Here is a 288,358-nt window from a genome sequence, read left to right as displayed (position 1 = left end):
AGAGTGGGGTCTGGTAGAGGGTTAATGCCGTGATCTGCGTTCAGGGATAAAAGGATCCCCAAAGCCTTGACTCATCTCATGATTGTGATTGCTTCTAGAACATGGGGCCCACCATTGGTGCCGGGAGTAAAGACTCAAAGTGGCTTTGGGGATACATGTCGCCTTCACAGTGACTGCAGGACGATGGCCGAACTACTGTCTCCGTTTTACAGATGAGACAAGTGAAGCTCAGCACGTGTAGGGGCGGGACCCAAACCCTCCGCCACAGGCTGGACAGCGTGAGCTGCTGGGGCTGTCTTTCCAATGGCCTGCATCTCTGCAGCTGAGCTGGGCGGTAGGGTCTGGGGAGAGAGACAGAGAAGGGAGAGGGAGAAAGAGAGAAAGAGAGAGAGAGAGAGAGAGAATGGGTGCACCAGGGCCTCCAGCCACTGCAAATGAACTCCAGATGCATGTGCCCCTTTGTGCATCTGGCTTTGCCTGGGCACTGGGGGAATTGAACCTGGGCAGTGAGGCTTTGCAAGCAAGCCCCTTTAACTGCTGAGCCACCTCTCCAGTCCTCCCACTATGCGGATTCTTAACCCACCCTCAAAACCATGGGCACAAGAGAAGTGTGCCCGCTTACTGTCTGTTCTTTCCCTCATTTTCTTTTGTTTCTTTCTTTCTTTTCACACATGTGTGTGCGCACACGTGCAGGGATGTGCATGACTGTGTGTGCGTATGAGTGTGGAGGCCAGGGGACACCCTCAGGTGTCATTCTCAGAAATGCCATCCATCTCCTTTTTTTTAATTTATTTTTTACTTTTTAATTTTTTTTTATTTTATGTGGCCTGTCCACCTCCTGTGAGACAGGGTCTCCCCCTGGCCTGGAGCTTACTGGCTAGGCTGGACCGGCTGCCCAGTGAGCCCCAGGGATCCTCCTGTCTCTGCCTCCCCGGCGCTGGGATCACAGGTGCAAGCAGCTGGGCCTGGGTTTTACATGGGCTCTGGGACACGCCCAGGTCTCATGCCTGCATAAGAAGCCCTTGACTGGCTGAGCCATCCCTCCAGCCCGTCTTTACCCCTTTTCTTTCCAGCTTTCTGTAGGCAACTGGGTGTGTTCCTACCTAAGCTTTGGTGCTCCTGGGTGGCCGGTGCTTTTGTCTTCCTTAAGGTTTCTCTTTGCTCCTGTCTCCATCCCTCTCTCTCTTCCACCTTTGGATCTCAGCGCACCCTAGGCACCTGTGTGTCTCTTCACCTAAGTCCTGAGACTGCATTGGACTGACTTGGCCATGCCAAGGGATGGGCCTGACAGCCCAGGAAGGGCCACTGCAGCGCCACCTGGTGGTCTGCAGGCTCAGGCAGTGACAAACTCTCCAAGGCCCAGAGGAGCAGGTGCCTCTTAGAACCCAGGCTATTCCCTTGTGATAATTTTTTACACCTTTAAAACCACATTTTGGCTGGGTGTGGTGGTGCATGCCTTTAATCTCAGCACTCCGGAGGCAGAGGTAAGAGGATTGCCGTGAGTTCGAGATCACCCTGAGATTACATAGTAAATTCCAGGTCAGCCTGAGCTAAAGTGAAACCCTACCTCGGGAAAAACAAACAAACAATCAAAAAACCATTTTGTAGCCAGGCGTGGTGGCACACGCCTTTAATCCCAGCACTTGGGAGGCAGAGGTAGGAGGAACACTGTGAGTTTGAGGCCACCCTGAGACTACATAGTGGATTCCAGGTCAGCCTGGGCTAGAGCGAGACCCTCCTTCAGAACCGACTCCCCCCCAAAAAAACAACCACCAAACAAAATCCCACATTTTATAATTTTTGAGAAGTTTTAGTATTGCAGAAAAGCAGAGGCTAAAGTCCTGTTGTGTGGCATCTCCTGGGGACACGAATAAATGTCTCTTTACCCCAGCTAGATTCCAAGGACAGACCTAAGTCTAGCTGATGAACCAATGGGTTTACTGGATTAATTGCAGGAGTGTGGGTGAAGGGTTGTTTACTGTGGCTCAGAGGCAGGTGTGTTCCCCAAGGCTCACCCCAGCGTGGGTGGTGACTCCTGCGTCGGGGTCCCAGGGCTTCCTGCATAACTTGCAAGCAGCTCCGCCAAGGACCTGTGCCCCTTGAGGAGGGGCCCTGTGTGTCTCAGTGCTCATGAGCTTCCTGAGCCTTGCAGGGTTCCCTAAGTCTTAATCCCTCCCTCCCCGGGGAAACAGTTGCACAATAACCCAGGTCCTAAACCTCCACCTCACCCACACATGCATAACTTCTCTCATTATCAGTATCCTTCAGTACAGAGGAACATTTGTCAGAACTGAAAAAACCTACACTGATATATTATTACCTAGTCCACTGTTCACTCCATTTTAGACATTCTATGAGCCCTTATTTTTGAAATTTTAAAAATATTTTTATTTTTATTTATTTATTTGAGAAAGGGAAAGAGGCAGAGCAAGAGAGAGAGAGAGGGAGAGAATAGGCGCACCAGGGCTTCCAGCTACTACAAGCCAACTCCAGATGCATGTGCCACCTTGTGTGTGTGGCTATGTGGGTCCTGAGGAATCAAACCCAGGTCCTTTAGCTTTGCAGGCAAGCACCTTAACTGCTAGGCCATTTATCCAGCCCAGCTTTTAAAATTAATTAATTAATTAATTATTTTATTAACAACTTCCATGATTATAAAAAATAGCCCATGGTAATACCCTCCCTTCCCCCACTTTTCCCTTTGAAACTCCATTCTCCATCATAACCTCTCCCCTTCTCAATCAGTCTCCCTTTTATTTTGATGTCATGATCTTTTCCTCCTATTATGATGATCTTGTGTAGGTAGTGTCAGGTGCTGTGAGGTCATGGATATCCAGGCCATTTTGTGTCTGGGGGAAGCACGTTGTAAGGAGTCCTACCCTTCCTTTGGCTTAATTTATTTTTTGAGAGAGAGAAAGAGAGAGAGAGAGAGAGAATTGGTGGGCCTAAGCCACTACAATTGAACTCTAGATGCTTATGCCACCTCGTGAGCATGTGCGACCTTGCGCTTGCCTCACCTTTGTGCAACTGGCTTATATGGGATCCGGAGAGTCGAATACGGGTCCTTAGGCTTCACAGGTAAGCTCCTTAACTGCTAAGCCATCTCTCCAGCCGTCTGTGAGTTTTGACAATTGTCAACCTAATTGACATTTCTCCACCATGGTCACATACAGAGTAGTGTCAGTGCCCTAAAAATTCTCAGCACTCCATCCATTCACTCCTACCTCTCCCCAGCCACACCACCAGCGACCTTGCTGTCCTCAGTAACATCACCTTCTGCCGTCAGACATTGTGCAACCTTCCCAAATTAGCTTCTTTCCGTTAGTAACATTCACTGGCGTTCCTCCCACATCTTTTCATGGTTTCACAGCCCACTCCTTTTTAGCTCTGAATTGGGTTCTGTTTGGGTGTTTCTGTAGTCTATCCACTCACCAACAGAAGAACATCTTGGCTGCTCCCACATTTTGACAACCATGACTAAAAAATGAATTAAACACGCAGGAATAGGATCTTGGGCCGACCAGCGGGCTGAGCTCACTTGAGTGAACAGCAGGGATCCTGAGTGTGATCGTGGGGTAAGAAAGTGCTTCATCTTGTCAAAGTAAGTGGCGGGGCTGTGTGGTGAAGTGGCTGCGTCACCCCGTATTCCTCCAGCGGCAAGCAGCCTTGTTCCACACCCATACTGGCAGCCCGTGTTACCGCTGCCCTGGATCTTAGCTGTCCTAGCAGTGGACAGTGGTCCTCATGCCTTTTTAAAATTTTTTTGAGGCAGAGTCTCACTCTAGCTCAGGCTAACCTGGAATTCACTTTGTAGTTCGAGATTAGCCTCAAACACACAGTGTTTCTACTATCTCTGCCTCCCAAGTGCTAGGATGAAAGGCGTGCATCACCATGCCCAACTTTGTGCTGATTTTTATTTATTGTATTATTTTATTTCCTTTTTCTTTTTCCAGGTAGGGTCTCACTCTAGCCCAAGCTGACCTTGAGTTCACTATGTAGTCTCAGGCTGGCCTAGAACTCATAGTGATCCTCGCACCTCGGCCTCCAGAGTGCTGGGATTAAAGGTGTGCTCCACCATGCCTGGGTATTGTATTATTTTATCTTTTGTGTGTGTGTAGTATGTGGCGTGCATGTGTGCATGCAGTATACACATATATGTAATATATGCGTGCGTGTGTGTAGGAGGAAGACATCACTGTCCTCTGCCACTTTTCCACATTGTTTCCTTGAAACAGGATCTCGTGCGCACTGAACTTGGGGCTCACTCCCCGCTCCCCTAGATTGGCTGGCCAGTGGCCCCGGTGTTCGTCCTGTGTCTGCCCCATAGTGTGGGTTTACAGCCGTGCATGGCCACAGCCAGCCTGCTATGGGAGTGCTGGGGATTGAACTCAGGTCCTCATGCCTGCATAGCAAGGGCTCTCTTCTTCACGGAGCCAACTCCCCAGCCCCTGTGCTAATTTTTAAAACTATAATTTTAGGCCTTAAAAATGAGGAATTTTCTTCATTCACTGTTCACACTATCGGAGAGAAAGGTCATGAGTAGAGCTTTTTTTAAAAAAAAATTTTTATTTATTTATTTGAGAGTGACAGACACAGAGAGAAGGACAGGTAGAGAGAGAGAGAGAGAGAGAGAATGGGCGCGCCAGGGCTTCCAGCCTCTGCAAATGAACTCCAGATGCGTGCGCCCCCTTGTGCATCTGGCTAACGTGGGTCCTGGGGAATCGAGCCTCGAACCGGGTCCTTTGGCTTCACAGGCAAGTGCTTAACCGCTACGCCATCTCTCCAACCCGAGCAGAGCTTTTTTGTTGTTGCTTGTTTTCTTTTGCTTTGTTCCCAGATGGGGTCTCACTGCAGCCCAGGCTGATGTGGAACTCAGTCTGTCGTTCACCTTCCTCCTTACCTCTGCCTCCCGAGTGCTGGGATTAAAGATGTGCGCCACCATGCTTGGCATGAGCAGCGCTTCTCAAAGGAGGAAGACACTCACTTTGGAGTGGTCCTGAAACCTGGCAGCCAATGCAAGGAAGTAGAGTTACTGCTGAAAATGTGAATAAGATCTACTGCTTTGTCTATCCTTGGGAGTTGGCAGCAGTTCAAGGCTGTAACTTTTCTGTGTATCTTTGATCTACAGGCAAAACCTATCACACGAGCTCGTTTAAGGGGAACCCGAGCAAACGGGTGCAGTCTGGGTCACGCCAGTGCCCTGTGCCCCTGGGAAGCTGGACACTCTGGCTCACTCTGTCATGCTGATGACCACGAGAGTGCATGCTCTCCCCTTGAATCTACCCATCGAAGACCCCTTTGTTCTTCACACCCCAGTTAGCTTTCTCTGGGCAGCACAGAGCTTATGTTACTTCCTTCTCTGCGCCTCCTTTGCTGTCTGGCAAAAGCTACTCAGCTTGAAATCTTCTGTAAAGCTTTCTGGGGGTGTCCAGACTTGACATTGAGACATGACATTGTCATCTATAAAACCGTTCACGCATGAGAACCGTGCAACCAAGTTACCAACACACACACACACACAAAAGTCTTAGCATGTCTTAAGTAAGTTTATGGTTTTGTGTTGGGTGTCATTCATAGCCATCTTGGAAGAAATGGAGGAGGGAAGGCAAGAAGGAAGGAGAGAAAGAGAGAGCCAGCAAAACCCAAACCACATTAACCATCTTTCTCCCCACTCATAGTGTCTGGAAGTTTCCATATTCTATCCTCCACCCGTGGCTGAGTTCATGTCACTAGTGTCATAGTTATGAACTCGGAGTGCTGAGGAACAGGTCTAGGAGGCTCCAGCACTCCCCTGGAGCAGGGAGATCTGGTCGGATGATGTCACAGTCTTCACGAGGACCGTGCAAGCACCAGCCGAGGAAGACAGGAGTGTGTCTTCTCGCCGGCCGTCAGTGCCTGGTTCTGTGCTTGTTAGGTAGCAAGGCTCAACGGAGATTGCCTTCCCAGCACCTGTAACACGAGCCACTGGGTGATTACTCGCTTCTCTCTCTGGACTACTTTAATGGCTGATTCTTTGGAGATGGAGAACTGTGACTGCTTTGTGACAGTCACTAGGCCGAGAGGGTACCATAAGGAAAGTCTTAGCACTCAGTCAGATGCAGTATAAGTACATGCAAGTAAGTATGACTGTCTGTATTCTGAAGCTGGGACACAGATCAAAAGACTTGTTTCAATACCTTTCCCCTCTTCCACGTGTTCACATTTTGGGGTCTAGGAGTAACATTAGTGATCTAAACGCAGCTACAACAGACGCTGTGGTCCAGGATGTCTGTAAACCTCTCTGTAAACACATGCCATGGTCACTTGATGCAAAAACCAAGTGCCTAGGGCTGGAGAGATGGCTTAGTAGTTAAGGCGCTTGCCTGTGAAGCCTAAGAACCCATGTTCGACTCTCCAGGTCCCACATAAGCCAGACACACAACAAGATGTAATCATGCAAGGTCGTACACGTACACATGGTGGCACATATGTCAGGAGTTCAATTACAGTGGCAGGAGGCCCTGGCATGCCAACTCTCTCTCGCGCTCACTCTTGTTCTCTCACATTAAAAAAAAAATCAAGTCCTAAAACCCTCCTAAGGCAGGGTTGACTTTGGCAGAGCTGATGATACTATGCCTAGAGAGTGGTGTGGTTTTGTGTGACGCTCGTGGGACTGGCGTGCACACATGCCGTGCCACTGTTTGTAGGCCTGAGGAGGAAGGGAAGCAGACACAAGTCTCACGGAAGACCACTGCCCCGTAGCTCACTTCATCCTGCCCCACCCTTTGCTTTCCCGAGCCTTGGGTGCCTGGGGCCTCACGTTCTGGGCCGGGACCAAGGTTTTGTGATTGTTGGCAATGAGGTAGACTTCAAAGCAAGAAGACACTCGTTATGGCACGGGACTTTAGCAAAGCTCCCCCGAGGAAGACATGTTGGGGTCACACAGCTGCTCTTATGCTTCCAGGGCAGTTACATGGGACGGAACTTATTCAGTGTTGGTCACTTAGGACAAGGCTGCTTTGGGTGAATAGCTCCCACAGGGTGATACTGAGCATTCTAATAAGTTATGTAGAACCAAGAAACTGAATCTGGTTCTTGCAACTGATCAGCTTGCAACATGAACTTGACAGGCATTGAAGCAGCCTTTGCCTCAGTTTCTGCTTTTACCCTTCACTTCTAGGAACACATTGCTCTTTTCTTGTTCCAGCCTTCCTGACTTAGGAGAGCAGTTTGCTTCTCTGGACATAATAGTTTTCACCTGCATGCTATGATGAACTAAGCTAATATGCTACCTCTATTGGCGACAGTACCCTTAAAATATCCCAGCCGAAAATAAATAAAAATAAAACATTTTAATGGAGAGATGGCTTAGCACTTAAGGCACCTGCCTGCAAAGCCAAAGGACCCACGTTCGACTCCCCAGGACCCATATAAACCGTATGCACAAGGGGGCGCATGCATCTGGAGTTCCTTTGCAGTGGCTGGAGGCCCTGGAGCACCCATTCTCTCTTTCCCTCTCTCTCGTAAATTAATTAATTAATTAATTAAAAATCCCAGACAACTGGCTGGAGAGATGGCTTAGCAGTTAAGCACTTGCCTGTTAAGTCTAAGGACCCCGGTGTGAGGCTTGATTCCCCAGGACACACATTAGCCAGATGCACAAGGGGGCGCATGCATCTGGAGTTTGTTTGCAGTGGCTGGAGGCCCTGGCATGCCCATTCTGTCTCTCTCTCTCATTCTCTCTCTCTGCCTCTTTCTCTCTCTCTGTTGCTCTCAAATAAATAAATAAAAATAAACCAAAAAAAAAATTAAAAAAATCCCAGCTGAGGACTTTCCATGTGCAATAAGAAAACATCCACACTCAGGTTCTTTTTTCTAATCCTGTATAAACACAGACATAAGGAGATATTTAGAAACAACTCAATGCGCCTTCTACTTCTTTTACATGGGCTAAGAATACATTACCCTTCCGTGTCTACTTTTCATAGCTCGAACACACTAGCGTCTCAGCTCTTGAAACTGTGAGTGGAAGGAGGACTGCATAGCTGAAATTTTAGTTCAGAAGTCTCTGCAGCTTGAACCAGGTTTTTAAAACTGTGTCCTGTTATATAATTCAGGGAAAGGCATGGAAAAGTACCAGCCGGTGTGGAGCTGAGGCTGTCTCGCCTCTGACTCATCCAAGCAAACGTTCTTGAATTAAGATGCATCTCAGAAAAGCCAAACAAAACCCATTCATTCTTCAAGACTTCACACATTCATGGTGGGGGAGTTGAAATGGAACCAGGGGGAAAGCTCTTGCCAGGAAATGAATGTGACAGTTTTCAAAGTTTGTCCTTGTGCCCCCTGAGGCCAGCTTCCAGGATCTTTCCAGTCCCTTTCAGACTCACAGTTCCAGCCCACAGTCCCTAAGCCATCCCACCGCTGCTGGGAAGACGGCCTCTGACACCCTCTGGCTTCTGCTCACGGCCCCAACACCTGCCCTGGGCTGCAATGCGCTGTCACTAATGAAACAACTAGATGGCTCCTTGCTTATTTCTCAAGTAGGATACCTTATAAAGGTTACCATAATATTATAACTCAAAGGAGTGGTTGGCTGTGTGTGGAGTGACAAAATATCCTATGAGCCCGGCCTGGGGGGAACTGCTTTGGAGCAGTGGAACCTTTCAACTTGAGATTCCCCCCCCCCCCTTTTTTTTTTACTTATTTATTTGAGAGCGACAGACACAGAGAGAAAGACAGATAGAGGGAGAGGGAGAGAATGGGCACGCCAGGGCTTCCAGCCTCTGCAAACGAACTCCAGACGCGTGCGCCCCCTTGTGCATCTGGCTAACGTGGGACCTGGGGAACTGAGCCTCGAACCGGGGTCCTTAGGCTTCAGAGGCAAGCGCTTAACCGCTAAGCCATCTCTCCAGCCCGATTCCCCCCCTTTTTAAGGTGGTGTTTCATTCTAGCCCAGGCTGACCTGGAATGCACCATGTAGTCTCAGGGTGACCTCGAACTCACAGTGATTCTCCTATTGAAGTCCCTTTTGACTGATGAGAGACCTTATGATTTAAAGAGCTACAGAAGATGGTGCAAAGCCATTCTGTAGCTATCTGCTAGAAAAATCTAAGCACTTCCAAGTTTAGTGTCTCTTCTCTCCAAGTTTGGGGAGTCTTTCATGGCAAATACTATATTCAGTATTCACTAAAATCAGCATAGTTGGAAAGAAGAAGGGTTCAGTGGAGGGACTTGAGAGGGGAAAGGAGGATGGTGAGGGGATTATGACCATGGTATATCATCTGTACTTATGGATGTTATCAAGAAATAGTTAAAATACTTTAGCTGGGCGTGGTGGCACACACGTTTAATTCCAGCACTCGGGAGGCAGAGGTAGGAGGATCACTGTCAATTAAAGGCCCTCCTGAGACTACATAATGAATTCCAGGTCAGCCTGGGCCAGAATGAGCCCCTACCTTGAAAAACAAAACAAAAATAAATAAATAAATAAATAAAAACACATTAAAATCAGCCTAACTTTCCACGGATGGAAACAACATTGCAGCAGCAAACCACCCACTCTCCAATTTCTGGAGGAGACCTCAGCACGACGCGATGGGCTTTCACCGCTCACATCTGGCCTCGCGGCCTCCAGCAGCAGCTGCGCATCTTGGAGGCCACACGCGGCCCTCCACGCGGCGCAGCAGCCCGGCAGCGTCTTACTTCCCTCTTGTCTGTTAGGCTCACGCTCTTGCCTTCCGGTTGTCACGTTGGCTTACGGCTTAAAGCAACAGAATTGCTAGTGTGTTGAAATGAGCATTTAGCATGTATGCTTTCACACAAAATCAGACTTTTTTGCATGTACATGCATGGGTGGTATGCACGTGTGTGTATGTGTGCTCATAAGTGTATATGCATCCGTGCGTGTGCATCTGCGGGTCAGAGGTTGATGCTGGCTGTCTTCCTTGACCACTTTCTACCTTACGTTCCAGAGACAGCATGTCTCCTTAAACCCCGAGCTCACTGACAGGCTAGACCAGCTAGCCAGCATGTTCTGCAAACTCCCCAGCACTGAGAGTACAGGTGCCTGACGCCATGCCTGGCTTGCACATGGGTGCCCGCGATCTGAAATCAGGTCCTTGGGCTTGCGTGCAAAACACTTACCCACTGAGCCATCGACTCAGCCCTTAGAAAAGGTTTTGGTTATTCCCTAGTAGTAGTACATATTTATTAGGTAGTGAGGCAGTTTGAATGGGAATGTGTGCCCCCACAGACTCAGGCGTTTTATTAAATCTGGCTGGAGGAGGTGTCAGTGGGGCGGGAGAACAGTCTGAGCTCTGACACGGGGTGTCCTGGGCTGGCGTTTGCTTGCCGCAGTTTTCTCTCTGCTGGAATCTAGGAAAAGGAGCCAGCTTCTTCCACCATCGATGGAGCTGCCCCTGGATCTGCACACTTGAAATAAATCCCCTTCCTCTCCTAAACTATGTCTTGTGTGGATGTTCATCTGAGCAAGTGGAGCTGTCTGCAACAGGTAGCAAATGCTGACCATGTATACAGTGGGGAGCAATCAGCTCAGGCTAGTCGGCAAACCAACACTTGACACCCATTATTTATTCATCATGTGTGCATTCAAAGTCACTTATTCTATTTTGAAAGAGACAACACATTATTGCCCAATACATGCCCCCTGCTGTGTCATAGAACACCAGGTCTGTCTGCTTATCTGTCACGTTCTACCTATTTGTGGACCTTCCCCTGCCCCTCTTCTCTGGCAAACACTCTTCCACTCAGCTCACACAAGATCAGCTTTCATGCTGTCCACTTATGAGTGACCTCATGTAGTGTTTGTCTTTCTTTGTCTGACTTGCTTTAGTCAGTGTGGAAAACTGCAAGTCCATCCACGTTATGACATGTGACAAGGTTTCATGCCATAAGGACAACGATAAACACAACTTGCACAATATGGGGAATGAAATTAGTATGTCCAAAGGACACCTGCTCTCCCAGGTGCGTTGTTTTACTACTCACAAGAGCCAGGATATGGAATCCACCTAGATGACCCCCAGTGAATGAATGGATAAGGACCTTCAGTATTTCAACAGGTGACAGCCTAGAAGAGCCGTTATTACACAGCCATCCAGAGGGAGGCTGACCACGGGGCTGTGGGGAGATATCCAGGTGGTTGGATTTCCAACTCTTTCTATTTTTTCTTAAAATTTTTTTTGTTTATTTTTATTTATTTATTTGAGAGCAACAGAGAGAGAAAGAGGCAGAGAGAGAGAGAGAGAGAGAATGGGCATGCCAGGGCTTCCAGCCACTGCCAACGAACTCCAGATGCGTGCGCTCCCTTGTGCATCTGGCTAACGTGGGTCCTGGGGAACCGAGCCTCAAACCAGGGTCCTTAGGCTTCACAGGCAAGCACTTAACCGCTAATCCATCTCTCCAGCCCTTTTCTATTCTTTTTTAAAAAAATATTTTGTTTATTTTAGATTTCCAGTTATTAATTGTGACTTGTTGGGATCACAAGAACTGGGCATGAAATTATGATTCTGATAGTCAAGCCACCTGTGATCTTGTAAGTATGTTCTACTTCTGTCCATGATACCAGATATGCTATCATGTCATGTGTGTGTGCACATGTGTGTGCACACGTCTATGCATTGTGGAGAATCCGACATTTTCTTTTGCGTGTCTGTCTGAGTGTGTGTGTACTTGTGTGTATCCACATACATGTATGCATGGAGACCAGAGGTCAACACTGGGTGTTTTCTTCAATCTCTTTCCCACCTTATTTTTTGAGATGGGATTTTTTATTGAATTTGGAGCTCATGGATTTGGCTAGAATAGGTACCAACAGGGCCCAGGGATCTCCTTGTCTTCGCTTCCATTCCTAGGGCTGGGTTTACAAACATATGCTGCCAAGCATGGCATTTCATGAGCAGGCTGGGGTTCCTGACTCCGGCCTTCCTGTTGGCACAGCAATCTCCCCAACTCAGAATTTGACGTTTGCTGATGAGATGTCAGGTTTTAACACAATTCTCGTGCACTCCAATTTAGTCTTAAGCACTCGATTTTCTGTTTTGAACTTGAAGAACTATGAATTTTGAAAGGCGGTGTTATAACCTTTGCTAGTATAGGGCTTTCCTCCGCTTGGCTGGGGTGAGACAAGATCGCAGGCTGCAGGCGCTGAGGGGCCTGGCCGGGGCCTCTGAGCACTCTTACAGGTGGCTGGCACTCCGGGTGTGACATACATTGTTAGTGCCCAAGCAGAGGCCAGAAGCCAATTATGCCACAATTATCCTGGTTTCTGGTTTGAATTTTCCCGCCATAAACACACAGCCTCCCTTATCTCCAGATCCTCATGCAGCCTTATATCGTGAAATGTGGTGTGGTTTACGGAGCCTCGGCTGCGTGCATTCAAGCATTCCAAGCCCCAAAGCATTAGGAAGTTGCTTTAAACATCCCTGTGCAGGGCTAGGGAGACGGCTCTGTGCATACAGCACGTTCCTTATACACATGAATCCCTATAAAAACTAGATGCTGTGTTAGACACCTATAATCCCAGTGTACTTGTGGAGAGGCACTGGTACCTGGTAAAGGCAGTGGTGAACAGTGAGAGACTGGTAGGAACCCCTATTTTGCACATAGTTAGGGTTATCGGCCCCAAGACAGTATCGCTAATGACAAAATCAGTGAACTGAGTCCAGGGCTGAATTCCAAAAAGCCCTGGCTCAGCATGACTTACCAAGATGTCAGCTGACCACTCTTCCCTGTGCTCTTTCTCCTTTTTCTTTCTTTTTTCTTGGAGGGAAGGAAGGAAGGAGGGAGAGAGAGAGAGAGAGAGAGAGAGAATTGGTGTGACAGGGCCTCAGCCACTGAAGTCAAATTCCAGACGCTTGAGCCACCTAGTGGGCATGTGTGACCAAGCACTTGCCTCACCTTTGTGCATCTGGCTAACATGGGATCTGGAGAGTGGAACATGGGTCCTTAGGGTTCACAAGTAAGTGCTTTAATTGCTAAGCCATTCCTCCAGACCCTTGTTCTTTTTTTATAAAAGCCCCCATATACATTCAAAGCAACCAATCCAGTCCACCCTGACTTGATGCCCAACTTTCATCCCCAAGGGTGGAACCCTCATGAACATTTCAAGTAGCCAATCTAATCCATTCTGACTTGATGCCTCATTTATATCTTTAGGAATGTTAGGGCCACTGATACAACTCACCTTGTGGGTTACTTGTTCGGGACCTCTCTCAGCTTGGGAACTTCCTTTGCCTTTCTTTCTAAAATAAAATATTGCTTAACTGGCTCTGCTGCCATGTATCATGGCATCTGTTTCTAGCTGGAAACTGAGGACCACTCTAAGGGCCAACACAAAAACAGCTGAGCAGTCTAGCCACTTGAAGCCTCTTACTGAGGTTCACCTCCAACAAAAGTCTCGCTGTGCCCGGCTATGGCCCACCAGCCAGAGTCAGAGGGAAGCTGCAGCCCATACTGGCGCCCTTCCTTCTCCCCAGCCCCGCCCAGTCCTAGCTCCACGGTCTCTTCCTGTAGTCTGCCCCGTCATCCAACATCGATCTCAACTTTCTGCCAGGGCCTTCTGACTTCATATAGCCTGTTGTGGTTCATCAAGTGGGTCAGGTTTTGTTTTTCCTCTGGGGGAAGAAAATTAGGGTTCATCTTGTAATCCCAATGAGTACTCCCTCTTTTCAGAATGTACAAAGAAGCTAGCGGGCCTAGAATGGACTGCGCGTTTCCTCAGGCACGACTCCAGACATGCCCATGGTTATGTAATGCCTTTCTTCTTAGAGTTGGGTTCATTCTTTCCTCTCCTTGGGTGCCAGAACTTTCCTGCCCTCGTCACTGTCACCCTGAGTCGGAGAGACATCAACTAAAATGTGGGGAAAGTGGGGGGAACAGGGTGGCCAGGCTGGCCATGCTCCATGCGGACTCTAGCAGGTCAGCCACAGATCCCTGACCGAAGTAGCTGGCATGAGACGTGCCACTACACATGCTGGTGCCCAGCCCTGGCATGACCCAAAGGCTTTGCTAATTGGGTAAAAGTGCCACTTGAGGCTATTGAGATTTTAAACCAGGATTAACCTTTTTTTTAAACAGCTTGATTCCTAAGAGACTTGACTGACTCCAATTTTGGACAGGAGAGATTGTACCTCTCTGTTTAACTCTGCTCTCTCCCTGTCTGCTAACCCAGGAGGCTTGATAACCGTCCCAAAGCTCCACTGGCCAGTTCGCCCCTCCCCAAGGGCATGCCTTCCTGCTGACCAGTCCTTCTTCCTCCTGCTCGGGGACACAGAACTGCTTTAAAGGTCTAATTCTGGGCCATCTAATATGGGAAACAATGGGCATCTTTACTCACCTCCACCAGCTCCATTTCTGAGAGTGCTGCATTTTCACGTTATTTACGTATAGCATATGATTTTTAAAATATTTTTATTTATTTATTTGACAGAGAAAGAAGGAGGGAGGGAGACAGAGAGAGAGAATGAATGGGTGCCACAAGGCCTCCAGCCTCTGCAAACGAACTTCAGACACGTGTGTCCCCTTGTGCAGCTGGCTAGTGTGGGTCCTGGGGAATCAAACCTGGTCCTTTAGCTTTGCAAATGCTTTAACCGCTAAGCCATCCATACAGCCCTAGAATCTGTTTTTTTTTTTTTAATATATATTTTTATTTACCAGAGAGGGAAAGACAGACACAGAGAGAGAGAGTTGTGAGTATGCGTATGCCAGAGCTTCCTGCCACTGCAAATGGACTCCAGATGCATGAGCCTCTTTGTGTATCTGGCTTTACGTGGGTACTGGGACATTGAACCTGGGCAGTGAGGCTTTGCAGGCAAGTGCCTTTAACTGCTGAGCCATCTCTCCAGCCCTTAGAATTTGTTTTCATGACTTAGGGAATTTTCTTTAGAAACATGTTTCCAAGAAATGCTATTGATTTCACGGTGGAAAGATGGTTCAAAAGTTCAACAGATGATAAAGTCTATATATGTCCATTGGAAAAACATTGGAGTCATGTCTGGTTGTCATTTCCTTGGAAAACCACTAAAAATACTTCAAATAACATTTACAGAATTTCTGACAGGGATTCTGGGGAAAGACGCTCTCTCCCGGGTAGGCAGATGGGAAGCACCTTCCACAGCCACTCCCTTTCGACATCTACCCCGGGAAACATAGACACCTATCAAATTTACTCTCCAACTGAAAGACAGGTGGGGGCTGGAGAGATGGCTAAGTGGTTAAGGCTGCCTGCAAAGCCTAAGGACCCGTGTTCAATCCCCAGTACCCACACAAAGCCAGATGCACAAAGTGGTGCATGTCTCTGGAGTACGTTGATAGTGGCTAGAGGCCCTGGTGTACCCATTCTCTCTTTCTCATAAATAAATAAAATATTTTTTTAAAAGGTAAGTGTATTTATTTAAATGAATCTCTTGGTGACTTAAAAAAGGCAGAATTTTTGTTGTTGTTTGTTTTCTACATAGGGACTCACTTGAGCCCAAGCTGACCTGGAACTCAGTCTGTAGTCCCAGGTGACTCAGATAAACTCATAGTGATCCTCCTCCCTATGCCTACCAAATGCTGGGGCTAAAGGTGTGAGCTACCATCTCTGGCATGACAGGAAAATTTCAATGCTAAATTGACAAACAAATATCTAAAATGATTTTTGACAAAATAATAAATGACTACCAAGTGAGAAATATTAAAAAGATGTAAGAACAAAGATATATATTTGGTAAAGAAAGATTTTTTAGATGGCATGATTTTTGTCTTAACATACAATGGTTGCTGGATTTTTTCCAAAATAGACAAAGAAAGACGAAGACAAAACCAGAGTGCTCAAACATGTCACAGGCGGTCACATTGAGCTGTGTAAGGTTTGTAAAAGATAAAACTATAAATAGATGATTACACAAAGGTAAGTAAGATATTAAAAAAGAGTTTAGCTAGGCACAGTGGCATGTGTCTTTAATCCCAGCACTTGGGAGTCTAAGGTAGGAGGATCGCTGTACATTTGAGGCCAACCTGACAGTACCTAGTGAATTCCAGGTAAGCCTGGGCTAGAGTGAGACCCTATCTCAAAAAAAAAAAAGTTTTTAAAAAAACAGCATGTTCTAAAAAAACCCCAGCAATTTATAAGTGCTAAATTGACAAAAGTCACTACAACTAAAAGAGAAGAAAACTCTTTAAAATGAGAAGACAACAGGTCATGGATGTTAATTCAGGAAGAAAAGATAGAACCAGGGCACCACCAGATTCTCAGTGAACAAGGCAGGGGATAAATGGTGTTAAGGCCATGGCCGTCTGGATGTGACTTTTTTTTTTTTTGGTTTTTCGAGGTAAGGTCTCACTCTGGTCCAAGCTGACCTGGAATTAACTCTGTAGTCTCAGGGTGTCCTTGAACTCACGGCGATTCTCCTCTCTGCCTCCCAAGTGCTGGGATTAAAGGCATGTGCCACCACGCCCGGCTAAGGATGTGTCTTCTTTCTAGAATAAAGGAATAAAGGAAGATAAAGACAAGTCCAGATTAGACCCAAGCAACTCAAACAAATCCCATCACTCTCCCACAAGGTCAACAACACTGTCCAGCCAGTGTCGCCTCCTCTTTATGTGGGTTCTCATTCAAGAAGAAAAGAGGGCTAGAGAGATGGCTTAGCCATCAAGACGCTTGCCTGCAAAGCCTAATGACCCATGCTTGACTCTCCAGATCCCATGTAAGCCAGATGCACAAGGTGATGCATGTACAAGGCTGTGTGTGTGCACCAGGGAGTGCATGCTTCTGGAGTTCGACTTCAGTGACTGAAGGCCCTACCACACCAATTCTCTCTCTCCATGTCTCTCTCACTCGCTCTCTCTCTTCTCTCTCTGTATCTCATAAAGAAGAGATTTACATGTTAGATATTCCAGCTAGTCTATTTTTCCTTTCCTCTGGGCAAGTAATATTGAGATGAGCTTGCTCCTCCCCAGATCCCACTACTGCCTCTTGGGGCACTTCAGTTTTGTGTGTAAATATTGTGTTAGTCATTCTAGTATCAACAGATTAGTTATGAGGGCCAGGAGAAGGAATGGGGCATCCCAGAAAAGAAAGTGGATGCCAGGCGCTGGTGAAGGCTTGATATTCTGGTCAATCCCACTTTCTTAGGTCTCTGAGCATTGCTGGGAATCGCCCTGGTGACTTTGGTCACCTTGGAGGATGCTCTGAGGAGTACAGATGTCAGGGAATTGTACAAGGACAACTCTTGTCACCTCTCCTCTCTTTCACTATCGGTAATAAGCCCTCAGCTACATGCCTGTCACTGATGTGCATCATGAGAAATTGGGACCCCTTTGGTCCCCGAAGCCTCAAGAAAAGGCATCCGATTGACTTGCCTTCTGCTGCTTGGTCAGCCTGTGAATCATGGGAGAAGGCTACAAACACATCCTGTCCATCTCGTCTAGTCCTTCAGGAGGACAGACATATTTTTGGTCAGTACTGCAGTTATAGAGTTAACATTGGGATGCTTATCTACCCATATGTTTTCTCTCACTTTTTCTTGCTCATTATTATATAAATTACATTAATAAATTGCATGTGCTATTTAAACTTGTTGGGAGATGGACAGGTCTACCCTATGTCAGACCCAAGTAGGTTTATCATGTGTGTCCTGTAAGACCCTTGTCTTGAGATAGGCTAGCCTGTTGGCTCTGTGACAATGGAAAGGAGAAAACAAACAAACAAAAAAGCTCAGGGGTTAAAACTACTGTGTTTTCAAAACCAGGTAAAAGATGAATTATTCTCTAGACTGTCTAACACAGAGCCCACAATAGTTCATCCATATTATACAAACGTCTGTAGTTATCAAACAAACAAACAAATCAACAAAATACGAAGAAGGGCAGAGTGGAGAGCAATGGAGGCTTGGGGCTAGCCTTCACGAGAGTCCCTAGAACAGATGTCACCCCAAAGTCTCAAGTTCTCCTATCCCACAGGAGGGCTCAAGGGTGGGTCCCACCCCAAGGCATCAAGCAATGGCCATGAAAACCAGGGAGAATCAAGGTCCATCAGCAGGACAAGAGAAGATAGCTGACTGCCTACCATGAGAGGAGCTGTTGCCAGGACATCTCCCAGGGCCCAGGTGACATCACAGAGGAAGTGAAGCTTTATATTTAATTTAATTTATTTATTTGACAGAGAAAGAGGGAAAGAGAGGGGGAGAGAGAGAGAGAACGGGTACGTCAGGGCTTCCAGCCACTGCAAACAAACTGCAGATGCGTGTGCCACCTTGGGCATCTGGCTAACGTGGGTCCTGGGGAATTGAACCTGGGTCCTTTGGCTTTGCAGGATAATGCCTTAACTGCTAGGCCATCCCTCTAGCCTGGAAGTGGAGCTTTAAACATGAGTGCTGCTCTCACTGCTAACCTGACAACCTGATCCAGGGAGATGGTGATAGACACTGAGGACACTCAAAACATATCAAAGCAGAAATCTAGAGTTTGCAGAGGGGCTCAACATTAAATAGACTTATAACACATCTACTGAGGCTCAAGGAACACTGCAGAAGAGGGGACAGAAAGATTGCAAGAACCACAGAGTGGGAAGGAATATCATTAGGCATTCTGTCGCCCACCCTCAGACTGACTGATGCATTCATAACCCTATGGCGAATAACAGTAATGCCACTGAAGAGGGTTCTTACAGGAACGGGGGTGAGGCAGATAGTCTGTAAGAGGATCACAGACGAGAAGAATAGAATCAACACACACTTTGTTCATACAGTAAAGTGCGTAATCCTCCTACCTCTGCCTCCCGAGTGCTGGCATTAAAAGTGTGTGCCACCATGCCCAGTTAGAGCAGAGTTTTAAATGAATGTAAATAGTACTAAACATTTTCTTTCTGCAACCTGTATTTATGGATTCTTTCTGTAAACTAAATAAACAAAAATGTAGTGCATTTTGGTGGTAATTTCAAAGGTCTTGATTAGGCCAATAATTGCTTAAGTATTGTCTTATCTATGTTAAATTGTTTTCTGCTCTTATTTCTAAATCTTTTCAAATCCATTAAATATTATTCTGCTGTAAAAAAATAATCTCTGTCTACACACACACACACCAGTCTCAGTCAATATTTTATCAAATAAGTCTCTATCTCAACTCTGACGTCACAAGTACCTATTGCTTAGAGTGGATCTCTAGACATGATGTCTCTTGCTCTAAGCTACAGCCTTTCCCTAGGTCAATTGGTCTTATTTGAGTGAAATGGTCCTCGAGGCTGTCCCATTCCTAAAACCTGAAATTTGAAGCAATGGCTTAGCTCTGCTTTTAGCTGTTCTTGAATAATGAATGTTCTTACCCACAGAGATATAAAACGGAGACACCAGGGCTTTCTCCTACTTTGATTGCTTTTTTTTTTTTTTAAAAGCAATTTCTAGATATTTTATAAATCTTTGTCAAATTGATTATTTTTTTCCTTTTTCTTTTTTCTCTTTTTTGAGCTAGGTTCTCTTTCTAGCCCAGGCTGCCCTGGAATTCACTATGTAATCTCAGGGTGGCCTTGAACTCACGCTGATTTTCCTACCTCTGCCTCCCAAGTGCTGGGATTAAAGGTGTGTGACACCACACCTGGCTGACTAATTTTTCTTTTTTAAATATGGAACTCTTCATGAATTTGGTGTCATCCTTGCACAGGGACCATGCTAATCTTCTCTGTATAGTGCTATTGAAGAAAGCACCAAATTGATTAATTTTAATTTGTTAATAAACTTTTTTGTTTGGTTTTCCGGAGTAGGGTCTCACTCTAGCCCAAGCTGACCTGGAATTCATTATGGAGTCTCAGGGTGGCCTCGAACTCATGGCAATCCTCCTACCTCTGCCTCCCAGTGCTGGGATTAAAGGTGTGCATCACCACACCCGGCATTTTTTGTTTGTTTGTTTTTCATTTGAGTTTTTCAAGGTAGGATCTCACTCTAGTAAATTTGTTAATAAAAATTGTCTTCATGGCAATTAACATGTTTTACCTGCATTTCTATTAGATACTTAAAGATCAGATATACTTGCTTTCTATGTTTTAAGCATGGTTTCCTTATTTCAAGTAACATATAGAGTTATTTTACTTAAAAATATTTAGAAAAGGGAGCTGGAGAAGATGGCTTAGTGGTTAAGGTATTTGCATGCAAAGCCAAAGGACCCCGGTTCAAATCTTCAGGACCCATGTAAGCCAGATGCACAAGGAGGCACATGCGTCTGGAGTTCATTTGCAGTGGCTGGAGGCTGTGGTGTGCCCAATTCTCTTTCTCACTCTCTCTCTACCTCTTTCTCTCTTGCCCTCTTTCAAAAAAAAAAATGTTTAGAAAAGGTTCATCTGGCTATATACAATATCATTAGACATATTAGGTTAGATTGTAGAAAAAATGACTTTAAGTTTTTATACTATCCTTTAAATAGAACTATTTTGCTAAGGACAAAAGGTGATCAAATGTGCCCTGTAGCCACACTTGTCTTCAAGACCACTGTAACTGTCCTGGGTGTCCAACTACCAAAACTTATGAGACAAAGCCAATGGAGATATAGGGACAAAAGGGAAGCCTGTATATATATATACACACACACATATATATGTATATATTTTTTTTTCGAGGTAGGGTCTCACTCTAGCCCAGGCTGACCTGGAATTCACTATGTAGTCTCAGGGCAAACTCATGGCAATCCTTCTACCTCTGCCTCCCGAGTGCTGGGATTAAAGGCGTGAGCCACCACGCCCGGTGGAAGCCAATATTTTTATCCCTGTCAGGTCAAGCAGGCCCTAGGGGGCAACAGGACAACTGTAAAGGATCCTACAGTTCTGGTGCATCACCTGTCCTCTTGACCTGAGAGGTCATGGAGAACCCGAGGTTAGACTCCAAGAAGTATACAGTCTGCAAGAGGACAGTCAAGGCAGGAAAGGATCCTGATCTTCAGTGCTTATGGAAGAAGCCACATGGTCAGCAGATGGAGGAAATGCTGAAGGAGCCACAGGCATGGGTTCCTCCCAGGTCCTTAACAGTCACCCCGAAAACACCACAACCGGAATATACATACACACACACACACACACACACACACACACACACACATACACACACACATATATATGTATGTATATATGTGTGTATGTATATATGTATATATATGTGTGTATGTATATATGTATATATACACACACACACACACACACATACACATACATATGTTCCAGGGTGTGTATATAAATATATATATGTATGTATACCCTGTAGGAGAGTATAATCAAAGAATAAAATAATTTATAATAGAGCTGGAGAGATGGCTTAGCAGTTAAGGTGCTTATCTGCAAAGCCAAAGGATCCAAGTTCGACTTCCCAGGACCCACGTTAGCCAGATGCACAAGGGGGCGCATGTGTCTGGAGTTCGTTTGCAGTGCCTGGAGGCCCTGATGCACCTATTCTCTCTCTCTCTCTCTACCTGCCTATTTCTGTACCTCTCAAATAAATAAATAAAAATAAAATATTAAAAATAATTTATAATAATAAACAAGGATTCAGGTTTCCCTATTTAAATATAAACAGATTATAAGGTTCTTATGCATCACCCAACTTCAAAAACAATGTATGTGTGGCCACTTTTCACTAGTGATTTTCTTCTTGACAGAGAAACAGTTGCTCAAGTGGCCTGATTTCAAACAACATTAAAACACCTACAGAAGATATACAGCCAAGAATCATGACCAGTGTTGGGCTAACATAGAGCGTACGTGTGGTTCAAATCTCGCTCATTTTCTTTTCTCCTCCTTAGAGTCCTCCTGAGAGACCTTGCACTGTGATTCTCACCACCCCAGCAGCCATCAAAGCACCTGCTCATGTCAAAGCTTAAACTTCTAATGAAGACTGTAATTCCAGGTCAGACACAAACAGGTACTGCAGGTTCTGTGAACCCATGGAGAGACTAGAAGTTCCTCTTCTAAAAAGTAGATGAGCTTGGCGTGGTGGCCTTTAATCCCAGCACACAAGAGACAGAGGATGGAGGATCACCGTGAGCTCGAGGCCAGTCTGGGACTACGGTGAGATCCAGGTCAGCCTGGGCTAGAGTGAGACCCTACTTTGAAAGAAAAGCAGATAAGTCTCCTAAGAGAGATTGATGCTGATTTTAAAATAGCCCCTGTGCTGGCTTCTTTTGGTCCTCTGCTGAGGGCTCATCATACTAGGGTTTACATGGCGTATGTCCCCTCCAAGGGGACTCAATCATTTTCTACTGCCTTGATAAAAAGCACGGCTAACCATCACACCTGTGTTTGCTTCCCTCCTTCCTCTTCACGAGCTTTCTCTTCCCCACTCCTGCTGCTCTGCCTTGCACTTGCATAAACATTACCTCTGTGTGGGGGTTTGATTCAGGTGTCCCCCCATAAATTTAGGTGCTCTGGATGCTGGGTTCCCAGCTGATGGAGATTTGGGAATTAAGCCTTCCTGGATGCAGTGTATTGTTGGGGGCGGGCTTATGGGTGTTATACCAGTGTCCCCTTGCCAGTGTTTGGCACACTCTCCTGTTGCTATGGTCCATCTTATGTTGGCCAGGGGGTGATGTCCACCCTCTGCTCATGCCATCATTTCCCCCTGCCATCATGGAGCTTCCCCTTGAGTCTGTAAACCAAAATAAACCTTTTGTCCCACAAGCTGCTCTTGGTCAGGTGATTTCTGCCAGCAATGAGAACCTGACTGCAATACCCAGGTTCAAAAGAACAAAGAGAAAGATCTACAACAACTGATGGTGAGACGCCAGGTTGGCTCACAGATTAAAACCAAGAAGGCCTTCTATATGGCATTTTACATAGATGGTCCTTGGAGAAATGTTAACTGATATCCCCAAAGTAACACTTCCACCCAGCTTGAAGCAATTAGAGTGGTCGCCATTCTTTTACCCCTAGTTGCAGTGGGGGAATGATAGGAATTAGGAGTAAGGTAGCTCCTATTTTGTAGGTAGTTAGTCCCCAAAAGAAAATCACTAATGACAAGTCTAGAGAACAGTATGAACTGAATTTCAAAAATCCCTGACTTAGCATGGCTCACCAAGATATTGTCTGGCCACCCGTCCTTGTGCCCGTGTGTTTTTATTTATTTATATTTTTTATCAAGAGCTCCCATATACATTCAAAATAACCCATCCAAGCCATGCATGATGGTGCCTTTAATCTCAGCACTCAGGATACTGAGGTAGGAGGATTGCCATGAGTTAGAGGACAGCCTGGACTACAGAGTGAGTTCCGGGTAAGTTTGGGCTAGGGTGGGACCTTCCCTTGAAAGAAAAGAACCCAACTCACCCAGATCTGATGCCTAACTTACATGCCCAAGGGTGAGACCCCCCATGGACATTCAAAGGAAGCAGTCTAATCTACCTGACCTTAGGCCCAATTACATCCTTAGGGGTATTAAGGACCCATGATCCAAGTCATCCCAAGTGGGTTGCCTGCTCAGGGCCCTTTCCAGTTTGGGAGCTTTCTGCCTCCTCTCTTCTCTTCTCTTCTCTTCTCTTCTCTTCTCTTCTCTTCTCTTCTCTTCTCTTCTCTTCCCTCCCCTCCCCTCCCCTCCCCTCCCCTCCCCTCCCCTCTTCTCCTTTTCCTTTTCCCTTTCCCTTTCTTTTCTCTTCTCTTCTTTCCTTCTCTCTTCTTTTCCTTTCTTTCTTTTCTTCTCTTTCTTCTTCCATTTTTTTCACTCTATTCTTTTTTTTGAGGTAGAGTCTCACTCTAACCAAGGCTGACCTGGAATTCACTCTGTAGTCTCAGGCTGGTCTCGAACTCATGGCGATCCTCCTACCTCTGCCTCCCGGTGCTGGGATTAAAGGTGTGCGTTACTTTATTCTTTTCTAAAATAAAATCTTGCTTAACTTGCACTTCTGCCATATGTATACTTCTCGATTCTTTATAGGTCACAAGACAAGAGACTCAGGAGCCACTGGCCTGGGGACTTCTAGTGACCTGCCTGGTACTTTCACCCCTAAGATAGGCCCAGCCAAAGCTGAGTCAGGTTCCTTCACTCTTAAAACCTGTGACAAGACTCTGCCACAGGGTGAAAAGTAAGACCTGACACCCCATGTTCTCCTCTGACATGTGTGTGCCCACACTCATGAACACGTATGCACACATTGGTCTTCCCCCGCTCTCTCTCTTTGTCTGTCTTGTGTACACATGTATCAATAAAAAAAGTTTCCTATGCTACTTGGCCTTCTGTTACTGTAGAAAATTCCTGAGACCGTGAGCTTATCAAAAGCTTCATTTGGACTCATAATTTGAGGGTCTCATTCCATGCTTGCTTCTGGGCCGGTGGTGAAGTACAATGTCACGGCAGTGTGGGATGGGGGACCAGAGTCCCACAGTTCCTTTAAGGACACGCTTCCACAGACCTAAGACTATCGCAGGTGGGTTATCAGGTGCCCTTCAGGGGCTGGCAATGTTTCTCCTTCCCTTCTCGCCCTCTCACTGGCTCTGGTCCAGTAGGTCACTCCCTGCCCTGTTGAGATGGCAGTTCCTGGGCAGGGAAAAGGTGCACTGTTGTGCAGAGGAGCCCGGGCCAGAACCCCATGTGCTGCATTCCCCAAGAGTATGAGCTCAGGAAAGCGGTCACTCTGCAGAATGACCCCAGATGGCCGAGGAAGGCGGGGGGGGGGGCGCAGCCCGGCTGTGGGGTGAGCATCGCGCTCTGGTGAGGCGTCGGGGGAGAGCAGGGAAGGCCCGGGAGGCCCCGGGCTGCTCTGGATCTCCCTTCTCATCTGCAGGGGCAGCAAGGGAAGAGCACCAAAGGCTGACAGAAACTTCCCACCCCAGATGAGTGCTCTCTCTGGTCAGCCCAGCTTGTCCTGAGGGCTTTGTGTGGGATGTTGCTATGAACCGCAACAAGCCACGGGATTCTGGAGATGTGGGAACCGAGAGAGCAGAGAGAAAGCGATTTGACATAGGGTTCATCCTCGCTAGTCAAGCCCAGAGCCAGGCCCAGGCACCTTGAGGCCCCAAGAAGCCCATCTCAACCACAGTGCTGCTTTAAGGCATGCCCACCCAGGAGGTAAGAGACACAGAGCCCTAGGCAGTGCGGTGGGCCATGAGGAGGGCATTGAGGAAGGACTCAGCTTCAGGGGTTTGATGGGAGAGAAAACTTAATTTAGTGGTCAAGCGTGGTCCCACATGCCCCAGAAGCTTCCGCCCGTAGAGCGTGATGTCTGTGTTATATACAGGGGGCTTAAGACTTCCCCCGAGGAAAGGGCTGCAGAGCTGAGCGATGAGATTCAGAAGGGGTTCAGATGGAACCATCAGCTTCAGGAGACAAGATGGGTGTCTAGGTTCTAGAAGGTTCAACAAATGCCACTGTCTGTCAGCTCTTGTGCACAGTCCCTCTCCATCACACTGTGTTTGTGAGAACGAATGCCAAGGCTAGTGTTGAACGTGGTTCCGGTAAACATTTTTGTTTGGACTGAAGTCTCTGACCTTCTGTGTTAGATATGGTGACAGCACAGTGATTATTTCTTTTCCTCAGCTAGATCACGGTGGCTGATCCTGACAGGTCAGTTTCACAATCATGATCAGAAGTTTAACATTTCATGTCACCTATGCATTTAGAAAGCCATCCATCATCCACCCAGCCACCCAGCCAGTCATAACAATCTGTCCGTTCAGACACCTGTCCAACCACTCACCCTTCCATCATCATGTGTCATCCAGTCACCCAACGCAGACCAGCTGAGCGTCTTCAGTGCACTGTGTTCTAGAATGAGGGAGGCTCTGAGGTAACAACGGTAAAACAGGCCGGGCAAGGTCCTGTGGATCCTTAGAACTGTGTCCTTACAGCTCCCAGCCACTTCTAGCTATTGATTCTAGCTCTTGATCTGAGGTCAGTCCTTACTGAGATAAACTGGAAGGATGAAAGAGACACCAGATTCCAAAGACTTTGTATGCACACAGCATGAAGTAAGATACCTCACTGGTATTGGTTGCTTGTGCTTCTCCCTGAGGTGGATGGTGATTCTCTGTCCCTTACAAAGGTGAGGCAGAAATCGCGCAGGGTGGGTGACTTGTACCCACCACTGCACCCAGTGGCAGATGCGTGCAGCACGTCCAGGCGATCTGTCTCTGGGGATCATACCTGTGTTCCACATGCCCACAGCAGGCATCCCAGTTCTTCCTCAAACTGACTGAGAGTCAGGCTAAGCACACGTGCCAGTTACTGTTCTCACTGCTGTGATAAAAACCCCTGGCAAACGCAGCCTCAGGAAGCGAGGATGTTGACTCTGGCTCCTGGCTCGAGGGCGAAGTCCAATGTAGCAGGGCAGACGTGGTGGTGCGGGCGCAAGGCAGCTGCCAAAGGGCGTCTGTCGTCAGTCGGGGAGCGGAGAGAGGGAGGAAGCTGGTGCTCGTTTTGCCTTTTCCTTTTGTTCCGTCTGGGGCCCTGGCCGTGGGGCGGTGCGGCCTGCGCTCAGGGTGGCTTTCCCTGCTCCACTGTCGCCCTCTCTGGAAACGTGTCACAGGCATGCCCAGAAGCATGCTTCCTGGGGACTCTAACTCCAGTCTCGGTGACGATGAAGGCTGACCGCCGTAATACTCAACTCCACCCTCCATCAAAAGCCAACCCACCTTTGCGCTGTGAGGCAGCAGTACCCCACACACGGCGCACGGCCCATCAGGTACCTGGGACCCAGGACGTGCTTAGCAGCCCGAGCGATGATTACTATTGTTCTAGTGAGATGTTTCTGCTTATGTTCCAAGTTAGTAAGACAGAAAAATTTAGACAGAGAGTAGCACATGGGGTGTGCAGAGAATCTTTTGAGCTTTTATATATATATATATATATACACACACACACACATATATATATGTATATATATGCATATATATATATGTATATATATATATTTTTTTTTTGTCAAAAGTATACATGTACTGGGCTGGAGAGATGGCTTAGCCTGCAAGGACTAATGACTAGAGCTCAATTCCCCAGTACCTACGTGAGGCCAGATGTATAAATTGGTACATGCATCTGGACTTCATTTGCAGCATCTGGTAACACATGCGTCTGGAATTCATTAGCAGCAGCTGGAGGCCCTGGTGCACCCATTCTCTCTGTCTCTCTTCTCTCTTTCTCTACTTGCAAATGAATTTTTTTAAAAGTGTACATGTACCAAATTTAGTTATTTTACACCTCTCTTAAAGACAATCATTCTTACTGCTTTTATCATTCATTGTCACTCTTTCTACTTTAGTGTTTGACCCCCTATTTGACTTCTTTTAGGAATGTACAGATTTCTGCTTTCTCCCACCAACTCCACAGCACATTCCCAGCTTTTCTGTCTTCACCTCCCAAGTTTTGATCAGGTGAATTTTTAATATTTATCTTTTTAAATTTTTAAGTATTTCTCTTTAATGAATTCATATCCTTGATTGTCTTTCATCTTTCATTCAGCCCCTTTAAAATATTTCATTTATTCATTTATTATGAGAAAGACGGGGAGGGAGACAGAGAAAGAGAGAGATTGGGTGCACTAGGGCCTCCAGCCTCTGCAAATGAACTCCAGATGCATGTGCCACCTTGAGCATCTTGATTACACAGGTCCTGGGGAATCGAACCTGAGTCCTTTGGCTTTGCAGACAAGTGCCTTAACCACTAAGCCATCTCTCCAGCTCATCATTCAGCTCTTTATTGGTATTCTATTTGCATTCATTTAGGTATCTATTCTCAATAACTTTTTAAAACATTTTATTGACAACATCTATAAATATATACAATGTACCCTGACCATAATCCTCTCCCATCACCCTCCTTGGTCCCTTCTTCCCTAGTTAGTCCCTTTTCTTTCTTACTTCTTTCTTCTTTCTCCTCCTCCTCCTCCTCCTCCTCCTCCTTCTTCTTCTTTTCTGAGGTAGGGTCGCACTAGCCCAGGCTGACCTGGAATTTACTATGTAGTCTCAGAGTGGCCTTGAAATCACAGTGATCCTCCTACCTCTGCCTCCTGAGTGCTGGGATTAAAGGTGTGCACCACCACACCTGGCTTCCTTTTTTCTACTTGGATGTCATTTTTGCTGTCATATTATGAAGGTAATGTGGAGGTAGCAACAGCCACTGTGAGGCTGCAAATGCAACTCTTACTTTGTGTCTGGAAGGCAGCATTGCAAAGCACTCCTTCCTACTCTTTGGCTCTTAATTCTTTCCACCTCCTCTTTCATAGTAGTTCTTGGGTCTTAGAAGGTGTGACAGAGATGTCCCGTTCAGTGTTGAACACTAGACTGTCACTTGGCAACACTTTGATGAGTTTTGAGTCTCCCTAATAGTTACCAATATCTGAAAAGAGAAGCTTCTTTAACCAAAGATGAGAGTAGCATTAATATATGGATATAACCATAAATATTTAGAAAGCAACTGGGTATACACACTATATCCATTTAGCCTCATAACAACAATAGCTTCTTCCCTAAGGCTTGTGAGCTTCTCAGCCCTAGGCTTTTAGCGAGGTTTTCAGTTTGAATTGACTAGGAAATCAGGCACAGATCCCCTCCCATGGAGCAGGCCTCTCATTCAACCAGAGAGAAGCTGGTTTGCTCTCTCACCAGGGAGCACATCTTGCCTCACTGGCCAGTTGTGTAGCGCATAGGGTCCACTGCTGATTAAGAATGTTGGTGAGAGCTGGAGGGATGGCTTAGTGGTTAAGGGGCTTGCCTGCAAAGCCAAAGGATCCAGGTTCAATTCCCCAGGACCCATGTTAGCCAGATGCACAAGGGTTCATTTGCAGTGACTGGAAGCCCTGGCACACCCATTCTTTCTCTCTCTCCCCCTCTCTCTCTGACTCTAATAAATAAATAAATATTAAATTAAATTAAAATAAAAACAAAGTGTTGGTGATTTTTTATTCCCAGTAGGCTGCATTCTCTGACCCTATGGCACACACACACACACACACACACACACACACACACACACACACACGCACACAGTTTGTCTTTTTGTCATCTAATCTCAGAAATGATATTCACTTACATTTGCTGTACAGTGACCTCCTCTTATCTGTGGGGAAACATCCCAAGGTTTCTTGTAGCTTAAAGCTCGCCTTATATACACACGATGCTTTATGCGTACATATTACTATAGTTTGGGTGTGCGAATGTCTCTGCAGTGGCTCATGTGTGGAATCTTGGTCCCCAGCTCGATGCTTTTGGAAGGTGGTGGAATTTTTACAAGGAGGAGCCTAGTATGGGGGTGTTCTTGGATTTGTGGGCCTTCCTACCCTCCTCCTCTCCCTCCTTCTCTTCCTTTCTTATTTCCTTCTTTCTTTTCTCTCTCTTTCTTTTCTTTTCTTTTTTTTTCAGTCAGGGGAGTTTCCAAGATAGGGTCTTGCTCTAGCCCAGGCTGACCTGGAATTCACTATGTAGTCTCAGGGTGGCCTCGAACTCATGGCGATCCTGCTACCTCTGCCTCCCATGTTCTGGGATTAAAGGTGTGCGCCACCACGCCTGGCTCTTTCTTTGTTTTCTAATACAGTGCTGCTCTGTAGCCTAGGCTGAGCTTGAACTTGGTATTTTCCTTCTTCGCTTCCTGAGTACTGGCATTACAGGCACATACCACTATACCCAACCTGCAGCTTCCTAATTCTCTGTTGATTCCCTACCATAAGGTGAGATGCTTGACTTTATGATGCACCCCCACCATTACATGTGGCCTCACCACGGACCCAAAGCATTAAGTCAATTTGGTCATGGACTGGAACCTCTAAAATCATGAGCTAAAACAAACTTATGGTAGTTTGAATGGATGGCCCCCTAATATACTCAGGACTTTATTGTAGCTTGTAATTTAGACCTGCAGCTACATTGCTGGAGGAGGTGTCACTGGGAGGATGGATCCACACCTAAGGTGTGGGGTGGATTTGGAATTCGAGTCTGAAGATACGCAAAGTGCCCAAGCTCTGCCTGGGGTAGCGAAGTGCCCTGTGTGTGATGCTGGTGGTAGCTTGGGGCTTTTCTCTCTCTGCTTGGACCCGTGAATGTGGGCCAGCTTCTTCTACGGTTAGGGAACATCCCTTGGATGTGTAAGCTTCAAATAAACCCTTTCTTCTATAACTGCATCTGGTCTGGAGGCTCATCCAAGGGACTTGAGGCCATCTACTACAAAATCTTTACTTGTTATAAGTTTATTTATCTTGGGTATGTGTTACAGTAAACGAAAGTTGAGTATCACACATGATTATGATACAGGTTTTTAAAGAAGATATCCATTCTTCTTAAAAACATATTTATTTATTTAAAGAAAGAGTCAGTGAGATCAAGAAAGGGAGAGAGAGAGAATGGACACACCAGGGCCTCCTGCCACTGTAAATGAACTCCAAATGCATGTGCCATTTTGTACAAACTACCGTAGGTACTGGGAAATCAAACCTAGGTTGTCAGGCTTTGCAAGCAGGTGCCTTTAACCTCTGAGCCGTCTCTCTAGTCTTGTGATACAATTTTAATTTGTAAATTAGGCCCTGAGAAAGATTAACAATAGCATACTACAGTAAAACAGCTATAGCAATATATTGTAACAAAAGCAACTTGAGTACGGGCCCTCTCTCAATATCTTACGGCGCCGTGTTCACCTTTCCACTTGTGATGCTGAGAGGTGGGTCAATGCCTTCGTGACGCGGTGAAGCGGAGGATGCGGCGGCCGTGGTGAGGTCGTAGAATGAGGGTGCCATGCTTGGGGAATGCTGGGTCACTGAACCGTGACAATACTGAGTGGGCAGCATATCCAGCATGGTCACACTGCACAAAGGGCTGATTCATAGGCCATGTGTGACAGACTAGGATGATGCAAGATTTCGTCATATGCCTTTGCATATCGTGTGATTTAAAACTTATGGGTTGTATGTTTCCCATTTGATATTTATAGATCATGGCTGACCACAGGCAACAGAAATTGCAGAAAGCAAAACCATGGGCAGAGGGAATTCTTGTATTGTAGTCATTAGAGCTGAGTCACCAGGTCACACCAATACAGGGAATTTGTAGCATTGTCCTACTGTGGCATTATAATATTTGACTATGAACCAAATTCTGTAGCTTAAAACAACACACGTATTGATAGCATCATGGTTTCTGTGGTTGAGGCGTCTGACCGTGACCGGGCTGTGCCTTTTCAGTATCTCACACGGCAGTGACGAAGGCGTTGGCGACAGCTGCGGTCTGGGAAGGGCTGCGCTTGCAAGCTCATGTAAGTGCTGGCAGAGTTCACTTCCCTGTGGCTGCATGATTGAAGTTCATTGCCAGCTCCTGAGGGAGGTCATAGCTCTTAAGGACACCCATAATTTCATGCCATGTAGGGCAAGACTACTTGCTTCCTTAAAGACAGCAAAGGAGAGAGATTTCTGCCGTCTTATATAGTGTGATCACATACGTCACATACTCTGTTGGTTAGAACCATGTCACAGACCCTTCCCACGCTTAAGGAAAATGCTGGACGGCACGCAGATATGGATTTCAGCAGGTGAAGGTTGCTGAGGCTATTTTAGAAAGAGTCCACTCACTTAGTGCATGTGTGTGTGTGTGTGTGCATGCACGCATGTGTGCGCGTGCACATGTGGAGTCTGGAGGACAGCCTGGGATGTTATCTTCAGGAATGTTCTCTACTTCCTTTGAGACAGGTCTTTCTTAGACCCGGAGCTCACCCATCACAATAGCCTGGCTGGCGATGGAGCCCTAGGGAACCCCTGTCTCACCCTGCCTCCCTGCTGGGATTATAAACAACTGCTGCCAGGCCCCACATTTTATGTAAGTTCTGGGGATCAAGCTCAGACCCCCATGTTTATAATGCAAGCATTTTACTGATTGTCTCCTTAGTCCCTAGACCTTATATTTATTTTTCCCTTATGACATAACCTTTCTGGAGTTAAACCAAGCTTAAGAGGCTAGTGATATAACTCAGTGCTAAAGCATTTTCCAAGAACATACAAGGACCGGATTTTTATCCTCAGTACCACAAAACAAAACAAAACAAAATGACTCACCAAATGTAGTATTTATATTTTTGGCTTTCTATGTACCTAGTACACCAAATTCTTCATTTTGCAATGCTCTTTTGACTATAAACCCATCTCTTTTTTTTTGTTGTTTGTTTGTTTGTTCGTTTTCTATCTTTCAATTTTTCGTTCTAACCCAGGCTGAACTAGAATTCACTATGTAGTCTCAGGCTGGCCTTGAACTCACAGAGATCCTCCTAACTCTGCCTCCTGAGTGCTGGGATTAAAGGTGTGGTGAAGGCTGGGGGGATGGCTTAGCAGTTAAGGTGTTTGCCTGCAAAGGCAAAGGACCCAGGTTCGATTCCCCAGGACCTATGTAAGCCAGATGCAGAAGGTGTTGCAAACATCTGCAGTTTGTTTGCAGTGTCTGGAGGTCCTGATGTACCCATTCTCTCTCCCTCTCTCTGTCTCTCTCACTCTCTCTCAAATGAATAAATAAAAATAAAAAGGTGTGGCAAAACCACACCTGGCTTATAAACCTGTGTTTTGAAAAAGTAGGAAGGTCTTGCAGCCTAGCAACTGAGGAAGAGAGTAAATGGACCTGTTTCTTTTTTAAAATTAAAAAGAAATATTTATTTTTATTTGAGAGAAACAGAGAAAGAGGCAGACAGAAAGAGAGAGTAGATGTGCCAAGCCCTTCACTCAGTACACATGAACTCCAGATGCTTGCACCACCTTGTGTATCTAGCTTACATGGGTCCTGGAGACCCAAACATAGGTCCAGTACCTTAACCACTAAGCCATCTCGTCAGCCCTTAATGGTTTTGTTTGTTTTTGTTTTTTTGTTTTTCGAGGTAGGGTCTCACTCTGGCCCAGGCTGACCTGGAATTCACTATGTAGTCTCAGGGTGGCCTCGAACTCACAGCGATCCTCCTACCTCTGCCTCCCAAGTGCTGGGATTAACGGCGTGCGCCACCATGCCCAGCTATAATGTTTGTTTTTTATGGCTTCACTTTTTTCTTTGTCTAAACACTATGATTCTAGATTCTGTCTACTTTTTAAATGTGAGCGAGAGAGAAAGATTGAAAGAGGGAGAAAGAGTTGGTGTGTCAGGGCCTTAACCACTGTAGTCTAACTGCAGACACGGGCACACCTTGTGCACTTGCAGCACCTTCTGAGTCTGGCTTATGTGGGATCTGGAGAGTCAAACATGGGTCTTTAGGCTTTTCCATCTCTCTAGCCCTTTTGAAAACTATCTTTGTTTTTCTGTCCACTTTTTCTTTAAGGTTTATCTATTAAAAAAGAGCCATTTGCTATTGTTTGGGTGGGAGAGTTTTGGGAAGTGGAGGAGAGGAACAAAAGTTCTTATTTAACTCCATCAACTTTATGCAAACTTTTGCTAGCAATATTAAATAATGCATCATTTTCCCACAAAATAAAGACACTACCTTTAACATAATTTTTAATTACTTATGTACACAGTGTGTATACAGTCATGTTGGTACCATCGTTAGCCTCTTCCCTGTCCTCCCCTCTCCACAGGGACCCTCCTCATTGAGGAATGTGGGTCATACATTGTGGGGCTAGCCATTAGTTGTGGGTAAGAGGCAATGTCTCTGTGCATAATGACCCAATGTGTGGCTCTAACATTCTTTTCACCCCCTCTTCTGCAAATTTCCCTGAGCCATGTTGGTTCATTTTAGGTCTGCTTCAGTGATGAGATCTTGGGAGCCTCTGTGTCTCTGGATATCTGGTTTGGTAGGAGTTGACTGTTCTCTGTGTCTATCTCCTTCACCCTTGTGCTGGTACCAGGTTCACCAAGAAAATAGCACTCTTGCTCATTTGACCAATTACTCAGATTCATTTGAGGCCCTGGTGAGGTGTGATGGGCTAGTTCTCTCCTTAGGATCTGTGTCAATCTTAAACAGAGAAGCAAATTCTCCAATAGAGAGTGAAGTTAGTACCAGATAAATGAGATAACCATTGTTATTTTAGAGAGAACTTAATAGGTGTAGGCCCTCTTGTAGCTTGTGATTGGTGGTAGCTTGATAATGGAAAGTGCGCTCATTTTTGGATATGGTTCTGACTTGTTTCCCAGCTCCAGCTATGGGTCCCGTACCACTGAGAGGATCTGTTAGCCAAATCAAGAGAAGTTGGTTTCCCACCATGGCTGTGCACCACTATTGCACTTGCGTGAGCATCACATCAGGTTGCAAAACACCACCATTTTTGTCTCTCCCTCCCTGCAGAGCTGGGGTTACAGGCATGTGTGGCCATGCCAAACTATTCTATGTGAGCAGGAAATATGCTTAACCGCGGAGCCACCTGTTTGTGCTCATCATTAGCCCTTTGGGATGGAGTTTCTCACTCAACACAGAGCTGTTATTTTCATCACCATCATCATCACCATCATCATTATTATTGGTTTTTCGAGGTAGGGTCTCACTTTAGCCTAGGCTGACTTGGAATTCACTATGTAGTCTCAGGGTGGCCTTGAACTCACGGCGATCCTCCTACCTCTGCCTCTCGAGTGCTGGGATTAAAGGTGTGCGCCACCACGCCTGGCTCATCATTATTTTTTCTGATGAGCAAGCCCCAGTGATTCTACGGTCACTGTTCTCTTCAGCACTGGGGTTACAGACGTGCATAGCCTTGCCAAGCTGCTTACAAGGGTGCTGGGGAATTGAACGTAGGTGGTCTTGGGCCTCTTAACCCTCCTACTTGTGAAGTAAGTGCTTTTAACCACTGAGCCAAATGTCAAGCCCCGCTGGTTCTCACTAAAATGGTGGATATTATTCTTGAGCACCCATTTTCCATGCAAATGTTAACATATTGTCTAATTTTAGTTTTTAAATATTTTTTGTTCATTTTTATTTATTTATTTGAGAGCAACAGAGAGAGAGGGAGAGAAAGAGACAGAGAATGGGCGTGCCAGGGCTTCCAGCCACTGAAAATGGATTCCAGACAAGTGCACCCCCTTGTGCATCTGGCTAACGTGGGTCCTGGGGAATCGAGCCTCGAACTGGGGTCCTTAGGCTTCACTGGCAAGCGCTTAACTGCTAAGCCATCTTTCCAGCACATATTGTCTAATTTTAAACAAGCAACATGGGATGGAGAGATGGCTTAGCAGTTAAGGCATTTGCCTTTGAAGCCTAAGGACCCAGGTTCAATTCTCTAGTAAACCAGATGTCCGAGGGGATGCATGTGTCTGGAGTTCATTTTCAGTGGCTAGAGGCCCTGGTGTGCCCATTCTCTCTATATCTGCCTCTCCCTCCCTCTCTCTCTCTCAAATGAATAAGTAAATAAAAATTTAAAAAAACAAATAACATAAGCAAAACAACAAGTAAACCAAAACCTTTCCACTCCATAGAGATGCTGTCAGGAAAGACATTGAATCTGTATTAAGGAATGTAAGAATTAGTACCTATTTGTGCTATAGTTTCATCACTTAATACACTGCCATTTCCTTAGAACATAGTTTAGTTGCTTCAATCAGATTGTATAGTTGTCTTTCTATGAAGCCTCTGCATTCAAATCCATTAAATGCTTTTCTCCATATAAAATTTGGCAGACTTTTCCTGTTAAGTACGATAGCAAATATTTTCCACTCTGAGGCTATATTATCTGCTTGACTCTATACTGCAGTGCAAAGCAGCCATGACTTTATCCAAGTGAGTAAGTGCAGCTGTCTTTAATACAACTTTATTTATAAAAGTTAGCAGTAGGTTGAGTTGGTGTACCTAGGCTATAGATTTTTGACTTTATTTTTGAGAGAGAGTCACGCTCGAGCCCAGGCTGACCAGAAATTCACTATGTAGTCTCAGGGTTGCCTCGAACTCAGAGTGATCCTGCTACCTCTGCCTCCTGAGTGCTGGGATTAAAGGCGTGCACCACTGTGCCTGGCATCTTATGACTTTTGACAGGGGACACTTCATAGAAAAACAGCCTATTAATATGAAAATCAAGGAAGAATTTCAGGTCTTGGAATAATTGTTTCAGGGACATGTCACATAATTAGAGGGCTAGGGGTGGCTTGGGAAAGCGCCTGGCTCTCCTACAATCTACATCTTTGACTCGTAGCATGAGTCACATGTTGTAATGTCTACTTGGGTTATGGCACAGACCCTCTCGATTCTGGATTATTTTGGTGTAGACTGTAGATCCCGTGCTTTATCTAACCTTGCAACTTCCTTAGCACACTGTCTGATCAGGGCAGACAATACATTTTAGTTGAGTGAATAAATAAAGGTGTGAGGAGAAATGATTTCTTAGGATACACATGAAAAGAATCTTTCCACTGCCATCCACTTACAGTCATTGAGTTCTGACTAATGGACCTGTGATCGGTGCCTTTCTGTGCCTTCCTTATCTTTGGTGATAAAAGCGATTTAGCATGAGCCGGTGGATTTCACTCTGCCAGCCTCTCAGCCTTAACCGCCTTCAGGGTGGGGAGGCTGGCTTGCAGAGTGGGGGTTCACTGTCTCTCTGCAGTGGACATGCTAACTCTGATTCATGGGGGGAAAAACATGACAGATGGCTGGAGCTCTTGACCTAGATCAGTATTTTCTACCATGCCCTGGCACAGAGAAGAGAGGGGAAGCCCTCCACATAGTCAGCTTTCTGATCACCAACGTCCACAGCAGTGCGTTTCTTCCTCCTGACTGAACACGCCGTAGCTGGCTGTGCTAAGTGCTGGGGAAATCTGCTAGCTCCGATATACGTCATAAACACATGCACAAATTGCTGGGGTGGAAATACCCACTCGCAATCTGGAGCTAAACACTGGACAGATGAGTAGACAAAGAGTTACGGTTGCGCATCCAGGGAGAGCAATGCAGCCCAGATTTCTACCAAGAAGCAGGGCAATTTTGTAATCTATTTTCTGAAAATCAAATACTAATTATGTTGAAATAAGGATGATGAAACAGCATGGTTTGAGACCCTGCCCCACAGATATATCTTCTATTCCTTTTGTTTGGAACATGTGTATGTGTGTGGGGAGGTGTATTCATAAACGTAATACAAATATACGAAAAAGTAATAGAGGGCTGGAGAGATGGCTTAGTGGTGAAGGTGCTTGCTTGTGAAGCCCAAGAACTCATGCTCAAATCTCCAGGTCCCACGTAGCCAGACACACCGCAGTGCAAACATGCACTTGTTGCACATGTACCACAAAGGGCCGCCTTCATGTGGAGTTCATTTGCAGCGGGCTGAAAGACCTGGCACACCCATCCTCTCCCTCTCTGTCTCAAAAACAAAAATAGAAAGTAATAGAATGGATGAAGCTACCCACACAGGTAGAGGCTGCTGCTCCTCGTGACCAGGGCTATCGAACAGCTAGTGTCAGGCTGGGATACTGCCCTAGGAGCTGTTGGCTAGGGAAGCTTCCAAGGCCCCCAAAACAATACAGGCTGTGACCATCATTCTTGGCTGTCCCCAGAACTGAAAGCTGAGACCTTATTTCTGATGACATCACACCCACTGGTTGCAGGACACAGAGAAATCGAGATGGAGCTAAGGTGGTAGTGTTCTTCTGGTTGGCTAGCTTTCATAGTGCCGAAAGGTGGTATGCAGACAGACTGCCTTGAGAAAAATCACCCCTGTGCCACCCACCTGTGAATCTGCAGTGCTCACTGTTGTATTTTAAAGACGGACTCTCTTTCTGATCTTGAAGCTTGCCTATTCAGCGAGACTAGAGGGCTAGCAATCCCAAGACCCTCCTGTCTCCGCCTCCCAGCCCTGGGATGACAGGCACATGCTGCGGTGCCCAGCAGTTTCCGTGGGCGCTGGGGATCCCCTCAGGTGCTCATGCTTATAAGGTAAGGACTTTACCCAGTGAGTTGTGCCCCTCCCCACTCCTCTCCTAGGAGGGTCCGTGGGTTAGGCCACCGTGGTTCCTGCTGTTCTTCCTCATCGAGAACCTCCCTTAGAGCACTATGCTGGGCCTAGCTTCCAGGAAGCAGCTTTGAGCACAAGTGTTTAAGCTGTCGTGGTAAGTGTTGCAGTCAGGTTCCCATGCTGGCTGGAAACACTCGACCAAGAGCAGTTTATGGGACAAAAGGTTTATTTCGGTTTACAGGCTCGAGGGGAAGCTCCATGATGGCAGGGGAAAACAATGGCATGAGCAGAGGGTGGACATCACCCCCTGGCCAACATCAGATGGATAATAGCAACAGCAGAGTGTGCCAAACACTGGCAAGAAGGAGCTGACTATAACACCTACAAGCCTGCCCCCAACAATACACTGCCTCCAGGAGGCTTTAATTCCCAAATTGCCATCAGCTGGGGACTTAGCACTCAGAACACCTAAGTTTTGGGGGGATACCTGAATCAAACTACCACATTCTGCCCCTGGCCCCCATAAACAGATAACCATCCATGATGTAAAATGCAATGCATTCAGTCTAACTTTAAAAGTCCCAATAGTTTTTGTCAATCCTAATGATGTTCAAACATCCCCATAATCAAAGGTCTTTTACCTGAGCCGTAATACCAAAAAATCCCCCCCAAGCCCACAATGGCACAGAATAAACATTCATACTATAAAAGATGGCATTGGGCAGAGCAAAGAAATATTCAACCAATACAAGATTTAAACAGGGTAAATATCAAATTATGTAACTCCAAGTCTAATAGTGCTAGTTCATGACAAGTCTCCAAATCTGATAATTCCAACCAGCAACAAGTCTCTGGAGTTCCAATTCCACCCCTCCAGCTAGGCTACCAACAGTGCCGGAAAACTTCATCTGGTGCTGGCAACTCTTTTGCCAGCCATCTCTCATAGTCCTGGCATCTCCATTGGGTCTTTTCTACAACCCATGGTTCATACTCATGGCTCCATTGGGTCTCCAGGTAATCCAACAAGCCTGTTTCACACTGCCCATGGCCATTTTGAAAATAGAAAACTGTGTCGCAAATTCAATGAACTTCTCTTTCCTGCATTTGTAATTCTCCATAGTACCAGGTTGGCTGCCAACTTGTTAATCCAGAGGAAAATAAAGCAGACTTTGAAGAACAGGACAGTCCTTCAGCATTTAGGCCCCTTGTAAAGAGTCTACATTCTTTCTGTTGTCCCAGGGCAGGTCAGCTGGCCCAATCTCAATGGTTATAATCTCCCAAATAATTGCAGTTGAACAGGCAAAAGTTTCAGCTCCAAGATTTTATTTTTTTCTGTGCCATATTCCTCTGCTCACACCAGTCTGTTTCTACACAAAGCAACCCTGCACAAGTTCTCAGGACATGGACATAACAGAAAGCGTCTCATACCAACTGCTTCTAGTCCAGTCCAAGCAAAGCTCTTTCTCACCCTCATAAGCCAAATCTCAGTTTTCAGTTCTTCCTTCATTCAGGTCTTTCAAGTGTGACAAGAATAGTCCATCAAACTGTACTTACAGCACCACAAAGTGTCTCTTAGGACAAGTTTTCGAATCCTTCCACATTCCTCTTAAAAAATCAGCTCCAAAAAGCCAAAATCCATGCAGTCAGGTTTCTAGCAGCTGTAACCCCACTCTTGCTACCAATATCTGTAACAGTCAGATTCACATTACTGGCAGAAAACACCCAACCAGGAGTAGTTTGTGGAATAAAAGGGTTTATTTTGGCTTACAGACTCGAGGGGAAGTTCCATGATGGCAGGAGAAAACAATGACGGGAGCAGAGGGTGGACATCACCTCTTGGCCAACATCAGATGGACAACAGCAACAGGAGAGTGTGCCAAACGCTGGCAAAAGGAAGCTGGCTGTAATACCCATAAACCTTCCCAACAATACACTGCCTCCAGGAAGCTTTAATTCCCAAGTTGCTATCAGCTGGGGACTTAGCATTCAGAACACCTAAGTTTATGGGGGACACCTGACTCGAACCTCCACAGCAAGTGTGATAGAACCCTGCAGTGCATCCCCAGTCCTCTCTAAGTAAGATGCAGGTTGACCTAATTCAATTCTCAAATGCTAAAACATCCTAATTCAAGGGACCGAAATAATGAGTAGAAGGGTTGAGAGAGACATGTACTTCAGTCGTGTTACCTGCCTGCAGGGAAATAATCCCCACCCAAGCTCATGCAAGCAACCCTGACTTAACTCCATGAATCACCAAGAAAAGTCATAAAAGTAGACAAGAAATGGCTTAGAAGGAGTAGGAGTGTTTGGATAAGAGAGGATAATAAAGGCAAATATGGTCAAAATACATGGTATCTGTGTATAAAATTGTCAAAAATAAAATTATAAATAAACACGAAAAAAACTGTACATATTGAGACACTCCAGTAGCATTTGGGTACTGATAACAATATCATTTCTGCTCAGGTCAACTAAATAGTAATACTATTATAGTTAAGTGGATAATGTATTTAAAAATCACTTGTAAAGACAAGAATCAAATAAGTTACTATCCTTATTGTCTACTATGTTTTTTTTTAATTTATTTTTATTGACAACTTCGATAATTATAGACAATAACCCATGGTAATTTTCTCCTCTTTCTACTTTCCCCTTTGCAACTCCACTCTCCATCATTTCCCCCTCCCTCTCTCAATCAGCTTCTCTTTTATTTTGTTTTATTTGGGTTTTGGTTTTTTCGAGGTAGGGTCTCACTCTAGCCCAGGCTGACCAGAAACTCACTCTGTAGACTCAGGGTGGCCTTGAACTGACGGCGATCCTTCTACCTCTGCCTCCCAAGTTCTGGGATTAAAGGTGTGTGTCACCATACCCAGCTCTTCTCTTTTATTTTTATGTCATCATCTTTTCTTCCTATTATTATGGTCTTGTGTAGGTAATATCAGGCACTGTGAGGTCATGGATATCCAGGCCATTTTGTGTCTGGAAGAGCACGTTGTAAGGAGTCCTACCCTTCCTTTGGCTCTTACATTCTTTCCGCCACCTCTTTTGCAATGGACCCTGAGCCTTGGAAGGTGTGATAGAGATATTGCAGTGCTGAGCACTCCTGTCACTTCTTAGCACTATGGTGTCTTCTGAGTCATCTCAAGGTCACTGCCATCTGAAAAGAGAAGATTCTCTAATCAAAAGTGAGAGTAGCATTAATATAAGGGTATGAACATTAAGAGAAGTGCTTACTGGGCAGCTTGATAAACATAGTATATACATTTAGCCAGACAGTAGCACATGTTACACCCCGAGGGCTCATGACTACCCCTGTTTTAGGTTTTCAGTATCAGGCATGTATGCCCCCCACCCATGGAGTGGCCCTCTAGTCCAATTAGGGAGAGGTTGGCTTTCCCTATAACAGACGTGCCACTATCGTACATGTTGGCTCATTAAGCCTGGCTGGCCAAATATGAGGCTTGCAGTGTTCACTGTTGAGTATCTTCACTGGTGATTTCTCTCTCCCATTGAACTGCATGCAGAATGGCTTCTTCCAGCTTCTGTCAGCTGGTCTACATGGAGGAGGTTTTCATTTCAGCTCCAGCAGGATTTCTCAGTGACCTTACAGCCCAAGTATGTAGAGTCTTTAGCAATAGGGTCTTACCATCTATTCCTGGTGGGAAACCAAGGGCCTTGGCAATGGCCTATAATGTTTCGGGGGCATCAGGGACTTCCCTGGCCAACAACTCACTGGAAGGTATCCCATCCCTGGCACTGAAATTTTTCTTGTAATAATCTATAGCTTCTGGGTATTCCTTTGTGCAAAACAAGTAGGTTTCCATATGACCCATTCATATCCTCTTAGATTTTGATTAGCTCTCTCACCACCTCCTCCCCCACTTTTGTTTTTTGGTTTTTCGAGGTAGGGTCTCACTCGAGTCCAGGCTGACCTGGAATTCACTATGTAGTCTCAGGTGGCTTCAAACTCTCAGCAGTCCCCCTACCCTCTGCCTCCAGAGTGCTGGGATTAAAGGCATGCTGCAACCACATCTGGCTTACCTTTCTATTCCCTTTTTATATCCCCTTTCTAGCTTACTGACCTCTGCTATGGTGTTATTGAGGAAAGTACAGAACTAAAGGAAAATCCATATACCCACGTGGTCTGAGAGCCAACATGGCCGGCCTGCAAAAACTGTGGAAAAGAGAGAGAGGAAAGAAAAGAAAGTACTAACGGCTCCTGCCATGCGGCTGGCAGGAGGGGTAAAGAGCCCATGTGGGAGCCGGGGTGATGGGGTTCTCCCTCATCTTAGCCCAGCTCACCAGAACCTGGAGGTTCAGGAGTGGTCAGGCAGCCCACTATATTTTAAAACAAATCAATTTTTCATTAATAAGAGCTGACATATTTTTAGAAACAAGCTTCTTTTAAATATCTTTTATTTACTTATGTGAGAAAAAGAAAGAGAAAGAGGCAGACAGAAAGGGAAAGAGAATGTGCACACTAGGGCCTCCTTCCGCTGCAAACAGACTCCATACACTTGCTTTACGGGGGGGCTGGGGAATGACACCCAGGCTTTCAGGCTTTGCAAGCAAACACTTTTACCACTGAGCCATCTCCCAAGCCCTAGAAGCAAACATTATTGAGATGTAATTTGCATATCGTAGAGGTAACTTCTTTTCAGCGTATGGCTCACTGTTTTCCGTACATTAACACAGTGAATAGCACCATAATCTGATCTTGGAATGTATTCACCACCCCGCCCTGCAGAAGAGCCTCCAAACCATTGTCATCCCTTCCCTCCACCCCAGACCGAGCCACCCTGCTACGCTTCGACATCAACTTATTCGCTTACACTGGCATTTCGCATAAACGGAACCATACACTATGTCCTCTTGAAACTTTATTCTTTCGCTGTCCTTAATGCATATAAGTTTTGGTCATAATCCCTTCCCGTTTGTCTTGTCTTCCTTCCCTCACTCTTTCCACTGAACCCCATCTTCTCTCCAAGTGGTCCCATTCCTTTGATGTCTTTGATCCCCTCCTCCCCGCGCCCCCCCCCCACGGCGGCACATTGAGGGTCCGGAGCTGAGTGGGTCTTGTGAAGGTAACAGCTGCTGTGAGGTTATGAACGCAGTGGCCACGTCGCATACGGAAGACAGCGTTGAAAAGCACTCCTCCTTGTCCTCTGCCTCTTACATTTCTCCCGGCCCCTTCTCCTCTAATGTTGTGTGTGTGTGTGTGTGTGTGTGTGATATAGTTGTCTCAACAGTCACTTATTTTCATCTCTTTGATGAGTTTTAAGTCTCCTCAGTGGTCACCCCCAACTGTAAAAAGAAGCTTCTTTGACCAAAGATGAGAGCAGCACTCACTCATCTATGGACATGAACACAGGTAGTTAGAGGGCAATCTGATGGGCACAACATATCCATCGAGCCACGCCACACTAGGAGCTTCGCCTCTAGGTCCATGGCCTTCCCAGCCAGAGGCTCCTGACTAGGCTCTCAGCATCACGCTTGCTTCCCTCCAGCAGACTGTGCCTCAAACCTGACCAGACAGCAGTTAGGCCACCTCCGTAGGTGTCATGCAGCGATTGCACCCCTGGGCACATCTTGCCTGAGCTGTCAGCTATATAGTCCACAGGGCCCACTGCTGGTGTTGCAGTCCGGTTCGCATTGCTGGTAGAAATCACCCAACTAAGAGCAGCTTCTGGGAAAAAGATCTATTTTGGCTTACAGGGTCGAGGGGGGAGCTCCACAATGGCAGGGGAAAACGATGGCATAAGCAGAGGGTGGACATCACCCCCTGGCCAGCATAAGGTGGACCACAGCAACAGGAGGGTATGCCAAACACTGGCAAGGGGAAACTGGCTATAAAGCCCATAAGCCCGCCCCCAACAATACAATCCCTCCAGGAGGCATTAATTCCCAAATCTCCATAGTGGGAACCTAGCATTCAGAACACCTAAGTTTATGGGGGACACCTGAATCAAACCACCCCAGCTGGATAAGACTGTTGGTGACTTTTCATTCCCAGGAACATATGGCTTTTAGCACTGTGACATCTATGCAGCAGGAAGGGGTCTTCCAGATCAGTTCTGTCTTGATCTTGCCGTGTCCTGCAATTGAAGCACGTGGAATCTCCAGCAATAGGGTCTTACCCTCTATTTCTGCTTTTCAACCAAGAGCACTGGCAATGCCATTATTGTTTGGGGGTCCTCAGGGATTCTCCTGGGAGGTCTCTCATTCCTGGTGCATCAAGATTTTCTGTAACAACCTCTGTCCTGTGGGAACATGTACATGGTGAGGTTCATTTATATTGAACCATGTATTGGGGCTTCATTCCTTCCCCCCCCTTTTTGAAGTATTGTTGAGTAGCATTCTATTGTGTACACACCTCATTTGCACATCAGTTGATGAATATTGATGCTATTGACTTTTGGGCTATTACGACCGTGTAGAGGCATTTTCATTTCTCATAGGTAAATAGGCATAAGCATACGTGCTAGCTTGTAATGTGAGTGCATGTTTAACATTCGGCTGCTAAGCTAGTTTTCAGTCGCTGCACTGCTTTACGTTCATATGAGCAGGGTAGTGACTAATGGCTCCCTCGCAGTCACATGGCATTGCTGGCAGAAAGCACCCGCCAAAAGCAACTTGAGAACTTTACTTTGGCTGACAGACTCCATGGGAAGCTCCATGACGTGGCATGAGCAGAGGCAAAACATCACGTCTGCCATAGCAGGTGGGCAACAGTGGCAAGGAGAAGCTGGCCTAACACCCGTAAGTCAGCCCCCAGCAAAGTTGTAATTCCAAATTGCCATCACCTGGGGGTCAAGCATTCTGAAGACATTAGTTTATGGGGGGCACCTGAATCAGACTTCCACAAACACGAACATCTTTTCATGTGCTTCCTGGCCATTTGTACATCTTCATCAATGCCTTTGCGATTCCTCTGTCTGTAACTTGTTTGTTTGTTTTTTTCTATTTTATTGTTGCATAGTAAGAATCATTTATGTGTTCTGGACATTAGGCCCTTACTAAATAGTTGATTTGCAAATATTTTTTCTCAGTCTATCAGCTCTCTCTCTCTCTCTCTCTCTTTTGTTTTTTTCGAGGTAGGGTTTCACTCAGGCTGACCTAGAATTAACTCTGTAGTCTCAGGGTGGCCTTGAACTCTCGGTGATCCTCCTCCCTCTGCCTCCCGAGTGCTGGAATTAAAGGCATGCGCCACCACGCCTGGCTAGCTATCTCATTTTTTGATGGTGTTGTTTGAAACACAAACATTTGAAATTTTGTTGAATACCAATTTATTTCTAAGAAAAATCCTTACCTAACCTAAAGTCACAAAGATTTGCTCCTATATTTTCTAAGAATTTTATAGTGCAATTTTCTACAATAAAATCTATCATCCATTTTGAATTGACTTTTTAATCTGTGAGGTGAAATTGGGGTCCAAATTTATTTTTTCAAATGTGGATGGACATCCATTGGTTCACCGCTTCATTTGTTGAAAAGGCTGTTCTTCCCCCATTGAATTCTCTTGTCACCTTTGTTCAGAGTCAGTGACCATGAATGTAAAGGCTTGTTTATGAACTCTGTTCTGTTCCATTCATCTATACGTCCATGCTCCTGATCACTGTAGCTCTGTAGTAAGATCGGAAATTAGGAAACACGAGTCTTCCAATTTAGCTTTTCCAAAGAATATGCTCTTTTCTTTTCTCTCTTTACTTCTTTTCTTTTTTTTATCATCTCCTCTCTTTTTCTTGACACAGGGTCTCACGTAGTCCAGTCTGGCCTCAAATTCTCTGCATAGCCCAAAGTGTTCTTGAATTCCTGATCCTTCTGCCTCCACCTTTTAAGTGCTGAGATTACAGGCATATACCACTAGTCCTGACTTGCTGGTGCTCAAAAATAAAATAAAGGGAAGCAATGTGTTGTCTATCATATAATTTAACTGATCTTCAAAGGTTCAAAAAAGTCAGTCAACATCTGTTTGTGAAGATCAAAGAGCTTTTCATGCCAAGCATGGAAAATTCTACAGCATGTCTTCTCACATGCTTGTGGCGAGCATGTGAGTGAGTCAGCCTTCCTGGGGAGCCTATGTCAGAAGCTTTGATCATTCAACATTCACCCATCATGCCCTCCACGATGCAAGATGGTCAGAGGAAGAAGGTAAATCAGACTCAGTCTCCACTCTCAGGATGCTCAAACCCCAGCCAGGAACTAGTCAAAATTTTAGAATGAGGTTGTTAACTTAAACCACTTTGCTTTGTAGATGTGAGAAGTAAGTCTAGAGATGGGGCAGGGATTTGGCTGAAAGCTACAGTATTCACCCAAGGGAAGAACTGTGAACAGTGTCTTCTTTATTATGTGTTTCTGACAGTTTCATTTCTATATAACACATTTTGATCATACTCACTCCCATCATGCACTCCTAGCCCATCCACTCATCCTTCTTCCCAGTTGTCCTCTTTCTACATTCATGTCCTTCCTTCCTTCCTTCCTTCCTTCCTTCCTTCCTTCCTTCCTTCCTTCCTTCCTTCCTTCCTTCCTTCCTTCCTTCCTTCCTTCCTTCCTTCCCTCCTCCCTCCCTCCTCCCTCCCTCCCTCCCTCCCTCCCTCCCTTCCTCCCTCCCTCGTTCCTTCCTTCCTTCCTTCTCTCTCTCTCTCAATCTTTCTTTTACAGAGAGCAAGAGAGAGAATTGGCATGCCACAGCCTCAGCCACTGCAATCAAATGCCAGACGCTTGCGCCATCTAGTGGACATGTGCAACCTTACACTTGTGTGTCTACTGCTACTACCCCATCCATTATTAAGTTTGAGGGGCTCAATCTTTTTATCATAATGATTTGTCTCATTTATTTATTTATGAGAGACAGACAGAATGGGCACACCAGGGCCTCTAGCCACTGCAAACAAACTCCAGACACATGTGCCACCTTGTGCCTCTGGCTTACATGGGTACTGGGGAGTTGAACCTGGGTCCTCAGGCTTCACAGTCAAGTGCCTCAACCATTAAGCCATCTCTCCAAGAGGGGCTCAATCTTGAAGCACACCATTAACATATAAATATTTTTTATGATTTGCTTATAAGACGGTGTGAAAGTAAGTGATTTGAACCTTTCAGTATAGACAGGTTCTTTTTGTAGAGTGCATTTTGAATTCAAAGCTTTTTTGTATGTGTGCATTCTGCCTGGCTTTGGGAGGCTTTGAGCTACATCAGCCATGCAGAGCCTGGCATCCCAGGCCCTGGAGCCTGCACTGGGCTCTTTCTTTCTTCTTCTTCTTTGGCATAGTGTCTCAGGGAAGGTTGAATAAGCACCCTGAAGTTTTGCCAGAGTCATGGGACATGGAAGGGCAAGAAAGCAGGAGAGAGAGTAGAGAGTGAGACAGGGGCTGGGGGAGGAAGAGGGGAAGTTTGACATGGTGTGGTTTAGATGGCTCAAACATGATTAAATGCCAATATTAGTTCAAGCAATTTAGACTTTTGGGAAGCCAGGCCCTTCCTCTCAAGGTCATTTGTTTAATTGTGCCTGGCACTTTGTCCGGCCATGTCCCTAAAGTCAGGAACAAACAGTTTTCCAGTATGTGGGCATTCCTGCCACAGAGGCAAGCAATTCCAGGGGACCTGCTGGCGGTGTGAACACAGCTCTGCCCCAAGTCACGTTGCCACTGTGCAAAGCGTCAGGCATAGATGGACCAGACTGAGTTTAGCTCGAGGGACAACTATCTGACCTTTGTGTTCCCTTTGCTTTTGTTTTTCATTTTACTGTTGAGTTGCAAGGATCATTTATATGGCAGAAATAAATGCGAATATGTACCAAAATTAGGTGCCCATCAGAATTGAAAGAGAAGGCAGTATCGATGTTGAAAGTTAACAGCAGCAGCTGGGGGGGGGGTTGGTTAGATTTGGGGTTCTGTTAGCGACCATATGGAGGTGTTAGCAGCTTGCATGCCACTTTTCTACCTCAGTTTTCTCACTCAACACTCAAATCCCCCACATCAACCTTCTTTTCCTTATAACATCACTATGTTTAGCATACTATGCGATTTACTTATCTGTTGTCTGTCTTCATCTCCGTTCTTTCAATGACAGAAACATTGTTGTGTGATGGTCATTATCTATATATTCCAAGATTCTAGAAGTCTTGGGTCATGCAACAGGTGGTCACTAGATATCTGTTAGATATGTAAAGTAATGGTACCAACTCGAGATGGCAATGGCAGTGTCATGGACAGCCCAGCATTATATCATAGCGGAGTGGGTGCTCCATCAGAGGAGTGGTCATGTGACCCCTGTCTCAGTTGGCCCAAGGCAGTCTCGCTTCTCACCCATTCCTAGATTAACTACTAACAGTTCTTCCTTCTAGTAAACGTTACGAAGTAGAGCTCACTTTATCTGGTAAATTATCAAGATCTCCTACACGCAATACGTATTATACTCATTTATTTAAGAAACTCAGTGAAAATGATCTCTTATTTGCCAAGAACTAGAGTAGATGCTAAGAGCAATAACCTTTAGCTCTTCCTCTGCTGCAAGTTCCCATCGGTGGACTCTCATCAGAGAGAGAGAAGAACAGAATTAAGTAGACAACCGTGTGGCCCAAATGCTTAACAATATTTAATCTGTGTCAGGTTCTTTAACATATATGCATGTATGTATATGTATATGTATATATATGTATATATATATACATACATACATACATGCACACACACACATATACAAACACATGCATATATATGTATGTGTGTGTGTGCATGCTGATTGTGTGTTCAGGTGTAAGTGTGTGTATATGTGGAGGTCAGGGGTCAACATCAGGTGTCTTCCTTTATCCCTTTCCATCTTACTTGGAGACAGGGTCTCTCGCTGAGCCCAGAGCTCATAGATTCAGCTAGACAAGATAGGCAGGCAGCCACAAGGATCCTCTTCTCTCTGTCTCCTTAGAACAGGGATTACAGGAGTGTGCAACCACACCAGGCACTTAGGTGTGAGCTAGGGATCTAAGCTGAGGACAACGTGCCTGCTACACAAGCATGTTGAAGTCATCTCTGTCATCCTTTCATTGGTGAAGAGCCTTGTTCAAGAGGACAAATACCTGGCTACAGACTGTGGTCAGGGAGCTCTGCCTGCCAAGAGCCCTTGACCGCATGACCTGAGAACTCCCTTCTCTGACTTCAGCTTGAGCGTTCTGCATTGCTCTATGACAAACAAATTTCTTTCTTATTATTTCCCACAAGTATATAGCTTACACCCTGCTCATCACTGTGCATTAACTGTATCAAATAATGTACTTCATCGTGACATGTTGATGTGCGCTTTACAATGTGCTTTGATTAAGCTCAGCTCCCCATTACTCTCACGGATCCCCCTGAAGCATACGTATTTTGAATGAGGGAAAGGCTGAGAATCTCATTTCTAATCTTGCCTGGTTCCTGAAATATTTCATTCTTGTCATGTTCCTCTGCTTCCCTCTAGTGGTGACCCAAGCAAACATGACCACCGTGCATGTGTGTTGTCTACACACACATGTTTAGACGGTGTATAGCCTATGCACATGTATAGGGAAAGCATAAGTGCTGTGTTGCTGTTGACAGTTACTGAAAGAATACACAAGCTACAAAGGAGGTGAGCCTGGGTTAGCGCTTTAGTTAGTCTTCCCTTCCTCCCTCCCTCCTTCCCTCCTTCCTCTCATCAAATGTGTGTGAAACACTGTGTTCTGTTCAAGGACACAAAGATAAACACCAGAGCCTATGTTCCCCCACTTAGGATCCTCTGGCTACTCCTCTGTACCAAAGGAAGCAAAGAGGATGTAAAGTATCCAAGGAGAGCGGCAGCGCCCACTCCCTGTTGCTGGTCTTTCTTGATGTGCTATCTGCACACCCTATGCCGAACACCATAGTCCTTCTTCTCTTGTCTCTCCTCCCCCACCGCCCTGTCAAACCCCCCTCACACTCCCCGCTCACGCTCTTTCAGTTGATGTTTTGCCCCCTGTGTCTATCAACAACAGGCAAAGATGCCAGTTGTAGATGGGGCACTGCTCAGTCCTGCTGGTCTCTCTCATGCCCAAAGAGACTGATCGTCTCTGAGCCAGAACATCCCATTTACAGCAGCCTGCAGACAGGGGACACTCAGAGACAAGGTGGGCAGGAAGCGGCCTTCTCAGTGACCCTGCAATCCAACAGAAACTAACGAACTTACAACCAGCATGCTGGTCAAAAGGAGTCCAGACTACAGTGCAGGTGGTTCCTTCTGTTTGCAGACCAGGAGCAAGTGGAGGGAAGAGGCTCCCAGTGCCCCGATGGAAGGGGTCCCGCGGCCTGCTGTGATCGTCGCTGGTCCAGGGGACACGGCTTCGAGCTTCATCGCACTGTGCTGGGTCATGAGGATGATCACCGGATCATGAGTGCCCAGCTCACTCCTGGATGACTGCTGACTTGGGTAGATCTCAGATGAGATATTTGCTAACCACAGAAACAATGTTGTCTCTCACTAAGATAGCAGCTGGAGGGATCTTGGGAAATAGATGGATGTGTGATGCACTATTTCAGAGAATTCTAATCTAAATACCTCTTATTCAATTTTTTAGATTTCATGTTTTATTTTATTTTTAAAAGGTTATACTGTTATACCCTAGCTCCATTCCCATTCCCCTGAGGACCCCCACGGTGGGTTATTGGTATTTTCTCTGGGGTCAGGAGGGCTTCAGTCAGTCCTGTGGAGGAGGACTGTGCCTTAGGATATTCCCACCCACATTGTGGCTCTTATAATCTTTTCACCCCTTCTTCTGCACTGTTCAGTAAGCCACGCGGGCCTGTTATCAGTCTTATTTAGTGCTGAGTTCTCTGTAGCCGCTGGATTTCTGCTTCGATGGGTTTTTATTGGACACAGTGTCTGTCATCATCTCCCCGGGGCTGGCTGTCAGTGAGAGCAGTGCTCCTGTCGCTGCTTCCCCTGCAATGTCTCCTGGGTCCCACAGATGTGGTAGAGGGTGCATGTCTCAGGTAGGCGGCTGGCTATCTTCTCTTGTCATTCTCCCAGAGAAGCCCCGTAAGAGAGAGAATGAATGAATGAATGATGTGCCTCAGAAGCAGACACAGGTAGTTGTTTTCTCCTGACAGCATTGCTAGGCCTGCAGATAGGAGCAACATGAGGACTTGAGGGAAGGCCTTCATGACTTCATTGATCTCCATGGTAACAGATAAGACATGAGGGTGTCATCTGAGGACAGATGATACCAGCCTACTAAGACCAAAAGAGAAAGGGTCATTTGGTTAAAAGCAACATATTCTTAGAGCTGGAGAGATGCCTACAGCTAAGAGTCTTGCTGGGAAAACACGAGAGTCTTAGAGGGGCGAGACCACCCACACTCAATAGCTGAGCGTGACCACATGTGTCTGTAAACCCCATCCTGTGGGGTGTGGAGATTAGAGAATCACTGGATCTTGCTGAATGAAAAAAAAATTGTACTCAAGATTAATCTAGAAACTCAGTAGGTAGCTGTGGTGGTTTGAATGTGAGGTGTCTGCATAGCTCACGTGTTTGTGATCAAGCCTCAAGCTCAGTCTCCAGGGGCGGGGTCTGTGGGAGGAGGAGCCTGGCTGGAGCAGGCGTGTCCCTGGGGCAGTACTCAGCACTCACTCAGTACTGCCCTGCTCCCACCCAGTGAACGACAGCATGCGGTCGGCTTCCCAGCCACGAGCAAGCTTCCCCTTGACACTGTAAGCTCGAAATAAACTCTGTCTTCCCATAAGATGCTTGTGGTCTGGTACTCTGTCCCCTGAGACAGTCTTAAACTCACCCTGATTTTCCTGCCTGAGTCTTCTGAGTACTGGGGCCCGTGTTCTTTTGAGTTCCTAGGTAACAGAATTTGGCTGTAAAACAATGTTGAGTCGCCTCCTAGTGGATGAAATCGTACATTATTTCAAGTGGAATTTCTCAGGGCAATGAAAAATATCACCAGCAATAACACATATTTAATAAGAATATTTTAAAGTTAACTGTGCACGTGATGTGTGAGTAAGTCTGTGTGTGTGGGTGTGCAAGTGCCACTGCACGTGAGTGGAAGTCAGAGGACAAACTTGGTGTGGCAGTGACCTCCGCGTTGCTAGACAAAATCTGACCAGGAGCCGCTTAGGGGAGGAAGGGTTCACTTCAGGCTTACAGACTCCAGGGAAGACGCCGTCAGTGGTGGAGGAAGCTGGCTCACTTCCACAGGTCCAGGCAGAGACCCACCAACAGCCAGCCCACGGGAACAGCCCGAGCGCAGACTGCTGTGCACACACCTTAGGGGTGGACCTCAAGATTGGGAAGCAGGGTGCGGTGGCGCACGCCTTTAATCCCAGCACTCGAGAGGCAGAGGTAGGAGGATGGCCATGAGTTCAAGGCCACCCAGAGACTACGTAGTAAATTCCAGGTCAGCCTGAGCTAGAGTGAGACCCTACCTCGGAAAACCAAAGAACAACAATAACAACAAAAGTCTGTTGCCAGTAACATGCGTCTTTCCCAGGAGTCTATGGGGCCATGCGTTCCAGCCACCACCCTTGACTCTGGGGTGTTGCTGTCCACCTTGTCCCAGGAGCAAGGTGCACCACTTAGCCATGAAGACCTGACTGTGGGTGCCCAGCACCCACGTAATGCTGGGCGTGGTGGTGCACACCTGTAACTCCAGTGCTGGGGAGGCAGAGACGGGGGGATCCCTCGATCTTGCTGGCTAACTAGTCCAGCTGAATCCATGAGAGAACTTATCTCAAAACATAAGGCAGAGAGTGACTGAGGAAGAGCCCCCCCCCAATGTCAACACTAGTGTTCACACACATATGCATGCACACTTGCACACACACACACACACACACAATAAAATAGAACAAAATTACACCATGCAGTTCATTATACCACGGTGCAGGTCTTAGAACAACGCGTCCATTCTGAGGACACAGTACTAGGTCTTCGTAACTCATTAGCAGGGTGAGTGTTCAGTCCTTCTCCCCAACCAAAGAGGGCAAGGACTGGGGTTTTTGCTGCTTTTCCAGCACTTTTCACTTACGTGGTACAAACGATGGTTGTCTTAGAACAGGATTGGCTGGGAAGTCTCATGTGGGTGTAGAGAAACGTTCCAGCTTCCACTATTTAGTCACGTTAGACATACAATCAGCCTGTAAAGCCCAGTGGAATGAACAAGGAAATGGAATGATTGCTTTGATGAGAGGACAATCCTAAATCGGAAATGAACCAGGACACATTAAACATGAAAAACATGGTGTAGATTTTATTTTCTTGAAAAGATCACTGAACTAAGTTTCAAAATCACAGGCATCAGCCTCTTTACCTCACAGGTCTGAAAAGAGTTGCAACTTCTAATAGACCTCTAATGGGCTTAGTAATCCACCCATCAGCCATTTAGTCCATAAACATTCATTGCATGCTTACTTGGCAACGGGCATTCTGTTGGGGGCTGAGGGTACAAGACAGACGTGACCAAATCCCATTGTGGCTGAGCTTACAGCCAAGCAAGCCGCGCTGAATGTGGTGGGTTTACACGTCACGCGGGGAGACGTGAGTGGCTGAGAGGCACAAAGTACTTCTAAGTGGGGTGACATCAGAGCAGAAATCAGAGTGACATGTGCCACTGAACCGCAAAGCTTTCCAGCCAGCAGCTTGTGCCTGGACCTGGAAGTAAGCAGGCATATAGTGTGTGTGTGTGTGTGTGTGTGTGTGTGTGTGTGTGTGTGCGTGCATACGTGCAGAGCTACACACATACATTGTTCTCTGTACTTCTATCCAATCGTACTAGCGGTTATAGCCAGTGTGCACTGAATCAAGGGAAAACAAAAGCATAAAGGGTTTATTTATTTATTTAATTTTTTTTTTTTTTTTTTTTTTGAGGAAGGGTCTCACTCTAGCTCAGGCTGACCTGGAATTCACTCTGTTATCTCAGGGTGGCCTGAAACTCGCAGTGATCCTCCTACCTCTGAGTGCTGGGATTAAAGGTGTGCGCCACCATGCCAGGCAAGGGTTTTTTTTTAATTTTTTGTTTATTTATTTATTTAAGAGAGACAAACAGAGAAAGAGGCAGATAGAGACAGACAGAGAATGGGTGCACCAGGGCTTCCAGCCACTGCAAACGAACTCCAGATGTGTACACCCCCTTATGCATCTGGCTAACGTGAGTCCTGGCGGGGTCCTTAGGCTTCACAGGCCAGTGCTTAACTACTAAGCCATCTCTCCAGCCCAAGGGTTTTATTTTTAAGCGTATGTGTGTGTATGTGACATGGTGCATGTGTGTGCATGGGTGTGGTCACGTGTGGGAGTGCATATGCACACATGGGCTTGTGGAAAACAGGCTGACATTGGGTGTCTTCCTCCACTGTTTTCTATTTCACTTATTTATTTTTTGTCAGGACCTTTGACTGAAACCAGAACTCACCAACTCAGCTAGACCAGCTAGCTGCTCAGCCCAGGGCTCCTCCTACGGGCTCCCTCAGCGTCAGAACCACAGGCAGGCGCTACAATGCCCGGCATTTTACATGGGTGCTGGGTGCTGAGCTCAGCCCCTCGGGCTCGACTGGCAAGCTCTTACCTGCTACCCAGAATAGAGAATTCGAAGGAGTAAAAATGTTTTTATTAGCATTCAGTACGTTGTTTAAATAGAAAACCTCTCTCCAAAACCCTATAGAATAAATATGTACATTATACAAAGAAGCAGGGATGGAGAGATGGCTTAGTGGTTAAGTGCTTGCCTGTGAAGCCTAAGGACCCCGGTTCAAGGCTTGATTCTCCAGGACCCACGTTAGCCAGATGCACAAGGGGGCGCACGCGTCTGGAGTTTGTTTGCAGAGGCTGGAAGCCCTGGCGCACCCACTCTCTCCTCTCTCTCTGTGCCTCTTTCTCTGTCACTGTCAAATAAATAAATAAAAATAAACAAAAAAATTTAAAAAATAAACAAAGAAGCAGCATATGAAATTTCTACAAAAACTAATTATATCCAGGCTGGAGAGATGGCTTAGCAGTTAAGTGCTTGCCTGTGAAGCCTAAGGACCCCAGTTCGAGGCTTGATTCCCCAAGACCCACGTTAGCCAGATGCACAAGGTAGCACATGTGTCTGGAGTTCGTTTGCAGTGGCTGGAGGCCCTGGTGCACCCATTCTCTCTCTCTCTCCCTCTCTTTCTCTGTCTGTCACTCTCAAATAAATAAATAAAACTACACTAAGTATATCCAACAATGGGAAAGAAAATGACATTAAAAATTCACTGCATGCCCTGACAGGATGTCCATGCCAGTGCAATAGTGGCACACAGCCTTGGTGGGTGAGCAATAGCTTTCTGATTGGCTAAGAGATCCGCTCAGTGTAAAGGAGCCCATATCTGAAAATGGGAACCAGATCAGAATTCTAAGGAGATTATGTTCTCCACTGTCAAGCTCCCACTAGTCTTTGGCTACAAGAGGAGTTACATACATCAAATTGGCCCTAAATTAATAATGCTTATCCCATTTAAACTACACTGACGTCACTCTCCATTGGAGAATCTGTTCTTTTTCAGAAAGTAGTGAGACTGGAGGAGATAAACCACCCTTCGCTCTTCAGCCAAGCCACAGAGGAATTGGGGAGATGAGCAAGAGCGCTGCTTCCATGCTGTTCCTGACAATCAGCGCCAGGGTGAAGGAGACAGACCCTGAGGACACTCCACACCTACCAATGCAGAGACCCAGAGGCTCCTAAGAGCTCATCACTGAAGTAGACTTAAAAGTCACCCACCACGGCTCAGGAAATTTTGTGGAAGTGGGGGCAGAAAGATTGTAAGAGCTGCAGGTGGAGACGTCATGCCCAGAGGCATTCCCTCCTCACAAAACTAGCTGCTGCTCCCCAGAATAAACCCCAACCCCAAGGGGAACACCTGCAACCCCTCTGATGAGCATCCCCAGTGGAATAGGGTAGGGAAGAGGGTACCAACACATGATGTAGCCATATGAAATATGTCATTACTACTACCAATAATAAAAGAATATAAACTAAAAACATTCCTCTGCATGGCTGGGTGTGGGGAACAGGCCTGCGGCTCCAGGATCTGGGGAAAGGAGCCTTGTAAGTTCAAGGCTAGCCTGGGCTACGTAGTGAGATGCTGTCCTGCCCCTAACCCAGAGCAAACAAAGAAATGCAAGTCTAATCACTCACGTGCATTGTATGTTCTTAGACAAGTCATTGTATTTAGTATATCAGAACAGAAATACGTTCTCATCACCAGGAGCATCAAACAACTCTCTGTGTATTCTGCAAGTGCTGTGTGAATTAATGCACTGCACATCTCAGGAGCAGAGCTTTTCCCTGCTGGAGGAGGAAGTTGTGACTATGAAGGGGAAGGTCAGATGAACATATGGCATTAGGCTGGGATTAGAAGTATTGTTATACAGTCATGCTGTTTTTTTTTTTTTTTTTTTCGAGGTAGGGTTGCACTCTAGACTGACCTGGAATTCACTATGTAGTCTCAGGGTGACCTTGAACTCAAGGCAATCCTCCTACCCCTGCCTCCCAAGTGTTGGGATTAAAGGTGTGCATCACCACACCTGGCACCATGTGTTTTAGAAAGATGTGAATGTAGACATATATAGATATATATATATTAAAATATATTTGCATATGTATGCATTTCATCACATCTTTCCCTAGTTCTTTCCTCGGTAAATTTGTTTTTTAAAAGTATTTATTTTCATTTATTTATTTGAGAGAGAAAGAGGGAGAGAGAGAATGGCTGTTCCAGAGCCTCTACTTCACTGCAAACAAACTCCAGACACATGCGCCACCTTGTGCATCTGGCTTATGTGGGTCCTGGGTAATCGAACCTGGTTCCCTTGGTTTTGCAGGCAAGTGCCTTAGCTGCTAAGCCATCTCTCCAGCTCCTGCTCTGTGAATTTCGAAATGCAGTGACAATAGCAGTGAACATACCTAGTGCTCAGGCCTTGTTTCTAAATGTGACCTCCATCAAACGCTTGGGAGAGATCTGATTCCTGGACTGGGACTGGGGCCACTAATTCATATGTGTGTGGGGGGGGCTCACATGCGGCGGCCACTGGTCAATACTGGCTGTCTTCCTCAATTTCGTTTCGCCTCATTGATTTATTTATTTTGGGGCAAGGTCCCTTGCTAAACCTAGAGCTCACACATTCGGCTAGACTAGCTAGCCAGCAAGACCTCAGGATTCTCCTATCTTCGCCTTTCTGGTATTGTGATTACAAGCTGTGTTGGTAATTTTCCTGTTGCTCGTTGCTGTGTACAAATACCTGACCGGGAAGGAAGGAGATGGCTCGGGCTTCAGTTCCAGAGGGCAGAGCCCAGCACAGTGGGAACAGCCTGGGCAGCGGTGGGAAGCCACCGTCAGGTTGTGACGCAGGAAGCAGAGTGAGATCAGAGAGCAAGAACAGCAAACCAGGCCAGGCTGCATCACTCCAAGCTCAGTGACACACTTCTGGCTCCTTGTCTTCTAGAACAATCTCCCCCACCCAAACTGAGGATTCAGTATTCAGAACACATGAGCCCATGGGGAATATCTTACAGCCCAACCACCACACTCTCAGCTCAGGATCTGCAAGCAGAGAGAGACAGAGAGAAGGGAGAGAGAGACTGAGCATGCCAGGGTCTTTTTCCACTGCAAATGAGCTCCAGGTGCGTGCATCACTTTGTGCATCTGGCTTTATGTGGGTCCTGGGAATCAAACCCAGGTTGTTCGGCATTGCTGGCAAGCACCTTAACTGCTGAGCCATCTCTCCAGCCCTTAAATTTTATCTTTTATTGACAATTTTATACATGCATATATTCTATTTAGATCGCAATCCCCTCGGATTACCTCTCTTGTCATCCTCTTTCACTGGAGCCCTTCTCATTGACTAACCCTCTCTTTCTTTGACATCTTCGTTTTCTTAGCTGTTTGTACAATCCCCTGAGTTAAATTAGGGCTGTCTGCATGAGCATGGGCGATGGTTAACCAAAGCACAGTTTTTCAGTGATCACACCACTGCAGAAAATGTCTTCCCTCCCCCGGCAATCAAGAACTGTCAGCAACTCCTCAGGGAGGCGGGGGATCGTCACGCCCTCCCCCATAATCCACAACAGCATGTTGATGGGCCCAGTACTGGGCAGGATCTGTGCAGGTACTGACAGTTACTGTGAGGTCATGATTGCAATGACATGCTGTGTCTGGAAGACGTTGTTCCATAGCAGTTCTCCTTACCTGCTCGCTCTTACAGCCTTTTTAGAAAATATTTGAGAGAGAGAGAGAGGGAGGGAGGGAGGGAGGAGGGCACCAGGGCCTTTTGCCACTATAAATGAACTCCAGACACATGAACCACTTTGCCAATCTGGCTTTACGTGGGTACTGGGGAATTGAACCCTTTGCTGGCAAGCTTTGCAAACAAGCATCTTTAACAGTCAAGCCACCTCCCTGGCCTGGCCTTTTGTATTGTTTCTTCCCTCTCTTCTGCAACTTGCCCTGAGCCTTAAAGAGGGCGACATAGGTGTCTCATTTTACGCTGGGCACTCCACAGTCACTTATTCTCAGTGCTTTGATGACTTTTGTGTCTCTTCAGTAGTCATAAACTAACCAAAGACGAGAGTAGCACAAACGTGTGCATGCGGCTTGACGAGCTTCTGCTGCGCCTTGTCTTTCTTTTCCTTTCCTTCTCTTTTCTCTTCTTTTCCTTTTTTCCTTTCATGCATGCATGCATGTAGTAGGTGTGATGTGGAATGTGTGTGTATGCATGGAGCAGGTGTGATGTGGAATGTGTGTGTATGTGTGCTGGATGTGTGTGGAGTGTGTACGTGTAGATGCAGCACCCTTGCTCACGCAGAGGTCTGGGGAGAAGGTCTGATCTGCTCATCTTCCTTGAGGCAGAGTCTCTTCATTGATTCCAGAGCTTGCTGTTTGTGTGAGCCTTGGTGATGACCCATTCTCCATTCCCTCAAGGACTGGGGTCACAAGTATTAGTGGCCATGTCCCCCAACATGGGTTCTGAGATTCAGCACCTGCGGTCTCAGGCCCTGTCAGGCCATCAGGCTTGCAGAGGAAGTGTTCTTATCATCTGATCTGTCTCTCCAGCCCTCATGTTTCTTTTCGTTGGTGTATTTTCTTTGCATGTAGTGATGGGACTCAGAGGATGTTTTCACACATGTACATCACATCTCTTCATGATCAAAGCCCCAAAGAAACCAGGATCAGAAGGAACATGGTATCCTTTCTATTTTTCATCTGCTTTCCGGAATTTCATTTCATCTATTCATGAAATCACTTTCAAACCCTTGTTTGATACAGTTATATGTCCTCCTCTATTTAGATCAAACAGGACAACCTTACAGAGGGGTATATTATGGCTTGGGGTAGATATTGCAACATAAGTGCAAATACACTGGAAAGTTATCACTTTCATGGGGGGAAACAATAGCCAGAATTAAGGTAGAACAAGATGGAGTCTTGTGAGTTATATAATTACTCCAGTATCAAAACTACAAATCTTACAGAACTTTTGCCTTCGATGCATTAAGATGTGTTGAAAACAAATTCACAGAGACGTTGTTTACGATGGACTATGTTTCACTGGAGGTCTGTGACTGTGGGAGGAAGCTCTAGGAAGAGCATTTACTAATTACATTGTTTTTTTCTTCTTTCTTTTTTTTGCTGCTGTGACCAAATTCCAGGCCAAAAGCAAGTTAAGGAAGGAAGGGTTTCTTTAGGGTCAGGAGTGGGGCACAGTCCATGTGGGCGGGGAGGCGGCAGCATGACCGCCCGCGGCCGTGGAGCAGGATCGCCTCCCATCCGCGTGGACCAGGAGACAGAGAGAAAGGCTGGCGGGCGGGGGCTAGCTGGCCACAGCTCCTCAGGCCCTTCCCCCGGGGAGCTTCCTTTAGGTAGTCCTTATCTCCTAGAGGTTCTGCCGCCTCCCCAAATAACACCACCAGCCAGGGCCCGATGGTTTCAGCGCGGGAGCTTAGGGGGAACAGTTTTCACTTAGCCCGTAAGCCATCCTTTAACACTTGGCACACCCGCAGCGCCACGCCCTTGCGATGCCCTCGGCAGCGTTACCCGTCACTGGCACAGTCGTTCAGCCAAACTGCTATTGCGCAGGTCTTCTCAGACCTGGGTTTTCAAGGTAAGGTCTCATTCAGCCCAGGCTGACCTGGAATTCACTACAAAATCTTAGGCTAGCCTCAAGCTCACAGCAATCCTCCTACTTCTGCCTCCCGAGGGCTGGGATTAAAGGTGTGCGTCACCACATCTGGCTCAGACATTTCTTATTTTCTGCTTTGCTCTAATGGTATATATTTTAAAAAATATTTTTTTATTTATTTGAGAGACAGAGAGAGGAGAGAGAGAGAGAGAGAGGGAGATTGAATATGAGTGTGGGCATACCAGGGCTTCCTGCCACTGCAGATGAACTCCAGATGCATGCACCAATTTACGTGGGTACTGAAGAGTTGAACGTGGGTCATCAGGGCTTACAAGGAAGTGCTTTTAACTGCTGAGCCATTTCTCTAGCCTGCTGGCTAATTTTGGGGTCATTTCAAGTGTTACTTCTTTGGTAGGATACGTGCTTCTAAAGTGATGTCAATCACCGCCCCTCCGCTGCAGTTTCAGGGGCGGGAGCTGGCTTTATGTTTTGAACTCTCCGTTACACTAGCGGAATGAAGCTGGTAAGAATACTTTCTTATCGCTGGGGTTAAGATAAAGAGCAAAACAAGTCCATTAAGGTAAATACACATATGCATACTTACTGAAAATAGGCAGCAAACTGGCTTAGTCATGAACTCCAGGCTAGCACGTTTCTGATTTAGAGCAAGCAGGTGTCGAGCTGGGCATAGCTCAGCTCATCCTTAGACCTAGTGAACAGCCCGCCCTTGCCATCCTCCTGCCTCTGGCCTTAGGTCAGGGCTGGCTTTCTGTTTGGAATTCCTCATTAGACTTGCTGAATAAAGCCACGCCTGGATTTTATTTACTATTATTATCATGCTCATCACCATTTAGCACGTGTGGTGTGTGTGGCATATGCACACATGTGTGCGGCTGTGTGTGCCCTGTGCACATGCACGCAGAGGCCAGAGGATGTCGGGTAGCCTCCTCTCTTTGCTCATTGTCTCTCTCCCATATCCTTTAGATGGAGTCTCACTCAGCTCACAGCTACCACTTTCACCTCTTGTGGGGAGGCCTCAGCGAGGCCCCGCGGGACTGGGTTCCAGACCTGCATAGCCAGGCCCGGCTGCTGGGGAATCAAGCTTGGCTCCCCTCAGGCCTCTCAGGCCCCATACTGCCCAGCGAGCACTCTTACTAACCACTGAGCCAACCCCAGTCCCACACCTAGCTTTTTCCCTGCGTGCTTGGGTTTGAACTCAGGACCTCATGCTTGTGCAGCAAGCATGCTTGTCCACTGAGCTATTGCCCCGGGCTAGAATTTGTTTTTGTTCCACCCTATGGCTTGGTTATTATTTATTTATTTATTTATTTATTTATTTTGACAACTTCCATAATTATAGACTGTAAACTATGGTAATTCCCTCACCCCCCCTTTTCCCTTTGTAACTCCACGCTCCATCATATGCCCGCCCCCCTCAATCAATCTCTCTTGCTTTGATGTCATCATCTTTTACTCCTATTATGATGGTCTTGTGCAGGTAGTGTCAAGCCCTGAGTCATGGATATCCAGGCCATTTTGTGTCTGAAAGAGTGCATTGTTAGGAGTCCTACCTTTCCTTTGGCGTTTTTGCCACCACCTCTTCCACAATGGATCCTGAGCCTTGGAAGGTGTGACAGAGATATTTTAGTAATGAACATTCCTCTGTCACTTCTTCTCAGCACCATGGTGCCTTCTGAGTCATCCCAAGATCACTGCCATCTGAAAAGAGAAGGTTCTCTAACTAAAAGTGAGAGTAGCATTAATATAAGGGTATGAACATTAAGAGAAGTGCTTACTGGGCAGTTTGGAGAGCATAGTATATACATTTAGCCAGACAGCAGCAGATGTTCCACCCGAAGGTAACTCATGGCTACCCCTGTTGTAGGTTTGCGGTATCCGGGATGTATTCCCTCCCATGAAGCAGGCCTCCAGTCAATTAGAGAACAGTTGATTTCCCCTACAACAGATGTGCCACTATTGTACCGTTGTTTGGTCTGGCTGGCCAGATATAAGGCTTTGCAGTGTTCACTGTTGGGTATCTTCACTGGTGATTTCTCTCTCTCCCATTGAACTGCATGCAGTGTAGCTTTTTCCAGCTTTCTGTCAGCTGGTCTACATGGAGGAGGTTTTCAGCTCAGCAACACCAGGATTTCTCAGTGACCTTGCAGCCCAAGCATGTGGATGGTTCAGCAATAGGGTCTTACCATCTATTCCTGGTGGGAAACCAAGAGCCTTGGCAATGGCCTGTAATGTTTTGGGGGCATCATGTACCTCCCTGGCCAACAACTCTCACTGAAAGGTATCCCATCCCTGGCACTGAAAATTTTGTAATAACAATCTATGACTTCTGAGTGTTCTATTGTCCAAAAATGTAGGTTTTCTGTACAACTTATTCATACCTTCTTAGATATGGCTCGGCTATTTATTTTTTTACCCTAGTCTTTCTGTAGCCCAGGCTGACCTGGAATTCAGGGTGGCCTCAAACTCAAGGTGATCCTCCTACTTCTGCCTCCCGAGTGCTGGGATTAAAGGCGTGCGCTACCATGCCGGCTCAGATATTTTATAACTGGACCCTACTCCCAAGATCAATTTTCCTCTCAATTTGCCATCAGAAGCACAAACCTTTATTCTTGGAGGAAATACCACCTGTGGACACTAGAGGGCTCTATATTACCACAAAACAAAGGGCATCTAGGCCAAACCCTTAAAAACAACTTGCATGGCCACAACAGTGGTGTCTTGTCCCCTAGGGTTGGAAGGAAAGGGGTCGAGGAGGGCAACAGCAGTGGGCAGTTCACGTGAATCGTTTGTAGGTTCGGTGGGTGGCTGTCACCTGCTGGTGTTTCGAAATACTGACTGAAATCCGAGTAGGCCCTGGGGGACTTAGATTTTCCACTTGCTTTTCAGATTTTTATCTCGGGCTGAACACCCAAAGCTTTTCAAAGCCTGTAGCACTGGAAACAAAATAAAACAAAACAAGAAAACTGTGCAGTGGTTACCACACACACTCTCTCTTCCCTTTGGATTTCATTTTGCTAATCCAACACTAGAGCTGAGGTAATTGAGTTATTGCCCTGATGTTTAAATGTAACTGGAGATGATTCTAGGTGGATGTGCAGATCGGAGGTGCATCCTGGCAAGAATGCAGACATCCTAAAGAGACTCTGTGCCTTTGCAGCTATTGAAACAATGGTCTCCAAAAATCTGAAATTTCCCCAGGCGTCTCATAATTGGAGGAGGGAAAAGCTGAAGCCTGGTATCAAACAGAGAAAAACTTATCTCCTGGAAAAAAAAAAAAAAAAGATTTCAGACAATTCTGACAGCTTGTTGGGTCGCCTTTCAGGAGAGCCTGGAGCTGGGCGGGTGCTGGGCAAATCAGAGCCTTGACCAGGACAGCTCAGCTGGGCGTTAGTCCTGCGTCTATTTTCACCCGGGTGGAACCTCACATTAGGACCCCAACGATAGGATTTGGAGGTATCGCTGGTCTTCTCCATTTGTTCCTCCTCCCAATGCGGTCACACTGAATAAATCTGTCTCAGCATCTCTCTATTAATTGTCTTTTTATAACTTTTTTTTTTCGAGGTAGGGTCTCACTCAAGCCCAGGCTGACCTGGAATTCACTCTGTGCTCTCAGGTGGCCTCAAACTCATGGCAATCCTCCTACCTCTGCCTCCCGAGTGCTGGGATTGAAGGCATGTACCACCACACCCAGCCTTTTTAAAACTTTAATTGACAACTTCCATAATTATAGACAATAAACCATGAGAATTCCTTCCCCTCCCCTGCTTTCCCATCTCAAGTCCACTGTCCATCCTATCCCCCCCATTTCATCTTCCGAAGGTACTAGGCACTGCAAAGTGAGGCCGTTTTTTGACTGAACGACTGCATTGTAAGCAGTCCTACCCTTATTTGCCTTTTTAATTGGTCTATTGAGGGCGGTGGCTGAGCCTAGCTTGTTAGGGCTGCCCGAGCCCCGGGCTCTGAGCCCAGCAACTCTGCCGACAAGAGTCTCTGGCTCCATCGGTGTTTGTTTCCGTCCTCTCCCCTGGTCCTTGGTCGGGTAACAACACCCGAGCTTGCAGCATCACTTCAGCTGGACCAGGAAGCAGCCAGGTGAGGGACTAGTGGCAGCCAGGACTCAGGCTGGGGGAAAGGAGAGATAAATGCTGTCGCTTGCAGTCTTTCCTCTGACCCCGGGCCTTGGCCACCCCCGGGGCTCGGGAAACCCGCGTGCTTGGTGCGGCCCGAGCTCTCACTCACCAGAGCTGCTTCTGCACAAGAGAGCCGCCACCTTCACCATCTCCCACGTCTTAGGGAGCCTCCTTTGGCTTCTCTAAAACTAGTTTCTTGAGCTGGGGAGATGGCTTAGAGGGTAAAAGCACTGGTTGTACAAGCATGACGACCCAAGTTCGATCCCCAGCACCCATGTGAAAAGCCAGGACTGGACATGGGTGCCTCGAACCCCAACCATGAGCGGGGGGGGGGGGTTGGTGGGGGGGTGAACAGGCAGAGAAGTCGGAGGAGCAGTAGAGGAGAGCACCCAATGTTCTCGGGCCTCTGAGTGTGCATAGGAAAGAGCACCCAGTGTTCTTGGGGCATACCACATGCACACACATCACACATACCACATACAAGAAAACATGTTTTTTTATCTGAAAGTATCTCAGGCAGTAAGAGTTTATTTTTATTTATTATTATTTATTTACTTGACAGTGACATACAAAGAGGGAGAGAGAGAGAGAGAGAGAGAGAGAGAGAATGAGCACACTAGTGCCTCTGGCCACTGCAAATGAACTCCAGATGCATGCTGTACCTTGTGCATCTGGCTTATGTGGGTCCTGGGGAATCAAGCTTTGAACCAGGGTCCTTAGGCTTCACAGGCAAGTGCTTAACGACTAAGCCATCACTCCAGCCCAAGTTTTTTATTTTTATTTTATTTTTTTTCATTTTATTTATTTTTCTTTTTAAAAAAATTTTTATTTATTTATTTATTTGAGAGTGACAGACAGAGAGAAAGACAGATAGAGGCAGAGAGGGAGAATGGGCGCGCCAGGGCTTCCAGCCTCTGCAAACGAACTCCAGACGCGTGTGCCCCCTTGTGCATCTGGCTAATGTGGGACCTGGGGAACTGAGCCTCGAACCGGGGTCCTTAGGCTTCATAGGCAAGCGCTTAACCGCTAAGCCATCTCTCCAGCCCATTTTTTATTTTTATTTTTTAAAGAGAGAGAGAGAGAGAGACAGAGAGAGAGGAGAGATAGAGAATTGGTGCACCAGGGCCACAGCTACTGCAATCGGACCCCAGACGCTTATGCCACCTGGTGGGCATGTGCAACTGTATGCTTGCCTCACCTTTGTGTGTCTGGCTTATGTGGGATCTGGAGAGTTGAACGTGGGTCCTAGGCAAGTGCTTTAACCGCTAAGCTATCTCTCCAGCCCCATTTTTTTTTTTTTTAATTAGGATCTCATTCTAGCCCAGGCAGACCTGGAATTCAGTATGATGTCTCAGGATGGCCTTGAACTCACAGTGATTAGCTTACCTCTGCCTCCAAAGTACTGGGTTTAAAGTTGTGCACCACCATGCCTGGTGAGTAATCATTTTTTTAAAATGGTATTTTAATACACATTTTTTGTTTCCCTTCTTCCTCCCCTCTAATGTCTTCCCCCAACTTAGTTTCCTTTCCACTTACATACTTACATGTTTTCTTAATCCTCCCCCACTTCTTGTCACCTCTGCTTCCCTTCCCGGGGCTCCTTTCTAGAATCATAGCTCATAGCCGGATGGTAAGAGCTTTAAAGTGCCACTTTCCAAAGAAGAACAAGGTCCCCACTTTTTAAGTTGATTGCATACTATTCACACTTGAATGCCACCTGAGACGTTGGGGGGCTTCTGGGTTTATCAGAAAGGAAGGGGAGATGCATCTCTGAAAGGTGTGGGGCCTTGGGAACACAGAGATCGCTGGAACCTGCTGACTTCTGCTTCTTGCCAGAGGACGCCGATGAATCAATTGCAAAGCGCTGCCGGGAAGGTCTAGGCACTGGTGAGAATCCATTTGTCTTTGTGCCCCAGGTCAGTCCATATGGTCCCTGGCCTCCCCAGAGAGGCAGAAAGTAAAGCAGAGCACGCCCCTCCCTTCTTCCCATTCTCTTCTCCTCCGTTCCTTCCTTTCCAGCCTTTACAGGATACACCTGCAGGCCACTCCTTCCACAACGCTCCTAACCCTCACCCAACTTCTGGGCTCAGCTCAGCAGCCTTCAGGGCTCCACATCTGAGCTCCCATGGCTACTTGCAGGGTCACAGCAGGTAGAGGGAAGCGTGAGGACTCATCCACCATACGGAGTTACGGGCTGGAAAGCCTTCTGCTAAAGGGGGTATTTCCTGTGTTTATTTAGATCTACCTCCAAGAAGTCATCAATCAACCAATCAATCAATCAATCAATCAATCAATCTATCCATCCATCCATCTATCTAATTACCTATCATGTATATACCTTCCCTCTCATCATCTTTCATCCATACATGGAGGATCCTTGACTCTCGGGGTCAAGTCCCAATGAACCTATCATAAGTTGAAAATGCACTCAACACACCTACACTACTAAATATGATAGCTCAGCAACGTGGCACTGTGGACTGTCAGTGGTTCATCTTTGTTCCGGTGGGGCTGACTGGGATTTAGAGCGCACTGCTTCTGCCTGGCATCATGAAACAACATCATACCACATTTACTTGCCCAGGAACAGATCAAACCTCAAAATGCAAAGCATGACCTCTCCTGAATTTATATTGCTTTGGGGCTATCATTAAGTCAGAAGAACAGTAAGTTAGAATCTATCTATCTATCTATCTATCTATCTATCTATCTATCTATCTATCTATCTATATGTATATTATTGAGACAGGGTCTCATGTAGCACATGCTAGCCCCAACTTGATTATGTAGCTGAAGATGACCTTGAACTCTTGATCCTCCTGCCTCACGTCCTGAATACTGGGATTACCAGAGGACACCACCACTCTTGGTCCTAAGCAGCATTGGGAATAAAATACAGGGTACTGTGCATGTGAGGCAAACACCCTGACAACTGAGCTACACCCTTCACCCTCTATATTTATTTATTTTTATTTTTATTCACTAGAAGGAGAGGGGGGAGAAAGAATGGGTGCACGCAGGCCTCCAGCCACTACAAATGAACTCCAGACACATGCATTGCCTTGTGTATCTGGTTTATGTGGGTTCTGGGTCCTTTGTCTTTACAAGCAAGTGCCTTAACCACTAAGTAACCCCTGCAGCCCTATATTTATTTTTTAAAATATATTTTCTAACCTACCATCCATATGTCTATGCACATATGCGTACATGTCTGGACATCAATATATCAGACATGTATGTTCAAACTAATCAATATACATAACTTAAAAATTTTAGTTTTGAGATCCTGTTTTGGCTTCCTGTTAGGCAAGATGAGGATTTTTATTGTATCTACTTGCTCATACACAAATCCCCACTCTCCTTTCAGATTGATGAGTTTTACATTGATGTGACTATTGGCATGTGACAATTATTTACAGTGGGTCTATCTAGTGGATTATGATTACCATACATTTCTGAACACAATTTTATTTTGTTCATAAATGTACTTTATTAACATACTTAGGTTCTTGTGTAACATTCAAGCTCCTATCTCTGATAGAACTGAGACAATTTTTCTCTTGTTCCATTTGTTTTTGAGACGGGGTGTCACTATGTAGCCCAAGCTGACCTTGAACTCATTTTATTTTCTTGAAGTAGGGTCTCACTCAAGCCCAGGCTGACCTGGAATTCACTATGGAGCCTCAGGGTGGCCTCGAACTCACGGCAATCCTCCTACCTCTGCCTCCCAAGTGTTGGGATTAAAGGCGTGTGCCACCATGCCCGGCTCTCATCTTTTTTTAAATATAAATTTTAATGAAGTACAGTAATTTAGCCATCAAATAAAATAGTTATTACAATTCACATGAAAAGAATTTTGAAATTTTTGGAGTCAAAGGGAAAATAGCCCGCAATGGGCAAAAGGACCCATGCTAGTTCTTGAGGGAAGAGTTTTTTTTTTTTAATATGTTTTGTTTATGTATTTATTTATTTGCAGGGAGAGAGAGAGAGAGAGAAAATGGACACTCCAGGGGCTCTAGCCACTGTAAACGAACTCCAGATGCATGCACCCCCTTGTGCATCTGGCTTATGTGGGTACTGGGGAATCGAACCTGGGTTCTTTGGCTTTACAGGCAAATGCCTTAAATGTTATGCCATCTCTCCAATCCAGGAAAAGTGCTTTTTAAATGTTTATTTATTTATTTATTTACTTATTTATTCATGAGAAGGAGGGAGAATTGGAGAGAGAGAGAATGGGCATGCTAGGGCCCCCAACCACTGCAAACACACTCCAGATGCGTGCGCCCCCTTGTGCACTGGATTTATGTGGGTACTGGGGAATTGAACCTGGGTCCTTTGGCTTTGCTGGCAAGCACTTTAACCACTAAGCCCTCTCTCCTGCCCATGGGAGAAGAACTTTTTGAGAATTTATAAGATCAAAAATGTCTTTATTGGGCTGGAGAGATGGCTTAGCGGTTAAGCGCTTGCCTGTGAAGCCTAAGGACCCCGGTTCGAGGCTCAATTCCCCAGGTCCCACGTTAGCCAGATGCACAAGGGGGCGCACACGTCTGGAGTTCGTTTGCAGAGGCTGGAAGCCCTGGCGCGCCCATTCTCTCTCTCTCCCTCTATCTGTCTTTCTCTCTGTTTCTGTCGCTCTCAAATAAATAAATAAATAATTAAAAAAAATGTCTTTATCCAGAGCTGGTAGGATGGCCAAGTCAGTATGCTTGCCACATAGCTATGAGGACCTGAGTTCAGATCCCCTGCAGAACCTAGTTAAAGCTGAATGTGATGGTATGAGCCTGTAATCCTAGCATTGGGGCGGCAGGGACAGGAGGCTCCCTGGGTCTTGTTGGCAGCTAGTCTAGCTGATTGAGGAAGAGTGGGGTTCAGTGAGGGACCCTGTTCCAAATAAGGTAGAAATCAACTGAGGAAGGCACACAATGTTGACTTCTGGCCCTCATGCACACATGTGCATACATGTCCACTATCTCACATATGCATGCCTTTGCATACAAACACAGGTATACACGTGCGCATACCTCACACATGCATATGCAAAGAAAATGTCTTTATCCTATCCCAACACCTGAATGACAGTTTAACTAAATGATCTATACTTTTCAATGTTATAATGATGCCATTCTGATATCTGATCTACTTTAAGTGGTCTTTTTTTCCCTGTGAGATATCTTTAAAAATATTTTTTATTTGTTTATCTGAAAGAGAGAGAAAGAGGGAAGTAAGAGAGGGGACTGGAGGAATGGCTCAGTGGTTAATGTGCTTGCTTGCAAAGCCTGATGGCCTGGGGTCGATTTCCCAGTACCCATGTAAAGCCAGATAGATGTACAAAGTGGTACATGCGTCTGAAGTTCATTTACAGTGGCACCTATTCTCTCTTTCCTTGAAAATAAATAAATGAAATTCAGAGAGAGAGAGAGAGAGAACATGGCTGTGCCAGGGTAAATGAACTCCAGACGCATGTACCAGTTTGTGCATCTGGCTTCATGTGGGTGCTGGAGAATTGAACCCAGGCAGGCAAACTTTACAATAAAATGCCTTTAATCACAGAGCAATCTTCCAGCCCTTGTGAGACATTTTTTAGATCAACTTTTCTCTCTCTGTTTTGAGAATTATTACATGCTTTGGTGGATGTCTCTTTTTCATTCATTTCCCTTGGCACCAAAATAGTTGATTAACACTGAAAACTTGTATTTCAGTTTTGGGAACTTTTCTTGTGCTATGTTTTGTGACCTATTTCCTTTTGATATCTTTGCTTTCTCTTTCTATTATTCTTTCTGTTATTTGGACATTGAAACATTAACTTTCTGATATCATCTAGCTCCCCTTTTGGTTTATTGTTTGGAAAGTTTCACCAACTTTTTCCAACTTATTTAGTTTTTTGTTTCTCATATTGTTTTTTTAAAATTTCTGAAATATTTGAGTACTCTCTGAAACCAGGTCATTTTTGTGGGGAGGTTCAAGGTCGGGTTTCACTCTAGCCCAGGCTGACCTAGAATTCGCAATGAAGTCTCAAGGGTGCCTCAAACTCATGGCAATCCTCCTACCTCTGCCTCCCAAGTACTGGGATTAAAGGCATGCGCCACCACGCCAGGCCAAAACCAGGTCTTTTTAAAATAACAGTCATATGAATTTAATACTTCTTTTAGCTGTCTGGAGATAAAAATCATGTTGGCACTATTATTGCTTTCAGTCTACTGTCTCCACATATTCAGTCTACTGCTTTGGTTTCGCCTCAAATTTCCCTGTTTCTTATGGTTTGCTTCTCTTTCGTGAGTAGCTCTTCTTCAAGCGTGTGACAGTGTTTTAAGACACACTTCAAACATGGCCTTCTTCTTATATCACTAACAGTTCATCTCATTTTTATTCTTCCCTGCTATGTTCCCTAATATTTATTTATTTTTGTCTATTTGACAGAGAAAGAGAGAGAGAGAGAGAGAGAGAGAGAGAATGGCGCGTCAGGGCCTCCAGCCACTGCAAACGAACTCCAGACGCGTGCGCCCCCTTGTGCATCTGGCTAACGTGGGTCCTGGGGAATCGAACCAGGTTCCTTTGGCTTCACAGGCAAACGCCTTAACTGCTAAGCCATTCCTCCAGCCCTATTTTCCCTAATTTTAACCTTATTAAAACTACTGTAATCTCTCCTACACATAATAGCCTTCAACTATTTGGACACAGTGAACAGAGCTTTTTTAAATGGTATTTTTGAGGGAAGGTCTCACGGTAGCCCCAGGCTGACCTGTAACTCCTCTGTAGTTCCCGGATGACCTTGAGCTCATAGTACTCACATGATCCCCCTGCCTCTGCCTCCTGAAATTAAAGGCATGTGCCGCCATGCCCAGCAACCATAGCTTTTTACCCATCTTAGTAATGTCTTTTCTACAAGCTCCACATCTTCCGTTTTCTTGTGTGTTCTGACATGGCATGGTTTCTTTCTTTTTATCTTCCTGGTCGGTGAGCTTCCATTCTTTGAGGTCCTTTTGAAATTTAACACGGAATTCTTCTCATGGTCTGATAATGTCAAGTATAGTACTATTGTTATTCCTACAGTCTGTGTCCTTAACCCACTGCCAGAGCTGTTCTGTGTTAGTAGGGCCCTGGCATCCAAAGCTGGAATTAAATAGTTTCTTTTCTTTTTTAAAAATTATTTGTATTTTTATTTATTTATTTGAGAGCGACAGACGGAGAGAAAAAGGCAGAGAGAGAGAGAGGGAGACAGAATGGGCACGCCAGGGCCTCCAGCCACTGCAAACGAACTCCAGATGCGTGCGCCCCCTTGTGCATCTGGCTAACGTGGGTCCTGGGGAATGGAGCCTTGAACTGGAGTCCTTAGGCTTCACAGGCAAGCGCTTAGCCACTAAGCCATCTCTCTAACCCCAAACTTTTGATATATATAACACACATAATTATGCTGTCCTGATAGCATCTGGCACTCTCTCTGATACTTGCAAGGGGTTTGCCGGAGGAAACCTTCAATTCCTTTATTGCCAGCCAGTCAATCACCACAGACCTGCTGACCACAGCCTCACCCGGGCTTTCTCTGGCATCAGTCCCAAACCTGGGCAGATGAGCATGATGAGGGGCTCGCCCGCAATCCAAAGTCTTCACCCACTTACGATCGCAGAGCCCCGCATGAGCATCCGCGATGAAGGGCACGGGCCCTGTGCGCAAGCAATTCTCCCAATTACTGTTCCTCCAAGAGCTTGGCTCCAATATATGTTCATATGAAATCAAGTAGGGCAAAACAATACAAAAGCCAACGCCTTTACTATTTTCTTTCTACTGTCTGAATTTGCCCTGTATCGGCTAATTCAAATTTTGGCTGAAATCTCATAGGTTTCATGACTTTCTGGGACACATTAAAAATGTCCCATTAGCTGGGCATGGTGGCACATGCCTTTAATCCCAGCACTCAGGAGGCAGAGGTAGGAGGATTGCCATGAGTTTAAGGCCACCCTGAGACTACATAGTGAATTCCAGGTCAGCCTGGGCTACAGCGAGACCTTTTCTCACAAAACCAAAAGTTTAAAATGTCCCATTCCTCCCTAAAGTCTCACTGCAGCCACATAAATGCACAGGGTAGTACCAGAATATTCCACAATTCATTTAAGCAACCCTCCCCTCGGCTCGTGTAAGCGGCTTGCTTGTTGGCTGCTTGCAGCAGCTTCCTTACGTCTTCTGGCTCCACGCTCGGGCCTTGCGCCCCTAGCTGGTCACTGTGGCTGCCTTCTGCGCCTCTGTGCGTTCCTCCCAGTTGGGAGAGGAGTAAGTGTGAAGGAGGGTCCGAGGCATCTTCCCGGGTTTGAACCCCTGTGAGTGGCTTCTGGCGTTGCTGGGTCTGCTCAGTGGTTAGCGCCGCGCTCATCCCGCGGGCCATGGCGCTTCATGGGCATTCGCTAGGAAGGGAGACTGGCAGGTGGCCCCCCACCCGCCCCACCCCAAGCGTAGTCCTGCTGGGTGAGGTCTGACCCCCGAGGGCACGATGGTAGCACTCCCTCCACCGTCTGCATATGGTGCACAGAAGGTATTTATGCCTCATTGGTGTCTGTGTGCAGAAATAGCACCATGTGCCAGATTCTCCATGGATAAAGTAGTCCCCCCTTCTTTCCAAGTGTCTTCCCCAGGACTCCCGGACCAGGACCCACCTCCACCGGCAAGTGGGAGTCCAGGCGTAAGTACCATGTGGCAGGAGACTGCAGGTGTGGAGAACATGCCAGCACACTGGGGCTTCTCCCTAGATGAGGAAGCTAAGTGGGGTGTCCATTTACAACGCTCTCGTCCATAGCCGTCACCGGTCACGGTGGTGGACGCAGCTGCAATCTCCCATTCCAGCATGAAGCTGAGCCTGGTGTCAGGAGGCTGGCGTTCAAGTCTCCTTTCGGCAGCTTTCTAGTATGGCTGGACATAAGTCACTATTGTCCTGCACCACAGTTCCTTTGTCTATTAATTAGGTATATAAACAAACAATTTCAGAGGTTTCTTTGATTTTTTGTTGTTGTTTCTTTTGAGGTAGGGTCTCACTCTAGCCCAGGCTGACCTGGAATTTACTACGGAGTTTCAGGGTGGCCTTGAACTCACACAAATCCTCCTACCTCTGCCTCCCAAGTGCTGGGATTCAATTTCAGAGGTTTTTGTAAGAATTAGAAGCTAGGTGTGGTGGCTTAAGCCTTTAATCCCAGCACTCAGGAGGCTGTGGTAGGAGGATCACTGTAAGTTTGAGACCAGCCTGAGACTAATTCCAGGTCAGCTTGGACTGGAGCACGACTCTCCCTCAACACTCCCCCCAAAAACAAAAATCCTGGAGCAAGTGTGTAAGGACTACTATGTTCAGACTAAAAGATGAAGCAAATGTGAACATTGTTATTCACCCAGCAAATCACATTTATTAGAAGGCAATGATGAATAAGACATTGTGTTGGGTAGAGTGGAGAGGGTAGATAGAAAGAAGATCAGCTTGTTGTTTCTAAGAGTTAGAGGACCCTGTGGGGTGTCTCTGCAGGAAGATGCTGGGTGCCTGGGCAAGGAAAGGAGGGTGCGGGAGAGAAGGGCTGGAAGGAAAGAGAGGACCCAGGTTGCCCCATGTCTGCAGTGAGTGCTCATGGGTTTGGGAAGTATTTCTCACTGGCATTTTAGCCTCTCAAGGGTTTGATTCATATTAGAAGCAGAAAATATTCAAGCTAGAAGGGATTCTGGATATCAGTGTTTGATTCTTTTTTTTATAATAATTTTTTATTTTTTATTTATTTGAGCATGACAAACACAGAGAGAAAGACAGATAGAGGGAGAGAGAGAGAATGGGCTCGCCAGGGCTTCCAGCCTCTGCAAATGAACTCCAGACGCGTGCGCCCCCTTGTGCATCTGGCTAACGTGGGACCTGGGGAACCGAGCCTCGAACCGGGGTCCTTAGGCTTCACAGGCAAGCGCTTAACCGCTAAGCCATCTCTCCAGCCCAGTGTTTGATTCTTTTATTGTGAAGCTGCAAAAGTTGAAATGACCTATTCAAGGTCTCACAGAAAATTCAAGGACAAAGGCATCCCCTCCCCCAGGCTGACCACTCAAGGGTGTGGATTCTCTTCCTCCTCTGTGTGGGTAGATTTGGACAACATCTGGGAGCATTTTCATTAGGAAGAAGGGGAGAACACACATTGCTTTTGCATACAACCAGATTTATATAGTCTTGTAACCAAACAGAGAACACTGGAGTTACTCCAAAAGCAATACCTTCCTCGAGTAAGTGCCGTGTGGGGCGTCGACCCCGTACATGTTCTCACAGGAAAGCGCTTTGAGGCTGAGCACAGTCCTGAGCATGCTCAACTTGAGAGGCACATTATGAAGCAACCTTATTTTATTTAAAGATAATTTCTGGGTGTGGTGGTGCATGCCTTTAATCCCAGTGCTTAGAAACAGAGGCAGGAGGCTGACTGTGAGTTTGAGGACACTCAAACTACAGCGTGAGTTAAAGGTCAGCTTGGGCTAGAGGGAGACTCTGCCTCAAAAAAAAAAAAAAAAACCCAGCAAAAATGTTATATTATTTATATGAGAGAGGAGAGACACACACATGGGGGTGGGGGGAGGGATAAGAATGGCCAAACCAGGGCCTCTTCCCACTGCAAATTAACTCCAGGTGCACATACAAATCTGTGTGGCTGTATTTACTTGGATACTGGGGGATACCCAGGCTGGCAGGTTTTGCAAGCAAGCATTTCTAACCACTGAGCCGTCTCCTCAGCCCTAGAAGCCTTATTTTAAAGACATCCCTCAAGAAGAAAAGATGCCTGACACATGACTACCCATGCTTATCTTGAAGTCATGTTTGAAAAGTTAATATGGGGTAGGAATTCTTGAGGACACATTCTATTTGTATCATAAAGATGATGGAAAGAATACTTTGGGAACATGATCAGTTTCTTTGTCTAATTACCTTTCTTTTTAATATTTGTTTTATTAATGGGGGGAGACAGAGAGAGAGAATGGGCACACCGGGGCCGTCAGCCATTGCAAATGAACTCCAGACACATGCGCCCCCTTGTGCATCTGGCTTACATAGGTCCTGGAGAATTGAACCTGGGTCCTTTGGCTTTGTAGGCAAACACCTTAACTGATAAGCCATCCCTCCAGCCCTCTTTTTTTTTTTTTTTAACAACAGCTTTTATCTGCAACTGAAGGAAAGGACACTGTGAAAGTGGATTAACACCGAAATGCCCCTAAGTGTGCCTGCCGCACCTTGCTGATAACATTCTTAGCATTATTTTCAGAATATCTGAATGGATGCTTCTAGGGATAGGCATCTGCCTGCAGGATGTCGGATAAATTCTTGGCATTTGGGTTAATGGGATTCCTGCTTTTCTTCTCTGTACAACTCTGGTAATTTCCCAGCCTGCTTGTCAGGCGCCAGCCTGCTGTTATAACTGCCGCAGGGTCCCACGGATCTCGGGTCCTTTGGTCTGCTATTCTTTCTTTTCCTCAGCAGTCTTCCTCTCTGGAGCAATTCAGTTGCTCAGAAATCTGCAGGTCTCTCTTAATAGAAGACACTGTGGTGCCATAACGAGAAGGAGGTGGTTGAAGTGAGTGAAAAACCGGCTGTGCCGTAGGCTAGCATGATGGTCTTGCTGAACTTGATGCTTGAGATGCTGTGTAATTTGGCCTTCATATGCATGCACACACATATTCATGCACACCTGTACACACCTGTGTGCCCACACACGTGCACATATGTACACCTCACCCCACATGTGCAAAGAAAAGCGTTACACAGGAAGCACCTCTGGGAACTCAAGGATAAGTTGCTCCTTCATGGATGACCCAACTGATCACTTAAAAAACTTTTTTTGTTTGCTTATTTTTATGTATTTATTTGAGAGTGACAGACAGAGAGAGGAAGAGGCAGAGAGATAGAGAGAGAGCGAGAGCGAGAGAGAGAGAGAGAGAGAGAGAGAGAGAGAGAGAGAGAGGGAGGGAGAGAATGGGCGTGCCAGGGCATCCAGCCTCTGCAAACGAACTCCAGACGCGTGCGCCCCCTTGTGCATCTGGCTAACGTGGGACCTGGGGAATGGAGCCTCGAACCGGGGTCCTTAGGCTTCACAGGCAAGCACTTAACTGCTAAGGCATCTCTCCAGCCCACCATCTGATCATTTTTAAAGAAGGGCAAGCACCTGGCCATTATTTGGGACATCCAAAGGTGATCAAGGGTCTTATTACATGCCATGATATTCTTTCTACATCCTATTTATCCAAAGTCAGGATTTATCTTCACAATCCCCACATGCCCCCATAGCATGAGCATTGATTGACATGCCAGGTCGCCAGCCAGCCATGCTGGTAGACACATTGTGTGTACCCCCTGAAAATCACCCTTATACTGTGAGCTCCTCTGTCCCAGGATAGAACAGAGATGAGCTGGGTTGGCCCAGGACTACACAGCGCCACGTGCAGGGCGCAACTCAGACAGAGGTAAATAACAACAGCGAAACTAGCTCTGAAGGACGTGGTCGGAGAGTTATTGATCAGCCTTGCCCCTGGAGGATTTCATTCCTACAGTTCATTACCTCATTGACTTTCTTGGTTTTTTGAAACAAGACAGTTTCCATCCTTTCTGGTTAAACATTTACAGGAGAATAATGTGGAATCCAGCAAGAGCTCAGGTCAAGTTCCTCACGGATTCCATAGGGTGGACCTGGAGGCCCTCGGGTAGTAACTTCTTTTGCTTGTACTCTCCTTTGTAACATATGAAGGGAGACTGCACCCGTCCCTAAAGCCCAAATGAGGCATCTACGTGGCCAGAGCCACATCTATGAGACCCAGGGCCTCCAAAGTCCCCTCACAGCGGTTTCGGAATCGAGGACTGCTTTTCTTGATTCTAATTATCGCAGGAGCAAAAGTCCATGGCAGCTGTGTAAACCTGTGGAGTGTCAGTAATTTTTTCCTGAGATGCTTTTAACTCTGAAAACTCTTTACAGGGATTGACCAATATCGTTCAAGAAGTTGAAGTCAGATAAAAGCATGAAAACTTTAACATAAGTAATCTTCTGCACTCATGTCAGATTAGGGCTGAAAAGAAATGTCCCTGAGACCATTGCGGAAGCGGGGGCAGAAGGCATATAGGAGACCAAGAAAGGGGAGGATTGCTTACAACACTGTCTCCCAGATACAAGGTGCCTTGATATTCATGACCTGCAGACCAGGAGGACAAAAATGAGAATATCAAAATAGAAGAGAGATTAGTTGGGAAGAAGAGATTCAATGGAGGGGGGATTTGGGAGGGGGGAATGGGCATGGTAAGAGGGTATTATGAGACTTATGGAAGTTGTCAATAAAAAGTTAAAAAAAAAAGAAACAGTGGGGCTGGACAGATGGCTTAGCAGTTAAGATGTTTGCCTGCAAAGCCAAAGAATCCGGGTTTGATTCTCCAGGACCTACGTAAGCCAGATGCATAAGGAGGTGCACACATCTGGAGTTTGTTTGCAGTGGCTGGAGGCCCTGGTGCCCATTCTTTCTCTTTCTCCCTATTTCTTTCAAGTAAATAAAGAAAAAAAGAACTAGTCCTCATTTTTTTAAAGCCCAAGGAAATAGCTAAGCTAGTTTTTGACTGCTTGGCAAACAGGAAGGTGCTGTGTCCTGACTAATCATGGCAGAGGAGGTCAGGAGGTTTGAGGTCCCATCTGAACCCTGCCATGGATAATGAAAATGAGCATGGGCTTACAAGGGTTCTAAAGTATTTTCTTTTGGTAGTAAGTATAAGGGTGCTTTAGAAAGGCAAACACATACATAATGTTCCATTAAAAAGATCTTTTAGAAGGAGATGGAGATGGCTCCGTTGGCAAAGTACCTCATCAGCATGGGGACCCGCGATCCATCCCTGGTGTCCACATGAACGCTAGTGAGCTGCAGCATACCTGTGATGCGCTGGGGGCAGGGACAAGTGGATCCCTGGAGCTCTGGTCATCAGACTAGCCCAACTGGTGAGCTTTAATCCACTAAGAGACCCTGTCTCAAAAAGAGAGGACATTATTTCATTTATCTTACTGCTGAGTAGGGTTCCATTGTATGTCTGCGCCACGTCTTCATTGTCCATTCATCAGTTGATAGGCTTCTGGGCTGATTCCAATTCCTAGCTATTGTGACCAAAGTGGCGGAGCAAGTATCTCTGTAGTAGAGTGGAGGTTTTAGAGTACATGCCTAAAAAGTGCATGTGGCTGGAGTGCAGGATGGCCCCAAACTCATAGTGATCCTCCTGCCTCTGCCTCCCAAGTGCTAGGATTAAAGGTGTGTGCCACCACACCCAGCTTTAAGTCATAGATTTATTTTCATCTTTTTCAGGAGTCTCCATACCAATTTCCACAGTGGGTATACTAGTTTGGACTTCTATCAGCAGCGAATAAGAGTCTGTCTTTCCCAACAGCCTCAACAGCATCTGTTGTCATTTGATTTTCTGATATTGCCATTGTAACTGGAGTGAGATGGAATTACAAAGGCATTTAAATTTTCATCTCCTGATGATAAAGACATTGAGCATTCCTTTAGGTGAGCATTGGCCATCTATAGTTTTTCCTTTGAGAATTCTCTGTTCCAGGAAAGTGGGTCTGGGGGAGAGGGGATATAAGGCCTTTGTAACCTTTGTAAAAAAGTAAATGATAAAAAGAGGGGGCACCATACTTGAGGATGACACCCAGGTTGTCCTTTGGCTTCCATACACATGTGCACATGCACTTGCACACATGTACAAATATGCCTAAACACATGCACACACAACCTCCCCATAAGTTAGGTTTTAAACAAGCACAAAGCCAGGCCTGGTGAATAAGTGTGTAATTCTAGCTAGTTCAATGCTGCTCTGCTGTTAGCGCTCTCATTGCTGGGACAAGAATACCAAAAGCAGCGTATGGAAGGAAAAGGGGTGAATTTGGCATGCCCTTCCAGAGGGTAGAGTCCATCATGGGATGGAAGACAGGGACAGGAAACCAGCCTCACGTCAATATATCCACAGGGAGGAATGAGAGAGAGAGAGAGAGGGAGAGCAAGCAGCAACCAGGACTCAGCTAAAAAGCCTCAAGTCTGTCCCTCCACAGTGACACACTTCCTTCAGTGAGGGTTCATCTAAAGGTTCCATAGACTTCCTGAGCAGGGCCATCAAGTGAGATTAAGTGTCTATGGGAGGACACGTCACATTTAAAGTACCAAAGTACCACAGCTACCCTGAGCTACAGAGTAGCTCAAGACCAGCCTGGGCAACTTACTGAGAGCTTTTCGCAAAGTAAGTGAGAAGAGAGCCCAGCGGTGAGTGCTTCTCTCGGGTGTGTGAGGCCCTGGGTTCAATCCTAGCACCACAGAAACATGATACGTGAACAAGCTCGATTAAAAATCATTCAGAGGGGCTGCTGGAGAGATGACCCACTGGTTAAGGTGCTTGCCTGCCAAGCTTAAGGGCCCATGTTTGTCTTTCCAGGTCCCACATAAGCCAGACTCATAAGGTGACAAGGCATGCTTACAAGGTGGTCCACATGTCTGGAGTTTAGTGGCTGGAGGCCCTGGCACACCAAGTCTTCCTCTCCCTGCTTCCCTCCCTCTCTCTCTCATTAAAAACTTAAAACGACAACAACAACAGAATTATTCAGGGAGCTAGAGAGCTGGCTCCATGGATAAAGAGCTTTCTGTATATGTTTGAATATTGGAGTTCAGCTTCCCTAACCCGCATAATAAACCCCAGGCAGGTGTGGGGGCCTGCCTTTACTCCCAGCTCTCGGGAGCTAGAGCCAGGGTCCTGGGGGAAAGCTTCCTGGCTAAATCTGCAAGCTTCATGAGACCCTGCCTCAGAAAATAAAGTGCTGACCATCAAGAAAAATACTCAACATCAATTTCTTGTCTTCATACACATGTGCACACTAATGTACATGCACACACACATTTCTGTGCCTGCATGCGTACAAACACATTCGCGTGCACACCACACGTGTGTACAAAGGTAAAACAATTCAGAACTATGGATAATGCATGCATTTCCTTGGGCTGTGCCATCCAGCCCCAGACTTCCTTTCTTCCTTGGTGGTAGTCTACACTGTTAGCTCGGAGACCACCATCCACATCTTTTTTTTTTTTTTTTGTACTGTAGGAATTCTTTATATATCCTGGATGTTAACTCTTGATCAAGTACATGGTTTTTAAATATTTTATGTCATTACATTTTCTGATCAACTGGGTCCTTTGGGTTTTAATTTTTTTTTTGAGAGAGAGAGACAGAGAGAGAGAGAAAGAGAGAGAAAATTGACCTGCCAGAGCCTCAGCCACTGCAATCAAATTCCAGACTCGTGAGCCACTTAGTGGGCATGTGTGACCTTGTGCTTGCCTTACCTTTGTGTGTCTGGCTTATGTGGGATCTGCAGAGTGGCCATGGGTCCTTAGGCTTTGCAGGCAAGCACCTGAACTGGTAAGCCATTTCTCTAGCTCCTGAAGTTTTAAATTTTAATGCAGACCAATTTTTCAATTTTCACTTTTGTTGCTGGCCTCTTCAGTCCCTTATCCAAGGGATCATTGACCAATCCAACGTCATTAAGTTTTTCCTATGTCTTTTCTAAGAGCTTTATAGGTTTGGATCTATTTTGAGTTAATTTCTGTATATGACCTAAGGCAGGGCTCAACTCTGTTTGGACTGTGCAGATACTCTGTTTCTCAACACCATATACTGGACAAAGCTGTCCTTTTTCCACAGAATGTCTCTGCACCTTGTTCAAGAATATTTGATTATACATACGAAGGTTTATGTTGGGATCTCCAGTGTATTTCTATTCCATTGGTCTGTGTCTGTATTTATGACATGACTATATCAATTTTTTTTTCTGTTTGTACATTTGTTTTGAAATCAGGAAGTCTGACATCTTAATTTTTTAAAAAATTATTTACTGAAGATAGAAAGAGAGAGAGAGAGAGAGAGAGAGAGAGAGAGAGAGAGACTATGCATTCGAGCACACTAGGGCCTCCTTTTGCTGCAAACAAACTCTAGGTTCATGTGTCATTTTGTGCATCTCCTTTTATCTGGGTACTGGGGACTTGAACTCAGGCCAGCGCGCTTTGTAAGCAAGAGCCTTGAAGCGGCCACATGCTTCTGCCAGCACGCGCTCTGCCCTGCTTTCCTCACTACTCTGGCTCCTGACTTGGAGCCAGAAGACAGCTTTTGTCTTGCACATTGCTATTTGTCAAGAGAAAATACTAATTTACCAGGCTGGCCTCCAAGACGTGACCGTCCTGCCTCAGCTCCCTGAGTGAGGCAGTTATGGTTGTGGGCCACCCTGGCTGGCCCGAAAGTCTTATCTATCTTGAGAGATTTTGAAAAGATCCTAGATGTCTTATCATTTCATTCTTAAGGTAAGAACTTTCTTGTTGATATGTTTAAGTACAAATTCATTGATTATGAATCTTTCCTGTTCTTTATTTATTTATGTATTCTATTTATTTATTTGAGAGAGAGAGAGAGGGAAAGAGAGAGAGAAAATGAGTGCACCAGGGCCCTCTAGCCACTACAAACAAACTCCAGATACATGCGGCACCTTTTGCATCTGGCTTATGTGACTCCCGGGGAATCAAACCTGGGTCTTTAGGCTTTGCAGACAAGTGCCTTAACCATTAAGTCATCTCTCCGGCCTTTTTGAAAAAATATTTTTCCTGTATTATAGTCTATGAATTTAGGTTATATATTTTTCTTTTTTGTAAGAATATTATACACATAGAAAACCTATTCACTTTTAGCTGGTGGTATATACTTGACTAAAAAGTCTTTTAATTTGGATGTATACATCATTTTGTTCATTGTGCGATATCTCCTTTTTTAAAGTAGTTTCAGTAATCAAAACTGTGAACAGGATACTCATTTCACCATACTTGGAATAGAGCTGTCCCAGTGAGGAGTGCAGTCTCCATGAACCAGGCCACTCAGACATCCCAGTTCCTAGTCATTCATTAAATAGCCCTTGACAAACCTGTCTCAGCTTCACTGTTGGGCAAACCAAGGCAACCTTAGCAGAGGCTCAACAAGAATAAAGTGCAGTTCCTTTCTATGAACTTGTTTCTTCCTTCAGAAGGAGTTCTCTGTGAGCTACAGCGAAGCGAAGCAGTGAGCCAGCATGCCTCGGCCTAGATCCCTGCTTTTAGGTAGAACACGTGGGACCAAATTCCTGCCCATCTCCGACTCCAAGCCAGGCCTGTGCTAGACATTGGGCGCAACGACTGAGAAAGCGTGTCTCTGCTCTCAGGCAGTTTGGGGTTTGTATATGTATGTTTTTCTTTGAACACTTTTAAAATTTTTTTTTCATTTTTATTTATTTATTTGAGAGTGACAGAGAAAGAGATAGATACAGAGAGAGAGAATGGGCGCACCAGGGCTTCCAGCCACTGCAAATGAACTCCAGACGTGTGCGCCCCCTTGTGCATCTGGCTAACGTGGGTCCTGGAGAATGAAGCCTTGACCCAGGGTCCTTAGGCTTCACAGGCAAGCGCTTAACCACTAAGCCATCTCTCCAGCCCTCTTTGAACACTTTTATAACCACATTGCACAGATAGAAATTATGCTACTTACTGTTTCTTATTTCTGTGACAACATGCTTGGTAAAAAGAAACTTGGGGAAGGTAAGGCTTATTTTGGCTCATGGTTTGGGTCACTCATGGCTAGTGGCCGGGAGCCCGAGGCAGCTGGCCACGTTGCGTCTGCAGTCAGGAATCGGCGGGGCAAACGGTCCTTAGCTGGGTTTCTCCTTTTGTTCTTTTCATGCAGTCTGGAGTCCTGCTGCACGGGATGGTGCTGTCTGCCACCATTCAGGGTGAGTCATCGCTGTCCAGTTAAATCATTTCCTCCCAGACCTGCCTAGCTGTATGTCTCCTATGACTCTACATCTACTCAAGCTACTGTGAAGTTTATCCACCACAATATTATATGCTTTTTTTTTTTTTTTTTTAAGGTAGAGACTCACTCTAGCCCAGGCTGGCCTGGAACTGGAATTCACTATGTAGTCTCACACTGGCCTTGAACTCACAGCAATCCTCTTACCTTGGCCTCCTGAGTGCTGGGATTAAAGGCGTGTGCCACCTCGCCCAGCCTTATATGCTATTCTTAACGCTATTAATTTTAAATATGTTTATAAGTTTTGTTTTGATTTGCTCTTTAATGTGGGAATATGTACACGTCAGCTTTCAATTGGTCACATAGAATTTTGTTGCTAATCCTCTTGCATAATTATTTACTGTTCACCACATATCACATGGTTTCTATAAGTTAACTCATTTAGGCTGCATTAAATCCTGTGAGATAGCATACATTTTTCCTTAGAAACAGTATATATGTGGTATTTACTGATTTTACAATTATCTGTTAGCTTTTCAAATGTTATTCTGACTTCCTGTGCTTTTACATATTCTTACTTCTTTGCCTATGGTTTTGATTTCTGAAAAGGACATTTTATTTTATTTTATTTTTATTATTTATTTATTTATTTACTTTGGTTTTTCAAGGTAGGGTTTCACTCTAGCCCAGGCTGACCTGGAATTCACTATGTAGTCTCAGGGTGGCTTTGGACTCACAGTGATCTTCTTACCTCTGCCTCCTGAGTGCTGGGATTAAAGGCGAGCGTCACCATGCCCAGCTATGAGAAGGGCATTTTAATGCCTTCTGTTGTGATGATGGATTTATTTGTCTGCTTGGATTTTATCGGTTTAGTTTTCAATATTTTTAAGAAGTCTTTGTATTTGCATGCACATTGTATACTTTGTTTACTTTGGACTAACTTCCCTATAGTTTTGTCACAGTTGTCTCCTCTCAGGCCACTTCATCTTTATTCCTGTTACAATCAGGATTTTTGCCTCAGTGATAGTTAATGAGCCAATCGCCAGGGCTGCTGCTGCTTTCAAGAAGGTCAGCTGTGCCCATGAGTAAACAAGTCTTTGGCTTATTGACGTTTTAGTATCTTACAGAGCCTCAGAGCACAGGTTCTGACTCCCTTACTATTTTACCATGTGGCCTCCTTAATCAAGTCAGCGGACCACTCTTACTGTGGTGGTTTGAATGTGAATATATGCCCCCGTAGACGCAGGTGTTTGATTAAGCTGGTAACTCGGGTCTCTAGCCACCTGCCTGGAGGAGGCATCACTGGAGGAAGATCCTGGGGTCCAGCCCAGAGGTTATAGAGAGGGCTGTTTGAGCTCTGTGGGTCCTGCTTACTGCTGGTTTTTTGCTTGTTGCTTGATTTTTGGTGTTTTTTGGCTACTTGGTTGTTTCTCTCTGCCTGGATCTGTGAAAGGGAGCCAGTCTCTGCCACTATTGATGGAACTTCTCCTGGGCCTACAGGCTTGAAATAAACCCCTTCCTCCCATACACTGTGTGTGGATTGATGATCACCCCAGCAACCTGGAGCTGTTTGCTGCACTTATCTTTCTGAGTCCATCAGAACCTGTGAAGAGGATCAGAAGTCTCAGACTGGATGGAACATGCTGTAAACTGTGAAAGAATAAAGTCTGACTTGATGGGTGGAAAGAGAAAAACAAATGGCTGAGGGCTGGGGACATGCTCAGTGTGTGAGTTGCTTGGTGTGCAAACATGTGGGCCTGAGTTTGCATCACGAGCCTCCGTGTTCAAGTGGCAGGCGTGGTGGAGGCTCCATCCTGCGGAGGCTGGGCACGTGCTCCCAGGGCTCGTCGGCTGGCTGTCAAACTGAAATGGTGAGTTTCAGGTCCTCCGAGTGTCCCTGTGTTAAAAACAAGGCGGAGGCTGGCTAAGGACAAGATCTGATACGGACCTCTGGCCGCTACCTGCACGCTTACACACATGCATGCACTGCCCCAGCAATGCACCTTCTGCACACGTGAGCACATGCACACCACATACTTACACACACGTATAGCCATGTAGCAGGATACAAAATAAACACGCAGAAAGCAGTGGCCTCCTATAGGCTAGCAACAAGCACACACAGAATGAAATCCGAGAATCCCATTCACAATTGCATCAAAAAAATAATAAAGAACCTTGGAATAAACCTAACCAAGGAAGTGAAGGATCTCTACAATGAAAACTTTAAAACACTGAAGCGAGAAATTGCAGAAGACACCAGGAAATAGAAAGACATCTGTTGTAGTCAGGTTCAAATTGCTGGTAGAAATCACCCAACCAAGAACAGCTTCTGGGAAAAAGAGGCTTATTTTGGCTTACAGACTCAAGAGGAATCTCCACAATGGCAGGGGAAAACGATGGCATGAGCAGAGGGTGGACATCACCCCCTGGCCCACATAAGGTAGACAATAGCAACAGGAGAGTGTGCCAAACCCTGGCAAGGGGAAACTGACTATGACACCCATAAGCCCACCCACAAAAATACACTGCTTTCAGGAGGTATTAATTCCCATATCTCCATCAGCTGGGAACCTAGCATTCAGGACACCTAAGTTTATTGGGGAACCTGAATCAAACCACCACAACATCCCTTGTTCTTGGATTGGAAGAATCAATGTTGTGAAAATGGCAATCTTACCAAAAGCAATCTACACATTAAATGGAATTCTCATCAAAATTCCAATGGCATTCTTCAGGCAAATAGGAAAAACAATCCAAAAATTCATTTGGAAGCACAAAACCCTCAAATATCTAAAACAATTTTGAGCAACAAAAATAAGGCTGGTGGTATCACCATACCTGATTTTAACCTATACTACAGAGCCATAGTAACAAAAACAGTGTGGTACTGGCAGAGAAGCAGATATTTAGATAAGTGGAACAGAATAGAGGACCCAGATGTAAGTTCAGGTAGCTATAGCCACCTGATCTTCAACAAAAATGCCAAAAATATTCATTGGATAAAAGAGATAAAAGACAGCCTCTTCAGCAAATGGTGGTGGGAAAACTGGATAAGTATCTGTAGAAAGATGAAAATAGATCCTTCTCTCTCTCCAGGCATAAGAATTAAGTCCAAATGAATCAAAGACCTTAATATCAGATCTGAACCTCTGAAACTGCTAGAGGAAAAAGTAGGGGAAACCCTTCAACATATTGGTCTTGGCAAAGACTTTCTGAATATAACCCCAATTGCTCAGGCAATAAAACCACAGATTAACCGCTGGGACCTAATGAAATGACAAAGATTTTGTGTGGCAAAAGACACTGTGAATAGAGCAAAGAGGCAACCTACTGAATTTAATTTTAATTTTAATTTATTTATTTGAGAGTGATAGACAGAAAGAGGCAGATAGAGACAGAGAAAAGGATGGGTGTGCCAGGGCCTCCAGCCACTGCAAACGAACTCCAGACACGTGCACCTCCTTGTGCATCTGGTTTACATGGGTCCTGGGGAATGCAGCCTTGAACTGGGGTCTTTAGGCTTCACAGGCAAAGTGCTTAACTGATAGGCCATCTCTCCAGCCCTCAATATAGTTTTGATATTAATATTGAAAGGGAAGTAAAAAATCTTTATTTATGACAGAGATGAAAGGTAAAGAGAGAAAGTATGGGCACATCAGAGCCTCCTGCCACTGCAAACAGGCTCCAGACATGTGGGCCACTTTGCGGGTCTGGCCTTACATGTGTACCAGAGAATCAAACCTGAGCCATCAGACTTTACAGGCAAGTATCTTCAAACTGCTGAGCCATCTCTCCAGAGAGGGAGAAGGGCAGAGAGAGAAAAATCACCAAGACCTTTTGCCACTGCAAATAAACCCCAGGCACATATTCCGTTTTGTGTGTCAGGCTTTACCTGGGTACCTGGGATTGAACCTGGGCTGTCAGATTTTGTCACCATCTCTCTAGCCCTGCAAGGGAGGTTTTGATCAGACCAGCAATCTAGTTATATTGCTTTTCTTATCTTCATGCCATCATTGGTTATTGACAAGTAGTCATTTTGGAGAATGGGAAGAAAAATGGCAATTTCCTAATGGTGCATCTACTTAATATTTACTTTTCACACTTAATGTGTATTTGTTGATCATCTGAGATATGTTAATGGTGCAGGGGCTCAGGATACAGAAGAGACCCTGTCCATGTCCGTAAGGAGTTTACAGTGTGTTAACAAACACGGTTTGGGGACATGTGTCACAGGAGAACTATATAGAAGAATATGTGGAGTCATGAAGTAAGAATTTGGCTTGATTGGCCCAGGAAATGCTTCCTAATAAGGCAGTTTCCCATGAAGGATAGTCGGGACTTGAGTAAGGGCAGAAGTGGAAGGACAATTCCAGGCATTTTGAGCTGCTTACTTAGTAGCTGAGTGGATAACACTGAGCGTGCAGTTCAGTGGTAGAGTGTTTGCCTAGAATGGGCAAGGTCTTCAGTTCAATTGTAAGCACTGAAAACCAAGCCAAATACCCACCAAGAAGCTGCCAGAGACTTGGACTTCCCGTCCCTGAAGATTAGAGTGAGTGGGAGAATGGAAAGTGGTTCCTTGATCACGCTCTGCCTTATTGATGGAGATAGGGTCTCTCCCTTGAACCCAGACCTTGCCAATTTGCTTAGTCTGGGTAGCCAATTTACTCCAGGGGCCATCCATTTCAGTTTCTGAAGCACTGGGATTACTGGCAGGCTGCTATGCCCTCCTGGCACTTACGTGGGTAAGCACGTAAGTGCTTACCTCAAGCACGTTCCTGACCGAGTCATCGCCCCAGCCCCTGTCTGTCTACTTCTATCTATCTATCATATTATCTATCTATCTATCATCTACCTACCTACCTATAGCTATCTCATCACCTATCCTTCAGTTGTCTTCTAACGGGCTCATAATCAATTTACGATTATGACAGCTCTTCATTCAAAAGCTCCGCTGTGTCTCTTACCGCAAGATCACCGGTGTGAGATCAACAGTGGGCTTCATGGCATGAGCACTGGGCTCCATGGTGCGGAGTATTAGATCCATCTCACAGACAAGAACATGCCATTCGGAAGGGTGAGATTGCCTCTGCGATGTGCCAAAGCTACCTGAATCCTGATCTGGGGCTTAAATTCAGGGGTTTCTGGTACTCAAGGCTGGCTTTCTTTCTGCCACACTGCGGGATCTCTCTCATCTTGTGTGCTGGATCTGCCCTGGACTTCTTCCGGGAAGCGTGTTCGCAGCACGGGCCAGCAGTCTTTCAGGGCAGCATGGCAGTGCGTCTTGCGCCACAGGGAAAGTTGAGCTAGTTGTAATCCCAAAGACCAAGATCTTTGCCTGCATTAAACAAGCCTTATTTTGACACTGGGTAAGGTATAGGGAAGACTTTATTCTAAGGGTCTACAACAGTGCTCTTTAGTTCTCAGGGGAATTGATCAGGCTCAACCCCCAAGGACAGTAAGAACAAGTGGAGATTCAGAGCCATGAGGCAAGATGGAAGTAAGTGAACTGGCAATTACCAAGTGAATTTTATGGAGGAAGGGGTTCTGGACCAGCTGACAGGACGCTCACTGAAGGCAGACGCGGCAATGGTAAGAAATGAGGGGTGCCAAGCATGGCTCTTAGTGTAGGTGCAGGGATTGAACTCAGGACCTCAGGCTTGTGCAGCAAGCACCCTTACGCGCCGAACCATCTCCCCAGCCCTGATCCCCCAGTTTTAAAATGAACTCAGTGCTGGCTACATTCTGATGATCAGCACAACAGAACCATGTCCTTGAGAGGACAAGCAGGGAATTAAACTATTTAGAAGCATCTTTCTTTCTTTATTCTATTTCTACACATCCACTTCTGTCATTGTCACCACATTTAATCAAAATATACAAACAGCACAAATACTTTAAGTGTATACTTAGAATTCTAATTAAACAAGATTGACTATTGCAAATGACATGCATGTTTTTTTTTTTAAATCTTGCATGATGCGTAAACAGAGACTTACTTTTCATCAAATCACTGGAATAGCATGATAAGGGTTTGCTTTTATTCTATCTTAGAAGAAATTGTTCACTTCATTTCTTTTCTTGTTATAGTGTGAGGATGGTAATGAATAACTACCTTGATGGTGAAATGAACTGAGGATAGATAGAAAGCAGGTTCTTTTTTTTTTAATTGGCAGCAAGAAAACGATGCTATCTTTATTGGGTTATAAACTTAATTTCTTTATGGACAAGAGATACAGCACTAGTCTGCTGGTTACCTTATCAGGGACATGAACTCTTGCCGTTTACCACTTTTCTCTTGGCTGTGAGTTTCCTGGCTAAGCAGACTGAATAGATTTGTAAACCTCCAGTTACCAGTGGTGTTTATTGGGCACAATACCAGGACAACGTGCTCAGTGCCCACCCCCCCCCCACCTGGGCCCCCACCCACGAGCACAGAATGGAGCGGGGAAGTGGCCCTTGCCCAGTGGCCAGGTGGGCTCCGTGCCTGCTCCAGGCATTGGGCTACTGCAGCTCTGAGAAGGCCTTTGCCCTGCTCCCGATGGACCAGAGGCGGTGCCCACAGCGGAAGGGCCCTGATTTAGAGCAGTTTTGCATTTCAAATCCTTCACAGTGTGGAGAACCAGCTTTCAAGTAAATCTCTAGGGTTAATAATGATGTAACTTCAAGGGCGGCTGTGGACCAAGCCGGGCGACGGTCGTTAGTGAAGTGGATCGGTGTCTGCTACAGATAACAAGTCCCAGGAGGCGCTCCAAGGTCTCCGCCTTGGCCGTAGAGTATTCCTTTTCTTCCCCAAAGTCAAAAAGGGCCACATGAAGTGTTGCTTGAATCAGTTCCCAGATAAAGAGCAAAACTGCCCTGGTCTGTGGCGAGATGAGGTTTAGGAGATGAGCACCTCCATCCGTGGGTTAACGAAGGAAAAGTTTCTAAACATATTCTGGTCCATGCTGTTGATCAGAGCTCTGTCGGCGAACGACAGCCGCGGTTTCTCGTTTAGAAATTCTTTGTCGAAATTGCTACAGTCGTAGGGCGATTTCTTGGCCAAAGTGCAAGAGGGAGAAAAAAAAAAGAAAGGAAATCAGCCATTAAATTCACTTGTTAGCTCTAGTTACCTAGGCCCTAGTGTGCGTGTGATCAATTTGGCACTTAGAGAAGAGCCGTACAGACGCTCATGCAGGCTCGTGGGCGACATTCTAATACGCAGCCCGCAGACTTCAGCGCAGGTGAGTTCACATCAAGGACCTGCATTGTTACGGTCAACAGGATCTGGTCCTCGAGTACCTATCGGAGGATGGAGAATTTGTGGGAAAGTGGTGAGTGCACATTTGACCTCTGTCCTTTGGTCTGCAAGGAACAGAAGTGGGAATGGGAACAAAGGGAAGGGACAAGGGAAGGGACGTTGCGGGTCATATGTTCCTGTTCTTTTGGTTGGTTATGGCTTTTTATTTTTAGATAAGGTCTCACCATGTAGCTCAAGTTGGACCTCAATATGTAGCCCAGGCTGGCCTTGAATTTACAATCTTCTTACTTCAACTTCCCGAGTGCTGGGATTACAGGTGTTTGCAGTCGTGGCCAGCTAGTCCAGTATTTGTTTATTTAAAAATACTTTTGGGCTGGAGAGATGGCTTAGCGGTTAAGCGCTTGCCTGTGAAGCCTAAGGACCCCGGTTCGAAGCTCGGTTCCCCAGGTCCCACGTTAACCAGATGCACAAGGGGGCGCACGCGTCTGGAGTTCGTTTGCAGTGGCTGGTAGCCCTGGCGCGCCCATTCTCTCTCTCTCTCTCTCTCTCTCTCTCTCTCTCTCTCTCTCTCTCTCTGCCTTGTTCTCTGTCTGTTGCTCTCAAATAAATAAATAAAAAAAATAAACCAAAAAAAAATACTTTTGTTGATTTTTATTTTTTATTTATTTATGAGAGAGAGAGAGAAAGAGATAGATATAGATAGATAGATGATATATAGATAAAGAGAGAGAATGAATACATCAAGACCTGCCTCTAGCCACTGCAAATGAACTCCAGACACATGTGCCACCTTTTGCAACTGGCTTATGTTGGTTCTGGGGAATTGAACCTGGGTCCTTTGCCTTTGCAGGTAAGTGCCGAGCACCTTCACCGCTAAGCCAGCTCTTCAGTCCTATTTATTTATAACTGTGTGTGTGTGTGTGTGCGTGGGTGTCGCTCTCAGGTTTCATCCACCTTTTTGGAGGCAGGTTCTGGCCTGGACCAAGCCAGGAGGCTAGAGTGGCCCCAGGGATCCCATTGCCTCTACCTCTACAGCACGGTGATTTGCAAGCAGTGCCACCATGTTCATCATTCTCACATGGGCTCTGGGGGCTTGAACTCAGGTCTTCATGCTTGTCACATAGGCACTGCTGGCTGAGCTGTCTACCTGGCCCCTGTTCTTCTTATTAACACCCTTTGTATTAGTGGCTTCTCTAGTGTGTTAATATTTTTTAATATTTTTATTTTTATTTATTTATTTGATAGAGAAAGAGGGATGGAGAGAGAGAGAGAGAATGGTCATGCCAGGGCCTCTACTCAGTGCAAACGAACTCAGGACACATGAGCCCCCTTGAGCATCTGGCTAACGTGGGTCCTGAGGAATCAAACCTGGGTCCTTTTGCTTTGCAGGCAAACGTCTTAACTGCTAAGCCATTCCTCCAGCCCTAGTGTGTTAATTTGATTATTACACACGGTGGACTGTCTTCTATAGACAACACAGATTGAAATAAATTGCTTCCAGACCACTGGCTTATTGGTTTTGATGAGCAAAGAGACAGAAAGTAAAACCAAAGACACCAATGATACCGTTCAGTATAGAGGACACTTCATCAGTGGAGATGAAATTAAGCATTAATGAAAGAGCGCCGTGTGAACACTCGCAAGCAAGGCAAAGGCAGCCGTGTCCCCCAGGGCTGCCGAGCCCAGTGTTTACCAAGGGCTGCTCACACCACGTATCAGGCAGTCTTTTCTTCAGCAGAAACAGGAATTGTCCTAGGTGGTGAGTTCAGATCAAAGTTCTGTCTTTTTTTTTTTTTTTTTTTTTTTTTTTTTTTTTTTTGGTTTTTCGAGGTAGGGTCTCACTCTGGTCCAGGCTGATCTGGAAGTAACTCTGTAGTCTCAGGGTGGCCTTGAACTCACGGTGATCCTCCTACCTCTGCCTCCCGAGTGCTGGGATTAAAGGCGTGCACCACCACGCCCGGCCCTGTCTTTTTTTTAATGTGTGTGTTTTCAAGGTAGGGTCTCACTCTAGCCCAGGCTGACCTTGAATTCACTCTCTAGTTCCAGGCTGGCATTGAACTCACAGTGATCCTTCTACCTCTGCCTCCCAAGTTCTGGGATTAAAGGAGAGCACCACCACTGCCAAAGTTCTATCTTTTTTTTTTTTTAATGAGAGAGGGAGAGAGAGAGAGAGAAGGAGAACGAGCAAGAGGGCAAGAGAGAATAGGTATGCTAGGACTTCCAGCCACTACAATCATATTCCAGACATATGTGCCACCTAGTGCACATGTTCGACCTTGAGCTTGTGTCACTTTGCATGTCTGGCTTATGTGGGACCTGGAGAGTCAAACGTGGGTCCTTGGGCTTCACAGGTATGCACCTTAACCTGTAATCCCTGTCTCCAGCCTAGTTCTATCTTCTTTTATGTGGAAAATAACAAGTCAATTTTAATCTTCAGTGGGAAGTTAGACATGACTTAAACTATTCTGATAGCTAAACCAATGTGAAAATTTGTTTTTGATTACAAACAAATGAATAACTGAGCATTAGATATAATATTGTTACAACTCATCAAAGTGTTAGAAGCCAGTCTGTTTGGACAAATGTGAGAGTGATTTTAATATAGAAACAAGGTGCATTTGCAGTTTCTAGCCATTCATCATTGTGACGATAACTGTGGCTGTTTTCAGGGTGCAGCTTTTGTGGGAAACGCCTGAGCCCATGTGATTTCAGCAAAGTCCTGGTAGCCACAGGCTCTGTCTGGCCAGATAACTACCAGTATTCCCAGCAGTGAGAGGACAGATAAGACTGCCAAACCCACCAGTTTGCTTTGTTGACAAAGCATTCCTTATTGTTTTGAACAGGGCTAAAATAGACATAAAGTTTACCTTCTACCTAGTTTTAGGGTCACAGTTCTGTGGCATTGACTACATTCATGTTGTACCATCACCACCAAGTGTCTCTGCGACCTCTGTCTTAACTGTAGTTTTGTTTGTGTGGTGGCTCATTCTGTGTTAGTTGAGAACTTCTGCCTCGTCTGTCAGCTAGTGACTTCTTTTTTTTTTTTGGTTTGTTTGTTTTTCAAGATAGGATCTCACTCTAGTTCAGGCTGGCCTGGAATTCAGTATGGAGTCTCAGGGTGGCCTCGAACTCATTGTGATCCTCCTACCTCTGCCTCCCTGAGTGCTGGGATTAAAGGCGTGTGCCTGGCTTTTTTTTTTTTTTTTTTTTTTGTCGAGATAAGGTCTCACTCTAGCCAAGGGAGACCTGGAATTCACTATGTGTTCTCAAAGTAGCCTCAAACTCACAGTGATTCTCTTACTTCTGCTTCCCAAATGCTGGGATTAAAGCGTCTTCCTTCCTTCCTTCCTTCCTTCCTTCCTTCCTTCCTTCCTTCCTTCCTTCCTTCCTTCCTTCCTTCCTTCTGTCCTTCCTTTTTTGTTTTTTTCAAGGTAGGGTCTTGCTCTAACCCAGGCTGACCTGGAATTCACTATGGAGTCTCAGGGTGGCCTCGAACTCACGGCAATCCTCCTACCGCTGCCTCCTGAGTGTGGGATTAAAGGCGTGCGCCCACAAAAATACATATTCAACTTCGGAACACTCCTCAGCTCATCCTTCCTTTAGGCGCATTTTGACTGCTGGCTCCACTGTGCAAGCTAGAGCAACGGCCCCTCCCCTTCCCACCCAGGGGTATCTACTGAAGAACATTCTTCCGCGAGTGAGAGCATTGGAAGCTGGGCCTCGGCAGAAGTGAGGACCTGCTGTTACCTGGTCACAGCAGCTGGGAGGGAAGGAGAAGGCCAAGGTCGAACCGTCCTTACCACTTTAGGTCTGAAGGGAGGGGTGATCTCCTTCCTCTCCAGTTCCTCCCAGTTGATCTCCCGAAACAAAGCGTGCTGGCGGATGTCTCCTCTCACTCCCAGTCTCTTCTCGGGCTCCCTCACAAAGAGCTGGGAAGGAGCAAGCACAAGGCACTTAACTCTCCAGGGTCAGGCACTGCGCCGCGGGGGGTTGGGCTCCCCAGGGCACAAGCCACCCTTTCCCGCTCACCTTTATGCAGATGGGCGAGGGCCAGACTGTCCCCGACTCTCCTCCAGTGAGCCTTTGTGAACACTCGGGGGTCTAAGGTTGTACCCCCCTACTCTTCCCTACACATGCTGTATTGAGAGTTACACTGAGCTGGTGTGAGATCAGCTTCAATTTGTGTTATTTATGGGATTTCCAGCAAGGGATAGAACCCTGAGCCAATTTCTTCACCTTTAAAGTGAGCCTGTTTGGGCTGCAGAGATGGCTTAGTGGTTAAGGCACTCTCTCTCTCTCTCTGGTTCTGGCTCTTAAATAAATAAACAAACAAATACAAATATTTTAAACATTAGGACCAAACAGCATGCAGTAGAAAATAGAAGATTTTTTCCTTTTATGTATTTCATTTGTCTATTCGTATGTGTGTGTAGGCGCATGTATGGGCATGTGCACATGTGGGCCAGAAGATACGTTCCTCGGGAATGCCAGTCACCTTTATTTATTTATTATTTTCAGATAGCATCTCTTACTGGTCCAGGGTTCACCACGTTGGCTAGATTGGCTGATCAGTGAGTTGCAAGGACCTACCTGTCTCTGCCTCTCCAGCATCGGTATTACACAATGGTTTGTGTGTAAAACTGCCTCCCATAGTCTCAAGTGTTTGTAGTTAAGCCTCATACTTGCTCCTAGCTGGTGGAGCCCTTGGGAGGCGGGGCTGTGCCCAGGGGCACAGGGCAGCTTGCCTCGGTGGGTGCCTGTCTCTGTGGGGGTGGGCGACCGCTTTCGCTGCTCGGGTGAAACTTCCCCTTGAAACTATGGACTGGAAGCCAAGCCTCTCGCCATGTGCTGCTGCGGCCCCAGTGGTTCGTCTCAGCAACGAGGAGGAACTGTTGCATTGGTCTGGCTTTTCAGGTAGGGTCTCACTCTAGCTGAGGCTGACCTGAAATTCACTATGGAGTCTCAGGATGGCCTTGAACTCATGGCGATCCTCCTACCTCTGCCTCCCGAGTGCTGGGATTAAAGGCGTGCGCCACCACCGCCCAACTGGTCTAGCTTTTATATATGTATGTGTGTGCATGTATGTATTTATTTAGTTATGAGAGAGAGCGAAGGAGAATGGGCTTGCTAGAGTCTTCAGCCACTGCAAATGAACTCCAGGCATGTGCACTCCCTTGTGCATCTGGCTTATGTGGGTTCTGGGGAATTGAACCTGGGTCCTTTGGCTTTGCAGGCAATTGCTCTAACTGCTAAGCCATTCCTCCAGTCCTCCTGCCTCATTTTTAAGGCCTCAATTTACACGTTCTTTTCCTTGAGTATCTCCACTGACAAGTGTCCCCCTTCTTTGCCTGTGTGCGTGTTCATACATCTGTGGGTGTGTATGTGCGAGTGTGCGTGCACATGCATGTGCTGGGTGTGTGTTCGTACATCTGTGGGCGCGTATGTGCGAGTGTGTGTGAACATGCATGTGCTGTGTGTAAGCTGGAGGCAGCCTCGAATATTGGCCTTCTCACTGGACCCGCTGCTCCCTGGCTTGGGCTGGCAGGCACTAGGGTCCTTTGTGTTCCTGCCTCCCCAGCAAGGGATTAGAAAGGCTCATGTTTGCATGGGGACCCGGGAACCGAATATGGTCCTCATGCTCACATGTACTACTGAGCTATCTCTCCTGCCCTTGGTGTCTGTTTCCAAGTCTGTCTTCCTACGGACTGTGGGGTCTGGAAAGGAGGCGCCGCTTGAAGTTCTACTTCTTACAGAGGGCGGCACAGTGCCGTGTACTAAGCGGCCATCCAGTCAATGTACGTAAGTGTCTGCGCCGTCTTTCCACTTTATCTGCAGACATGGGTCTTCCGTCCTCATCTTCCCTTAGCCTCTTGTTTTCAGCATATAGAAAAGGCACCAGGTTCACAGAAAGATATATTTTTTCTGTGGACTGAACAGGTGAGTCAACAGATAGAAAAACAAGCATTTTCTAGTCTAAGAAGTAGAGGGAATAAGTCGCTTGTCCCATATCTCTTTCCTGGAAATGGTCATATTAAGATTGCCCTCCACCTCGTAAGGATTTTTGACTAAAGATAAGATAGAATCTTTAAGTGTCTTAAGAACGGGTCCAAAACTAGCTGATGTCATAATACAATGCTTCAGGGAGTGAAGTTAGAAGTCACTGCCCTGGGCCAAGTGTGTAACAGGCTCTGCTGTCCATTAGACTTTTTAGCAAACAGGTTGATATTTGGACCTAGGAAATCATAAGAGCCAGCCGAGCTTGGCTTATATCCCTGTGAAATAAAATAACATGCTTTTAAAAATAAAATGGAAAATGAGAAATCTCAGGCTCCAAAGTTCAATATTATTTCTGGCATTGTACATAACCATGAATTCTTATTTTTCTTTCTCCTTGAGGCAAACAGACATGCTCATCGTCCAGCGGGCCGGTAGTTAGTTCAGAGGTAGGCCAGGTCCAGGGGTCTGTAAATGAAGCTTTCACTGGGAAAAGCTTTCAGGACAGTGGTTTATAGTTAGAGGAAACAGCTCTCTTAAATAAAAGGCCAGGATATAGCTGGAGTTTGTTTAAAATTTATTTGACAGTCTGGTCAAAGAAGCAATCTGTAGCCACCGGCAGCTGTGACAAACTACCTGTAACGTTCCCTTCCCCTCAGTCTGTTCTCAGACACATCTTATGAAACGGGATTTCTGTTCGTGATCATTAGTTTCCAGTCATTTTCAAACAAAAGGACAGAACATCCTGGCTGAACAAATGGGGAGAAAAAGGTCCTTTTTCTTGGCACCAGTCAACTGGGCAGCGGTGGCCCAGCTGCGCCTCTCGGAGGAGCACGGCCTCGATTGACATGCGATGGTTCAGCATGCCCCACGCACGCAGCCCTGTCCTGGGAGCGCTCAAGGCGACAGTGTCTAGTAGCAGCGGTGCTGAAAAAGATGCCACAGAAAACTGCCCCGGGCTGCAGAGACGGCTTAGCAGTTAAGCACTTGCCTGTGAAGCCTAAGGACCCTGGTTCGAGGCTCAATTCCCCAGGACCCACGTTAGCCAGATGCACAAGGGGCGAACGTGTCTGGAGTTCATTTGCAGTGGCTAGAGGCCCTGGCGCGCCCATCCTCTCTCCATGCCTCTTTCTCTCTGTCTGCTGCTCTCAAATAAATTTAAAAAAAAAAAAAACTGCCTTGGTTAACTTTTCCAGAGGACCCATGGCTTCATGGAAAAGTCTCTACAGGGAAGTTCCAAGACATGTTGTTACTCTTGGCTTTTGCACAAAAGTGGGGCCCAAGGACCAAACTTTTTTTTTTTTATTTTGAGGTAGGGTCTCACTTTAGTCCAGGCTGACCTGGAATTCACTATGTAGTCTCAGGGTGGCCTCGAACTAAAGGTGATCCTCCTACCTTTGCCTCCTGAGTACTGGGATTAAAGATGTTCGCCACCACGCCCGGCCTCCAAGGACCAAAGTTTTAAAGGAACAGAGGTGTAGAGATTAAACTAGAAGCCAGACTTCCAGACAGCAAACTATACAATGGAAGCTAATTTTTACCAGCCCACTGGCCACATTAGATGCAAGAGGAAGGACATGTTGCTGTTGTTAACTTGTGTGAGAGGAAGCAAGCTCAAAAGCATCTAAGAGGGGCTGGAGAGATGGCTTAGCAGTTAATGCTTTGCCTGCAAAGCCAAAGGATCCAGGATACCACGTAAGCCAGATGCACAAGGGGCACATGCTTTTGGAGTTAGTTTGCAGCAGCTGGAGGCCCTGGCATGCCCATTCTCTTTCTCCCTATGCCTATTTCTTTCTCTTAAATAAATAAAAGAAAAATAAAATATTTTTTATAAAAAGCATTTCAGAGCCTTTAACTGTCTTCTGGGGCTGGAGAGATGGAACCATGGGTAAAGAGGTCAGAACCTCTCAGATTCAAGATCCTGATTCCCAGGGAGAGATCTGAGGTGGCTCCATTCTAGCACCTTAGACAAGCTGTCCCTTGCATTAGAGAAGCAGAAGGATAGCGCCCTGTAAATTTAATTCCAAGTCGTTCTTCAAGGCAGACTAGTGGAAAAGATGGTTTTAAAAATATTCTTCTATTGGGCTGGAGAGATGGCTTAGCGGTTAAGCGCTTGCCTTTGAAGCCTAAGGACCCCGGTTCGAGGCTCGGTTCCCCAGGTCCCACATTAGCCAGATGCACAAGGGGGCGCACGCGTCTGGAGTTCGTTTGCAGAGGCTGGAAGCCCTGGCGCACCCATTCTCTCTCTCTCCCTCTATCTGTCTTTCTCTCTGTGTCTGTCGCTCTCAAATAAATAAATAAATAAAAATTAAAAAAAATAAGGTTTAAAACTTTTGTGCTGGAGACACCGATTAAGGTGCTTGCCTGCAAAACTTAAGGACCCAGGTTCGATTCCCCAGTACTCACATAAGCCACATGCACAGGGTGGTGCATGCACAGGGTGGTGCATGCACAGGGTGCTGCATGCACAGTTAGTTTGCAGTGGCTAGAAGTCCTGGTATGCCCATTCTTTCTCTCTCTGTCTGCCTCTTTCTTTCTCTCAAATAAAATAAAATCTTTAAAAAATTTAAAAAGCTTTTGTATATGTGAATGCGTACATGTTCATGTGTGTGGTATGTGCATGTTTGTGTGACATGGATAGGTTCCTGTGGAGGTCAGGGGACCACTTCCGGGTCAGCCAGCACCTTTCCACCTTGCTAGAGGCAGGCTTTCTCTTTCTGCCCAGCCTCCCTTCTCACTATCAGGGTCGGCGTGCTGGGATGACGGAGGCCCACCATAGCTTCTGGCGTTTTACGTTTTGGGGCAAGCCCAGCCGACTGCCGCTTTTGGTTATGAGAGAAGTGAGAGAGCGAGAAGGCGAGAACTGGCACGCCAGGGGTGCCAGCCTCTCTACTCCAACTCCAGTCACGTGTGCCATCTGTGCGCACGCGCAGCTTTGTGTGCTCAGGTCACCCTGTGCGTCTGGCTTATGCGGGACCTGGAGAGTTGAAAGTGGGTCCTCAGACTTCACAGGCAAGCTCCCTACCCGCCCCACCATCTCTCCAGCCTGCTCTGGCTTTTTACACGGGGTCTGGACACTGAACGTGCATACTCAGACTTGAGCAGGGAACCTTTTATCCACAGAGCCATCTCCCCGGTCCAGAAATGTTTTTCATATTTTTGACTTTAAACTCCCTAATAGTGTCTGCTACACACACACACACACACACACACACACACACGCACGCACGCACACACACACTTAATTAATTAGTGGCGGGGTCTCATGGATTCTCAGGCTTGCTTCAAACACACTATACAGCAGCTTGTTGCTCTTAAGAAATGCTATCCATCTTTAAAATTTTTTTAATATATTTTTATTTTTATTTATTTATTTGACAGAGAAAGAGGGAGAGAGAGAGACAGAGAATGGGTGCACCAGGGCCTCTAGCCACTGCAAATGAACTCCAGACACATATACCCCCTTGTGCATCTGGGTTACATGGGTACTAGGGATTTGAACCTGGGTCCTTTGGCTTTGTAGGCAAACATCTTAACCACTAAGCCATCCATCTAGCCCCCCCTTTTTAAAGACAAGGTTTCTGACTGACATGGAGTTGCCAAGTAGGTCACACTGGTTGGCCAGTGAGCCCCAGGCAAGCATTTGTCTCTTCCTCCTTAGTGTGTGCCACCACTCCTGGCAACCTGGCATGTTTATGTGGCTTCTGGTCTGTGTGCTTGGGAAGCAAACACTTATCGACTGTCTCCCCAGAACCCTCTGCTGATTTTCAGCATGTCCTGAGCTGTCAAGGACAGAGGTCTGACTTCTGCTTCAAAGGTGAATGCTAGAGTTTTGCTGGCAATGCCTTTTGGCGGCAGGCAGTAACCTGCTGTCAGTGTGTGAGGTGAAGTATGCATTAGTATTTCCAGTGCTCAAAGGAAGGGCACACGCAGGGAGAACGGGTCTGCATGCATTTTAAGTCTGCCTAAGACCCTCTTCTGGGGAGGCGACAAGCAGTAGGAAAGTGTTCCCTGTTCGTTTGCTGCGGCTCCCGGGCCTGGGACTGGCTTCAGCAGGGCCATCTCGAGGGGGTTAGTCCGATAGCTCTCCAAGACTGGCCGCTTCCCGAGGGCCGCTAGAGCAAACCTGCTGGAATACCCCAGCTCTGCTTCATGTCTTCCATTTCCTTTGCTGCCATACCAGGATCGTGCCCAGGGTGCAACACATGGTAGGCAAGCGCCCCATCACTGAATTATATATTCAACCCTTTTAAAATTCTGAGGTAGGTTCTCATTAAATTACCCAGGGTGGCCTTGAACTCACTCTGTAGCCAAGGTCTGGGACTTGTGATCCTCCTACCTGAGTTGCTAGGATCACAGCTGTGTTACTGCCTCGGTGAGGGCCTTAGTGTGGACCACAAAGAGAGTGGAGCCATCCAGTGCCTTAAGAGCTGTTCCTCCTCCTCGCCTTTCCTTCCTGTCCTGCTTCTGCAGACCCAAGAGTTGGAGCAGCAAAGAGAAAGACACGGTTACCCACAGCATGTCGACAACGGCCTCTGCAGTGGTGAGCGCCGTCTGTCCTGAGCATGCTGAGCACGCACGAAGCGCACGTCCGAGCTCCAGCCGTGTACGCTGATGTGATGATGGACATCTGACACTGGATGCTTTTGATTTCTTAACCAAGGCAGTGCTTTGTGACTTGAGAAAGTAAAAGGTCTCCCTTTTACCTGAGATTGAGCAGAAAAGGTTCCAACCAGGGCAGAATGAGGTGGGTTGGATGTATTTTATATAGGAAGATTGGACCAAATATATCTCCATTCAAGGGGCATAGAATTCCGTCTAAGCATTTCTTTTTATAAATGGCAAGAAGGAAATTTATTTGACTTTATTACAATATTGTATTTTTATTTATTTATTTCAGAGAGAGAGATGCAGGGGAGAGAGAGATAGAGAGAGAGACAGAGACAGACACAGAGAGAATGGCTATGCCAGGCACTGCAAATGAACTCCAGATCAATGTGCCATCTTGTGCATCTGGCTTACATGGGTCATGGGGAGTTGAACCTGGGTTCTTTGATGTTGCAGGCCAGCACCTTAGCCACTAAGCCATCTCTTCAGCCTTTATTTGGCTTTTAAGAACTAATCTTTTAAAGTTATTATTATTATTTCTATTTCAGTTAGTATGATGGTTAATCATCATTATCAACTTGATAGGATTAAGAGTCACCACAAAACACTCCTCTGGGTACATACATATGATGGTACCTCTAGAGAGATTTACCCAAGCATGTCAGACTCACCCTGACCATGGGGGTACCATCCTATGGGTTGGGGTCTAGGACTTCATGAAAAGGAGAAAGCAAGGTGCACACGAACATTCATCTCTCTGTGCAGTCTAACTGTGAATCCAATGTGGCCAGCCGTTTCTCATGTCAGCTGCCATGGCTTTTCTGCCATGATGCACTCAAACTGGCAGTTAAAATCAACTCTTCCTTCTTCCTTAAGTCACTTTTGTCAGGTATTTTGTCACAGCAATTCGCAGAGTTACTAACACAATTAGCCCACACAGTGATGAGTTTCATGAGGACAGTCTCATGTACATACGTCAATGTCAGTGTACTTTGCTTACATTAGTGCCCCTCCGCCCCTTCCCTCACCCTTTCCTTTCCTCTCTTTCCATCCTACTGGTTCCTCTCCTCACCTGAAACAGTCTCCCTCTGCTTTCATCTGGATTCTTCAAATGAGAGAAAACATGAGACATCTGTCTTTCTTCCCTTGACCCTCTTTGATACCCTGAGGATGTTTATGAGACTCATTTTGACAGCCTGCGTTCATGGCATTGGTGCTTCAGTTGACATAGAGGTGCTGGGTATTCCGGAACAGTCGACAGGCCAGTTAATAAAGTGCTTGTGTCACATGCACGAGGACCTGAGTTTGATTCCCCAGAACGCATGTCAATGATGGCGTCGTGGAGTGTGCCTTTAATCCCAGGGCCGAGGAGGCAGAAGTAGGCAGACCCCTGGGGCTTGCTGGCCAGCAAATCTAGATCAATTCACCAGCTCCAGGTCAATGAGTGACCCTATCTTAAAAAGAGGTGTACAGTGCACCTGAGGGTACCGCCGAGACTGCCCTCTCACCTCCACATGCACACACACACACGTGAGCCATATGGATGAACATGCACACACACACACACACACACACACACACACACACACACACGTAGAAAACAACCCAGTTCAGTATCCAGCACATTCTAGAACCGAGTGAAGCCACCGAGCCGAGCGCTAGACCTAAAGAGCTGACCTTATGAATCCCTTCTTTGCTTCGTTCCTCTTTTTCTTTTCTTTTTACTTTTTCTTTTCCTTTCTTTTCTTTTTTTCAGTATCAGGGATCAAAGTCAGAGCCTTGCACATGCAATTTGCCATGAGCTGCACCCCGAGGCTTTGACTGCATTTCCTACCTTCACTAAAAGGTCCTTGGCCTCACGCTCCAGCCATCGTGGGTAGAAGGGGTTGTCCATGCGGATGGAGTGGAAAAGCTCCTCCTCGTCTTGCCCGTGGAAAGGTGACTGGCCAATCAGCATCTCATAGAGAAGAACGCCGAAGGACCACCAGTCAACAGAGTGGTTGTATTTCTGACCCAGCAAGATCTGCGTGACGAGAAGACAGACAAAATTAACCCTCTGATTTCTCAAGGCCACACAACAAATGGCAGATGACACTGATGATAATATGTGACTTCAATACAGACTACACCGAAATCGCACATTTTGACCTTTTAAAATGAATTTTATTTTGCTTGAGAGAGACAGATAGAAAGAATGGGCACACCAGGGCCTCCAGCCACTGCAAAGGAACTCCAGATGCATGTGCCATCTTGTGCATCTGGCTTACGTGGATACTGGGGAATCGAACCTGGGTCCTTTGGCTTGGTAGGCAAACACCTAAACTGGTAAGCCACCTCTCCTGTCCATGTTTTGACATTTTGGAGTTGTGTTTTTCCACTTTTCATCTGGCTTTTCGTGAAAAGAACTGAACCACACCCATGGCTCTCATTTTCCCATCTGTGACGGGAAGACTTGGGTGGCAGGTTTTGGGCCTGATCAGACACTTTCATATGAACATCAAAACCTAACCTATATTATATTGACTTCTGTTATCTTATGACTGCAAAAAATACAGGAAGACATTACAAATCCGAAGAAATGTCCTTAAAAATCTCCTGACTCTTCAAGAGCCATGTGCACAGTGCCCATTACGAAGAGTCAAACTGTGTCCCTATTGCGGGAGAAGGAGGCTGGAGTAACTCGCAGCTCCAATGCAGACACACGCGCACCAGGATTTCCCAAACAGCTTTTAACAGGTTCTGAGAACAACTGATCGGGTTTCTGTGCTATGTAGGAGGGTTTAGTGTGACAGTCCACTCAACAGCAACAACAAAAGCCATTCTTTTATCAGTTTATCTTCGTCACAGAGGGCTGTGTAGCTGTCGTTCCTCCGCTTCGGTGACCACTGCTGGAAGAGAGGAGGTGCTCAGGCCACTGCGCTCAGCACCCCCACAGCCACGTCAGGGGCTCCCTTACACAGCACATTCTAGGGTGCATCACTGGGTGAATGAACAAAGAAAATGTGGGGTCGGAAGACAGGGCTTAGCAGTCAAGGCCAAAGGACCCAGGTTCCGTTTCCCAGGCCCCACGTAAGCCAATGCACAAGGTGAAGGATGTGTCTGGAGATTGTTTGCAGTGACTGGAGGCCCTGGTGTATCCATTCTCTCCCCCTGCCTCTCTCTCAAATATATAAACAAAAATAAAATATTCTTTTCAAGAAGAAGTGAACTGAGAGCGCTGACGAGCCACACACCCTTCTGTCGATCCACAACAGCAAAGGCACGGGGTCAACCAAAGTGCCCCTGTGAGGTGAACACGTGAAAGGACCGTGGCATGTAGACACAGCAGAAGGCCAGGCAGCCCACATTGATGAGCTTGGAGAACATTATGCTGCGTGCAATGAGCCCAGCACAAAAGGACAAATACTGTACGATTCCATTTCTCCACTTAAATGACGCCCACTCCACTTACTCCAAGCCCTGGACAGGGGAGTGTGGCTCAGGGACACTACAAATGTTCCTAGCACAGACTTGCTAAATAAACAGTAACTGTATTAGTTACTTCCTCATTGCTGTGATCAAACACCTGGCCAGAAGCGGCCTTAAGAAGGAAAGGGTTTATTTAGGCTCACTCTTTGGGGAGTATATTCCATTATGGTGGAGAAGACATGGTAGGCTGGCTTTTCATATTTCCACCAAGAAGCAGAGTGAACAGGAAGTGAGGCCAGTCTGTGAACCCCAAGGCCCTCCTCTAGTGACCCACCTCTACCACAAAGCTCTGTCTCCCAAAGGTGCCACAACCTTCTCAAACAGTGCCACCAACTGAGGACAAGTGTTCAAACACGTGAGTGTATGGGCACACTACACATTCAAACCACAGCTGCAGCAAACCATTTCTGATGATAAAAGAAACTTTTGCCCATTCTATGTCTGGCTGATTCTCTCTGTGTGCAGCTTGGGTAAACTCCTTACAGGTTCTGAACTTCATTCTTCAGAAATGGTAATCACCGCTGCCTAATCACCACAGGTGGCTGTGGGGATCCAATGAAAAGCCGGAAGTTCAAGGGCACCTGACATGTGCAGGTTACTATAGGTGAGCTCATGCACATCTATTTGGATAAAGCTTTTGCCCACAGGAAAGCAAAGATCAAACAGAATTTTATGATCTGCCACTGATTTTCAGTATAAAAGTGCAAATGGCTAGTTTAATTAAATATTAAAAATAGTTCAGCTTAAAGTTTACAAAAGAAAAATCACCTTAAGGAATATTCTAAAAGCAGAACTGGAGGATGACAAGGAACGACGCATACATTAGCAGCACAATCAGTGCAGCCAGACATGCGTTGAGCAAGGCCCACATGCAATTCCCAAGACTCGCCACCAGGAGGTGGCAGAGCAACCAGAAACTGCTCCCAGCAGCTAGCCATGGCTGTAAACTTTATTTTTGGCAGAGCTAATGGAAAGACATTTGGATGACAGGAGACAGCTGTGGTGGAAATTAGAGTTTTCAGGCTAGGTTATGCTAGTAAGGAAAAGGAATTCAGTCTTACGTTTGGAGGAAGGAGCAAACTGCAAATTCACATGTGGAACAGAACGTTCAAGGAAGGACCACTAACACACGCCAGGTGCTTCCACTCCCCTGTCTTCGTTTCTAAGAACTTCCTAACTACCACTGCCATCCCCACCCGCAGCACGACTGCGCAGTGCTGCTCTTCTTTCGGGGCTCCTGCGGTGAGTTGAGAGCAGTGCTCTGAGGTCCAGGTTGTTAATTTCTCTGCACGAGGAGCCCGGTTTTGACCTTTCCCTGGCATGGTCTTGTTGTCAAGAGATGCCTTGGAGGAGGGGTAGAGGCTAGAGGGGTCCCTTTCCTGTCAGTCTTACTGACCTCTCCTTCTCCTCTTTCTTTTGGGTATGTGTGTGCCGTGCATGTCTGCGTATGTATGCAGGTTGGCACACATATGTGTGAGAAACATACATGTATACCCATGCATGTGGAGGTCAGAGGTTGATGCTGCACGTCTTTGTCATTCTCTGCCTTATTTCTTTTTCTTTTTCTTTTTTTTTGTTTTTGTGTTTCAAGGTAGGGTCTCACTCTAGCTCAGGCTGACCTGAAATTCACTATGTAGTCTCAGGGTGGCCTTGAACTCACAGCGATCCTCCTACCTCTGCCTCCCAGCTGCTGGGACTAAAGGCACGCGCCACCACGCCCGACCTTCTTTACCGTATTTCTTGAGGCAGTGTGGCTCACTGAACCCAGAGCTCTCCAGCTCAGCCAGGCTAGCTAGCCAGCTTGTCCCTGGGACCGGCCCATCTTCCAGTCTCCAAGCGCTGGAATCACAGGCATGTACCAGCACACCATGCATTCATGTGCGTGCTGGAGCCCCGAGCTTGGGGCCTCACACTTGCATGGCAAGCACGTTGCCAACTAAGCCCCCAAATCTCTTCTTCTTTTGCCCCCCACCTTCCCCTCTGCCTTCTTTACCACAACCCGTGAGAACCACACTTTGAAACCTTCAGATACTGATGATGGCTTCATGGCGACTGTCTCAGCGCCTCTTTGTCACTTTCTCTCTCTCTGTTTCCTTCTGTTTTTAGTTTTGTGAGGTAGGCTCTCACTCTAGCTCAGGCTGACCTGGAATTCGCTATGTAGTCTTAGGGTGGCGTATTACTCATAGTCATCCTCCTATCTCCGCTTCCCCAATGCTGGGATTAAAGGTGTGAGCCACCATGCCCGGCTCTTCTCTTTGTCTCTAAGTGGCAAAAATACCGGCTCCTTTTGCCCATCGTGCTAGGGCATTAAGGTGCTTCCAGTCTTGAACTGATGAGCCACTGGGGGAGGCCCAGTCTGGCACTCATTGACCACTCGGCCTGGTATTGGGTTCTAAGTATCCCTGCTTTCTTTAGGGAGCTGTGTGTATCTACTGAAATCCATATGGATGGACTCTACTGCCGGTGTAAATCTGCAAGTAGGATGTTTTCTTAGTGTTTGTTAAAGTGAGCTGGGGCCTCCATGTACGTGTAAGTAATAAAAAGTGACCTCAAAGATGTTTGGGTTGAAGCGCCTGCAGCAGCAGTAGCGCAAGGCGCGGTTCAGACACGCGGTTCAGAGTGAACGCAACTCGCACGCGCACATCGCGAGCCCAGCGCGAGGCGGGAGAACAAGTGGTGCCGGCTTTGCTTTGTTGCGCAGATTGTCACCGCGTGTGAGGCTCAAAGCAGCGACGACCTCAGTAACTATGCTTTGGCCAAAAAGAAACTGGCTTAAATAAAACTGAATGTATTAATAACTTTGAAACTATGGGCTTATTTCTGCTATTGTCAGTGACAAGCCTTGTCTTAAGTATGTATGAGAGCTTGTTTCCTATTGTGAGTTGTCTTTTCTCGCTGTACCAGTGTGGGACTCAGGAATTGGAATAAACAAATCAGACCTGTCAACCCCAGAATCCTAAAGGGTTAAACCAAGATTACTTACAAAATTACTTAATCTCTCCATTTTAATGAAGTATGCACATTGTGTACTAATAAATAGAATAAAATTAAGTTATTTAATCCTACTTTTATCTCACTCTTAGCTCAATCTGATTTATACATTTTGGTCCTGTTCTATAACACACAGACCATACTAATTGGCAGAAGTGTATGAGATTCATATCTAAATACACACACACACACACACACACACACACATACAAATATATATCTTGAAGGTGTTTGTTTAAGTGACAAGGAAGCATGATCGAAGACTGAAAATATACATAGAGGGCAGTGGTGGCTGGGGCTGGAGGGAAGCCAGTAGAAGGAGATCCAGGGCAAGAGATGGCTGATGTCCTAGATTAGGAATTCCCAGGAAGGACGATGGGAGGAGCTAGGCAGTCTTTAGGTGAGTATTTCAGAGCTTTACTCTGAGGACGGGAAAGAACAAATTGGGTGGGCGGAGGTCTTAATTCAGTTTAAGGTGGGGGGGTGGCTCAATGGGCAAAGTACCTGGTGTGTAAGCCCCGCCTGCTGAGGTTGGACCCCAGGGCCCACATAAAGCGGGACGTGGCGGCCAACATCTACCATAACCTGCCCACAAGCTAGGCGGGAGGCAGAGGCCACCAGCTCGCCTGCCATGAGGGGAGGGGGAGAGGGAAAGAGAGAGAAAAAGAGAGAGAGAGAGGGACAGAGAGAGAATTGGTGCTCCAGGGCCTCCAGCCACTGTACTCAAATTCCAGATGCGTGCATCTTGTACACCTGTGCCACCATGTGAGCTTGCAACACCTTGTGCGTCTGGCTTACATGGGACCTAGAGCGTCAAACATGGGTCCTTAGGCTTTGCAGGCAAGCGCCTTAACTGCTAAGCCATCTCTGTCTTCTATAAGGTGGAAGGAGAGAACTGACTTTCAGCACCGCCCTCTGATGCAGAATTATACACATGAGCCTGCACTCTTGCACATGATCACACTCACAAACACACAGATCATTTAAAAATGTCAGGGGTGAGAAGACATGGGAAGTGCCGTGTAATCGGGACTCCGAGTTTGGTTAGATTTGGAGAAGGACAGCGGAGAATGTGCGGATAGTTTACCATTTTCTGTCAAGTGGCTGGGCAGACGACCTGTGATGAATGAAGAGAAATATCAAAAGACAAAGGGAGGGCAAGCTCGACAGAAAGTGAGTTTTGAACCAGTTACGTTTAAAGGGCCAGTGACGTGTACTGGGAGATATCAGGTCACATGACTCAGGAGTGAGACTAAGTTCAAACTGGCCATGTGGATTCTGGAGTGAATGACACTTTCACAGATAAAGGCGCATGTAGAAAACGTTCTGTGAGAAGAGAGGAAGACCAAGCATGGAACCAAAGGAGCTGAGCTTCAGCCTGAGAGAAAGAGCGAGGTGGCAAAAAGAGAAGCAGGGCTGGCGAGGTGGCTCAGTGGTTAAGGCGCTTGCCTGCCAAGCTGGACCAGAGTTGAATGTCCCAGTTCCCATGGAAAGCCAGATGCACAAAGTGGCACACACATCTGGAGTTGTCTGCAGTAGCTAGTGGCCCATTCTCTCCGTAGCTGGGCATGGTGACCCACATTTTGAATCCTAGCACTTGGGAGGCAGAGGTAGACAGAGGTGGGAGGATCGTCGTGGGTTTGAGGCCACCCTGAGACTACAGAGTGAATTCCAGATCGGCCTGGGCTGGAGCAAGACCCTGCCTCAAAACAAAACAACAACCATACCAACAACAAAACCAAAACCAAGAGAAGCAAGCCACTAAAGCGAAGTTCTGGAAGGTGCAGGAGAAACAGAAGTAGAGGAGGAGGCTGGCTAAGGGGGGCTCATGGTGAAGAACGTATGAGGGTACATGGACATCACAGGTGGAGGGAGACCGGGAGGCGGCTCATGGGGGGCTGAGAGAACAACCAAGGAGACCGGCTCTGACCAGGACGGTGCTGCGGTCGGAGCCCAGGGACTAGGTGTCAGCGTCCGCTGAGGGAGCGCAGCGCTGAGTGGAGTCACCCCTCCAAGGACTCCTTCGCTGATGCCTTAGTCAGCCTTGGAAACATCCCAACCGAAACGGGTTTGTTTATTGTGGTGACAATCTGTATTTGTGCCCATCTGAAGGAAGCACCAATTCCTCAGATCAGAAAGTTATTAAATCAATGAAGTGAGCTCTCTGAGCTTGGTAATTCCTGCACGGTTAAGCCCATGATCTCCTGCGGAACAGGGGCAAAGTTAAATGTCACAGAAGCCCAGCCAAGCTGCGCAGCTCCCCGCCTTAGCTGCCACGGTTACTTGGGGACCGACAAGGCTTTGCTGCGGAAGTTGTCTACTTGGGAAATCACAGGTCTCATGGCCTTTATCAGAAAACTGCCCTCATTGCCAAAGCCACAGCCAGTCGTTTGTTCTTCCCGATGCTATTTACTTTCACTTTAATGTGCCAATCTCTTCGCTGGATCCCTCCATGCAAGGGAAGATGGCTCAAATCCACCCATGTCCTCACATGGTGAAGGATGAAGGGTGCATATGGGACCTGTTGCTGTATTACCTTTGGGACTTTTTGTGAAGCTGTAATTACTCCAGAATAAAAAGAGTTTTCCAAAAGTGATTAAGTGGGGACAGGTAAGGTAACTCTTCTAGTAAAGTGGCTGTCTTGCAAGCATGAGGTCCCGAGTTTGATCCCCAGTACCCATATCGATGCTGGGCAGTGTGGCACGTGCTTGTAGTCCTGGCACTGGACAGGTAGATCCCTGGGATTCTCTGGCCAGCCAGACTAGCCTAATGGGTGAGCTTCAGGTCATTGAGACTCTCTCAACAGGAGGTGGGTGGCGTTCCTGAGGACGAAACCTGAGGTTGTGCCCTGTCTCGACATGTATTTGCACATGCATGCATGCTCCTTCCAAATGCATACTCTCAAACACATGTTCATCCATCCATCCATACACACGAACACGCATGCACACCACACACACACATGTAAGCAAAAATAGTGACAGTGTGAGATTTCCAAGCAAGCACTCAGTTGTGTGAAGGATCCAAAGGCAAAAATAAAGTGAGATAAATAAATATACCAACGCTATGGGAATATACTAAGCTATGGGAAAGACCACATGGCACATGGGACATGTTGCTGTATTACCTATGGGACTTTTGTGAATCTATGATTACTCCAGAATAAAAAGAATCACCCATCCATACCTAAGTGGGTAACGGGGAATTCCATAAAAAAGGGAGAGGTATGTATGAGTTTAGTTAGATCAATGGATGTCTTCTGAGAAAATGCTGCTACTCTGGGTGTTCAGATTAAGATGATAAATTTTTACTGTTATTAATGTTTTAATAATTGTTGAAGTCATTGTCATTATTATCGGGACTCCCCTGACTCCGCCTGCCTTTGCTGTAGGCGTGTTGGGATGATGGGTGGGTACACAGAGCCTGGCTTCCTGTGGGTCTTGGGGATTCAAGCTCTGGTGCAGCAAGTGCTTCTCCTCACTGAGCCATTTCCTCGGCTGGCTCCCAGTTGAGGTGCTTTTGTTTATTCTTATTTATTTGAGAGAAAGAGAAAGAATGGGCACACCAGGGCCTCCAGCCACTGCAAACGAACTCCAGATGCATGCGGCCCCTTGTGTATCTGGCTAATGTGGGTCCTGGGGAACTGAGCTTTGAACTGGGGTCCTTAGGCTTCACAGGCAAGTGCTTAACCGCTAAGCCATCTCTCCAGCCCAGCCTGGGGTGTTTTAAGTCTGGGGTGGGTCACAGCCATGGGGGAGAGTCCTTCACTTTTCTAGCGCCAGGGAGAGGCTATGAGTAGAGTCCTCACAAGATCCTAAGGGTGATCTGCACACATGGCTGCATCTAGCAAATGGCCCCTGAGCCCAGTGCAAATCTTGAACCCAAACACTGGAAACCTTCTGAGGCGAAGGGGCTGGCCAGCCGGTGTGGGGCGCGTGGCCGCAGGAGCCTACCTCCGGGGCGATGTAGTCAGGAGTGCCGCAGAACGTGTTGGTCTTGCTGTCCCCCAGGATGTTCTCCTTGCACATCCCGAAGTCTGCGATCTTGATGTGCCCGTCTCTGTCCAGCAGGATATTATCTAGCTTCAGGTCCCTGAGAAACAAGAGCAAGGCGACATTTCACGTGACTCGATATAATTTACTTAAAATAAGTTACCATGGTGCCTCTGCGGGGGGCAGCTTGCTGACCCCCACACCATGCTCTGTCCAGTGTTCCCGGCGCCTGCTGCGACTTTCGTTCTCCTGATCTGTGGTCCACGCACAGGGCTTTCCCCAGAGCCCCGGCTCTCCTGCTCAGACGGCTTGGGCACGATCCTCTGGCAGACGTTTTACCTGTCATGTCACACTGGTCTTACATTCAGCACCCAATCCACATTCCTTGTTATGGGTGACGAGTCAGGCAAGTGAGTGTGTAAATGACCCATGCTGCCTCTCCAGGGTTGCGTCATACAGTTTTAAGAGGGGCCCTCAAGAAACAGTGTTTGGACATGAAGACAGTTGACAATGAAATACCTTCTTGAGCCAGTAGCTGATGATGCTCAGTACAGGGTGGTGTTTAGAACTGTGCAGCATCTTTTTTGTTGTTTTTTGAGACAGGGTCTCACTGTAGTCCAAGCTGACCTTGAATTCGCTATGCATTCTCAGTCTGAGGACTGCTGGTATTAAAGGCATGTGCCATCATGCCCAGCTACATGTGTTTATTTATATTATATTTTATTTATTTCTTAGTGATAGAGAGAGAGAAAGAGGCAGATAGAGAACAAGAATGGACATGCCAGGGCCTCCAGCCACTGCTAATAAACTATAGACACATGCGCCACCTTGTGCATCTGGCTTACGTGGGTCCTGGGGAATCATACCTGTGTCTTTAGGCTTTGCAGGCAACCAGCGTAACTGCTAAGCCATCTCTCCAGCCCTACATCTATTGTGTTTGCCTGTGTATGGGTGTGTGTGGTGTGTGTATATAGATGCACGTTCCTATGTGTGTGAGTACGCATGTGCATTTGTGCATGCCCGTGTGCAGACACGTGTGTAAGCGCCAGAGGTGGACTTTGTGTGGCATCTGCAGCCATTTTCCATCATCTTGTTTTGAGACAGAGTCTCTCACTGAACCTGAAGGACACCAAGTCAGCTAGATCAGGCAGCGAGCCATTTTGGGGGGGGTCTTCCTGACTCTGTGTCCCCAGTGCTGGGATCACAAGCAAACGCCCCTGGGCCTGGCTTTGACATGGCTACTGGGAGTCTGAACTCAGATCTTCATGTCTGCATGGCAAGCAGTTTACTGCCTGGGCCATGTACCCAGCCCCACCCTGGACAACATCTGCACAGAGCCCCTGGCATGCACAGAGGGGGCAGACAAAGCTGCCCCATCAGAAAATCATTTGATTTCTCTGTCCCATTTGCCCAGGATGCTCAGGGTAAGAGTCAGCACTGAGCTGACACCCTATCCCAGCACCTCTCATTGTGAGAAAGGAAAGGCCTCAAATCTGCCCTTTTGCCGTGATCGTCTGATTGCTCCTTTGTAAGCCACCTATACTGCCCCTAATTCCAAGTCCACTTTAGGAAGACGAAGCCTAGCTTACCTAGAATCAGAACCCCGGAACATCATGTCAGTGAATTGTTCCTTCCAACACTCCCAACAGGCTGTTCAATTCTTAGACACGTATGAGTTAATAATTTATTTTAAATAAATGACCCAAATTCTGCTTTCCTGTAATCTTACCAATTGGTCTTTCTAACATCACATCCAATACCCTGAATATTTGAGAAGTGATATTTAAATTTTCTCTTGACTTTCCTTTACTAAGCTCAAGGACTTTGCTCCTCACACAACATGGTTTTCACACCCTTCAACACTGTGCTCTCTGCTCTTCAAACAACCCAAGTCTGTCAACTTTCTTCTTGAGAGCAGATACCCCAAATGGTACTGTCCTCTGGACTAATGTCCTCTGTGGAGATGACCTATCTAGTACAGATAACAGTGGCATTTTAGTGCCAGTTGGATTCCTTTGGCCTTTTGTTAGCTTGGCCCAATATATAGCCCAGGTTGTTTTTCTGCACAATAGAAATGGTTATTTGAGTTTCAGCAAATTGAAACCTCCAATTCTGTCCATCTATCTACCTACCTATCTACCTAGTAGGAAATAAGCCCTTATCCCAGTTTCCTTATATACGGTGCCTTGAAAGTTGGCTTTTAAAAGGTATTTCTGGGGCTTCACTTGAAGTCAGTTACCTCAAAGCATCATCTATTTCAGTCAGCAGGATTTCATGAGTCCTCGTTTGCCATAGAGCATCGAGCTTTTCTTCCCTTTCTGTCATTTGTCTATGAACTCCTAAACTTGCAGGTCAATACAGCAAAGACAAGGCACATGCTAATGATACACTCACTGCTCAGGATGGTCAGGTGACGTGACCCAAGGGGAAGGATCAGCCACTGCGCTTCTCTTCCCGGATGCTCTCCTAGAGGGAGGGTGTGCCAGCCTCCCTTCCTCCCTCTCTGCCTCCATGGACTGGATTCACTGCCTCAGCCATTTTCTCTTTTTATTTTTTTGTTCATTTTTATTTTTTTATTTGAGAGTGACAGAGAGAGAAAGAGGCAGAGAGAGAGAGTGAGATTGAGAATGGGCACACCAGGGCTTCCAGCCACTGCAACCGAACTCCAGACACGTGCGCCCCCTTGTGCATCTGGCTAACGTGGGTCCTGGAGAATTGAGCCTCGAACCGGGGTCCTTAGGCTTCACAGGCAAGCACTTAACCACTAAGCCATCTCTCCAGCCCCATTTTCTCTTTTTAAATGCTGGAGTTGCTTAGATGAACTTAGACCATGAGTGGGTATGTCTGTGGAGCTGCTCTGGGCATGCCCTTAGAGAAGGAGAAGGCTAAGTTACAAAAGAGAAAAATGCAGTGTTTAGGCAAGAGCAGAGATAAAGGCTACAAAATTCAAAGAGAGGGCTGGAAAGATAGGTCAGTGGTTAAAGGTGCTTTGCAAAGCCGGCTGGCCCAGGTTCGATTCCCCAGTACTCACATAAAGCCTGATGCACAGAATGGTGCATGGGTCTGGAGAGTTTGTTTGCAGTGGCAAGAGGCCCTGATGTAGATACACACACACACACACACACACACACACACACACACACACAAACACACACTTTCTCTCTCTCATAAGTACATAAATAAAATATTTTAATACGGGCCACAGAGATGGCTGAATGGTTAAGGCACTTGCCTGCAAAGCCAAAGGATCTAGGTTCGATTCTCCAGAACCCTCATAAGCCATATGCACAATTTGATGCTTCTGCCTTTCTCTCTGTGTTAAATAAATAAATCTTTAAAAATCAGAGAGAAATAAAGATGACCAGGCAGAATCTGTCTTGTTCCTTACCAAGAATGCCCTGTGCCCTTTGTCTTGGCCTCTCAAAGAGACTCCCATTTGGCTTGTGCATGAGTTCAAATGGTTCTAAATTGTTTCTCTAAACCATGCTCTTCCATGTTTGTCTGTCTCCTGTGCTCGCCTGCAGCTTGGGAAGGGTGGCCACATGTGCCGCTGGTTGCTTGTTGCATTGTGACAGCTCGAATGACAGTATGGCATGCCCTGAGCCACCAGTGATGTCTGTGGACGAGTGAGCCGCCAGCCAGAGAGCACCGGTTGTGACGCACGCCTGAGGAGCTACCCCCCCCCCCAGCGTTTGCTCTACTTCCGGGGAGCATCTGCTGCTTAGAGAAACTGAGAGTAGATCTCAGCTGTTTTGGTAGAGTTGAGACTGACAGATGTCCCCATGCACCACCAACAGATTGGGCAAGACTGCGAAGCCCGGAGAGCATCTCAATGCAGGCCGGTTCCATTTCTCTCGTACTCTCTCTTTTTCACGCTGCCACACTTTCATGGTCAGGGCCAAAGGTGCTCTACAGAACCGTTTCTCATTAGGGATTATGAACCTTCTGCCTCATGACCCTTCACTAGAGTTAGATACATGCAGTTTCATTCCAATTTAGAACTTTTGTCACCGTCAGTCTGATTATAGGAAGAACTTCTTAAAAATGTATTTATGTGTGTGGGTATGTTTTTTTATATTATTTATGTATTTGGGAGAGACAGAAAAAGAGGCAGATGAGAGATAGTGACAGTAAGAGTGAGAGAGAGAGAGAGAGAGAGAGAGAGAGAGAGAGAGAGAGAGAGAGAGAGATTGGGCATACCCGGGCCTCTAGTCACTACAAATGAACTCCACATGCATGCGCCACCTTGTGCATCTGGCTTATGTGGATACTAGGGAATCAAATCTGGGTCTTTAGGCTTTTCAGACAAGTGCCTGAACCACTAGGCCATCTCTCTAGCCCAGATAAGTGTTTTTGTTTGTGTTTGGGTGCATGTTTGTGTGTGCGCGCACCTGCATGTGTGTGAGCATGCGTGTGGAAGCCTCAGGTTGATGTCAGATGTTCTCCTTGGTGGCTCTTCACCTTGTGTCCTGAGATAAAGCCTCTTACTGTGAGCCTGGAACCTGTCAGTTTGGCTGGCCCAGCTAGCCAGCCTGCTCTGGGCATCTCCTCTTCCTGCCTCTTGCACACTGGAACTGCAGGAAGGAGGCCATGCGTACCTGCTCTCTTATGTGGCTGCTGAGGATCCGAACTCAGGTCCCCACGCATGCACGGCAAGTGCTTTACCCACTGATCCATCTTTTCAGCCCTTATATTCAACTACTTCTGCAAAAATTTCAGGTTTTCTATCTAATCGACACGTTATACCGCATGGGTATCATTTATAGATAGGCACATAGTTTCTAGAATTTGGTTGGATGTTTTTTTTGGGCGGGGGAGTCACCTCTAGACAGCCAGATGTCCAGCTGTGGTGCCATTCATAAGGCCATGGGACATGAACACAGTTTCTGATACTTGCCCTGGGTTGTCTTGCTTGTATGTATATTTCATCCTTTGATTCTCATAATAAGTATTTTTTACCCATATTTTTCTAATAAGACAAAAAGTCTCGTACAGTTGCTGGGATTTAGCTAAGATCTCTGAGACACTCAGCGGGCTGGGATGCAAGCCTTGGTCTTTATCCTCTAACACATCTCTCTATAGCGGTATCACCTGGTCTTTGTCATCAAACAGGTCTTGTTCAAATATACAAGGATGCATTTCAAGTGATTCTAAAAATAATGTTCTCTGTGCCTCTGGCTAGGAAAAATAAGCTTCATGTCAAATTTCCAATCTATTCTCTAAAGCAGGCCACATGTGTTTGGGATTGTGAGAGAGAAGGTCATGGAAGCTTTGAGAGATTTAAGTTGAAATGGGAAAGACTCAGAAAAGCTTCTTTGCAAAGCCAGACCTCCATAGAGATTTTTAAAAAGAAGAAGAAGAAGAAGAAGAAGAAAACAGAAGACCAGCCAGGTTCCCTGGAGCTGATTTGATATGCCATAGAACACAAGGGTCTTGAAGGTTCTGCGGCTCCTCATGCAGCATGCCCCTCATCTACAGCCAGCAGGGCATCAGGACCCAAAGGAGAAGCCAACAGTGCCAGGCTGCTGTGCCTCCATGAGCCCTTGTAGGCTCAAGACAATGCCCCTCGATGCATCGGCTGCAACGGAAAAATTAGTGGAAGCTGTCCACACAGCTGTGTGGTCAGGGGAGAGAGAGAGAGAGAGAGAGAGAGAGAGAGAGAGAGAGAGAGAGAGAGAGAGAGAGAGAGAGAGGAGAAAACCAGCTTCATGGCTTGGTCAGCCCTGTACTTTCCTCTCTGAACCTCCCACTGCTGCTCATCCCGCAAGGTCCACGAGGGCTGACTGCTTGTCTCTTGTGACATCTGACAAGATGACTCACGTGTCTGTTGTGACATCTGATATGACTCATGTGGAAGCATTAGGAAGTGGCTTCAATGCTGTGTGGGGTCCGGTGTACCATCAAGAAAATACAACCAGTTCTCCTTCAGGTCTGCTGTCCTAAGATCTGAGTCTTCTGTTTCCATATTTTCATAAGTCCTTGTTTGGACATTTAATTACAATCAGGGTTTATGACATTTTGAAAGATACCACTGTGCTTCCTTTGTTGTTGTTTAGAGGTGGGGTCTCACTCTATCCCTGGCTGACCTGGAATCCACTATGTTGCCTCAGGCTGACCCTGAACTCATTGTGATCCTCCTAGCCTGTCTACCGAATGACACCTGGCTTACTATTTTATTATTTTATTTTATGAAGTATCATCTCACTCTAGCCCAGGCTGACCTGGAATTCACTATGTAGTCCAAGACCGGCCTCAAACTCATAGCAATCCTTCATGCTCCATGCCCAGCTTGCTCTTTTTCTTGTTGTTAATTGACAATTTCATACATGTGAATGATGTGGCTGCGGCTTGGGAGATGGCTCAGCAGTTAGAGCGCTTGCCACTGAAGCATGAGGCTGTCTCACGCTGGAGATCGCCAGGTTCCACTCCCCAGAACCCATGCTAAAAAAGCTGGATGTGCCCATATAAGTCCTTCCGCCCAGTCCGTAGGAAGCAGAGGCCAGAGAATCACTGGGGGTCACTGGCAGACAGCAGCCCCCAGTTGTGGAGGATACCCCCCCCCTCAAGGAAACACGTAAATGAGTGATCCAAGGAGACCTGACATTCTCCTCTGGCCTCTGTACCCATGTCTGTGGCATCTACACACACAGCACTTAACATACCCCACACAAAAGAAAGCACTGACGTATTGTGACCACGCTCGTCCCCATTCTTACCCTCCCTTATGCCGCGCCCCTACTGCTGAACCACCTCTGCTTTTGTGGGTCCACTGGCAGGTGGTGAAAAATAGTGTACCCCTACTTCTCTCCATCACACGGCTTCAGTTCTTGTCACTGCCCAACCATGGGCTCCTTATTGATTGATTTACTTTTTCTCCCTTTGGCCTTATCTTTTGAGTGTTCACAGTTGGGGCGCTGGGGTGGGATGCAGAGCCCTGTGCCTGCCGAGCACGCGCTCCTGCACCGGGCTGCCTGACCCTTCCCGGACCGCGTGGCTGTGCCGATCTGCTCCTTCTCTTCAGTCATGCCCTCCACGCACAAGTCCTTTCCCCTTAAAAATCCACCAAAACATGGGAAATTTTTATTGTCTGATCTTCCCTACTCAATTTTGACAAAGTCTTTTCTTCCCACAGCTCTTGATCTTTCAATGGGATCATACTCACTTGGACCTTTAGATTATGCACTGTTCAGGTCTTTTCCTGTAATTCTACCAAAAACCAAACAAACAAAAAACAAGACTCCAGAGAGTTGCTTTCTTAGGCATTTAGGATGTCTATTTTTCTGCTCCACAATGCTTAGTTTACATTCAATGGACACCAAGTAATTCCATGATACTATCTGTAGAGGGTATAGAAGGGTGTGCTCTATGCTTATATGTTTATATATGTATGTATACGTGTAATATATATGCATATATTTGTGTGGAGATATATATACATATTCATATATATATATATATATATATATATATATATATATATATATATATATACATACATATATATATATTTTTTTTTCCTTGAGGTAGGCTCTCTAGTCTAGGCTGACCTGTAACTAACTCACTCTGTTGCTTCAGGCTGGCCTTGAACTCACAGTGATCCTGCTACCCTGCCTCCTGAGTGCTTGATGAAAACCATGCACCACATGACTGGCTATATGCACGTATATTTGAGGCAGAACCTCACTACAGTTCAGGCTATTCTTGAACTTGCAATCATCCTGCCTCAGCCTACTGAGTGCTAAGTTTACAAGCAGGCACACTGTCATGGCCGCTATCTGTTTATTTAAACTTTTACAAACTGTGACTGTCCACGTCCCAATGCCCACAGCCTTAACATAGCTTCATGTAAGAAACAGGTCTTCGCTGATGTGATTAAAGATTTCACCATGAACTCTTCCTGGATCCTGTATGTGTGCATGCATGCATGTGTTGACCTAACCAACGTGTGTTCTTCCAGGGCCCCACAGAGGAGAGAAGTGTGGGGGCAGATCACGTGGTGACAGAGGCAGAAATTGGAGGGCGCAGCTGCAAGTGAGGAAACGCCCACAGGCACCTCGGGCTGGCGCAGGGAGGGAAGGCCCTGCTCTCAAGGCTTTGCCAAGTGCGCCCGCCCACGCCTTGATTTCAGACTTCTGGCCTCTAGAACTGTGAGAGAATATTCTATTTGTATAACCCACCAAGACTGTAGCAATTCCTCATGGCAGTCCTTGAAAACTAATGCAAACACTTTTGTGAATAAACCCAGAGAATTATAATCCTAAGTGATAAAAAGAAGGAAAGAAATTGATTCTTCTTGTTAACTTGTTAAGTCAGTTGCCAAATGAAGTGTTTATACCAGTAAAATGGCACATGTGAGTTGAATCATGTCTAAGGCTGGCCAGAGGCCAATGATGTTGACGTCGTGGTTTGAACCTTCTCTGCGCACAGTGCGTTGTCTTCAACAAGGACCATGGAATGTGGAAGCTGGTGGCTCATCCCCAATTTTAATTTGACAATACCTTTCAAGGATCTGCTAAAATCTTGGGGTTAGAGAGATGGTTCAGTGAGTAAAGTGTGGGCCTAGAAGTTTGAGGCCCCGACTTCCCATCCTTATTGGAACTTTTCTCGGGTAAAACATGCCGTGGCACACACCTGCAGTCCCCGGGCTGGGGGGCTGGGGTCCCTAGAGCTCATAGTCCAGCCGAAGTGGGGAGCTCTGGATTCATGAAGAGCCCGTGTCTCACAGAATAAGGGAGGCAGTGAGAGAGGACGGCAGCAGGCCTTGGCTCTGACCTGCACACATACACGTGCCCACACACACGTGCAAACACGCGCACACATGCAAAAGAAGGATCTCCTACAATCTCAATCATACACTGAATAAGACAAATGTGCCTCCTCAATGCACAGGGCAACCGAGGAACACATGACTTCCAGGCAAGGGCAGAGCACGGCCTGCCACGTGGGTATCTGTTGTTTATGCACATTTATTATTTATACACGGTTCATACACACTTATTCACAAGACGGCATGAGAGAAAGAAGCATGGAGCTAAGGGGCTGGGTGTACTGGGCGTGTGCATTTAGTTTTGTGAGGTCCTTTTCAACTCTGACATCTCTGATTCTCTCATCTTCCAACATTCCTATAATTACTTCTTTTATATCCCTCCACCCACTCACCTATCCATTTATTCATAAACCAATCAACTCATCCACATATCCAGTTATGAATCTGTCTACTCATCCATCCATGCATTCCTCCCATACAATCTACTAAATATCCAGGTACAAGTATATTTTACACATAGCACACATTATAGAGAGATTTTAAAAAATGTGTCTTGGTAGCCGGGCGTGGTGGCACACGCCTTTAATCCCAGCACTCGGGAGGCAGAGGTAGGAGGATTGCCATGAGTTCAAGGCCACCCTGAGATGACAGCGTTAATTCCAGGTCAGCCTGGACCAGAGTGAGACCCTACCTCGAAAAACCAAAAAAAATAAAAATAAAAATGTGTCTTGGGCTGGAGAAATGGTTAAGAGGTTAAGCACTTGCTTCTGAAGCCTAAGGACACTGGTTCAAGGCCCAATTCCCCAGGAACCACGTTATCCAGATGCACAAGGGGGTGCACATATCTGGAGTAAGTTTGCAGTGGCTGGAGACCCTGACATGCCCATTTTCTCTCTCTCTTTCTCTCTCTCTCTGCCGTTCTCAAATAAGTTAATAAAACAAAAAAAATGAAAAATATGTCTTGATCAAGCCTTCCAAGTAATGTTTTGATATTTATCAATTTACTATAGATTAAAAATGGTATAAATCAATTCCTTAATCTATTATCATGCAGATTATTAGAAAAAATTATAATGATTCTAATTAAGAAGACTGAGTTCCCAAGCCTCCCCTAGGACTTCAGCTCTGTGACTTTAAACAAGCCGGCCAGTCCTGCCTGGAGTACCTCTGGCCCTGAAAGGGTCCTTGTTGCCCCATGGAGTTCTTGGATAATTGGCGCACATTCTGGAAACGGCAAAGCCTCGATATAAACCATCGCTCTCCGCAGCCTGCGGTCTGTGCTAAGCCGAACCTTTATTGGCGCGGCAGGGCGTGCAGAAAGGACCCTGTGGCTGGTTTCTGGCCGCCCAGCTAGTTTCCTCTCCGGATCCCTTTGCTGTGTGTTTCTCTTAATGTACAGCCAACCCAGTAGGTAAGCTTTTGAAGATGCTCTGCAGGTCACCATCACCTGTTTTAAGAAGATTGAAGTTCGATTGACCTCACCCAAGGGTTTCCAGGGCAGTGTGTGACATGATATTGCACAACAGGGAAGTTGTGGGTTCATGAAAGAGAGGTGTTCTGGGCACTTCCGTCCAGGATAGAATTGCTGGTCACAGCTATGTGAACGTTGTGTATATATAAAAAAGAAAACAAACTTCCTTCCCTCACCCCCAAAAGCACATTGCACAAGCATTTCTAGGTAGCCCAGAGCAAATGAGCCAAAGCAAGGGGTACAAAGGGGACAAATGAGCCTGGGTGTGGCGGCGCATGTCTCCATTCCCAGTTTTGGGGAGGCAGAGGTAGGAGGATCTCGGTGAGTTTGAGGCCATCTGAGACTACAGGTGTGTTCCAGGTCAGCCTGGGTTACAAGTGAGCCCTTCCTGGGGAAAAACAAACAAATAAATAAAAAGGTAGGGCGAGGGGCAATTGAGAGCATTGGCAGCAACAAGGCACCAGAGAGAAAACAAAGGGGCGGAAGGAAGAGAAGGGAGGCGCAAGGAAGAACAAGATGAAGGACAAAACAAGACCAGAGCCTTCTCACTTTGGAGGCTGGAACTTCCTACTCATTACCACATCGCCAGGCAATCCCTGTGGACGGGGCTTCTGGTCGGGAGCTTTCTCCCATGGACACTTTCTACAAACTCGCTGGCTGTTTCACATCACCGAGCTGCACAGATGAAATGACCTGCCAGGAAATCAGCTAGCTTTGCGGAACACGACTCACCTGTAGACGATTCCTTTGGAATGGAGGAACTGCAGACCAAGGATGATTTCAGCAGCGTAAAATCTGAGGAGAGACCAAACACAGCAGAAGTGTGTAAAACGAACAAAATAAAATCCCCAACCTGGTCTCATAGGTTACGTCTGCACAGTGTCCAGCTAAGTGACACACGTGTCTGCTTTTGCTCAGCTCTAACAAGGATGACACCATCCGTCTTACACTTAAGAAAACAAAGGCTCAGACGTGTCCACTGTCAGCACTCACAAGGTCATTTAAGAGCTGGTGCCTTCAGTTCACGAGTGGCCTGCCTGAATCTGCACCTTATATTTCTTATATTCAAACTACAATGTTTAGTGATTTTTTTTTTTTCATTTGTTTTTTGGCTAATGAAACTCTGCTTGGAGCTCAGGCCATTTCAAACAGACCTGGCTCGTGTATGTTCATACTGACAATGTTTAACCTGGGCCAGAGATCCAGGAGCCTGAGAGGGCGAGAAAAAGGATATTAGAAGATGGAAGTTGATAAGTTTCTCCTCATCTTTAGTGGGCGCAGGATTAAAGGAAATGAGTCTATGTTGCTCTAGTAGGATTGAATCAGAAGACAGGGATTGGAAGTGAGATTTTCTGGGTCTTGAGGAAGAACAAGAGTTGGCAGCAGATGTCCACGGTGGCTTGTGCCTCACACAACTGTAGAGAAGGTGGGCACAATGGATCATTTCCTCTTTTTCCTCTTATTTGCATACACATGTAAGTGAGGCCATTGCTGGGTCTCTTTCTCAACTGCTCTCTGTTTATCTTTTTTAACTCTTTAAAAAAACTATTATTTAGTTGAGGACAGAGTGAGAGAGAGAGAGAAAGAGAGAGGGAGAATGGCATGCCAGGGACTCTAGCCATCTCTCCAGCCTTCTGTTCCTTGTTTTTGAGACAAGGTGCATCACTGACCCCGGAGCTCACAGATCTGGCTGGACAGATTAGCTAGCAAATCCTGAGGGTCTTCCTCCTCTGCCTCCCCTTTGTTGGGATTGCACTCACACTTGGTTTTTTATTATTTTATTTAGTTTTTCAAGTCAGGGTCTTGCTGTAGCCTCGATTGACTAGGAACTTACCCAGAAGTCCCACGCTGGCCTAGAACTCATGATTGTCCTCCTATCTCAGCCTCTTGAGTGCTGGGACTAAAGGTGTGTGCTACCACACCTGGCTTTTTTTTTTTTTAATGTGAGTTCTGGGGATCTAAACTCAGGTCCTCAAGCTTATGTGGCAAGCAGTTTACCAACCAAGTCATCTTTCTGGCCCCAAATGACTCATTTCTAACATTAAAAAAGGTTCCAGTGATTTCTTGGTTATAGACATCTGACAAAATAATCTCTGGGTACTTTGCTGAAGGCCCATGGAGGCGACAAGACCGGAAAGCCCCCCTTAGAGCTGATGGCACACTGCTTCAGCTGGGTTTTGCAGCAGCTGGTAGAGCAATTCTGTCTTCGAGCCCAGCTCAACCCGACCCTGTGTGTCCATGCAGAGGTGGGCGATAGATCACTGAGCATCAATGGAAACCGCTAGTGCACAGCTGGCCTTTGTAGATGCGTGCCATGGCACGGTTTCCTTGTACCTGTATGTCACAGTGGGTTTGCCAGGAGAGAATACCAACCTATGGGGGAGGGAGCAGGGACTGCGGGCGTGTGGAACCTAGACAGTCCCACAAGGCAGTCCCAGCTGGCCCCATCTCACTTGTGCCTAAAAAGTGAGAACTCCTAAGTAGAGGAAGTGGTTTTTCTGGCATCCAGCTCTTTATGCCTCAGGGGGCCATGGGCTTTGTATCTTCCCATGTAGTGTCCCATGAAAGGCTTCAGCTCAAAGCTTTAGCCCCAAAAGTCTTGACAATCATGTTCCCTTGGACAGCCCTCTGTGCAAAAGGCACATGTTCCCTAGGGTAGCCTTCTGTGTAAAAGGCATATTATTATTTTCTTCTGTGCTCAGTAAGGTAGGAGATTGATGAACTGGGGAGATTCCCATGAAACTAAATGATTGTTTTCAAAGTCATGGAGACACGCAACAAGACTGACATACATTTCAGTTTCACAAACTGGGAAAATGGATGTCTTGTTTGACACTGTTCCCAAGTGTTTGCCTAGCTCTGGGATTTACACATGCCAAGCAAGGAAGCAAGAAAAATGACACATGGCACAAAGACAATGTACTGTGGGTGCCAAGTGCATGCAAAAGGACACAAACACCCAAGTGTCCCCAGCTCTTTGTAGCCACTTACGTGGCTCTGGAAAGATCAAACTTGTGGCAACTTTGGATGTGGTACATCAGGTCTCCTCCATTAAGATACTCCATCACGAAAAAGAGATTTTCCTAGGGGGAAAAGAAGCAAAATTTTAATTTTAGTATTTTTAGGGAGAAAGAAAGAAAACAAAGACAAGTGTTAAAATGAATTAGATAAGTTCAAAGCAACCAATTCTGTCTTGAAATTTCTTATGGAAAGACTATTAAAAATAATTTAGGGGATGGAGAGATGGCTTAGTGGTTAAGCGCTTGCCTGTGAAGCCTAAGGATCCCGGTTCAAGGCTCGATTCCCCAGGACCCATGTGAGCCAGATGCATAAGGGGGCGCACGTGTATGGAGTTCATTTGCAGTGACTGGAAGCCCTGGCACTCCCATTCTCTCTCTCTCTCTCTCTCTCTCTCTCTCTCTCTCTCTCTCTCAGTCTTTCTCTCTCTCTGTCAGTCTCAAATAAATAAATAAAAATAAACAAAAAATTTTAAAAAAATTTAGCTGAGCTGCACTTTTGAGCCCCAAGGCACGTGGGTACACCCTGTGGGAGACACCCGTAAGAGGTCTGGGGGCTGTGATCCGACCAACGGGACACAGGGGAGAAAGAATTGAACTGGGCTTGCCCGCTGGACCACGGATCGGCGTGCAGCAGCTGCTGGGTGTGGATCACGCACGTACTGAGAGTGACCGCATGTAGGATGGTAGGGTCTGGGTCTCTGACCCCAGCAGCGCTCCACGGACACCTCCACGTACACCACACTCAGTAAGCAGTGGCTGCGTGTGTCGTGGGGACATTCCGACTCAGGCATCAATGACAACTACGGCGCAGCCCCTGCCTTCAGCAGCGCCCACTCAGCTTGCTTCGCTCCCCTCCCGGCCAGACGTCACGCGCGGCACACGCAGCCACGCCGTCCCGGGGCGTCGCGGCAGCAGGGGTCCCCGTGTGGCGTTACAGCGACCGCTCTCGAGGGGGCGCTAGTCGGCAGCAAGCGGGCCAACCTTAAGGTCACGAGTGAGAACGTCAGAGCTCCGAACACACGCAGCGGCCCGTGTCCCACCAGCGACGTGGGACAAGATTTCTTCAAGAAAAACCTCCACAAGCTTTCTCAGCAGCCCGAATTTTTCAGAGGTTTAAAACATCACCGAGTTACTAACCCGTAAAGTGTGAAGACATTTGGCATGTTTGTGCATGAACTGGCACCTAAAGCCCTCACCTGGCTGATTTTTTAACAGAATTAACCTTTACATCTTGAAGGGAGGCAGATCGGAGCTGCGGGGCAGGTGGAGTTAGCCTACCAAGAGCGGTCTGGTCTCAGTGCCACTCACTGCCTGGCATTTGTACCGACCGAGGCCATGTTTCCACTGAACAAGGAAATTGAAATGCCACGGCAATTAGCTCAGAAATTCAAGGAAGCGTACACGTACTTTTCCCGTGTTGACCCCAGACCCATTTTCCTAATCCCAAGACTGGCTGCAGTGCAAGCCAAAATTCTCAGTCGAAGTGATCATAATTCAACAGTGACATTACAAACATGTCTCGAGACCTACAGGCACCTGCCTCTCCTGGGCACGTCTCTGTAGCTCTTGTTTCCATTAGTATTTGTAAACAGCTTCTGCTCTTTACCTTTTCAAAAAATAGTATTTATTTGAAAGAGAGTCAGAGAGAGGGGCAGAGATGATGTACAAGCACTCAAGGGCTTCTTGCCACTGTCAGGGCTGCCTTGTGCATCTGGCTTTAAGTGGATTCGGTCCTTGTCTCTGCTCATCTATAAGTGGCAGGCAGAAATGGACTCTGGTATTCATTCCCGTGACAATTGTCCTTTCCCTTTTCTAGCTCCCTCCCCTCCCCTCCTCTCCCCTTCCCTTCCTCCCTCCCTCCCTCCCTCCCTCCCTCCCTCCCTCCCTCCCTCCCTTCCTTCCTTCCTTCCTTCCTTCCATCCCTTCTTGCTCTTTTTCTTCCTCCTCCCTTGATACAGAGACTTGCTCAGTAGCATGAGCTGGCCTTGGCTTTGCAATTCTCCTGAGGCCACCTATCCCCCAAGCATGAGCAGTTCTGTCCTAGAGAGCGCCCTATTGCCTACCACAGACTAATGATTTCCTCAGCATCAGCAGGGCCCTGCATAACTAGGCCTGAGATAAAGATCAAGCAGACCACATTTGTCCTTCTCACATAAGATCTTAGAGCAGCATTCTGAAGACAGAGTTTAGAAGTCCACTGTGATGGCACACACCTATAATTCCCACATTCTGGAGGCTGGCATAGGTGGATCATTGTGAAATCAAGGATATCCTGGGCTACCCAGTGAATTACAAGGCCAGTTTGAGCTTTATAGCAAAACCCTGCCTCAAAAATAAATAGACAAAAAAAAAAAAAAAGCAAATAATAAAAGGACGGAACCCTCTGCTCCATTCTGTGTGGCCAAACTGAAGGTGGTGTGTTGGGGCTCTCAGTGTGGTTTCTTGCCTAGGACTCCAATAACATCCCCACCTGTTCTCGTGTCTAGACTGTACTTTGCAACTCTCAGGGAGCCTTGGAGAGCTGAAGCAAGTGTGAGAGTCCAAGGTGCCCAAGTTGAAAACATCCTGGGTCCCGATCACTCTCTGCCCGAGAAGACAACAGGGCTGCAGTGATTATTATTTTAACGGATTATGAAATCCTAGTCAGACACCTGCGGCTTCACAATGTCTTTGAAAAGCACCTGCTCACTAAAGTACTTGCCTCCCAAGTGTGAGGTCCTGAGTTCAATACCAAGTACCCATGTACAACGCTGGCGCATGCCTGTCACCCCAGCACAACTGGTGCAGATGGACGAGTCTCTGGAGCTCTCTTGCTGGCCAGTTTAGCGTAACTGGTGAGCTCCAGGCCAATAAGAGACCCTGTCTCAGAAGGGGATGGGTGGGGGGCGTCCCTGAACATTACTCCTGAGGATGACACCGGCTGTCCTGCAACCTCTCTGTGGGCGCACACATGTGCCTCTGCACCCACACTGGACTAGACTGTCACCACCTAGCTGTGGGATTAGGTAAACAACCGCATCCTAGTCCTCGGTTTTATCCTCTGAGAAATGGGATGTATCTGGGAGACCCATGTTTTGTATGTTTCCCCTTTCTCTCTGCACATGCGTGGGTAAGCATGTGTGTACGGGTGCTTGGGCACCTATGCAAGTGCGTGTGGAGGCCAGAGGACACCTTGGATGTCATGGTCAGGAAGGCCAACAACTTCCTTTGTGACAGAGTCTCTCACTGGACTGCACGTCACCATTCAGCTACTCTAGCTAGCCAGCAAGCCTGTGGGGTCCTCGCGCCTCCGCCTCCTCAGTGCTGGGCACAGGGGCACAGCGCCACGCTCAGCATCTGCCTAGGGAATGTCACTCGGGGCCGCATGCTGGCAAGGCCAGCCCGCTGCTAACTGAGCTCTTTTCCATTTTCTGGGATCAAAGATGAAATTAGGAATCTACTTATGCACCACATCATACAGCCCAACCATAATAATAAATAAGAGCTGCTGTGTTTGCACAGTCCTAGGAGCAATGACTTCCCGGGAGCAATGAGTCTGTTGGAACAAAAATGACTCTTGTCTTTGGAGCCTCCTCGAAGGAGGTGAGAGTTACATCTGGGTTCCTCATGGACTTCCATGGTGCCCACAAGAAAATTATGAGCACAGGGCAGGAGTCTTCCTCGGGGTAAGCATGCCTTGCATATGCTTGCAGCGCCTGACTTAGGTCGACTGTAGTCACTTGCGTCTGCCCAGTACTCAAAGTCCCCGGGACCCTAGGCTACTGGAGGACTCACCCCCCACCGTGAGTAGAGGGTGAAGGGCGGAACCACCAGTCCGTGCTGTTCTGCACAGCCAGTGAGCGAGGCAGGAGAAGACCTTTATGAGCAGCCTCTGAACTTTGTTTCCGAAATGCCCATCCCATCCCATGAGAAGGAATCCAGAGTCGCTCAGAGGAGGATGCTGGAAAGAATGGAAGCAAAGTAGCCCACCTTCATCTCTGGCATTCTTACCCTACCGCAAGCACTCCGAGTCGTTTATTTAGGCGGCAGAGCATGGCATTCTGTCAAGAGGTTCTTTGGATGAGTGGACTCTTTGCAACAAACTTTTCTTTGCTCAACTAAGCCCCTGAATGAGGAAACACTGACTCACTGCATTCCTGTTGGCATCAAGTTAAACACACTGACTGTAAGGTTAGTGGTCCTGCAAAGCTTCCTGCTACTGCTATGCATGGTCCTGTAAGTGTGTCCTCTGAGTGTCCTCCCGTTGTCCACTGCTTGTATAAATGAAACAAGGAAACCCTGAGTTAATCCCATCCCATTGGTGAAGCAAGATTCAGCCGAGGTTGGATAATTACATCTGGGATCTTGGACGCAAGAATTCACTGAATAGTGCAGAAAGGTTTTGGTGACCAGGAGAGCATCTGATGCAACATTCAACGCGATTTTCTGATGGACCAACTTTCCAGGTTGTAAGTTTGCCTGTGGCATGCATGCGACTAGGGCCACAGAATGAGATGGTCACAGTGGTCACGGCACTGCTGTGAGTTCCTGACAACTGGTCAAAGGCAAAATCAGCACTGAGAGTCTGTTGCTACAAGGTTACTCCAACTTCTGTGGCTCTGCTGTGATTGTGACTGCTTTCTTGGTGCCTTAAAAATGTATTTACGAGGCAATACAAATGGCTCAGTTGGTAAAGTGCTTGCCTTGTAAGCATGAGGACCTGGGTTCAAGCCCCAGTGCCTGTATAAAGAAGCTGGGTGCGGCAGCAAGTGCCCGTATGTCTGTAACCCTAGTGCTGGGGAAATGGAGACGGAAGGCTCTCTGTGGCTCACTGGTCGGCCGGTCTCGCCTACTCCGATGAGTATCAGGCCAATGAGAGACTCTGTTTCAAAAGAAGGTGGATGATGTCTGAAGGAACCATATCTAGGATGTCCTCTGATCTTTACACACATACATGAACATGCATGTACACATGAGTGCACACACATTTATTTATTATATTCTTGCACAATCATTTAATATGTACTTTGAATTATCAAACATTTAAAATACATTTAAAATAGCTGGGTGTTTAGGGGCATGCTTTTAATCCAAGTACTTGGGAGGCAGAGGTAGGAGGATTACCATGAGTTTGAGGCCTCCCTGGGACTACATAGTTAATTCTAGCCTAAGCTAGAATGAGACCCTACCGTGAAAAACTGAAAAAAAAAAAAAAAGAAAAAGAAAATAAAAAAAAAAATTCAAAATAGCCTGGTAGTTGCCAATAAACCCCTCTACTTGTGTACAAAGTGCTGTTTACCCAGAGCTTCTGCAAATACTTTTCATCCCTTTACTGATTAAAATATGAGAAAACACCAAAATCTAAAATTCCTTGGTATTTTTTCTTTTCACTCATGCCCCTTTTGCATTTATTTCCTTTGGTAAATATCCACATAAAAATTTAGGTGTAGGAGTGATTTATGGGGCCAGGGAGATTGCTCAGTTAAAGGCACTTGCTTATAAGCCTGTAGGCTGAGTTCAAGTCTCCAGCACCCACTTAATGTGGGATACAAAGTGGGACATGCATCTGTCATCCCAATGCACCAATGGAAGCCGAAGGCAGAGCCAGAGGAAACCAGAAGCTCACAGACGGCTGCACTGGTGGAGCCAGGAGCACAGCAATGACAGACTTTATGCCAAGGAGGGGAGGCAGGAGCGACACCCGAGCCCGTCCCCAGCTTGCCTTGTGTGCGTCATGGCAAGCACGCGCCCGCTCCTCCACGTTTCACTGTGGCAAGAATGAAGACAGGAAGTAAAGTGTATGAAAGAATAAAAATCTTAAACATAAGTTGTGAATCCAAGAACTAGAAAAAAATCATTTCTCAAATAACAAATGTTTATAATTTTGGTACCTTTCAGGGCTAAGTCCTTTAAACCATTCTGAGCAAATTTCAACCCACTGTCTTAGTATCTCCCTTTGTGACTTACTTTTTTCTTTCTTTCTCCTTTTTTTTTTTTTTAAATCAAAGGTTTTGTTGTGTAGCCCAGGCTGACCTGGAACTCACAATCGACTTGTCTCAACATCTTGAATGTTGGAATTATGGGCAATGTGCTGCACTGTGCATGTGGCTTTTATATGGGTCCTGGGGAACTGAACCTGGGCCCACGGGCTTTGAAGGAAGTGCCTTTAACTGCAATGCCATATCCCCAGCCCCTGCTTCTATTTGTATTTATTTATTTATGAGAGAGAGAGGGAGGCAGATAGAGAGAATGGGTGTGCCAGGGCCTATAGCCACTGCAAATGAACTCCAGATGTGCCACCTGTATCTGGCTTTACATGGGCACCGGGGAATCAAAACTAGGTCCTTTGGCTTGGCAGGCAAGCACCTTAACCACTAAGCTATCTCTCCAGTCCCTGCTTCTGTTTTATTAAGCAATAAATTAAGGCATTCTAGAAAATAAGGTTAATGTCCCTTCATAAAGATAGGCTGATAAAATACCCAACAGCAGATAATCTCTGCCCATCTCTTTTGTTCTCTCTATATATCTATCTTTATGTGTGTGTGTGTGTGTGTGTTTGTTTTCAGAGGCAGGGTGTCAGCCTGGAATTCACTATGTAGTCTCAAGCTGGCTTCAAACTCACAGCGATCTTCCTACCTCTGCCTCCTGAGTGCTGGGATTAAAGATGTATACCACCATGCCTGGTGTGTGTGTGTGTGTAAATATGCATGATGTGTGCACATGTGCATGGACATGCATTTGTGTGCCTGTGTGTGGGCAGGAGTAGAGATAGACAGACAAGTAGAGAATATTGGCTCTCTGCAAACCAGCTAACTTATTCATGTGTGTCTGTTTGTATATCCACCATAAATCCTAATTAGCAAAATTTTTCATACATTCATTGGTATGCTTCAGAAACAACCCACCTGAATTGTTAGTGGCCTGTGCCTTGCAACAGGGACTTGGCCTCAGTTGAATTTGCTGGCTTATTTGTCCCATAGGGTTCTTATATTAACTAACAAATTATTCTCCTTTGCAAACCAAATTGTAAGTAGAACTCCACTTCAGGAATGTTAAAATGGTTTTCCTTAGTGGGGTTATGTCCCTGAGGAGAGGCACCGTAGTGACGTCCTGACTCCCTGGCTGCTCAGCTGCTGGATCTGCACCTTTGGGAGCATACATTCCCTTACTTATAAGATGCGGGCGCTAACAATGCATAGCTCATAGGTTGCTGTGAAGACAAAGGAAGCTAAAATAAGGAGTGTGCCCGGAGCATGGAGAGGCGCACAGTAAGTGCTCTACAAATGTCAGATGCTCTTATCTTTATGACTATAGTAAATAGGAGATTCATGCATATGCATGTGGAGAAATTTGTGTCTCACCAGGAGACAAGTGTCTTAGGGAAAGGCTGTTTTAACCTAAAAGACACGTATTCTGCAAGTAATTCCCAGTACTCAGGAGGCTGAGACAGGAGGATTGTTGAGCATTTGCGGCCAGCCTAAGCTACATGGTGAGGTTTGTGTAAAGATGGCTCAGCGGATAAACCGTCTGCTGCACAAGCCTGGCGGCCTCAGCTGCAGACCAGCCAGGACTACTTGGTGAGACCCTGTCCCCCAAAAAACACTGCAAGAAAACAGAGAGATACTCAAAAGTTTCACTTTGGATGCCTTTGAATAGCATGGTTGATTCCTTTTATTTTAGAGTGCATTTGTGAATTTTCCAAATTTAAGTGCATTTTGATGGTATTTTATCTTTTACCTATTTATTTGTATTTTATTTACTTATTTACAAGGAGAGAGTGTGTGAGAGAGAATGAGCGTGCCAGGGCCTCTAGCCACTGCAAACAGACTCTAGATGTGTGTGCCACTTTGCGCATCTGGCTTTATGTGGGTATTGAGGAATTGAACCTGGGTCATTAGGCATTTCAGACAAGCGTCTTAACCACTGAGCCATCTCTCCAACCCTTATCTATTTATTTTGTGACAGGGTCTTGCTATGTGATTCAAGGTGGCTTTGAACTACTAGCAATCTCCCCCGACCTTCAGAGTGCCAGAGTCACTAGCAATTACTAGCATTCATCAGCATGCTCAGCTTAATTCCGTGTTATAATTGGGGAAATTTTACATAAATTCTCTTCTTAAAAATCCCATGGTTTGGGGCTGGAGAGATGGCTTAGTGGTTAAGAGCTTGCCTGTGAAGCCTAAGGACCCTGGTTCAAGGCTCGATTCCCCAGGACCCACATTAGCCAGATGCACAAGGGGGCACACGTGTCTGGAGTTCGTTTGCAGTGGCTGGAGGCCCTGGCACGCCCATTCTCTCTCTCTCTATCTCTCTGCCTCTTTCTCTGTCTATCACTTTCAAATAAACAAATAAAAGTAAACAAAAACAATGAAAAACCCATGTTTGATGAGATGGCTCAGTGGGTAAAGTGTGGCTGCACAATCATGAGAACCAGAGGCTGCCGGAGGCAGTCGAGTCATCTGTGACCCCAGTGCGTCTGTGGTGAGAAGGGGAGTGGAAACCACAGATCCCCTGGGAGCTCAGGACATTTGCAGCAGCAAACAAAAAGAGGCCTTGTCCCTGTCCTTTGGGAGGAGAGGACCGTCAGCCGGGGTTGTCCTCTGGTCTCTTCTCACTTGTGGTAGCCTGTATACACTTATGTTCACACACACGTGCACACACACCCCAAAATGATAAGTGCCTTTTCATCCTCACCAATGAGGTTCTTACTCACCCAATATTTAAATGGTACAGAGTCACAAAATTTGCTGGGGGGTGGGGTTGTGCCTCTTGCTCAGATTTGGGCTATTAAGAAGCAAATTCAGAAAAGCACAAGGAAGACCCAGCTCATTGCACAGTAGTGGATGTCAGCGTCACAGACGCTGCAGAACGAGGCTTGTGTTTCCTGAAAGATCTCCGCGAGCATGGCCGTGTGTGGTACAGACATGGGGCAGACTCAGTGTGGGAGGTCAAATAAGATGCTGTCCCCTTTTAGCTCAGCTACGTTCAAACTCATCACAGTGGAGCCACTGAGAAGACAGTATGACCAAGTACAAAGAAGTCAGGGCGGCAAGTCGGTTATTATACCATATTTCAAAGAACAAATATTGGCAGGACTGGGGTGTAGTTCAGCTGGTACAGTGCTTGCCTGGCATGCACAAAACCAGGACTCTGAACCTTTGCGCTGAATAAACACACGTGATTGATAGTGCCCACATGCTTCCAGCACCCAGGCGGTGGAGCCAGGAGGGGCAGGCTCTAGGTCATTCTTGGCAGGCTACACAGTGAATGGGAGGCCAGCCTTGGCTACATGAGACTGTCTCAAAAGAAAAAGAAACAACCCAAACCCAAACACTGGATTCAGAAATGCTTTTAAAAATTACTTTGGATCAAAGTAATGCAAAAATAATACTACTTCCTAAAAAGAATAAAAATAACAGGACTAAAAAGGGAAATATCAGCAAAGTAAAAATTTATAATTACAGTACAAAGAAAGGATTAAAGACAAATTAAAGTGACAGATCTAACAAAATCAGCTGAAGAATTCTCCTGGAATGGTGTTGCTCACACACATCTCTTAGCGAAGGTACAAGTCCTGGAGCTGTTGCACACATTTCAATAGTTACAGCAGAAGACAATTCTTCAGAGGAGGCACAGGACATTTTTGTGAACATTCTAGAATTAGCAAAGGGGAAATTGACAGTGTGCTCAGAAGTTACTTAATATGACACAACTGCTAAACTGTATTTCTCTGTAATGTTTATAAATTTTAATTTATTTCATTTTTTTATTTTAAAGAGAGAGACAGAGAATTGGCACACCAGGCCTCAGCCACTGTAATCAAATTCCAGATACTTGTGTCAACCACTTGGCATGTGCAACCTTGCACATGCCTCACCTTTGTGTGTGTGTGTGTGTGTGTGTGTGTGTGTGTTTGTGTGTGGCTTATGTGGGATTTGGAGAGTTGAACATGGGTCCTTAGGCTTCGTAGGCAAATGCCTTAACCACCAAGCTATCTCCCCTGCCCCTGTTTGTTAAATAAGAGGATGAGCAAAAAGACTGAGAAATATAGCTAGTCACATATTGAAAAACTGAGGGAACAGGTGTCAAATGTGCCTGAGATAAATGAGAACTTTATACCATCAATGAAATTAGCTAATGACTTTATCAAAGCAACAATTGACTTTGAAAATGTGTGTAGAACTTGCTATGTATCATATAAATAACCTTGGAACATAGACTTCCTCTTCAGAAAAATAATGTGAGGATAAAAAGAAAAGAACTTTTTTCCAAGTACCATTTTTCTTCAAAGGCTTGGAAGCTAATATAATAAATTTTCTATAAGATTTGCATTCTCTGAAGAAGTAAAATTAGGACAAAAGTATTTATTGGAAGAAAATCTTAGTAGATTATTCAGAGTATTGTGTGTTAAGCATATGTAAAAAATGCTATAACTCTAAGATTATAGATTAACAGTACAGATGTTGGAGAACAGAAGCCAATTCTACACTGGAATATTCCCCATGGCACCCAGCGGAGAGAGCTCAAAATTCTACTCAGAAGAACAGAGACATGCTATGGTGCGTTCATCTCTAAAGTTAACTAAAATAGGTTTTGGTGTCATTCATAGTAAGGTATGTTCCCAGCATTCACAAAGCTCTAGATTCAAGCCCAGCACTGCAAAGACCATGTGTGGCAATGCATGCCTATCATCCCAGCACTCAGTAGGTTCACAAGCCCAAGGCCATACTGGGCTACATAGCTTATCATCTCAGCACTCAGTAGGTTCACAAGTTCAAGGCCATACTGGACTACATGGCAAGTTCAACGCTAGCATGGGATCCATGAGACTCTGTCTCAAAAGTAAATTGCACATAAAATATTTATCCCTGGCCTTTGGCCTGGCAATTATATTCACCTTTCTCCTTGAAAACTGAAGAGATAGTGTCCAGTCACATACAGGTGAGAACATATCTGTGAGCTTCAAAAGCAGGTGGGCAGGAAGCTTGTGGCATTCCAGGAGCACTGTTTTGTTCTTGTCTTACCAGCTAAATAGTGACTGACTATTTGCTCAGTACTTAATGCCCCTCTATCCTCCGTGATTCCGGGCAGGGCATCTAAAACAAACTTTGTGGGCATGACATTAATTTAGTAAATCTACTAACTTTGACAAGTCAGGAGTCTACCTCCTGGGCCACAGTCTTGCTGCCCAAGAGGAGCACATGACTCACAACACAGTGAGGCACAATTTCTGGGTGTCTGCCAGAGCACCTTAAGGAGGCTCCCCAGTCATTACAAACAGGGCGCCACACAGGACTGGCTGGGGCCTCCGTGAAGGGCCACGTCTTTTCCAGGTCTTTTTCCTTGCTGAAATTGTGATCATGACCAGGTGCCTACCTCACTGGACAGTGTATGGATGGCAGCTTTCTTGAGAGCGCAAATGAGGCAGTTTCTGGAGAATATTCCAAATCCAAAGCCTTCTGGATTTTGTTCTCAAATCATAGAAAGACCCGAATGGCATACTTAAAAAAAATAAAACTATTGAATCGAGAGAGTTTTTCTTTTGCTTCAAATAATCTAGCAGTTAGTATGGTGTGGTACTTGCCCCACAAGAGGTTCAATCGAACATCTCTTGAAGTGCTGTGTTTTCTAACCTTGTACTTTTAGAGACAAGAGAGGGCAAACTAATATCAGAAAGATATGTCATCAGACATTTCAAAGGACATTAACTCATGGCCCAGAGGTGGACCTGGAAGTGGAACTCTGGGTGTTCTAAAATAGAAAGTGAAACTTTTCTCTTCCCCAGAGTAGGGCAGGCAGGGGGGGCTGTCCAGACTGGCGGAGGCAGTGAGGGCCGCGTTGTAAGCTCGGAGCAGCAGTGGCGGCCTCGGGCCGCCCGACAGCACCCTAGGGAGCCCACGGAGACTCCCAGAGCCTATGGCAGCTTCTACTCAAATGCAGCTCCAGCAAGGAACCAGTCAGTTTCATAAAGTGGAAAGCTTCCTTTTATTCTCTTCTTTTCAAAGCTTCTTTTAAGAAGAATTTCTTTTTTTAAAAAAAAGGACCTTCTGTACTCAGAGTCTTTTGTTTTGTTGTTGTTTGAGGCTGCATTTCATTCTAGCCCAGGCTGACCTGAAACTCACCCTGTAGGCCCAGTGGCTTCAAGTCACAGTGATCCTCCTTCCTCACCCTCCCTGCACTGGGATTCAAGGTGTGCGCCACCACACCCTAATGTCACACCTAGGAGGTGTGACATTATAGCACTTCTTACAGTACAGTTGCAAACTTCAATATTGATTGGCTTTTTATTAATAAGTACCTCATTAATTCACAGAAGACTCAAATGGAGGAAAATCTTACTTGGTTCACTTTTAATGTCTAGGAAAAAAATAATTTCCTTATAGTTAAAAAATGCTCAACATCTTCAGGATGTTAGGAGCATCTTTTCAAACTAATTGTGGAACCAAACCTTCTAATTCGAGCTGGTTTTAACAAGGATGGAGCCGAGGCTCTTGGACCAGGGTGATGGTGATGCAGTTTTGAATGTACTAGGGATTGAACCCAGGGCTTCACGTTTGTAAGGCGAGTGCTCAGCCACGGAGCTGTATCTCCAACTGTGTTTTATATTTTTTTATTGAGAATTTTAATACTTGAACATATTACACATTGATAATATTCCAGTCAGGTTACACTCTTATGTCCCATTTCCCTGCCCCCATTCCGCTGAGGGCTCTTCTCAGTGGGGTTACTGGCAATCATTGTGGGGCATGGCTGCATCAGCTAGCGTTTTTTTCTTTTTATTTTGAGATAGAGGCTCACAAAGCTGCCCAACCTGGCCTTGAACTCACGTTGTTGCCCAGCCTGTCCTTGAACTTTGTGCTTCTCCTTCCTCAACCTCCTGAGTGCTAACACAACAGCCATGCACCACCATTCCTATCTTAATGATTTGTTAAAATGAAGGAGACAGAATATTATTTTTCCAAGTTAGGTAGATATTTTTCCTACTAATTAAAATGGGATAGGAAAAGTAAGTAGCTTTGCAGTAATATAGATCCCATATGGTTTTAGAGTCTGGTCTCTCTCTCTCTCTCTCTCTTTTTTTCGAGGTAGGGTCTCACTCTAGCCCAGGCTGACTTGAAATTCACTATAGTCTCAGGGTGACCTCGAACTCACAGCAATCCTCCTACCTCTGCCTCCTGAGTGCTGGGATTAAAGGAGTGTGCCACCACGCTTGGCTAATCAAGACATGAATAACAAATCCGGTCATCTCAGGAGCAACAACTCAGGGTCCTTGGAAAAGGTAATGCAAGCTTTTTTTTTTTTTTTCTTTTCTCCCATTTCTTTCTAAAAGGAACTCCTTGGAATCGAGTGTTGAACAGTCACACTTAAGTTTGATGGGTGTACCCTTAATCACACCTTCCATAGCTCAGGGTCTAATGCAGAAGAGGTGGTGGAAACAATGTAAGAGCCAAAGGAAGGGTAGGACTCCTTACAACGTGCTCCCCCAAGACACAAAATGGCCTGGATATCCATGACCTCACAGTGCCTGACACTACCTTCACAAGACCACCATAACATGACATCAAAATAAAAGAGAGACTGATTGAGAGGGGGAGGGGATGTGAAGGAGAGTGGAGCTTCAAAGGGGGATGTGGGGGGAGGGAGAGAATTACCATGAGATATTGTTTACAATCATGGAAGCTGTCAATAAAAAAAGAAAGATGCTGATGCATTCACTTCTCTGATTATGTGTGTTTGAGTGTGTGGGGGGGATACACATGTGTGCATGCGTGTGTGGAGGCCAGAGGACAACCTTAATGCCATCTCCAGGTGTGCTGTCCATCTCTCTTTTGAACAGGGTCTCTAACTGACCTGAAGTTCACCAGTTAGGCTAGACTAGCGAGCCAGCACGCCCCACGAATCTGCCCATTTCCATCTCCCTGTTGTTGGGATTACAGGTGTGTGCCACCATGCCTGGCATCTCCACGGACACCAACAATTGAGTTTATGTCCTTATGCTTGCAAGAGAAACACTTTATCAGTGGAACGTTCTCTCCAGCCCCAGTTCTCTCATTGTGTTTAAGTACCACAAGTACATGAAACGTCAAACATACCTTCCATCACAGGAGGCTCACGACCTTAGTCTATGGCTCTGATAGGCAAGCAGGAGGGGACACACTCATTCTGTACAAAGTAGGATTCTGAACAAGCTTCCCCATGAAGTAAATACATAGACAAGTAATCATGCAGATATGTGTGTGTGGGCACACAGATATTCAGCTACGAGTGTGTGTGCGTGTATATATGTGTGTATATATATTATATATATATATATTTTTTATACACACACACATATATGGAAAAGATGCTAAGTGCTAAGGTGCTAAAGACTGCTAGCATCCAGCTTAACTTATGTATTTTCTAGTTTTCTCTATTTTCTAGTTTTTGTCTCTTTAAGTACACATATGGTGGGTGAATAAGCAAGTCACACTGACTGTTCACAAGCCTGGCTGTTATGCTGTTGAACCAAATTCCAGGAGGAAAAAGAATGGATCAAGCAAACAGATAGGTATCAAAGCAAAGGTCTTTCAAAACAAATTACATCAAAAAATTCTACGAAACGTTTCGGGGTCCTGAGAAAGGAGGTAGCTTTTCAGCTAGATGCACAGGGCACCCTGCGCGGTGGAAAGTGAATGTGGGCCAGCCCTCCACTGCTCCATGGGCGAGCGGAGCCGAGGGCACAGTGCCCGGGGCTGGCAGTGAGACGGGGCGCTGTCGGAGCCGGACGCGTACCTTGGTCTGGAAGGTGCAGAACATGTGCGTGAGAAAGGGGTGTTCCCAGGCCAAGGACAGGACTCTCTTCTCTACCATCGTACACTCAACGTCGTCGTCCATCAAAACCACGTCCTTCTTTAAGGCTTTTATGGCAAAAAACTGATTGTTTTTCTTGAACTCTGCTAGGAAGACCTAGAGGGAAGGAAAGAAGTACGTTTTTGAGAGTTTGGATTGAACAGAGAAAGCAGTGCTGACAGACGCCTCATGCTGGACGGGAAGGAGAGGACTTCCCCCTCCTCTGCCCCGGAGAAGACATGTCTGGGAGGAAGTGCGTGCTTCGCCTGTTGAGCGTGTTCCATGGAGCTTCGTACTACCATTGCCTTTTTCCAAAGCTTTCAGAAAATTGTTATCAATCAGATGGGCTATTCTTTTTAAAATGCTCTTATCTATTTATTTGAGAAAGAGAGAGAATGAATTTGAGACAAAGCGAATAAAATGGGTGCACTTGGGCCTTTTGACACTGCAAATGAACTCCAGATGCATGCACCACTTTGCCTACCTGGCTTTATGTGAGTACCAGGGAACTGAACCGGGACCGGTAGGTTTTGCAAACAAGCACCTTTAACCACTGAGCAGTCTCTCCAGCCTCCAAACGGCTATTCTTAGCACATGATATATTCTATCTAAAAAGGTAGGTACTGAATAGCCAAGGACCTAGTTATGTGTGTAATAAAAATTCAGAGTTGAAGTGCACATTGAAGGGAAAAGGCATGCAGTAGTGGAGAAAGAGTGTGGCTGAACTTGAACCCTAACAGAACACGTACACTTAGGTCTGTGTTTCACCCAGTTTTTCAAAACAAAGCAAAACAAAAAAAACCCTGGAGAGATGTCCTCCTCCTCACATAATTAAAAAGCCAGGGCTGGGGCGGTAGCAAGTGGGTATGACGCACGCTGCACACGAGGCCCTGAGTTCAGATCCCTCGCACCCAGGTGAATGTCGGATGCTCACGGTAGCACACCTGTGCTCAGGAGGGGGAGCAAAAGGATTCTTGGGGCCTTCTGGCTAGCTCCATTGGCTGAACTAGTGCGCTCTGTGGAGAGAACTCGCTTTGTATTTTTTTTTAAATTTTTATTTATTTATTTATTTATTTGAGGGTGACAGACACAGAGAGAAAGACAGATAGAGGGAGAGAGATTGAGAATGGGCAGCCAGGGCTTCCAGCCACTGCAAAGGAACTCCAGACGCATGCGCCGCCTTGTGCATCTGGCTAACGTGAGACCTGGGGAACCGAGCCTCGAACCAGGGTCCTTAGGATTCACAGGCAAGCGCTTAACTGCTAAGCCATCTCTCCAGCCCTTGCTTTGTATTTTTGAGACAAGATCTCGAGTAACCCAGATTGCTCTTGAACTCTTTGTGTAGCTAATGCTGACCTTGATTTTCTCATCATTCTGCCTCTACTTCCTGAGTTCTGGGTTTATAAACATGCACCACCTAATTTAAGTGCTGCTGGGTCAAAGCCAGGGCTTTGTGCATGCTGGGCAAGTACTGTGCCCATGGAGCTACATGCTCAGCCCCTGGTCTATAACACTGTAAGACATGGATTAATAATTTAAAATAAAGCCAATTGTAAAAAAATAACTTAACTTGCTCAAATTCATTGAAAAACTCAATGGGAGATCTAACTCTTAAGTTTACTTTTTCCACTTGATTTCATGTCAACAGGCACCAGACGGCGCATGATGGGAAGCCTAAACACCTTAGGTTTGCAAGCGAGGCAGAAGCGTCCTGGCAGCTCTAAGGACGTGACATTTGGCTACAGAAAACTCTAGATCTGCTTTCATTTCAAAAACACTTACTAGCCGTGAACTTGTGGGAAAGCCATAAATCTCCTCGGGCTTCAGTTTCCTAAGCTTTAGAAAAGTGACCCTAACTCATCCCTTACTTTCCAGCGCTATGGTGAAAGTCAAATGAGATTCCTCATGGAAAAGGGATTTGTGAACTATAAAAGTTCTCTAAGTAAGACAACAACACTTACTTAGGTTTTAGGTTTTTTTTTTTTTTTTGGCAGGGGTGGGGCTTTTAGGGAATGCTGAAGTCAATAATGCTACACTGACAATGAAAGAATTTAGGTTTAAAATGATCATTTAGGGCTGGGGTTGTGGCTCAGTTGGTATAGAGCTTGTCTAGCGTGCCCAAAGCCCTCCGTTCCATTTCCAGCACTGCATGAACCGAGCGTGGTGGGACGGGCCTGCAATCTCAGTGCTCGGACGGCAGAAGCAGAAAACCGAGGAGTTGAGGGTCATCCTGAGCTCCACCGCAGCTCTGAGGCAAGCGTGGGCTACACGAGGTGCTGTCTGAAAGTGAGCCACATGCAGGTGGCCGCGTGACAGGTGCCTGAGCAGAGGAAGTGGAGGGTGGGTCAGAGTTCAGGCACATGAAGGCTGGGTGCATCCCCAGCAAACAGGCAACTTGTTAGGCTATGCTTAAAAATCAAGTAAGAACAAGGGTAGACTACTATTCTGTGGAGAAACCACACTTTCCATATAAAGTCAAACGAAAAACGAAGCACAAGTTTTGGAGTATTCACAGCAATGAGAAAGGGAAACACGGCTGTCCAGTTTCTGCTTCTCAGTGTGCAGGGACCCAGGATCTCAATGAAAGGAGACACCTTGCTTTGGGCACAGAGGGTACCTGGAGCCTCAGACTGTCCTTTGAGATATTTACAAAGGCTTGTATGTTTGCTTAATGTCCTTATTAACCTTGTTCGAATGTAGAAATCCACATGGGAACAAAGAAAGATAAACATTTCATTAACAATTAAAGGTACTCTTCCAGTAATTGCTTCTTTCAGTAAACCATCCACAACCCAGCCATAAACTAGGAAGCTGGAAAGGCAATTCTCATCTATATAATGTGCTTTCAATTTTTGGTAACAGGTTATAATTGCACATTAATTGCTGCTAAATTATAACAAAGACTGGCTGTAGAATTGCCTATTACACTCAGATTAACACTAAATGAGCCTGGTGTGGAACTGAACTAAAGGAATTCAAGGATACCAGCTGCAGGTTGCAGGGCAGACTAGGTCTGCTGGAGACAGTGTGCTGGTGAGTCATGGCAAGCACATCGGAGCGCAGTAGCAGTCCACTGTGGTTTAAGCTTAGTTGCACTTAAGTGTGTTTATTGTTAAATAAACTGGGTAGAGTTTTCCTGCCAAGTCTGGTGAGCAGATACTCAGCTTAATGCTGGTTTTGAATGCTCACAGACAGGGACCAGTAGCCCTGGTTAAAATTTACAGTGATTTATATCCACAACTATAAAACAGAAGCCTGTTGTGGTTTGAGTAAGAACCATCTCCTGTAGGCTTAGATGCTTGAATACTTGAATAGCTGTCTTGGAAGGTTGTGGAACCTATTAAAAGACTAACTCCACAATGCACGACCCATTTACATCAACAAGGAGGGTCCATTGGGAGGGGGTAGATCATGGGTGAACCTGAACAATGGTACCAAACTGCCTGTATTTGCTGAAAAGAAAACTAATAAATGAAATTAAAAAAAAAAAAAAGAGAGAGACGGAGCCTTGCTGAAGGAAATAGGTCCTGGGGGATGGGCCTAAAGGTTTTATAGCCTGGCTCCACTTCCGGCTCTCCTTATGATTCTCTTCTTTTTCTTAGATTTTATTTATTTATTGGAATCATAGAGAGAGAGAGAGAGGGAGGCAGACAGAGAGAATGGGCATGCCAGGGCCTGTAGGCACTGTAAACGAACTCCAGATGTATGCACCACCTTGTGCATCTAGCTTACACGGATCCTGGGGAATTGAACATGGGTCCTTTGGCTTTGCAGGCAAATGCCTTAGCTGATAAGCCATCTCTTCATCCCTCTCTTTATGATTCTGTTTTTTTTGTTTTGGTTTTTCGAGATAGGGTCTCACTCTAGCCAAGGCTAACCTGGAATTCACTATGGAGTCTCAGGGTGTCCTTGAACCCATGGCGATCCTTCTACCTCTGCCTCCCGAGTGCTGGAATTAAAGGTGTGCGCCACCACACCCAGCTTCTTTATGATTCTTGATAGCAATGTGATGAGCCAGTTTCCCATTCCTGCTGCCAGGCTTTCCTTGCTATGACAGAATGTAGCTTTCCTGAAACTGTATGCTAAATTAACCCTTTCTTTCCTTAAATGGCTTCTGCTCAGATATGTATTCACAATGAGAAGGTAACTAATGTAGAGCCCTGTTAATATATTATACATCTATAACATCTAAAACAACCTAAAAGCTTATATTCTATAGCATTCCTCTTTACAGTCATTAGGCTGAAATCTTTCATCTGTTGCTGATGGTCAATGATACTTTCTTAAGTCATGTCTTCCCCCCTCACCTTTCTCCTTTCTCTTGTTCTCCTCTCTACTTCTCCATGATGACTGTCAGAGGCAACAGTACCTCTGTGAGTGGCAGGAGGGATACAGAAAAGGGACTCCAAAATCTTGTTCTAGGAATTTCTCAAATTGTGGTTCTGAATTATGTCCTCTGCCTCCTTCTCATAATCCTTTTTTTCTTGGGTTTTTCGAGGTAGGATCTCACTCTGGCCCATGCTGACCTGGAATTCACTCTGTATTCTCAGGGTGGCCTCAAACTCATGGCGATCCTCCTACCTCTGCCTCCCGAGTGCTGGGATTAAAGGTGTGCACCACCACACCCAGCTTTCATAATCCTTATTACCTCAGAACATGACCACAGAGACGGGTCCTTTGAGTTGGTAATTCAATAAAGTCATTGCATGGGCTCTTCATGAGCCTGTCATCCCTATAGAAAGGAGGTTCAGATAGGTCTGGCCATAGAAGGAAATTGATGTGATGACAGAGAGGTCAACATATATAAGCCAAGGAGAGAAATGTGGGAGAAACTATCCTGGCAATAGCTTCCAGCTTCTAGATTGTTGAGAGAAATAAATTTCTATTGTTTAATTCACCAATGGTATTTTGTTATAGAAGCTTAAAAAAACTAATACAAGCCCAAAGATGTTTGATGTAGAGAAGAAAATCCACATACAAAATAAATAAGATTCTAGGTATGAGGAAGCATCCATAAAGTTGTGAATGTGTGTGAGAAAGGAGATATCAAGCTCATGAGCATTTGATGTATGTGTTCTTAAAGACAAGTGGCTTTGGGGACAAAGACAGCAAGCAAGCAGAGGCTGCTACTGCCATGGAGTCACGAGCTTCCAGTCAGACCATGGATCTCCTCCATCCTCTCCCCACACATGAGGAATGCTCTCTGCCCACACGCTGTCTGGTCCCAAGAACTTAGTTGGACATTCTAAGAAGCACCATTGTCCCATCTTTGTCATCTGAGCCACACAATGGGCCAGAAACTGGCATATTGTGTGGCAGCATACCTTTCCAAAACTTCCTTTGCCCAACATTTTGTGCAAGATGAAATCATCAATTTTCAGTTTCATGTGCAGAGATGGTCGTTCAACGTTCACTTCAGGTTCTGGAGGGTGACAGATTTTATCTATCCCATCCAATGGAGACTCCCAGGAGATTCCCTGAGGCTCTGAAAATGGAAATCCAGAGGTTCGATGTGAATGTGGAGCACCACCGTGTTAACTTAGCTCAGCTGCTTTTCCTTTCATGTCCCATTCTGAGCTTCTAGCTACAGTGTACAGCTTAGAACCTCTCCATCTGTCTATGAACCTGACCTTCTCTATCTAGCCAGTACATTGGGAAATAGTCCGTTTTAAGGAAGACTACAGTCAACAAAAGACTATACATGCAAAAGAACTGAGAACTTTTAATATCAGATCATGGAGAAATGGGAATTCTAATTAAATTTGAGGAGAAGGGACTCATAACTGCCGGTGCGGCTCACAGGCATAGCGCCAGCAATGTTTAAATCACAATATTAAGGCAGAGAAAATAAGATCTAGCAGATTAAGATCTAACCTGAACTGGATTGTTCATTGCAGACTTCAAAGAAAGATTTTTTTTTTTTTTTTTTTTTTTTTGCTGATATCCACTGAGATAGAATCTTTACTTCACTACTTGGAGCTCCTTTTAAGATCTAAACCAATCCATCTTTTAAAAGTTTGATTTGGGGCTGGAGAGTTTGTTCAGTGGTTAAAGGCACTTGCTTGTAACACCTGATGGCCTGGGATTGATTCCCTAGCGTCCACCCGGGGCCACACACACAGGGTGCATGTATCGGAATGCACTGACAGGGGAAGGAGGCCCTGGTGCGCCTGTATTCTCTCTCTCTCTGCCTGCCTTGCCCTCTCTCTCTCTCTCTCTGTTAAATAAATAAAAATATTAACAATTATTTTAACTTGTCCTTTTCTGGTGCCAGAAGAGGTGTAAAACCTGACTGAGAATCTTCCCTTATCACTTTTATATTACACATTACGTCATATACTTCCTTAAGTCCAAGGGATGCATTTTATAATGGATGATGAAACTATTTGGGCCCAAGAATAATGTGGTCACATATTCTCATGAGCTACCTTGAAGCAGTAGGCTAGCTGAACTTCCATAATGTCATAAATGTTAAGGGTTTGGGGCCTGACTACTCTTTTTTACCCTCAAATACCACAGAAAAGCCTTTTCAGGTATAGAATAAGAATACTGTGACATTCCTGCCATGTTGATTCATAGTAGATTTATTTCTGTAAAGCCAATTTACATGGACAAAAATCTCTGGTTGCCGGGATGGAGAGATGGTTCAGTGGTTAAGGCGCTTGAATGTGAAGCCGAAGGACTCAATGCTCTACTCTCCAGAGCCAATGTGAGCCAGGCTCACATAGGTGAACTGAGCATAAGGTCACACATGCCCACTAGATGGTGCAAGCATCTGGAGTTCGATTTCAGTGGTTGAGGCCCTGGCACGGCAATTCTCTCTCAATAAAAAAAATAAATTTTTTTAAGGTTAAAAAAAATCTCGGAGGCTGGGGAAATGGCTTAATGGTTAAGGCATTTGCCTGTGAAGCCTAGGGACCCCAGTTTAATTCCCCAGGACCCACATAAGCCAGATGCACAAGGGGCACATGCATCTGCAGTTTTTCTGCAGTGGCTGGAGGCCCTGGCCCATTCTGTCTTTCTCTCTGCCTCTTCCTCTCTCTCTCTTTCTCTCAAATAAGTGAAATAGTTAAAAAACATCTCTGGTTGTCAATTTGCTAGGATTTATAATCCCCATGAAAACAAATCTCAGGGGTTATCAGTGCGGGATTTTTGAGATTAGGTCACTTGATGCAGGATGACCCGTTTTAACTATTCACCATTCAATGGGCTGGGCTGGAGGACCAAGTGGACAGAAAGCTGAGCAACAGCGTTCATCACTTTGGTTCCTCACTGTGAACTGAATGTGACTGGCGGACTCAGTTTCCAGCTGCCATGCCTTTCCTGCCACGATGGACTGTAAAACAACCTTGAACTGCACGTTGAAATAAACCACTCCTTCCTTAAATTGTTTCTTGCCAAGTATTTGGTCACAGCCACAAGACAAGTAACTAACACAAGAAGTTACAATTGGGCTGGAAGGTGGTTCAGTGGTTAAAGAAGCCTGCAGCCCGGGCTTGAGTCTCCGGTACCCACAGAGAGCCAGACGTACTAAGCAGTGACGTGACCCAAGCATCTGGGATTGGTTTCTATCTCACACACAAATAAAGAAAGAAAAATATTCAAGAAGTTAACATTCGAGAATCCTAAGGAAATTTAGGCAATTGTTCCTCTAGACCTAACCTTATCCCCCCTCCTCTCCCCAACCCCTCACTTCCCTCCAAAGGTATTCAAGTAAGTTATGTACATATTGTTTTTGTTTTTTAAAGTGGAGGTCAGTGATCAGGTCTGTGATCTGTATATAGGGACAGGTAGCCATCACTCAGGACACACTGTGGAAGAGGGAGTAGAAAGAATCTAGGAGCTAGAGGATGGAGAGGGGAGAGCCTTAAAATGCTGTCTTCCAGAAACGTAGTGGTTATTGCGTTCATGACCTCACAGGGGCTGTCATCACCTATAGGACCTGCCCAACACTGGGCCCATCAACATTCTGTTACTGATGATGGAGGAGAGACAAAAAGATATCAAAGTAGAAGAGGGGCTAGTCGGAAAGAAGGGGTTCAGTGGAAAAGAGATGAAGGAGGGGAATAAGATGGTAACGAAGGGGATTATGGTCAAAATACATGCATGAAAATTGTCAATAAAAAAGTTCAAAAGTAAAAAAAAAAAAAAAAGGTAGCCTAACAGACTAGGTACATGAAATCTAAAATATTTGAACTGAGGTTCAAAGGCTGGTCAAGACGCATGACTGACCCCAACCGTGGGCTGTCTCATATACCTTTTTTCCCAGGTGTTGGTAAGTAAGGTTGCTTGGCTTCACTTTTGGTGGATGGTAGACCAATTTCAATTGGACCTTCTCTGAAGATGTGTTCTGAATCTCTTAAGGAGCGAGCCTAGATCACAAACAGAGGTTCAGACAACCCAGTCACCCACTGCCAATGGGACTGCTCAGTCTGCTGTTTATGGGAACGAGTCTTTAAGATTCTCAAATGTAATGGGTGATCAAAGCTTTTCTTTCCTTCAACACTCTTATGATTCCTTACCTCGTGAGCATCTGCAGCATTTAATTCACTACAAGTGTGCCCTTGGCTCCTTTATGCTTTGTGTGGGGTGGGGCAGGAGGGAGAGGTTCAAATGGATTCCTCTATGCAAGTGCCGCATTCCGCAATAAGCAAGAGCGGAAGGCCCAGGGGAGAATAATTCACGTAGGCCCAGGCTTCATGAGCACTTGTTTTTAGAGATGGGGACTCAGCCACTGGCAAGGTGTCAATGGCAAGGGAAAACCTGCCTGCACTTAGTGTTCTGAGACAATCCTGGGGATGAGTGCAGTACAATAGAGGCTCGATGCTGGCAATAAATCAACAGTTTTAATAACTTTGTTTGTTCCTACCCCTGCTCATATCATGAAAAGCTTAAGATCCTCTAAATATCTATACAATTGCTGGGCGTGGTGGCGCACGCCTTTAATCCTAGCACTGGGGAGGCAGAGGTAGGAGGATCACCATGAGTTTGAGGCCACCCTGAGACTTCATAGTGAATTCCAGATCAGCTTGAACCAGAGTGAGACCTTACATTGAAAAACAAAAGCAAAAATAATTAAAAATAAATAAATAAATATCTACACAATACAATTGAATGGATTCAGTAAATATGTATCTCAAAGGGGGCAATATTGGTTTGAAGATGAAAGGACCAAGGTAGCTGGTCGCAAGTCCATTCTACAATGCCCTGCAGGGTTGCTAAGGTGACAGCAGACGATTTGAGTGATTCTTATTGGGGACACCGAGGGAGCTCATTGGACCAATGCCTTCCCTACCTGTTGGGTACTTTCAATCATTGCCAGTGCTTCTGCCATTAGTTTCTGGTTTATACCACAGAGGTTGGCGACCTTCGTCTGGCATCGGTGGTGTACATTCATGCCACATGCTGAAAGGGAAAACACAAGTCTATTGGCTCAGGAAGAAAGTCTGTGGTCAGTGTTGCATCTGAGGTGAACTATGGGGTGGAGGGTCAAGCTGACAGAAGTTCTCCTGAGGGCTCCACCAGAAGAGGCTACCCTCTCATGCCAGTCTGGAGACCAAGGGCCCCTTTCCCAGCGTTGTGCAACTTCTCCACCCTCCAGCATGCGGCCTCAGAGAGAAGGTGGGAAGTAAATAGCGTAGAGGTGTGATGTGGGCTAAAGGGTAGAAATGGAAGGTGGGAGAGGTCCAAAGACTACAAGCTGACTTTAGAGACAATGTCCCAGACTAGTGATGATGGGTCCATGGAGTGAGGGCACAGCCCTGAGCCCTGGCTTTTGGGGGCAGCCAAGACAGCTGGGTGTCCTGTGAACAGAACCGAGAGCTTGGGTGGGATTTTGAAAGGGAAGATAAACTATTATGGATCTAGGAGCAAAAGGCTGATGTTCTCTGGTGGCTCACAATGTCACGTGGGTCGGAGTAGTGTCCCTGGAGTGACGGGACCCAGGGCTTAGACAGCAGACTTGGCAAAATCACATGGCCTCTCCAACCCATAAGCACAAAGCCGCAGGTCTTGCCACTATGGGCTAGATGGAAACACCAACAACAAGGTAACAACTGGGTGGAGGCCATCACCTAGCTCAGGCCCTAACCATGCCTTTCCAAACACTTTGCCATTACAGAGGGACCAGCAACCTCCATAACTTTTAGAGTTCTGCTTAAGTGAATTTCAAGGTCATGAAGATTTTGTACACATGAGTTAATGCCTTAAGTTTATATCTATGACATAGTTACAGAAAGTGGCTCAGAGAAGAGCTTTATTTTTTTAATACTATGCTAAAAATATGATGTAATTTTTTTCCACAGTAAAATTAAGAGAAATGATGACTGGGGGGATGGCTTAGTGGTTAAGGCATTTGACTGCAAAGCCAAAGGACCAAGGTTCGATTCCCCAGGGCCCACATTAGCCAGATGCACAAGGAGGTGCAAGTGTCTGGAGTCTGTTTAGAGTGGCTGGAGGCCCTGGCGTGCCCATTCTCTCTTTCCCTCTTTCTCTGTTAAATATATAAATAAAGAGAAATGAGAAATATTGGAGCATTGGTATTGGAAGGAGGGTGTATACCAGCCACAGTTTGTACAACTAGCTGGTTCTATGCAACCTTGAAGACAAAAGCTTGCTCTCTAAGGGCTTCTGAGTAGGATTCCTCCCAATATATGCAGGCGTCCAATGCCAAGAGTCTACAAAGTTTCCTGAGACACCAGTCTTGTGAACAGTACTATAAAGGACCAGTCTCCACCTCCTCTGGGTCTGGTGTTCTTCTTGGATTAGGAAGGAGAAGGGGGTGTCCCTGAGAATCTGTGAGAAAACAACTGCCACATCATGTTATTCATTTTAGAAACTTCACATTTAAAACATCACCATTACAATAAGAAAAAAAAAAAACAAAAACAAACACCCAGCTCAAAGAGTTCCAAGCTCCAGCTGACAAAACTGTCCCCTCTCGTGCTTCTTGCTCCTTCTTGCTCTAGTAAGTAAGGGTTGTTATAACAGAATCAGGAGGTTAGACCTTAAAATCATGCAAATTTTAATCCTACTTTCTTATTAGCAATTCATGTATGAAGAGTTTAGCTCACTGATTGTACAACTTCTCTTTCATCTCCAAAATTTATTACATTGTCATATGTTAAAACGCCTAGGTGAAACTGGCAGACAGTCCTCATCTTTAGTTTCACCTAGCTCCTTTAGATGAGTTCTTAAATAATTCATTACACTTAGAAAATTTGTCATAAAACAGCATTTACTATGCAAACAAGTATTCATCCCAATAAGAATAGAGCCACAAAAGTCCTTTTAAAACAGAATCTTTTAAAAATATTTTTTCTTATTTATTTACTAGAGAGAGAGAGAGAGAGGGAGGGAGAGACAGGCAGACAGAGAGAGACAATGGGCACGCCAGGGCCTCTAGCCACTGCAATCGAACTCCAGTTGCATGTGCCATCTTGTGCATCTGGCTTATGTGGGTACTGGGGAACCAAACTAGGATTCTTAGGCTTTATAGGCAAGCACCTTATCTGGTAAGCCATCTCTCCTTTTGAAACAAAATCTTTTATGCATTTTTAAGGTCTTCTATGGTGGGTATCCCAAATTCTGGATGGTTACTATCACTGCCTTGGGTTTGGCTAGTTGGTTTTACAGTTCTTATCTTGCTGTTCAGACAAGGTCTTTCTATGTAGCTCAGGTTGGCTTATGTTTAGTTTCATCCTGTCTCAGCCTTCCAAGTGCCAGGATTATAGGTATACACAACCATGCTCAGAAGGCTTTAGGTTTTAATCTTGGTAACCCTAATTACCATTACACTACAGTGCTAAGTGAGACGCATATTGAACAGGATTTGTATTTTACTTTTCTCCTTAAAATTGTTGTTAGGGGGGCTAGAGAGCTAGCATGTGGGTTAAGGCACTTGCCTGCAAAGCCTAAGGACTCAGATTTAATTCTCCAGAACCCATGTAAGCCAGGTGTACAAGGTGTCCCCTGAATCTGGAGTTCATTTTCAGTGGTGGAGGACCTGACATGATCATTCTCTCTCTCTCTCTCTCCTTCCTAAATAAACTATTAATTTTTTAAAAAATTGTAGCTAGGTAGGACTATGCATGATTCTGATGTACACGGTAATGAAGAAAGGACATTATTCCTATTGTAACATCATGAGTCTTTGTTACTAACCTAGCAGATGGACAACAACATGGCCTCTGTGGACACAAATATTCCTTTATGATGATTATTTCATGAGAAATTATTGTGGAGAAAGACAGAGTAAAGGCTGAAGGTTGACTTTGTGAAGATAACTTATAAGGAGGCAAGGTAAGAGTGTGACAAAGAAAGGACAAAGAGATCTGGAGAAGATGACAAGAAGAGAAAAGAAGTAAGGACAAGGTCAGGTGGCGGTGAACAGAGTGGAGGAGACAGGGAAGTTTAAGAATAGCAAACGAAGTGGGGAAGGGAAGGGAGGGGAGAGAGAGGGGTAAGGAGAGGGAGCTACTTGAAGGTGGCAGGAGACAGTGGAGGAGGGAAAATGGAATGCAAGGGAGAGAATGTTAGAGAAAGGAGCAAAACAGAGCACACGTGTGAAATAATGCCGAAGAATCTTTGGGGAAGTTCTAACTTTGAGGCCATGCTGCCAAGACCAGCTCTGCCTTAGCACGTGGACACTGGGCTCCAGGGCATGAGACGCGGCTTTGAGGCCGTCACAGGGCTACCAGCCTGCGAGAATCAGTTATTCAACTTTCTCTTCATATACTTAGACTGACAGGGCAGAATTTTATGAAACCTGACCTTCAGACCTTCACAGGGATATCTACTAATGAGAACTGGTTATTCATCTTTCTCTTTATATAGTTAGATTACTGGGCCAGGCTTTTATGAAACATGGTCTTGAGACCATCACAGGGGTATCTACCAATGAGAACTGGTTATTCATCTTTCTCTTTATATAGTTAGATTACTGGGCCAGGCTTTTATGAAACATGGTCTTGAGACCATCACAGGGGTATCTACTGATGAGAATTGGTTATTTGTTTTTCTTTTTATGTCGTTAAAAAATACTGGAACAGGATTTTATGGAACATGGTCTTGAGACCATCCCAGGGGTATCTACCAATGAGAATAAATTATTCATTTTTCTCTTTACATGGTTAGAATACTGGGACAGGATTTTATGCTGGAGAATTCTTAAGGATGTTCTCCATAATATCTGAACATCCAATTTTCCTGGATAAATAAGGGTACGGAGAAGAGTACACGTGTGGCATTGTGGGACTATGAAGTGATTCTCAAGGTGAATTCTTACTACCTATGAGTACTTTGGTAGTAACTGAGAAACCGAGCGTTTCCACCTGTACTACAACGCCACCCTGTGCTCTGCCAGGCACATGAGCACTATTGGGGTGAGGGTGGGGAGACAGCAGAAAATGCTCTTTCACTTTTAGGGCTACCTGTACCTCTTAGAAGACAAAATAACCTATTCTCTAAATTAAAACAAGATTACAAAGACAAATAAAAAGAGTATATTTTTAATAATTTATCATTTTTAAAAAGTCTCTGCCATTGCATGAAAACCTCCTGTGGGTTGACAAAAAAAAAAAAAAAAAAAAAGGATAGAAGACCCTGGACCTGGCCTCCTACGGGGCACTTGGAGCTCACAGCCGTGGTTTAGGGATGAACTGTGCAGTTGAGGTAGAGTTCCTGTGTGCAGGACCAGGCATCAGCCATGTGGACAGCACACCTGCTCCTTGATGGGATAAGAGAAAGCATCTCTCCAGCTGCTGCCAGGGGGAAGGGCAGCGGCAACACATAGCTAGGTCTGCTGGAGTTGGGATGGCGCAGCTCAGACTCCAGGGAGACAGGAAGCTGGTCAGAGTGAGGTGAGGGTCCTTGGTGGAGCAAGCAGTCAGAAGAGAAATGCGACCTTCCTTGGTCTCCAGGGCCGTGGTGTTACATTGGACAGTGAGGGCAGGAGTTTTGGCCTTGATCCTGAGCTGTTGAGCCCTGACTTTAAACCTGACTTGTTGTGAGCTTTTTTTCAAAGTCAAGATCATGCTGTTGGGCAGAAGGGATTACTCAGTGGTTAATGGTGCTTACTTGCAAAGCCAGAAGGCCTGAGTTTGATTCCCCAGTGTCCACAATAAGCTAGATACACATGGTGAGGCATGCATCTGGAGTTCATTTACAGTGGTACGTGGCCCTGGCACGCCAATTCTCTTTCTGTCTCTTTCCCTCCTTCCTTTCCTCCTTCTCTATCTCTCTCCTTCTCTACTTGCAAATAAATAATTTTCTTTAGAAAAAAGATTGGAATGTTGCAGGGTGGAAAGAAAAAAACACCCAGCAGATGTGACCTGTTCCAGGAAGATGGAATTCACAGTTATGGGCACATGAGATTGGGTATACAGAAATCAACTTTCCAGAGCCTCCCTTTTGTGTTCCTTGATTCTATGCAAGGAATCTTTGGGGCTCTGCCTGGGACCCCCACTTACTGACCACTGGACTCACCGTCACACTTGAGCCCTTGCCTCGCCAGCCCCCACAGCAGAGTCCCACAGTGCTCACAGAAGGTCGGGCTCTTGTAGTTGTAGACTTTGAATCTGTGAGGCATGTCGATCTTGAATCTCTCCTTGTGAAACTGAAAGACCGGCAAAGGTGTGACTATGCATATGTGCCAACCTCTGATGGCCTCACAGGTACGTCGGCGTAATTCACGGTGACAAGGACCACACAGGCAGGGTGAGCCCTTCAACTGTTATGCCGTCATTTTCCTGAGAGGTCTGAAGAAGTCAGACAGCCTGTGGCTCTTCTGGGTGAGGGCAGGCATGCCGTGCACATACATACATGGCGTGATCATTTCAGGAAGAGGGGATGAAGGGACTGAACAACAGTATGCACTGAAATGGGAGCTAATGAGACGTTGCTTCTATTCCAACAAATGAAAGTAAGCCCTCATTCTGAGAAAAACACTTGCATTTCAACATAAGAATCCTCTTCCTGTTATCATCTTATTAACTTTATAAATATTTATGCCTCTGTTACCTAATCATTTGTCGTTATTCACTTCTAGCTGTAGACATCGCCAGGGTTATTTTCATGTAATTAGTCAAAACTATGCTTTCTGACCACATAATAAGGCTTAAAAAAAAAAAGAAATTAAAACTGTTATTGTGCTCTTATAAGTGCCTTAGTTTGGGCAGCAATAAAAATCGCTCATGAGGCAGGGGTAGGATTACTGAGTTCAAGGCCAATCTGGGACTATAGAGTGAGTTACAGGTCAGCCTGGGCTCAAGTGAAAGCCTGCTTCAAAAAAAAAAAAGCATAAATGAACTCATCAGCTGTGGTTTCTTGCACAAAATTGAGCCTGCCAATATTCCATCATGGGTGGGGGATGCGCTCCTGAGACCTTACTCCTCCCGAGGAGCTGTGGGTGGCGAACGAGAGGGGCGTCATATTCACACTAGTATCGTCACGGATCGCGCCTGTACTCTGGGAAATAGGCAGACAAGCCTACCGCAATTCAGTGGGCCACTAAACAAACAAACATCCTCCAACAACCTAAGAATTATGAAGAAGAAAGTTTCAGGGAGATTACTGATTAGCTTAAGGATTCAAGTTCAGGCATCTTCATAATAGCAAACGTTCGTTTCAGGATAAAATCACCAATATCAGATAGAAAGGGGACTCTAAGTGCACCCAGTTACCATGGTTTCTCGGCTGTTGATGGCTGATCCCGTGCACTTGGCTATCACCTTGTCGATACACTTCTTGTGAATGGCGGCATTACATTCTGAAAAGAAACCATTTCAATTTAAAATTATTTGAAGTTGAGGTGTCAATCAATAAAAAGAGCAGTGAGAATCCAATAGGAATACTTTGTACTCACGTCGACACTGGTAGCCCTGTTTATTCAGACCCCTGTAACAAAGTAAGGATCGACTTATTTGGATGTTCAGGTTGGTATTAGCAACAAAAACATTTTAGAGGTGAATGTCATCTCATAGATTTCTATGCATTTTGTCTAGTAACTCTGCTAAGTCATTTGCCAAGAAAATATTTTAAGTTACTTTTATTAACAGTTTTATAATAACTGAAAAGAACATTTTTTTCTCAGTTTTGCACGTTCAAGCAAACCTGTAGAGGTTATAATGCCTGACCAAAAGTGCACCATGGCCTCCTAACAGCAAACTCCTATGTCTTACACTCGCCGTCCCTTCCCTTAGGAGCGCATCGCCTCTTTCTGCTTTTGTCTCTGTGTAGTTGAACAAGGCCCGGGAGTCATCTTAGTTCCTCATCCTGAGGGCCTGAGAAGGTCTGCACTCCACCAAGCTCAACATGAAGGTAGATTCCCAAGCGACACTGATGATTACAAACAGTTTCAAGTAATTGGGTGAGACAGTGTCATGTACATTCCCCCAAAACTTATTGACCTGTGGATACCCGTACATTAAGAGACTCTGAGGGGAATAGCATCCCTTAGCAGACACAGACGTTGACACCAGAAATGGCGTCAGTCCCGTCTCTGTTCTGCCATGGCTTTTGCTGTGTGGTCCCCGAGGCTTCAGCTGACCTGGGGCTCAGCCTCTCAAGAGCATCTTTGAAACCCTCAGTCATCACCGGACAGTGCTGTTGACTGCAAACTGTGGCACCAGGCAGCTGGGCTGGTAAGGGGCTAATATGCCTACTACAAAGACGCCCCCTCTCCTGCTCCTTCCCTCCTACTTCTGAAGTGTCCCACTTAGGTCGAGTCTTTGGGGTGGCCCTCATGGCTTGAATGCTCCCCAGAGGCCTTATGTTAACTGCTGGTTGGCAGCCTGTGGTGACGTTGCAGGCCCTTTCTGCTCTCTCTCTCTGCCATAAAGTAAGCAGCTCTTCTCCAGAGACCATGATGCTGCCTCGCCGCATGCCCAGACTACCAGAGCTGAGCAACCACTGGCAAGGCCTCTGCAACCTTCCCTCCCTAAAAGCTGACTCTCTCAGGTATTTTGGCATAGTGAAGGAAAGCTAACTCACAAAGGTTTCTTGCTGGGGTGCATTTGTACCACAGGAACCACATTATAAAAATCTTGTTTTGAGGATTGGAGAGATAGCTCAGAAGTTGAGTACGTTTGCCTGCAAAGCCTGGTGGCCTAGGTGTGACTCTAGTTAGTACCCATGTAAAGCCAGATGCATAGAGTGGCATATGCATCTGGAGTTAGGTTGCAGTTTCAGGAGGTCCTGGAACACCCATTTCTCTCTCTCTCTCTATTTGTGGATAAGTAATATATTTATGTAAATCTTGTTTTAGGGCTGGAGAGATGTTAAAGATGTCAGTTAAAGGTGCTTTCCTACAAAGCAATTCCTCAGTATCCACACAAAGCCAGATGCCCAAAGAGCAGTGGCAAGAGGCCCTGACATGCCTATCTCTCTCTTCTCACAAATAAATAAATAAATAAAAATATTTTTAAAAATCTTTTGTTGAATCAGATTCCTCAGGCCCTTTGCACTGGGGGCAAGGAGGCCGGCCATTCTTATACGCTTTCCCACGTCTGGCCATGAGGTCAGATCACATGACAAAATACATGATGCCAGGTTTGGAGTAAAATGTCAAGTTACTATACCAGACAAATTCATGGCAGACAGAGCAAAATGTTGGTTGTGGGAAAAACGTGGCGGTGAACTCGTGGCACTTGACATGGTGGACTTTGGCCTGTTTGATGGCTCCTCGGCGGTGGTGCAGGGCAAAGAAGCCTTCGTTCTCAAATTCACTCCCGTCCTTTGTGTCTGTAGGGAGAGGAAGAGGGGACAGTGATGCTGTGCAGGGCGATGGCGGGCGCAGGGAGGCCGCGCCAGGCAGAGATGCGGAAGCGCCACCCACCACCAGCGCCCCGTGGGCGTGGGAAGGCGGGTCAGGGCCAAGGCGCTTCCCCTCCACTCGGTGGCAGGGACCTAGGCTACATTATTAGAGGCCAACGCAGTTCCATCGTTGCCTCTGCATTGCACTGCTCAGAGCTGAGCTAGTCTTCTTTTATTGGTGAAACCAGGACACAGAGCTCTCAAGCCCAAAAGGTGCCAACTGACAGCAATGGGAATGTCAGGAGGTTTTCCACACGGCTCTGCTGGGACCCGGTATTGCAGACTGAAGGGAGCTGAGCAGCCTGTTGTGTGAGGCTGAAAGATCTGGGAATTGTTGATATCCAGATGGCTACAGTAACCAGATATACCTGCTGTAGCCTAACCTGGTCATTGCGGAAAGTTAATAGATTATAGCCAGTTTTTGAATGTGTAGGTAATCCCATGTACAACGAAGTCATTTATAATAAATTATCAGATTTCCGTGTATTCGGCCAGCCCTGGGCACATTTCCCTGTCAATGCTCAGGACATCAAATAACATAGAATGGTAAGGCAGTCCTGGTTAGACAGCAAAACACCCCAGTAGTTAGACAGAATAATATGATCAACAGCAAAGAAGAAACAAAAATCATAACCTTTACTAAAATAAAAGATAGCAAGTGTCATGATTATAATGTCTAGAATCATAATTTCTAATAGGGTAGAGATCTTTTGATCACTTGCTCTGTTTCTTTTCTGTCTACACAAATTGAAATTTAGAATAAGTGCTCATCATGGTTCTGTTTTTTTTTTTTTAATTTTGGAAACAAGGAATGAGGGATCTTATTTAAACCTCTTTTACTTAGCTCCTATTCCTCGACATCGAGAAGGTCTTACAGTTCTTGTTTTTAAACTGAGAATTTTAATATAGGAGCATGCTATGATTTGATCCCAATCCCCTCTCATTACCCTCATTAGTTCCAGTGTACAGCTAAGAATACTGAGACTGCCTTCACTTCGGTGAAGCGGCGAGGCGTCTGCTGGTGCACTGGAGGTGCCTGTCTCTGCGGAGGAAACTTCTTTCCTAGTCCCAGCAGTGGCTGGCTGGAGACATACCAGACAAAGACGGGGCTTTGAGAAGGTGGAGGCCTCTCCTGCAGGAACCCAGCCAGGTTGCAAGACCCATGTGAGGCCTTCCGTCTTCTTTCTAGTCATTCATGGGTACTGCATGGCCACCCCAAACTCCCAGGCACAGGGAGTTCCGAACACATCTCTAAATAGTTACTCAGATGGGCCTAAATACATTGCATAATACATCTTTCCCCCTTTGGTTTTTCGAGGTAGGGTCTCACTCTAGCTCAGGATGACCTGGAGTTCACTATGTAGTCTCAGGCTGGCCTTAAACTCACAATGATCCTCCTACCTCTGTCTCCCACATCCAGCCATTGCCTAATACTTAAGGTTACATAAGCCAGGTTACTTTATTTAGAATTAGGGTGGAAATAAACTAGGCTTGGTGAATGAGAGATTAGGAGTCATTGAATTAAGCATTTTCTTTCCCAATTTATGGCTCAACTATACAGATATACCCAAAGTTATGATTCATATATAAGTCACTTATTAGTATACTCTGACTCATTTTTGTTTTGGTTTAGATATAGTGAAGGAAATAAAGCATAAATACTTTTATATTCTGAAACCCTAATTGTATTAATTGTAAATATATGTGTATATATAGCCTTTTCTGTATTAGATTACTATAAACTTAAAACTGTCACGACAGTCTATCAATGAATTAATTCCCTTCCTGCTCTCTGTGGTTTCTGTTAGCTTCTAACCATTCCAACCATTATAAGAGAATATTTATCATAAGAACACAGAATTTCCTTAATTCTTTTGGTATCAGGTACATTTCTTTCTGAAGTAATTTGCTCCTATGAAAGAGGTCAGGTCATTTCTTATGTAGTAATGGCTCTAACTTTTCATTTGTTCGGATCTGTCACTTGTTCACAGTTCACCAAGGCACTTTTGTTTTCTGAGCATCACTAGGAGGTTTCTGTTCTCAAGAAGTCTGAGATTGTTCCTAACCTTGGGTGACTACAACTGAGCCAGGGTGGCACAAGGAAGGGCCAGTTATGAGACACAGCCTGAGCGGGTGTAGTGCGAGCAGAGACAGTGGAAAACTTAGAGGAAGAAGTTGATACTATCTGATCAGTAAAGTCTATGGGCTTTTAGCACTGACAGAGTGCTCTCAAGGAAGTTCAAGGCTAAGAAATAAAAACTTGTTTAAATGATTTAATATCGCTTTTTGTGTGTGTAAGGGTAAGGTTTCACTCCAGCCCAGGCTGACCTGGAATTCACTATGGAGTCTCAAGGTGGCCTTGAACTCATGGAGATCCTCCTACCTCTGCCTCCTTAGTGCTGGGATTAAAGGTGTGCGCCACCACATCTGGTTCTGATTTAACGTCTCTAAGAAAGATTATTTCAGCAGGTTGGTCAAAATACAAGCCTGACTCTTAGTATTTAAGAATAGAAGGAGTAATGAAGAAATAGAGACTAAAGACATTTCAACTACATCTTTAAGAAGTGTCAGAGACGTCTGGTGATAGAGTTCAATTGATGGAGTGCTTCCCTTGTGTGCACAAAGCCCCGAGTTCAATTCCTCAGACTACAGAAAAGAACAACAGCAACAAAGGACCATGGTGATGAACACCCAGAATCTCAGCACTTGGTGAGTGTAGGCAAGTATATCAGAAGTTCTAGGGCAGTTTACATTACACAGGGGCAGCCTGTGATATCTGAGACCCAGCTGCAAACAAAGAAAGGAAGTGGGCTGGAGAGATGGCTTAGCAGTTAAGGTACTTGCCTGTAAAATCTAAGGACCCAGGTTCGATTCCCCAGTACCCACGTAAGCTACATGTACATGGTGGCACATGCATCTGGTGTTTCCTTGCAATGGCTACAGACCCTGGCATGCCCATTCTCCCTCTCTAAAAATACAAAGAAAGAAAGAAAGGGAAAGGAATGTCAGGGGATGTGAAAAGAAAGCCTAAAGAAGTTAGAACGTTTGTACAAGATACACTTCCCGGCAGGGGAAGCTGGGTCAGGACAGTATGTTATAGTGATGTGGAGGAAACCACAGACAGCAAGGAACGTTTACGACGTTAGGGAGTGTGTTGTTGGAGCACAGCATCTAGGGATGAGGTCAATAAGGGGAAGGAATTTTTGTTAGTTTTTTTTTGTTTTTTTTTTTTTTTTTGTATTTTTTTACGGGAGAGAAAGGGAGAGAGAGAGAGAGAGGGAGAGAGGGAGAGAATTGGCACGCCAGGGCCTCCGGCCACTGTGAACTCTAGACGTGTGCACCATCTTGTGTGAGTGTGCGACTTTCGCACATGCATTACCTTTGTGCGTCTGGCTTATGTGAGACCCAGAGAGTAGAACACGGGTCCTTAGGTTTCACTAGCAAGCGCCTGAACTTCTGCATCATCTCTGCAGCCCTTGTGACTGTTTTTTGAGGTAGGGTGTCACTCTATCCCATGCTGACCTGGAACTCACTCTGTAGTTCCAGAGGTGGCCTTGAACTCACAGTGATCCTCCTATCTCTGTCTTTCGAGTGCTGGGATTAAATGCGTGTTGAGGCAGAGGAGTGGAAAAGAAAGGAGCCATATTCAAAAGTCCACAGACAGACGACATTGTTGCCTTCACAGAACTCAGTCAAGAGCAGCCTCCAAGAGGGTAAGAAGTGCAAGACACCCTCAAAAAGCAGGGGAGATGGGTGTGCTGAGACCAGCTATTGCAAGGATATCAAAAGGAAAGGGTGGTTCAACCGCTGCTGCCCTACCAGGACCTGACAGTCTAGACAGCCAACAATCAAGGTAGACTTCAGAACTGTACTGAGTGGAGGCAACGGGAGCCCAGAAGAGAGGAAACTGCATCAGCTCAGGTAGGTACAGGCGAGAAAGGGGAAGGTGGGCGAGGAAGGGACTGGCACCGATGGTTTTTGAGAAGACTATGAATGATAACTAGTTCCTGCTAATGTGTGAGAGAAGATGTGAAGCGGGTACTTGGAGGTGCTTCTCCCCATGGAAGAGAAGCGGTGGCCCAGGTATTGAGACGGTCACTCTTAGTTGTCAACCTGATGAGGTTTCGAATCATCACGGAACAAAAACCTCTTGGCATGTTTATGAGAGAACTTAGGTTGACTGAGGTAGGAACTTGTATCCTAAAAGCCCATTCTATGAGCTAGGAACCTGGACTGAATTTAAAAGGAGGGAAAGGTGTTGGAGAGATGGCTTAGCAGTTAAGGCGCTTGCCTGTGAAGACTAAGGACCCAGGTTCACCTCTCCAGGTCCCACATAAGCCAGGCGCACAAAGGTGAGGCAAGCACAAGGTCATACAGGCCCACTAGGTGGTGCATGCCTCTGGAATTCTGTCTGTGGGTCTCCCTCTCTAAAAAAAAATTTTAAAAAGGAGAGAGAGAGAAGGAGGAGCCGAAGCATTAATTCCACACTGCCTTTGATTATGGATACAGTGTGACCAGCTGCCTCACACCCTGCTGCCTTGCCTTCCCCACTGTGATGGATGTGAGCCAAAATAAACCCACCCTTCCCGAAGAAGTTTGCGGGAGCTATTTTGTCATAACAATGAGAAAGTAGCACATGTAGCCTTGGTCTCGTCATCACACCTCCGGCCTCGGGGTTACCAAGTGCATGGTGAAGGGCTCAGCTTTCCAGATTGCCTCATGCTATGGTCTTCTCCGAATCTGACATCTAAGAGATCATGCACGTAAAACCCAAACACTAAAACCTCTGCGCCAAGACTCATTTCTCTGTACAGATTGAGCATCCTTAACTCAAAATTCTAAAATACAAAATGCTCTAAGATTGAAAACTGTTGGAGCACAGCTAGTGGCAACAAATAGGAAATTCTAATGGACTCTGTCTCATGTACAAAGTCACTAAAGATCCTTAATAAAGTTCTCTTCATCTGCTGGGTGCGGTGGCACAGGCCTTTAACCTCGGAAGGGGGAGAAGTATCACTGTGAGGTGGAGGCCAGCCTGGGACCACTGAGTGAGCCAGCCTGGGCTACAGGGAGACCCTACCTTGCACAAACAAAATAATAACAACAAAAAGTATCTTCAAGATAGTGTTTAACATACAGATGAAGCATAAAAACATTTTATCTTAGGCTTGGTTTCAACCTTCAATATATCTTACTATCAATAAGCAGATATCACCAAATCCAAAACAAGTCACAGTATGAAACCGTCCTGGTCTGTTGTATTTTGGATGAGTGTTCCTCAAGCTTTACTAAAACTCGTCTAGGAGAACCAAATCCGTTTCCTGTCAGTAAATCCACATGTTCCTCCTGCAGTTCAGGAGTTATGTGTGGCAGCATTTGGTTCATTGAAAACAGCCCGACAGGCTGTCACAGGTATCCAGTGCGGCTCAACTGCCATGACCCAGGTTTCTGCATAGAAGGGAACCGAAACTCTTTAGCAATGGATTTTCTTATCCTTCCTTGTTCCTGGAGGGTGTGAAGTGATTAACATTAAGCCTTAGCATTTTGTCACTAGTTTTTGGGAAATGTGTACAGTTTCATATTTTGTACTCTATGGCAGCGTGATGCCTGTTATAGGACCTCATTTATAAACAGACAGTACGCACTCGCAGAGCAGCATGGAAACACCCTTTTGTTTTTACATTAAATTCCCAAACTAAAATAGAGAGATTGGAAAAACAGCAGGCATATGAATTTACATAATTTGAAAATGAATGCTATAAATGTCCTCTGTTTACATTTATACTCTGTTGATAAGCTTATATTTACATTCATGTTTATTCTGTGCTTATCTGGCCCAGATAGTTCTTTTCAATTTAGGCTTGAGCACCAGTGAGAATTTCCACAGAATTCCTTGCATTTTCCTTTTCTCCTCATTGTTTTCTGTGATTATTGCAAAAGTAAAACAAGTTACATAGGAACAAAAGGCCCTGCCCTCCTCACCCCCAAACAGGAAGAAGAAATGTCACTTGCCACTCGTTTCCAGAAAGTATCTTGCATTCATTAGCACTCGGCCTTGAGGTTTCAGCTCTAGCTGGTCGGGAGAAGGAGAGAGGCATTAGTCAGAGTGCGGAATGTGATACCCAGACCCCCGGTTCAGGCCGGAGATTGCCACCCTCTCCCATCATCACCGTAAGAGCACAGCATCTGCAACCATAATCTCCCTTCCAGGGAAACCCCTTAGCACTTCATTAACTTTCCTCCCGGATCAGACTTCACAGAGAGAAGGGCAGGAGCCATGGCTCAGTGGACAGAGCACTTGCGTGAACGTGAAGCCTGGAGTCTGGACCCCAGCTCACACCTGCACACGGGGGGTGTGCCGCCTGCCTGTCATCCCAGCGCTCCACAGCTGGGGACAGGGGACCCGCAGGGCCAATGGGCAAGCTAGACTAGCTCCAGGCCAATGGGAGACCTTGTTCTCAAGAAAGAAAAGTATTTGACATCCCTGAGGTTGTCGTCCGGTCTGCACCCACGTACATGCACACCCACACAGACACAAACACAAGCATCCATGCACATACACGTACATTAGAAAAAAAAAATCAACATAAGCCAAGAAAATAACCTGGTAACAAATCTAAAGCTCAGAAATTTAGAAAGAAATATGCTAGTTAGTTAAATGAGGATCTGACTGTCACCATGTGCTTATGTTCAGCCATTCTAGACTGCAAAGACAGGGAAGTATCTCACGAGAAGAAAATCACACTCAGGAGGCGATATATGCCAATGATACCAGCAGCCCTTGGGAGGCGGGTACAGGAGGATTTCTGTAAGGTCACGGGCTGCACAGAGAGTGACAGAATAATTTAGATTACACAGCAAGAGCCTACCTCATCAAACCAAAACGAGGAAGAGAGGGGAGGACAGAAGAGGAGCAAGGGAAGAAGGGAGAGAAGAGGGAGGAGAGATCTGCAAAAGTTTGATAGGAAATCAAATTCAAGAGCTAGAAATAGAAAACCCACTGCTTATCAGCGAAGCCTAATTAACAAAAGGATAAAAACATCTGGCTCTCCTCGGCATTGAAAAGGAAACACAAATAAGAGTATTACTATTAAAATTAGGGAGTTGGCTCTTCTCTTAAAAATAAATTAGGCAGAATATATATAAAACAGGAACAGGCAGGAGTGTGACTAGGGGAGAATTTCTGTGGCTTAACTATGCTTTCCGCTGGCCTAGACAATCCGCCTGTGCTTCAGCCCCTGCTGGAGCCATGTGCTCTGTGAAAGCCCTCTAACACATTAAACCTCTCTGACACAGTCCAGTGTTTTCCATCTTCTCTCCTTGCCTGAACTGCCCCAGGGGAGCTAGAACTCCGCAGTCCCTCTCCCAAGCCGCGTGAGAACGCTCAGGAGAAGCTGATGGAACCACCTGGATGTGTCAGCACAGGCACAAGCATCGGCTTGTCTTTAAATATTACTTTAGCGACAGAAGAAAAGATTTGTGTACTTTCCTAAATAGTAATGTTGGATTTTTGTGAGGTCACAAACACAAAACTGACACAAAAATGTCATTTCTAGGCTTGTATCATTCCCAGTGTACACCTGTAATTTGAAAGCCTGTTGAGTGAATTTCTAAAATCTGAGTTTTGAAAGGAACAAGCAGGAAGGTAAGAATATTCTCTTTTAGCCAGGTGTAGTGGCGCATGCCTTTAATCCCAGCACTCGGGAGGCAGAGGTAGGTGGATTGTCATGAGTTCGAGGCCACCCTGAGACTACATAGTGAATTCCAGGTCAGCCTGAGCCAGAGTGAGATCCTACCTTAAAAAACAAAACAAACACAAAAAAGAATATTTTCTTTTGGTGTGTATGATACAAACTTTTGAAAATATTTTTTGGGGGGTTTTAGACCTAATAACAACAGCAACAGTTTTTACTCATATTTTTAATTTGTGATGTGCCCCGGTAATTTTCATTTGAATCCTTTATGCTTTGATATTCCCCTTTCCTTTTTACATTCCTAAGCACCTGCTACCCAAACAGACATAATGTAAGCTTTCAAAAACCTGTTGTGCGGGCGAGAACTTTGAATGGTATATTTCTTCATGTAAGATAAGTGAATTCATTATGGCTGCAGGAAAGATGGGCAAAGAATGGAGAAAGAATGTAAAACCTGAAATTGGTCTTTGTTCTACCCTTTCACCTTCAGATAGGTTAATAAATAGGCATGGGTTACTTTTCTCAATTATTGGGATTTTTTCTTTTTTTGGTTTTTCGAGGTAGGGTTTTACTCTATTCCACTCTGACCTGGAATTCACTCTGTATTCTCAGGGTGGCCTCGAACTCATGGCAATCCTCCTACCTCTGCCTCCCGAGTGCTGGCATTAAAGGTGTGCGCAACCACGCCTCACATATTTATGGGAAATTTTTGATATTAAGTCAATAATAGTTGTTTGCACCCTGAGGCTTTCTTCTCCATGCATAGGTATCAAAAGATTGAGTATGTCAATACATTCTGCAGCCCACAATGAATGAGCACTTTCATCACTGACAGGGATTCATTTACCCTGGATGACAGGGACAATTTGAGCTGGTCAACAGCTGACATCAGGTGCATGCATCTTCTCCCTGTTCTCCCTCCTTCCTTCTTCCTTCCTTCCTTCCTTCCTTCCTTCCTTCCTTCCTTCCTTCCTTCCTTCCTTCCTTTCTTTCTTTCTTTTGTGCATGTGTTTGTGGTGTGTGTGTGTGTGTGTGTACACGTGTGTGTAGGCCAGATGTTGAGGTCAAGTGTCTTCAGTCTCTCTTCATATCCCTATCAGTTTATTTTTTAATATTTTATTTGTGTGTGAGAGAGAATATGAATGGGTATGGATACCCCAGGGCCTTTTGCAAACAAACTCCATACGCATGTGCCACTTTGTGCATCTGGCTTTACATGAATACTTGAGGAATTGAACCCAGGCCATCAGGCTTTGCAAGCAAGCACCTTTCCCACTGAGCCATCTCTTTAGCCCTCCATATGAGCTTTTGAGACAAGGTCTTGCACTGAATCTACGGCTCATCCAGCTAGCCAGCAAGCTGTAGGTATCCTGCAGGTTCCACCTCTGAGTGCTGGAACTGCAGGTACTTGCTGCCATGGCGGACATGAATTCAGATCCCCATGCTTGCCTGACCACACTTCACCCACTGAGCCGTGATCCCAGCGCCCTAGCGTGCGTTCACGGTAAGCCCGCAGCTCTGACATTTACCCATACTTCCGTCCTCCCGTTGTTCTTCCGGCATCGCTCAGCCAGCGAGTAGAGTTCCACAGTCGTTTCCGATACGAGGTCCACGTTCTTCCCCTTCACAATGATCTGCATCACCCTGCCCTTGTTGATGTGGGCATCAAAGGTGCTGTCCCAGGGCGGGTACATGGTGGGCTTTTTCTGGATATACATCTGCCCATTTTCTAGAAAGAGAAAGGCATGTTCACATCACTCCTGCCAGCTCCACAGAATAGTTCACTTCAGCTCAATAGTGCATCCATCTCCCCGCTCTCTTGGACTCATGATTCCAGTGCAGACATCAACCGCACACAATCAGAGATAACCTAGGGCAGCGTGAGGCAGGGCCATGATCTGGACGCAAGGCAATGTGATGTATTTCCAGGTACAGTGCGGGCGATGTAAGCAACAACTATCAGGAAACGTTTCAGAACAGAATTGATCATTTCCAGCTCAACGGGTTTTTTATTCACTTTGGGAGTGAACATCTGCTCAAACAACAACAACAAAAATTATTTCTCAGCATGGTGGTGGGCACCTATCATGCCAGCACTGGAGGTGCTAAGTTGAGAGAGTGGACGTTTCCAAGCCAGCCCGCCTCGTGTCATGAGTTCAAGGTCGGGGATATGTTAATAAACACCGTCTTAAGTGATTTTGAAAATAGCTGGGGAGATAGCTCAGTTGGTAGGTCCTTGTTTCATAAGCACAAGGACCTGAGTTTGGTCCCCAGCACCTTGTTAAGATGTCGGGCATGCCGGCACACACCTGTAATCCCAGCCCTATGAAGGCGGCGATGGCTGGATCCACAAAGCACGCTGGCAAGCTAGTCTTTTTTGACTGGTGAGCTTCAGGCCCATGAGAGACCATCTTTCACAAAGTGGTCCACAGAGTCTCTGAAGAATATCATTCAAAGTCGTCCTCTGTCCTCCCCCGACATGCACGCCCATGCGCACTTGTACATCCATGCACAGACATACACACCCTACATATGTGCTGCCCCCCCCCCCCACATGAACACTCCCATGCTCACACACATGTGCACACCACGCACGAGACCAAATCCCCAAGCATTTATGTCTTCTGAGACTCTCCTTTGTTAGCCAATAAAGGCCTGGGTATTTGAGCAGTTAATTTCACAGGCATCTGGAGATTCAAATAAATAGTCCACATAAAACAACTCCGTTCAATCAAAAGACCCAGTGGCATAATGAAAGCACACAGTGAGTGATTCCTTCACAAAGATACTTTTTTCCATTGGCTGTAAAAACACTGAAACAATACCTTCTACAACAAAACGAGCCAATATTTTCTTTTCTAGTCTTTCCCCTCTCTCCCGTTCTACATTCTTTTTTCTTTGAGACAGGGTCCGAGTAAGTAGCCCGGGTTGGCATGGAGCTTGATTTGGGGCCCAGGCTGGCCATGAACTTCCCTTAGGCTCCCACGGGGTGGGATTACGGTCATGCGCCTCCACACCCAGCTCCCTTCTGAAGCTCTTGAATAAAGATACAGTGTACATTCTCAGTGTAACTTCAGTAAAAACTGACAAGTAAGGTTGACTACAGACCTGCACATGAGGAAGCCAGAAAGCAGGCAGGAAAGAAAGAAAGCAGAGGGGTAGGAAGGCAGGAAGGTGGGGACCTTCCTCACAGGAATCGGAGCCAAGGGCAGGCTAATCCTTTTATGCGAATGCTTGCAGAAGCCACGAGAAGACGGAAAAGAGTTTACTAATGGAATGAAGTAATTTTGTTATTACGTTTGTTATTTCTAACCAGGGTTGGATGTTCACTGGTATATTCTTCAATTATTTTAGCAGCAGAACACTACGGCTGTACTCGATTGTGTCTTGTGATAATCCACACACTAAGTGCAGGATTTGCAGTTCAGAGACACTGATGAAACAAAAGGGAGAAATTCACTTAAAATGCAGACATAAAGCCATTGTAACACTCGATGGCCTCATTTCTATAACAGAGAAAGCTAAAAAGAACAGAAGTTTTGCACTTTAAGTTAATATTTATTTTGAAGATATACAAGGAGTTTCAAAAGCTGAAGTTTCCAAATTCTACGTAAACCCAAGTGGAGTTATAAGCCATGACACTGTCAAGCATGGAATATGAAGAAGATTTCCATGGCTTGATTCAACACGGTCATGGCAGATTGCATGCCTTAGAAGCTCTGTGGGCAGGGGATAAAACGTGGATGGCAGAATGCTTGCCTGGCGCGCATGAAGCCCTGGGTTCAATCCCCAGCACCCCAGCATGTAAAATGTGGTGGGGTGGTGCAAGCTTCTGATGCCAGCTCTTGGGAGGTAGAAGCAGGGAGATCCGAGTTTAAGGTCATCCTTGGCTACATACAGAGTTCTTTAACTCTGGGCTATATGAGACTCTGTCTTAAAACAACAACAACAACAAAAGAAACCAATGGTAATACTATTGACCATAGACTCTTAAAGCTTTCCCCTCAAAGCATTCCTTCCCATCACAATTGTTTTCATGGTAGAAGAAGGGGCAGAAATCTGAAAAGCAAACCTTATTTTTTCACATTTTCAAAAAGCAGACCAGAAATCAGGATCCTATCTATCCATATGCAGTGAAAGTTAGCATTTTCAGAGGCTCACTGGCCATCAGACTGGGTCCCGTTTGTCCCTGTTCCTTTGACTTATCCTGAAAACTGCCGACTCAAAACCCAATATGGAAATGGGTTTGAATTCTTTGGAAGTCATCCTTAGACTAGATACCATGTGAGTGCAGAGCAAAGGTCAAAAACAAATCTCCAAAGTCCAGAGGCCAATCTTCTGGAAAAAGACTTTTCTTCCCTTTCTGAAGCTAGCCTGATCCACAGAGCTGATTAGAGCAAGTTCAAAAGCAAGGCCCAAAGAAGAGGAAGGAAAGAGAAAAAAAGAAAATAGAAAAAAGAAGAAGAAAGAAAAAAGACTCTTAGGAGGCAAATGTCAGTGAGACCCAAGGTTGTCAAGAGAACTGGCTTTTGGAGACCCATTAAGTCAAACAGGGGCTTTGAAAAACTCAGACATTTTACACATCAAAGATGTCTGTGACATTTGAAAGGGTTTCGGTGGGAGCAAGTGGCATTTTCACTTTTGAAACAGGAGAGAACTCTGGGCAGAAGGGAAATGTCTCCTTGCCTTTGATGTACTCCAAGTGGCTGGAGGGATGAGGGAGCCTTGAAGGGACATGACAGCCACCTACGGCTTGAAACCCCAGAAACCTGAGTTGCAAGCATTTAGCTAGAGGGTCTCAATGCCTGCCTCAGTTTCCCCTTGCATCTGCAAATGCTCCCAGTTCCCATAGAGCCATTTCTAGGACCACTCTCTGTCACGTTCATCTCTCTGCCCTCTTCACTCTGCTTCGCTCAGCTGTATTTTCTCCCCAGCTCTCATCATTACCCATCATGCTGCATTTTGCTTGTATGTCTGTCTTACTGTGTGAGAACCGTAACTCTATTGGGGGTACCTAACTATTTTTTAAATTTTATTCATTTGAGTGAGAGAGAAAGAGGGAGAGAGAGAATGGGCATGCCAGGGTCTTCAGCCACTGCAAACAAACTCCAGACACATGCACCACCTTGTGCATCTGGCTAAAGTGGGTCCTGGGGAATCAAACAGAGGTCCTTTGGCTTTGCAGGCAAGTGCTTTAACCACTATGCCATCTCTCCAACCCGGTACCTAACTTTTGACCTTGTGACATGACAATGCCATTTACAAAGTTCATTCATAACCATGCAATCAAGTTACAAATAACAATTGCAAGCCGGGCGTTGTGGCACACGCCTTTAATCCCAGCATTCGGGAGGCAGAGGTAGGAGGATTGCCATGAGTTCGAAGCTACCCTGAGACAACATGGTGAGTTCCAGGTCAGCCTGGGCTAGAGTGTGACCCTACCTCAAAAAAATCAAAAACAAACAACAACAGCAAATATGTCCTAAATAATAATTCCAAAAATTTCTCAATGTCTTAAGTTTACAGTTTTGTGTTGGTCTACATTCATAGCCATCTTGGGTCTAGGGTTGCACATTTCACCTATTACAGAAGATTTTTTCCTGGACTTTGTTGGTGTATTTTCTGCCTTCCTCTCTGCTTTAGCCCCAGAGCCTTGCGCCGGCCTCTCTGTAAGCATATTGTGAGCAAGTGTACTGAGACGCCGTGTGTGGCTGCAGCCTGCTTCCCCGGGAATTCATGCTCCTCTACAGCAGCATGTCTGTGCGGAACACGGCAGTGAGGCTGGGGAGGTCTTGGCAGCTAAGTTTTCTTCTACCTTTCCTTTGGAAGAGCTTAAGAATCCTGCAACCAGAGGCGGGGGTCAAGTGAGTAGAAACGGGTGGAAACCATCACAAAGGGATTCTCTGTCCAACAAGATTGCCTTGCTAGGGCATTCTAAGCTCACAGATGCGATCTTGTGTAGACGAAAGACGTCCCCTCTTCCCCATGACACTGCCTGTACATATTCTCATTTGACAAAGCAGGACTGTCCATTTCTTCATGTAGGGTCTTAGTACAAATCACTAAGTCTGCTGTTTTGGACTGTAGTGACTAGCTGCAGGTTTCTTGGAACCTTCATCTAAGCTTTGGCAACAGCAGCAACATCAAAAGAAACAAACAAAACAAAACAAAAAACCAGCAGTCTTTAGAGTTGATCCCAAGATCAAGCTTCATTTATCGACAATCATTTACAATAACCAGGTTTATCAATGTAGGCCATGCATATCATACTTTGTCTCGGGACACTTTTTCCCCATTGACTCTTGACCTAATTCCCTCAACTTACCTTTCTCCTTCTTTGTTTCTCGGGACAAAAGGATACAGTGAAGGGGGGATGGGGACTCTGTCATTAAGCCTGGCTCCATAGACAGTACCTGACCTTGCTGGACACCAATGGCCTGAGCTCTGAAGCTCTGCATACACAGATGATCTAGAAGGTCCTGGGAGGCCTTGCTTCCCTAGCAAGGGCCTCCGCCCACCGCCACCGGCCCCAGCGACATACCTGATTCCACGTACTCTTTGACCAGCACGGCGCAGTAGGGGTTCACCGGCTCGCTCTGACAAGACTGGCACGTCCCACAGTCGAAGTTGGACAAGCCAATTCGAAGAAACGGCGACATGGTCACTGCCTGGAGAATGACACAGACAAACGCTGTTGAGGTTTCCGAGATGGATTATTTTTGGTGTCCCATCTCCTGGGTCGGTGTTTTATCTCAGACAGCCAGAGGCTCAAGTGAGCCCACGGCCCTTCGGAACAAATGCTTTCATTTCCCCTTCTGCCAAGCACGCTGCTGGATTCACCCCAAACCAGCACGGCGGCCTGCCAGAGGAAGGGTGCTGAGGACAGGTCCGCCTTCTGCCCGGCTACCGGGCACTGTCCAAGGCGCTCATGCCCGCCAGTCTAAGGGAGCGATGCCTAATAGCTGCATAGTGAGGCAAACATTCTCCAACATTTCCCTTCTTCTGTTATTCAAGCCGGTGCCCAAGACACACAGTAATCAGAAACGAGTCTACAAAGAGTAAGTCTATTTCAGTCGCCCTGGTTAAATACGACACCACGGAATTCTTACGTGGTCTATTTATGGGTGAGATGAAATTGGCTCCTTGTGTCTAGCAGCTGATCCTTATTTATTTATTCAGGATATTTTAAAAATGACTTGTTCTTGTCATAACCATACTTATGCACACTCATATCCACATAGACACAAATTAAGCTCTTGAATGTTATAAACCGCTTAAGAAGCTCTTAGCCACCGGCCAGTACGATCATGTATTGGCCTGGGGAGATTGGTCAGTTGGTGACGTGCTTACCATGCAAACATAAGGACCAAAGATCAAGTTCCTAGCACCCACATAAAGGCTGTGTGCAGGGGCATGCACCTGTAATCCCAGCATCGGAGAGGTGGAGACAGGAGATTCCCTAGGGCTTGCTGGCTAACGAGTCTGGCTGAATCAGTGAGCTCCAGGTTCCTTGAGGGATGTTATCTCAAAAAATAAGATGACCGGGCATGGTGGCGCACACCTTTAATCCCAGCACTCGGGAGGCAGAGGAAGAAGGATTGCCATGAGTTCAAGGCTACCCTGAGACTACATAGTGAAATTCAGATCAGCCTGGGCCAGAGTGAGACCCTACTTTGAAAAACCAAAATAAGTATATAATTTAAAAAATAAGATGGAGGGCTGGAGAGATGGCTCAGTGGTTAAAGGCTCTTGCTTGCAAAGTCTGACAGTCCACGTTTCATTCTGTTGTACCTCCATAAAGTCAGACGCACAAAGTGTTGCATGGTTCTGGAGTTTGTTTACAGCAGCAGAAGGCTCTGGCAGGCTCATTCTCTCTCTCTTTTTTTCTCGTTCTGTCAGATCAATCAATCAATCAATCAATATCAACAAACTAAGATGATGATTGAGCAGCGCCCTGATGTCAACCTTTGGCCCCCACACACATATGCACACGTGATCAGGCACACACATGTGAACATGAACACATAGTACATGCATACACACACACGCAGACACAAAGATTGTGCTTTATTGTCTAAGTACTTCATAAATGCCAGCACCCTAATTAATAATTATATTTTCCTAGAGTTTTGGGTGAAAATTATCACCATGTTGGCTCCAGATTCCAAGTTGTTTTTTAATTATTTTTTCCTTTTTATTGAGGTAAGCCAAAAAGACTGGCCTTTTTTTTATGCACGGGGGAGAAAGAAAGAGAGAGAGAGAGAGAGAGAGAGAGAGAGAGAGAGAGAGAGAGAGGAGAGAGAGGGGGAGGGAGAGGATTGGCATGCCAGGACCTCCAGTCACTGCAACCAAACTCCAGACTTGTGTACCACCTTGTACACTTGCATCACCTTGTGCATCTGGCTTAAGTGGGACCTGGAGAGTAGAACCAGGGTCCTTAGGCTTCACAGGCAAGCACCTTAACCACTAAGCCATCTCTCCAGCCCCTAAGTTTGATTCTTCCTCTGTTGCTCCATCTTTCTTGCTCTGGCCACTCACCTCAACCTCACCTCAAATATGTTTCCTTTTTTGAAATCTAATTCTCCACAAGGTCCCATTGATCTATTATTGAGTATTTAGTGACAAAGTTGTTTCTTTGCTTCCTCTTTTCTTGAACCACTCTATCCTCCAGTATTTTTCAGAACTTTTGTAAGTTAATCAAAGCTAGACAGGACACTGGTGGTCTCTCTGCCTTGGTATGGAGGAAGCTTTCTGTTTGGAATGACAGGAATCCAGAAGTGAGAATCAATAACATAGATAGAGTATTGTGCTTCTAATAGGTAATATATAAAACCCACAGAGGTCTCCAATATGATGGAATGTTTTTGGATAATTTTCAAGTTTATGCAAAGACAAATTAAAGGACTTTTGGCAGGTGGTGGTAATTTTAAAGAAATTGCTGGTATTCTGATTTCTGCAGAGTTTGGAAGGTTAATGTAAATGGTGTGGTATATAAGACATGGGTTGGAGGGTGTTCTTAGACTTGGAGGCATTTGCTCATCCACCATGCCTCTAGATCGTAGCTAGACCGCTTCAGTTGTTTCCGGGGACTTCTTTACTCTCTGAGTTCAGAATCTTGGGCAGGAGCTGAGCTACTAGCTGAAAGCACTCCAAGTGGATTTCTTTGCAAGACTAGAAGTCCATTTTGCCACAGAGACATGTAGTTTTTCTTTTGAGAGTCTCTTCTTCCCAGACCTTTCAGATTTAGTTATTTCTCAGTTTATCAGGGGAAAAAAATCCCTGAGAACTCCCCTAACTCATGACGGCAATTGCCCAATATGTAGACTTTCAAATATCTCATTAGCATAATTAAAGGTAAGTAATTTTTTTTAATTGTTACTGTATTTATTTATTTACTTTTTGAGAGGGAGAAAGAAGAAGAGAGAGAGAGAGAGAGAGAATAGGCATGCTAGGGCCTCCAGCCAATGTAAACAAACTCCAGATGCATGCGCCCCCTTGTGCATCTGGCTTACTTGGGTCCTGGAGAGTGGAACCAGAATCCTCTGGCTTACAGCATGGAGGGGAACTACAGCAAACCCCACTCTCCTCGCTGAGGCCTTGTTTATTTACTTCCTCATCTTGCTTACTTAGCAAGCAATGCACATTAATGTGCGTTCTATCAGATTCGCTTGCACTATTCTCTCAACCAAAAGTGCTGTGATGATTTATCTAGTGTATGTGACCATTAGACAGCCTCACCAGACTCTCTTCTAATAAAGGTTTGGCCACAGTGACGTGATCTGACATATGTTTTGACACTGAGAAGGCAGAACTGGCTAATGTGTGGAAATGTAGGTGAAGAGCCAAGATGTGTGGTCAGTACAGGAGAATGAAACGCACATAGGTTTCGGTGAGCTCCTTTCTGGAGCTGATCATAGGAACAGGAGGAATTTCCTTCGGTGTTAAAATAGAAAAGTAAACATACAACAAATATTATGAAATAGGATGCCTCAGGGCTCAGTTTGTAAAGTTTTCCTCTGAGCATTATAAATGTCAAAAATCATTCTCTCCTTTACTCTTCGAGCAAGATCGTCTCCCATGTCACAGGTGTATACGTAAGACAACTGAATGGCCAAGCTATTTCTAACAAGGCGGAAATCAGGTCCCTCCATAAACCTCTTAATTGAGAAATAAAACCACGTGTTCTACTCTCTCCTGTCACCTGTCTACATTTACACGTAGATATTCACTAGGATCCATCTGGAAGACACTGTCTTCCTTTTCAAATCCGCCCTGCCTGTTACAGTTCAGTTTTCAGCTTTGCCCTTTGCGTGACTTCCGCCTTCCCCTCCTGTTCCACACCCAGTTTGCTGTCTCTGCTCCTGCCACTCCTTCGCTTTTGTCTCAGCTCAGCCCTACTGTGCATTGCCTGTCTTACATACTGCGGCAGCTCTCTCTCTCCCTCTCTCTCTCTCCTTCTCTCTCTCTCCCTCCCCTTCTCTCTCTCTCCCTGTTTGCAGGAGGTTTGGTCACTTCTTATTTTCTGACATTTTCATGCGGCAGCCCAAATCTCAGGATCTTGCAGAACTGCCACTGTTTCTCTGGTTGTTTTCTGACTTTCAGGAAAACTGTCCCTTTTTCTTCGAATGTCCCCCTGGTTTACTCCATCTTCCACTTCCTCGCCTTCCTCATCTTTTCGGGTACCTGTTTCCTCTCTTCTTCCCCCCCCCCCTTCCCATTCACTGCCTAGCTGCCATGTCTAAAGTGTGAGGAGAGAACATCCTGAGGCTCGGGCTCTGTGCTATGTGTTTCCAAGTCTTGGCCATCACATGTGGGCGCTTAGTAGGACCACATGAGCTTGTCTTCTGCTCAGTCCTTGAGATGCTCAGAACTTAGAAGAGGTGTTCAACTCCAATGATAGGAGTTTTGGTTCTCGTGTACAATAAACTCAGCAAGAGCTCCTCTGACCGACTGCAAATGGACTCCCTTCTTCCCAGGGAAAATAAAGAGTTTCTTCTACTAGCACATTCCTTTGGACATTCAGTCATTTTAGCATAGAGAAAATGACAGAGGATCACAGGCCACATTGTCATAGTTCCCTGGAAGCCTCAGTACATACTTTTGTTCATGGCTGACTCCCTTGGCCGAGTAGGGAGCATGGCTCACTCATCTCTGCGTTTGCAGAGCTGACACCTCAGCTCATCTATGGTAGACAGCCAGAGCATTTTCTGCTAAAGGAGTTAATTATCCCAAGTAATATTTGACTTGGTTTCTTGCTCTCATGTCTTTCTCTGACCTGCAGAGACAGACCACATTCAGATGGAGCCATGGGCAGCTGCAGAGGAAGCGGACAACAAAGGAAACTTCGGAGAACTTGTTCTCGGCCCGGGGTTGCTGCTCTCGTGAGTTCAGCTGTTGGAGTTATTGGCCTTTCTATGCCTACTTTCTCCTTTGGAAACAGCTGCTATTACAACTAGTAGTCTCGGAGGGCTATGAGAGTTAAACGGGCAAACATACAAAATGCTTAAAATGGGATTGGCACATAGCACACTCCTAATAAAGGTGAATTATTAGTATTCCAACTCTGATACATTTGCCCATAGCCCTTCTTCTCATTATTGTTTTGTACCAAATAGGGCAGGAAGAGAGGAGAAAAAGTCTCTTAAGGGCACATCTTCACTGAATGATGTGATCTTTGCCTGCACTTGGCTAGCAAGGGCTCATAAATCCCTACGGATATCTGCCATCCGGTACTCGTACCCTCACCCAGTCTCCTCGGTGCCACCATGCATCACGACGGGTATCAAGTATGGCCAGCCACTCTCCCCGGGTTTTGCTATCCCAGCTCAAAATGCCTTCATAAGAGGTGCTAGAAGTTTCCCAAGGATCTTTACTCTTCCAAGATCAATGCTTTCACCTTCACATGTGATTTCATGTGGCCATTGGCACACAGATCTGATGCAGGTCCATGGTCAAGAGTAAGTGGTAGCAGGTGTGCTTTAGGTCACAGGAATTGAACTGCAACGAGAATTCACGTCCTTTGACTCACTCTGTCCTCGCTCACCTACTTACTGAGCCTGAGTCACCCTCCACAAGCTAAACTGGGCATCTGCATTCCTGACGAGAATTCAGGTCCTTTGCCTCACTCTATGCTCGCTCACCTACTTACTTAGTCTGAGTCACTGTCCACAGTCAAATTGGGTATCTGCATTTCTGACTCTGATAGAGACAAATCTCATAGAACTCGAAAGCAGTGGCAATTCTATATAATTGCATTGGCTCTAACAATTCAAGAATTCTTTTTCTTTTTTGGAGCAAATGAACTAATAACACATTTTTTAAATTTTTTTAAAAAGGATAGCATTTTCAGTTAGAGATGTTTCAGGAGCAGGGCAGGGCATCAGGTAAAATAACACACAACATCCTGGTCAGGCAAGGTGGCGCTTGTGTGTTTCTGCCACGTGGGAGGTTGAGACAGGGGTATCATACGTTTGACATCAATATGATCTATAGAAAGACACCCTATCTCAAACACACAAACCCACCCACCAACCAACTATTCAAACGAACAGATAAACAAAACCCGGTACTTATTACTTGTATCAACATGCCTAATGTGTCAATGAGAGAACACAGCGTGATCAAGTAATAAACGTGGGTATGAAGAAATAAAAGCATTTTATTTCCAATTGTAACTTCTCAGCAAGACGTGATTGTTACTGTTCTAATGTAAAATGTGACCCGCAAGCTCATGTTTTGAGCCCTTTGTCCTGAGATGGTGGCACCATTTGGAAGACTGAAACTAGAGCGTGGTGGACATAAGTGGATCGTTGAGGGTGGCCATGGATCTGCCCTCTGCTCTTGCTTCCTGGCCTATTAACTGCAGGACATATTGTTATTTCACAGAGAAAATGAAACACTGTCAATTAAATTGGAATCCCACATTTTCCTTGCACCTGGAAATTTTATTTTATGCTTATTAAAAGAGTTATTTTAGACTTAATTAGGAAAAACAGCGGAATGAGTATATTTTTACTGCGGAAGGTGATGCTGGGCTGAACCTCATGACTAAGCTAATTTGGGGCTGGGAGAACGGGGGAGGGAAAGGTGATTCTCCAGGGGATGAAAAGACCATCCAAAACTAGAGACACAGCACCTTAGAGGTTTAAGGAATTAATCCATGGAAAATGCTTATAGCAGTGTTTGGTGGAAAAGATACTTTTTAATAATCCCATAAAGTCCCTCAAAAGATCATTTGACATTCTTCCTAATGAAAAAAAATATGATCATTTCCTCTGTAGTTCATTTAACATACCCAGAATAAGCCTAAACTACTGGTTAAGTACAGGAAGTGGCACAAACTTTTTTTTTTTTTGAGGCAAGTCCAACAGATTGGGCTTTTTTAATGCAAGACAGCAAGTGTGAGCGCGCACGTGAGAAAAGAGAGAGCTGGTGTGCCGGGGCGAGCGGGTGACACTATGAAAATGCGGCACATAGATGCAGTAGAATTTTACTCAGGAATACAGGAAAATAAAATTTTCATGAAAATGGATGGATCAGAAAGAGTATTAAGCGAGGTATCCCAAATATAGAGAGACCAAAGTGACATGATCTCTCTCATAGGTGGATCTTAGCCTAGGCTATTTATATGTATGTATGTACATGGTAGAAATCTGAGGAAAGCCTAAAATGCTAGAAAGGAGACCAAGAGAAGGTAACAGAGATTCTAAGGAGGAGGAGGGCAAGGGGACACAGGTGACACAAAAGTGTCAAGACGAGGGCAGAATCCAGGGGAGGTAGATGGAAGAGGTGGGTGAGGGGCTTGAAGAATCAATTAGAACAAGTTGTGTTAATAATCATAATAGTAAAGGTTTAAAAGTTGAGTTTGAAAATACTATAATGATACCTAGTGCTTTGCATGCTAATTAAAAAAGCATTTTCTAAACTATCAACCAGATTACAAAATACTGTATTAGATATGTTGATGTGATATGGTTCCTGATGTAGCTAAGCACTGAGACCCAGGGAAGGGGTGTACCAGAGGGGTCAGGGAAGGGGTGTACCAGAGGGGTCAGGGAAGGAGTCTCCACTTCCCTCCCACTCCTATCTGTGAGCAAAGTAAACACGACACTTGATGTCACCTGGACTTGATGTCAGAGACAGGACAAGGAAAGGCGGGGAGCTGTTACTGCGGGCGCACCAGGGGCGCACCAGGAACACAGCACCCTGTGTTCATGGTGCCGCCTTAACACTGCACCTCACTTCCTCCTAAGGGCGTGTGGCACTTTTCAAAGAAAACACAGTGTTCAGTAGAGTCACCGCCACAAGCGGAAACAGCAGTGTTGGGTCCTTAGATGAACGTACAGCTGTGCTCAGAGCACGTGGGGAATCCTGCAGGTGCCAGCTTGGACAGACAGTGGTGGCTTAGGTCACCGCTATCACAGGAAGACGCTGCAGAGACAGAGATGCTCTGGCCCAGAGAAGGTGACCAAACGGAAAAGAGCACGAAGCTGGGACGCATGTGCACAGATGTTGAATTTTGGTGCAGGTGAATTGTCTACATCTTGACACATACAGAAATGCCCTCAACTTAAAAAAAAAAGCAAGCCATAGGTAAAAGCTTTTTTAAACATATATTTTTATTTATTTATTTGAGTGAGAGAGAGAGGCAAAGGAGAGAGAGAGAGTGAGTGAGAATGGGCATGTCAGGGCCTCCAGCCACTGGAAACAAACTCCAGATGTGTGTGTCACCTTGTGCATCTGGCTTACATGGGTCCTAGGGAATTGAGCCTGGGTTGTTTGGCTTCACAGGCAAGCACTTAACTGCTGAGCCATCTCTCCATCCCATACAAAAAAAGCTTTTAGTCAAAGGGGCTGGAGCTTAGAATTTATAGAAACTGAAAAATAGGTCATATTTATATTTATGCTAGTCTATTCACTAAGTATTAACCTGCAAATTTAGAAGGAAACCAAAATTAGTTTATAACCCTCATCACATATTGCTACTTTCTTGTGTTTTTTTTTTTTTTTTTCTTTTTGGTTTTTGAGGTAAGGTTTCACTCTAGCCCAGGCTGACCTGGAATTCACTACATAGTCTCAGGGCGGCCTTGAACTCACAGCAATTCTCTGCCTCCCAAGTGCAGGGATTAAAGGCGTGCACCACAAAGCCCGGCTATATATTGCTACTTTCTATAGGTATTGGATTCCCTAGTTGTTTTATTTTTCAAATATTTTATTTATTTGAGAGAATGTGAAAAAGAGGAGAGAAGGAGAGTGGGCACGCCAGGGCCTCCAGCCACCACAAACAAACTCCAGACGCGTGTACCACCTTGTGTACCTGGCTTATATGGGTCATGGGGAATTGAACCTGGGTCCTTGGGCTTTGCAGGCAGATGCCTTAACTGCTAAACCATCTCTCCAGCCCTGTAGTTGGTTTCAGTTTTTTTTTCTTATAGCATTTCAGATTGGCTGTGGGTTAAGTAATCCATTTGAAGTCCTAATCTCTTAGTCTAAGAAGTTGGGAGTCTGACTGCGTTGAAGTGGTTTCACTGTAAACCTGGCCACAGCTGCAGTGGGCACCACCTCCCTGCAAGATGGAGCCACAAGCTCAGCGGTACTTAAAATGAGACCCAGGAGATACTCTAGCGCCAGCATCACGTGACAATCCTGTCGAAATGCAAACACTGCAAATGTCCCGTCCCTGCTGAGTGGAAACTGTAGGGTAGTGACCAGCAATCTGCACGTCAGCAAGGCCTCGGGGGCTTGCTGCATGTCCTAGTTTGAGAAGCTGCATATGACTAAACTCTGTAAGCCAAGGCCTGCATGTTTCTAATCTTTGCCTGAGCATCTAGCACGATGCTGGCTCTTCGGTGCCTCGAAGTCTGCGCTTCTCACCCAGACCAACATGATTTCAAGCGGACACCTGGAGGTCCTTTGGTTGTCCTAAGTAGGGAGGACAAGGTGCTCCTGCGGAGAGGTTAAGGCTGAAGAGACTACCAAGCCATTTACAGCGCCTAAGGTGGCCCCCACAGGAGACTGGCAGGAGCACTGAGAAGCCTTGTTCTAAACCACTGCATTAAAGGTGGCTAAGCATATCTCCCAAGTTCATTCTTCCCTATCTCCTATCACTCCTTCAAGCTTAGTGACTTTTAGGCCCACTTTGAGAAGGGAACACAGTGGGATGGAAGAATGCATCTTTCTCTTCTCTCACAGGGAGGAGCATGGGGGTTGAAAGAGAATAGGCTTGCAATAGGTATCTCTTGAATAAGAATGGATGACTCAAGTGTAATAAGGCTGTTGTATTGGTTTCCTTTGGGCTGCTGTGATCACAATACCTGACAGAAACAAGGAATAGATTCACTTTTATTTCGTGTTGCGGCCCATCTGGTGGGGAAGCAGCAGGGCAGCTCCGTCCGCAGCAGGGGACAGTACGGTAGGGACTGCTCACATCATGCTGGACATGAGGCCCAGACAGCGACAGGAACCGAGGAAGCTATAGAACATTTCCAGGCCTGCCCTCAGCGACCCACTTCCATCAGTGAAGCGCTATCTCCTAAAGGTTCCATAGCCTCTCAAAATAGCACCACCAGGCATTCAAAACACAAAACCGGGGAGGGCACTCTACATTCAAACCATCCTGGCAGTGGATAAATCACATAGGGTCTCCTTTTCTCCCTCTCTTCCCCAACCCTCTTTTTAAAAGCTGAGAGCCGATCCCAGTGATCAAGTGGTCTGAATGCTCATATAACAGACAAAGGAATTGAGGCTCAGAGAAATTATCCCAAACCACCCACACAAACCTTTCTCGGTTGTGACGTGGTAACATCAAGTTGCATGTGTCCAGCATCTTCCCATTGTGACCAAATCTCACTTCCCAGATATCACTCAGTAGGAATCTCATTTGACAGGATGACCGCATTTGCTCCTGTATTGAGCTATTTACACCTAAAGACTTTCTCAACCTGACACCAGCTCCTCAGCCCGCCCACGCTGAATGTCTGCCTTTCACCAGGTTTGCTAATTTTCAACAGTACAATGATCTCAAATGCAGTAGCCAGGCACTTATCCGGTGAGTGATCCAAGCTAACTTCTCACTATTCACATTCCACAGGGGTCTTTCTATACTCATTATACACATAGAATGTGAAAAGAATGAAAAAAAAAAAAAAAAACCAAACTTCTTTGAAGAAAAATGAGCTTTAAAAAGTACATGGTTATGGAATATACTGTATGCATGTCAGGCTTTACTTGGTGAATTTGTAGTGAGCTATTAAGACCATTATATGATCAGAGACATTATTTGAAATGTGTTTCTGACTATTCTTAGGAAATAATCTCTTAAAAGAACACCACAGCAGTTTATAATTGCAATAACATTGGTTTCCTGAGTAAAAGTTAGGTGCAGCAAATAATCTTCTTCCTTTTAACAAGAAATCTAAGAAACTAGTGGCAAGTAACTACTAACGTGCATGCAATGGTTTGAGTCTGAAACGTCCCCCACAGGTTCATGTTTTGAATGCTGACTCCCTTTCTGGCTGGTGGCATTGTTGCGGGAAGGGAGAGAAGCTCTGCACGGTGAGGACTGGCCGGAGCAGGGGGGCCCCCGCGGGGCAGGCCCTTGTGGGAATCCTGTGCCTGCTACTTTCCAGCCCTTTTCTCTGTTATGATATGAACTGGCCTGCTTTGTCCCTCCCACCCAGTGATGAACTGAAATCTCTGAAACTTTGGGTTAATAATAACTGTTATACCCTTCAACATATAGCTTATTGGTTATATATAGTATATACCTTTACCATCTTTATAAAATATGAACTATGTAGCAGATCTGGCCAGAAGGAACCTGTACAATCTATTTAGGAGAAAATCTGTATCAAGTTATTTTCAAATAATAAGGCAATTTCTGAAGACACACATGCACGAACGCCTATTGTAGAATTACCTAATGAGACCGGAAATAATCTGATTATCAAAAAATAAGGCATTGTTTAAACGTGTTACAGCCTATGACTACAATGAAATGTTTTACAATGCACATGTAATGACATTAAAAATCAAGATGCATATATACTGTAGTTAAGTTAGAGACATACTAATTAGTCTTTATAATAGGAACTAATTTAAAAAGATGAAATATTTTAAAATATTTTATTTAATTACTTGCAAGGAGAGAGAGAGAAAATGGGTGTGCCAGGTCCTCTAGCCACTGTAAACGAACTCGAGATAAATGCACCACCTTCTGCATCTGGCTTTATGTGGGTACTGGGGAACCAAACCTGGGTTGGTAGGCTTCACAGGCAAGTGCTGTAACCACTGAACCTTCTCTCTAGCCCCCCCCCCCAAAGATAGAAATTTGCATGCATGATTTTTTTTTTTTTTTTTGAAGTAGGGTTTCACACTAGTCCAGGCTGATCTGGAATTCACTCTCGTCTCTTCTCAGGGTGGCCTTGAACTCACAGCAGTCCTCCTACCTCTGCCTCCCGAGGGCTGGGATAAAAGGCGTGTGCCACCACGCCCGGCTACCTGCATAAATTTTAATGGGAGAAAGTTTGAACAAAATGTTATCTTAGATGAGTTGGATTTTAGATGGTTTGAAATGATTATTTTTGGAGCTTACAATTTTAATTCTTTTTTTTTTTAAATTTTATTTATTTATTTATTTGAGAGTGACAGACACAGAGAGAAAGACAGAGGGAGAGAGAGAGAATGGGCGTGCCAGGGCTTCCAGGCTCTGCAAACGAACTCCAGATGCGTGCGCCCCCTTGTGCATCTGGCTAACATGGGACCTGGGGAACCAAGCCTCGAACCGGGGTCCTTAGGCTTCACAGGCAAGCGCTTAACCGCTAAGCCATCTCTCCAGCCCACAATTTTAATTCTTAAAAGTGATTATATCAGATATATATGTATATATGCACATATATATATAATTAAAATATACATGCATATATGTGTCGGGAATGAAAGTACAAAGGGAAAGAAGAGGTCTTAAGGAAGAAGGAGGGGAGAAAAGAAAGGGGAATGATACAGGTGCAATACAACAGTAGAAGGGGTAAAGCACTGGGTGGAAGAAAGGGGCCATCAGAAGAGGGACCAAAGGGGATGGAGGAAGGCAGTAGGTAAACAGGATAAAGAGGATCAAAGTGTAATGACACATACATTTGAAAATGCCATCTCTCTGTATGCTAACTTAAAAATAAATAGCCGGGCGTGGTGGCACACCCCTTTAATCCCAGCACTCAGGAAGCAGAGGTAGGAGGATCACACAAGTTCGAGGCCACCCTGAGACTACAGAGTGAATTCCAGGTCAGCCTGAGCTAGAGTGAGACCCTACCTCAAAAAACCAAAAAATAAAAAATAACACAAAAATATAGTTAAGATGATTTTAACAAAAAGGGAAATGAATTTAATGCACTCATTTTTGGCAGTCCTAACAATTTGGTGAAGTGGAGTGGACTGTTCCCATTTCGGAGACAGAGAAAGAACAAATTCAGAAGCGAAGACTTCGGGAGTTGCAGCATGTACTTCATGCTGTCGGTGACGTGGCTCACGTTGCCTGATTGCAGTTCTAGTCCGTTTGCACTGTGACACCTGTTTATCTAATTCCATCTTTCAGCTCGGAACTCCGTTGAATGAAGGCCATTCGGAACCCCAGTGGCCACGGTTCCACTCGATACCAATGGATCATGGGTTTTGTGTGTGGAAAGTACTGGAGGCATCACTTGGATATCAAAGCTATAGATAGGTCAGGACTCTTAAGATTCCTCCAGCCCTCACAATGGGAAGCTCCGGGTTCTGATCCCTCTGACTCCACTGGCTCCTCTCCTGCTTCACCTGTGCTTAGGAGGAAGGGAAGAGGGATGAGAGCAGGTTCACATTCCAAGATGAGGACCACTGTCACCAGAGATGTTGGGGGTCTTCTGAGAAGTGGGCTCGCTTCCGACAGAGGCAGAACAAGACCAGGGGGTGCCAGCCTAGATCAAGTACAGCCTACAAGGTAGTCTCAGTCAGTTTCTATTGGCTGGAATGTGGAAGTGGTGGTATTCGAGTCACTCTGACAATGGCCTTGGCAAAACCCTTGATAACCGAGCCAGGACCCTTCTGTGGGAGCCAAGTCAGCCATCTGTTACTATTACTTTGAAGTCCTGTGACAGCTGCAAGACTTATAAATGAATGCTGCACCTTGAAGACTGTGGTACCGATGAACAGTGGCTGACTAGAAGAGTTTTATGAAAGGCAATTGTCCTAATATCACAATACAGAACTGTAACCATGTTCCGGAAGCCCTCCAGGTCCCTGTCCTCCTTCTCCATCCGGTCTTGCCCTTCCTCCCCTCTGTTCCTCTAGCTATGAAGGTCATCATCAGTAGCTTGTGAAACCAGGAACTGAAACTGTTTGATTGCTGGTCACAAGAATGGGATCTGATGTTCAGCTCTGCGCCCAGGTGAGATGTGACATGATAAACTGTCCAAAAGGTAATAAGATTACTATCTAGCCAGTGGCTTTCTGATCAAGAATAAAGACATACCAATGTCCACTCCCTTAAGAGTTAATCCAAATGGGCCTGTCAGTCACCAGGGCAGGAAAACAATCTGTTCTAGAGACTTTTTAAAGAAATAGCATAAAGCTATCTAAAAATGTAGGTTGATGTAATGGTTCCCCAGCCCTTGCCTGCTCTCACCCTTGTGAGTTCCCTGCTGGAGTTCCTGGTTCCTGGTGAAATATACACACACACACACACACACAAGCCCACACACCCACAGTGTGTCTCATCTAAATTCTTTCAAAGGAGAGAACAAAGGTCAGAGAGCCAAGATGAGGCCAGAGCCTGGTCCTGGTGATGCAGCCACTTCTCTGGCAAGGATGGGGAAGGGTGGACAGTGATCACTGCATGGAATATCAGGCTCTGTGTCCTGGTCCTGAAAGGCCCAAGAATTCAGAAGCCCATAAATATTATCACGCTCCAAAGGGAGCTTAAGCGGGCCCCTGCATACCTCAAACTCCAGGCTTTACTCTCTGTTGGAAGCAAGTAAAGAATCCCTCTTCTCATTATATCAGAGCCCGCTCCTAATATAAAACCAGGTAAAAAGGGCATGAGATAGCCCTCAAGGATGGGAAATGAATAATGAAGTGAACCACTTATTTGGTTTCTGTAAATAGCCCACACTGTAAGCCTTAGTAGCTCGCACCATAAGCTGTAGCAGCCTGCCTCAGACCTCCAAGGTCATAGGAGACTGATATCACACTCTGCTACTCCCACCCAAGGACCTGCGCAAATGCTGACCACCAAGGTCATAAGAGACTGATTGGTCCACGAGGTGCTTAAACAAATTAAACTAATTGGCTTAGAAACTATGGAGTGGCACAAACTGACTGGCTCGCACCCCGCGGGCTCCTGATATTAAAACAAATGATTGGTCTAATGCACAGGCTTTGTTAGAAACCCTATAAAAACTGTCCTGTTCCTGCATTCGGGGCTCTGCAGTCCTCTACCTCTGTGAGGTGTACGACTGTGGGCCCCAGCGCGCTTGGAATAAAATCCTCTTGAAGTTTGCATCAAGACCACTTCTCGTGAGTGATTTGGGGTGTCACCATATCCGAGCAGAGCGTGGGGTCCTCGTTTTGGGGGTCTTACAGTCCAGCCCCACAGTCAACAGCACCAAGCCAGCCTGGGCCAGTCTCTGACACAAGTATGTTACTGGAGTCTCTGTATTTAACATTCAAGTGTGCTTCCCTGGAGAGAAAAGGTGCATTCTACCCCATGGGTGTGTCCTTGGGTTGTAAGAAAGAGAAAGGCAGACCCCTGAAGATGCTGTTTTTCCTCCATCAAACAGGAAAACCTACTACATCTTAGAACTAACCATCCACATGAATAGAGAGCGCTTTGGTTTAACTGGCACGCAAACTCCCTCACCACATGTAGTGGAGAGATCTCCGGGCCGGACATTATCCTTAGCCAGCACAGAACAGAGACTGTTGTGGTGATAACAGAATGCCTTGACCTCATTGTTGCGACAATGGAAGAAGCAAAGGCAGTAAGGGCCTACCTCTACCATAATGCTAAGGAGACAGTTCCCATGGTCCAGGAGGAGGGAGTGTCCTAGAACTGCCAGACATCAGTCCTTCCTGCCCCTCAGCTACAGTGGACTTGGGGTACTGGACTATATAAGAAGTGGAAGGGTTCCTGAAAGCGGGGCTCAGTGATACACCTTTCACGAGTGATCTCTCCCACAGGGCGGGGGTGCTTTTCAGAGACACAGCAGCCTTTAAGTCACCCATGCTCCTGTAAGTAACCCCAATAAACTCACTGGTTCACCAAGCTGGACTTGGGTGAAATCATTTCTTGGGTTTGTAAGTATCCTATCAGGGTATGAAGAGATGTTTGTGAATATCTTCCCTAGAAAAGTCACTCACTACCATGCACCAGGGACAGGGACATGAGCCGGGGAGCTGAAGTGCAAGGTGAGGGAGCAGTGGATAGGGACCATGGCATTGGTGCTTAGCGTGGGGACACTGAAAGCCTGGACAGAAGTTGCAAATCCCTCCCTCCCTCCCTCTCTCTCTTTCAAATCAGAATGTCAACTGAAGGACCCAGAAACTGAATGACACCAGGACAGGCTTCAGTAGAGTGAAGGATACTTGCCCGATGCTTGAGACTTGCCCTTCCTACCTCTCTGCCCCTGCCAATTAAGACATTTATCCCTCCTACCTCCCTGTCTTGGCCAATCAAAATACATACAAATATTATTGCTGCTTGTTTAGCCAATTGCCACAGAGGTTGCTTAGTTACCTAGCTCCCGCCCGCCAACTTTGCCGCCAAAATCTTAAGCCAACCAGAAGAGTACAAGTGCAGTTACTGTTTAAATCAACCAATCATGTACCATCCCCTTCTTCTATGTTCAAATCCCTATAAAAACCCTTCCCTCCCACTAGGCGGGGCTCTTGCATGGAACCACTGCGTTGGTGAAGTCAAGAAACCGGGCTTAAGCCCAAATTAAAGCTCCTTGTCCTTGGATACGTGTTTGGTTCTCCTTGGTGGTCACTGGGGGTGCCGAGAACTGAGCATGACATCAACATATACTCATAAAGAATTGAAAACAGTAATGGGTTTTATTAATCTGTACCTTGATTTATGTCTCTGGAAGTAAATGAGAATGGGGTCTAACCAACTGGCATGTATTGAAAGTGTTTTCACATATATCTCCTCTACTTTCATGCCATCTCGTGACGTATCTAAGGTGATGCTATTTGTGTATGTGATACATGTGTATGTATTCATATGTGTGAGTATGGGCATGTGCGTGCCACAGCACACTTGAAATGTTCAGAAGTCTACTTTAGGTATTGGTCTATGGGGGTTTGAATCAGATTTCCCCCCATAAAAATCATGTGTTTTGAGTACTTGATCCTCAGCGGGTGGCCATTTGGATGGCAGTCTTGCTGGAGGAGGGGGTACTCTTGGGGCAGGCTTTGGAGTGTTAAAACCAGCTCCCTCTCGCCAGAGGTCAGGTCACCCTCTTGCTATTTTCCACCTGCTGTGGCAGAGGTGATGTCCAGTTTTGGCTCATGCCCTGCTTTCCCCTGCCATCATGAAGCTTCCCCTTGAAACTGTAAGCCAAAACAAAACATCTCCCCCACTTCCCTGGCGCTTTTAATCTGGGTATTTTGTCCCAGCATTGGGAAGGCAACAACTACAGGGTTTCTTTGCTGTTGGTCACTGGATAAGCCAGGACAGCTGGCCTGTGAGCTTCCAGAAGAGTCTCCCGTACCTGTTACCCTTTCTGCAGGCTTGGGATGACAGGCATCATGCAATGGTGTCTGCTTATACATGGGTTCCGGGGTCTAAACGGAAGTACTAAGACTTGAGAGGCTAGTGCTTTATCCACTGAGCCGTCTCCCCAGCCCCTGGAGATGTTCTTTCCCATGATTCAAGTGGAAACCGGCTCCAACAGGGGAAGCTGTTTACTCCATTCTGCATAGCCGGTCACAGCCGAGTGGGAACCAGGGCCCAAGTGCTACAGATGCTCTCTGAGGACATTCTGCAGCAAATGTTCCTCCCTCCCTCAAGGCCTATTTGGGAAGTTCACAGCTTTTTGATCTCCTGTAAGCTGAGTGCTGTTCTATAAGATAATTATTTTTAATTACATCCTACTAAGGGAGTTATGTTAAGACCTTTGTCAAGATCGCTGGGTTCCCACTGTGCTCACTGTAGCTGCTCCTTGAAGAAATGCGGTGATTAAAAGGCCATTTCAATCTTTTGTGGTGATTATTTATCTCACCTTTCTCTAGGGTTCTCTCACCTTAGTTTCTCCCGGTGATGAAAGCTCACACCATCCTTCTATATTTGATGGGATGTCCATGAAGAGCAGAACACACTACTCTCTCGGTTTTTGCTTCGCTTCCCCATACTCCCCCCTCCCTGGAGACAGCTTAGGGATTCCTTCCTGGGGATGTGAGCCATCAAAGACAAGTGACATAAACTGAACATCTGGCCTTGGGCAAAACAGAGGAAAAATGAGGAAGAAGGAGAGATACTTCTCCAAAGGAGAAATTTGCTCACTGCCCTGGGGAAAATGCAGAGAAGACCCTAGCCCCTGCCATATCCCCACGGCTTTGTCTTTAGTTCCTGGATAACTCCTCTCTTCTTTCCTGACATCCTTTGCTGCCCAGGGTTAGAGGACCAAATGGTAGTCCCTATGGCTGAGCCTGGAGCAAGTAGAGTTTGAAGGAACCAGCATGCAAAACTGGCTTAGGCCAGCTACCCCAGCCTGGTGTTTCCCTTGCTGGGCCTCTGGTGAGCTCAGGGAGCCAGGCTGCTTTCAGAAGTGAGCTCCCAGAACACAGATGGAAACTGCTCCACTGGGAAGTATAAAGCCTAAATCTGCCCTTCACATGTGGTAGGCCCACCTAGATTTGGAGGGCATTGACTCTTTATAACCAAGACAAGGGCTAAGAAGATGTCTCCATGGGGACAGCCATTGCTGTGCAAGCATGATAACCTGAGTTTGGATACCCAGAACCCAACTAAAGGAGGTTGTAGTTACCATCTGTAATCCCAGCTTTCCCATGGTGAGATGGGAGGTAGAGATGAGAGAATTCCAGAAGCTCATGGGCCAATTAGCCTGGCAGAGTGGTCAACACCACATGGACCCTGCTTCAAACAAGGTAGGTGTGAGTCCTGATGCTCAGGACTGTCCTGTGACCTCCACATGCACATTGAGACTCATATGCCTGCCTGCACTCACACACAAGAACACACACATGATAACAAAAAGTGTTTAAAAGATGTTAAAAGCAAGGCATATTTCTATTACTCATCTCTCCTTAGAGCATCCAGTCAACATTAAATAACAGAAACCTTGCTCTGCTGTGACAACCTGTCGATGTCATCAAGGTGACCCAAATCTCAATGGTTGTAATCTCCCAAACAACTGCAGATGAACGGGTTGCAGTTTCTTCCCAAAGTTTTCATTTCTTTCTGTGCCATATCCATCTGCTCATACCCTGCATTTCTGTGCAGAGTAACCCTTCACAAGTTACCAGGACATGGGGAAAAATGCAATAAACCTCTCACACAAGCTGCTTCTAGCCCAGTCTGAACAAAGCTCTTTCCTTCCCATATAAGCCTAACCTCACAGTACACAGTCCTTTCTACTTTGATGTCTTTCAGCTCTGACCATCTGGTATACCACAGTCTTCTTATTGCACTGCAAGGCGTTTCTTGATTCAAGGTTTAAAATCCTCCCACATTCCTCCCACAAATCAGTTCCAAAAGGCCAAAAGCCACACAATAAGATTTATAGCAGTAGCATCCCAATTTTTAGGTACTAATTTTCTGGTGCAGTTACCTTCTTGTTGCTGGCACAAAGCACCTGACCCCAAGCAGCTTGTGGGAGGAAAAGATTTACTTTGGCTTACAGTCTTGAGGGGAAGCTCCTCTGTCCAATGGACAACAGGAGCATGATAATGTGACAAACACTGGCAAGGGGAAAATGGCAAAGGCACCCATAAGCTCACCCCCCCTCCCCCAACAACACACCTCCTCCAGCAAAGCTCCAGTTTCCAAACTGCCATCAGCAAAGAACCAACCATTCAAAACACACTAGTTTATGGGGACATCCACTGCAAACTATCCCAAGCATCATAGCTGGCATAAGACTAAACCTCCTAGACTTCAACTCTCAGCTATTGACTTCTCCTAAATTACCTAGAAAGGAAGTGTTTAAAATTAATTAATAAATTATAATAATATGAAAATAACAATACAATATATTATTATATTAGTGATAATATTAATTATAATATAACATAAGATAATTACTATTACTATTGTCTGTGGTCCTATGGGTTAAGTCCACCATGTTAGCCAAGTGCTCTACAAATGAGTTACATCCCAAGTCCTTTTAATTAATTAACTAATTAATGAATTTGTGAGTGTGGCATGCATGTGTGCATGCACATCTCTGTGCACAAGTGTGTGTGCATGTATGTGGAGGCCAGAAGTTGATGTGGAGTGTTTTCCTCAATTACTTTTCACCTTAATTTTGAGATAGCATCTCTCAGTGAACCTGGAGCTCACTGATTTGGCTAGATGTGCTGGCCAGCAAGCCCTTGGGGTCCTTCTGTCTCCACCTCCCCAGCTTTGGGATTGCAGGTGCATATTATTGTGCATCATTATACATGATTTCTTGGATCCTCACATTTATACAGCAAGTATTTTTTTAATTTTTTAAAAGATATTTATTTTATGTTTTAGTTTATTTTTAACATTTTAAAGTGACACAACTGAGTATTACATGATGGTTCTCTAATATGAAAGAAGTTATCGGGGTGAATTTAATCATCAACACCTACACCCTTTTCTGTGGATTCTAATTTTGCTTCACTGTAATTTCAGGACCCATCAGCATCTTAGAACTCAGAGGGTGGTGATCTTCTTCTGGTCTTCCGGGGGTGTTGGTGTTTCTAAGTGTACATATGTCAACACTTTCGATGACTTTTTAAAAACTCTTTAGGTTTATTTATTTAATTAATTACTTCAGAGAGAGAGAGAGAATGGGCACACAAAGGCCTTCAGCCTCTGCAAACGAACTCCAGAAGCATGTGCCACCTTGAGCATCTGGCTTATGTGGGTTCTGAGGAATGGAACCTGGATCTTTTGGCTTTTTAGGCTAGCATCTTCATCTCTAAGTCATCCCTCCAGTCCAACTTTCAATGGTTTGAGTATAGCATTTTGCATCAGAAATTGCACAAAAGTCCTTTCTATGAGAATCCTCAGTGGCACATTTAACTACAGCAGGAATCTATTTTTATTAAATGCATACTTCTGGTTGGTGGCAGGTGTGCCTAACCTATGGCTTGAAGGCCACACACATCATAGGATAGTCACGAGCACTGTCCAACATAGTTGTCAATGGCAGTGTCATGTCACGATGTGCAAAGCCTGCTCCTCCCTGCAGAGGTTCTTCCCTATTCTGAAGTTTACATCACTTCTTCTGTATGTCAGTTCCCTTACTGATCCCGGTTCATGGCCCTGGCTACTCTCAATGAGCATAACAGGGGCGTGGCTCCACCCCTGCAGGTCCTTTTGGGGCTGCGGGTATGTTCTGCCCGTTCTTCTTCACAGTGACATCTCCAAGTCTTCCACTTAGCTTTTCTTTCTCCAAGTGTCTAGACCCATGATTTTGGCAACTTTGCACAGACACAAAAATCTTGTCAAAACTGACTTTGTACTAGTTGTTACCAGGATAGTGAATCATATGTAATAAGGTTGTATTTTGATGAAATAGACAAAACCTAAAATTTGTCATGTTATTATTTTTTAAATATGAAACACTTCACAAATTTGCATGTCATCCTTGTGCAGGGGCCATGCTAATCTTCTCTGTATTGTTCCAATTTTAGTATCAGTGCTGCTGGAGTGAGCACATGCTAATTATTTTTAAGAGTACAATACAGTGACATTAGTACATTCCCATCATTGCTCAGTTACCATGGCTATCCATCTCCAGGACGTTTCCATTATCCTGAATTGAAACCCAGTACACATTAAACACTAACATCGCACTCCCCTCTCTTAACACCCTGGCTACTGCTATTCTACTTTCTGACTGCATGACTTTGAGTGTTCTAGGTGCCTGAGGTAAGTAGAATCATACTTCTTTGCACTGTTTTACTTAGCCCAATATCTTTGAGGCTCATCCACTGTGGTGCACACTGTTATAGTATATATCAGCATCTTGAACCTTCTTAAGGGCGAATAATGTTTCATTGTATAGACATGCTACATATTGATGGACACGTGGGCTGTTCCTACTTTTCTGCTGCTATAAATGATGCTGGTGTGAAGACTGGTATACAAATATCTCATTTCTTCTGTCAATGTTCTTGAGCATTTAGGACAGGAAGTTATGGATCTTGTGGTAATTCTTTTTCACTTTTTGGAGAATCTCATACTGTTTTCCACAATCACTGTACCATTCTTCATTTCCTTCAGCCATGCATGGGGGCTTTAGTTTTCTATATCACCACACTTATTTTCTGCTTTTTTGGTAACATTCATTTGGTTATGGCTATGTAGTGTAGCTTGTTTGGATCTTAATGTTCCTAAAAAACACAGAAGCTGAACTTTTCTTCTCTGTGCCCCAATGCCTATCAAACAATCAGAACAGCCACGATTCTTTGGGTATTACTTGAACAACAGACAGTAGCCCACTAAATCCAGGTTCATCTGCACAGACAAGGAGTGAACTGACTTCTGCAGAAGCTTCATTCAGCTGTCAGCTCACTCGCAAATACCGAATTCTGTTTCTTGTAATGACCAAAGTCATGTTTCCCCAGCTTGTTCTTGACTAGTTAAAGTGCTGAATCCAGATAAAGGCTTGTATCAAAGTTAGATCTCAGTTTGCTTTTAGACTAGTTTTTCAGTCGGCCTCATTCTGACACTTGACTGACCCTTCTGGCTTTATGTGGTCAGCTGTAAATTGGCCTAACTTCTAAGTCTATTCAAAACACTGATTTCTACAAATGGCAGGATGGAATCAAGTATAGAGTTGTGTGACTTGCTATTAATGACCTTTCTTTCCTTGATATGAAATGAATTTTTGCTCTTCAAGTACCTGCTATGCATTTTCATGTTTCTAACAGGAGTATTATAAAGAAATATCTCAACAAATTCCAAATGCTATCTTGCTAATCCATTAATTCTCTAGGCTAGTGATTCTACAAAAATGGATATTAGATGAGGTTGAGATGAATACTAATAGGTCTTTGTTGAGTCTAATTGATTACTTTTTATTATTCAATTATTTATTATTTCTTTTTATTATTCAAAAACAAAAACAACTAACTGGGCATGTTGGTTCATCCTGGAATCCCAGTATTGGGAGATGGAGTCAGGAGGAACAGTATGTTCAAGGCCAGTCTCAGCTACTTAGAAAGTCAAAGTCAGCCTGAGATATATGAAATCTTTTCTCAAAAAAATAATAAAACAACTAACTAGAAATTCTCTGCTGTAATTCAAGCCTATTATTCTTTTGAATAAGAATTTAAAACTTGTTAGGTAGTATTCTCTTTTTATTCACATATTGAAGTTGCATAGTATTGAAATTAAAATCACCTCCAAACCCTTTTTCATATGAAATATTATCTACTCTCCTCTTTCTCCAGAATATATCTATATTTAACTTTCAAATGATTTTTCTATTCTCTGGATAGTATCTGGTTTCTATATGAATTTATTAAAATGCTGTAGCCAAAGCAATTATGTCCAACCCAGTTTAAGGTCGAGAAAAGGGACCACACTTCTTTTCCACATGTTCCAGTTAGAGGCAGGCACCTGGGTGGCATAGGGGAAATCACAGCTCTAACTGTGCATGGTTCGCTTGTCTTCACTGGGGACCATGAGGCCAGTACAAACCTAGATGGGGAAGTGAGTCAACTGGGCAAAGTCCCTGAGCCAAGACTGTTTCTTTGCCCATGACATGAAGGAAAACAAAGGAATCTCTCCAGTCTCCTTTAATCCCAACCACTGACACAGATGGTGCTTTCTAGACCTTGCAGACATGGTCCCAGTGATGCTGGGCATTTGAAGAAATTATGGGAACAATTTTGAAATAACCTGTTCAACAGCAGCATCTATATTGTACATATTCATTGAGTGGGAAATATGAATTTTATCCTCAAAGCACATTTTAGTGGGAGCAACAAACAAACTCTGAATGTGACATGACAAAAGCCATGATTTGAATAGCTTACAAAAGAGCATCTCTGGGAGCTGGGGAGATGGCTCAGTGCGTAAAGTGCTTGCTGAGAGCAAGTGAGGACCCGAGTTCAGATGTCCAGTATCCATATCAAAGCCAGGAGCAGTGAAGCACACTTGGGACCCCAGCACTGGGGAGGCAGAGTCAGGAAGACCCTCAGCATTTGCTGGCTAGTTAATCTAGCCAGATTGGTCAGCAATGGGTTCAATGAGAGACTCCCTACATAAGCAGGGTGGCAAATAATAGAGGAAGACATACAATGTTATCTTCTGACATCATCAACCTCTGGCCTCCATACCCACATGTATTTGGTGCACCCACACTCATATAAACACACATAGACGTAACACACACACTATCTGCAAATTTAGAGTAACTCGTTTTCCAGTGAGACAAGAGCAGAACTGAGTACAATACAGTGGTGGCTGGTTAGATTGGCAGCCATATTTTCCAACACTTTTGAAACACTAGCTTTTCAGCCCAAAGGGGCGTACCCCAGGATGCCAAAAGAGCACTTGACTACTTTGTGCTTCAAATTAGCAGTTAGGAAGTATGGAGCGTATGATGGCTACCTATATTATACTTTTCTTAGGTATTCCTAGGGATACAGTGGAGAAAATAGAACCTGTAAGGTGTGGACAATGTAAAGATCAGGTCACATTCTGGACTACTTCCATTAACACAAATAAAACAATTTCTCACTGGACTGAAAATGGCACAAGCTTATGATTTTAGCTACCTTGAAAGCTGAGGCAGAAGGATCAAAAGACAAGGCCTACTTGGCTACATAGTGAGACCTTGTCTCAAAAGAGGTAAAAAGAGGGCTGGAGACACAGCTCAGTGCCTCAAAGACTCTAGGTCCCTAAGCAACACACACAATCCTTTTTCTACTTGAGTCCCAAAGTCCAAAAAGCTAGAAGGAAATCTCCTCATTTCTGTGTCTTTTGCCAACATGGAATTCCTTCTACAAAGCTCTAAAAAACGGGAGAGAGAGAGAGAAAAAAAAAAAAATGAAAGAGAATAGGTTCTCCAGCCACTGCAAATGAACTCCACTGTTTTGGTAGACTCAGCTAGCTGGCTCTCCCCAGGCATGTACAGCCCTTAAAGGCCAGGCAGGAAGCAGGGGCTCCTCTCCACAGTCCTTTGAAGTCCTGCTCTGACTTAACACCAGAGTTCCTGTATTTCTGTGTGCTTGGTAATTGGTGAATTCATACCCTGAAGAGTACTTTTGAAAAGAGAGGAAGAAAAAGTCACACAGGTGGAGTCCAAGCACCTGAAAACACCCGTGTGGTGGAGCGGCGCACACTTCACACCCATCACTCTCTGTGGGCGCAGTCCAGTCTGTGTCTCTAAGCACGAAAAAACAATAAAATAAAAAATAAAAACAAACAATAACGTGATAAACAGGCAGTGCTGGGAAAAGGGGAGAGGAGGTAAAATTAGAAATTCGATCTCATTTGGGCCTCCCCTTGACTTCCCCAGTCCTTGTGGACTCCTTCAGATGAATGCAGAAAAGACACAGAGAGTGTCAAGTAGAACAAAGGCAGAGTTTGTTACAAAGTGATATGAGGCCTTGTCAAGGGTGAGAGTGGGTAATGCCCGAAGGGACCACTGTGGAGGGAAACGCTCTCATGCGGGTGAGGAGGGCCATGGCCAGAGACCACTGTGGAGCAGAAACTCACAAGGTGAGCATGGACAATAGCCAAAGAGGCATTGTGTCAACCTACATTCATAAGTAGGTTTAACTAATTCTTGGAATTTCTGAGACCTAGTACAGGAACATTTTCCCATCTAGGTGATGGATAGGCTCATGTGGATTAACTCTTAAGGGAGGGACAATGATATATCTTCATTCTTTATCAAGAAGCTTCTGGCTGGATGGGCATCTGGTTAGTTTGCAGCAGTTTAAAATGTCATATCTATAATCAGGAGGTGAGACAGGGCTCAGGGCCCATGCTTTGACCAGCAGTCAAAGTCCTGCTTCTTAATATGAGGGAGGGGTCCCACCTCAATGACCTCCAGGCGTGCTAATATATGACTAGCTACCTGCAGTGAGACTAGATCAACAGGCATATTCCCAGAATAAGAGCTCACACATCATTTCAAAGCTAACATCAACTTCTGTCCTTCTTATCTATTATTGAGGAACCAACTGCTACTCTGTGGTTATATGAGAAAAACAAACCCACCTCCAGACGCTAAAAACACTGTCATCTGGCTGGAGAGATGGCACAGCGGTTAAGGAGCTTTTCTGCCAAGCCTAACTACCTGGGTTTGATTCCCTAGTACCTAAATAAAGCCAGATGCGCAGAGTGGTGCATGTATCTGGAGTTTGTTTGCAGTAGCTAGAGGCCCTGATATGGACTCTCTAGATTTGGAGAAAAATGCTAAAATAAAAATTTAAAAGTTAGGCCTGGAAACACAGCTCAGTGGATGAAGAGCTTGTTGTGCAAGTGTGGATGATGCCTGAGTTCAAGTCCCCAGAATCCGTGTAAAGCTGGATTCTGAAATGCCAGTGCATATAACCCCAGCGCATCGACAGCAAGCAGGGAGGTGGGAAGGTGGGGAATGGAGGGTGGACAAAGGGCACGGAGAGATCCGACGCCCAAAGGTTGTCCTTCTACCTCCACTCACATGCTGTGGCATACGCATGTCTGCATGCACAAACATAAGGAAAAAAGAAAGCATTTTGAAGAAGACTCTGAATTATGATTTTTCATGGAAATTTTACCCATGAGTGGAAAACAAGGGAAAGCAGTTGTCTCCAAGTCGCCAGTTTGAGTCTCGTTCCTGCCACGTGGCATCCATGGTGGGGAGCCGGGGGAGGTTCTCCCGCCACGACAGGGATGCTGCTGTGGGGACTCAGTCATCCCGTCAGCCCAGGAGCCGGTTTGTCCATTCTGATAGTGCAGCACCCAGACTATGTTGTTAACAGCACAGAGTCATGTTGTAATTAGTGACTTGGTGATTAACTCTGACTGACTTAGGCCACGGACTACAGCAAGATAATGGAAAACGGGGTCTTTGCCCTGATTGGATCCATCCAGTATCTGAAGCTACCCCATGACTGGTCAGCCTCCTCGGACATGTAAGCTACTCTGAACGCAATCCTCAACGTGCTCTGGCCACTTTGCTTTCCTGAATGGCAGGGGCCTGCTACGTTTGTCCTCTGTAGGGTGCAAACAGGCACGTGTGAAAAGCTGATTATTTTTATAGTGCTAGTGCTCTGGCAGCTGAACTCTAATTTACCAATTAATAGGGGTCTCTTCCTCATTCAGTTAAACACAGTTTCAGAGTGCTCACAAAACTTATAACTTAGAAAGGGAAGGGGGGACACTCAGTGAACAACCGCTGTGCTGAGCACTGCCCCTCATTTGTCCCTGGTCTGATTCTTCACAGCACCCCCTCGGAAATGGGTTATATTCCACTCCATGGGAGAAACAGCTAAGGGGTTCGGGAGATTGCTCAGTGGTTAAAGACACTTGCTTGGAAAACCTGCTGCCCTGGGTTTGATTTCCCTGTACCCACATAAAGCCAGGTGCACAAAGTGGGCCATGTGTCTGGGATTTGTTTGCAGTGGCACTATGCCCTGGCACACCCATTCTCATTCTTTCTCTCTCTCTCCTCACAAATAATTTTTTTTAAAGAAGAGGCTACTAAGGCTGAAAAGGGTAAAGTGAAATACTGTTTAGCCATAAGACCTAGGGCATTTTGACATATGCTACAGCATGGATGAATCTTGAGGAGGGCACATGAAGTGAAGTAAGGAATAGTTCCAAAAGAGACGTGTGTGATTCCACTTACATGAGTGAACCAGATTAGTGAGGTTCATGAAGACAGAGAAGAATGCTGATTGCAAAGGCTTAAGGAAGAGGAGATGGGAATTGGTGTTAATGGGAACAGTGTATCTGTTTCCGGGTGGTGAGGAGGTTGCAGAGCAATGGCACTGTTTTTTATGTCACAAAGTTGAGCACTTAAAACTGACTCACATGGTAAACTATATGAATCATACATTTTACCAAAACAACAACAAAAAGAAGCAGGTGAAAGTGCATTGTCCAAGGACTCACAGCTGGTAAATGAACAGAGAAGAGCTGTGGTAATTTCATTTGTCAACTGGATCTAGAATCACATGTTGGCACATGTGTGGGTACACATGTGTGCAAGCCCATGTACATATGTGTGTTTGTGTACAGGCCAAAGATTGATGTTGGGTAGTTTCCTTAAGCACTGTCCACCTCACTTATTGAGACAGCATGGAAACAGTCTCTGGTTATATCTGTGAGGGAATCTGGGGAATAATTTAATTGAGATGGGAGGACCCATCCTTACTGCGTGGTTCCATCCTATGGGCTGAGATCCCGGACTACATAAAAAGGATAAAGTGTGATGAGCACTCATATGTATCTCTCTTTCTCTCTCCCTCCTGAGTACAGACCTGATGTGACCAGCTGCCTCCTGCTCCTGTAGTCAGTCCTCTTGAATCATGACATGAAATAAATTCTCTCACCATGACTTATTCTAGACTGTACCCTTGAGTTGTGAACTGAAAATCAACTCTTCCCTTAAATTGCATTTGTCATCATTTGTCACAGCAATGGCAAAACAACCAATACAGGAGCTAATATTAAATATCAGGCATCACTCTCAATGCTGTACAAGTATTTTGGTTACCTGCAGCTCGTCATTGCTCATAGATTAATATTAAACACATTCCAACCAAAAGGAAATGAAAATGGAGTGGCGGCAGGTTCAGAGGAGGGAAGGAAGGACTCACCCCACACCCCAACCCGGCTTCTGAGGGAAAGAAATTCCAGTGGGGTGCAGGGACTGCAAGTGGGGCTTGAGTGGTTAAGAGAGAAGATACTATGTGCAGATCTTCCTGATGTGTGTATGCTGTGCATGGTGTGTATATACAGATGTGTGTGGGTACACATGTGTGTAAGTGCATGGACACGTGTGTGTATGAGTGGAGGCCAAAGGTCGAAGCTGGGTAGTTTCCTCAATCACTGTCCACCTCACTTATGGAAACAACGTCTCTTACTAAACCTGGAGCTCACCTACTAGCCTAGATGAGCCAGTCAGTGAGTCACAGGGATCCTCCAGTGTGCTCCCCAGTGCTAGGATGACAGGCAAGTGATGCCACATCCAGCTTCTGCACGTGGGTGCTGGGGACCCGAGCTCAGGTCCTCAGACTTGTGTAGCAAACACTTTATCCACTACACCTTCTCCTGGATCACTATAATGCACTCCATTCAGCTACATCTTCAATATCTCACTGTCCCATTCATCTGGCCAGACATTTATTCATAAGATTTACCATCTGCTAGCCATTTATAAAACTCCTGAACCGGCACACAAAAGAAACCATGTGTTATAATGGTCCATGTCTTCAAGAGGCAAAAATTTCAAGAGAAGTGCTCAGACACCTTTGAACAAAAAAGAAGCCATGGAAGAGGCTACATGAATGAAGGATATCACTTGTACTCATGGTGAGTGAACTGGACACGCAAGGACGGAGCAGTCCAAGAATCACAGGCTGGCTGTGCAATGCACCAGACTAGGAAGTGGTAAGTGGGCAATAAATCTACAGTGAGATTCATGCTGTTCTTTTGGGCAGGATTTATGCAGGTGGAGAGAAAATGCAGACTATTATGGAAAGACAGAATGCCTAATATGAACTAATGCCAAGAACTGGACTGACATGAAGAATCTGGGCAAGATATTTAGTTAGATACTTGAGAAATAGTTAACTTGTTTTTATGACAGCTTGTGTGACCACAGGAAATCACAAAATCTCTAGGTCATACAAAATCTTTTTATGGCCAATAGGTTTTACTTTTAAATGTGCATGTGTCTGTGCGTGTGCATGCTTGTATGTGTGCAGGTGTGCATGCTAGTGTGTATATGTGTGGAGGACAGACTCGCTATCAACTTCAACAATGCTGTGCACAATTCTTTCTTTCTTTCTTTCTTTCTTTCTTTCTTTCTTTCTTTCTTTCTTTCTTTCTTTCTTTCTTTTTGAGATTGGTTCTCATGTTGGCCTGGAATGCACCAACTAGACTAGACAGGGTGGCCAGGGAGCCCCAAGGATCTTCTTGCATCTACCTCCCATTCTGGGATTACAAGTGCATACACCACACTTGGCATCATATGTGGGCTCTGGAGATTGAACCAGGGTCTCCATGCTTGTGAGACAAACACTTCATTGATTCAGTGAGTCTCCTGGCTTTTTAAAAACTTTAGTAAGAAGCACACCATACAGAATTCACCATGATAAAAATTCCAACTTTACAATTTGACAGTACTATATATATTCACATTTTTGATAACTATTTCAAATTCTTTTCATCTTGAAAATTTTACATCATGCCTACAACACTGACTTCTGATTCTCACCCCTTCCAGCTCCTGTAGCTGGCGCTCCGCACTCCCTCCTCCTCCCTGCGCTCCGCGCTCCCTCCTCCTCCCTGCGCTCCGCGCTCCCTCCTCCTCCCTGCGCTCCGCGCTCCCTTCTCCTCCCTGCGCTCCACACTGTTTTCTTGTAAACTTAACTACTTCAGTTTTAGAGGTTTATTATTTTGAGATAGGATCTTGACAAACCAAACTTGAAATCCTCCTGCCTCAGCCTCCAAGTATGTGTCACTATACCTGGAAAATGTTTTAAATGTTGTATTTTTTATTTGTTTGAATGAGAGTGAGAAGGTGTGCATGGGTTTCTAGCCACTGCAAAGGAACTCCAGGTGCACACTGGCTTACCTAGGTACTAGGGAATTGAACCTGGGTCCTCAGGCTTCACAGGCAAGTGCCTTTAACTGCTAGGCCATTTCTCCAGCCCTTATACCTGGAAATTTGACTAACAAAGTACCTCAAATCAGTGTAATAATATAGTATCTGTCTTTTGTGATTGAATTTTTTCATTTGTCAGAATATTGTAAATGTTTTTCTCTGTTTGAGCACATGAAGAGTTTTCTTTGCTTTTTAAGGGCAATACTCCATTGTACATATATACTTTGTTTTATTCATCCATTCACCTATCAAAGACTATTTGGGTTGTTCCCATGTTTTGGTTGCTGTGAATCATTCTGAAAATGAATATTGGTATGCAAATATCTCTTTAAGTCTCTGCTTCAATTCCTTTGAGAACTGAGAAGCAGAAATGCTAGATTATTAGGTCATTCTACTTTTCCTTTATTTAAAAAGTTTTTGAAATTTTTATTTAATTTATTTGACAGAGAAAGAGGGAGAAAAAGAGAGAAAGAAAATAGGGGCACCAGGACCTCCAGCCACTGCAAACAAACTTCAGACACGTGCACCCCCTTGTGCATCTGGCTAACGTGGGTCCTGGGGAATCAAACCTGGGTCTTTTGGCTTTGCAGGCAAGAGCCTTAACCACTAAGCCATCCATCCAGCCCTACTTTTTCTTTCTTATGGCTCCACAGGCAGTTCTGTAAGCAGCTATGGTACTTCGACTTCCTGACAGCAGTGCTTAGGATCACCAAGGGCTCCCTGCCTTTGCCCACAGGTGCTTTCGGTTGTTTTCAGAGTCATCATCATAATGGTGTAAGGACTCTTTGTGGTTACAATTTGCATTTTTTCTAATGATTAGCAACGCTATCTTTTCACCTGCTTCTTGGCCATTACCTATCTTCTTTGAAGTAATGCTTACCCAAGGCCTTTGCCCATTTTTGAATCAGTTCGCATTTCTGTTGTTGAGTTGCATGCAGCCTTTAGTCTTAAAGTCTATAATAAATAATTTAAGTCATACAAAATGTAAGTCTAAGTTAATGAGCACAGTTATATCTGGAATTCAGCCTTAAAGGAGAAAAGAAGGGCTCAAGGGATGACTCAGCAAATAAAATGCTCTCGTATCAAACCTGAATACTGTAGTTCAAATTCTAGACCCTATTGAAAAAGCCAGGAGCCAGGAGGCCTTCCATAATCCCAGCACACTGCTGGATGAGAGAGTAAACAGGTGAGAGAGAAAACAGAGACAAGAGAATGTTCTGAGAGCTCCGGGCAAGCACAGCAGCGAACAGAGGCATGAGACTCAGAGAGCGCCCGTCTCAAGCGAGGCAGAAAGGCAAGGACTGACTCAAACACGGTCCTCCTCTGACTCTACACGTGCGCTGTGGCACGCACAGTAATCAGGATGACACAATCACCGTATTGAAAGCCCCTAATGTTTCCCCTCAGCTGTATTTCCTACCACATCCTGACTACTCGCCAAGGGATTGCTATACAGAATCTGGAGTTCATTATCCCATAACTCTTCTATAAGCTATATGTCTATGCATACTTGCAAATGTGCATTCTACACTTAGCACATGGGGGCCTTTAAAACTTGTAAATCACCTCTTGTTCTTCTGCTACTCCATTTATCATATGGGCAAGATAAATTCTGGTTGAAACATGTATTCCTTTTTCCTCTCTAGAAGTTTATTCTCAAACTTTATGCTTTAGGATTCCTTTGTTCTATTAAAAATGTTTTTGAGGGCTGGAGAGATTGCTTAGTGGAAGTGTGAAGCCTAAGGACCCCAGTTCAAGGCTCGATTCCCCAGGACCCACGTTAGCCAGATGCACAAGGGAGAGCACGCATCTGGAGTTTGTTTGCAGTGGCTGGAGGCCCTGGCGCGCCCATTCTGCCTCTTTCTCTCTCTCTATCTGCCTCTTTCTCTCGCTGTCTGCTGCTCTCAAATAAGTAAATAAAAACAAATGAAAAAAAATTTTTAAAAATGTTTTGGAGATGGAGTCTTATGTAGCCAAGGCTTTCCTTGAACTTGCCACATAGCTGAGGGTAACCTTCAACTCCTGATCCTCCTTCATCTCCCCGCCAGTGTTGGGACTGCAGATACAGAGCACCATACGCAGTTCATGCAGTGCTGAGGACCAAGCCTGCGGTCTCCACTCTGCCAACTGAGCTGCACCCTTAGCTCACTGTTAAGATGCTCAGGGTGCCAAAGCACACGGTTTCTGTGGTTGTGCTAGACCTCATATTAAAAGGGATAACAGGAAAAGTTAAAATAATTATTTATTAGTTGAAGAGAACATAAACAGGAAAGGAGAGATGCCTTAGCGGTTAAGGCATTTGCCTGCAAAGCTGAAGGACCCAGGTTTGATTCCCCAGGACCCACACTAGCCAGATGCACAAGGGGGTGCATGTGTCTGGGGTTCGTTTGCAGTGGCTGGAGGCCCTGGTGCCCCCTTTCTCCCTCTCCCTTTCTCTCTCTCTTTGTCTCTCAAATAAATAAATAAAACTAAAATATTTTTTAAAAAGAGAACATAAACCAACTGTGTAATATGTTAACTAACATAAATAATATGGATGCCACTATGCACGATCATAGTTTTCAAAACAAAACAAGCTGCTAAGAAAGCGCTACCATTTCACACTTCTGCAAACATGTTTATCTTCAGCTCCATGGAAGACAGTTGCCTTCTCATATTGGTTTACTCAGTCAGCTCAGGATGCTGCTGCCAGAACATGTAGCCTCTAGAAAATTCCACCGTGGAAAAGAAGAGTAGAGCTTGGCAATCTGTGAACTTGGTCTCAGCTTTACAAGCTCCTTCTACACGCTATATATCTATGCACCCTGCAACTGTGTGTTTACACTTAGCACATTGGGGGGCTTTAAGACATATAAATCACCTCCTATTCTGCTACTCTGTTTACCACATGGGCAAGATAAAGTCATATATACATATATATAGAGAGAGAGTTTGGATCCCCAACACCCATATAAAAGCTGGGCATGGTGGCATACACCTGTAACCCTAGCACTGGGAGGGCAAGACAGGACCCCTAGGACGTAGTGTGGGTCGTCTAGCTGAATCAGTGAGCTTTACATTCAGTGTGAGATGCAGCTTCCAAGAGAAGAGCAATGAGGAAGACACATGACATGCACACCCGCGCTCACACACGCACCCACAGACATGACCATACCTGTACAACACACACACACACACATGCACCCACAGACATGAACATACCTATACAACACACACACACACCCCTGCACACATACACACACGCACCCACAGACATAACATACCTGTACAACACACACACATGCACACACACAGGCACACGAGAGTGACTTCATCAATAGAACAATAAAAAAAAAAAAAACAATTGTCATCTGAGTTTGGATCCCCAGAACCCACCTACAGCCAGGTGCTGTAGCTCTGGCCTCTGTCAGCCCAGCACACCTACTGGGGGAGGGAAGTGGCATCAGGAGGGTCACCTGGAACCTTGTAGGCCAGCTATTGTGACGTTCACAGTGGTGAACAGGAGACCCTGCCGCGAAAAGCGGAAAGGAAGGACCAACATCCACGGTTGTTCTCTGGCCTCCATGTGCAGGCTGTGCTGTGTGTGCACCCTCACTTTCACACCTGAACACACTCAGACACACACACTTCACCTACCCCCAAAATGGCTAAAAGAGACCCAGTGAGGTGGCACACGCCTGCACTGCCAGCACTAAGGGAGGTGGAGGTAAGAGGTTCACACGTTCCAGGTCAGTCTCAGCTACAGAGTTCAAGGTCTGCCTGAGCTACATGAGGCCCTGTCTCCTAGGAAAAGGTAAGCGACAAAATTTTGTTAATGTCTGTTTTACTATAATTAGAGAAATTAATATGTAAGTATTTTATTTACTATTGAATTTTCCCACAATCTACTTATTTTATTATTTATTTATGTTTTAGTTAGCATGCAGAGATTTGAGTCACCATGTGCTCTTGCATTCTCAAATGCAATCTCTTTCTCTTTTCATTCCCAACCCCCTCCTGTGTTCTCTCCCCTGCCTCAATTCCTGCTCCTCTGAATCCTAATTCCCTCCCCTCCCCCTCTTCCAGCTCATCTCTTTATATTCGCTTTTGTTTATGGTTCTGTCTTTATAGGGTTAATTCACAGGCAACAAATGCTGGCAAGGATGTGGGGAAAGAGGAACCCTCATCCACTATTTGATGGGATCACAAACTAGTATAGCCATCAAGGAAATAAATATGGACATCACCTCCCAATGACCCAGCTACACCGCTCCTGGGCGTAGACCCAGGAGCCCACACTCTCCTTCAGAGGTGCTTGCACACCCATGATTATTGTGGTTCTATTTACAATAGCTAAGAATTAGAACCAGACGAGATGCACATCAACAGATATAGGGTTAATGAAAATGTGGTACATAGACACATTCAAATTCTGTTCAGTAGTATGGAAAAATAAAATTATAACAGTCGCAGAAAATTGATGGACTTGTAAAGAATCATATTAATTGAAGCAACGAAGTCAGAAAGAACAGAACTGCGTGTTCTCTCTGAGATGAGGAACTTGGCGTGTGACATCTTTAAGTATGTATACCCAGGGGTAATGTGAATTAAGCCCTCAGTCTATTCTTTATCTCTTTCTCGTGGCTCATTTTCTTTTCCATTTCCGGAACGGGCTGTTTCACTGTTGTTTTTCTTTCCTTTCCAAACCCCTAGCCCTTCCTTCTCCACCCTACATAGATGATCTTGTATGCTGTGAAGAGACAATGAAACCCACAAGACACGAAGTTGCTTCACTTCCTTTCCTTGGTCTGGCTTCTCCCTCCCCTCCTCCCTCATCTCCCTAGCATTCATGGGAGAAGGAAGAAGTGAAACAGAATTGTTTTAAGTACAACAATGAAACCTAGTTCTTTGTATGCTAATAAAAGCAGATTAGGGGCTGGAGAGATGGCTTAGTGGTTAAGCGCTTGCCTGTGAAGCATAAGGACCCCAGTTCGAGGCTCAATTCCCCAGGACCTACATTAGCCAGATGCACAAGGGAGCGCATGCATCTGGAATTTGTCTGCAGTGGCTGGAAGCCCTGGCGTGCCCATTCTCTCTCTCTCTGCCTCTTTCTCTGTCTGTTGCTCTCAAATAACTTAAAAAAAAAACAACTTTTTTTAAAAAAAAGCAAATTAATTTACAAAAGGCTTATACGTCTCTTCTCTCTCCTGTCTTGATCAGTGGAATTACCATTTCTGAGTTTTCCAAGCTAGAAGTATTGGAACCATCCATGAGTCCTCTTTTGTCATCACCTGCACCCCAAGTCTCATACGTCTTTAACCTGGCAACTTCTGCTGCCTTCAATCTCTGCTCTTCAGTGTGTTAGTGTGAGAACTTCATTTACTTTTCCTGCAGGAGAGTTTTACTTACCCTTGGCCTCTGCCCTAGAGAAGCAACCACCCCTCACCTTTTCACGCCGCCCCATACTCCCTCATGTTGGCCCCATGGCTTGTCTCTCATATAAGTTCCTTCCTTGTTTAGAAAACCAGAACAGACCTTCTCAGCCTAAAGTCCAGACTCATGAACCACATGCTGTCTTCATTATATACAAACTTTAAAAACTTAAGGCTAGTCAACCATTAGTAAAATATATGTTCAACAAGGCATTTAAAGATGTTTTGGTTTCTTGAACACGTGTGCTTTTAAATAACTTGAATTTGTTTGAAAGAACTTTGAGCAAAACAGATCACCACACAACTGTAACGATCAAAACAGACAAATAATATTTTTTTAAAGCTCGGTAAACACATAGGAAAGACACAAGCAGAAGCCCTCAACTGATTTAATTTGCAAAACCACAGACTTAGCTCAACTAGAGAAAAGATGACGTAGATAAAATACAACCAGAAAAGGAAGATAAGAGACAAGGGGTAAATAGCTTCAGCTGACTGCTTAGCAAGCAAGCACTGTGGGTGATGCTCAGATCTCTATGAAGCTCCCAGAGGCCCTGGAGGGCATCACTGCACACTGTGAGTGTCACAACTGGGTTGTGTTGTTTGTCCTTGAGAACGTGGCATCATCACAACACAGGAAGTAAAATAAGATTTTTGTGTGTCAGTGGTATGCGTGTGTGAGTGCGTGTGTGAGTGTAGTCTATGCGTGTGTCTGTGCACATGGGCACACCTTTGCACATGCATGTGGAGGCCAGACAGGCTCCGGGGTGTACTCCTTTATCCATCTTTCAGCTTGTTCAGGGCTTGTTACAGCCTGGAGCTCATTGCTTTTCAGCAAGACTGTCTGCCAGCGAGTCCCAGGAGCCCTGCGGTCACTACCCGTGACCCTCAGCGCCGGCCTTCCAGACGTGCTTCAAACTCAAGTCACTGTGCTTGTGCCCCATGTGCCCTTCCTGGCTGCCCATCGCCCCAGACTGCCCCACACGGCTTTGACAGGTGAAGCTGAGGGTTCTCATTCCACAGTTCACCACTTTTATCTTTATGTGTGAAGATTTGAAAAAAAAATCCGAGATGGTTCGTATCCTCACAGTGTAAGAGGCTGGGACAATCTCCCAGCAGAAGTTAACGAGGAGGCACATGAGGGTCCAGAGCATCCTGAAGCCACTTCGCTTTGAATCTTCAGAACCCATGTAAGCAGGTGGGTATGGCCTGGCCCAAATAACCCCACCCTGTGGGTACAGAGAGCAGGGAACTGCCAGAGCTCGCAAATGGCACAAGCTCTGGGTATCAGGCTGGTTCAAACAAGAAGGGGTAGAGGAGCCCGACACCTGACACTCTTCCTGCCTCCACCACGGGCAGGCGCATGGGCACTGCAAAGACGCAAGTGCATACATCACGCACATGCACACACACATGCACACCCCCAAACACTCATGCACACATACATGCATGCACGCACGCACACATGCACACACCCCCCCACAAACACACACAGAAAAAAGAAAAACAGCTGGAGAGATGGCTTAGTGGTTAACACGTTTGCCTGCAAAGCCAAAAGACCCAGGTTCTATTCCCCAGGACCCACATAAGCCACAGGTACAAGGTGCAACATGCATCTGGAGTTCATATGCAGTGGCTGGATATCCTGGAGCATCATTTTTCTCTCTCACCCTTTCTCTGTCTATTTTTTTTTCTCTCTCTCTCTCAAATAAATAACTGAAAGTAAAATTTTTTTGCAGCAGCTGGCTGGCCCATTTTCTGTCTCTCTTCCCCCTCCCTCCCTCTCTCTCTCTATCTATCTCTGTGCTTCTCTCAACAAATAAAATAAAACACTTTCAGGTAAAAGAAAGAAAATTAACAAGGGTGGTCCTTTCACCAGGAAGTGTTTGGAGAGAGTATTGTGTGTTGATGAATGATCTTTCAGTGAGGTCTTTCAGAGGTGACGCAGGTAGAAGGTCAAAGGGGAACAGGAAGTGAAGGGTTTTGTTTTGTTTTGCTTTTTTGTTTTGGCTTGGGCTGCATGAGTGGGATTTAATTAGGCAAGTCTTGGGGTTTCTTTTATTCATTTGCCTAGCTGCTAACACTTTAGCAATGGGGGAACAAAAAGTCAATGATTAAAAGTTAAAGGGCTAGATCCTCGTTAGCAGTAAAGATGGAAGCAGCCGGCTACCTCGCGGAAATAAGCACATAGGAGCAAATACCGCGGACAGCCAGGCCCACGTCCTGGCCAAGAGCCCCGTGCAGGAAGCCGGACCCCGCAGGTGCCACCCCGGAACACAGGAGAGCCTGCGCCCCAGAGCGCCTCCGTGTCGCCGAGGGACTCCCCTGCAAAGCCCGGGTGTCCTCCCCCCCCCCCTTTCTCTCTAGAGAAGCAAAACCCTTAGCAACCTTAAGGAAAACGTTTAGAGGCGAGGAAGGAGGAAGCACGTGGACATCCGGCAAGGAGCTGGGTTTTATTTGGGGGTCACAGGGCACACCTCGCATTTCAGCAGTCCGGAGACTGGAAATGGAAAGTGTGTTGGTAGCATTTTGCAGCGGGCTTTTGTCTAGCAGAGAGGATGGGGGGGGGGGGGGATGTGCAGGCTGCAAGCCGGTGTGGCAAGTCAGCAAGTGGCTTCTTGTGGCCTAAGGGAGAGGGGCAGCTGGTGCTTCAAGCTCAAGGTGCAGTCTGCAACCTCTGGACAAACCTGCTTGCTCACCCTTCAGGTAGCCCGAGCCCAGGGCAGGTTCCAGAAGTCTCTTGGGTTCTTCGCTCTCCGTTTCCATTTCTCAGCAGCGGCTCTTACCCACTGTCCTCAAGAGCACGCTGCCCTCAGGAAGCTAGGGTTTCCTCTCCCCCGCCTGAGTCCTGCACCCCCAGAAAGACGCCTGACTAGAAATACTTGTTAGCTGGGTACGATGTAGCCTTCCTCTTAAGAATTGCCATTTTCGTGTTACTAATTAAGCTACTCTAAACTGTGAGCAGACCTCAGGGGCGCTTGCTTAAGAGGATCTGTGTGCCTTAAAGTCCTGCTTGGCAGATGTTCAGGTATGGGGATAAAGCGTAGTCAGAACTTTCTGGAATATTTTAAGGTCAGGTAGGAAGCAGCATTCTAAAGGGTGTCTCCCTTTAGATAGGTTGAGAAGTTTATGTTTATGTTGTTTCCACAGTTTCTTCCCCTCCTGCATGACTTAGTGCATCAATCCTCTAAAACATGCGGATAGTGGGGAGTGTGCATGTCACAGGACGACTAGGCTAAAAGGGCAGCCATACTATATGTGAACGCTTGCGTTCTGCCCCTGGGACGATGGACTGTGGATGTTCTTAATCTAGGCGGCTCTGATTTTTTTAGGTAGTGGTTTGCTGTAGCCCAGGCTGACCTGAATTCGCTATGTAGTCTCAGGGTGGCCTGAAACTCACAGCAATCTGGGAATTAAAGGCAGGTACCACCATGCCTGACAGCTGTTTTGGTTGTTGTATTTATTTATTTTCATGGCTAATATTTATATTGTTAATTGTTTTGCCCTTGACCATTGCTCATTTTCTTACAGATGAGGGCTAGACTGTGCTTCTCGTCTCAGTTCGGTAATCAACCAGAACCAAAGCACAGATTTCTTAAGATTTCAAAAACAATGCTCTCTGGAAATCAGTGTCAAAAGAAATATCTGGAGTAAGGGGATCTTCTTCAAATGTATGGAATCAAGTGTTTCAGGAACCTGTTAAATAATAAACGATGGATATAAAAAGGATCAAAACTTGGTGGAAGCCATTGATGCGTATACATGAAAACACAACTGAGATGCAAATTAAAAATTGCATCAGGCATAAAATAATTTAAGTATGTTCCATGGTATATCAGAATACACTAGTTTTCTAATTTCAGAAACATCTCCATAAAGTCAAAGTTCAACCTTCAAAATTACTACTCAAGAATATTAATCTGACTATATGTCTCATTCATTTTTAATTAAAAACCTTAATTGCAATTTGCAGGTTATATGGTAGTGTGTGTGTGTTTGTGTGTGTGTGTGTGTGTGTGTGTGTGTGTGTGTTAATGTGATAGATTTGCCTTTGGGTGTGTTTGTGTGTGGTGCTGAAGATTAAACCCCAAATCCTTGCACATGCTCAGTATGTGCTCTACCCTTGGGCCATGTACCCCTAGACAGAATGTAACATTTTTTGCTTCTCTGTGTGTGCATGTGTGTATAGAGTTTGTGTGTGGTCTGTGATGTGTTGTGTACATACGTGTGTGGAGCTGCATGTACCCCATGTGTGTGTGTGAAGGTTAGAGACTGTCTGGTGTCCTTCTCTCACTGTTCATTCATGTTGTTCCTTGAGATAAGGTCTCTCTCAACCCAGAGCTGCTGTCTGTCAGCAAAGCCTCGCAAAACTGTGCTCTCTGCCCAGCCCCCTCATTGCCTGTAGACCCGGATTACATATATGCTTGTTTGCACCCAGATTTTTATGTGGGCCCTGGGGAGTCAAACTTCGTGGTCTCTGGCCCAAGAGACCCTCATGCTTAAGCTGCAAGCTCTCTTAACTGCTGAGCCATCTCCCCAGCCCAGAATTACCATTTTTAGATTCGTTTAGTATATGATTAAATATGACATTAAAGATAAGAAAGAGTGAATTAAAGGAAAAGGAGAAAAGTTCAAAGACATCTTAATGAGAATTTGAAATGAACAGAAGTTTAGAAGAACGAATGAGGACTCTAAAATACATTCTTCAGGTTCGCCTAAATACATAGTTTTTTACTTGTGTATGTGTGTTGATGTGTGTGTGGTCAGGTGTTTCCACATGTGTGAATGTGCATGGGCATGTGGAGGCCAGCGCTTGGAGGTGGGGGTTACTCCCTTGGTCTTCACCTTATTCTCTGAGACAAGGTCTTTTGCTAAACATACAGCACACCAGGGATTGCCCATCTCTGTCTGTCCAGAGCTAACATTATAGGCATGCACCACCAGGCCTCACATTTTTTTAAAAAAAATTTTAATTTATTTATTTGCAAGCAGAGAGTGAGAGAGAGAGAGAATGGGCACGACAGGGCTTCCAGCCACTGCAAACGAACTCCAGAAGCGTGTGCCCCCTTGTGCATGTGGCTAACATGGGTCCTGGGGAGTCGAGCCTTGAACCAGGGTCCTTAGGCTTCACAGGCAAGCACTTAACCGCTCAGCCATCTCTCCAGCCATGCCTCACATGTATGTGGGTGCTGGAGGTAGGAAGATGGGTCTTTATGCTTACACAGGAAGCACTTTGCCCACTGAGCAACATTCCCAGCCCAATATACACATTTCTATATTTAAGAATAAAGCCATGAGTCTGAAATGAGGGTGGAAGAAAGAAAATACATAGAGTAATGAATCTGGTTTCTGGATATGCTGCGAAGACAAAAATGTAGGGTGTGAAAGAAGTCAGGATCGAGCTGGATGCTCACAGTCAGGAAGAAAGAAGGGGAAAGAAACAAGCCCGGCGTTTTCTAGAGACCTCATCTAGGTGATGACGCTGCCAGGGGACTTGTAAACAACTCAATCCATGTCAAGTCCAAAGCAACTACTGTGGCTGTCTCCTCTCTCCCTCAAAAGTTTTCTCAGAAGAGACACGAACTTTGGGAGTTTTGTGAAATTATTTTCAACTTTTTCTAAGCCTTTCTAAACACCCGAGGGCTTTTCCTTGGTCCAGTGGACAATGTTTGGATAAGCATTTAGGTAAGCAGAGGTCCTGATTTGATGAAATTAAACTGGAGTAAGTGTTTTGTCTGTTTTTAAAACAAGTTATATTTTTGAACAGCCAAACAAGGAAACATGTCCTAAATAAATAACTGAATTTAAAAAGGGAAGAAGTTTTATTTCTTAGAATTCATACCAATGTAGGTAGTAGTTTAAAAATTTTGTTTTATTATTTATTTATTTATTTGAGAGCGACAGACAGACAGAGCAAGAAAGAAGCAAAGAGGAGGGGAATGGGGGCACCAGGGCACCCATCCACTGCAAACAACTTCAGATGCACATGCCACCCTGTGCATCTGGCTTATATGGGTACTGGGGAATTGAGCCTCAAACCAGGGTCCTTAGGCTTCACAATCAAGTGCTCAACCACTAAGCCATCTCTCCAGCCCCTTAGGTTATTTTTAATGAGTCAGTTGACACAGTATATTGCCCAGTTGAGACTTTGTCATGTAAAGAGATAAGAATGTGGACCAACACTTTAACGACTCTTATTCAATACGGTACTTGAAATCCTAGCCAGAGATATAGGACAAAAGAAATAAAAAAGGGATACAAATAGGAAAGGAAGAAGTAAAATTATTCTCATATGTAGATGATAAGATCTTGTTCCTTTTAAATAAAATTTTAGGGCTAGAGAGGTAGCTTACTGGTTAAGGCACTTGCCAGCAAAGCTAAAGGACCCAAGTTCAATTCCCAAGTATCCACATAAAGCCAAATGCACAAGATGACACATGTGTCTGGACTTTGTTTACAGTGGTGAGAGGCCCTGGCATGTGCCCTCTCTCTGTCATCCTCTCTCTGCCTCTTTCTCTCTTTCAAATAAATAAATATTAAAAAATAAATATTTTATTTATTTACTTTATTTTGAGAGAGAGGGAATGTGCTCCCCAGGGCCTCCAGCCACTGCAAATGAACTTCAGACGCTTATGCCACCTTGTGCATCTGGCTTATGTGGGTACTGGAAAATCAATCCTGGCTCCTTAGGCCTTGTAGGCAAGCGCCTTAACCACTAAGCCATCTCTCCAACCTAATAAGATCCTGTTCTTAGAAAAATCCCAAGATTCCACCAGAAGACACTTAGATCTAAATCAATTCAACAAAGTAATGAACCAACATTAAGACACAAGTTGGTAGTTTTGATATAAAGAAGGGCTTACTGAGAAAGAAATCAGGAAAACAACTCCACTCACAGTAACTTCAAAGAAACAAAACAAAACTGAGAACAAACAACCAAGGAGGCAAAATACCTTCACAGTGAAAACTATAAAAACTTGAAGAGTAGTATTAAATAAGAGTAGAAGATGAAAAGACCTCCCATATTCATAGATCAGGCAATTTAATATCGTGAAAATGGTCATATTACCAAAAAAGTGACGTACAGGTTCAATGTAATCCATTATGATATCAATGAAATTTTTTCACAGAACTAGAATAAACATAAACAGTTCTTAAATTCACAGAAAACTGCAGAATGCTCTGTCTAAATGGCCAAAGCAACACTGAGCAAAAAAGAGAAACCTTAAAAGAATCAAAATACTCAAAAATATAGCACAGAGCCATAGCAACAAAAGTAGCATGATTGGGACTAGGGATGTGGCTCAATAGTTAAATGAATCAAGGATCTGATACATTGAAACTACTAGAGGAAAACATCAAGAAATACTCCAAGATAGCAACATTGGCAACAGAGCCAGGAATAGGAGCCTTATAGCTCAAGAAGTAATAGCAGGAATTATGAATCAGATTTCTGTAGTTTCTACACAGCAAAGGAAACAATGACCAGTGTGAGGAGGCAGCCTACAGAATGGGAAAAAAAATCTTTGTTTGCTATTCATGGAACAGAAGATTAATATTGAGAATATATAGAGAACATACACACACACAAAAGACAGCAAAAGACTTAGTAATCCAATCACTAAACAGGCAAATGTACAGAACAGATAATGCCTCAAATGAAGTAAAATTGGCCAGTGATTCTATGAGAAAGTTTTTTTTCAAGTGTTTTATTTTTATTTATTTATTAAAGAGAGAGAGACAGAATGGGCATTCCAGGGTCTCTAGCCACTGCAAACAAACTCCAGATGCATGACCACCATGTGCATCTGGCTTACGTGGGTTCTGGAGAGTTAAACCTGGGTCCTTAGGCTTTCCAAGCAAGCGCCTTAAGCATTAAGCCATCTCTCCAACCTGAAAAAAGTTTGTTTGTTTGTTTTTTAACATTCTTTGCCTCCAGAGAAAATACAAATGCATTGCAATTTGATCTTGCCACAGTGTGAATGACTATTACCAGAAAGAAAAACAACAAATGTCGGTGATGTTAGAAGGAGGAAGAAACACTTGCGCACTGCTGGTGGGAAGGTAATTTACTGTGGAAACCTGCGCTCCACAGACACGGTTCCTGCTTTCCAGCTCGAGAGTGAGGAACTGAGACATCTGTGTGTGCTGGATGCTGTGACACACGAAGCAGGGACACCTTATCACGGCCTTCAAGAGGTCTCAGAGGTGTGGCGGTTAATGTTGATTGTCAACCTGACAGGATCTGAGACAATAAATCTCTATGCCTATGAAGAAGTTTCTAGATTAGGTTAATTGAGATGGGAAGACTCGCCCTAACTGTGGTGGGTGCCATTCCACGTGCTGGGCTCCTGTGCTGAATAAAAAGAAGAAAGTGAGCTGTGCACGAGCGTTGATCTTACTGTTTCCTGACCACAAGTCACGTGAAATGTAGCTCGTGTCTCTGCTGCCTCCGCTGCTATCAGGAACCGTATTGCCTTGACATGCCAGCCATTCCTTAAGCTGCTTGCGTCAGGTAATTTGTCACAGCAATGAGCAAAGTACCTAATGCCTGCGGCAACGTGAATTAGTGGCAGAAAGTATATTCTAATCCCGTATGAAGAGGAGGAAACACAGGGGGCATTTTGGAAACTATGAAATCTTGAAGGACCCAAGCTCAAGCCTCTGGGAACTTTTACTTGGCAGGTGGAGGGAAGGTCAGGAAGGACCCTCACAAGCTTGTTAAAGGTCTCAGAGGTGATATGAACAACTAAAAGGTTTTAAATTGAAGAGTGGCAATCAATCACAGTTTTGTAGTAGAATCTTGCCACATAATGAATTAAACTAAAAGCTCAATGTCAGAAAATAAGCGAGGTACTCTTTATGAAATGTCAAACCAGTAGCCTAAATGCTTGGGCTAGGACGTGAGCCCATCTGACTCACATCAGCAGGCTGCTTCTGTCCCAGGGGAGCTAGGAAGGCAGCCCAACATATTGTAAATTGTAAATTTACCTCAAACATTATGAGATATTCTTTGGTAACTCTATTGCATGTTTCTCGAGTGTGAACTCTGTAGAGAAAGGGAAGTGACAATATCCTATTGCAATGTCCAAATAAGTGTCACCCTGCCAAGCAGACCGTGCTTCCAAGGATGGCTCCCACCGCATGCACTGTCCCTCTGGCTTGCTGCCTGGCCTGCGATGATGCTCTGATCAGCCCTTTCCCAGTTGCTGCCTGTCTGGCCTGGGAGCTGTTTTGACCAATAGACTGCAGAAGAAACTTGGTTCTTACGTATTTGTAACCTTCACTTTTAGGGTAGAAAATCCACGAGAAGAAGCCCCAGGTAGCTACATGGCAAGAAGGAGGAGAGGAAGTGACGTAGTCTTGCCCAGCTGTGCCCTCACGGGGGCCACATGACTGATACCATCTGACATCTGGCTGCAACGTCAGGCATGACCCCTAAGGATATGAGGAATCACAAAACCGCTATGCCAGAGCCACCCTCATTCCTGACCAACAAAATCAGGAGCAAATTAATGGTGGCGTTTTAAATCACTAAGGCTGGGCACAGTTTGTGCCACCAAGATCGATATTCAGAGCAATGCTCAGGGTCATGAAACATTTTCAAACACACAACTAGCTGCACCCTTGACAATTTCCGAGCAGAAACGTCAGTGTACTACCAATATCTACCAAATTGAACTGCATTCTTCATTGCTTGGCACCAAATCCCATTCCAAGCCTATGCTACACTTAACTGATTAGGGCTTAAGCTTTTCTTAGAAAAGCGTTCTTAGAAAATAAAATCTTGTGATTCTTGATTGCAAAAGATTAAGAAAATGTGCATAGTGTGTGGATTAAAATTCTCTGGCATTTGGACTGGGTTTTCTTCCTGGTAGCTTTAAGACAAATATCCAATCAAATTGTGTTTTATTTCTTCAACTTGCATAATGTTTGATGGCTCTTGAAGTTTTCTCTTTTTAACATATGGCCACATATCCTGAGCTAGAACTATACTTGAAAATATAGTGTGTTTTCCCCTTAGGTATAGAGACTTAAGGCTAGAGTTTTAGGTAACTTTTCCAGAAGACAATGCCCATGATAGTTTTCCAGAAACAGACCGATTTTAATACTGTTCCATGGACACATATTCTTTGTCCAGAATTACTCAAGTCCATTCTCTGAAGAGAGCAGGTTTGCTTTCCGCCTTTCATTTCTATTGAAACAATAAAATTAAAATATGACACACTGTGCTCACATTTCCCTCTGTCAGCTCCAAAGATGAGAAATTTTTAGTGATGAATTTTATTCCATTAATTTCTGGAATGGTGTATTAATTTATGCTTAGCAATATTAATCTCCCTTTTGCCCAAAGAAGTTGCACGTGATTCATTTTAATAAGCAAAAGCTGCTTTTTTTTCTTATCATGTCTAGATGCTTTACTCTCTTAAAGTGTTTTTTTTTTTTTTTTTTTTTTTTTTTAGAAAGACAGATAGAGGGAGAGAGAGAATGGGCGCACCAGGGCTTCCAGCCTCTGCAAACGAACTCCAGACACGTGCGCCCCCTTGTGCATCTGGCTAACATGGGAACTGGGGAACCGAGCCTCGAACCAGGGTCCTTAGGCTTCACAGGCAAGTGCTTAACCGCTAAGCCATCTCTCTAGCCCTCTTAAAGTGTTTTTAACCACAGATCTCAAGAGCATTATAAATGTTAACAGGTCGTGATGGCCAGAAGCTAACAGAGACTCAGAGGTAAAATCTTGCTCTTACTGGATCAGAGGGAGGAAGGCGAAAGGACCTTTGCTGTGTGCTCTGCCATTAGCAAGTACTCCAGCCTCTTGTGCCTCAGAACTTTGAGTTTGCCATGCCATTTCTCACTGAACTATTTTCATTACTATGAAATGTTTGTAAAAATGAAATTGTCCAAAAGTGGTTCAGTTATATTTAAGGATCAGAGTAACTCAAGTTCTTATGAAGAAATTTGTTGATCACTGCTGTTAACATGACCCCCTGTACAGATGGGCATATCACAAATAACAAGGATGCTGTTTTCCTTTTCAATTGACAAATGTAGAGGAATTAAGGAATTTCCATTATTAGAGAATTCCATCTCTCTGTTTGCTATCAGTGTCTTTTCTTTCATTATTAATAAATAAATAAGCCTGTCATTTATTGGAGAAATTTAATTATAATATTACTTAAAACCATCACCACCAACACATTTGAAGACACAGTATCATATCTGTAGTTTTATTATTTTATTTCTTTAAGTCAGCATACAGAGATTTAGGTTCTACTTATTCTGGCTTTTTTTTTTTTTCATTTTTCAAGATAGGGTCTCACTTTGGCCCAGGGTGACCTGGAATTATCTATGTAGTCTCAAGGTGGCCCTGAACTCATGGCAATCCTCCACCTCTGCCTCCCGAGTGCTGGGATTAAAGGCATGTGCCACCACGCCTGGCCCATTCTGGCATTTTTAATGATAATTTGTTTTAGTTGGTTCACATCCCTCCTCCTGTCCTCAGCCCCCTCTCCCCGCCCAGTCTTCTGCATACACTGCACCTGGGTCCTTTTGTCCAAGCAAAAAATTTTTGCTATACTTCTTGTTAAAGCATCAATTTTGCTATTTACAATCAAAACTCATTGTAGTTGAATAACCTTCATGTTTTCATGACAGCATTTCCATGAACCAGTGAGGGACTGCATTGCACAATGCTGATGGACCACACCCGCGGGACAGACTGACTAAAGCTCGGAGCCCTTGATCTATCTACTACTTCTCTTCCATCCCAGCTGCCCAGGCGACATCATGGTCTGACTGGAAAGCGTGCCTGAAAATCAACCACAATAGGTTAGGATTGGGAGGATTCTGAAACCCTCATTCCCATGGTGACGTTCAATTTAAATTGTCAAACTGACTGGGTTTAGACTCCAGGAGGTACACATCTGGACAAGTGTGTGAGGGCACTTCCAGACAGGTTTAAGTGAGGATGGTGAATGAACGCAGGTGTCATTATCCCAAAGCCTGGAGTCTCAGGCGACAAGGAAAGGAGTGAGTAAGCTAAGCACCAGATTCACCTCTCCACTTCCCGACTGGACAGAACACAGCCAGTCTGCTCACCTCCTGCCATATCACCACCATGGACTCCATTCGAAAACCACGAGCCAAAGTAAACCCTGCCAGCCTGAAGTTGCTTTTGCCAGGAATTTTACCACAGCATGATTTTACCACAGCATGATGATACAACTCACTTGTTTTATGGTCAAGGTAGAAAAATCAGATCAAAACCTTGGCCCTGACCTCCCATTTCTGTGACTTTAATCCCTGCCTTCACTGAAGAACAGCTCTGAAAGACTAATGTAATCATGGCCCAGTACATGAATAATGGACTATAAACTGGTTGCCTCTCTTCTGTTTCATCTTGTGAAAGGGACACATTAGCTGAGGATGGTGGTGCACGCCTTGAATCCCAGCACTCGGGAGGCAGAGGTAGGAGAATCACTGTGAATTTGAGGCCACCCTGAGACTACAGAGTGAATTCAGGTCAGCCTGGAGCAGAGTGACACCCTACCTGAAAAACAAACAAACAAAAAACTTCCAGTTAAGATGGTGGCGTAGGTACCATGCCAAAGTAGTCTCGGAAGGAAAAAAAACAAAAACCCAGGAGCAAAATACACACTTTTACTAAAAAGTGAGGTGTATAGGAAATTGAAACAGCAGTGGAGAAGTGGGAGAGATCCAGAGCATCCAGAGCTCCAGCAGGTCCGCTGACCACAGCACACCAGAAAGCCGTCAGGCTCGGCTTGAGCCGCAGGAAAAGCCAGGCAAGGGGAGCTTCCACTCACTCCAGAGCTCTCCGCAACTCAAGAAACATGAAGGGAGAGCGGCAGTGAACAATGGAGGAGCAGATCACAAGGTAGAAGAACGCGTGGAACAGCGAGGGAAGAACAGCATCAGCTCCCTCCCCGTCCCCACCGCCAGTGCCCAGCCCTCCAGAACAGAGCAGCGGTCCAGGGACCTGGCCACACATATTTGAATTGACAGAGCACCAAAGAAGGACCCAATCAAGAGCACAGCAGAGACCAAAATCATCCCAAAAGGTAACTGGGATTACACCAAGTCAGTACCCACCTAATAAGCCTGGTATATATGCCTGAACCAGAAGTGCTAATTGCACCTTCCATATCAGAATAAATTATATGTTAAATTGGATGGGTGGTCAAATTTGCCATTCTTAAATAAGTTGTATTTTGAGCTTATTATTTGTTGCTTCTTGAATTATAGTGGCTTTGTTACTCTTCTGTTATATATTAGGGAAGGGTCTCACCTGGTCACAAGCTGACTTGGAACCCTCTACAGACCAGAAATCATAACTGCCTTGTTGTCAGGATTAAGGGAGTGGGTGAGGCACCACACAGCCTAAGGGACAGACAGAGGATCTGGTTGTCATAATACCTACTCTTGGATAAAAACTCTGTGCTGTTTCTCATTGAAAGTGTACATTGTTTAGTTAAATTTTAGAATCTCCCTGTATTTTGTTCCACTTAGACTACTTGAATACTCTCATAGCACCCAACACCTAGAGTCACTCTTGTAGATACTCTGAGAGTCTTCAGAGCCACACCTAGTGCCTTAAGCTCCTACCCTGAAGATATATAACATCAGATTGATTGATACATCTCATAATACCCAGCTAACTGGAAAATCCAATCATTAAATAATCCAAGATGCAAAAATATATACATTATCACACAAGAAACACCAAAAATCAAGACAATAAAAATCTACCAAAAATTATTAATGCATCAGAAATGACCTCCAGTGAGAATGAGTTAGAAGAAATGCCTGAGAAAAATTTCAAATGAATGATTATAAATATGTTCAAAGAAAGCAAAGAAGACACAGGATGCCAATTTAATGAAATAAAGAGGTCAATTCTAGACATAAATAAGGAAATAGAAATAATAAATAAAACCAGTTAGAATTACTAGCAATAAAGAACACAGATAATGAAATTAAAAAAAAAAAACCCTGTAGAAAATCTCACCAGTAGAATGGATGAAGGAGAGGACAGAATATCTAAGCTAGAAGACCAGATGGCAGATCTAATACAGTCCAACACAAAGAGAAAGACAAACCTATAGAAAAGTATGAGTGGGAATTTCAAGATATTTGGGACACTATGAAAAGATCAAACATAAGAATTCAGAGCATAGTAGAAAGAGAAGAATTTCACTCCAAAGGCATAGTAGGCGTCTTCAACAAAATCATAGAAGAAAACTTCCCCCAAATTGTGAAAGAGGTGCCAATGCAGATACAGGAATCCTTTAGAACACCAGCCAGACAAAACATATTATAATATAATAAAACTACTAAACATACAAACCAAAGAAAAAATATTGAAAGCAGTTAGAGAGAAAAATCAAGTTACCTACAAAGGCAAGCATATCAGGATTACAGCAGATTACTCAACACAAACAATAAAAGGCAGAAGGGTGGGGAGTGATGTATGCCACATTCTGAAAGATAACAACTGTCAACCAAAGTTACTTTATCTTGCAAAGCTATCCATTCAAATAGACGGAGAAATAAGGACATTCCATGACAAAAACAGGCTAAAGGACTATTTAAAGACAAAACCAGCTCTACAGAAAATACTTGAAAGAATCCTCCATGCTGAAGAAAAAGAAAAACACACATAAGGAACTGAGAAAAAACAAACAATGCTCAAATACTAGTTAACACAAAAGAGCAAAGGTAAAACCAGAAAAACTACAAAAAAATTGGCAAAAATGAATACACACTTTTCAATAATATTTCTTAATATCAAAAGCCTCAATGCCCAAACCAAAAGACATAGGTTTGTAGACTGAGTTAAAAAGCAGGAACCTTCAGTTTGTTGCCTCCAAGAAACCCACCTTTCTACAAAGGATGGACACTATCTTAGGGTGAAAGGTTGGAAAACAGTGTTTCAAGCAAATGGACCTAGAAAACAAGCAGGGGTTGCTAGCCTAATATCTGACAAGGTAGACTTCAGTCCAACATTAGTTAAGAAAGATAAGGAAGGCCACTTTATATTGATCAAAGGCACCCTCCAATAGGAGGACATTACAATCCTAAAAATATGTGCACCTAACATGGGGGCCCCCAAATTCATAAAAAAAAAATGCGATTAGAACTAAGGTCATAGATAAAACCAAACAGAGTGGTAGTAGGTGACTTCAACACCCCACTCTCAATTGACAGGTCATCCCGGGGAAAAAGTAAACAAAGAGCCATCTGGACTAAATGAGGTCATAGAAGGAATGGATATAAACAGACATATACAGGACATTTCATCCAAATGCTGCAGAATATACATTCCTTTCAGCAGCACATGGAACATTCTCTAAAATAGACCATATATTAGGACACAAAGCAAATCTTAACAAACACAGGAAAATTGAAATAATTCCTTTCATTCTATCTGACCACAATGGAATCAAACTACAAATCAATAGCAAGAAAGGTTATAGAGCATACATAAAGTCATGGAAATTAAACAACACATTACTAAATGATGAATGGGTCAATTAAAAAATCAAGAGGGAAATCAGAAAAAGAGTCAAACAATAATGAGAACACAACATACCAAAATCTCTGGGACACAATGAAGGCAGTCCTAAGAGGTAAATTTATAGCTTTAAGTGCCTGTATTAAGAAATTAGAAAGGTCACAAGTAAATGACCTAATGCTTCACCTTAAAGCCTTGGAAAAAAAAAGAACAAGGCAAGCCCAAAATTAGCAGAAATAATAAAGATTAGGGCAGAAATTAATGAAATAGAAACTAAGAAAACAATCCAAAGAATGAATGAAACAAAGAGTTGATTCTTTGAAAGGATAAACAAGATTGATAAATCCTTGGCAAATCTGAGCAAAAGAAAGACAGAAGAGACACAAATTAATAAAGTTAGAGATGAAAAAGGTAACATCACAACAGATGCCAGAGAAATTCAAAAACTCATAGGGACATACTATAAAAGTATATACTCCACAAAGAATGAAAATCTGAAATCAATAGATGATTTCCTTGATTTATATGACCTACCTAAATTAAATCAAGGTGAGATTAATCACTTAAATAGACCTATAGCAAGCATGGAGATTGAACATTTATCAAAAAATCTCCCAACTAAAAAAAGCCCAGGCCCAGATGGATTCACTGATGAATTTTACCAGACCTTCAGGGAATAGCTAACACCATTGCTTCTTAAGCTTTTCCATAAAATAAAAAAAGAAGGAATTCTACCAAACTCCTTCTATGACGCCAGCATCACCCTGATACCAAAACCAGGCAAAGATAGAACAAAAAAAGAAAATTACAGACCAATCTCCCTCATGAACATAGATGCAAAAATTCTCAACAAAATATTGGCAATCAGAATGCAAGAATATATCAGAAAGATCATCCACCCTGACCATGTAAGCTTTATCCCAGAGATGCAGGGATGGTTGAATATGCAAATTGATAAATGTAATACATTATGTAAATGGATTGAAGGACAAAAATCACATGATGATCTCATTAGATGCAGAGAAAGCATTTGACAAAATCCAACATCCCTTCATGATAAAAGTCCTACAGAGACTGGGAATACAAGGAACATATCTCAATATAATAAAGGCTATTTATGACAAGCCTACAGCCAACATATTACTAAATGGAGAAAAACTGGAAGCTTTTCCACTAAAATCAGGAACAAGACAGGGGTGTCCACTGTCCCCACTTTTATTTAATATAGCACTGGAAGTCTTAGCCATAGCAATAAGGCAAGAGACACACATAAAAGGGATACAAATTGGAAAGGAAGAAATCAAGTTATCATTATTTGCCGATGACATGATTCTATATATAAAGGCCCCTAAAGACTCTACTAGCAAACTGTTAGAGCTCATAAAAACCTACGGCCATGTAGCAGGATACAAAATAAATACACAGAAATCAGTAGCCTTCATATATGCTAACAACATACACACAGAGGTTAAAATCAGAGAATCACTCTCATTCACAATTGCATCAAGAAAATAAAGTACCTTGGAATAAACCTAACCAAGGAAGTAAAGGATCTCTACAATGAAAACTTTAAAACACTCGAGCAAGAAATTGCAGAAGACAAAACATCCCTTGATCCTGGATTGGAAGAATCAATATTGTGAAAATGGCAATCTTGCCAAAAGCATTCTACACATTTAATTCAATCCCCATCAAAATTCCAAAAGCATTCTTCATGGAAATAGAAAAAAAAAAAATCCAAAAATTCATTTGAAATAACAAAAAACCTCGAATATCTAAAATAATACTGAGCAACAAAATTAAGGCTGGTGGTATCACCATACCTGATTTTACCCTATCCTACAGAGCCATAGTAACAAAAACAGCATGGTACTGGCACAAAAACAGACATGTTGATAAGTGGAACAGAATAGAGGACCCAGATGTAAGTCCAGGTAGCTATAGCCACCTGATATTTGATAAAAATGCCAAAAATACTCATTGGAGAAAAGACAGCCTCTTCAGCAAATGGTGTTGGGAAAACTGGATATGTATATGTAGAACGATGAAAATGATTCTTCTCTCTCTCCATGCACAAGAATTAAGTCCAAGTGGATTAAAGACCTTAACATCAGACCCGAAACTCTAAAACTACTAGAGGAAAAAGTAGTGGAAACCCTTCAACATATTTGTCTTGGCAAAGACTTTCTGAATACAACCCCAACTGCTCAGGCAATAAAACCACAGATTAACCACTGGGACCTCAGGAAATTACAAAGATTTTGTACTGCAAAGGAAACTGAATAAAGCAAAGAGGCAACCTACAGAATGGGAAAAATTCTTTGCCAGCTATATATCTGATAGAGGATTAATATCTAGGATATACAAAGAACTCAAAAAGTTAAATAATAAGAAGTCAAACAAGCCAATCAAAAAATGGGCTATGGAACTTAATAGAGAGTTCTCAAAGGAAGAAATACGGATGATGTATTATAAGCATCTAAAAAATTGTTCTACGTCCCTAGTCATCAGGGAAATGCAGATTAAAACTACATTGAGATTCCATCTCATTCCTGTCAGATTGGCCACCATCATGAAAACAAATGATCATAAATGCTGGTGGGGATGTGGAAAAAGAGGAACCCTTCTACAATGTTGGTGGGAATGCAATCTGGTCCAGCCATTGTGGAAAACAGTGTGGAGGTGTCTGAAACAGCTAAAATTAGATCTACCATATGACCCAGCTATAGCACTCCTAGGCATACATCCTAAGACTCATCTCATTTCCTTAGAAGTACGTGCTCAACCATGTTTATTGCTGCTCAATTTATAATAGCTGGGAAATGGAACCAGCCTAGATGTCCCTCAACTGATGAATGGATAATGAAGATATGGCACATTTATACAATGGAGTTCTACTCAGCGGTAAAGAAAAATAAAGTTATAAAATTTGCAGAAAAATGCGTGGATCTGGAAAGGATTATATTAAGTGAGGTAACTTAGGCCCAGAAAGCCAAGTGCCACATGTTCTCTCTCATATGTGGATCCTAGCTACAGATGATTGGGCTTCATTGTGAGAAGGAAAAAACTCAGTAGCAGAGGCCAATAAGCTAAAAAAGAGATACAAAGGGAAGAGAAAGGAAGGGAGGAGTATACTTAATAAGTTGGTATTGCATATATATAAGTAGAAGAGTAGATTAACGGGGTGAAAAGGCCAAAAGCAAGGTCAGCAGAGAAGATTGAGTAAAGGAAAGGTGGAGGGAGAGCTAATCAAAATCTAAGAGTATATAAATAAATCATATGGAATCCTCTGGTTTTGGATAATGGAACACTCAGGAGCCATAGATTATTGCTAGAAAAATTTCAGTGCCAGGGATGGGATACCTTTCACTGAGTTGTTGGCCAGGGAGGTCCTTGATGCCCCCAAAACATTATAGGCCACTGCTGAGGCCCTTGGTTTCCCACCAGGAATCGATGGTATGACCCTATTGCTGAAAATTCCACATACTTGGGCTGCAAGGCCACTAACAAATACTGCTGGAACTGAGCTGGTAACCTCCTCCATGTAGACCAGCTGACAGAAAGCTGGAAGAAGCCATTCTACATGCAGTTAAATGGGAGAAAGAGATATCACCAGTGAAGATCCTCAACAGTGGACACTGCAAGCCTTATAATTGGCCAACCAGGCCAAATGAGCCATCGGGTGCAATAGTGGCACGTCTGTCATGGTGGAAACCAACTGTCCTCTGATTGGACTGGAGGCCTGCTCCAAGGGAGGGAATACATCCCTGATACTGAAAACTTTAAACAGGGGTATTCATGAGCCCTAAGGTTGTAACATCTGTTGATGTCTGGATAAGTGTATATACTATGCTTATCAAACTGCCCAGTAAGCACTTCTCTTAATATTCATACCTTATATTAATGCTACTCTCACTCTGGGTAGAGAATCTTCTCTTTTCAGATGGCAGTGACCTTGAGATGACTCAGAAGGTATTATGGTGCTTTAAAGAAGTGACTAGAGTACTGAGTAACATCTCGATCACACCTTCCAAGGCTCAGGGTCTAATGCAGAAGAGGTGGTGGAAAGAATGTAAGAGCCAAAGGCAGAGTAGGACTCCTTAAAATGTGCTCCCTCCAGATATAAAATGGCCTGGATATCCATGACCTCACAGTGCCTGACACTACCTACACAAGACCATTGTAACAGGAGGAAAAGATCATGACTTCAAAATAAAAGTGAGACTGATTGAGATGGGGAGTGGATATGATGGAGAGTGGAATTTCAAAGGGAAAAGTGGGGGGAGGGAAGGTATTACCATGGGATATTTTTTATAATCATGGAAAATGCTTTAAAAAATTAAGAAAAAATGAAATGAAATTAAATTTTTAAAAAGATGCGGTAATTTGGATTCACAATAACTTTGAGTGCTAACTATCAGATGTCCCTAAGGACTGTGAAGAAACTAAAGAGAGAAGTTGAGAGGGAGTAGCAGCAGATTTCGCTGCAGACATTTGGCAAACAGGCCACTGCACCAAAGTTCCCACTGACTGTGGCTCCCTCCCCAACCACTTTTCCGGAAGATCAGAGCACACCTTGAGAATATGGATAACATTTAGAGTGATTAGTAGTCTTTATGACGAAAATATGAAGTTTGTTTAGAAGACTTTATATGGTAGCCAAAGGAACATCAACTGTATTCCATGATTGCAGAGACTTCATGAATTTCCTCAACTGAAAACGCAGTCTGCCTCTGTGCTAAGAGTTAAAGATAGAAAACAAAATAAGAGACTTGGTTCCTAAGGAGGCAGCCTCCTCAGAGAGCAATAGTTGAATTGAAATACCATCAGTGGGCTCTAGTAATAGCTTGAGGGATGCTTCAAGTCCTCAGAGACATGGGAACAGGAAGAATGAGAATAAACACACAGGCTGGAGAGATGGCTTAGCAGTTAAGGCACTTGCCTATGAAGCCTAAGGACTCATGTTTGACTCTCCAGATCCCACGTAAGCCAAATGCACAGTGACACAAGCACACAATGTCACACATGTGCACAAGGGGGTGAGTGCACCTGAAGTTCAATTGCAGTGGCCGGAGGCCCTGGCCCACCAATTTTCAGCGCCCCCCCCATAAGAAAGGCCAGTCTGTTGGGCTTGCCTCAAAAATTTTTTTAATAAAGAATAAACATACTATTGGTTACTGGAAACATTTAGTATGCTAGGATAGTTTAAAAAGAATTGCTGTGCTAGGGAAATAGCTTAGTTGGTAATGTGCTTGCACATTTTTGCTGGTAATGCAAAATGAGTGCATTTTATCCCCAGAATCCATGTAGAAGAAGCCAGGCCTGTTAGCGTGTGCTTGCGATCCAGCAATGGGTAGGTGGAGACAGGAAGACCCTGGGGCTCCCTGGCCGGACAGCCTAGCCTAATAGGTGAGCTTAAGACCAATGAAACACCTGACTCAAGAAATCGTTGGTGCCTGCCTGAGGATACCCAGGATTGCCACCGTGCCTTACACGCATTCATCTGTACGTGCACACACACCTGTGCACACACATGCTCATGCCAAAATATTGCCAGTGAAATGGGAATAAGCAGTGTTCTGTTTGCAAAGAGGAATTCATGGACCAAGCACAAGCGGCACTTGGTATTGAGGAGCCACCGTATTTTCCTATATCCAAGAAGAAAAGAAAGTTGCTTGCCTTGGATGCAGCCTTTCAAGGCAGAATGCAGAAGAGGGATGCTGGGCTGCACACAGCAAGAAATGAAATCTTTTCTCTGCGGGCAAAGAGAAGCGGAGCTCTTTCGCCTGTCCTCACATGACTCTGTACAGACACTTCCCAGGAAAGAAATGTCACAGTGGAGTCGCAGGGCCGTTTTTCCCCTTTGAAAATTCAATCTCTGATGCCCCGTCAAGGCTCCATGGCTTTTCTGTGTATTAGCCAGAAACCTCCACATGGGTTCTAGCCCTGCTTCATCCCTGGGTTAGTAATTATCAGAGCTAGGAATACTGCCCTTAAAAATTATTATCACTAGGATTTAATGCTTTAATTTTCTTAATAATACCTTTTTCCTTTGATTCCATATTTTTATTATTCAACCTTTTAGTGAGTTCCCTAAATACTATTTAAACTAGTTTTTTGAGAATGCTTCCACTTTTCTTTTTGGCGTGCTTCATTCCAGTCCTAGAATTTACTCTTTTGCTTTTTATGTTTCTTTTTTCATTTTTTTTTAATTTTATTTGAGAGCGACAGACACAGAGAGAAAGACAGATAGAGGGAGAGAGAGAGAATGGGAGTGCCAGGGCTTCCAGCCTCTGCAAACGAACTCCAGACGTGTGCGCCCCCTTGTGCATCTGGCTAACGTGGGACCTGGGGAACCGAGCCTCGAACCGGGGTCCTTAGGCTTCACAGGCAAGCGCTTAACCGCTAAGCCATCTCTCCAGCCCACTTTTTATGTTTCTTACTCTGAATGACTTTAGCAAAGTTTAAAGTAATCCTGATTTCATTCTGAAGATTTTTTAAATAATATTTTATTTATCTACAAGCAGAGAGAGAGAAAGAAGAGAGACAGACAGAGAGAATGGGCATGCCAGGACCTTCCACCTGCTGCAAATGAACTCCAGAGGCATGTGCCACTTTGTGCATCTGGATTTGTGCGGGTACTAGGGAATGAAACCCAGGTTGTTAGAGTTTGCAGGCAAGAACTTGAACCTACTGAGCCATCTGTCCAGGTGCCCAGCGTCTTTAAGGTCCTTTATCATTGAGTTACAAAATTATTTCTTTATTTTGATTACTTTTTAACGAAATTTCTTCAGGGCTGTGAGTGTGTGCACAGTTTATGTTCCTCTATTACTTTGTCCTTTTGCTTGTACTATATGCTGTTTCCATGGCTTCCTCTGCCTTCCCTTCCTGCTTTCTTCCCGCCTCCCCCCTTGCTTTTATTCTCCAATGCCAAGGACTGAACCCGCGTCTCTCACATCACGTAAGTGCTCTGCCCCTGAACTGCATCCAAACCTTGCTTTTTTTTTTGAGACAGGGTCTTCCTATGTAATGAAACTGGTCTCAAACTTACTCTTCCTTCTGAGTGCTGGAATTGCATTGCTGGAATTACATAATTTATCACTATGCCCAATCAGCACCTTTTATTTCTTGGTAAGTTTTAATTGACCTGTTTTGCTTTCTTATTGGCATTATAACAGTCATCAAAGTGAAATACCATTATAAGCTGTGAGTGATCCATCCAACACAAGGGGACTTACGGGCAGCTCAGTCCTCATGGTCCCAGGCATGTGGAACAGGGCATAGTTAAGCCAGAGGCAGAACAATTAAAATGAGGACAGAGGGCATGTCATACAGATTTTAACGTTGATTTATCCCACTGGTATTCACTGATGCCTATGGGACCAGTGCAGTGCTGTGTGCTGGAGACGCTACAAAGAATAGGTGAGAATGTGGAACCAACCCCCATGCAGAGCACATTCCATCAGGAAGGTCTCACCGTGGACAAGTAATAGTACTCTATCTATTCCAAGTGCTGTATCAGCTACAACACAGGTTCTGCTTACTACAGGCCACTCACTGTATTAAGCACTTTATGACAACAATCTGACAGGCATTTTGAGAATATGTAGAAGAAATTCTGATTTTCCAGATGGAGAAAAGCATTTAGGAAAAGATGCCTAAGGTATAGACTCCAAGACACACACAAGTTAGACAAAGGAGTGAAGGGACCGAGCTTGGATCTGGCCAAGCTCTGAAGGTCAAGAAAAAGGGGTGAAAGGGCACCAAGATTTTAGGAGTGCCTTAAGCAGTGGCCATGCCAGTCACAGAAGAGAGCGGGAGAGGAAATCTGAGAGAGAGAAGAAAGAGAAAGATGATGCATTCAGTCTGAGGATGTGGCATGAGACGCACCTATAAACTATCTAGAGAAAAGGGCAGGTTGAAATTTGAGCCTTTGATGGCTGGGACAAAAAGAAAGCTATTGGTGAGGCTTAAGTGAAAGAGATTCAGAGGCTACAGAGAACTCAACACTAAGTCACATCTCTAACACACAGGCTCTGGAAGAAAGGAGAGGTGACCAGCAACTAGCTGGACAGCTGGGGAAGTTGGACAGCCTCTGTGAGGTTGGGAACAGGTTTATGGCATTGTGAATTGAAATGGGTTTAAGACATCGTGATTTGCATAGTTGTGTATTTTTTTTCTAGAATGATTTGCCGGCTAGTAGTTGGATGTAGCAGTGACCTCAGATTTTGAAAGAACTTCATGCGGCTCCATAAGGCTTATCTTTCTCAACAGCAGGGTGAAAGTGTCTGTGGAGACATGGACAGCCAGGTTTTGTCTTCACCATCTTCATGTTGAAAGGGCTATAGTTTAAATAATCAGTGCTATTTTTTCCTAATTGATCTCGTCCTTTGTGAATCAAGTGTGGTACACTCCTAAGTTTCTATTCTTCCTAAGAAATGATGATTATGATGCTTTTTCTGAGAAAATATCTTCGCCAGACAATAAACTTTGGGATTACAATCCATGGAGGCAAGCCAGGCGTGATGATGCACACCTTGAGTCCCAGCACTCGGGAGCAGAGGCAGGAGGATCACCATGAGTTTGAGACCAGCCTGAGACTACAGAGTGAATTCCAGGTCAGCCTGGGCTAGAGCAAGACCCTAACTTGAAAAAACAAAAGAAAAAAAAAAAAAGAATACTGAATGTGGAGCTAAGAGATCAGGGTTAAAGTTAATAATCTGTTGTGTGGACTCTGATCAAGTTTCTTAGTATCTTAGTTTCTTAGTATTTCAGTGTCTTCTCTGTAAACTAAGAGTGATCCATCCAACACAAGGAGAAGTGTAAGTAGTTCAGTCCTCATGTCCCAGATGTGGGGCATAGGGCAGAGTCAAAGAAGCCGCTTTCTTTTTCATTTCCACTTCTTCCCTCCCACCTCAAATGGATGTGATTCTTTAGTCCTAAGAAATAACACTTTTTAAAGGGCTGGATAAATTACTGAGTGGTTGAGGTGCTTGCATGCAAAGTCTGATGACCTGAACTCAATTCTCAGGAGCCAGGTAAAGCCAAATTCACAAAGTGGAGCATGCATCTGGAGTTTGTTTGCAGTGCCTAGAGGCCCTGGCATACCCATTCTCTCTGTCTCTCTTCTCTCTATCTCTCTCTGCTTTCAATAAATAATAAAAAATAAATAAAATGACACTGAACACTAAGTTCCCTATACCCACAGTATCCAAACTTTTAGAAAAGCTAAGAAATAGATTTCAAAGCCAAACTAACTTTCACAAGATATTAGCCTTACTGCATGAAATATAATCTCTCCTTTTCTGTTCTTTCATATTTTATTTTAAAAGAAACTTTGCAAACATCCAATAAATTTATTTTATAATCCTGTAATCAAATCAGTCTTAGCAGTTAGAAAAACTATATATAAGAAGCCTGGTTTGTGTAACGGGAGGATCTAAATAGCCTAGAGCAGAAGATGCTGAAGTCTACTGTCTTAAAAATACCAAGTACAGAGCTCAGTTGAATTTATCCCCAGAGCGTAAGAAAGCTGGCATTTCAGCTAGCTCTCATGAGATATGGTTCCTTATGTACATAGACCATGAAACATGGTTTAAACCCAGTGCCGCAGTTTCACAGTAAAACATCCACCATAGGCTCGTGTCTGAACACTTAGTCTCCAGCGAAGTCTGGGAAGGTTGTGGGACTTTTACACAGTACAAGCTTGCTGGAGGTAGTGGGTCACTGGGGTAGGCCCTTAAGATTGCAAAGCTTGGCCCTGCTTCATGTCTGCCTTCTGCTTCCAGCTCTACTTCATGCTTCTGCAGCCATGCCTTCCCCACGGTGGTGGTCTGAATTAGGTTCCCCCATTAAATTTATACACTTTGAATACTTGGTTCCTAGCTGATGGCAATTTGGGAATCGCCTTGCTGGAGAAGGTGCCTTGCTGGGGTGGGTTTATGCGCATTATAACCAGCTTCCCCTCGCCAGTGTGCAAATTACTCTCTTGCTGCTGTTTGCCACCTGCTGTGGCAAGGAGATGATGTTTAGCCTCTGCTTTGCCATCTTTGACCTTCCACCATGGAGCTATCTTTTGGGATTACAAGCCAAAATAAACCTTTTTCTCATCAGCAGCTATTGGTCGGATGCATTGTGCCAGCAACAAATAGGTAACTGCAACAGAAAATTGGTACCAGGATGTGGGGGTCATTAATGCTAGAAAACTGACTGTGGCTTCTGGCCTTTTGGAAATGATTTATAGGAGGAATGTGGAAGGATTTGAAACCTTGGCCTAAGTGATACCTTGCAGTACTCCAAGAAGAGCCTGATAGAACATTCCAGTCAGAGTGTTGAGCTGAATGGCATAAAAATTGTGGACTATGAGGTTTGGCTTATGAGGGGAAGAGAACTTTGTCCAGACAGAGTTAGAGGCAGTTTGTGTGACTTACTGCATTCTTCCTGCAACCTGAAAACTTGCAAAGGGTTGCATCTTTTAAGCAATGGACTGATGTGAGCAGAAGGATATGGCACAAAAAGAAATTAAATATTTGGGTCAAAACTGCTGCCCATCCAGCTGCAATTGTTTGAGAGATTACAACTATTGAGACTGGGACAGCTGCTCTGCACTGGGACAGCAGGCAGAATGCTGACTCTTTTGAAGGTAGCGGGCTCAAATTCTGAAGGAGTGTCTTGTTCTTCAAAGTCAGATTTGCTTTTCCTTCCTGGATTAACAAATTGGTAGCCCACCTGGTACTCCAGAGTATAACAGATGCAGGAAAGAGGATCACTGGATTTGCAACATGGTTTTGTTTTTCGGAAGTGGCCATGGGCAATGTGAAGCAGTCTTGTTGAAGTCCTTGCATGAAGCCTGATGGAGCCATGAGGCCATGAGGATGAACCGTGAGTTTCACTGAAGGTCCACTGAAGATGTCAGGACTATGGGATGGTTGCCAAGGAAAACTGCTGGCTGGGGTTGGGTTGTTATCCTAGCTGTGAGCAGCCCAGCTGGGGTGCAGAATTAGAACTCCTGACACTTTGTTGCTGGTTATATCTTGTATTGGTTCAGTGTTTCCCTGCTATGCCCAGTGTCATCTCCTGCAGTGTGAATGTTTATTCTGTGCCATTGTGCTCCCAAATCAACCCCAGCTAGGGGGGCATTAGTCTACCAATCTCAGAGATAAGAAACAGAGCTCAGTAAGGTAATGTATCTAAGGTTCTGCAACTGGCCACTTCAGAGTCAGACTGAAACCAGACAACTTTGATTCCAGGGCATTTGCTTTTAGCTTTGCTTTGCTAGGTACAGATCAAGGGAAAGCATGCTGGTGCGTCTTGGGAAGCCTCTTCCATGTACTGTAAACACATGTAATGTAAACACAGCCTGTGACCTCCCACAACATCAGAGCTGGGCCAAGTCCCTAGTCTCACATTTCTATTATTTCACCATGTACTTGCAATATCCAATGTGACAGGAAGGGATGGCTCTGCCTTCCAGAGGGCAAAGATGATGCTCTGAGCCCAGTCTCAATACAAAACTGAGATTCAGCCCTTACACTCAGTTTCTCGTTTTCAAGTCTATGTGCTTAAAAAAAAAAAAAAAAAAAAAAAGGTTAAACTCATTCAGGCTCCATTCACCATCAGAAAACAAGTACTCAGGCTGTAGAAATAGCTCAGTTGCTAAAATTCTTCCCACAGAAGCACGGGGACCCTAGAACTCACACTTAGTAGCTACAATAAGCACTGAGCCCTGCAAGCTTCATGGCTGGCCAGGCAGGGTGGCAAATGTGTTGTGGGAGAATCCAGCTGTTCTCTCAGTGGACTTACGCCTGCTTCATGGGAGGGCAATGATGCCTGGTACTGAAAACCCAACGAAAAGCCCATGGCCAGCATGGACATAAGCCCTAGTGCGAAAACTACTGTTTAGCTAAATGGGTACATTATGGCCATCACCCTGCCCTCCAAATTCTTATGTTTATGCTCATGGGGTAATGCTACTCTCACTTTTGATTAGAGTTTTCTTTTCAGAGGGCTGTAACCACTAGGGAGATTCAAAACTCACATGAGTTCTGTGAAGAAGTGACAGAGGAGTGTTCAACACTAATAGACCTCTCTAGCACACCCTTCAAGGCTCAGGGGCCATTAAGAACGAGGTGGTGTAAAGAATGTAAGAGCCAAATGAAGGGGGAAAGTTCTTTGAAATACTGTCCCCCAGACATAAAGTGTCCCTGGTATTCATGACCTCACAATGGCTGACACTACCTACACAAGACCTGCATAATAGGAGGGAAAAAGGATGACATCAAAATAGAAGAGAGACGAGCTGGAAGGAAGAGATTCAGTGGAGGGGGGTGGGAGAGGGAGAAAGGGAAGGGTGTTGGGAGGGGATTATGCGATCACGTTATACTGTCTATATAAGTGAACGTTGTCAATAAGTGTTTGAAAAACAGCTGGAGTAGTGGTACAAGTTTGTAATCCGGCGTTGAGGAGGCAGAGACAGGCTGATCCATGGGGATCTCTGGCCTACTTGGCAAGTGCAAGCCAGGGAGATGCCCTGTATAAAACAAAGAAAGACGGGTAGTGCCTGAGTAACAACGCCTCGGGTTGTCTTCTGGCTTCCACATGTGTACACAGCTCTGCCTACAAGTGCACCTACACACATGAGCACACACAACACGAACCCACTAGCTCCTGAGGGAAACTTCTCTTTGGTCATCTAGTGGCCAGGCAGCTGAGAGAGCTGAGCTTACGTGACTAACCAGACTGGTCTCACAGGAGCTTCTCCGGCCTCTGTTTTTCTTTACCCTAAATGCCAGTTGCTTAATCTGGTGTCAACATATCTCGGTGACACGGGATGAATGGTGGTCAATGAGAAACAGACGCTGCATGCAATGTACATGACGCATTAAAAATGTCATGCCTGCAACATTTAGATTCCCTTTGCAGAGAATTTCTCAAGTTAGAAGCGCTGCACCCTCTGTGGGAATGTGAAAAGAGAGCACACTTGCCTTTCACTAGCGGCAGAGCACACAGAATGCCACGACTCTCACAAAGGCCAGGGGTCCTTGAGGGGAGCTGATACCGTCACCAGCTTCCCCTGTTCTCAGGAAAGGGTTGGGAGGTTTGTGCGCCTCAACAGTATGACAAGTCTGCAGACGGGCCAGTCTGGGCTTATATGCCTATTATCTCCGTGTAGACATGAACAATGTCCCCTTGCAATTCAAAAGTGTCCCAGTCTGGACACTTATTAGATTCCATGTGACCCAGCTTCACTCAAAAAATAACACCACTCACTCTGACCAGGGGGCTGCTGCTCACATCACAACCACTGGATTACTTTACAAGTATGGCAAATGAGGGTCTGCAAAGTCAGTTACTCAGGACACGTGACAAACAGGCAAGAGAACAGCAATTCAAACTGGAGTCCTGGGGTTCATCTCCACTCACGCGCTTAGGTTCCCCCCACACTGTGCCAGGACCCCAAGTGTGAGGGCTGCGCGTCCTCCACACATTCCTTTCTTCTGGAACGTCTGGTCATGTACCTTTATGATGTTATCTGCAAGATACCCCAAGTCTGGGTGCTCCTGCGGTACTGGACTTGCCCCCTACTGTGATGCATACACAGTCCTTCTGTTCATCTTTATTATGATCCTGGTATGTGCCAGGTTCTGTTTTATTGGCTGGGGACATAGCTGAGGACAAAAAGCCATCCTTTATAGTGTGGCCAGAGTAAGAGGGAGACAGAAAGAAACAAGACACACAAGCCAGTCGCATGCTCCCTTACACATGTACCACACGGACACCACACACACATACCACACATACGCTCACCCCTGTCTCTGATCTAGAAAGCCTCTAGCCCATGCATCTAGAGTTACTGATGCTGCTGCCATGTGGCTCGGACCCCCACAAGCAGTCTGCACCATAAGGTTCTTCTTGAAGACAGGGAGAGCTGTACCTATGGGGCCTTTCGTTTTCTTCTGAGAGGTGCTGAGTGTGACCGGGTACTTACAACAGGTATGTAAGCGCGGGGTGAGATGGGATGGAGCAATGGATTCAAGAGTAGCATTGCTCCACAGGCCTTTGATGTCAGGCATCAGATGCTCTGATTAAAGTTAGCTATGGGGCTGGGAAGATGTCTCAGCAGTTAAAGGTGCTTGTTCACAAAACCTGCTGACCTTCATGCAATTCCCAGTCCACCCCCATAAGGCAGATGCAAAAAGTAGTTCAAGTGTTTGATATTTATTTGCAGTGGCCAGAGGTCCTAAGGTGCCTCTCCTCTCCACACAAATAAGTAAACTTTAAAGTAGCTTAGTTGGCTTGCACTTCAGGACTCCTAGGTTGACTAGAGTCAAAAAGAAAAACCAGAGCTGGGAAAAACACAAGCTTGAGGACCTGATGTTGCACCTCAGCACTCACGTGAAAAGCTAGACCTGGTCACGCATGTCTGTCACCATAGAGGTGGGCAGAGGCAGGAGAGCTGCTGGAGCTCGCTGGTTACCCACTTTGACTGACAAAAAAGCATCTCCAGGTTCAGTGAGAGACTCCATCTCAAAGGCGAGAGAGTGATACAGGCAAACACCTGATACTCTCCTCTGGACTGTGCACATGTGCATACCTGCACATACCACACATATACACCACACATATGCCACACACATATACCACACATGTGCCACACATATGTACCACACACATATACCATACATATACCACACATATACACCAAACACCCTCACCACAATGGTTGGCTAGGATCAGAGTAATTAGAACGTTGGTGGATCATTGATGGGAATGTAAAATGCTCCAGCTGCTGTGAGAAACAGTGGTGGTTCCTCAGAACTCATAAATCTATGTAGAGTTACTACTTGATTCATCAGTTCCAAGCAGGATATTTATTTATCTATTGTGATTGTTAATCTTGATTGTCAACCTACAGGATTTAACATCATTTAGAAGACATATCTCTGGTGTGTCAGAGAAGGAATTTCTAGAGGTAGGGAAGGCCCACCATGAATGTAAGTGGCACCATCCCATGGGCTGAGGTCCTGGGCCAAGTAAAAACGAGAAAGTAAGCAGAGTACCATTATTTATCTTCCTCTACTTTAAAAAATATATTTTAGGCCTGGACAGATTACTTAATGGTTAAGGTGTTTGGCTACGAAGCCTAAGGACCCAGGTTCAACTCCCCACAACCCACCTAAGTTAGATGCATATGGTGGCACATGCATATGGAGTTCATCTGCAGTGACTAGAAGCCCTGGTGCGCCCATTCTCCCCCTCTCTTCTGCTTTCTCTCTAATAAAAAAAAGAAATATAAATTTTAAAATATTTTACTTATTTATCATATTTTTAATTTTTTGTTTATTTTTATTTATTTATATAAGAGTGTCAGACAGAGAGAGAACAAGGCAGAGAGAGAGAGAATGGCCATGCCAGGGCCTCCAGCCACTGCACGAATTCCAGATGCGTGTGCCCCTTTGTGCATCTGGCTAACGTGGGTCCTGGGGAATCGAGCCTCGAACCGGGGTCCTTAGACTTCATAGGCAAGCGCTTAACTGCTAAGCCATCTCTCCAGCCCTTATTTATCATAGTTTTGAGATAGAGAATGGACAAGATCGAAAGAGCATGTGTATGTGTGTGCATGCACACACACACACACACACACACACACACACACACACACACACACACGTGCATACACATCCGGGTGTCTTGTTCTTGCAAAAGAACTCCTGCTACTTGGTGCATCTGGCTTTAAGTGGCTTCACTGTGCATGCTATGTGACCAGGTGTCACTGTGCAGGCTGTGTGACCAGGTGTCACCCCTCCAGCTGCCCTGTCTTCCCCACTATAATGGACTATATCGCCTCAAACTAGAAGCCGAAACAAACCCTTAAGTTGCTTTTGTCGTGAATTTTTGCCACAGCAGTGCAAACAGTAACTGGCACAAGAATCTTTGGGCAGCGCTGTCTGCAGCAGCACTGGCAGAAGTGACCAATAGGATCCTCAGCAGATGGACAATTAGACAGGACGTGGCGGTAGAAACACACATGAAACACTGTGCAGCCTTGACAAGCAGGGGATTTTTGACACATGCTATAATATGGATGATTCTTGAGAACATTATACTAAGTGAAATAAGCCAGTGGTCAAAGGACACATAATGAATGAATCCACCCATGTAACACAGACAAATTCACAAAGATAGAAAGTAGAATAATGGTTGTCAGAGCCTTGGCAAAAGGGGGAACAGGAGTTGGGTGTTTAGGATACAGTTTTCTAAAATGAAACAAGCACTATGACTGGCTGGCTAATGACTAACATATACAAACTTATTGCCCCCAAACTTTATACTGCAAAGTGGTGATAATGGTCAGTTTATGTTTCATGTATTTTATCACAGTGACAAAAACCCCTTCCTTCTGAAGGACTACTTGGAAAGAAGGGGTTTGGTGGAAGGGGAAATGTGGAGAAAACAGGAGGACAGAAGAGCCTAATGGGACCTGAGTTTGATCAAGGCACACTACGTGAGAAATGTATGAAAACTGTCAATGTGTGCCCTTTCCTCCTTCCTCTTCCCTCCTCCCCTCTTCCTGGCTGTATTTCTGTCCACAGTGTATCATATATCCCAGGCTGGCCTTGAACTCCCTATTTAACCAAGAATGACCTTGAACATTTTATAACCCTCCTCCCTCCCCTCTGGAGTGCTGAGATTAGAGGTGGGACCTGCTACAGCCAGTTACGTGGTACTAAGGACTGAACACAAGGCTTTAAGAACTCTACCAACTGAGCTGCCGCCTCACCCCAACTTTATTGCTTTTCTTTGTTCTGATTATCTGTCATTCATACTGTTAGTTGACTTCAAAAGCCAACAGTAACTTACAGCAGCCAGCAGCAGGTGGACTGTCACCAAGAGCACATGAAAGGCACAGCGATTGAGCCCAGTGCAGAAAAGCATGATTCTGGACTTGCATGAGATCATCCCAGTTCCCGAAACACTGGATTTTCATCTCCACCATGTTGCCATGACACCACAATCAGAATATGTAGATAAACGTTTTGGCATATTTAAATCATTATTTTTAATACAGATGTTTCTATCCTTGCAAGGAAACACCTTTTAGTTCACTTTTCTGACTACACATGTTTTTCTGTAAATTTCTGGGGATTTTTCTGTCTTAATAGCTGTGACAGACACTTAAAAAACAGCTAATTCAGATGTGTGCTGCTTAGAAATGAGGTGCTTGCAGTCTTGAACCAACAGATAGGGGCAGAAGGAATGAGATGAATGCTATTGAAAACTACCATTGCTATTTTTAATTTTAGACTTAATTTTGGCTATATATATATATGTATTTCTCCCATTAATGTATCTGGGTCATAGACATTTTTCACCATATAACAATGTATCATTTAAAATGATTTGGGGAAATTATTTTTAAAAAGAGTTAAGCTTAGTAAAAAGGAAATCATCTGCAATTGAATACAACTTCATTAATAAGCTGTGATAATTAATGTATCAGCAACATTTGGGGGCAAAATCACTCTAAACCATTAAATATTAAAAGATAGGAAGTACTGATTCTAATTCTTAGTTCAAAGCAGGTAACTATACCATAATTCAATAGTTCATTGGAAGGCAGTTTACTCAGGAATTCCTGAAGTTATAGGCTTAGAACATAAACCAACTTTCTTGATAGAAAATCCCGAGTTGCATTCCCAGGGAGTTATTTACATAGAAAAGCAATCTTTTTCACACATGAGAGCACCTATGTTAATAATGGAATGAGGAATCTTTGTAAAAATTAGCAAAAGGCAAGTGGACTCTTTCAGGTACCTTCTAAGGCCTGCTGTGAGTGAGAGAACTAGAAAATTAGTGTTGAAATGGATCTTTGAGAGTCTAGGAAGTGCCCAGGTGTGAGTCAATGAGCAACATCCCTGGAGTCTCTGAGAAAGAAGTGACACAGGGCAGGTCCCAGGAGCGTCTCACCCAGTGGACAGGGCGAAGAGTCCCTGCTGCAGCGGGCCAAGCAGGACAGCTGTGAAGTTTGCCCCAAAGAAGGCCATTCTAAGCCACCATAATGCAAAATGGTAGTGGGACAGGAATGTCACAAAGCAGCCTGTGACAAAGACCTTCCCTGGAAGTTTGCATTTGAAAGTGTAGATGACAATCAGGGGACTCTGAAACAAGAACTGTTGATGCCAAACAGATTACCCTTGGGAGGGGCAATAAAAGCTGAGAAGAGAAAAGAAGACAAGAAAAAAAGCACTTCATTTAGATTGAGTCACTAACTTGCAGGTTTCTGAAGACCTTCCTAAGCCATATCCACATACATCTAATCAGCAAAAGAAGCAGGCTAATGAGACACCTGCATCAAACAATGACACTCATCTCGGAAGGAATTGAGACAGCTGTGCATACACTTCAAAAGTAATTTGCAAACAAATTAGCAAATGTCACACCTCCCACTAGACAATGCTTTTTAAGGGGAGGAAGCAGCCCTGGCAGGCCAGCCATCTTCCGGTACCAAAGACAAGTTAAGGAAGACCAGTGAACATGGTGGTTCCCTAGGTTGGTGGAGTGGGGGGAGACGCCCAGGAACTGATGGACAGGATTTGTCAAACACCCCAGGCTGGTGATGGCCGTGGCAATGGAGCAGAGTGCCAGCAAAGGAAGCGGCCAGGCTCCTTTCCTTCTGGAATCCAGAGGCCCTGAAGTCTCTTCTAAGTGGAAGGGACAGAGGAGCAGGAGCTGGCAGAACCCAGAGCCAAACTGCCCTGGTCTTGCAGGAGGGTTATCGAACAATTCCACCAGCTTGGCATGTATTCTCAGAGGGCACCTTGCCACTTGAAGGACTGGGAATCCTCCTCAAATGGTCCATTTTCTCCACTGACATCCAGAGTGCAGTTTCATTTTCTCCATACTGAATAACATTTTGTTAGCACCACGTCCAGCCCACATCGTGGCAGGACAGCCTAGTGGACAAGGCAGCCCTGTAGCACTTTCCTCTCAGAAATAACCAGACTCTGCCCTTGCAGCCAAGCTTTAGACTTCCCCTCCATGCCCACAGGGAGGGCACAATTAAAGTCATTCACACATTGATAATCTTGGTTCTTAAAATTGATTCCAGTGATTAAATAAACAAAGATTTTATGCCAACAAACTGTATTTTGTTAACGTGGGGCTGGAAAAGAATTTCACTCAAGGTTATAGGACTGACCCCCCCAACTTTTAAAAAATCCACCCCAAGCCCTTGAAAAGAAACTCGATTTGTTTAGCAAAGCAAGCTCAGTCTGCTGATTGAACATTCCCTGAACAGCTCACCAGCTCCAGAGCACACGAGGATAGCATTTGTGCAGGGCATAAATAAAGTTACCCACGGTCTTCCCTTCTGCCCGCCCACCTTGGCTCAGGTGCGAGGCCAAGGGAGAAGGAAGCGCCATCTCCGCTGCCCACTCCCCGGCCTGCCCCCGGTCAAGGTCAGCAGCGCACCACCAACCCAGGGGATGGCGAGCCCCCAAACTTTGCTTTCGCTTGGGCTCTTTTTAGATTCCCTGACGATAGCCCTCAGCTCTTCCTGGGGCAGCTCCGAGGGGCACCCGGGTGGGGTCCTGGATCAGCCGGCTCCCTCCCCTTCCCTCCCTCCTTCCCCCGCCGGGCGGCGGCGGCGACCCGGGCGCAGAGACCCTACCTGGCGGCGCGGCCGCGGTCCCGGTCCGGCGCGCGATGGCGCGGGGCACTGGCACGGCCCCGGGAGCCCAAGGTGCTCGGGGTGGCAGCTCCGGCCAGAGGGCGCTCGTCACCCCTCCGCGGCTGCCCGGCTGGCAAAGGGGACCCGGGCTTGGGGACGCACACTCAGCCGCGCACCGTGGGCGCCCAGAGAGCGCTTTCAGCTTTCTTCCTGCTGATTCTGTCCCCACACTCCATCCTCACTCCTTACTGGCCACTTGTCGCTGGGCTGTGACCTGGACCAGAAGGCTGAGGGAGCCTAGGAGGAGACAGTCGTCCCCTGCGGGTGGTGATGCTGCAGGAAGAGGGAGCCACCGCCACCGCCACCTTGCGATGCTAGGAAGAGGGGCGCGCGAGACCACAGGACCACACTCGTCCCCTCTCCTGTCTCTGAGCCACAGAGGGAAGGGCTAAGGCCATTCAAAGTAGTTTATTTAACACTTTTTACGGTAGAAGGGACTTGCTTGCATTACTCTTTTTATAAAATTATCCACCGATGATATTGGGGCCCAAGCCCTGTCCGGGACAATGACCCCTGAATTGCTTTTTGTCTATTCCTTTGATTTTCCTCTGTTTACACATTGTGTGCTGTACAGAATCCCCTAAAGTTGAACTGTAAATGTTACAGTCCTTGAAGCTACAGTATCGGGTCGTTACAGAGCATTTGTCCTTTGAGGATGTCTCTATGCCTTGTCGCTAATTTTAATGATGATCATAAAGGAGGCGGATTTTCCTATACCCCGTGGAATTAATTTTTATTTATGTTAGAAAATACTACCACCGAGCCATTTCCTTCCAATGGTGACTCTAAATGATTAAAATAAATGTGGAGAAGGCTTTCATTGCTGCAGTGGACTAAGATCAGATTAGTGGGGGAAATTAAGTAGCAACCCTTTCCTCTTGATCCTCCTCCTCAGGCCTCTGATCACGAGATAGACTGTTGGCTTTAAAGGACTGAGAGCGAAGCCAGGCCAACTTTTAATTTACAAATGAAACACTGAAGCTTGCAAGTAAGTGTTTGGTGACTGATTTAATCACCCAGGGCTGTGCTGTGAAACCAGATATTGCAACTCTCATTTGTATGGGAACCCACCATAGCAATGCACTTTTAAGGATAAAAATATATTTTGTTAAAACTGGCCTGGACAGATGGCTCAGCTGTTCGAAGGCTCTTGTGTGCAAAGGCTGTAGGCCCTGGTTCCATTCTCCTGCACCCGCCTAAAGCCAGATGCACAAAGTGTTCCCTGTGTTTGGAATTCCTTTACAGTAGCAAGAGGCCCTGCCTCCCATCTCCCCCTAGTAAATATACAAAAATAAAAAAGAAATAACCATTGCTGCCATTTGCTGAAGCCTGCTGACTGGCCTGGCCCCGGCTGGGCTGGGGGAGGGTGGAGAGCCCTACAATGCAGGGGCTGCACTTCTTGGAAGTTTCTAGGTCAGAGGTGAAATGAAACATAGTAGGTTTCTATTATATATGGACTACTGAGTTTGGTTAAAAAAAAAAAAAAGTGTATCTGCCTGGGAACAAGGAGACCCGGCTAGAAGAATGGTCTCCAGTCAGCTTGTCTCTGACTGCATAACCTCCCCTTGTTCAAATGCCTTCCCTCAGCCAACCTCCAGTGGAGCCTGTAAGGTGGAGAAGGAATGGCAAAATCGCTACACAACTGTGCGGAAGAGATACAAAATGTCTCATTCTCCACGTCTGGGTTTTCCGCTGACAGTCTGGGAAGATTGCCTATACAGAAGGACTCAAGGAAAGTTCATATGCTTTGTTAGTAAGTGATTTATTTGAAGCGTTTGGCACTGCTGGTGATCAAACCCAGGACCTTTCACATATGGTCAAGCACTCTTCCATATTAATATTACATATTAATATTGCAAAGGTTTAAAATGATGACTTCCTGTATACCAGGCATGAGCACTCATTACCTTGCTCAATCTCCACAACCGTCCAATGAAGTAGTTATCGTTCCCTCTATTTAACAGATGAAAATATTTAGAAAGAGCACACAGTACGTTCAGAATCTCACAATTAACAATCGGGTACCGGGACCAGGGTTCCAACCTGGGCTCGTCTTCGGCACCTCTGCCAAGTGCTGGGCCGGCGCGGCCTCCATTCTTCCACACTGCCCTTGGCTTTTTCCTTCTATTTCTTTCCAACATCTGATCTGATCTTCAAGGGCCCATGGTATTCTACTATTACTCTGAAGGCTAGATCCTTTCCCACAATATTCTTTCATATATCTTATAAAAAATAACTTTGTTTTGTCTTTAAAGTTTACTTAAAACAAAAACATCTAAATTTGCTCTTGGTACTGTTAGGTAGGTTGGAAACCTGTAGGCATTTTGACACCAGCAAGCCTCCTGCTTTGTTTGTTTGTTTGTTTGTTTTCTTGTTTGTTTCTATTCCACACTCTCTTGGTTGTTTTGCACTCAGGGCTGTTGCTCAAAATTCTTCACACCTTTGTTTCCTGGAAGAGGAAATGGCATTTCCGGGAGAGGCTGATGTGTGTGTGGGGGGGGTGCAGCTTCTACTCTTCGTGTTAAAAACACCCCAACTTTCAGCTGTGAGCTGCTTCCCTCGCCTGGTGTCTGCCCTAAAGTTTCCTGGAACTGCACAGACTTCCGAGTCGGGGCAGTTGCTTCTCGAACTTCCTTTTGGCAGGAAAAGTTGTCATTCCTACTTTAGATTCCCCGGGCTAAGGAAGGAGGAGAGGAAGGAGAATGCAGCAACTTGGCTCTGGAGCCTGGGCACGTTCCCCTCCGCCTGGAATTCGGAGCCCAAGACCGCCGGTGGCTCTTCTCTTGGATCTAGTTGAGGATCAGGCCCTGTGGAAAGGAAAGCCACCGCTTGCACCATTCTGTGAGATTCGCCTTCCACTGGGGACTTAGACTAGAAAGGGCAAAGAAGAGGTTCGAGTTTGAGCCTGTCTGCAACAGGCTGCTATTTGAGAAGTAGGATGTGACAAACACAGACAATTTGAGTGAGGGCAGTGCCATTTCACACGCACATTGTTTTTGTCTCTGTAGAAAGCTCCTTAATCAGTTTAGATGGTTTTGCAAGGGCTTTAGTTAGCTATTGTAGTGCCCACTTTTCCAAAGCTTGGAGTAGATTATTTTCATTTCTCTTATTTCACTTTTTCTGGTGTGTATCTGTGAGTGGCGTGTATGCATGTGGACATGTGTTTATATGTGTTTGGGCACACGTGTGTGTGAATGCTCATGCGTGTGTGTGCATGTGGAGGGAGGCCAGAGGTTGCTGCCAGGTGTCCTCTGCTGGTCCCCGCCTTACGGAGGCAGGGTCTCTTACTGCGGCTAGAGATCACTAATTGGCTAACCTAGCTAGTTTATAAACTCCACGGATCTCCCTGCCTTTGTCTTCCAGACACTGGGATCCTAGGAATGCCCCTTGAAGCCTGGCATTTTACACAGGTACTAGGAATTGAATTTGTACAGTAAGCACATTACCCACAGAGCTATCTCCCCAGCCCAGAGGTTATTTTGAAAGTGGCCCAACTGAGTCCCATGAAAAACAGTATGGAATTAGAGCACAATGATTGACTTCCCTCATAGACTCAAGTCTATTGTAAATTTATTTAGAAAATGTCAAATTAAGCTAGGAATATGGGTAGAAGTAACAGAGACGCAAACAAAAATGGGCATTTTAAAGATACAGCTTGGACAAAAGAAACAGAAGTGCACGTCATTTTTCTGTCAAGTCAGCTGTACAGTTTGCAGTGCATCTTGTTATTATCAAAAGGTAGTATTAAACCTGTAAGCAAAAATTACCCCTCTGATGGGGTCAGTAAACTTCACTGTTGGGCTTTTATTGTTGTTGCTTTGTTTGTTTCTTGAGATAGGGTCTCAAGTAGATCAGGCTGGCTTTGAACTCACTATGTTGAGGATGGCCTTGAACTCATGATCCTCTTGCCAGCACCTCCAACGTGCTGAGACTAGAGGCCTGCCTCACCACACTCACCTTCCATTGAGGTTGGTACTGACGTTGCTCCTGGCTCCTGCAGACCATGAGGGGACACTGAAAGGCAGGGGCAGTCCCTAACCCAACGTAACAAAGAACAAGTGGCCATATCATTCTGTTACTTGGGAAATTATGATGCATGCTTAAGCAATGCTGAACTCCTTTATAGTCATTGGCTAGGTAAAGCAGGCAGCTATTGTTTCTTCACTCAAGAAAGATATGATGATTATTCTGATGAACAAGTTCTAGTTAATGTTTATGGTCCATTTGTAGTAAGTGTCAGGTCATGGACTCTTTCAAGAAATGCACAGGACCAGGTGTGGTGGCGCACGCCTTTAATCCCAGCACTCAGGAGGCAGAGGTAGGAGGATTGCCATGAGTTCGAGGCCACCCTGAGACTCTATAGTGAATTCCAGGTCAGCGTGGGCTAGAGGGAGACTCTACCTTGAAAAACCAAATAATAATAATAATAATAATAATAAATAAATAAATAAATAAAAATAAAGAAAGAAAATAAAAGAAATCCACCAGGATGTGTAATATACTCTTTACTGGACACTGGACCCTTAGATTCTAAGCAAATGACTCCCCAAGCTATATGGCCAATAATTTGTTGGCTATGCCTAGTCCAATTGAACTTCAAAGCCATGACATTTGCCACCATACACATAGGACCAAGGCCTGCCCTGAAAATGTAGCCTGATTCTGAAAACAGTTTTTACATATCCTGATTAATAAGATATGCCAAAAGCAAGCATCACACATGTGTAAATGATCACATATCACAACGGTCATGTAATAAAACCATAGAAAATAGCAATATACAATCTTTAACGTTTCAGGACTTTAAAAATACTATTTTTTTAACTGAGCATCAACTATTAAATTATAAAATAGGATGAAATTGAGCAGGGAAACTTTTCATTTTTTAGGGTAGGGGAATTACCAAAACATATCATTGGCACTTTGTTTTAGTTGTGGCTGCAGAAATCTTCTAAGTAGGGACATTTTAAGGTCACCACTGCAATGAGGAGACTCTATTGTAACATGAATATCTCAATCAGATAAGACAGTGTCCTACTGAGGCTAAGTTGACCATATTTGACGTTGTGTGGGTCAGTGAAATGCACTGTGTTCCAGACACCAGTTTATTAGCCAATGTAAGTATCTTACCCTCACAATGTTTGGTTTTGGCCCCAAATGGCAAACCTCATAACTAGTTTTTCCTTTCAACTTGAATTTACACATCTATTGTAAGTAGATACAAGCTGACAGTTTCTTTTTTTCCCCCCTTCTTCCATGACTTTTCTCTGTCTGTCACTACACACAGTCAACAAAAAGAGAATGTCTGTCTTTGGGATTCAGCCTATCCTTCAGAGTAGACAAAGATCCCATCCCCATTTTGTTCATTAAAAATAACAAAGCACACCTGGATTGCTTGGAACATGAATAAAACATGCTATGGTAATTGGAGAAAAATCCATAATACATAAGTAATAGTATCAGCAGCTTGTACCTGGATATTTATGCAACCATAAAATAATGAAGAACAAAGGAACTAATCTTCTAAATGTCATCTGAGGAGTTGGTTGGAGATAGGAGGCTGGAAGATCAAAGATATCTGAAATCCGAAGATATGTTCTTTTTAAAAATAGGTCTATTTGGTCATGCACTGATGCACAAAACCCCTTTCTACTGATCTGTTTTAAAGTTAATAAAGGGAGATATTTCTCCAGTATCTTGACAATTTCATGAGGATCCTTGAGCAAAGTCTCTAAAGTGTTTTGACCCCTATAAAGCTCAACAAGAAAATGGTGTACTTGGGATTAGCAACTACCCTTTATAGTCCATTGGGATTCTGGCTTACTTAACTGTTATAGCGACCCTTGAGTATGGCTCAGTGAGGAAGAGTCACTTACCTGAGCTCACAGAGCAAGCGCACTGCAGAGGCAGGATCAATCACAGCATAGGTACACTCTCCTTGGTGCCTAGGGAATGCTGGCCAGTGCGACAAAGACTACAATAAGAGAGCATATTCCACATGAATATTTTGAAAATCAATGCTTGTTATTTCTCTTATGAAAATGATCATGTCTATATGCACAAAAGTTTTAAAGTAAAACGAGAAAAAGATTTGCCGTAAGTCCAAAGCCCAGAGGCAATTAACATTTTACACTACTTTAACTATGAATAATTTTTCATATTTTGATGTCCAAAATAATTTTTACTGGTTGCCTGATTATACAGTAGTTAATATCCATCATAGAGAGCTATAAGCTTGCATATAAAAGAAAAATAAAGCCACTGATAATTTCAAAATATGAAAATAACTTTGGCATGTCTCCAGTTGCAGTACATGTCAATTATCTTGAGACTGAGGCCAAAACTGTATATATCACAAGCACAGCTTATCATTTGATGACAGCATCATTCTAAAGGTTTTTTCTTGATATTTTTTCTTTTCCTTGAAATTGCAAATATGATTTTCAGACGAAGACTAGAATGCCTGGGTGCTATGAATAGGACTTGCTGCTTTGCTTTCTACTGGTGGACAAAAGTTACTCCCACACGATAAAGCACCTCAAAGAATGAACCGTGATAGCTGCTGGAGCTGGCCTTGTACCCCACAGACCGACTTTAGCTCCCCTCCCTTCCAAATGAAACTGTGTTAAGCAGCTTCCTCTGCATAGTGCAAGAAAACAACCAACTAATTGGATTATATGCTTTCAGCTAGTGAAAAGGTTGTGGGTCCAGACCAAAGAAGTTGATACTGGACTACCAGATGAAGTAAATAAGTTTGAGAATTACAGGAATTTGAAAAGGCTGCAGAAATGTGGATTAACTCTTAATCACACCAAGAAAATTTCTCTTTAAGCAAAAGGCAAGACGGCCATTTCTTAAGAAACTTTAGATCATGTGATGTGGCATGGCCAGGGAGTTTAAAAGTACTTAAAAATTTAAAATCACAAAGGCTTTTACATAAACTCAGCAAGATACACTACCGTCTGACCCCTACATCCGTACTACAAAACTTAAACTGTCCCCAAGACTATAGATAAAAACCTGAGCTGTGAACAATACTGAAGCCCACTTGAGTTTATGGCTTTTGTGTATTCCATGGACTGACAATGAGTGAAAAGACTTTTCAGGGAAACCTTTGTATATATATAACTATTTCCCTAAACCTCTCTATATTCTCTTAATTTTTACAAGATTCACTTTCTCTCTTCCTTGCAATTGGATAGAATCCAGATCTCTCTCGTGGTTCTGAAATCTAATTATTCCATGTATTTCTTAGTTATGAAACAAAATTCCAAATATCCCATGCTCTATTTTGTAACTCCCTGGGCATAGCATGTCTATTCTGCACACCACGGGGAGGACGTGGAGAAAGTGGAATTCTTCTGCAATCAGTACAACTTAACTGGATAGCACTGAGCATTAGCCTCAGCAGCAACTCAGGCATGTTACGTTACAAGCCGCAGAGCTGTGAAACGTGCACTACGTGAGCCAGGCAGCAAGCTCCCCATGGCACTGTTCAGACCACCTCAACTGGAAACGCTACAGATGCATCTCAGAACTATGAACCTCAGCTGGGCGCGGTGGCGCACGCCTTTAACCCCAGCACTCGGGAGGCAGAGGTAGGAGGATCGCCCTGAGTTCAAGGCTAACCCTGAGACTCCATAGTGAATTCCAGGTCAGCCTGGGCTAGAGTGACACCCTACCTCAGAAAACCAAAAATAAATAAATAAATAAAAATAATAAAAATAAAAGAGTCGTGGCCCTTTAGGCAGCCGAAGCCATTCAGCAATGAACACTAGCCAACCCTCGCTTGCTTGGCACAGCGTGGACAGCATTTGCAGGAAAATGTCGAGTGAAAGAGGTCAGGTCCAAGAAAGTACTCGGCCTGGTTTCATCTGCATGGAGCTCAATAGCAAGCTGAAGGAGGTCATGCTCTGTGAAGCTAGGACGTCACTACATTTGGGGGAGGCAGGTTACAGAGGGGCTGGGGAGGGTATTGGATGCTGGGTGACTGTTTATTTCTTGACATGGGAGGTGGTCACATATATAAGTTACCTTGTGCAAGTTTCTCTGGTTAGATGCTTGTGATCTGTGTACTTTTCTGGGCATGTGAATTCAGTAAGAATTCCTGGGCTGTGGAGATGGCTCGGTTGCTAAAGTGTTAATCATGCATGTGTGAGGATTGAGTTTGGGTACCAGCACCCATGTAAAAGCCAGATGTGGCATCATGCCTGTGATCTCAACACTGTGAAGGCAGAGGCAAAAGACCCCTGGGGCCGGCTGGGCAGGGAGTCTAGCTGAATCAGTGAGTTCCAGGTTCAAGAACAAATGCTGTTTCCAAATATACTGTGGAGAGTGACTGAGGAAGACACCTGATGCTGACCTCTGGCTTCCACATGCATGCTTGCGCACATGTGCACAAACATGCACACACACACACACACACACACGTACCTCATGCATACAAACGTGTGTATACACGGAGAAGCAACCAATGAAATTGTAATTAAAGTGCTAAATTCTTTAATTCACAAACGTTTGGTGTATCCAGGAGCAAGCCTAGCTTCCTAGGTAGTGGTAATTCATGCAAGCTCATGTGTGGAGGTCAGGAGGCTTCCTTCTCTGCTATGCACAGTGCCAACAAGTTAAGCTCAACGCAGTGGGACCTCCAATAAGTCACTGTCATTCTCCACATTGCACTTCTTATTTGTTGAGTGAACAGGTTAGCCGAAATGCTGCCTTCCGTCCTTTCTGACTTTTCTGCAGTGGTCCTGACTCTGACGAAGCTTCCTCCTCTTCGGTAACTGTCTTCTCCGGCCCAAGACCTGTGCTTGTGCCCGCGTCCATCCGTTGCTTCTCGGAACCAGGCCTCATAAGGAGTCGAGTCTGAATCCCGTGTCGCAGTGAGTAATGCTTCAAAGATTCCAAAATGTAATTTATACCAACTTGGGCAAAAGGCACCCCACACCAATTTCCAAATGGAGCCAATCATGAAGATGCGGAAAGAACAAAGGGGTGCCCTGGTAACATGCTCAATGTCATCACGAGACTGAATATCGAGTCTCTGCCATAAAGTGTAAGGAATGCAAAATAGGTCTTTCAGGACATGTTCACTCGAGATAAACAGAGAAGAGTTGAGGGATCAGTGTGGAGATAGGTGTTATCATGATGACAAGTCATGTGACAAGGTTTGTCAGCTGTATTGACTACTGTTCAGTTGTACTTAGCTGTACTTCTTTTTTTTTTAATTATTTTTGCTTATTTATTTGAGAGTGACAGAGAGAAATAGGCAGATAGAGAGAGAATGGGCACACCAGGGCCTCCAGCCACTACAAACAAACTCCAGACGTGTGCATCTGGCTAACGTGGGTCCTGGGGAATCGAGCCTCAAGCTGGGGTCCTTAGGCTTCGCAGGCAATCGCTTAACCGCTAAGCCATCTCTCCAGCCCTTAGCTGTACTTCTTGAGTGAGGGAGCTGAAAACAAAATGGCAGAACATTAAACTTCTCTGCTTAATGTAAATATTGTTTATTTCTGGTTTTTATTTTCACATTTTTCTTTGCTGACCAAAAAATCCTTTTTGGGGGCTGGGGAAATGCTGAGTAAGTAAAGTGCTTGCCAAGCAAGACCCAAGTTCAGATCTCCAGAAGCCATGGACAATGCCAGGCAGGGCAGCCTATGCAGTGCTCTGCAGGTAGAGGAGAAAAGAAGACTCTCGGGACTTGCTGACTTGCTGCCTGGTCTTGTCAAACTGATGAGCTCCAGGTTGAGTGAGAGACACAATTTCAAAAACAAAAATGTGGGGTAGAAAGCAACTGAGTGAGACACGTGTTGACATCCTTTAGTCTCCACATGTGTGCATGTATACACACATATATGCGAACATGCATACATACACTTAAGCACAATACACATACACGCACATGCAAAAAAGAAACACACTTAAAACAAGCTTTTCACTCAGTCGTTTAGTCTGCCGAGGAATTGGACCAATGCCAAGCTGTCTAGGGAGGCGGCCCTCTGTGATAGACTTAATCTCGCAAAGAGACAAGTTTCCCAAACTGCCAAGAGCAGGATGGATCCGAGGCTAGAGTAGAAACCTTTCAGGAAACAACCACCGCCTGAGAGGCTCCCCTCTCGATCATCCAGTCACCCAGCCCCCAGCCTACTCTTCAGCCTTTTCTTCCCCCTGACTTGCGGGTGTTGACAGACATAGGCTGAATACAGGTGCGTGGAGAACACCAAGATCCCGAGAGAATGTGCAGTTTTGCTGAGGAAGACAGGTGTGGAGGGAAACCGTAAACGTGGACTTGTTTGGTTTCGGTGTGTGTGTGTACACATGTATGTGTGTGGCTAGCGTGTGCATGCTGGTGTGCAGCTGCCTGCCCGTGCACACATCACTGAGTGTCTGCCTCCACTGTTGACCTGCTTTGTTTCCTTGAGACAGCGTTTCTCACGGAACCTGGAGCTGCTGTTTGCAGTCACACTAGCTGCCCTCCCAAGGGCTTCAGGGGTGCTTCAGGGGTGTGTGCATGATGCACAACTCTCTACATGGGTGCTGGGATCAAACTCAGATCTTCATGCTTTCATGGCAAGCTCTCTTACCCATCGAGCCATCTCCTGAGGCCCTTGTCTAGGTTCTGATTTAACCTAGAAGAAACTTCATCGTGTTTCTGCATCACTTTCGGCAGCAACGCATCCTTATCGAAGTGTCTCCTGTTCCCATTCACACATTCTGGCATACCCAGTAGGGACTCACATTATTGTACACTACTCCTCCGCTCCCATTTGCCTGGGAATTAGTTTAACTACAAAGGATAGATGATCTGAAGTAAATATTCCATCTTACTTCCTCTCCCGTCTCCTGTCAAAAGCAGAGGCAGTGTGATAAGACAAAGCCTCACATCTGTGAGGTTACTGTCACCACTACTGGTAAGCTCTAGGGACCTACAGATTCACATCTGGGCCTCAGTTTCCTCAGCTGTATACAGAAGTAACAGACTGGGGCCTGGAGAGATGGCTGAATGGTTAAGCGCTTGCCTGTGAAGCCTAAGGACCCCGGTTCAATGCTTGATTCTCCAGGACCCACCTTAGCCAGGTGCACTAGGGGGCGCATGCATCTGGAGCTCGTTTGCAGTGGCTAGAGGCCCTGGCTCTCTCTCTCTCTTTCTCTCTTGCTGCCTCTTTCTCTCTCTGACTGTCTGTCATAAATAAATAAATAAGATTTTAAAAAAAGTAACAGACGGAAGAATGATCCTGTCCATGGGAAAAAATCCATAGAGTTCAAATAACCAAACCTTGACAATTAGTGGTATATTACTCTGGATAATGAAACACCATTTGTATTCAGCCAAGATTGGCTCAAATTGACGTCTTCAACTCACCAGAATTTACTGCTATTGAAGCAACAGAAAGTAAGGCGTTTCCATTTGCAGCGACAGAAAGCTTGTACTTGAAGGGTTTCCATCTCATTATTCACTTTAACGTCTTCACTGAAACGTACGTGGTTTTCAAGCACAGGAAAGAAAACATGCCACCCTGTGGTTATACTTTCCACTAGAAAATAGAAAAAAACTGCAGCTCAGAAAGAGTGTTTGTGGGGAGTTCCTTTCTACTTTAAACATGAAAACCCATGTGGCAATTTTTTTTTTCTCTTGCAAAGAATGCTGTGAATTGCTATAATTTTCAGAAGTTGTTGGAGAAAGGGCCTTTGGCACTTGGCATTAGCGATGGCAGTATACCTGTAGTTGAATGATGGCAATGGATCAAGGCTGTGAAATCATTTCCATTCTTTTTTTAATTCAAATTCTGGGAAATTGGAGGACGGCATCTTTCTAGCTGACATCTCCCACTTCCCATCTAGCTCTAAGTATATCCTATCAGCTCCCTGAAGCAAACTGGCCTGGGAAAAATGGCTCTCCCGGCCTGTGACTATCACAGCTACTTTCAACACCTGTTCCTCCTCCCGCTGAGTGTAAACTATTGAGTTCGTTGTTTTACATTAATTCCTCAATAACTATTCACAGTGCATCAACTAAGTTTGTGATGTGACCCCCAAGTCTGAACTTCAAAATTAACCAGAAATTCAAAATGTAAATGAAGTACATTGTTTGGGGGTTGGGGTGATGGCTTTCAGTAAAACCCTTGCTACCTAAGTGAGAGGACCTGAGCTCGTATCCCTGGGGCCCATGTAAGTGCCGGACGTGGTGGTACACACTGGTAACCCCTGTGCCGGAGAGGCTCTGCCCTAGTGAGACTTAGTAACTAATATGAAAAATGCTTAGGGAATACACCCGATGACTTCCACAGACATGCACACACATGCGTGGTACCTGCACCTGAGTATTCCTGTGCCTCCCCACATGTAGCAACATACATACATGTGTACACACATACAAACACAAAATTGTTTGGATTTTTTAAATGTTCCTACTAAATATTAATTAATGATATGCAGTAAGTTTTATGTAAATTCTCTTTTCTGGAGATACTGTTATTTTAACTTTGGAAGTATTCTTCAGACAGTCTAACAATGGGGAATAACATTCTTTTTTTTTCACAAAAAGTCTTTATGTTCCTTTATTGGAGCAAGTCCTGACCAGTGTACAGTGGTGTAACTACTAAACAGACCTGTGAGAAATCCCAGACTTTCCCTCTTAGACAGGTTACACTTTGTCTATTGATGGAATCATTCCATTTATGAAGGTTTATACATCAAAAAACCTTGAATTGACCAGCCTGTCCATTAATTGCCTCTGAAAAAGTGGCATGTAATTTTTAGCTATACTTTACAGCATTAAAAAGTTTATGCATTAGGTAGTTTCCCAAAATATCCCCTTCATGATGGCACTAAGCAGACAGTTCTTAATCCCAGCCAGATTTACACAGTCACATTTTTGAGAACGTGTCGCTGCATACCTGGGACTAAGTCAAAGTGTTCCTAAAACCACTGACATGTCCTTTGTATGCTGACAGCCCATCTTCTTGGCCAGTGCCAGGTGCCAATGAAAACATGCCAGCCACTGTCCCACATACAACTTGGCATTAGAGAAACAGATCTTTGCCAGTGGCAGCAGGCACTATTATAATATCCAGGTTACTAAAGGCCCATTTCAAAATACCAAATGGAAATAACAATCAAGGGTACAACTCAATGGTGATAAACTGTGTTACCCAGCTATGGCGACATTAAGACATCACATCCATCAACTGAATCTGCATAGCCCCAAGATCATCCTGCACAGTGCGGATCAAAAACCATGAAGCTAGGGAAACACAGTATGACAGTGATGTCATTATACAAGCCAAACTTGGTGGGTCATATTAAGCATCTGTTCTGAGAGAAAAGCATCAAATCTGTGTGCACACATTTAGTTTTATTGCAACAAGGCAACTAGGACACGCAACATCTGAAACTGGTATACTTAACATTTAAAACCGAGTAGCACCTTTTCCTTTCCAGTGAAAACAAAGAAAATTTTAAAATGAAACAAAATTACAATAGAGAATGCCAATTTTAAATAAATCCTACACATTCTACTGAATCTCCCATAGAATGGCAGGGCTCAAGTCACAGCATTCTTGACTAATTCTCATGCACTGATTTCACAAGCTTTCAGCCTTGGGCTAATACAGTCAAAAATATTAAGTTTTTTCTTCCATTGCCTTACTGGTGGCAGTAAGATAAGATTAGAGTAAGGGAAGCTCTGTAGTGTAAGGAGAGGCATGATTGTCACGTGTGACCTCAGTTCTGAAAGATCAGCAGCTTGCATGCCTAAGACAGGGCTGGAGTGAACCATCCTCTCTCCCCAACTCTCATCTATAGTGAGCATGGTTGTGTTTATGCACATAAGATGGGTGTGGCCCATATGCTGCCAACACAGACCATGGAGAGACCTGGCTGGAATCCAGAGAGCCAGTCCCCAGACAGTTAGCTCATCTAGTGCTGGAAAGCACTACATGAGCTACTGGGGGAAAGTGATCATCAATGGTCTGAGAAACCAGAGGTCCAAGCTACTCAGAAGCAGACACCCTGACAGGATGTACACACCAGTGCAATCGTGGCACACAGCCTTGGCGGGTGAGCAATAGCTTTCTATTTGAGCAAGAGATCTACTCAGTATAAAGGAACCCATATCTGGAATTGGGAACCAGATCAGAATCCTATGGAGACAAAGATTATGTTCTCCAGTGTCAAGCTCTCACTAGTCTTTGGCTAAAAGAGGGGTTACATACATCAAATTCTCCCTAAATTAATAATGCTTATCCCATTTAAACTATGCTGACTTCATTCTCTGATGGAGAATCTCTTCTTTTTCAGAAAGTAGCAAGACAAGAGTAGATAACATACCCCTCACACTTCGGCCAAGACACAGCTGAATCCACCGAGGAATTGGGAAGATGAGCAAGATTGCTACTTCCATGTGGAGCCTGATAATCAGCACCAGGGTGAAGGAAAGAGACCCTGAGGACACTCAACACCTACCAAAGCAGAGACCCAGAGGCTCCAAAGAGCTCATCATTGAAGTAGACTTAAAACACACCCACCATAGCTCAGGAAATTTTGTGGAAGAGGGGGCGGAAAGATTGTAAGAGCCACAGGTTGAGACATCATGCCCCAAGGCATTCCCTCCCCACCCCAAGAGAGCTGACCAGTGCTCCCACAATGCATAAACCACAACTCCATGGAGAATACCTGCAACCCCACTGAGGAGCGTCCCCAATGGAATGTGGGCAGAAACAAAGAAAAAGAGGGTACCAACACATGATGTATCCATACGAAATATGTCATTATTAATAATAATAATAAATCTATTTAAAATTTTTTAAAGAGATGGGTATGGCAAAACCTGCACATCTCTCAATACTAGCTGATATTGGAGTGCCCTCCTGACTGGCCAACTGCAGCCTGCCTGCAGAGGCAGGGCCAGGCAGAGCCCACTCACATATTCTCCCAAATTCCCAGGCAACCGGCCTGAGCCACCACTGCCCAGGTCTGTCCTGGTTCATCTTCCTCTGCCCGTCACTGCCATCAGAGACACTTCACTCCCAGACTTCAGCTCAGGATATCTGTGCAAAACATTCAGTTCTTGGTCTGGTCAATTTCTCAGTGACGATTGTCCTGCTAAGTCAGTGACATGACTTCTCAGTGGCCGTCTCAAACATCTCAGGTAAATATCTGGCCCCCAAAGAGCTTCAACATGCTACTGGGGAAAGGAGCTAGACACTGCACAATTCCATTCACATGCAATGCTAGAGCAGACAGGACCTTTGTGATAACACATAAGATTAGCACTTTCATAGGCCAGAGGGTGAGGGTGGAGGCTGAATACATAGGAACAGAGAGCCCTTTCCAGGGAGATGAGAATGCTTTTTATCTTTAAAAAAATTTATTTGAGAAAGAACGAAGCAGAGAGGAAGAGTGGGCACACTGCAAACGAACTCCAGACACAGGCACCACTGTTTGCATCTGGTTTATGTGGGACCTGGAGAATTGAGCCTAGGTCCTTAGGCTTTGTAATCAAGTGCCTTAACCACTAAGCCATCTCTCCAGCACCAAACTGCTTTTAAGTTTGGCAATGCTGCCCTGGAAGTCTTAGCCAGCACGCAGCCTAGGGAAGGCCTGGGAGCATGAGGGATCTTTCCCAGAGGCTCCAGAGGTGAGGTCATGCTCTCCAGTTAGTAATACCGCTTCTGGGGGGGCTCTGGGGCCTTTAGGGGTGGGGCCTACGTGGAAGAAATCAGTAACCATGGGTGGGCTGGTTCTGGTCTCATCCTCTCTGCCCACTGGTGTGCCATGATGTGAACAGTCACTGCCTCAAGCTCCCGTCACCACTAAGGCAGCGCCTCCTCCATGCCTTCCCACCATGGGGGCCTAAGCCCCCCTGAGGCTGTGATGTGAACCAAAACATACTCTCCCCTCAGGTTGCTCTACCACATGTTCTGTGACAAAGATTCAAAGGTAACTGATCTGCTGTCTTGCCAAGAAGCCAGCTTGAGACTAAAGATGGACAAATGGCCTCATTCTGGGGCAGCACCTCATGAGCTTTTCTCATCAGCACCTGAGTGCCAGCCTGGTATGGAGCAAGGATCTGGAAGTCCAAATGTATTGGGTCAATAACACAAAAATATATGCCTGATATGAAATACCTGATATGTACGTATATGCACATGATTGTTCTAACTGCTAAGGTTGTTGGTAATGCTCTCCAAATTGTTCTGATTCTTGTAGAATCCCATAGCGCCTAGTACTGTGGCATGGGTAGTGTTAGTTGTCAGTGATTGGTACTAGACTTTACATATGAGATGAGGTTTTGTGAAGCCAGGATAATCCTTACAAAGAGTCAAGACTGTCCTGGGGAAATGGATGAAGTGCTGACATGGAAGCGTGGAGACCTGAGTTTGGATCCCTAGCACCATGTTAAAGCTGGGTGTGGTGCTGTGAGCTCGTACGCCAAGAGATGCTGGGATTGGTGGCTCATACCTTTAATCCCAGCACTCAGGAGGCAGAGGTAGGAGGATCACTGTGAACTTGAGGCCACTCTGAGACTACAGAGTGAATTCCAGGTCAGCCTGGGCTTGAGTGAGACCCTACCTCAAAAAACTAAAAAAGAAAAAAAAAAAAAAAGATGGAGATGCAGTGTCAAACAACAAGGTTGGTAACAATTGAGAACACCTGATGTTGACCTCGGGACTCCACATGCATGCATACATGTGTACGTGTACACACCTGCATGCCTACCTGCACACACATCACACTTACATACACATGCAAAACATTAGGATAAAGACCAATCTTATGTAGAGAATTTGGGGGTTTATCTTAGGGGTCTACTAATGCAGCTAGACAGCTATTGTTACAATGTAATTAATCTGGAGAGATGGCTTAGCAGTTAAGTGCTTGCCTGTGAAGCCTAAGGACCCCGGTTTTAGGCTCAATTCCCCAGGACCCACGTTAGCCAGATGCACAAGGGGGGCGCATGCATCTGGAGTTCATGGCTGAAGGCCCTGGTGTGCCCATTCTCTCTCCCTCTCTCTGCCTTTCTCTGTATATTGCTCTCAAATAAATAAATAAATAAATAATAAAAATAAGACTTTAGGGGCTCAGGACTTATCAGTTAAAGGCACTTGCTTGCAAAGCCTGATGGCTTAGGTTCGATTCCCTAGTGCCCACAAAAATCCAGATACATAAAGCAGCATGCTCACACTTGTTCTCTTTCTCTCTCTGAAATAAATAAACGTATTTTAAAACATAACATCTGTAATCACTAAAAGCTACTGCAGCACTTTCTGACGTTTTTGATTGCAGTGGTGCTCTCAATGCCTGCGCTCAAGATCATGTCCAAGTTCGTCCTTCACTTCAACTTCATTCATTCAGTAAGGAACCACGAGACTGATGCATACCCTTGACCTTGAGAAAAACAGTCTAGACCTTGAAGCCAGAATGATGCATTAGTCACATTGGGCTGGTGCAATGTGGTGGTTTGATTCAGGTGTCACCCATAAACTTAGGTGTTCTGAATGCCATGGCCCCTGCTGATGGCAATTCGGAAATTAATGCCTCCTGGAGGCAGTGTATTGTTGGAGGCAGGTTTATGGGTGTTAGAGCCAGCTTCTCTCTTGCCAGTGTTTGGCACACTCTCCTGTTGCTGTTGTCCATCTGATGTTGTCCAGGAGGCTACGTCCATCCTCTGCTCATGCCATTGTTTTCCCCTGCCATCTTGGAGCTTCCCCATGAGTGTGTAAGCCAAAATGAACATCGTTTCCCATAAACTGCTCTTGGTCAGCACTGCAGTGTGAACCTGACTGCAACATGTAAGAATGTTCAAGAGTTGGGTCAGCTGCGGTCATTCCTTCTGAGCCCTCACTCCCCTTTTCCCTCTGTCTTCATGCTATCGTCAGCCTGCATCCTGAATGCCTCTTCTTAAAAGCCAACAGTCACATTGGATTGGGAGCCACCCAATGACCTAAGTGAATACTTCGTACCTCTTTAAGCACTCTACCTGTACATAAACTGTATTTTAAGACTTCAATATCCAAAGCGTTTGTGGATAAAGCAGAAGTCACGAGTTAACCCAGAAGGAAAGGTAAATGACTAACTCTACACTATTATGTGCTTTGGGGACTAACGGGGATGTCTAGAAAGATTCAGAGGGAGACTATGAGCAGACCAGATGTGCAACCAAGAGTGTGTTTTTCCAAGGGGAGAAATAGGCACAGGCCATTTTGGGAAGAGGTAATAGCAGAAACGAAGGCAAGAGACCGTGAGCAGTCCTAGTGTTTGTAGGAAATGTGGAGAGCTTCTCTTCGGTAGAAGTTGCAGACGGGCAGCAGGAGACCTGGGTGGGGACATCAGCAATAGTTGGCAGTGTATTTTCTCAGAGGAAAGATGTAAGCCCAGTGGGACAGTCTGAATAATGCGAATGCATCTACCCTTGCACCCATGTGATACAATAGAGTTCTCTGTAGAGTCATTTACTTTGCTTATTTGGTTGTTAAATTACCGCCTGCTCCCGCTGATGGCCTTGCAGAGAAACTCACAGATGTTTGTTGGTATTTTCAACCTAGCCATGTTGATTTTGAACAGTGACTAGTTTTGCTCATGTGGGTAAAATAGTTGCTTACACAGCAGCCTTTGAAGGGGACAGCGTAAGGTCAAAATATTACTGGTGGATGCCTCAAGCTACTGATCAAAATCACGTTTTATCATATACCTTAGCCCTCCTTTTTAACTGATGGAGACACATCAACTATGGATAAATATGATAGATTTTCTATTATCTTTACACAAAAATAGCTCATGAAACTAAGGCTATTATGTTTCTGATATACTTTGGTTGCTATTTTTATTTTTTAAAATATTTTTATTTATTTATTTGCAAGGTGAGATAACGATACATACAGAGAGAGAGAAAGAGAGAAAGTAGATGGGCACACCAGGGCCACTTACCTCACTTAGGGCATCCAGATTTACATGGGTACTGGGGAACTGAACCCAGGTCATTAGGCTTTGCAGGTGAGTGCCTTAACCATTAAGCCATCTCTCCAGCCCTGTTGTTACTTTTCTACATGTTAAAAAGTAGCATCTGATAATGTTCCTATTAAGGTTTTTTTTTTTTTTAATTTTCTCCAAAGTTTTTATTCAATAAAAAAGCAACCATAGTACTAACAAAACTACCAGGCTTATTAATGGACATTGTGAATTTTGTTAACTTTGGAATTTTTATCAACTGTATCATCTGCCTACAGAACTTTAATTTAGTAGTCAAATGATTTTTGAATATTAGCCAGGTTTAGAAGATTTTAAGACTTGTGAGTTTATCATTCATTTCTCCCAGTAGGGTGATGATACTGGATTGGCGATGTAATAGGTTCCTTCCTAACAATCACTAAATAAAAGCTCAAGTCATTGATTCTTGCAGACTTAAACTTCAAGCAGAATGGGAAACTGAAGATAAAAGATACAGTGTATTTCAAAATGTCCTGAGAGAATTTTCAAATGCTTGAGAAGCTAAAAAGCAGATATCCCAAGAGATTTGATGAAAATTACATGAAACTAACTCTGTTTTGCCATTTTCTTTTCAAGATATAGAAAAATCAGTACAAACCAAATCCATGGAAACTGAATCGGCCATCTCTAAATGATAAATAAGTGGATGTTTCCTGCAGAAATTTAAATATTTAATAAAGACATTTAAATTCTAACCAAATTATTTCTCCAGGCAGAGATAATCACAATTGCTGAACTTATAACTAGCAAATTAGCTAGTACTTTACCTATCAGAGTTAATCTTTTGTTATTTTTAATACCAAGGAAAATGAATGTTTAATCTCTCAATTTCCATTAATTGGTCACTTATGGGAATTTCGTAGGCATAATTCTGTTTTACAGAAAAGGATACTAAAAGCTATAAAGCTTGTGTATCTTGTCAGAGTCACATGGGAAATAAGTATGGGTACATATTTAGATACTGCCCTAATTACAAGCCCTTACTTCTAATAAACCTCTGTTATGTTTTGAATCTGACAACATCTCTAACAGGATCATGTACTAGGTGTTTGGTCTCCAGCTGGTGGTGCTATTTCAGGAAGTTGGGAAGACTTTGGGAGGCTGGACTTTGCTAAAGGAAAGGGTGGATGTAAGGCAGGTCTTTGGGAGCATGTTATACCTGGTTCTTTCCTCTTACACTGTTTCCTGGCCCACAGTGATGTGGAAAGTTTGACTTCATCACATTCTCTTGCCTCCATGATGTTCTGTTCAATTGCTAAAAGCCAAGTAAATATGAGCTGGCTCCTTTGAAATCATTAACCCAAACAAATTTTTCCTCCCTTAAAACCTGTTTCGGTCAAGAATTTTTCCATAAAGATGAGAAAGTAACTAATACATAAATTGGTACCAGAGAAGTGAGATCATTGTTGTAACTAAACCTGACCATATAGGCTTCCTATGCTTTTGAACCAGGTTTGCAGGAGGAATCTGGAAGAGTTTAGAAATGTGTGCTAGATGAGTCATAGAATGTTGTAAGCAGAACTTAATGAATGATTCTGGTGAAAGATCAGGGGCCCAAATGCAGATAGAAAAGGAAATGCAAGTAACTGCTCTTATGAGACTTCAGATGGGAACAACAGCTCTGTTGGGAATTGACAAATAATTCATCTATATTTGTGTCCTGAACTGTGGATGGATGGGTTTAAAGACAATTAATTTGAAAGAGGAAATTTCAAGTCAGCATGACATTCAGGCTGTGGCTTGGTTATTATTGGCTATTATTAGCCTGATTTATAGTGAGGATCAGGAATAAAAGGCAGAAGAGAAGGATTTGAAAAGTGTATGGTTTGGCCAGAAATGAGTGAGTTCAGAGTTATGGACTAGGAGGGTGTGGTTATTATAGAGGTTAGTGTCATTAAAGAGAGGTCTAACACTCTGCACTGGAAGAAGAGCAAATGGGATAGACTACCCATAACAGGCTCCAGGGCATAAAATTATAAACCCATTTGAAGAAGAGAGAGCAGCTGAGACTCACTCCTTGCACAATTCCCAGTATAAAAATGTTTTCTCAGGTTTAGTCACCACTATAGCCATGGCCAAAGAGGGCCTGGGTATTGTTCAAGCCAAAGGCTTTGTGCTATTCATGTGATACATGCCTTCGCAGTCATGAAGAATTCAAGAGTTTCATTGTCATGGAGATATATATAGATGTAGATGTAGATGTAGATATAGAGATAGAGATAGAGATAGAGATATAAATTTTGGTTTTCCGAGGTAGGGTCTCGCCCTAGCTTAGGCTGACCTGGAACTCACTATGTAATCTCAGGATGGCCTCGAAATCACGGCGATCCTCCTACCTCTGCCTTCCAAGTGCTGGGATCAAAGGTGTGCACCACCATACCAGGCCCTCATATATATTTTTTAATGAAGACCTGGGAGGCCAGACTATACAGCAGGATGGTGTTCCCTATTATGAACCCCTAAGAGAGAAATACAGAGTAGTGGATATACCAGGCATGAGAAACACCTCCCAGGGAAAGCTGCCCTGAGTGGAGTCAGCCCAAGAGAGAGGCCACGTCAGCTCTCTATCTTGGTTACTTAGAATAATGTTCTGGTAACCATGCAAGCATAGATCACTCTTTGACACACTAATTTTTAAAAAATATATTTTATTTATTTATTTATTTTAGAGGGAGAAAGAGGTAGAGAGAGAATGGGCATGCCAGGGCCTCCACCCATTGCAAATGAACTCCAGATGCATGCGCTCCCTTGTGCATCTGGCTTACATGGGTCCCGGGGAATCGAACCAAGGTCCTTTGGCTTTTCAGGCAAATGCCTTAATCACTAAGCCATCTCTCCAGCCTGTGACATACTATTTTTTTTTTTTTTATTTTGCCTGTGTTACTTTCACTTATTACTTAAAGCTGTAACATTTTAAAATTCTTGATTTTCATGGGAATAGCCTATAGTCTACCTCTTAATATTTATTTGATTTACCTGAGATACTTGCTTATTACTCTGGTCCACAAGGTCCAAGTGTTATGTAAGAGCTTGAGTTAACAAAAAAAACAATAAGAGCCTGTAGCTTGTACAATAATCAGAGACCACTTATTCTGATCTTGCTCTTTCTTCGCAGACTGGCTGCAGTTTATCTTTCTGTTTATCTCCCTGTGTTTACATCAATATACCTCTCCTGAGCTAGGTACTAATTAATTCTTAAGCACTCCATGTTTATTTCCATGTTGAGCTTCTGATAGTCTATTCCTTGTCTTAAAATCCCCTTTTGACTCCTTTGCCTATCAGTTCCTTTTAAGTATTCAAGGCAAGTTCCCAGAGGTGCTCTAAAATAATAATCTTTCTCTATAGTATTTGTTTGCTTTTAAGAACATGTCATTTTAGTTCATTAATTTTGCCTTGAATTTCTTATTGATCTCATATATTTTAGTCTTTAAGGCAAATTTTATTTTGTTTTATTTATTTATTTTGGTTTTTCGAGGTAGGGTCTCACTCTAGCTCGGGCTGACCAGAATTCACTACGTAGTCTTAGGGTGGCCTCAAACCCATGGCGATCCTTCTACCTCTGCCTCCTGAGTGTGCCACCATGCCTGGAAAATTTTATTTTATTTTCCTAAAACTTAAATGGTACTTAAAAAAAAAGAGTCAGGAAATACACCCAGGTAAGGATGTTGATATTGGTGATGACAGGAAGGATGCAGTATTTGTTTAAATTTTTATCTTTGTGTGTGTATATGGATGCATGCCCGGAGGTCATAAGACAACCCAATAACTACCTTATTTTGAGACAAGATCTCTTGTTATTCAAAAGTGCACACCTCAGGTTAGTTGGTCTGTGAACTTGCACAGGTTCTCCTTTCTCTGCCCCCTCTTAGCTATAGGAGTACTGTGATTACAGACATGAGCCTGGCTTTGTGTGAGCTCTTGGGGTCTGAACTCAGGTTTACATGCTTGCATAGCAAGCACCTTATCCACTAAGCTATCTCCACAGCCCTGGTCTTACATTTTAAAGATGATGAAATAAACATAGAACTTGAAGTTGAAATAAACATATTATTGGTCTTACACTTTGCATGATGAAAATAGCTTTCTGCTATCCAATGTTGGTGCAAGCTCTTGCATATGCCTGTGTGAAGTTACAAATGTGGCTGAAATCAGTGACTCTGTTACTGCTCAGGGTTTACATTATTTTTATTATAGGATGAAAGAGAATTTGGAGTGGCAATTATATGGCTTAAGAGACTTAACTTTCATAAAAAATTCATTCATGAATCACCCCAATCTTTTAACATGGGGTATTTCTTAGCTCATATCTTCCTCCACCCCATAAACAGAACTCACCATAGTGCTATGGTAGAAGTCCCTTGCCTTGATAAGTGATCTCACAGAACAGAAATGAGGAGCCGAGGACCATGGCAGAGTGGGAACACCTGGCTGTGGGTCTGGGAAACTGAGGTTCTGTGTCAGTGACCATCAATTTAGGAACAATGGAGAATGTTCCTTAAATTCACCCACCGATGACACAGAAATGGAGTATTTATTCCTTGCTTCATGCCCCATTATTAAGGATTGTTTCAGCAAGTGACCTACGGGAAGGACACTCAGGCTTAAAGACATTAGTCTCAAAACAGAGGCAGAAATGGCCCTGGAAAGAAGGCAGATGATGACTGTGCAGCTAAGATGGGGTGTTGTGTGGGTCACCTGTGCTCAAGGACTTACTGTGACAATGGCCAAGCAAATGCTGTGGGATGGGGCAGAAGTGATGGTAACGTGGTGTTTCTCCCCTGCAGCTCAGACAGGATCTCAGCAACCTTCTTGTGCAGTGCTCTGCAGCAATATTACCAGCTTGGCATATGAGGTAACCAATATGCATTTCTTGAATAGATTACAAACAATAATGGTGGAGCAGACTCTTGCATATGCCCATGTGAGGTTACCAAATGTGGCTGATTAATCTGGTGCCTGTGTCTTTCCTATCAGGGCTCTTGTAGAAGTCAGTGGAGAGATAGATGCTTCCTGGTTTATAGGAGCTGGCAATGAAGCCTGGCCAAGGGAGGCTGCCACTCATAATGGAAGCTACTCATGTCTTAGGAATTCCCAGAGACATTTTCTGGCAGGTATTGGATGGTAGCCATATGTAAATGCATAACATCTGGATGAGTTTAAATAGTTTGTGAGCATTAATAGAATATTTAAATCAGTTGATCTGGTCAACTACAATTTATATCAACCCTCCTTGTTCTTGAGAATGTTGTTTCATAGTTAACACAGCCAACAAGCATATGCTACTAATTCTTTAATGTTTCTGAGAAATTATCTAGGTGATAAATATTATAAGTCAGAGACATAAATGAGGCAATGATGAATGACAACATCTATTATTTAAGACAACTTCTGTCCTCAAAAAATGCATGATTGTGCTATAAATGATCATTGGTGAATTACAAATAATCCTCTTTGAACTGTGTATCCAGTAATGAATGTAAGTAGATTACAAGTTAACCAAGAGCCCAGCGGCATAAAGAAGCCTCTCATTGGAAGAGAAGACCATATTCAGTCACTGTGATGGCAAATTTTCATTGTCAACTTGACTGAATCCAAAACTTCCTGGGAGACACATCTCTAGACATGTACATGAGGATGTTTCTAGAAACCTTTAACTGATAAGGGAAGACTCACCTTGAATGTAGGTGACACCATCCCATGGGCTTAGGTCCCACAATGAATACAAAGGAGATAGGAGAGATCATGCTGAGACCCAACATGTATGTCTCTCTGTTTCCCGCCTGACAATACAATGTGAGCAGCCGCCTCCCACTCCTGTTTCCATGCCTTCCCTCCATGAATGACTGTGTCCCTATAAACTGTGAGACAAAATAAATCATAGCTATGATAAAAATAATCAATCCAGCCACCACTATTTATATTAACTCTAGAAATGTTATATGCAATTACCCAATGTTTAAAATCCAGAGACAAGATGTGACATGTGTTCTGATTTCAGTAATTGAGAGAAAAATTGGATATTTGTTTTTTATTAAGTTACCCACTTTGGATTTCTATAAATTCTATAGATTTCATCTGGTTTCTTGACCAAGTAATTGGGGAAAACTAGGTAATTTTTTAAAGCTATTTAAGGGTTAGGGAGTCAGGGTACTATTCTACCATACAAACCTCCAACACACATTCACATAGATGAGATCACAGCAGTCTTTCTCGACATGAGTCATGGAAAAATCAAACAAAACAAAGCAAAACCAAAATACTCATATGTAGTATAATAGTTACTTTTCTCAGTGCTGTGACCCAATATCCCACAAGAAGCAACTTCAGGGAAGGGGGCTGTCTTGTTACTTACAGTCCACTGTGGTGGGGAAGGCAGGCAGAGGAACATGAGCAGGTAGTCACACTGCATCTGCAGTCAGGTGGCAGAGTGCTGTGAATACTGACATTCAGCTCACCTTCTCCTTGTTAGCCTGCCCAAGACTTTAGCCTATCAAATGGTGCCATCTCTAGTTAGCATGAATATTCCCACCTCAATTAACCTAATCTAGAATCTCCCTCACAGACAGGCCTAGAGATGTGTCTCCTAGGTAATTTCAGATCCTGCCAAGGTGGCAGTGTTAACCATCACATGGAGATAGATGGGAAGTGGTTCCTGGTGGCATGTGTGGGGATGGAGGTCAAAACAGCAAATGTATGATATTGGTGGGTAAGTAATAGCCTTTCTCTGCCTCAGTTTAAAATTCAGAGGCATTCTATGATTTCAGTGAAGAAAGGCAGTCCAGAGTTGATTGTGGTCATCATAGTATGTGTGTATGTGGCATGTGCACGTGTGTGGGTGCCTGTGCCTATGTACATGCAGAGAGAGGCCAGAGAAAGACATCAGACATCCTCTATGACTCTTCCACTACGCTAGAGTCTCTCAAGGAACTTGGAGCTCTCTCTGTTTTTCAGCTAGAATGGTTTACCAGAGAGGCCCAAGAATCCACTTATCCTGGGTCTACACGTAACACTGAGATTACAGGCATGTATGGCCGTGCCTGGCCTTATACATGAATGCTACGGATTGAACTCAGGTCCTCTTGCTTGTATAGTAAGTGTCCTTACCTGCCAAACCACCTCCTCAGCCCCCACAGTTTAAAACTGTTCAAGGACAGTGGAAAACTTGCGAGCTAAGAGCGCGCGGAGTCACTAGAGAACTTTTGCCAGCCTGGCCTGCTTGGGGGTCCGCAGCACCCCTGCTCTTCTGCCCCTGAAGTGGCTCGTCAGAGGCACTCAAGTTCCCGCATGAATCCACATATGTGCAGGCCCGTTTAAGCGTTTTATGGTTTGATTTAATATTAAATGATTACCTTTCAGAAATTCTCTTAAGGATTATGAGCAGTTAAAGGTAGACACAAATGAAAGCTAAGTCTCTTAATTTGCGATTGCTAATTAATTTTGCATAACTAAGCATTATCATGTGAAGACTGATGGAAATTTCATCAACTCCACATTTTTCATGCAGCTGTGATCAGCGAGCTTCTAGTAGCTGAGACAAACACAATTTGCATATGCAAACCCGGACAGCTTGAACAATGTCTTCATTGTTGTTATTTAAATGAGGAGTAAATAGTTAACATTTGTATTTCATGCTAACTTTCACTTAGCTAATCGTATATATCCAAATTCCAAAATAAAAACCGCTCATGTGGCTTCTGGTTTGCCAAATTCAACATAACCTGAAAAGTTTGTCAGAAGGAATTTTCGGGTGGTAGAGAGCATTTCTTACTCTGTTTCCAGCATACATTTTAATTAGAGTGTAAAAATATGTTTGTCCTTTTTATTGTAAAACAAAAAGAGAAAATTTAAGAATAAGATAAAAGTGACTATAAAAAAAAGTATCCAAATGATAACATACAATTTGAAATTCAATTTTTTGCAAGCTTTTTGGGCCAATGTGTAGGCCAAGCACAGTCTTCCACTGAGCTGCACACGCCTCAGACTGCTGATCTAAGTGCGCCTGCGCTGAGGCTGGGTTGTCTTGCTGTCTTGCGAGATGGGCCCCGACTTCTTCCCAGTGCTGTGGCTTATCTGCCAAGAAAGTTCCTGTCACGTTGTGAGCTCACCAACGCAGCTGTTTGCCTCTGATAGCTGCACAGCTTTCCAGCCGGTCCCTTGATGGCATTTCATTCAGTAACCCTGGGGAGTTACGCCAGCACTGCAGATGGCTTTCTTCGTGTGCCTTCCATGAGCAGAGACTGGAATGTTGAAGCGTCTAACTCTTATGTGTCTTTGCAATTAATCTTGGATATGATTTAGGTTCTGCTGAGCAGAAACATTTGCTTGGGGTATGAATTAGAGGAGAACAATGGACATCCTTGCTATTCTCGAGGGAGAGTTTCTGGAACCAGCAAGTGAAGAGGCAGCTTTGGTCCCTCCGTTAGATGTGCCCTGATGTTTGGTTGTAGCAAAAGATAGCTCTGTGTTGGTTGGCAGGTACTATGGTATATTCTGAAAATTGTCCTAAGTATAAGCAGGAGTTTGTTTCTGCCATCCTTCTAATGATTCTGTAAAGTGTTTAATAGCTTATGAGAAAAGACAATGAGCTACCTGAAACTATTTGAACTACCTAAAAAGGTGACTGCTCTGTGCCACTGAGCTTTTTCTCTAATAGTAATTGTTATGCGTCTTCTAAAGAAAATGAGGGGTACAGGAATAAAATCTTACCTGACAACATTTGAAAGTAACAAAGATACCCTACCTTCATCATACGGGTTATTGGTGCTGGGGAGAGACCTCACTCAATGAGGAAGTAGAGACAAGAGGGTCTCCGAGGCTTGCTATCTAGGTAGTCTCTCTGATTGGTGAGCTGTCTGCTCAGTGAGAGATGCTGACTCAAAGAAAAAGGGGGGAGTGACTGAGGATGACCCCCAGTGCCAGCCTCTGGACTCCACATGCACATGAACACATGTGTGCATGCATCATATACATGTGCACCTTCTTGCACACGCATGCATGTGCACACACACAATGGGTTACCATTTTTAAAAATATTTATTTATTTACTTATGAATAGAGAGAAAGAAAGAAGCAGAGAGAGTGCATGAGGGCACTAGGGCCTCTTGCCACTGCAAACGAACTCCAGGTACATGTGCCACATTGTGCATCTGGCTTTGTATGGGTCCTGGGGAGTTGAACTCAGGCATAACCAGCTTTGCAGGGAAGAGCCTTTGGTTGCTGAGTGATCTCTCCAGCCACATGAGTTACTCTTTTCAACTGTGCCATAGTGCTTGGTGAAAAACAAAAACAAAAACACTAAGAACAGAGTTAAAATTTTCTTTTTAAGAAACATTTAGAGGACCAGACATTTTTTTGTGGACATCCTAAAAATAAACCATTTTCATAGGGCTGACAAAAATGAAAATCATACACGCTCTGCGCGGTGTGTTGCTGAATCAAAATATAGGTTGCTTGTTTCCAGCTTCACGTCTTCGCACACAGAGGTGGGACAATTCTGAGAAAGAGGGGATTGGAAGGAGGAGGGTGAAGACCATTCAAGTCTCACGAAGCATTCCCTTGCAACTGAAGTGACTCTCCTCGCCTGCAGCTGTGTGTGGAGGTGTCCGTGGCCCCTTAGTAACTAGATGCCAGCTCTTCTCAGAGGACTCTGCCTCACGTCCTTCCGGATACTCATTTCCTCTATTCCTAGAAGCTCAGTTAAGTAACGAGGTTTGAGGGATAAACAGAGAGTCTTACCTGGAGGAAAAGGCTCACAAGAGCATGACTTGAAAAGTCCTGCAAGGAGTACAAGCAGAGACCAGTGAAGCACTGGCAAAAATGGATTCCGCTGGGTGTGAAAAGAACCCAAGTTGACATTTGTCTAAGTTTAATGAGGCTCGGGACCTTACCAGACATTCAGTGTTGTAGGTAGATAAACAGAAAACTGTCATTTGTTCAGAGGGTCAACTAGAACTTGGACTCTGGAGGCAGCCAAGCACACTAAATGACGAAGAGCTGGAAATCACTTGGCTTCCAGCAAAGAAGAATCAGAAGACCCCCAGAGGTGGGCATGCCATAGTGGATGGGTCAGGTTAAACGTACTCTCTAAACCCTACATGAGAACTTGATGTTGCTATGACAAGCGAACAAAAACTTAGTGGTGTAAAACAATACTAATTTATTATGTTTAAGTTCTGGAGGCCAGAGATCCGAAAAGCAAAGTGTTGGCAGGATTGCCTTCCTTCTAGATGCTGAGGGAGAATCTGTTTCTGGTCTTTTCTAAAAGCCACTTACACCCTTTGATTGGCATCCATCCCCTTCCTTTCTCCTATCTTCTAAGCCAGCAATATAGTATCTTCAACTAACTTGGTCAATCCTCCTCTGTCCTCTCTCTCTTTCTTTACCCATTTCTTCTCATGTTATTACATCTCCTTCCCTAGCCCTAATCCTCCTGTTACAAGAACTCCGTGGTTATATAGGACTCTTCGCAGTAAAACAGTGGCATCTGTCTACCTAAAGACCATTAGCTTAGGCATACCTACAAAGACCTGTTAGCCATTTAAAGCAGATATTCATGTGTTTCAGGAATTACCTTGAGCAAATCTTTGGAGAGACCATTATTCTGTCCCCTGGCAGAGGCAGGCAGTTATTTCAAGGCATTGAGAACTCTGCCATGGTGAGAGGGAGTCTGAACACTACTGATCAGGTGAGTCTCTGCTGCTGGGCTGTGGTCTAAATGCTTCTTTAGGGAAGGACAACCCCAAATCCTGGAGTGAAACAGACGTGGGACCGCTCTGCATAACTCGAGCCAATGTGGGTGTGACTACCATCAGTTCATATGGAACCAACATACTTCCTGGGCATGTGGAGGCACAAAAACGTAGTCCAGAGAGAAAGCTGCCCTTGTTGCTGGGAGATGCAGAGGCAAGGCTCTGATAGGCTGTGTCGTAGTCCAGTTTGAATGAGTGGCCAGAAGAAAGATGGTCCAAAACAGACAATAACAAATATTAACAACAAAAAACAAAACAATGCTAAAGAAAGGGCAGTGTGATTGAAGGGAGTACACACGTTGCCGGTGCCCTGGATTCGGGGTTCTCTGTAGTGCTTAGTACCAACAAAGTGCCAGGCACCACTGGAGCAGGGGCAGTCATCAGTGAAGGATCTGTGCCCTTGTAACGACATGCTTGCCTTAAGGAGTTTAATCAGCAGCAACTGCTGGAGGCAGCAAAACCCCCTTAAGAACCTATAGGAAAAAGATTGGGACAACCTTTAGGAAGAGTGAAATGATCCCGCAGAAGGAGAAAATATCATTGCCACAAAAATGTTGCTCAACTCTTGATGACCATTGATTATTTTTTCATGTGTCAATAGCACTTTACATACACTGTGATGGGTAAGTTTGATAGTTAAATTGACCAGATTGAGAAATATCCCAGGAGATGACTGAGGCACATCTGTGTTGCTTTGTGTCTGGGTGGATATTTCCAGAGATGATTAGATCCTGGGAGACCTAAAGAGATACATATTATGATGGAATTACTGGGGAGTAAAGCTAGGTGGGACTCAATTAGAGGAAGCCCATCACTGGAGGCATATTGGGGCTATTATCCGGGTTGTGGTGTTGTGACTTTAAAATGTCCCCATAGCCTCATGCGTTTGTAAGCAAGCCTCAAACTTATTTATCAACTGTTGGAGCCTCTGGGAAGTAGAGCCTTGCTGAAGGAGGTGTCACCTGGGGCGAACTGCAGTGTCACAGCTGTGACAGTCAGTGAGCGTGGCTCTTTGCTGCTGCCTGCTGATGTGGAGATGTGCTGCCTGGCTGTCCGCTCCTGTTCCGCTTCCCTGCCATGATGGAACTTCCCTTGTAACTATGACAGAGGAGTCAACCCTTGCCTTCCACAAGCTGCTTCTGTTCGGGTGTTCTGTCCAGGTATCAAGAAGGGAGCTGCTGCGCTGGCTCTTTTCTATCTTCCCCTTTCCTCTGCTAGCCAGTGAGTGATGAGGTGAACCACATGCTACCACTGCCGTGATGTTCGGCAAAGAGCGCGAGGCAGAGTGACATGGTCTTGACCCTATGAAACCGTGAGCCCCAGTACATCTCTCTTTCAGGTAGTTTCTGTCAAGTAAAGGTCACAGTTTCACAAAAGTCCAACTAAGACATATACTATGCAACTTAACCATTTTTTCTCACTTTGTAGAGAGGAGAACTAAATTGAATATTTTTTTTTAACCAATTATCCCAACTGAAAAGTGGACATGAAGAGACCACTACTGTGCACGTCTGTATTTAACAACTTCCTCACAAAGCCACAGTGGAATTGTGACCCTTGGCGTTCTGCAAAGCTGTGCAAACCAGGTGACTCTCTATGTGAAAACTAGGCATTGTCAACGTAAAATAATTATCACAGGTCATGTAGGATCTAATTACAGAAGAGGAACAAGAACCTAGGTTTCTGATATTGAGCCCAGTGTTCACTGTCAATAATATACAGTTCCATTATAGAATAACGGGAAGAAAGCAAAGTTCAAAATAACACCACCTTGGTCTTCATGTGATAAAACAGGCTCCAAGATTTACATTCATTTACTCAAGTTGACAAAAAGCTATGACTAATTTGTTCTTTTTAATCTTCCTACCATCTTCCTATAGCATATGGAACACATCTCTGTCACACTTGGTACCCACCAGAGAGATCTGATACCCAAGGGATTGCCATGAGGCACCATGAAGAAGCAGAGCTGAAAATAGCCATGGGCATAAATTTCATAGTATACTACTGAGAAGATACACTATAGTTAATGGTGAACACATACAATCTGACTTAGATGAAGTTTGAAATATAAAAGACAATGCTATATAGGTAGATATGTATATACATACATATATATATGTGTGTGTGTGTGTGTATGTATGTGTTTAATATATGTCTATATGCATAGCTTAAGTACAAAAAACAAGTATTTATGTGAGCTCTCAAATTAAGGTGGGTGTCTCTACTGAGTGGAAGTTGGGATAGCAGGAACCAAAGTGAAACAAGAGGAGTGTGAGAAAGCCACCTTGAATTCTTGGCTAAAAATTTCAATTACACAATTTGCTCTTTTCAGGAAGATTCATTCATAATTCTAAGAGTTATTTCAAGGTCTGAGAACAGTAACAATGGGGAGAGGAATAGAAAAACTTGGTGTCGGACTATTTATATGTAGATAAACTGGAAATTTGCTCTGCTGTTTGGTTTTTTTTTTTTTTTTTCTTTTCTCTATTGTGCAAGGCAGGACCAAGTGATGTCATTGGGACACGCAGATGTCTCTGTCCTCTTCTTTGACTAGTGCCAAGAAAACTGATCTTTGCCACCAAGCGACGCTCCTCCCCCACAACCCAGATAAAGCAGTCTTCCATTTTCATACCTGTGGCCACTGAGCAAACTCCTGGAAAATCAAGGATGCCTTTTCTTTACAGAACTAATGCCTTTTTGCTTTCAGCATCAAAAAAGGAGTGCTGGCTTATTTCTAGGATTTTTGGAAAGGCTGATTTGCATCAAGGTTCTGTTGCCAGGGAGTACACAAAAAAGAAAATCAGCAAATTCCTTCTTATTTTCTTTTGTTATTTGCTCATACATTCGTTCTTTTCAGGACCAAATATTTATTGAGCATTGGCTCAGAGACTGCAGAAACAGAGATTAATGTCATATTCTTCCATAAAGTGAGAACAGACAGCAGAGGAGATACAGTAAGGAAATAAACAGGAACAGCACACCACAGCATTAAGAAAGAGCGATGGGCACTGGAGAGATGGCTTAGTGGTTAAAAGTGCTTGCCTGGGAAGCCTAAGGACCCAGGTTCGATTCCCCAGGACCCACGTATGACAGATGCACAAGGGAGCACATGTGTCTGCAGTCCCTTGATAGTGGCTGGAGCCCTGGTGAGCCCATTCTATCAGCATCTTTCTCTCTCAGATAAAAGAACTAAATAACTAAAAAATACAGGAAGAGAGATGGTGAGCAAGAGAGGTCACCTGACACAGAATTGGAGGAGGGCTCTTTAAAGGGTGTTTCAGGAAAAGTCATAAGTGGTACGTTTTAAAGGATAAGATGGAAAAAGGGACAATCACAAGTTTAGGCGGGTGGAGAAGCCAAGGGCTGTTAGAAAGCGTGCTGGGGGGCTGGAGAGATGGCTTAGCGGTTAAGCGCTTGCCTGTGAAGCCTAAGGACCCCGGTTCGAGGCTCGGTTCCCCAGGTCCCACGTTAGTCAGATGCACAAGGGGGCGCACGCATCTGGAGTTCGTTTGCAGTGGCTGGAAGCCCTGGTGCGCCCATTCTCTCTCTCTCCTTCTATCTGTCTTTCTCTCTGTGTCTGTCGCTCTCAAATAAATAAATTTAAAAAAAAAAAGAAAAGAAAAGAAAGCGTGCTGGGAACTTCGGGGGACAAGTGCCTGGCAGTGACGCTGGTCAGTAAATGCCATGCTGTCGTCAGTCTCCCTGGGGTAACACGTCCTGCACCACAGCTCGCGTGCATTCAGTGGCTCTTACATGTGCTTGCACGTGGAGTTTCACACACTCCATCACATTTCATCACTACGTAGCTCTGTTTTACAGTGAAGGAAGAGGTCTAGACAAGACGTGACTGATTTGCCTGCCGCCTATGATCTTCCCTTGACGCTGCGCTGCACAGAGCCCCTGTGATGATCAAACGGTGCAAACCGTGGGGAAGACTTGGAGAACTAGAAATGCTTCATTTTAGATAAGGTCTTGGGCGTTTCTGAATATGAACCTTTAAGAAGAAAGCTAGAATCAATAACAATACACTGATCATTCCCACTGCATAATCCTATTTATATAAAATGCCTGGAATAGTTAAATGTATAAAGACAAGATGTACTTATTGGCTGCATAAGACTCGGAGCAGGGCTGGGGGCACTAATGAGATGAGGGGCAGAGTTTTATGTTGGAGGTGCCATGAATGTTATAAAAGCGGATTGCAGTGATGGCTGCTCAACTCTGAAAACAGTTAGCTGTACACTAACTCAACTGTGTACCTGATAAAGACGTTATATTTCAATGACATGACTACAAGAAAGACACTAATCCCGTGACAAAAACACAAGGTGGATGTGGGGACATTGCTCAGTGTGAGAACACTTGCCTAGCATACTCAAAGCTCTACGTTCAAAGCCCAAGGCTAGGGAAGAAAATGAAAATGGGACGCCGAAATGTGTATTGTCACTAAGAGGTGGGACAAATTAGGATAGCAGGTAGTAACATATTGGCTCATGTGAAAGCAGTATAGTTACTTTGGTACGAACAGATTCAATGAAGCAAAAAAAAAAAAAAAAAAGGAACTATTTCAAGTGCTCATGCTGTGGAAAGGGTACAAAATAGAGTGATCTGAACTTGGTGGAGGAATACCTGCAATATTGGAACTTGGGAGGGGGAGGAAGGTAGACCAAAAGTTCAAGGCCAGGCTTGGCTATATAGTTCAGTTGAGTCCCAAAGAGGGGGTGATATATAAAAGGGGATATAGCTCAAGAATTTGTTTTTGTTTTCCATTTTATTTGTTTTCTCTTTTTTGCTTATATAAGGCTGGTGTGTGTGTGTGTGTGTGTGTGTGTGTGTGTGCATGTTGATATGTTTGAGTACACATTGTGTGTGTGTGTAGGCCAGAATTCAATGCCAGCTGTCTTCCTAATTTACTGTACACCTTACTTTTGGAGATACGGTCTCACTTTGAGCTTAGAGCCTCGTGATTTGCCTAGGTAAGCCAGCCGCAAGTCTGGGAGATCCTTCTATCTCTGCCTCCCCAGTGCTGAGGTCACAGGCATCTATCACCAAGTCCAGTTCTTACATGGGTGCTGGGGATCTCAATTCAGGTCCTCATGCCTGCACGATAAGCACTTTACCCACTGAGCCATTTCCACAACTGCTGTATCTTATTTTACACATTATTTATTTATTTATATGAGAGACAGAGTGAGAAAGAGAGAGAGGGAGTGTGTATGGCTGAGCCAGGGCCTCCTGCCACTGCAAACAAGCTCCAGACGCATGTGACAATATTGTGCGCCTGAGTTTTTTTTAATTTATTGATTATTTTAATAAGAAGGTTGCACACACAGACCTCCCCTCCTCCCCACCCAATTCTGCTGAGGGTCTTTGGTGGGGTAATTGGTGCTCATTGTGGGGACCAAGATGGCCTCAGTCAGTCTCCGCAGGGATGAGGGAGACACGGTGTCTCAGCTCTTCCCCCCCACCCTGAGGCTCTCACAATCTTTCTTCCTCCTCTTCCACAATATTCCCCGAGCCTTGGTGGGCAAGATAGAGATCTGATTTCGTGTTGCTTTTCCTGTAGACTCTGGATCTCTGTTTTGATGAGGTTTGAGTGACCACAGTGTCTGTCACCATCTCCCTGGAACTGGTTTACAGGCTAGTCATGAGAGCAGTATTCATGTCATCACTTTCCCTGCAATGACTTCTGGGCCTGAGCAGATGACATGGATGTGGCCCATCTCTTGGTAGGCAGTGGGCTTTCTCTTCTTGATGTAGTGATGTGTCCTTCTTCTCCTCCATCTGCAAAATAGAATAGATTCTCCAAGCACAAGTGAGAACAGTCTGAATAACAGGGATAAGATATATTGATGTGCATGGCCGTTCTTACTTAAAGAGCAGTGGAGGTTCTCTCTGGGTCTTATTGGCTTTCCCTTCTGTGGAATCTGACTTGGTTCCCAGGGCCACGTGTGAGTCCCCACACTGAGTGGGCCTCATGGCCAGCCTGTGAGCGGTTGTGCCTACATCATCCGTAGGCCAGTGTCGCACAAGCGTGGACTGCTTCCTGTGAAGGTTGACTCTCTCGCTGGCAGGGAGTCCTGCTTAATCAGTCTGTGGACAACTGTTCTTTTCCAGCTGCTCTCTAGTGCTTTGCAGCCCTGTGAGGACTAGCCAGAAGTGAACGGGACTCCCTCTCAGTCCCGGCATGTGCATCTGGTTTTATGGGTACTGAGGAATCGAACCCAGATTATCAGGCTTTGTAAGAAAGCATACCTTTAACTACTGAGTGATCTCTCCAACAGCCTCCATTTTATTTTTAAATGGTAGATATTAAGGGTATTTTTGCATTGCTGGAAACCATCCAGGTGAAAGAGACTGCTATTAGAGAGAGGGACTAGGGCTGGAGAGATGGCTTAGCAGTTAAGGTGCTTGCCTGCAAAGCCTGAAGACCTAAGTTCAATTACCCAGTATGACATAAGCCAGATGTACAAGGTGGCACATGCATCTGTAGTTTGTTTGCAGCGGCTGGAAGCTGCTCATTCTCTCTCTCTCTCTCTGCCTCTTTCCCTCTCTCAAAAATAAATAAGTAAAAATAAAATATTTTTTTAAAAGAAAGGGGATAATATAAGATCAAAGTCTTTAAAAGGATAAAACTAGATGTAAAATGAATTTTGTAATGAGGCAAGTGATCATTTCTCCCTGGCCCCTTACCGAGGCCAGGATTAAATGATACTGAAGTTTCAGGATCTTCAGCCTCCAAGGCCCTCCAGGTAAGAATCAGCTCTATGTAGCCTTTCTTGGGCCATGGAGGGCAGGTATGTGGGGGAGAAATAGAGAGAGCTCAAACCACGGAACTTAGATTATGGTTTCTAGTTCATATTTTCTTACTGGGACCAGGTGCCCACATTCTCGCATGTTTTATTTATTGCCTCATCTTTGCATTTACTTAGTTTGGTGGCAAGAGATGAAGACCTGGAACAGTCATCTCAGTTGTTGGGGTTTTTTTTGTCAGAAATACTTGATGCAATGAACAAAGAGAAAGTGAATGACCTATTGTTTGCTTGTGAAAACTCTAGCATGCCTAGGCGACATAAATGCGCGGGTGTATCTAAGCTCTGTTGTGGATTGAGGAGCTTCCGCTGGGATCTTACGAGCTGTCAGCTGGGATTCTGCACAATACCGGTATTGCGGGAAGCCTTGTAAGAATTCCGTGCCCTTCCCTGCAGCCTCATTGGGTGGCAGCGAACAGAAATCTTGTGTTCAACTCATTCTCAGATTTCTATGCAAATAGAGGGAAGCTGTTGATAACTGTGGAGGGCCATTGCTGCGTGGGGGGTGGGGGTGGATCCCAGCAGCCTCCCCGTCTCGGAATCGCCTCCTCCGACCAATACGTGAGACTAAAGATTGCGTGCCTGATGCGGTAGAACATTTTCATTCCAAAGAGGGAAATCTTATGAGTTGCCCCTCAACTTCTATTCCCAACATTTTGCAGCTATCAACATTGCAAAGTAATCGTGTGGGGTATACTGCAAGATTACAAAGGTTTCATTCTGATGGCTTCTTTTATTACAATTTTTCTTGAGGCTTTTATTTGTAATTCCATGTTATAAGTATTAGCATTTAGGCTTCCAAGCACACAGAGGGTCCGAATGATGAATTTTGAGAAGAAGAGGAAACTTGAATGTCTAGTCTCACAGACATTTCCGACAAAATAATGATGATGTGATAAGAAATTACAACCATCTGAGTCATTCCATTGTGCTAGTGAAGAAAGGGCTCCCAAGGAAGAAATCTACGCGTGGTACTCACACCGGAAACTGCTTAGGAATGGGCTTCTTGGGTCATCGAAGGTGTTTTACCCATTTTGTGTCTTTCCTTGCAAATATGTAGCAGTGGCTCCAGTTAAATGCAAAACACATTGGACCTCAAATATGACAAGTACAGATGCTGACTTGTTAAAACAGCCACTGGAGTCTCAAAATGGTACAAAGCAGATATACAAATGAGTCACTTTCAGAGAAATGGCTTAGGCAGCAACAGCATTGAGTAGTAAAACTCACTTCACCAGAGGGAAAAGTCAGACCTTAAGTAATAACGTATCATGCTCCAGCACGTAAAGTTAGGCAGAATTGGATGCTACATTGGTTTACAGTGCATGAAATTGAGAACTTTCGGCTCTCACAGAGTATGATAGGTTGACATTTTAGTACTGAAAATGTTTTGCATAAAATACATTGCTAGAAGCTATTTCCTCATTTAACTTGACATAAATTATGTCATTTGTAAGGTTTGTGAGTAGTGATAAAATAAAAGAGGTATTTCCAGCTATAAGAAAACCTGTTCAAATGAGCATAGGTCAAGATAAAGCTTATCTTTTCTCTTCCTGTTTAAAGCATCCACTGTGAAGAAGCTGTGTGGACAAGAGTAGTGATGGACACCTTCATTGCTGCTCCACACGATGCTGCACGGCTCTTGCACGACAGAAAATCCTGATGGGGTCCAGACATGCTGATTTCTTCATGCAGAGATGCTGGGATTTAGGAGTCACATTTCTCCTCACTATGACAAAGGAGCTGACAAAAGCCACATAAGGGAAAGTTTATTTTAACTCATGGTTGGAATGCATAGTCCAAGGTGGGGAAGACACGATGGTGTCAGGAATGGGTGGTGGCTGGTCACATTGTATTCATAGTAAGGAAACTGAGAAGGAAGAGCGATTAATGCTGGTGCTCTGCTCCTTTTCTCCTTGTTCCTTGACAGGGACTCAAGCAGGCTGTTGCCACCCGCATCCAGCGTGGGTCTTCCTCCCCAAATACAGTATCTGGGGATACCTTAGCAAGCGTGCCTACGTGATTCTTTGTCGAGCCAAGCTGAGAATGAAGATGGAGTGTCACACAAAAGGGTCAGATGCTTTTGGAGAGAAAATGACAAAAGTTTTGGATAATGCTACAAATATGGTTAGATTTACTAAATAGATACTGATTCAACTGAGAATTTTTTTTTGGACAAAAAAATATTGGGTGAAAACTCAACTAGACCCAGTCTTCTCTTCTACATAGAAATGTCGTGGGAGTGTTTAAGGGGTCCAGTCAAAAATATGCAGAAGATTTTCTGTGGTCCTTGCAGATAAGAATGGATTGCCAACACTAGAGCAATTAATTAGCAGATGTTTCCGATGACATGAGCCACTTGAATAAGTTCCTGCAAAGCCCTGGAGAAAATGCTTTTACTGCAAATGTCAAGTGGTTTGGATTTACAAGGAACTGATTTTGTTTTTTTGAAAAATCATCTTGAAAACACAAACCTTTAAGATGTGCCTGTTACTGCTTGAGCCTGAGGGTAGCAGGAAGTCTAAATTCTTATTGAAAAGAATCTTAAAGAATGGCAGAATAAAATTGACCCGTACTGTCTCCTTTGTTTTTGAGACAGGGCCTCATGATGCTCAGCCAGCCTTGAGCTCCCTATGTTGCTGAGGATGACCGTCAGCTCCTGATCTTTCCACCTTCACCTCCCAAGTGCTAAAAGACATGTGCGCCACCATGCCTGACTATTTTCTCTGCTTTAGACACACAAACAGGTCAAGAGCCTTTGATGCTGCCCTGTCCTGAGAACTATAATCAGAGCTGGACTGGATTGTCCCAGTGGTACCCTAGGATCTTTCCAAAGATCAAGATTTAGGATAAAAATCATGTCCTGTAGGCCACAGTAGAGCAATGGACATTTTTGCTGCAGTTGAAACTGAAATCTAGTCTGGAGAGATGGCTTAGTGGTTAGGTTGCTTACCAGCAAAACCCAAGGACCCAGGTTCATTTCCCCAATACCCATATAAAGTTGAATGTCCAAGGTGGCACATGTATCTGGAGTTTGTTTGCAGTGGCTAGAGGCCCTGGTGCAACCAATTCCCAATTTCTCTCTCTCTCTCTTTATCTCTCTCTATCTCTCTCTGTCTCAGATAAGTAAATAAATAAATAAATATTAAAAATAACGAAATGCATCTATGCTTCCCTCAAGTTCATCTCAGGACTGAATTTTAGACGTGTCAAACAAGCACAGACTGCACATTAAAGAGGAAATTTTGATTTTCCCCTCTCAAGTTTCAAAAATAACACTTCTTAAATCAGACCTAAGTCTATCAAAGAGACAAAGACATCAGCATTTACCATTTTCTCAGTGCTAGCCTACATTTGAAACTGATTATATCAGTCAGTAAGAAACTCTTTTTCACTCCAAGTATTATACAAAATCATGTCTTAAGCTATGTGCACAATCACATTGCTTCAGTTTGTGACTGTATAAGCTCTGCTGTTTGTTACTTGTCAATTAATTTTCATGCTAAGAAGAAGATCAGTCACTCCTGACAAATGTTATCTAGTCAAGCTGAAACTTTGAAGAAGCATGTGGGTACACAAATGGATCAGTTTTTTTCCTGAGAACATATGCCTGCTTACTTGAGTTGGCATTCTAAGGGTTCTTTGTGCTTTAACCCCAAGGAGGGGTGGGACTGCCCGACCCTTGTGCTGAGCACGCGGCGCTTTGGTTTGCTCTGCCTTCCATGTGACCCGCTGTTGCCAGGCAGGGTTTCCATTCTGTTTATAGGACGGAGTCTGCTGTAGTTCAGGAACCATAAATATAAGCTAATTAGCTCTTTAACTAAATTTGTTGTAATTTGGTCTTTTTTTTTTAACACAACTGAGATTGCAGTGATGAGCATAGGCATATTTACGTTAATGTTCATTTTTTATAACAGATTGTCATTATCTTTTGCTCAAAGCCATATGCTAACATTGAGCGCTGGCATCATTGGGCTAAAGACTTACCAGCTGTGGGTTTTCAAGAATGACATGGGATGTGCCAGGAGATAGACGGCTCAGTGGTCAGCATATAGCTGCTCAGATATGAGGAGCTGAGTTCAATTCCCAGCACCCATGTGAAAAGCCAGATATGGCCACGCACGCCAGTAACCCCAGCCGGAGGGCGTTAGCAGCAGCAGTATTTCTGGGGCTTACTGGTCAGAAACTCTAACCAAGAAATATCATACTTCCAGTTCACTGAGACTCTAGCATCAGGAAAACGAGGCCCAAGAGGAGCAGAGGGCACCTGACACACTCCACTGGCCTCTGCAGGAGTGTTTGCCTGTGCACAAACATCTGCACATGTGCCACGCACACTACATCCAACAACACATACACCCCGAAGAAAAAGCAGAATTGTGTGAGAAGTACTGCTATTTCCATGTCAGAGTGGAAAAATGGGGCTCAAAGAGACCATACGATTTCAGCTTCCTTGCTATTAGGTTCCATTGCATGAGACACATTTTATAGATTTTTTTACATGTATGTGTGCATGTTGTTTACATGTGTGTGGACGCACAAGTGCATGGACACGTGCATGTGTGTGGAGGCTAGAAGCTGATGTCAGACTTCTTCCTTAATCCCTCCCCCCCTGTTATTTTTGAGAAAGTCTCTCACTGAGTCTGGCGCTCAGAGATTAAAATAGGCCAGCTGGCCAGTAAGTCTCCTGGGTTCTCCAGATGCCACCTCCCCAGTGCCGGGATAACAACTCTTCGCTGCCTGTGCCCAGCTTTTAATACCAATGGTAGGGATCCAAACTCAGGTCCTCGTGTTTGCAAGACAAGCAATTTACTGACTGAGGCATCTCCTGAGCCCCCCAGTTATCTTCTTTCCCATTAGACTTTTCTTTTCCCTTCTTCTGATCTATACTGTGCAGGTTCTGGCCCAGACTCAATGTCCACCACTCTGCAGCTGAAAACGTGTCTCCAAAAGCTCATTCCCGAGAGTTATGATTCGTCCCTCCTTCAGCAGAGTCGCACTGGCCAGGAGGAAAACAGAATGGCTCACATGTAAAGTGGCCTACTCTATCAGCGAGAGAGGGCCCGTCTTGATTCAGAGCAATTTACTGAGGGATCAGCGCCTCTCATTTCTAGTGTCACCAGGGTCTTGACTCACTGTTGCAAGCTGTGTAATTAGTCACCTTAATCTAGCAAGTGGTGGCAAAGTGCTTGGTAATGATGCCTAACTGGGCCATCTTCAAGGAACCTTTGTTGTTTAATTAGGAGATAATGGATGTACTGTGGAGAACACAGGATTATAAAAGGCACCTGCATGTCAGTGTACTTATGCCCAGTTCAATACAATGGCTTTTTAAGTCCACTATTCAAATAAATTGACATCATTATGGCACATGAATTTAAAAGAAGTCATTGCTCACTGACTGATTTTATTTTAACATATACTTACAGGCAACAAATTACTGTTGGGAATAATGAAAGGTACCCAAATGAAAAAGTTCACTGCGTGCAAAGGTTGATGTCCCATAACACAATTTAGGCCTTTGTGTGCTATCATCTTTCCACATGGAATCACAGGTTTAGAAATTTATGTCGTGGTGTGTGTGTGTGTGTGTGTGTGTGTAACACGTGAAAGCATTACATTGTAAACTGGTCTTTTCTATCTGCAGTTCTTATTGTGTTTGTCCTGGTTACTTCTCCCCCAAAAGATCTTCTAAAAATTTTTCATTCCATCGTCGGTGCTTTTTGTTACAAGTAAACTCAGCAGTGTGGGGGGGGGGGGCATGTGTCACAGTGCATGTGGTGTGCGTGGCATGTGTACACGTATATGCCCATGCAGAGCCTCGTGAGCTCGCCTGCAGTGCCCCATGCTCCCATCCGCGGCAGCTAGAGAACACCGTCAGGGGCCCCTTCCATCACTCACTCGCCTGCTTCCCCTGATTCTAGAATTTGCCATCTGTGAGCCCCAGGGATTCTGTGTTCCCGCTTGGACAGACTAGGGTCACCGGCAGCTGGGTGTGGCCAAGCCCATCTGTTTACATGGCTTCGGGGATTCCAACCTGAGTGCTCTTGGGTCCTTTCAAGTCCTCATGCTTTGTCAGGAAGTGAACTTAACCAATGAGCCATCTCTCTCTCTAGCCCCTTTTTGTTTAAAACATCTCCTTTTTGTTTAAATATTAAAATTAGCATGTTTTAAACCAGAGGGGATGTCACAGCTGGAGGCAGTGCGGGCTTAGCTGTTGGATGAGAGACCTGGTTGTCTTTACTCTGTCTCCCCACTGTGTTTCCCCTTCGGCCTGTCTCCTGTGGGGAGACAGATGATGTGAAATACGCTCCCTGAGAACAGCACGGGTCACCTCCCTCAGGCCTCTAGCAAGATGAGTGAGCTTCTCATGCCTTGGTGTGCTCCTGGAAATCTATGTGGCTTGGGAAGTGGTGTGTGCTGTCCACCTAAGACCTGGGATATATGAGTAAGGAGATGAGACTCTACCAATCAGTTTGGACCTACCAACCTCCCAGTGGTGGTTTGAATGCAAATGTCTGCTTCTATTGACTGAAGCACTTTGATTAAGATTAAGCTCCCTACTTAACTCTTCAGCTGGCAAACTGGGGGCAGATCTTGACTCCAGCTCTGCCAGGCGTACAGAGGGCCAGCCTGAGCTCTTCTGCTCCTGCCTGCGGGTACTGGCTGTCGTTGCTCTATGCTATAGATGTATGGAAGTAAGCCAGCTTCTTCTACAATGACACAACTCCCCCTGGGATCTGAAAGCTTGAAATAAACCCTTTCCTCCCATAAGCGCCTTCTGGTTGTGTTTGTCCCAGTGACGAGAAGGTAACGACATCCCTCCCCTTAACCAGCTCTATCCCACAGAGTGCGCGTGCGATCTGACCCACTCAGGCATTATGGACAGGACACACACAGGCATGGGGGAGAAGACTGAGGAGACAAAAATTGATACCTAGGAAACTGTCACACCAGTAGTCTGTTTATCATGTTGAGAGAAGCCATGCATGGGTGTGGGGCAGGGAAACTGAGTTCTAGAATTGTTCGCTCAATCTCCCCAGTGATAAAGGCCAAGTCTCTTGACCAAACTTAGGCTCCCTTGGGCCATCTTTTTGGCTTAGGCCTCAGCTATGATGACCACAGACACTCAGCACAATTTTTCCCACTAACTCTCACCGCAGACAACGTGAATAAACACTAGCATAGATTCTAAAGTCAAGGCTATGTCCCTAGGATAAAGACGCCAGCTTCCTTAAGTTCCTGCCTGGGAGCGGGGTTACGGCGTGATGTCATCTCTGTTGCAGTCAGCACCTGAGGACAGGGGTTCTGCTGCCCAGTCTCTGTGGGAAGGGTGGAAACTTTACTTGGGTGACCACCAGTGGGCTGTCTTTCTCATTGCTGTGACCTGACACAAAAGACTTCAATGAGCAACGATCTGTGTTGTTTCTGGTTCCTGTTCGTGGTTTTAGAGTCAGTCTAGTTCAGATGATTAGGGGGACCCATGTCGTTGGGCAGAACATAAAGTGACAGGATTGTGTGGTAGAAGACATTATTACATTATGGTAGGAGAGAGAGAGAGAAAGAATCATGGAGGCTTGTGTGGAGGAGGAACGTATTAACCTCATAGTAGAGGGGACTGGGGGGTGGAAGAAAGGGCCGGGACATGATGCTTCCAAAGGCCCAACCGCAGTGACTTGCTTCCTTCAGTTGAATGCGATCTCCCAGAGCCTCCAGCACCTCACAAGATAGCACCAGCACTGGAGTATCTAGGCTGCAATCTAGGTGTTAGCCCATGGAGGGCGTTTCATATTCAAATCATAAAACTCGTTAAAAACCCATATGGACTACACACATTGATGATTTCCTTTTGTCCCACTTTTCCTGCTTTTTATACAATTCTGTGCTCAGATGCCAGGTGCCCTGGCCTTCCCCCAACCCCCCATACTTCCCCACTTTCCCTTTCACCCCATGCATATCAGAGAGTCTGCTCAGGCTGGGCTCTTGTCTCTGGTGCAGAAGATGGAATAAAACACATTCTCACCACTTTTAGCTAGGGCTTGGTATTATTTATCTTTGGCGCTATGTTCTTTAAGATTGACATCCAAATACCTTCTCCTTCCTTATACCCCCATCCCCTTTTTTATTTATGTCTTAGGGTTTGCAAAACAAAGAATTTAAACTAATACTTCTACTTTGCTCTTAAATGGCTGCAATCAATATATATATGGTGTGTGTCATCTCTCTCTCTATATATATGTGTGTGTAATATATATTTATATATACATTTATAATATATATTTAAGACTGTGATATATATATAAATAAATATATATATATATACACAAACATACATATATACATACATATACATGTATGTATATGTGTATGTATACATATGACAGTCTTAAGTGTTGCTGGCTGTGGACTTTGTGATCATGAATAAATGTACCTGCGTATGTATGATGTGGCTGATTTTACGATTTAAAAAGTTAGTCATAAGGCTTTCATCACCCTTGCCCAATGTATGGGTTAACTTTAAGATGACTGGCTCCCATTGGTCTAAGTCTGCTGAGAATTTCTTGAAGCTAGGAGGATCTGCCTCTTTTGATGGAGAAGCGGGGAGATAAAATTCTCTTTTCTTCTGATGGCTTTAGAGAGTTGTAACATACAAGAGATTTCTAGCATTCCTGGGCAGATAAGTTATGAAATACTTGCATTAATTAAATTATTTATTCTCTTGGTGATCTTCAGGTGAAGGCAAGAAACACCGCTCACATGGTTAAACACCTCAGGCTGGTTGCTTATTGCAGTGAGGGCCAGTGCAGTGACGCTGGAAGATTCTCCGGAAGTACATTGATGGACTTGAATGCTGACTATGATCTCAGTAAACGCCACCTCTAGGGACGGGAAACTGAAATGAGAACAATATGATTGGTAGAGAACTAGCCGTTGAATCTAGGGATAAGGTTCTGCAGGTAAGAGTGCTTGTTGCACAAGGATGCAGACCGGAGTTGGGTCCCCAGCACCCTTGCACAAGCTGAGCGTGGGCACGCGTGGCCGTAACCTCAGTGCTGTGGAGGCAGAGACAAGCCCAACGCTGGAACTCACTGTTCAGCTAGTCTACTGAAAAACGGTAAGTGCTGGGTTCAGGGAGAGACTCCTACAGGGAAGAAGACGGAAGAATGACAGAGGAGGACCTCTGATGTCACCCTCTGGCCTCCACATATGTGTGCGTGACCTCTGATGTCACCCTTTGGCCTCCGCATATGTGCGCATAGGGCATGCACAGCTGCATTCCCCATACACACGCGTGCATCACCCCTACCACACACACACACTCCAGGCACACTCAGATGAGGAAAAAAGAAGCAGCAGGCACTCACTGGATATCCGTGGTGGCTCAGC

General features: G+C 44.9%; 1 protein-coding gene, 1 long non-coding RNA gene, 2 other non-coding genes and 1 pseudogene across 4 annotated transcripts in view; 2 read left to right on the top strand and 3 right to left on the bottom strand.

Annotated features, from left to right (window-relative positions):
* Window positions 1-24,105, top strand: part of LOC123455034 — a 26,932-nt gene extending 2,827 nt beyond the window's left edge. Inside the window, exons 2-4 of the long non-coding RNA XR_006633650.1 lie at window positions 11,448-11,533; window positions 21,757-21,875; window positions 23,880-24,105. This is a non-coding gene — a long non-coding RNA (uncharacterized LOC123455034). The remainder of the gene's footprint in view (window positions 1-11,447; window positions 11,534-21,756; window positions 21,876-23,879) is intronic.
* LOC123455180 lies at window positions 19,592-19,689 on the bottom strand (annotated as a pseudogene).
* A 65,179-nt stretch (window positions 24,106-89,284) lies between the features above and the next one.
* Window positions 89,285-242,392, bottom strand: Prkcq (protein kinase C theta). Its single transcript, XM_004662392.2, has 18 exons — window positions 242,362-242,392; window positions 171,269-171,395; window positions 166,257-166,456; window positions 163,046-163,106; window positions 156,799-156,961; window positions 155,085-155,116; window positions 154,903-154,988; window positions 153,707-153,836; window positions 148,518-148,627; window positions 147,480-147,594; window positions 144,547-144,707; window positions 139,166-139,339; window positions 124,386-124,477; window positions 122,127-122,189; window positions 111,118-111,256; window positions 102,540-102,728; window positions 93,904-94,032; window positions 89,285-89,899 (listed from the first exon to the last, which is right to left on the bottom strand). Exons 2-18 carry the CDS (start codon window positions 171,384-171,386, stop codon window positions 89,744-89,746), a joined length of 2,118 nt encoding a protein of 705 aa, XP_004662449.2. The 5' UTR covers window positions 171,387-171,395; window positions 242,362-242,392; the 3' UTR covers window positions 89,285-89,743.
* On the top strand, window positions 129,058-129,138 carry Trnat-ugu. The gene has a single exon. It is a non-coding gene; the product is annotated as a tRNA-Thr (tRNA).
* Window positions 192,521-192,627, bottom strand: LOC123455140. The gene has a single exon (XR_006633699.1). It is a non-coding gene; the product is annotated as a U6 spliceosomal RNA (small nuclear RNA).
* Window positions 242,393-288,358: the final 45,966 nt, after the last annotated feature.

The sequence above is a fragment of the Jaculus jaculus genome, chromosome 15 (genome assembly GCF_020740685.1).
Source record: "Jaculus jaculus isolate mJacJac1 chromosome 15, mJacJac1.mat.Y.cur, whole genome shotgun sequence".
NCBI classification, from domain to species: domain Eukaryota; kingdom Metazoa; phylum Chordata; class Mammalia; order Rodentia; family Dipodidae; genus Jaculus; species Jaculus jaculus.
Note: the sequence above shows the minus strand (reverse complement) of the source record. Positions and strands in the feature narration are given on the sequence as shown.

Excerpts from the sequence above, each read along its gene's own strand:
- Prkcq (XM_004662392.2), bottom strand. The coding sequence starts at position 171,386 with ATGTCGCCGTTTCTTCGAATTGGCTTGTCCAACTTCGACTGTGGGACG. Across the intron at positions 154,989-155,084 it reads ACAGGGCTACCAGTGTCGAC|AATGTAATGCCGCCATTCAC; the intron begins GTGAGTACAAAG and ends GTTTCTTTTCAG. Across the intron at positions 147,595-148,517 it reads TGATTGAAAGTACCCAACAG|GCTCGCTCCTTAAGAGATTC; the intron begins GTAGGGAAGGCA and ends TTTGTGATCTAG.